Below are 288,358 nucleotides of genomic sequence, written 5' to 3' on the forward strand. Positions count from 1 at the left end.
TAGAAGAAAAACCCGAGCTGGAACTCGGATTTTCAAAAGAATGAAGGATTTCCAAAAGAATGAAGGATTTCCAATGCGAGGATTGTATTCAAAAGAAAGTCCGGGTCGGAACTCAGAACCTCGACTTAAAATAATAAAAGAAAAACCCGAGCTAGAACTCGGATTTCGAAAAGAATGAAGGATTTCCAATGCGAGGATTGGATTCAAAAGGAAGTCCTGGTTGGAACTCAGAACTTCGATTGAAAATAATAGAAGAAAAACCTGAGCTGGAACTCAGATTTCCAAAGAAATAAAGGATTTCCAATGCGAGGATTGGATTCAAAAGGAAGTCCTGGTCGGAACTCAGAACTTTGATTGAAAATAATAGAAGAAAAACCCAAGCTGGAACTTGGATTTCCAAATAAATGAAGGATTTCCAATGCGAGGATTGGATTCAAAAGGCAGTCCTGGTCGAAACTCAGAACTTCGACTGGAAATAATAGAAGAAAAACCCGAGCTGGAACTCGGATTTCCAAAAAGATGAAGGATTTCCAATGCGAGGATTGGATTCAAAAGGAAGTTCTGGTCGGAACGCAGAACTTCGACTGAAAATAATAGAAGAAAAACCCGAGCTGAAACTCGGATTTCCAAAAGAATGAAGGATTTCCAATGCAAGGATTGGATTCAAAAGGAAGTCCTGGTCGGAACTCAGAACTTCGACTCGAAATAATAAAAGAAAAACCAGAGCTGGAACTCGGATTTCCAAAGAGATGAAGGATTTCCAATGCGAGGATTGGATTCAAAAGGAAGTCCTCATCGGAACTCAGAACTTCGACTGAAAATAATAGAAGAAAAACCCGAGCTGGAACTCGGATTTCCGAAGAAATGAAGGATTTCCAAGGCGAGGATTGGATTCAAAAGGAAGTCCTGGTCGAAACTAAGAACTTCGACTAAAAAAAATAAAAGAAAAACCCGAGCTGGAACTCGGATTTCCGAAGAAATGAAAGATTTTCAATGCGAGGATTGGATTCAAAAGGAAGTACTGGTCGGAACTCAGAACTTCGACTGAAAATAATAGAAGAAAAACCCGAGCTGGAACTCGGATTTCCAAAGAAATGAAGGATTTCCAATGCAAGGATTGAATTCAAAAGGAAGTCCTGGTCGGAACTCAGAACTTCGACTGAAAATAATAGAAGAAAAAACCGAGCTGGAACTCGGATTTCTAAAAAAATGAAGGATTTCCAATGCGAGGATTGGATTCAAAAGGACGTCCTGGTCGGAACTCAGAACTTCGACTGAAAATAATAGAAGAAAAATTCGAGCTGAAACTCGGATTTCTAAAAGAATGAAGGATTTCCAATGCGAGGATTGGATTCAAAAGGAAGTCCTCGTCGGAACTCAGAACTTTGACTGGAAATAATAGAAGAAAAACCCGAGCTGGAACTCAGATTTACAAAGAAATGAAGGATTTCCAATGCGAGGATTGGATTTTAAAGGAAGTCCTGGTCGGAACTCAGAACCTCGACTGGAAATAATAAAAGAAAAACCCGAGCTAGAACTCGGATTTCCAAAGAGATGAAGGATTTCCAATGCGAGGATTGGATTCAAAAGGAAGTCCTGGTCGGAACTCAGAACTTCGACTGGAAATAATAAAAGAAAAACCCAAGATGGAACTCGGATTTCCGAAGAAATGAAGGATTTCCAATGCGAGGATTGAATTCAAAAGGAAGTCCTGGTCGGAACTCAGAACTTCGACTGAAAATAATAGAAGAAAAATCCGAGCTGGAACTCGGATTTCTAAAAGAATGAAGGATTTCCAATGCGAGGATTGGATTCAAAAGGAAGTCCTGGTCGGAACTCAGAACTTTGACTGAAAATAATAAAAGAAAAACCCGAGCTGGAATTCGGATTTCCGAAGAAATGAAGGATTTCCAATGCGAGGATTGGATTCAAAAAAAAGTCCTGGTCGGAACTCAGAACTTCGACTGAAAATAATAGAAGAACAATCCGAGCTGTAACTCGGATTTCTAAAAGAATAAAGGATTTCCAATGCGAGGATTGGATTCAAAAGGAAGTCCTGGTCGGAACTCAGAACTTCGACTGGAAACAATAGAAGAAAAACCCGAGCTGTTACTCGGATTTACAAAGAAATAAAGGATTTCCAATGCGAGGATTGAATTTAAAAGGAAGTCCTGGTCGGAACTCAGAACCTCGACTGGAAATAATAAAAGAAAAACCCGAGCTAGAACTTGGATTTCCAAAGAGATGAAGGATTTTCAATGCGAGGATTGGATTCAAAAGAAAGTCCTGGTCGGAACTCAGAACCTCGACTGAAAATAATAGAAGAAAAACCCGAGCTGGAACTCGGATTTCCAAAAGAATGTAGGATTTCCAATGCGAGGATTGGATTCAAAAGGAAGTCCTGGTCGGAACTCAGAACTTCGACTGAAAATAATAGAAGAAAAACCCGAGCTGGAACTCGGATTTCCAAAGAGATGAAGGATTTCCAATGCGAGGATTGGATTCAAAAGGAAGTCCTCGTCGGAACTCAGAACTTCGACTGAAAATAATAGAAGAAAAACCCGAGCTGGAACTCGGATTTCCAAAGAAATGAAGGATTTCCAATGCGAGGATTGGATTCAAAAGGAAGTCCTGGTCGAAACTCAGAACTTCGACTAAAAATAATAAAAGAAAAACCCGATCTGGAACTCGGATTTTCGAAGAAATGAAGGATTTCCAATGCGAGGATTGGATTCAAAAGGAAGTCCTGGTCGGAACTCAGAACTTCGACTGAAAATAATAGAAGAAAAACCCGAGCTGGAACTCGGATTTCCAAAGAAATGAAGGATTTCCACTGCGAGGATTGAATTCAAAAGGAAGTCCTGGTCGGAACTCAGAACTTCGACTGAAAATAATAGAAGAAAAAACCGAGCTGGAACTCGGATTTCTAAAAAAATGAAGGATTTCCAATGCGAGGATTGGATTCAAAAGGACGTCCTGGTCGGAACTCAGAACTTCGACTAAAAATAATAGAAGAAAAATCCGAGCTGGAACTCGGATTTCCAAAAGAATGAAGGATTTCCAATGCGAGGATTGGATTCAAAAGGAAGTCCTGGTCGGAACTGAGAACTTCGACTGAAAATAATAGAAGAAAAACCCAAGCTGGAACTCGGATTTCCAAAAGAATGAAAGATTTCCAAAGCTAGGATTGGATTCAAAAGGAAGTCCTGGTCGGAACTCAAAACTTTGACTGAAAATAATAGAAGAAAAACCCGAGCTGGAACTCGGATTTTCAAAAGAATGAAGGATTTCCAAAAGAATGAAGGATTTCCAATGCGAGGATTGTATTCAAAAGAAAGTCCGGGTCGGAACTCAGAACCTCGACTTAAAATAATAAAAGAAAAACCCGAGCTAGAACTCGGATTTCGAAAAGAATGAAGGATTTCCAATGCGAGGATTGGATTCAAAAGGAAGTCCTGGTTGGAACTCAGAACTTCGATTGAAAATAATAGAAGAAAAACCTGAGCTGGAACTCAGATTTCCAAAGAAATAAAGGATTTCCAATGCGAGGATTGGATTCAAAAGGAAGTCCTGGTCGGAACTCAGAACTTTGATTGAAAATAATAGAAGAAAAACCCAAGCTGGAACTTGGATTTCCAAATAAATGAAGGATTTCCAATGCGAGGATTGGATTCAAAAGGCAGTCCTGGTCGAAACTCAGAACTTCGACTGGAAATAATAGAAGAAAAACCCGAGCTGGAACTCGGATTTCCAAAAAGATGAAGGATTTCCAATGCGAGGATTGGATTCAAAAGGAAGTTCTGGTCGGAACGCAGAACTTCGACTGAAAATAATAGAAGAAAAACCCGAGCTGAAACTCGGATTTCCAAAAGAATGAAGGATTTCCAATGCAAGGATTGGATTCAAAAGGAAGTCCTGGTCGGAACTCAGAACTTCGACTCGAAATAATAAAAGAAAAACCAGAGCTGGAACTCGGATTTCCAAAGAGATGAAGGATTTCCAATGCGAGGATTGGATTCAAAAGGAAGTCCTCATCGGAACTCAGAACTTCGACTGAAAATAATAGAAGAAAAACCCGAGCTGGAACTCGGATTTCCGAAGAAATGAAGGATTTCCAAGGCGAGGATTGGATTCAAAAGGAAGTCCTGGTCGAAACTAAGAACTTCGACTAAAAAAAATAAAAGAAAAACCCGAGCTGGAACTCGGATTTCCGAAGAAATGAAAGATTTTCAATGCGAGGATTGGATTCAAAAGGAAGTACTGGTCGGAACTCAGAACTTCGACTGAAAATAATAGAAGAAAAACCCGAGCTGGAACTCGGATTTCCAAAGAAATGAAGGATTTCCAATGCAAGGATTGAATTCAAAAGGAAGTCCTAGTCGGAACTCAGAACTTCGACTGAAAATAATAGAAGAAAAAACCGAGTTGGAACTCGGATTTCTAAAAAAATGAAGGATTTCCAATGCGAGGATTGGATTCAAAAGGACGTCCTGGTCGGAACTCAGAACTTCGACTGAAAATAATAGAAGAAAAATTCGAGCTGAAACTCGGATTTCTAAAAGAATGAAGGATTTCCAATGCGAGGATTGGATTCAAAAGGAAGTCCTCGTCGGAACTCAGAACTTTGACTGGAAATAATAGAAGAAAAACCCGAGCTGGAACTCAGATTTACAAAGAAATGAAGGATTTCCAATGCGAGGATTGGATTTTAAAGGAAGTCCTGGTCGGAACTCAGAACCTCGACTGGAAATAATAAAAGAAAAACCCGAGCTAGAACTCGGATTTCCAAAGAGATGAAGGATTTCCAAGGCGAGGATTGGATTCAAAAGGAAGTCCTGGTCGGAACTCAGAACTTCGACTGGAAATAATAAAAGAAAAACCCAAGATGGAACTCGGATTTCCGAAGAAATGAAGGATTTCCAATGCGAGGATTCAATTCAAAAGGAAGTCCTGGTCGGAACTCAGAACTTCGACTGAAAATAATAGAAGAAAAATCCGAGCTGGAACTCGGATTTCTAAAAGAATGAAGGATTTCCAATGCGAGGATTGGATTCAAAAGGAAGTCCTGGTCGGAACTCAGAACTTTGACTGAAAATAATAAAAGAAAAACCCGAGCTGGAATTCGGATTTCCGAAGAAATGAAGGATTTCCAATGCGAGGATTGGATTAAAAAAAAAGTCCTGGTCGGAACTCAGAACTTCGACTGAAAATAATAGAAGAACAATCCGAGCTGTAACTCGGATTTCTAAAAGAATAAAGGATTTCCAATGCGAGGATTGGATTCAAAAGGAAGTCCTGGTCGGAACTCAGAACTTCGACTGGAAACAATAGAAGAAAAACCCGAGCTGTTACTCGGATTTACAAAGAAATAAAGGATTTCCAATGCGAGGATTGAATTTAAAAGGAAGTCCTGGTCGGAACTCAGAACCTCGACTGGAAATAATAAAAGAAAAACCCGAGCTAGAACTTGGATTTCCAAAGAGATGAAGGATTTTCAATGCGAGGATTGGATTCAAAAGAAAGTCCTGGTCGGAACTCAGAACCTCGACTGAAAATAATAGAAGAAAAACCCGAGCTGGAACTCGGATTTCCAAAAGAATGTAGGATTTCCAATGCGAGGATTGGATTCAAAAGGAAGTCCTGGTCGGAACTCAGAACTTCGACTGAAAATAATAGAAGAAAAACCCGAGCTGGAACTCGGATTTCCAAAGAGATGAAGGATTTCCAATGCGAGGATTGGATTCAAAAGGAAGTCCTCGTCGGAACTCAGAACTTCGACTGAAAATAATAGAAGAAAAACCCGAGCTGGAACTCGGATTTCCAAAGAAATGAAGGATTTCCAATGCAAGGATTGGATTCAAAAGGAAGTCCTGGTCGAAACTCAGAACTTCGACTAAAAATAATAAAAGAAAAACCCGATCTAGAACTCGGATTTCCGAAGAAATGAAGGATTTCCAATGCGAGGATTGGATTCAAAAGGAAGTCCTGGTCGGAACTCAGAACTTCGACTGAAAATAATAGAAGAAAAACCCGAGCTGGAACTCGGATTTCCAAAGAAATGAAGGATTTCCACTGCGAGGATTGAATTCAAAAGGAAGTCCTGGTCGGAACTCAGAACTTCGACTGAAAATAATAGAAGAAAAAACCGAGCTGGAACTCGGATTTCTAAAAAAATGAAGGATTTCCAATGCGAGGATTGGATTCAAAAGGACGTCCTGGTCGGAACTCAGAACTTCGACTAAAAATAATAGAAGAAAAATCCGAGCTGGAACTCAGATTTCCAAAAGAATGAAGGATTTCCAATGCGAGGATTGGATTCAAAAGGAAGTCCTGGTCGGAACTGAGAACTTCGACTGAAAATAATAGAAGAAAAACCCAAGCTGCAACTCGGATTTCCAAAAGAATGAAGGATTTCCAAAGCGAGGATTGGATTCAAAAGGAAGGCGTGGTCGGAACTCAGAACTTTGACTGAAAATAATAGAAGAAAAACCCCTGATGGAACTCGGATTTTCAAAAGAATGAAGGATTTCCAATGCGAGGATTAGATTCAAAAGAAAGTCCTAGTCGGAACTCAAAACCTCGACTTAAAATAATAAAAGAAAAACCCGAGCTAGAACTCGGATTTCCAAAAGAATGAAGGATTTCCAATGCGAGGATTGGATTCAAAAGGAAGTCCTGGTCGGAACTGAGAACTTCGACTGAAAATAATAGAACAAAAACCCAAGCTGCAACTCGGATTTCCAAAAGAATGAAGGATTTCCAAAGCGAGGATTGGATTCAAAAGGAAGGCCTGGTCGGAACTCAGAACTTTGACTGAAAATAATAGAAGAAAAACCCGAGCTGGAACTCGGATTTTCAAAAGAATGAAGGATTTCCAAAAGAATGAAGGATTTCCAATGCGAGGATTGGATTCAAAAGAAAGTCCTGGTCGGAACTCAAAACCTCGACTTAAAATAATAAAAGAAAAACCCGAGCTAAAACTCGGATTTCCAAAAGAATAAGGATTTCCAATGCGAGGATTGGATTCAAAAGGAAGTCCTGGTCGGAACTCAGAACCTCGACTGAAAATAATAAAAGAAAAACCCGAGCTGGAACTCGGATTTCCAAAAGAATGTAGGATTTCCAATGCGAGGATTGGATTCAAAAGGAAGTCCTGGTCGGAACTCAGAACTTCGACTGAAAATAATAGAAGAAAAACCCGAGCTGGAACTCGGATTTCCAAAGAGATGAAGGATTTCCAATGCGAGGATTGGATTCAAAAGGAAGTCCTCGTCGGAACTCAGAACTTCGACTGAAAATAATAGAAGAAAAACCCGAGCTGGAACTCGGATTTCCAAAGAAATGAAGGATTTCCAATGCGAGGATTGGATTCAAAAGGAAGTCCTGGTCGAAACTCAGAACTTCGACTAAAAATAATAAAAGAAAAACCCGATCTAGAACTCGGATTTCCGAAGAAATGAAGGATTTCCAATGCGAGGATTGGATTCAAAAGGAAGTCCTGGTCGGAACTCAGAACTTCGACTGAAAATAATAGAAGAAAAACCCGAGCTGGAACTCGGATTTCCAAAGAAATGAAGGATTTCCACTGCGAGGATTGAATTCAAAAGGAAGTCCTGGTCGGAACTCAGAACTTCGACTGAAAATAATAGAAGAAAAAACCGAGCTGGAACTCGGATTTCTAAAAAAATGAAGGATTTCCAATGCGAGGATTGGATTCAAAAGGACGTCCTGGTCGGAACTCAGAACTTCGACTAAAAATAATAGAAGAAAAATCCGAGCTGAAACTCGGATTTCTAAAAGAATGAAGGATTTCCAATGCGAGGAATAGATTTAAAAGGAAGTCCTCATCGGAACTCAGAACTTCGACTGGAAATAATAGAAGAAAAACCCGAGCTGAAACTCGGATTTACAAAGAAATGAAGGATTTCCAATGCGAGGGATGGATTTTAAAGGAAGTCCTGGTCGGAACTCAAAACCTCGACTGGAAATAATAAAAGAAAAACCCGAGCTAAAACTCGAAGTTCCAAAGAGATGAAGGATTTCCAATGCGAGGATTGGATTCAAAAGGAAGTCCTGGTCGGAACTCAGAACTTCGACTGGAAATAATAAAAGAAAAACCCAAGATGGAACTCGGATTTCCGAAGAAATGAAGGATTTCCAATGCGAGGATTGAATTCAAAAGGAAGTCCTGGTCGGAACTCAGAACTTGGACTGAAAATAATAGAAGAAAAACCCGAGCTGGAACTCGGATTTCCAAAAGAATGAAGGATTTCCAATGCGAGGATTGGATTCAAAAGGAAATCCTGGTCGGAACTCAGAACCTCGACTGGAAATAATAAAAGAAAAACCCGTGCTGAAATTCAGATTTCCAAAGAGATGAAGGATTTCCAATGCGAGGATTGGATTCAAAAGGAAGTCCTGATCGGAAGTCAGAACTTCGACTGAAAATAATCAAAGAAAAACCCGAGCTCGAACTCGGATTTCTAAAAGAATGAAGGATTTCCAATGCGAGGATTGGATGCAAAAGGAAGTCCTGGTCGGAACTCAGAACTTCGACTGAAAATAATAGAAGAAAAACCCGAGCTGGAATTCGAATTTCCGAAGAAATGAAGGATTTCCAATGCGAGGATTGGATTCAAAAGGAAGTCCTCGTCAGAACTCAGAACTTCGACTGAAAATAATAGAAAAAAAATCCGAGCTGAAACTCGGATTTCTAAAAGAATGAAGGATTTCCAATGCGAGGATTAGATTTAAAAGGAAGTCATGGTCGGAACTCAGAACTTCGACTGGAAATAATAAAAGAAAAAACCCGAGTTGGAACTCGGATTTCCGAAGAAATGAAGGATTTCTAATGCGAGGATTGAATTCAAAAGGAAGTCCTGGTCGGAACTCAGAACTTCGACTGAAAATAATAGAAGAAAAACGCGAGCTCGAACTCGGATTTCCAAAAGAATGAAGGATTTCCAATGCGAGGATTGGATTCAAAAGAAAGTCCTGGTCGGAACTCAGAACCTCGACTGAAAATAAAAGAAGAAAAACCCGAGCTAGAACTCGGATTTCCAAAAGAATAAAGGATTTCCAATGCGAGGATTGGATTCAAAAGGAAGTCCTGGTCGGAACTCAGAACTTCGACTGAAAATAATAGAAGAAAAACCCGAGCTGGAACTCGGATTTCCAAAGAAATGAAGGATTTCCAATGTGAGGATTGCATTCAAATGGAAGTCCTAATCAGAACTCAGAACTTCGACTGAAAATAATAGAAGAAAAACCCGAGCTGGAACTCGAATTTACAAAAAGATGAAGGATTTCCAATGCGAGGATTGGATTCAAAAGGAAGTCCTGGTCGGTACTCATAACTTTGACTAAAAATAATAGAAGAAAAACCCGAGCTGGAACTCAGATTTCCAAAAGAATGAAGGATTTCCAATGCAAGGATTGGATTCAAAAGGAAGTCCTGGTCGGAACTGAGAACTTCGACTGAAAATAATAGAAGAAAAACCCAAGCTGCAACTCGGATTTCCAAAAGAATGAATGATTTCCAAAGCGAGGATTGGATTCAAAAGGAAGGCGTGGTCGGAACTCAGAACTTTGACTGAAAATAATAGAAGAAAAACCCCTGCTGGAACTCGGATTTTCAAAAGAATGAAGGATTTCCAAAAGAATGAAGGATTTCCAATGCGAGGATTGGATTCAAAAGAAAGTCCTGGTCGGAACTCAAAACCTCGACTTAAAATAATAAAAGAAAAACCCGAGCTAGAACTCGGATTTCCAAAAGAATGAAGGATTTCCAATGCGAGGATTGGATTCAAAAGGAAGTCCTGGTCGGAACTGAGAACTTCGACTGAAAATAATAGAAGAAAAACCCAAGCTGCAACTCGGATTTCCAAAAGAATGAAGGATTTCCAAAGCGAGGATTGGATTCAAAAGGAAGGCCTGGTCGGAACTCAGAACTTTGACTGAAAATAATAGAAGAAAAACCCGAGCTGGAACTCGGATTTTCAAAAGAATGAAGGATTTCCAAAAGAATGAAGGATTTCCAATGCGAGGATTGGATTCAAAAGAAAGTCCTGGTCGAAACTTAGAACTTCGACTAAAAATAATAGAAGAAAAACCCGAGCTGGAACTCGGATTTCCGAAGAAATGATAGATTTCCAATGCGAGGATTGAATTCAAAAGGAAGTCCTGGTCGGAACTCATAACTTCGATTGGAAATAATAAAGGAAAAAACCCGAGCTGGAACTCGGATTTTCGAAAAAATGAAGGATTTCCAATGCGAGGATTGGATTCAAAAGGAAGTCCTGGTCGGAACTCAGAACTTCGACTGAAAATAATAGAAGAAAAACCCGAGCTGGAACTCGGATTTCCAAAAGAATGAAGGATTTCCAATGCGAGGATTAGATTCAAAAGGAAGACCTGGTCGGAACTCAGAACTTCTACTGAAAATAATAGAAGAAAAACCCGAGCTGGAACTCGGATTTCCAAAAGAATGAAGGATTTCCAATGCGAGGATTGGATTCAAAAGGAAGTCCTGGTCGGAACTCAGAACTTCGACTGAAAATAATAGAAGAAAAACCCAAGCTGCAACTCGGATTTTCAAAAGAATGAAGGATTTCCAAAGCGAGGATTGGATTCAAAAGGAAGGCCTGGTCGGAACTCAGAACTTTGACTGAAAATAATAGAAGAAAAACCCGAGCTGGAACTCGGATTTTCAAAAGAATGAAGGATTTCCAAAAGAATGAAGGATTTCCAATGCGAGGATTGGATTCAAAAGAAAGTCCTGGTCGAAACTTAGAACTTCGACTAAAAATAATAGAAGAAAAACCCGAGCTGGAACTCGGATTTCCGAAGAAATGATAGATTTCCAATGCGAGGATTGAATTCAAAAGGAAGTCCTGGTCGGAACTCAGAACTTCGATTGGAAATAATAAAAGAAAAAACCCGAGCTGGAACTCGGATTTTCGAAAAAATGAAGGATTTCCAATGCGAGGATTGGATTCAAAAGGAAGTCCTGGTCGGAACTCAGAACTTCGACTGAAAATAATAGAAGAAAAACCCGAGCTGGAACTCGGATTTCCAAAAGAATGAAGGATTTCCAATGCGAGGATTAGATTCAAAAGGAAGACCTGGTCGGAACTCAGAACTTCTGCTGAAAATAATAGAAGAAAAACCCGAGCTGGAACTCGGATTTCCAAAAGAATGAAGGATTTCCAATGCGAGGATTGGATTCAAAAGGAAGTACTGGTCGGAACTCAGAACTTCGACTGAAAATAATAGAAGAAAAACCCGAGCTGAAACTCGGATTTCCAATGAAATGAAGGATTTCCAATGCAAGGATTGAATTCAAAAGGAAGTCCTGGTCGGAACTCAGAACTTCGACTGAAAATAATAGAAGAAAAAACCGCGCTGGAACTCGGATTTCTAAAAAAATGAAGGATTTCCAAAGCGAGGATTGGATTCAAAAGGACGTCCTAGTCGGAACTCAGAACTTCGACTGAAAATAATAGAAGAAAAATTCGAGCTGAAACTCGGATTTCTAAAAGAATGAAGGATTTCCAATGCGAGGATTGGATTCAAAAGGAAGTCCTCGTTGGAACTCAGAACTTTGACTGGAAATAATAGAAGAAAAACCCGAGCTGGAACACGGATTTACAAAGAAATGAAGGATTTCCAATGCGAGGATTGGATTTTAAAGGAAGTCCTGGTCGGAACTCAGAACCTCGACTGGAAATAATAAAAGAAAAACCCGAGCTAGAACTCGGATTTCCAAAGATATGAAGGATTTCCAATGCGAGGATTGGATTCAAAAGGAAGTCTTGGTCGGAACTCAGAACTTCGACTGGAAATAATAAAAGAAAAACCCAAGATGGAACTCGGATTTCCGAAGAAATGAAGGATTTCCAATGCGAGGATTGAATTCAAAAGGAAGTCCTGGTCGGAACTCAGAACTTCGACTGAAAATAATAGAAGAAAAATCCGAGCTGGAACTCGGATTTCTAAAAGAATGAAGGATTTCCAATGCGAGGATTGGATTCAAAAGGAAGTCCTGGTCGGAACTCAGAACTTTGACTGAAAATAATAAAAGAAAAACCCGAGCTGGAATTCGGATTTCCGAAGAAATGAAGGATTTCCAATGCGAGGATTGGATTCAAAAAAAAGTCCTGGTCGGAACTCAGAACTTCGACTGAAAATAATAGAAGAACAATCCGAGCTGTAACTCGGATTTCTAAAAGAATAAAGGATTTCAAATGCGAGGATTGGATTCAAAAGGAAGTCCTGGTCGGAACTCAGAACTTCGACTGGAAACAATAGAAGAAAAACCCGACCTGTTACTCGGATTTACAAAGAAATAAAGGATTTCCAATGCGAGGATTGAATTTAAAAGGAAGTCCTGGTCGGAACTCAGAACCTCGACTGGAAATAATAAAAGAAAAACCCGAGCTAGAACTTGGATTTCCAAAGAGATGAAGGATTTTCAATGCGAGGATTGGATTCAAAAGAAAGTCCTGGTCGGAACTCAGAACCTCGACTGAAAATAATAGAAGAAAAACCCGAGCTGGAACTCGGATTTCCAAAAGAATGTAGGATTTCCAATGCGAGGATTGGATTCAAAAGGAAGTCCTGGTCGGAACTCAAAACTTCGACTGAAAATAATAGAAGAAAAACCCGAGCTGGAACTCGGATTTCCAAAGAGATGAAGGATTTCCAATGCGAGGATTGGATTCAAAAGGAAGTCCTCGTCGGAACTCAGAACTTCGACTGAAAATAATAGAAGAAAAACCCGAGCTGGAACTCGGATTTCCAAAGAAATGAAGGATTTCCAATGCGAGGATTGGATTCAAAAGGAAGTCCTGGTCGAAACTCAGAACTTCGACTAAAAATAATAAAAGAAAAACCCGATCTGGAACTCGGATTTCCGAAGAAATGAAGGATTTCCAATGCGAGGATTGGATTCAAAAGGAAGTCCTGGTCGGAACTCAGAACTTCGACTGAAAATAATAGAAGAAAAACCCAAGCTGCAACTCGGATTTCCAAAAGAATGAAGGATTTCCAAAGCGAGGATTGGATTCAAAAGGAAGGCCTGGTCGGAACTCAGAACTTTGACTGAAAATAATAGAAGAAAAACCCGTGCTGGAACTCGGATTTTCAAAAGAATGAAGGATTTCCAAAAGAATGAAGGATTTCCAATGCGAGGATTGGATTCAAAAGAAAGTCCTGGTCGAAACTTAGAACTTCGACTAAAAATAATAGAAGAAAAACCCGAGCTGGAACTCGGATTTCCGAAGAAATGATAGATTTCCAATGCGAGGATTGAATTCAAAAGGAAGTCCTGGTCGGAACTCAGAACTTCGATTGGAAATAATAAAAGAAAAAACCCGAGCTGGAACTCGGATTTTCGAAAAAATGAAGGATTTCCAATGCGAGGATTGGATTCAAAAGGAAGTCCTGGTCGGAACTCAGAACTTCGACTGAAAATAATAGAAGAAAAACCCGAGCTGGAACTCGGATTTCCAAAAGAATGAAGGATTTCCAATGCGAGGATTAGATTCAAAAGGAAGACCTGGTCGGAACTCAGAACTTCTACTGAAAATAATAGAAGAAAAACCCGAGCTGGAACTCGGATTTCCAAAAGAATGAAGGATTTCCAATGCGAGGATTGGATTCAAAAGGAAGTACTGGTCGGAACTCAGAACTTCGACTGAAAATAATAGAAGAAAAACCCGAGCTGGAACTCGGATTTCCAATGAAATGAAGGATTTCCAATGCAAGGATTGAATTCAAAAGGAAGTCCTGGTCGGAACTCAGAACTTCGACTGAAAATAATAGAAGAAAAAACCGCGCTGGAACTCGGATTTCTAAAAAAATGAAGGATTTCCAAAGCGAGGATTGGATTCAAAAGGACGTCCTAGTCGGAACTCAGAACTTCGACTGAAAATAATAGAAGAAAAATTCGAGCTGAAACTCGAATTTCTAAAAGAATGAAGGATTTCCAATGCGAGGATTGGATTCAAAAGGAAGTCCTCGTTGGAACTCAGAACTTTGACTGGAAATAATAGAAGAAAAACCCGAGCTGGAACTCGGATTTACAAAGAAATGAATAATTTCCAATGCGAGGATTGGATTTTAAAGGAAGTCCTGATCGGAACTCAGAACCTCGACAGGAAATAATAAAAGAAAAACCCGAGCTAGAACTCGGATTTCCAAAGATATGAAGGATTTCCAATGCGAGGATTGGATTCAAAAGGAAGTCTTGGTCGGAACTCAGAACTTCGACTGGAAATAATAAAAGAAAAACCCAAGATGGAACTCGGATTTCCGAAGAAATGAAGGATTTCCAATGCGAGGATTGAATTCAAAAGGAAGTCCTGGTCGGAACTCAGAACTTCGACTGAAAATAATAGAAGAAAAATCCGAGCTGGAACTCGGATTTCTAAAAGAATGAAGGATTTTTAATGCGAGGATTGGATTCAAAAGGAAGTCCTGGTCGGAACTCAGAACTTTGACTGAAAATAATAGAAGAAAAACCCGAGCTGGAATTCGGATTTTCGAAGAAATGAAGGATTTCCAATGCGAGGATTGGATTCAAAAAAAAGTCCTGGTCGGAACTCAGAACTTCGACTGAAAATAATAGAAGAACAATCCGAGCTGTAACTCGGATTTCTAAAAGAATAAAGGATTTCCAATGCGAGGATTGGATTCAAAAGGAAGTCCTGGTCGGAACTCAGAACTTCGACTGGAAACAATAGAAGAAAAACCCGAGCTGTTACTCGGATTTACAAAGAAATAAAGGATTTCCAATGCGAGGATTGAATTTAAAAGGAAGTCCTGGTCGGAACTCAGAACCTCGACTGGAAATAATAAAAGAAAAACCCGAGCTAGAACTTGGATTTCCAAAGAGATGAAGGATTTTCAATGCGAGGATTGGATTCAAAAGAAAGTCCTGGTCGGAACTCAGAACCTCGACTGAAAATAATAGAAGAAAAACCCGAGCTGGAACTCGGATTTCCAAAAGAATGTAGGATTTCCAATGCGAGGATTGGATTCAAAAGGAAGTCCTGGTCGGAACTCAGAACTTCGACTGAAAATAATAGAAGAAAAACCCGAGCTGGAACTCGGATTTCCAAAGAGATGAAGGATTTCCAATGCGAGGATTGGATTCAAAAGGAAGTCCTCGTCGGAACTCAGAACTTCGACTGAAAATAATAGAAGAAAAACCCGAGCTGGAACTCGGATTTCCAAAGAAATGAAGGATTTCCAATGCGAGGATTGGATTCAAAAGGAAGTCCTGGTCGAAACTCAGAACTTCGACTAAAAATAATAAAAGAAAAACCCGATCTGGAACTCGGATTTCCGAAGAAATGAAGGATTTCCAATGCGAGGATTGGATTCAAAAGGAAGTCCTTGTCGGAACTCAGAACTTCGACTGAAAATAATAGAAGAAAAACCCGAGCTGGAACTCGGATTTCCAAAGAAATGAAGGATTTCCAATGCGAGGATTGAATTCAAAAGGAAGTCCTGGTCGGAACTCAGAACTTCGACTGAAAATAATAGAAGAAAAAACCGAGCTGGAACTCGGATTTCTAAAAAAATGAAGGATTTCCAATGCGAGGATTGGATTCAAAAGGACGTCCTGGTCGGAACTCAGAACTTCGACTAAAAATAATAGAAGAAAAATCCGAGCTGAAACTCGGATTTCTAAAAGAATGAAGGATTTCCAATGCGAGGAATAGATTTAAATGGAAGTCCTCATCGGAACTCAGAACTTCGACTGGAAATAATAGAAGAAAAACCCGAGCTGGAACTCGAATTTACAAAGAAATGAAGGATTTCCAATGCGAGGGATGGATTTTAAAGGAAGTCCTGGTCGGAACTCAGAACCTCGACTGGAAATAATAAAAGAAAAACCCGAGCTAAAACTCGAAGTTCCAAAGAGATGAAGGATTTCCAATGCGAGGATTGGATTCAAAAGGAAGTCCTGGTCGGAACTCAGAACTTTGACTGAAAATAATAGAAGAAAAACCCGAGCTGGAATTCGGATTTCCGAAGAAATGAAGGATTTCCAATGCGAGGATTGGATTCAAAAAAAAGTCCTGGTCGGAACTCAGAACTTCGACTGAAAATAATAGAAGAACAATCCGAGCTGTAACTCGGATTTCTAAAAGAATAAAGGATTTCCAATGCGAGGATTGGATTCAAAAGGAAGTCCTGGTCGGAACTCAGAACTTCGACTGGAAACAATAGAAGAAAAACCCGAGCTGGAACTCGGATTTCTAAAAAAATGAAGGATTTCCAATGCGAGGATTGGATTCAAAAGGACGTCCTGGTCGGAACTCAGAACTTCGACTAAAAATAATAGAAGAAAAATCCGAGCTGAAACTCGGATTTCTAAAAGAATGAAGGATTTCCAATGCGAGGAATAGATTTAAATGGAAGTCCTCATCGGAACTCAGAACTTCGACTGGAAATAATAGAAGAAAAACCCGAGCTGGAACTCGGATTTACAAAGAAATGAAGGATTTCCAATGCGAGGGATGGATTTTAAAGGAAGTCCTGGTCGGAACTCAGAACCTCGACTGGAAATAATAAAAGAAAAACCCGAGCTAAAACTCGAAGTTCCAAAGAGATGAAGGATTTCCAATGCGAGGATTGGATTCAAAAGGAAGTCCTGGTCGGAACTCAGAACTTCGACTGGAAATAATAAAAGAAAAACCCAAGATGGAACTCGGATTTCCGAAGAAATGAAGGATTTCTAATGCGAGGATTGAATTCAAAAGGAAGTCCTGGTCGGAACTCAGAACTTGGACTGAAAATAATAGAAGAAAAACCCGAGCTGGAACTCGGATTTCCAAAAGAATGAAGGATTTCCAATGCGAAGATTGGATTCAAAAGGAAATCCTGGTCGGAACTCAGAACCTCGACTGGAAATAATAAAAGAAAAACCCGTGCTGAAATTCGGATTTCCAAAGAGATGAAGGATTTCCAATGCAAGGATTGGATTCAAAAGGAAGTCCTGATCGGAAGTCAGAACTTCGACTGAAAATAATAAAAGAAAAACCCGAGCTCGAACTCGGATTTCTAAAAGAATGAAGGATTTCCAATGCGAGGATTGGATGCAAAAGGAAGTCCTGGTCAGAACTCAGAACTTCGACTGAAAATAATAGAAGAAAAACCCGAGCTGGAATTCGAATTTCCGAAGAAATGAAGGATTTCCAATGCGAGGATTGGATTCAAAAGGAAGTCCTCGTCAGAACTCAGAACTTCGACTGAAAATAATAGAAGAAAAATCCGAGCTGAAACTCGGATTTCTAAAAGAATGAAGGATTTCCAATGCGAGGATTAGATTCAAAAGGAAGTCATGGTCGGAACTCAGAACTTCGACTGGAAATAATAAAAGAAAAAACCCGAGTTGGAACTCGGATTTCCGAAGAAATGAAGGATTTCCAATGCGAGGATTGAATTCAAAAGGAAGTCCTGGTCGGAACTCAGAACTTCGACTGAAAATAATAGAAGAAAAACGCGAGCTCGAACTCGGATTTCCAAAAGAATGAAGGATTTCCAATGCGAGGATTGGATTCAAAAGAAAGTCCTGGTCGGAACTCAGAACCTCGACTGAAAATAAAAGAAGAAAAACCCGAGCTAGAACTCGGATTTCCAAAAGAATGAAGGATTTCCAATCCGAGGATTGGATTCAAAAGGAAGTCCTGGTCGGAACTCAGAACTTCGACTGAAAATAATAGAAGAAAAACCCGAGCTGGAACTCGGATTTCCAAAGAAATAAAGGATTTCCAATGTGAGGATTGCATTCAAATGGAAGTCCTAATCAGAACTCAGAACTTCGACTGAAAATAATAGAAGAAAAACCCGAGCTGGAACTCGAATTTACAAAAAGATGAAGGATTTCCAATGCGAGGATTGGATTCAAAAGGAAGTCCTGGTCGGTACTCATAACTTCGACTAAAAATAATAGAAGAAAAACCCGAGCTGGAACTCAGATTTCCAAAAGAATGAAGGATTTCCAATGCGAGGATTGGATTCAAAAGGAAGTCCTGGTCGGAACTGAGAACTTCGACTGAAAATAATAGAAGAAAATCCAAGCTGCAACTCGGATTTCCAAAAGAATGAAGGATTTCCAAAGCGAGGATTGGATTCAAAAGGAAGGCCTGGTCGGAACTCAGAACTTCGACTGAAAATAATAGAAGAAAAACCCGAGCTGGAACTCGGATTTCCAAAGAAATGAAGGATTTCCAATGTGAGGATTGCATTCAAATGGAAGTCCTAATCAGAACTCAGAACTTCGACTAAAAATAATAGAAGAAAAACCCGAGCTGGAACTCGAATTTACAAAAAGATGAAGGATTTCCAATGCGAGGATTGGATTCAAAAGGAAGACCTGGTCGGTACTCATAACTTCGACTAAAAATAATAGAAGAAAAACCCGAGCTGGAACTCAGATTTCCAAATGAATGAAGGATTTCCAATGCGGGGATTGGATTCAAAAGGAAGTCCTGGTCGGAACTGAGAACTTCGACTGAAAATAATAGAAGAAAAATCCAAGCTGCAACTCGGATTTCCAAAAGAATGAAGGATTTCCAAAGCGAGGATTGGATTCAAAAGGAAGGCGTGGTCGGAACTCAGAACTTTGACTGAAAATAATAGAAGAAAAACCCCTGCTGGAACTCGGATTTTCAAAAGAATGAAGGATTTCCAAAAGAATGAAGGATTTCCAATGCGAGGATTGGATTCAAAAGAAAGTCCTGGTCGGAACTCAAAACCTCGACTTAAAATAATAAAAGAAAAACCCGAGCTAGAACTCGGATTTCCAAAAGAATGAAGGATTTCGAATGCGAGGATTGGATTCAAAAGGAAGTCCTGGTCGGAACTGAGAACATCGACTGAAAATAATAGAAGAAAAACCCAAGCTGCAACTCGGATTTCCAAAAGAATGAAGGATTTCCAAAGCGAGGATTGGATTCAAAAGGAAGGCCTGGTCGGAACTCAGAACTTTGACTGAAAATAATAGAAGAAAAACCCGAGCTGGAACTCGGATTTTCAAAAGAATGAAGGATTTCCAAAAGAATGAAGGATTTCCAATGCGAGGATTGGATTCAAAAGAAAGTCCTGGTCGAAACTTAGAACTTCGACTAAAAATAATAGAAGAAAAACCCGAGCTGGAACTCGGATTTCCGAAGAAATGATAGATTTCCAATGCGAGGATTGAATTCAAAAGGAAGTCCTGGTCGGAACTCAGAACTTCGATTGAAAATAATAAAAGAAAAAACCCGAGCTGGAACTCGGATTTTCGAAAAAATGAAGGATTTCCAATGCGAGGATTGGATTCAAAAGGAAGTCCTGGTCGGAACTCAGAACTTCGACTGAAAATAATAGAAGAAAAACCCGAGCTGGAACTCGGATTTCCAAAGAGATGAAGGATTTCCAATGCGAGGATTGGATTCAAAAGGAAGTCCTCGTCGGAACTCAGAACTTCGACTGAAAATAATAGAAGAAAAACCCGAGCTGGAACTCGGATTTCCAAAGAAATGAAGGATTTCCAATGCGAGGATTGGATTCAAAAGGAAGTCCTGGTCGAAACTCAGAACTTCGACTAAAAATAATAAAAGAAAAACCCGATCTGGAACTCGGATTTCCGAAGAAATGAAGGATTTCCAATGCGAGGATTGGATTCAAAAGGAAGTCTTGGTCGGAACTCAGAACTTCGACTGAAAATAATAGAAGAAAAACCCGAGCTGGAACTCGGATTTCCAAAGAAATGAAGGATTTCCAATGCGAGGATTGAATTCAAAAGGAAGTCCTGGTCGGAACTCAGAACTTCGACTGAAAATAATAGAAGAAAAAACCGAGCTGGAACTCGGATTTCTAAAAAAATGAAGGATTTCCAATGCGAGGATTGGATTCAAAAGGACGTCCTGGTCGGAACTCAGAACTTCGACTAAAAATAATAGAAGAAAAATCCGAGCTGAAACTCGGATTTCTAAAAGAATGAAGGATTTCCAATGCGAGGAATAGATTTAAAAGGAAGTCCTCATCGGAACTCAGAACTTCGACTGGAAATAATAGAAGAAAAACCCGAGCTGGAACTCGGATTTAAAAATAAAATAAAGGATTTCCAATGCGAGGATTGGATTTTAAAGGAAGTCCTGGTCGGAACTCAGAACCTCGACTGGAAATAATAAAAGAAAAACCCGAGCTAAAACTCGAAGTTCCAAAGAGATGAAGGATTTCCAATGCGAGGATTGGATTCAAAAGGAAGTCCTGGTCGGAACTCAGAACTTCGACTGGAAATAATAAAAGAAAAACCCAAGATGGAACTCGGATTTCCGAAGAAATGAAGGATTTCCAATGCGAGGATTGAATTCAAAAGGAAGTCCTGGTCGGAACTCAGAACTTGGACTGAAAATAATAGAAGAAAAACCCGAGCTGGAACTCGGATTTCCAAAAGAATGAAGGATTTCCAATGCGAGGATTGGATTCAAAAGGAAATCCTGGTCGGAACTCAGAACCTCGACTGGAAATAATAAAAGAAAAACCCGTGCTGAAATTCGGATTTCCAAAGAGATGAAGGATTTCCAATGCAAGGATTGGATTCAAAAGGAAGTCCTGATCGGAAGTCAGAACTTCGACTGAAAATAATAAAAGAAAAACCCGAGCTCGAACTCGGATTTCTAAAAGAATGAAGGATTTCCAATGCGAGGATTGGATGCAAAAGGAAGTCCTGGTCGGAACTCAGAACTTCGACTGAAAATAATAGAAGAAAAACCCGAGCTGGAATTCGAATTTCCGAAGAAATGAAGGATTTCCAATGCGAGGATTGGATTCAAAAGGAAGTCCTCGTCAGAACTCAGAACTTCGACTGAAAATAATAGAAGAAAAATCCGAGTTGAAACTCGGATTTCTAAAAGAATGAAGGATTTCCAATGCGAGGATTATATTCAAAAGGAAGTCATGGTCGGAACTCAGAACTTCGACTGGAAATAATAAAAGAAAAAACCCGAGTTGGAACTCGGATTTCCGAAGAAATGAAGGATTTCCAATGCGAGGATTGAATTCAAAAGGAAGTCCTGGTCGGAACTCAGAACTTCGACTGAAAATAATAGAAGAAAAACGCGAGCTCGAACTCGGATTTCCAAAAGAATGAAGGATTTCCAATGCGAGGATTGGATTCAAAAGAAAGTCCTGGTCGGAACTCAGAACCTCGACTGAAAATAAAAGAAGAAAAACCCGAGCTAGAACTCGGATTTCCAAAAGAATGAAGGATTTCCAATGCGAGGATTGGATTCAAAAGGAAGTCCTGGTCGGAACTCAGAACTTCGACTGAAAATAATAGAAGAAAAACCCGAGCTGGAACTCGGATTTCCAAAGAAATGAAGGATTTCCAATGTGAGGATTGCATTCAAATGGAAGTCCTAATCAGAACTCAGAACTTCGACTGAAAATAATAGAAGAAAAACCCGAGCTGGAACTCGAATTTCCAAAAAGATGAAGGATTTCCAATGCGAGGATTGGATTCAAAAGGAAGTCCTGGTCGGTACTCATAACTTCGACTAAAAATAATAGAAGAAAAACCCGAGCTGGAACTCAGATTTCCAAAAGAATGAAGGATTTCCAATGCGAGGATTGGATTCAAAAGGAAGTCCTGGTCGGAACTGAGAACTTCGACTGAAAATAATAGAAGAAAAACCCAAGCTGCAACTCGGATTTCCAAAAGAATGAAGGATTTCCAAAGCGAGGATTGGATTCAAAAGGAAGGCGTGGTCGGAACTCAGAACTTTGACTGAAAATAATAGAAGAAAAACCCCTGATGGAACTCGGATTTTCAAAAGAATGAAGGATTTCCAATGCGAGGATTGGATTCAAAAGAAAGTCCTGGTCGGAACTCAAAACCTCGACTTAAAATAATAAAAGAAAAACCCGAGCTAGAACTCAGATTTCCAAAAGAATGATGGATTTCCAATGCGAGGATTGGATTCAAAAGGAAGTCCTGGTCGGAACTGAGAACTTTGACTGAAAATAATAGAAGAAAAACCCAAGCTGCAACTCGGATTTCCAAAAGAATGAAGGATTTCCAAAGCGAGGATTGGATTCAAAAGGAAGGCCTGGTCGGAACTCAGAACTTTGACTGAAAATAATAGAGGAAAAACCCGAGCTGGAACTCGGATTTTCAAAAGAATGAAGGATTTCCAAAAGAATGAAGGATTTCCAATGAGAGGATTGGATTCAAAAGAAAGTCCTGGTCGGAACTCAAAACCTCGACTTAAAATAATAAAAGAAAAACCCGAGCTAAAACTCGGATTTCCAAAAGAATAAGGATTTCCAATGCGAGGATTGGATTCAAAAGGAAGTCCTGGTCGGAACTCAGAACTTCGACTGAAAATAATAGAAGAAAAACCCGAGCTGGAACTCCGATTTCCAAAGAGATGAAGGATTTCCAATGCGAGGATTGGATTCAAAAGGAAGTCCTGGTCGGAACTCAGAACTTCGACTAAAAATAATAGAAGAAAAACCCGAGCTGGAACTCGGATTTTCGAAGAAATGAAGGATTTTCAATGCAAGTATTGGATTCAAAAGGAAGTCCTGGTCGAAACTCAGAACTTCGACTAAAAATAATAGAAGAAAAACCCGAGCTGGAACTCGGATTTCCGAAGAAATGAAGGATTTCCAATGCGAGGATTGGATTCAAAAGGAAGTCCTGATAGGAACTCAGAACTTCGACTGAAAATAATAGAAGAAAAACCCGAGCTGGAACTCGGATTTTCGAAGAAATGAAGGATTTTCAATGCAAGTATTGGATTCAAAAGGAAGTCCTGGTCGAAACTTAGAACTTTGACTAAAAATCATAGAAGAAAAACCCGAGCTGGAACTCGGATTTCCGAAGAAATGATAGATTTCCAATGCGAGGATTGAATTCAAAAGGAAGTCCTGGTCGGAACTCAGAACTTCGATTGGAAATAATAAAAGAAAAAACCCGAGCTGGAACTCGGATTTTCGAAAAAATGAAGGATTTCCAATGCGAGGATTGAATTCAAAAGGAAGTCCTGGTCGGAACTCAAAACTTCGACTGAAAATAATAGAAGAAAAACCCGAGCTGGAACTCGGATTTCCAAAAGAATGAAGGATTTCCAATGCGAGGATTAGATTCAAAAGGAAGACCTGGTCGGAACTCAGAACTTCTACTGAAAATAATAGAAGAAAAACCCGAGCTGGAACTCGGATTTCCAAAAGAATGAAGGATTTCCAATGCGAGGATTGGATTCAAAAGGAAGTCCTGGTCGGAACTGAGAACTTCGACTGAAAATAATAGAAGAAAAACCCAAGCTGGAACTCGGATTTCCAAAAGAATGAAAGATTTCCAAAGCTAGGATTGGATTCAAAAGGAAGTCCTGGTCGGAACTCAAAACTTTGACTGAAAATAATAGAAGAAAAACCCGAGCTGGAACTCGGATTTTCAAAAGAATGAAGGATTTCCAAAAGAATAAAGGATTTCCAATGCGAGGATTGTATTCAAAAGAAAGTCCGGGTCGGAACTCAGAACCTCGACTTAAAATAATAAAAGAAAAACCCGAGCTAGAACTCGGATTTCCAAAAGAATGAAGGATTTCCAATGCGAGGATTGGATTCAAAAGGAAGTCCTGGTTGGAACTCAGAACTTCGATTGAAAATAATAGAAGAAAAACCTGAGCTGGAACTCAGATTTCCAAAGAAATAAAGGATTTCCAATGCGAGGATTGGATTCAAAAGGAAGTCCTGGTCGGAACTCAGAACTTTGATTGAAAATAATAGAAGAAAAACCCAAGCTGGAACTTGGATTTCCAAATAAATGAAGGATTTCCAATGCGAGGATTGGATTCAAAAGGCAGTCCTGGTCGAAACTCAGAACTTCGACTGGAAATAATAGAAGAAAAACCCGAGCTGGAACTCGGATTTCCAAAAAGATGAAGGATTTCCAATGCGAGGATTGGATTCAAAAGGAAGTTCTGGTCGGAACGCAGAACTTCGACTGAAAATAATATAAGAAAAACCTGAGCTGAAACTCGGATTTCCAAAAGAATGAAGGATTTCCAATGCAAGGATTGGATTCAAAAGGAAGTCCTGGTCGGAACTCAGAACTTCGACTCGAAATAATAAAAGAAAAACCAGAGCTGGAACTCGGATTTCCAAAGAGATGAAGGATTTCCAATGCGAGGATTGGATTCAAAAGGAAGTCCTCATCGGAACTCAGAACTTCGACTGAAAATAATAGAAGAAAAACCCGAGCTGGAACTCGGATTTCCGAAGAAATGAAGGATTTCCAAGGCGAGGATTGGATTCAAAAGGAAGTCCTGGTCGAAACTAAGAACTTCGACTAAAAAAAATAAAAGAAAAACCCGAGCTGGAACTCGGATTTCCGAAGAAATGAAAGATTTTCAATGCGAGGATTGGATTCAAAAGGAAGTACTGGTCGGAACTCAGAACTTCGACTGAAAATAATAGAAGAAAAACCCGAGCTGGAACTCGGATTTCCAAAGAAATGAAGGATTTCCAATGCAAGGATTGAATTCAAAAGGAAGTCCTGGTCGGAACTCAGAACCTCGACTGAAAATAATAGAAGAAAAAACCGAGCTGGAACTCGGATTTCTAAAAAAATGAAGGATTTCCAATGCGAGGATTGGATTCAAAAGGACGTCCTGGTCGGAACTCAGAACTTCGACTGAAAATAATAGAAGAAAAATTCGAGCTGAAACTCGGATTTCTAAAAGAATGAAGGATTTCCAATGCGAGGATTGGATTCAAAAGGAAGTCCTCGTCGGAACTCAGAACTTTGACTGGAAATAATAGAAGAAAAACCCGAGCTGGAACTCAGATTTACAAAGAAATGAAGGATTTCCAATGCGAGGATTGGATTTTAAAGGAAGTCCTGGTCGGAACTCAGAACCTCGACTGGAAATAATAAAAGAAAAACCCGAGCTAGAACTCGGATTTCCAAAGAGATGAAGGATTTCCAATGCGAGAATTGGATTCAAAAGGAAGTCCTGGTCGGAACTCAGAACTTCGACTGGAAATAATAAAAGAAAAACCCAAGATGGAACTCGGATTTCCGAAGAAATGAAGGATTTCCAATGCGAGGATTGAATTCAAAAGGAAGTCCTGGTCGGAACGCAGAACTTCGACTGAAAATAATAGAAGAAAAATCCGAGCTGGAACTCGGATTTCTAAAAGAATGAAGGATTTCCAATGCGAGGATTGGATTCAAAAGGAAGTCCTGGTCGGAACTCAGAACTTTGACTGAAAATAATAAAAGAAAAACCCGAGTTGGAATTCAGATTTCCGAAGAAATGAAGGATTTCCAATGCGAGGATTGGATTCAAAAAAAAGTCCTGGTCGGAACTCAGAACTTCGACTGAAAATAATAGAAGAACAATCCGAGCTGTAACTCGGATTTCTAAAAGAATAAAGGATTTCCAATGCGAGGATTGGATTCAAAAGGAAGTCCTGGTTGGAACTCAGAACTTCGACTGGAAACAATAGAAGAAAAACCCGAGCTGTTACTCGGATTTACAAAGAAATAAAGGATTTCCAATGCGAGGATTGAATTTAAAAGGAAGTCCTGGTCGGAACTCAGAACCTCGACTGGAAATAATAAAAGAAAAACCCGAGCTAGAACTTGGATTTCCAAAGAGATGAAGGATTTTCAATGCGAGGATTGGATTCAAAAGAAAGTCCTGGTCGGAACTCAGAACCTCGACTGAAAATAATAGAAGAAAAACCCGAGCTGGAACTCGGATTTCCAAAAGAATGTAGGATTTCCAATGCGAGGATTGGATTCAAAAGGAAGTCCTGGTCGGAACTCAGAACTTCGACTGAAAATAATAGAAGAAAAACCCGAGCTGGAACTCGGATTTCCAAAGAGATGAAGGATTTCCAATGCGAGGATTGGATTCAAAAGGAAGTCCTCGTCGGAACTCAAAACTTCGACTGAAAATAATAGAAGAAAAACCCGAGCTGGAACTCGGATTTCCAAAGAAATGAAGGATTTCCAATGCGAGGATTGGATTCAAAAGGAAGTCCTGGTCGAAACTCAGAACTTCGACTAAAAATAATAAAAGAAAAACCCGATCTGGAACTCGGATTTCCGAAGAAATGAAGGATTTCCAATGCGAGGATTAGATTCAAAAGGAAGTCCTGGTCGGAACTCAGAACTTCGACTGAAAATAATAGAAGAAAAACCCGAGCTGGAACTCGGATTTCCAAAGAAATGAAGGATTTCCACTGCGAGGATTGAATTCAAAAGGAAGTCCTGGTCGGAACTCAGAACTTCGACTGAAAATAATAGAAGAAAAAACCGAGCTGGAACTCGGATTTCTAAAAAAATGAAGGATTTCCAATGCGAGGATTGGATTCAAAAGGACGTCCTGGTCGGAACTCAGAACTTCGACTAAAAATAATAGAAGAAAAATCCGAGCTGGAACTCAGATTTCCAAAAGAATGAAGGATTTCCAATGCGAGGATTGGATTCAAAAGGAAGTCCTGGTCGGAACTGAGAACTTCGACTGAAAATAATAGAAGAAAAACCCAAGCTGCAACTCGGATTTCCAAAAGAATGAAGGATTTCCAAAGCGAGGATTGGATTCAAAAGGAAGGCGTGGTCGGAACTCAGAACTTTGAGTGAAAATAATAGAAGAAAAACCCCTGATGGAACTCGGATTTTCAAAAGAATGAAGGATTTCCAATGCGAGGATTGGATTCAAAAGAAAGTCCTAGTCGGAACTCAAAACCTCGACTTAAAATAATAAAAGAAAAACCCGAGCTAGAACTCGGATTTCCAAAAGAATGAAGGATTTCCAATGCGAGGATTGGATTCAAAAGGAAGTCCTGGTCGGAACTGAGAACTTCGACTGAAAATAATAGAAGAAAAACCCAAGCTGCAACTCGGATTTCCAAAAGAATGAAGGATTTCCAAAGCGAGGATTGGATTCAAAAGGAAGGCCTGGTCGGAACTCAGAACTTTGACTGAAAATAATAGAAGAAAAACCCGAGCTGGAACTCGGATTTTCAAAAGAATGAAGGATTTCCAAAAGAATGAAGGATTTCCAATGCGAGGATTGGATTCAAAAGAAAGTCCTGGTCGGAACTCAAAACCTCGACTTAAAATAATAAAAGAAAAACCCGAGCTAAAACTCGGATTTCCAAAAGAATAAGGATTTCCAATGCGAGGATTGGATTCAAAAGGAAGTCCTGGTCGGAACTCAGAACCTCGACTGAAAATAATAAAAGAAAAACCCGAGCTGGAACTCGGATTTCCAAAAGAATGTAGGATTTCCAATGCGAGGATTGGATTCAAAAGGAAGTCCTGGTCGGAACTCAGAACTTCGACTGAAAATAATAGAAGAAAAACCCGAGCTGGAACTCGGATTTCCAAAGAGATGAAGGATTTCCAATGCGAGGATTGGATTCAAAAGGAAGTCCTCGTCGGAACTCAGAACTTCGACTGAAAATAATAGAAGAAAACCCGAGCTGGAACTCGGATTTCCAAAGAAATGAAGGATTTCCACTGCGAGGATTGAATTCAAAAGGAAGTCCTGGTCGGAACTCAGAACTTCGACTGAAAATAATAGAAGAAAAAACCGAGCTGGAACTCGGATTTCTAAAAAAATGAAGGATTTCCAATGCGAGGATTGGATTCAAAAGGACGTCCTGGTCGGAACTCAGAACTTCGACTAAAAATAATAGAAGAAAAATCCGAGCTGAAACTCGGATTTCTAAAAGAATGAAGGATTTCCAATGCGAGGAATAGATTTAAAAGGAAGTCCTCATCGGAACTCAGAACTTCGACTGGAAATAATAGAAGAAAAACCCGAGCTGGAACTCGGATTTACAAAGAAATGAAGGATTTCCAATGCGAGGGATGGATTTTAAAGGAAGTCCTGGTCGGAACTCAGAACCTCGACTGGAAATAATAAAAGAAAAACCCGAGCTAAAACTCGAAGTTCCAAAGAGATGAAGGATTTCCAATGCGAGGATTGGATTCAAAAGGAAGTCCTGGTCGGAACTCAGAACTTTGACTGGAAATAATAAAAGAAAAACCCAAGATGGAACTCGGATTTCCGAAGAAATGAAGGATTTCCAATGCGAGGATTGAATTCAAAAGGAAGTCCTAGTCGGAACTCAGAACTTGGACTGAAAATAATAGAAGAAAAACCCGAGCTGGAACTCGGATTTCCAAAAGAATGAAGGATTTCCAATGCGAGGATTGGATTCAAAAGGAAATCCTGGTCGGAACTCAGAACCTCGACTGGAAATAATAAAAGAAAAACCCGTGCTGAAATTCGGATTTCCAAAGAGATGAAGGATTTCCAATGCAAGGATTGGATTCAAAAGGAAGTCCTGATCGGAAGTCAGAACTTCGACTGAAAATAATAAAAGAAAAACCCGAGCTCGAACTCGGATTTCTAAAAGAATGAAGGATTTCCAATGCGAGGATTGGATGCAAAAGGAAGTCCTGGTCGGAACTCAGAACTTCGACTGAAAATAATAGAAGAAAAACCCGAGCTGGAATTCGAATTTCCGAAGAAATGAAGGATTTCCAATGCGAGGATTGGATTCAAAAGGAAGTCCTCGTCAGAACTCAGAACTTCGACTGAAAATAATAGAAAAAAAATCCGAGCTGAAACTCGGATTTCTAAAAGAATGAAGGATTTCCAATGCGAGGATTAGATTTAAAAGGAAGTCATGGTCGGAACTCAGAACTTTGACTGGAAATAATAAAAGAAAAAACCCGAGTTGGAACTCGGATTTCCGAAGAAATGAAGGATTTCTAATGCGAGGATTGAATTCAAAAGGAAGTCCTGGTCGGAACTCAGAACTTCGACTGAAAATAATAGAAGAAAAACGCGAGCTCGAACTCGGATTTCCAAAAGAATGAAGGATTTCCAATGCGAGGATTGGATTCAAAAGAAAGTCCTGGTCGGAACTCAGAACCTCGACTGAAAATAAAAGAAGAAAAACCCGAGCTAGAACTCGGATTTCCAAAAGAATGAAGGATTTCCAATGCGAGGATTGGATTCAAAAGGAAGTCCTGGTCGGAACTCAGAACTTCGATTGAAAATAATAGAAGAAAAACCCGAGCTGGAACTCGGATTTCCAAAGAAATGAAGGATTTCCAATGTGAGGATTGCATTCAAATGGAAGTCCTAATCAGAACTCAGAACTTCGACTGAAAATAATAGAAGAAAAACCCGAGCTGGAACTCGAATTTACAAAAAGATGAAGGATTTCCAATGCGAGGATTGGATTCAAAAGGAAGTCCTGGTCGGTACTCATAACTTCGACTAAAAATAATAGAAGAAAAACCCGAGCTGGAACTCAGATTTCCAAAAGAATGAAGGATTTCCAATGCGAGGATTGGATTCAAAAGGAAGTCCTGGTCGGAACTGAGAACTTCGACTGAAAATAATAGAAGAAAAACCCAAGCTGCAACTCGGATTTCCAAAAGAATGAAGGATTTCCAAAGCGAGGATTGGATTCAAAAGGAAGGCGTGGTCGGAACTCAGAACTTTGACTGAAAATAATAGAAGAAAAACCCCTGCTGGAACTCGGATTTTCAAAAGAATGAAGGATTTCCAAAAGAATGAAGGATTTCCAATGCGAGGATTGGATTCAAAAGAAAGTCCTGGTCGGAACTCAAAACCTCGACTTAAAATAATAAAAGAAAAACCCGAGCTAGAACTCGGATTTCCAAAAGAATGAAGGATTTCCAATGCGAGGATTGGATTCAAAAGGAAGTCCTGGTCGGAACTGAGAACTTCGACTGAAAATAATAGAAGAAAAACCCAAGCTGCAACTCGGATTTCCAAAAGAATGAAGGATTTCCAAAGCGAGGATTGGATTCAAAAGGAAGGCCTGGTCGGAACTCAGAACTTTGACTGAAAATAATAGAAGAAAAACCCGAGCTGGAACTCGGATTTTCAAAAGAATGAAGGATTTCCAAAAGAATGAAGGATTTCCAATGCGAGGATTGGATTCAAAAGAAAGTCCTGGTCGGAACTTAGAACTTCGACTGAAAATAATAGAAGAAAAACCCGAGCTGGAACTCGGATTTCCAAAAGAATGAAGGATTTCCAATGCGAGGATTAGATTCAAAAGGAAGACCTGGTCGGAACTCAGAACTTCTACTGAAAATAATAGAAGAAAAACCCGAGCTGGAACTCGGATTTCCAAAAGAATGAAGGATTTCCAATGCGAGGATTGGATTCAAAAGGAAGTCCTGGTCGGAACTCAGAACTTCGACTGAAAATAATAGAAGAAAAACCCAAGCTGCAACTCGGATTTCCAAAAGAATGAAGGATTTCCAAAGCGAGGATTGGATTCAAAAGGAAGGCCTGGTCGGAACTCAGAACTTTGACTGAAAATAATAGAAGAAAAACCCGAGCTGGAACTCGGATTTTCAAAAGAATGAAGGATTTCCAAAAGAATGAAGGATTTCCAATGCGAGGATTGGATTCAAAAGAAAGTCCTGGTCGAAACTTAGAACTTCGACTAAAAATAATAGAAGAAAAACCCGAGCTGGAACTCGGATTTCCGAAGAAATGATAGATTTCCAATGCGAGGATTGAATTCAAAAGGAAGTCCTGGTCGGAACTCAGAACTTCGATTGGAAATAATAAAAGAAAAAACCCGAGCTGGAACTCGGATTTTCGAAAAAATGAAGGATTTCCAATGCGAGGATTGGATTCAAAAGGAAGTCCTGGTCGGAACTCAGAACTTCGACTGAAAATAATAGAAGAAAAACCCGAGCTGGAACTCGGATTTCCAAAGAGATGAAGGATTTCCAATGCGAGGATTGGATTCAAAAGGAAGTCCTCGTCGGAACTCAGAACTTCGACTGAAAATAATAGAAGAAAACCCGAGCTGGAACTCGGATTTCCAAAGAAATGAAGGATTTCCACTGCGAGGATTGAATTCAAAAGGAAGTCCTGGTCGGAACTCAGAACTTCGACTGAAAATAATAGAAGAAAAAACCGAGCTGGAACTCGGATTTCTAAAAAAATGAAGGATTTCCAATGCGAGGATTGGATTCAAAAGGACGTCCTGGTCGGAACTCAGAACTTCGACTAAAAATAATAGAAGAAAAATCCGAGCTGAAACTCGGATTTCTAAAAGAATGAAGGATTTCCAATGCGAGGAATAGATTTAAAAGGAAGTCCTCATCGGAACTCAGAACTTCGACTGGAAATAATAGAAGAAAAACCCGAGCTGGAACTCGGATTTACAAAGAAATGAAGGATTTCCAATGCGAGGGATGGATTTTAAAGGAAGTCCTGGTCGGAACTCAGAACCTCGACTGGAAATAATAAAAGAAAAACCCGAGCTAAAACTCGAAGTTCCAAAGAGATGAAGGATTTCCAATGCGAGGATTGGATTCAAAAGGAAGTCCTGGTCGGAACTCAGAACTTTGACTGGAAATAATAAAAGAAAAACCCAAGATGGAACTCGGATTTCCGAAGAAATGAAGGATTTCCAATGCGAGGATTGAATTCAAAAGGAAGTCCTGGTCGGAACTCAGAACTTGGACTGAAAATAATAGAAGAAAAACCCGAGCTGGAACTCGGATTTCCAAAAGAATGAAGGATTTCCAATGCGAGGATTGGATTCAAAAGGAAATCCTGGTCGGAACTCAGAACCTCGACTGGAAATAATAAAAGAAAAACCCGTGCTGAAATTCGGATTTCCAAAGAGATGAAGGATTTCCAATGCAAGGATTGGATTCAAAAGGAAGTCCTGATCGGAAGTCAGAACTTCGACTGAAAATAATAAAAGAAAAACCCGAGCTCGAACTCGGATTTCTAAAAGAATGAAGGATTTCCAATGCGAGGATTGGATGCAAAAGGAAGTCCTGGTCGGAACTCAGAACTTCGACTGAAAATAATAGAAGAAAAACCCGAGCTGGAATTCGAATTTCCGAAGAAATGAAGGATTTCCAATGCGAGGATTGGATTCAAAAGGAAGTCCTCGTCAGAACTCAGAACTTCGACTGAAAATAATAGAAAAAAAATCCGAGCTGAAACTCGGATTTCTAAAAGAATGAAGGATTTCCAATGCGAGGATTAGATTTAAAAGGAAGTCATGGTCGGAACTCAGAACTTTGACTGGAAATAATAAAAGAAAAAACCCGAGTTGGAACTCGGATTTCCGAAGAAATGAAGGATTTCTAATGCGAGGATTGAATTCAAAAGGAAGTCCTGGTCGGAACTCAGAACTTCGACTGAAAATAATAGAAGAAAAACGCGAGCTCGAACTCGGATTTCCAAAAGAATGAAGGATTTCCAATGCGAGGATTGGATTCAAAAGAAAGTCCTGGTCGGAACTCAGAACCTCGACTGAAAATAAAAGAAGAAAAACCCGAGCTAGAACTCGGATTTCCAAAAGAATGAAGGATTTCCAATGCGAGGATTGGATTCAAAAGGAAGTCCTGGTCGGAACTCAGAACTTCGATTGAAAATAATAGAAGAAAAACCCGAGCTGGAACTCGGATTTCCAAAGAAATGAAGGATTTCCAATGTGAGGATTGCATTCAAATGGAAGTCCTAATCAGAACTCAGAACTTCGACTGAAAATAATAGAAGAAAAACCCGAGCTGGAACTCGAATTTACAAAAAGATGAAGGATTTCCAATGCGAGGATTGGATTCAAAAGGAAGTCCTGGTCGGTACTCATAACTTCGACTAAAAATAATAGAAGAAAAACCCGAGCTGGAACTCAGATTTCCAAAAGAATGAAGGATTTCCAATGCGAGGATTGGATTCAAAAGGAAGTCCTGGTCGGAACTGAGAACTTCGACTGAAAATAATAGAAGAAAAACCCAAGCTGCAACTCGGATTTCCAAAAGAATGAAGGATTTCCAAAGCGAGGATTGGATTCAAAAGGAAGGCGTGGTCGGAACTCAGAACTTTGACTGAAAATAATAGAAGAAAAACCCCTGCTGGAACTCGGATTTTCAAAAGAATGAAGGATTTCCAAAAGAATGAAGGATTTCCAATGCGAGGATTGGATTCAAAAGAAAGTCCTGGTCGGAACTCAAAACCTCGACTTAAAATAATAAAAGAAAAACCCGAGCTAGAACTCGGATTTCCAAAAGAATGAAGGATTTCCAATGCGAGGATTGGATTCAAAAGGAAGTCCTGGTCGGAACTGAGAACTTCGACTGAAAATAATAGAAGAAAAACCCAAGCTGCAACTCGGATTTCCAAAAGAATGAAGGATTTCCAAAGCGAGGATTGGATTCAAAAGGAAGGCCTGGTCGGAACTCAGAACTTTGACTGAAAATAATAGAAGAAAAACCCGAGCTAGAACTCGGATTTTCAAAAGAATGAAGGATTTCCAAAAGAATGAAGGATTTCCAATGCGAGGATTGAATTTAAAAGGAAGTCCTGGTCGGAACTCAGAACCTCGACTGGAAATAATAAAAGAAAAACCCGAGCTAGAACTTGGATTTCCAAAGAGATGAAGGATTTTCAATGCGAGGATTGGATTCAAAAGAAAGTCCTGGTCGGAACTCAGAACCTCGACTGAAAATAATAGAAGAAAAACCCGAGCTGGAACTCGGATTTCCAAAAGAATGTAGGATTTCCAATGCGAGGATTGGATTCAAAAGGAAGTCCTGGTCGGAACTCAGAACTTCGACTGAAAATAATAGAAGAAAAACCCGAGCTGGAACTCGGATTTCCAAAGAGATGAAGGATTTCCAATGCGAGGATTGGATTCAAAAGGAAGTCCTCGTCGGAACTCAGAACTTCGACTGAAAATAATAGAAGAAAAACCCGAGCTGGAACTCGGATTTCCAAAGAAATGAAGGATTTCCAATGCGAGGATTGGATTCAAAAGGAAGTCCTGGTCGAAACTCAGAACTTCGACTAAAAATAATAAAAGAAAAACCCGATCTGGAACTCGGATTTCCGAAGAAATGAAGGATTTCCAATGCGAGGATTGGATTCAAAAGGAAGTCCTTGTCGGAACTCAGAACTTCGACTGAAAATAATAGAAGAAAAACCCGAGCTGGAACTCGGATTTCCAAAGAAATGAAGGATTTCCAATGCGAGGATTGAATTCAAAAGGAAGTCCTGGTCGGAACTCAGAACTTCGACTGAAAATAATAGAAGAAAAAACCGAGCTGGAACTCGGATTTCTAAAAAAATGAAGGATTTCCAATGCGAGGATTGGATTCAAAAGGACGTCCTGGTCGGAACTCAGAACTTCGACTAAAAATAATAGAAGAAAAATCCGAGCTGAAACTCGGATTTCTAAAAGAATGAAGGATTTCCAATGCGAGGAATAGATTTAAATGGAAGTCCTCATCGGAACTCAGAACTTCGACTGGAAATAATAGAAGAAAAACCCGAGCTGGAACTCGGATTTACAAAGAAATGAAGGATTTCCAATGCGAGGGATGGATTTTAAAGGAAGTCCTGGTCGGAACTCAGAACCTCGACTGGAAATAATAAAAGAAAAACCCGAGCTAAAACTCGAAGTTCCAAAGAGATGAAGGATTTCCAATGCGAGGATTGGATTCAAAAGGAAGTCCTGGTCGGAACTCAGAACTTTGACTGAAAATAATAGAAGAAAAACCCGAGCTGGAATTCGGATTTCCGAAGAAATGAAGGATTTCCAATGCGAGGATTGGATTCAAAAAAAAGTCCTGGTCGGAACTCAGAACTTCGACTGAAAATAATAGAAGAACAATCCGAGCTGTAACTCGGATTTCTAAAAGAATAAAGGATTTCCAATGCGAGGATTGGATTCAAAAGGAAGTCCTGGTCGGAACTCAGAACTTCGACTGGAAACAATAGAAGAAAAACCCGAGCTGGAACTCGGATTTCTAAAAAAATGAAGGATTTCCAATGCGAGGATTGGATTCAAAAGGACGTCCTGGTCGGAACTCAGAACTTCGACTAAAAATAATAGAAGAAAAATCCGAGCTGAAACTCGGATTTCTAAAAGAATGAAGGATTTCCAATGCGAGGAATAGATTTAAATGGAAGTCCTCATCGGAACTCAGAACTTCGACTGGAAATAATAGAAGAAAAACCCGAGCTGGAACTCGGATTTACAAAGAAATGAAGGATTTCCAATGCGAGGGATGGATTTTAAAGGAAGTCCTGGTCGGAACTCAGAACCTCGACTGGAAATAATAAAAGAAAAACCCGAGCTAAAACTCGAAGTTCCAAAGAGATGAAGGATTTCCAATGCGAGGATTGGATTCAAAAGGAAGTCCTGGTCGGAACTCAGAACTTCGACTGGAAATAATAAAAGAAAAACCCAAGATGGAACTCGGATTTCCGAAGAAATGAAGGATTTCCAATGCGAGGATTGAATTCAAAAGGAAGTCCTGGTCGGAACTCAGAACTTGGACTGAAAATAATAGAAGAAAAACCCGAGCTGGAACTCGGATTTCCAAAAGAATGAAGGATTTCCAATGCGAAGATTGGATTCAAAAGGAAATCCTGGTCGGAACTCAGAACCTCGACTGGAAATAATAAAAGAAAAACCCGTGCTGAAATTCGGATTTCCAAAGAGATGAAGGATTTCCAATGCAAGGATTGGATTCAAAAGGAAGTCCTGATCGGAAGTCAGAACTTCGACTGAAAATAATAAAAGAAAAACCCGAGCTCGAACTCGGATTTCTAAAAGAATGAAGGATTTCCAATGCGAGGATTGGATGCAAAAGGAAGTCCTGGTCAGAACTCAGAACTTCGACTGAAAATAATAGAAGAAAAACCCGAGCTGGAATTCGAATTTCCGAAGAAATGAAGGATTTCCAATGCGAGGATTGGATTCAAAAGGAAGTCCTCGTCAGAACTCAGAACTTCGACTGAAAATAATAGAAGAAAAATCCGAGCTGAAACTCGGATTTCTAAAAGAATGAAGGATTTCCAATGCGAGGATTAGATTCAAAAGGAAGTCATGGTCGGAACTCAGAACTTCGACTGGAAATAATAAAAGAAAAAACCCGAGTTGGAACTCGGATTTCCGAAGAAATGAAGGATTTCCAATGCGAGGATTGAATTCAAAAGGAAGTCCTGGTCGGAACTCAGAACTTCGACTGAAAATAATAGAAGAAAAACGCGAGCTCGAACTCGGATTTCCAAAAGAATGAAGGATTTCCAATGCGAGGATTGGATTCAAAAGAAAGTCCTGGTCGGAACTCAGAACCTCGACTGAAAATAAAAGAAGAAAAACCCGAGCTAGAACTCGGATTTCCAAAAGAATAAAGGATTTCCAATCCGAGGATTGGATTCAAAAGGAAGTCCTGGTCGGAACTCAGAACTTCGACTGAAAATAATAGAAGAAAAACCCGAGCTGGAACTCGGATTTCCAAAGAAATGAAGGATTTCCAATGTGAGGATTGCATTCAAATGGAAGTCCTAATCAGAACTCAGAACTTCGACTGAAAATAATAGAAGAAAAACCCGAGCTGGAACTCGAATTTACAAAAAGATGAAGGATTTCCAATGCGAGGATTGGATTCAAAAGGAAGTCCTGGTCGGTACTCATAACTTCGACTAAAAATAATAGAAGAAAAACCCGAGCTGGAACTCAGATTTCCAAAAGAATGAAGGATTTCCAAAGCGAGGATTGGATTCAAAAGGAAGTCCTGGTCGGAACTGAGAACTTCGACTGAAAATAATAGAAGAAAATCCAAGCTGCAACTCGGATTTCCAAAAGAATGAAGGATTTCCAAAGCGAGGATTGGATTCAAAAGGAAGGCCTGGTCGGAACTCAGAACTTCGACTGAAAATAATAGAAGAAAAACCCGAGCTGGAACTCGGATTTCCAAAGAAATGAAGGATTTCCAATGTGAGGATTGCATTCAAATGGAAGTCCTAATCAGAACTCAGAACTTCGACTGAAAATAATAGAAGAAAAACCCGAGCTGGAACTCGAATTTACAAAAAGATGAAGGATTTCCAATGCGAGGATTGGATTCAAAAGGAAGTCCTGGTCGGTACTCATAACTTCGACTAAAAATAATAGAAGAAAAACCCGAGCTGGAACTCAGATTTCCAAATGAATGAAGGATTTCCAATGCGAGGATTGGATTCAAAAGGAAGTCCTGGTCGGAACTGAGAACTTCGACTGAAAATAATAGAAGAAAAACCCAAGCTGCAACTCGGATTTCCAAAAGAATGAAGGATTTCCAAAGCGAGGATTGGATTCAAAAGGAAGGCGTGGTCGGAACTCAGAACTTTGACTGAAAATAATAGAAGAAAAACCCCTGCTGGAACTCGGATTTTCAAAAGAATGAAGGATTTCCAAAAGAATGAAGGATTTCCAATGCGAGGATTGGATTCAAAAGAAAGTCCTGGTCGGAACTCAAAACCTCGACTTAAAATAATAAAAGAAAAACCCGAGCTAGAACTCGGATTTCCAAAAGAATGAAGGATTTCCAATGCGAGGATTGGATTCAAAAGGAAGTCCTGGTCGGAACTGAGAACATCGACTGAAAATAATAGAAGAAAAACCCAAGCTGCAACTCGGATTTCCAAAAGAATGAAGGATTTCCAAAGCGAGGATTGGATTCAAAAGGAAGGCCTGGTCGGAACTCAGAACTTTGACTGAAAATAATAGAAGAAAAACCCGAGCTGGAACTCGGATTTTCAAAAGAATGAAGGATTTCCAAAAGAATGAAGGATTTCCAATGCGAGGATTGGATTCAAAAGAAAGTCCTGGTCGAAACTTAGAACTTCGACTAAAAATAATAGAAGAAAAACCCGAGCTGGAACTCGGATTTCCGAAGAAATGATAGATTTCCAATGCGAGGATTGAATTCAAAAGGAAGTCCTGGTCGGAACTCAGAACTTCGATTGGAAATAATAAAAGAAAAAACCCGAGCTGGAACTCGAATTTTCGAAAAAATGAAGGATTTCCAATGCGAGGATTGGATTCAAAAGGAAGTCCTGGTCGGAACTCAGAACTTCGACTGAAAATAATAGAAGAAAAACCCGAGCTGGAACTCGGATTTCCAAAGAGATGAAGGATTTCCAATGCGAGGATTGGATTCAAAAGGAAGTCCTCGTCGGAACTCAGAACTTCGACTGAAAATAATAGAAGAAAAACCCGAGCTGGAACTCGGATTTCCAAAGAAATGAAGGATTTCCAATGCGAGGATTGGATTCAAAAGGAAGTCCTGGTCGAAACTCAGAACTTCGACTAAAAATAATAAAAGAAAAACCCGATCTGGAACTCGGATTTCCGAAGAAATGAAGGATTTCCAATGCGAGGATTGGATTCAAAAGGAAGTCTTGGTCGGAACTCAGAACTTCGACTGAAAATAATAGAAGAAAAACCCGAGCTGGAACTCGGATTTCCAAAGAAATGAAGGATTTCCAATGCGAGGATTGAATTCAAAAGGAAGTCCTGGTCGGAACTCAGAACTTCGACTGAAAATAATAGAAGAAAAAACCGAGCTGGAACTCGGATTTCTAAAAAAATGAAGGATTTCCAATGCGAGGATTGGATTCAAAAGGACGTCCTGGTCGGAACTCAGAACTTCGACTAAAAATAATAGAAGAAAAATCCGAGCTGAAACTCGGATTTCTAAAAGAATGAAGGATTTCCAATGCGAGGAATAGATTTAAAAGGAAGTCCTCATCGGAACTCAGAACTTCGACTGGAAATAATAGAAGAAAAACCCGAGCTGGAACTCGGATTTAAAAATAAAATAAAGGATTTCCAATGCGAGGATTGGATTTTAAAGGAAGTCCTGGTCGGAACTCAGAACCTCGACTGGAAATAATAAAAGAAAAACCCGAGCTAAAACTCGAAGTTCCAAAGAGATGAAGGATTTCCAATGCGAGGATTGGATTCAAAAGGAAGTCCTGGTCGGAACTCAGAACTTCGACTGGAAATAATAAAAGAAAAACCCAAGATGGAACTCGGATTTCCGAAGAAATGAAGGATTTCCAATGCGAGGATTGAATTCAAAAGGTAGTCCTGGTCGGAACTCAGAACTTGGACTGAAAATAATAGAAGAAAAACCCGAGCTGGAACTCGGATTTCCAAAAGAATGAAGGATTTCCAATGCGAGGATTGGATTCAAAAGGAAATCCTGGTCGGAACTCAGAACCTCGACTGGAAATAATAAAAGAAAAACCCGTGCTGAAATTCGGATTTCCAAAGAGATGAAGGATTTCCAATGCAAGGATTGGATTCAAAAGGAAGTCCTGATCGGAAGTCAGAACTTCGACTGAAAATAATAAAAGAAAAACCCGAGCTCGAACTCGGATTTCTAAAAGAATGAAGGATTTCCAATGCGAGGATTGGATGCAAAAGGAAGTCCTGGTCGGAACTCAGAACTTCGACTGAAAATAATAGAAGAAAAACCCGAGCTGGAATTCGAATTTCCGAAGAAATGAAGGATTTCCAATGCGAGGATTGGATTCAAAAGGAAGTCCTCGTCAGAACTCAGAACTTCGACTGAAAATAATAGAAGAAAAATCCGAGTTGAAACTCGGATTTCTAAAAGAATGAAGGATTTCCAATGCGAGGATTAGATTCAAAAGGAAGTCATGGTCGGAACTCAGAACTTCGACTGGAAATAATAAAAGAAAAAACCCGAGTTGGAACTCGGATTTCCGAAGAAATGAAGGATTTTCAATGCGAGGATTGAATTCAAAAGGAAGTCCTGGTCGGAACTCAGAACTTCGACTGAAAATAATAGAAGAAAAACGCGAGCTCGAACTCGGATTTCCAAAAGAATGAAGGATTTCCAATGCGAGGATTGGATTCAAAAGAAAGTCCTGGTCGGAACTCAGAACCTCGACTGAAAATAAAAGAAGAAAAACCCGAGCTAGAACTCGGATTTCCAAAAGAATGAAGGATTTCCAATGCGAGGATTGGATTCAAAAGGAAGTCCTGGTCGGAACTCAGAACTTCGACTGAAAATAATAGAAGAAAACCCGAGCTGGAACTCGGATTTCCAAAGAAATGAAGGATTTCCAATGTGAGGATTGCATTCAAATGGAAGTCCTAATCAGAACTCAGAACTTCGACTGAAAATAATAGAAGAAAAACCCGAGCTGGAACTCGAATTTCCAAAAAGATGAAGGATTTCCAATGCGAGGATTGGATTCAAAAGGAAGTCCTGGTCGGTACTCATAACTTCGACTAAAAATAATAGAAGAAAAACCCGAGCTGGAACTCAGATTTCCAAAAGAATGAAGGATTTCCAATGCGAGGATTGGATTCAAAAGGAAGTCCTGGTCGGAACTGAGAACTTCGACTGAAAATAATAGAAGAAAAACCCAAGCTGCAACTCGGATTTCCAAAAGAATGAAGGATTTCCAAAGCGAGGATTGGATTCAAAAGGAAGGCGTGGTCGGAACTCAGAACTTTGACTGAAAATAATAGAAGAAAAACCCCTGATGGAACTCGGATTTTCAAAAGAATGAAGGATTTCCAATGCGAGGATTGGATTCAAAAGAAAGTCCTGGTCGGAACTCAAAACCTCGACTTAAAATAATAAAAGAAAAACCCGAGCTAGAACTCGGATTTCCAAAAGAATGAAGGATTTCCAATGCGAGGATTGGATTCAAAAAGAAGTCCTGGTCGGAACTGAGAACTTCGACTGAAAATAATAGAAGAAAAACCCAAGCTGCAACTCGGATTTCCAAAAGAATGAAGGATTTCCAAAGCGAGGATTGGATTCAAAAGGAAGGCCTGGTCGGAACTCAGAACTTTGACTGAAAATAATAGAAGAAAAACCCGAGCTGGAACTCGGATTTTCAAAAGAATGAAGGATTTCCAAAAGAATGAAGGATTTCCAATGCGAGGATTGAATTCAAAAGAAAGTCCTGGTCGGAACTCAAAACCTCGACTTAAAATAATAAAAGAAAAACCCGAGCTAAAACTCGGATTTCCAAAAGAATAAGGATTTCCAATGCGAGGATTGGATTCAAAAGGAAGTCCTGGTCGGAACTCAGAACTTCGACTGAAAATAATAGAAGAAAAACCCGAGCTGGAACTCCGATTTCCAAAGAGATGAAGGATTTCCAATGCGAGGATTGGATTCAAAAGGAAGTCCTGGTCGGTACTCATAACTTCGACTAAAAATAATAGAAGAAAAACCCGAGCTGGAACTCAGATTTCCAAATGAATGAAGGATTTTCAATGCGAGGATTGGATTCAAAAGAAAGTCCTGGTCGGAACTCAGAACCTCGACTGAAAATAATAGAAGAAAAACCCGAGCTGGAACTCGGATTTCCAAAAGAATGTAGGATTTCCAATGCGAGGATTGGATTCAAAAGGAAGTCCTGGTCGGAACTCAGAACTTCGACTGAAAATAATAGAAGAAAAACCCGAGCTGGAACTCGGATTTCCAAAGAGATGAAGGATTTCCAATGCGAGGATTGGATTCAAAAGGAAGTCCTCGTCGGAACTCAGAACTTCGACTGAAAATAATAGAAGAAAAACCCGAGCTGGAACTCGGATTTCCAAAGAAATGAAGGATTTCCAATGCGAGGATTGGATTCAAAAGGAAGTCCTGGTCGAAACTCAGAACTTCGACTAAAAATAATAAAAGAAAAACCCGATCTGGAACTCGGATTTCCGAAGAAATGAAGGATTTCCAATGCGAGGATTGGATTCAAAAGGAAGTCCTTGTCGGAACTCAGAACTTCGACTGAAAATAATAGAAGAAAAACCCGAGCTGGAACTCGGATTTCCAAAGAAATGAAGGATTTCCAATGCGAGGATTGAATTCAAAAGGAAGTCCTGGTCGGAACTCAGAACTTCGACTGAAAATAATATAAGAAAAAACCGAGCTGGAACTCGGATTTCTAAAAAAATGAAGGATTTCCAATGCGAGGATTGGATTCAAAAGGACGTCCTGGTCGGAACTCAGAACTTCGACTAAAAATAATAGAAGAAAAATCCGAGCTGAAACTCGGATTTCTAAAAGAATGAAGGATTTCCAATACGAGGAATAGATTTAAATGGAAGTCCTCATCGGAACTCAGAACTTCGACTGGAAATAATAGAAGAAAAACCCGAGCTGGAACTCGGATTTACAAAGAAATGAAGGATTTCCAATGCGAGGGATGGATTTTAAAGGAAGTCCTGGTCGGAACTCAGAACCTCGACTGGAAATAATAAAAGAAAAACCCGAGCTAAAACTCGAAGTTCCAAAGAGATGAAGGATTTCCAATGCGAGGATTGGATTCAAAAGGAAGTCCTGGTCGGAACTCAGAAGTTTGACTGAAAATAATAGAAGAAAAACCCGAGCTGGAATTCGGATTTCCGAAGAAATGAAGGATTTCCAATGCGAGGATTGGATTCAAAAAAAAGTCCTGGTCGGAACTCAGAACTTCGACTGAAAATAATAGAAGAACAATCCGAGCTGTAACTCGGATTTCTAAAAGAATAAAGGATTTCCAATGCGAGGATTGGATTCAAAAGGAAGTCCTGGTCGGAACTCAGAACTTCGACTGGAAACAATAGAAGAAAAACCCGAGCTGGAACTCGGATTTCTAAAAAAATGAAGGCTTTCCAATGCGAGGATTGGATTCAAAAGGACGTCCTGGTCGGAACTCAGAACTTCGACTAAAAATAATAGAAGAAAAATCCGAGCTGAAACTCGGATTTCTAAAAGAATGAAGGATTTCCAATGCGAGGAATAGATTTAAATGGAAGTCCTCATCGGAACTCAAAACTTCGACTGGAAATAATAGAAGAAAAACCCGAGCTGGAACTCGGATTTACAAAGAAATGAAGGATTTCCAATGCGAGGGATGGATTTTAAAGGAAGTCCTGGTCGGAACTCAGAACCTCGACTGGAAATAATAAAAGAAAAACCCGAGCTAAAACTCGAAGTTCCAAAGAGATGAAGGATTTCCAATGCGAGGATTGGATTCAAAAGGAAGTCCTGGTCGGAACTCAGAACTTCGACTGGAAATAATAAAAGAAAAACCCAAGATGGAACTCGGATTTCCGAAGAAATGAAGGATTTCCAATGCGAGGATTGAATTCAAAAGGAAGTCCGGGTCGGAACTCAGAACTTGGACTGAAAATAATAGAAGAAAAACCCGAGCTGGAACTCGGATTTCCAAAAGAATGAAGGATTTCCAATGCGAAGATTGGATTCAAAAGGAAATCCTGGTCGGAACTCAGAACCTCGACTGGAAATAATAAAAGAAAAACCCGTGCTGAAATTCGGATTTCCAAAGAGATGAAGGATTTCCAATGCAAGGATTGGATTCAAAAGGAAGTCCTGATCGGAAGTCAGAACTTCGACTGAAAATAATAAAAGAAAAACCCGAGCTTGAACTCGGATTTCTAAAAGAATGAAGGATTTCCAATGCGAGGATTGGATGCAAAAGGAAGTCCTGGTCAGAACTCAGAACTTCAACTGAAAATAATAGAAGAAAAACCCGAGCTGGAATTCGAATTTCCGAAGAAATGAAGGATTTCCAATGCGAGGATTGGATTCAAAAGGAAGTCCTCGTCAGAACTCAGAACTTCGACTGAAAATAATAGAAGAAAAATCCGAGCTGAAACTCGGATTTCTAAAAGAATGAAGGATTTCCAATGCGAGGATTAGATTCAAAAGGAAGTCATGGTCGGAACTCAGAACTTCGACTGGAAATAATAAAAGGAAAAACCCGAGTTGGAACTCGGATTTCCGAAGAAATGAAGGATTTCCAATGCGAGGATTGAATTCAAAAGGAAGTCCTGGTCGGAACTCAGAACTTCGACTGAAAATAATAGAAGAAAAACGCGAGCTCGAACTCGGATTTCCAAAAGAATGAAGGATTTCCAATGCGAGGATTGGATTCAAAAGAAAGTCCTGGTCGGAACTCAGAACCTCGACTGAAAATAAAAGAAGAAAAACCCGAGCTAGAACTCGGATTTCCAAAAGAATAAAGGATTTCCAATCCGAGGATTGGATTCAAAAGGAAGTCCTGGTCGGAACTCAGAACTTCGACTGAAAATAATAGAAGAAAAACCCGAGCTGGAACTCGGATTTCCAAAGAAATGAAGGATTTCCAATGTGAGGATTGCATTCAAATGGAAGTCCTAATCAGAACTCAGAACTTCGACTGAAAATAATAGAAGAAAAACCCGAGCTGGAACTCGAATTTACAAAAAGATGAAGGATTTCCAATGCGAGGATTGGATTCAAAAGGAAGTCCTGGTCGGTACTTATAACTTCGACTAAAAATAATAGAAGAAAAACCCGAGCTGGAACTCAGATTTCCAAAAGAATGAAGGATTTCCAATGCGAGGATTGGATTCAAAAGGAAGTCCTGGTCGGAACTGAGAACTTCGACTGAAAATAATAGAAGAAAATCCAAGCTGCAACTCGGATTTCCAAAAGAATGAAGGATTTCCAAAGCGAGGATTGGATTCAAAAGGAAGGCCTGGTCGGAACTCAGAACTTCGACTGAAAATAATAGAAGAAAAACCCGAGCTGGAACTCGGATTTCCAAAGAAATGAAGGATTTCCAATATGAGGATTGCATTCAAATGGAAGTCCTAATCAGAACTCAGAACTTCGACTGAAAATAATAGAAGAAAAACCCGAGCTGGAACTCGAATTTACAAAAAGATGAAGGATTTCCAATGCGAGGATTGGATTCAAAAGGAAGTCCTGGTCGGTACTCATAACTTCGACTAAAAATAATAGAAGAAAAACCCGAGCTGGAACTCAGATTTCCAAATGAATGAAGGATTTCCAATGCGAGGATTGGATTCAAAAGGAAGTCCTGGTCGGAACTGAGAACTTCGACTGAAAATAATAGAAGAAAAACCCAAGCTGCAACTCGGATTTCCAAAAGAATGAAGGATTTCCAAAGCGAGGATTGGATTCAAAAGGAAGGCGTGGTCGGAACTCAGAACTTTGACTGAAAATAATAGAAGAAAAACCCCTGCTGGAACTCGGATTTTCAAAAGAATGAAGGATTTCCAAAAGAATGAAGGATTTCCAATGCGAGGATTGGATTCAAAAGAAAGTCCTGGTCGGAACTCAAAACCTCGACTTAAAATAATAAAAGAAAAACCCGAGCTAGAACTCGGATTTCCAAAAGAATGAAGGATTTCCAATGCGAGGATTGGATTCAAAAGGAAGTCCTGGTCGGAACTGAGAACATCGACTGAAAATAATAGAAGAAAAACCCAAGCTGCAACTCGGATTTCCAAAAGAATGAAGGATTTCCAATGCGAGGATTGGATTCAAAAGGAAGTCCTGGTCGGAACTCAGAACTTCGACTAAAAATAATAGAAGAAAAACCCGAGCTGGAACTCGGATTTTCGAAGAAATGAAGGATTTTCAATGCAAGTATTGGATTCAAAAGGAAGTCCTGGTCGAAACTCAGAACTTCGACTAAAAATAATAGAAGAAAAACCCGAGCTGGAACTCGGATTTCCGAAGAAATGAAGGATTTCCAATGCGAGGATTGGATTCAAAAGGAAGTCCTGATAGGAACTCAGAACTTCGACTGAAAATAATAGAAGAAAAACCCGAGCTGGAACTCGGATTTTCGAAGAAATGAAATATTTTCAATGCAAGTATTGGATTCAAAAGGAAGTCCTGGTCGAAACTTAGAACTTTGACTAAAAATCATAGAAGAAAAACCCGAGCTGGAACTCGGATTTCCGAAGAAATGATAGATTTCCAATGCGAGGATTGAATTCAAAAGGAAGTCCTGGTCGGAACTCAGAACTTCGATTGGAAATAATAAAAGAAAAAACCCGAGCTGGAACTCGGATTTTCGAAAAAATGAAGGATTTCCAATGCGAGGATTGAATTCAAAAGGAAGTCCTGGTCGGAACTCAAAACTTCGACTGAAAATAATAGAAGAAAAACCCGAGCTGGAACTCGGATTTCCAAAAGAATGAAGGATTTCCAATGCGAGGATTAGATTCAAAAGGAAGACCTGGTCGGAACTCAGAACTTCTACTGAAAATAATAGAAGAAAAACCCGAGCTGGAACTCGGATTTCCAAAAGAATGAAGGATTTCCAATGCGAGGATTGGATTCAAAAGGAAGTCCTGGTCGGAACTGAGAACTTCGACTGAAAATAATAGAAGAAAAACCCAAGCTGGAACTCGGATTTCCAAAAGAATGAAAGATTTCCAAAGCTAGGATTGGATTCAAAAGGAAGTCCTGGTCGGAACTCAAAACTTTGACTGAAAATAATAGAAGAAAAACCTGAGCTGGAACTCGGATTTTCAAAAGAATGAAGGATTTCCAAAAGAATGAAGGATTTCCAATGCGAGGATTGTATTCAAAAGAAAGTCCGGGTCGGAACTCAGAACCTCGACTTAAAATAATAAAAGAAAAACCCGAGCTAGAACTCGGATTTCCAAAAGAATGAAGGATTTCCAATGCGAGGATTGGATTCAAAAGGAAGTCCTGGTTGGAACTCAGAACTTCGATTGAAAATAATAGAAGAAAAACCTGAGCTGGAACTCAGATTTCCAAAGAAATAAAGGATTTCCAATGCGAGGATTGCATTCAAAAGGAAGTCCTGGTCGGAACTCAGAACTTTGATTGAAAATAATAGAAGAAAAACCCAAGCTGGAACTTGGATTTCCAAATAAATGAAGGATTTCCAATGCGAGGATTGGATTCAAAAGGCAGTCCTGGTCGAAACTCAGAACTTCGACTGGAAATAATAGAAGAAAAACCCGAGCTGGAACTCGGATTTCCAAAAAGATGAAGGATTTCCAATGCGAGGATTGGATTCAAAAGGAAGTTCTGGTCGGAACGCAGAACTTCGACTGAAAATAATAGAAGAAAAACCCGAGCTGAAACTCGGATTTCCAAAAGAATGAAGGATTTCCAATGCAAGGATTGGATTCAAAAGGAAGTCCTGGTCGGAACTCAGAACTTCGACTCGAAATAATAAAAGAAAAACCAGAGCTGGAACTCGGATTTCCAAAGAGATGAAGGATTTCCAATGCGAGGATTGGATTCAAAAGGAAGTCCTCATCGGAACTCAGAACTTCGACTGAAAATAATAGAAGAAAAACCTGAGCTGGAACTCGGATTTCCGAAGAAATGAAGGATTTCCAAGGCGAGGATTGGATTCAAAAGGAAGTCCTGGTCGAAACTAAGAACTTCGACTAAAAAAAATAAAAGAAAAACCCGAGCTGGAACTCGGATTTCCGAAGAAATGAAAGATTTTCAATGCGAGGATTGGATTCAAAAGGAAGTACTGGTCGGAACTCAGAACTTCGACTGAAAATAATAGAAGAAAAACCCGAGCTGGAACTCGGATTTCCAAAGAAATGAAGGATTTCCAATGCAAGGATTGAATTCAAAAGGAAGTCCTGGTCGGAACTCAGAACTTCGACTGAAAATAATAGAAGAAAAAACCGAGCTGGAACTCGGATTTCTAAAAAAATGAAGGATTTCCAATGCGAGGATTAGATTCAAAAGGACGTCCTGGTCGGAACTCAGAACTTCGACTGAAAATAATAGAAGAAAAATTCGAGCTGAAACTCGGATTTCTAAAAGAATGAAGGATTTCCAATGCGAGGATTGGATTCAAAAGGAAGTCCTCGTCGGAACTCAGAACTTTGACTGGAAATAATAGAAGAAAAACCCGAGCTGGAACTCAGATTTACAAAGAAATGAAGGATTTCCAATGCGAGGATTGGATTTTAAAGGAAGTCCTGGTCGGAACTCAGAACCTCGACTGAAAATAATAAAAGAAAAACCCGAGCTAGAACTCGGATTTCCAAAGAGATGAAGGATTTCCAATGCGAGGATTGGATTCAAAAGGAAGTCCTGGTCGGAACTCAGAACTTCGACTGGAAATAATAAAAGAAAAACCCAAGATGGAACTCGGATTTCCGAAGAAATGAAGGATTTCCAATGCGAGGATTGAATTCAAAAGGAAGTCCTGGTCGGAACTCAGAACTTCGACTGAAAATAATAGAAGAAAAATCCGAGCTGGAACTCGGATTTCTAAAAGAATGAAGGATTTCCAATGCGAGGATTGGATTCAAAAGGAAGTCCTGGTCGGAACTCAGAACTTTGACTGAAAATAATAGAAGAAAAACCCGAGCTGGAATTCGGATTTCCGAAGAAATGAAGGATTTCCAATGCGAGGATTGGATTCAAAAAAAAGTCCTGGTCGGAACTCAGAACTTCGACTGAAAATAATAGAAGAACAATCCGAGCTGTAACTCGGATTTCTAAAAGAATAAAGGATTTCCAATGCGAGGATTGGATTCAAAAGGAAGACCTGGTCGGAACTCAGAACTTCGACTGGAAACAATATAAGAAAAAACCGAGCTGTTACTCGGATTTACAAAGAAATAAAAGATTTCCAATGCAAGGATTGGATTCAAAAGGAAGTCCTGGTCGGAACTCAGAACTTCGACTGGAAATAATAAAAGAAAAACCCGAGCTGGAACTCGAATTTCCAAAGAGTTGAAGGATTTTCAATGCGAGAATTAGATTCAAAAGGAAGTCCTGGTCGGAACTCAGAACCTCGACTGAAAATAATAGAAGAAAAACCCGAGCTGGAACTCGGATTTCCAAAAGAATGTAGGATTTCCAATGCGAGGATTGGATTCAAAAGGAAGTCCTGGTCGGAACTCAGAACTTCGACTGAAAATAATAGAAGAAAAACCCGAGCTTGAACTCGGATTTCCAAAGAGATGAAGGATTTCCAATGCGAGGATTGGATTCAAAAGGAAGTCCTCGTCGGAACTCAGAACTTCGACTGAAAATAATAGAAGAAAAACCCGAGCTGGAACTCGGATTTCCAAAGAAATGAAGGATTTCCAATGCGAGGATTGGATTCAAAAGGAAGTCCTGGTCGAAACTCAGAACTTCGACTAAAAATAATAAAAGAAAAACCCGATCTGGAACTCGGATTTCCGAAGAAATGAAGGATTTCCAATGCGAGGATTGAATTCAAAAGGAAGTCCTGGTCGGAACTCAGAACTTCGACTGAAAATAATAGAAGAAAAACCCGAGCTGGAACTCGGATTTCCAAAGAAATGAAGGATTTCCACTGCGAGGATTGAATTCAAAAGGAAGTCCTGGTCGGAACTCAGAACTTCGACTGAAAATAATAGAAGAAAAAACCGAGCTGGAACTCGGATTTCTAAAAAAATGAAGGATTTCCAATGCGAGGATTGGATTCAAAAGGACGTCCTGGTCGGAACTCAGAACTTCGACTAAAAATAATAGAAGAAAAATCTGAGCTGAAACTCGGATTTCTAAAAGAATGAAGGATTTCCAATGCGAGGAATAGATTTAAAAGGAAGTCCTCATCGGAACTCAGAACTTCGACTGGAAATAATAGAAGAAAAACCCGAGCTGGAACTCGGATTTACAAAGAAATGAAGGATTTCCAATGCGAGGGATGGATTTTAAAGGAAGTCCTGGTCGGAACTCAGAACCTCGACTGGAAATAATAAAAGAAAAACCCGAGCTAAAACTCGAAGTTCCAAAGAGATGAAGGATTTCCAATGCGAGGATTGGATTCAAAAGGAAGTCCTGGTCGGAACTCAGAACTTCGACTGGAAATAATAAAAGAAAAACCCAAGATGGAACTCGGATTTCCGAAGAAATGAAGGATTTCCAATGCGAGGATTGAATTCAAAAGGAAGTCCTGGTCGGAACTCAGAACTTGGACTGAAAATAATAGAAGAAAAACCCGAGCTGGAACTCGGATTTCCAAAAGAATGAAGGATTTCCAATGCGAGGATTGGATTCAAAAGGAAATCCTGGTCGGAACTCAGAACCTCGACTGAAAATAATAAAAGAAAAACCCGTGCTGAAATTCGGATTTCCAAAGAGATGAAGGATTTCCAATGCAAGGATTGGATTCAAAAGGAAGTCCTGATCGGAAGTCAGAACTTCGACTGAAAATAATAAAAGAAAAACCCGAGCTCGAACTCGGATTTCTAAAAGAATGAAGGATTTCCAATGCGAGGATTGGATGCAAAAGGAAGTCCTGGTCGGAACTCAGAACTTCGACTGAAAATAATAGAAGAAAAACCCGAGCTGGAATTCGAATTTCCGAAGAAATGAAGGATTTCCAATGCGAGGATTGGATTCAAAAGGAAGTCCTCGTCAGAACTCAGAACTTCGACTGAAAATAATAGAAAAAAAATCCGAGCTGAAACTCGGATTTCTAAAAGAATGAAGGATTTCCAATGCGAGGATTAGATTCAAAAGGAAGTCATGGTCGGAACTCAGAACTTCGACTGGAAATAATAAAAGAAAAAACCCGAGCTGGAACTCGAATTTACAAAAAGATGAAGGATTTCCAATGCGAGGATTGGATTCAAAAGGAAGTCCTGGTCGGTACTCATAACTTCGACTAAAAATAATAGAAGAAAAACCCGAGCTGGAACTCAGATTTCCAAAAGAATGAAGGATTTCCAATGCGAGGATTGGATTCAAAAGGAAGTCCTGGTCGGAACTGAGAACTTCGACTGAAAATAATAGAAGAAAATCCAAGCTGCAACTCGGATTTCCAAAAGAATGAAGGATTTCCAAAGCGAGGATTGGATTCAAAAGGAAGGCCTGGTCGGAACTCAGAACTTCGACTGAAAATAATAGAAGAAAAACCCGAGCTGGAACTCGGATTTCCAAAGAAATGAAGGATTTCCAATGTGAGGATTGCATTCAAATGGAAGTCCTAATCAGAACTCAGAACTTCGACTGAAAATAATAGAAGAAAAACCCGAGCTGGAACTCGAATTTACAAAAAGATGAAGGATTTTCAATGCGAGGATTGGATTCAAAAGGAAGTCCTGGTCGGTACTCATAACTTCGACTAAAAATAATAGAAGAAAAACCCGAGCTGGAACTCAGATTTCCAAAAGAATGAAGGATTTCCAATGCGAGGATTGGATTCAAAAGGAAGTCCTGGTCGGAACTGAGAACTTCGACTGAAAATAATAGAAGAAAAACCCAAGCTGCAACTCGGATTTCCAAAAGAATGAAGGATTTCCAAAGCGAGGATTGGATTCAAAAGGAAGGCGTGGTCGGAACTCAGAACTTTGACTGAAAATAATAGAAGAAAAACCCCTGCTGGAACTCGGATTTTCAAAAGAATGAAGGATTTCCAAAAGAATGAAGGATTTCCAATGCGAGGATTGGATTCAAAAGAAAGTCCTAGTCGGAACTCAAAACCTCGACTTAAAATAATAAAAGAAAAACCCGAGCTAGAACTCGGATTTCCAAAAGAATGAAGGATTTCCAATGCGAGGATTGGATTCAAAAGGAAGTCCGGGTCGGAACTGAGAACTTCGACTCAAAATAATAGAAGAAAAACCCAAGCTGCAACTCGGATTTCCAAAAGAATGAAGGATTTCCAAAGCGAGGATTGGATTCAAAAGGAAGGCATGGTCGGAACTCAGAACTTTGACTAAAAATAATAGAAGAAAAACCCGAGCTGGAACTCGGATTTTCAAAAGAATGAAGGATTTCCAAAAGAATGAAGGATTTCCAATGCGAGGATTGGATTCAAAAGAAAGTCCTGGTCGAAACTTAGAACTTCGACTAAAAATAATAGAAGAAAAACCCGAGCTGGAACTCGGATTTCCGAAGAAATGATAGATTTCCAATGCGAGGATTGAATTCAAAAGGAAGTCCTGGTCGGAACTCAGAACTTCGATTGGAAATAATAAAAGAAAAAACCCGAGCTGGAACTCGGATTTTCGAAAAAATGAAGGATTTCCAATGCGAGGATTGGATTCAAAAGGAAGTCCTGGTCGGAACTCAGAACTTCGACTGAAAATAATAGAAGAAAAACCCGAGCTGGAACTCGGATTTCCAAAAGAATGAAGGATTTCCAATGCGAGGATTAGATTCAAAAGGAAGACCTGGTCGGAACTCAGAACTACTACTGAAAATAATAGAAGAAAAACCCGAGCTGGAACTCGGATTTCCAAAAGAATGAAGGATTTCCAATGCGAGGATTGGATTCAAAAGGAAGTCCTGGTCGGAACTGAGAACTTCGACTGAAAATAATAGAAGAAAAACCCAAGCTGCAACTCGGATTTCCAAAAGAATGAAGGATTTCCAAAGCGAGGATTGGATTCAAAAGGAAGGCCTGGTCGGAACTCAGAACTTTGACTGAAAATAATAGAAGAAAAACCCGAGCTGGAACTCGGATTTTCAAAAGAATGAAGGATTTCCAAAAGAATGAAGGATTTCCAATGCGAGGATTGGATTCAAAAGAAAGTCCTGGTCGAAACTTAGAACTTCGACTAAAAATAATAGAAGAAAAACCCGAGCTGGAACTCGGATTTCCGAAGAAATGATAGATTTCCAATGCGAGGATTGAATTCAAAAGGAAGTCCTGGTCGGAACTCAGAACTTCGATTGGAAATAATAAAAGAAAAAACCCGAGCTGGAACTCGGATTTTCGAAAAAATGAAGGATTTCCAATGCGAGGATTGGATTCAAAAGGAAGTCCTGGTCGGAACTCAGAACTTCGACTGAAAATAATAGAAGAAAAACCCGAGCTGGAACTCGGATTTCCAAAAGAATGAAGGATTTCCAATGCGAGGATTAGATTCAAAAGGAAGACCTGGTCGGAACTCAGAACTTCTACTGAAAATAATAGAAGAAAAACCCGAGCTGGAGCTCGGATTTCCAAAAGAATGAAGGATTTCCAATGCGAGGATTGGATTCAAAAGGAAGTACTGGTCGGAACTCAGAACTTCGACTGAAAATAATAGAAGAAAAACCCGAGCTGGAACTCGGATTTCCAATGAAATGAAGGATTTCCAATGCAAGGATTGAATTCAAAAGGAAGTCCTGGTCGGAACTCAGAACTTCGACTGAAAATAATAGAAGAAAAAACCGCGCTGGAACTCGGATTTCTAAAAAAATGAAGGATTTCCAAAGCGAGGATTGGATTCAAAAGGACGTCCTAGTCGGAACTCAGAACTTCGACTGAAAATAATAGAAGAAAAATTCGAGCTGAAACTCGGATTTCTAAAAGAATGAATGATTTCCAATGCGAGGATTGGATTCAAAAGGAAGTCCTCGTTGGAACTCAGAACTTTGACTGGAAATAATAGAAGAAAAACCCGAGCTGGAACTCGGATTTACAAAGAAATGAAGGATTTCCAATGCGAGGTTTGGATTTTAAAGGAAGTCCTGGTCGGAACTCAGAACCTCGACTGGAAATAATAAAAGAAAAACCCGAGCTAGAACTCGGATTTCCAAAGATATGAAGGATTTCCAATGCGAGGATTGGATTCAAAAGGAAGTCTTGGTCGGAACTCAGAACTTCGACTGGAAATAATAAAAGAAAAACCCAAGATGGAACTCGGAAAAAACCGAAGAAATGAAGGATTTCCAATGCGAGGATTGAATTCAAAAGGAAGTCCTGGTCGGAACTCAGAACTTCGACTGAAAATAATAGAAGAAAAATCCGAGCTGGAACTCGGATTTCTAAAAGAATGAAGGATTTCCAATGCGAGGATTGGATTCAAAAGGAAGTCCTGGTCGGAACTCAGAACTTTGACTCAAAATAATAGAAGAAAAACCCGAGCTGGAATTCGGATTTCCGAAGAAATGAAGGATTTCCAATGCGAGGATTGGATTCAAAAAAAAGTCCTGGTCGGAACTCAGAACTTCGACTGAAAATAATAGAAGAACAATCCGAGCTGTAACTCGGATTTCTAAAAGAATAAAGGATTTCCAATGCGAGGATTGGATTCAAAAGGAAGTCCTGGTCGGAACTCAGAACTTCGACTGGAAACAATAGAAGAAAAAACCGAGCTGTTACTCGGATTTACAAAGAAATAAAGGATTTCCAATGCGAGGATTGAATTTAAAAGGAAGTCCTGGTCGGAACTCAGAACCTCGACTGGAAATAATAAAAGAAAAACCCGAGCTAGAACTTGGATTTCCAAAGAGATGAAGGATTTTCAATGCGAGGATTGGATTCAAAAGAAAGTCCTGGTCGGAACTCAGAACCTCGACTGAAAATAATAGAAGAAAAACCCGAGCTGGAACTCGGATTTCCAAAAGAATGTAGGATTTCCAATGCGAGGATTGGATTCAAAAGGAAGTCCTGGTCGGAACTCAGAACTTCGACTGAAAATAATAGAAGAAAAACCCGAGCTGGAACTCGGATTTCCAAAGAGATGAAGGATTTCCAATGCGAGGATTGGATTCAAAAGGAAGTCCTCGTCGGAACTCAGAACTTCGACTGAAAATAATAGAAGAAAAACCCGAGCTGGAACTCGGATTTCCAAAGAAATGAAGGATTTCCAATGCGAGGATTGGATTCAAAAGGAAGTCCTGGTCGAAACTCAGAACTTCGACTAAAAATAATAAAAGAAAAACCCTATCTGGAACTCGGATTTCCGAAGAAATGAAGGATTTCCAATGCGAGGATTGAATTCAAAAGGAAGTCCTGGTCGGAACTCAGAACTTCGACTGAAAATAATAGAAGAAAAACCCGAGCTGGAACTCGGATTTCCAAAGAAATGAAGGATTTCCACTGCGAGGATTGAATTCAAAAGGAAGTCCTGGTCGGAACTCAGAACTTCGACTGAAAATAATAGAAGAAAAAACCGAGCTGGAACTCGGATTTCTAAAAAAATGAAGGATTTCCAATGCGAGGAATAGATTTAAATGGAAGTCCTCATCGGAACTCAGAACTTCGACTGGAAATAATAGAAGAAAAACCCGAGCTGGAACTCGGATTTACAAAGAAATGAAGGATTTCCAATGCGAGGGATGGATTTTAAAGGAAGTCCTGGTCGGAACTCAGAACCTCGACTGGAAATAATAAAAGAAAAACCCGAGCTAAAACTCGAAGTTCCAAAGAGATGAAGGATTTCCAATGCGAGGATTGGATTCAAAAGGAAGTCCTGGTCGGAACTCAGAACTTTGACTGAAAATAATAGAAGAAAAACCCGAGCTGGAATTCGGATTTCCGAAGAAATGAAGGATTTCCAATGCGAGGATTGGATTAAAAAAAAAGTCCTGGTCGGAACTCAGAACTTCGACTGAAAATAATAGAAGAACAATCCGAGCTGTAACTCGGATTTCTAAAAGAATAAAGGATTTCCAATGCGAGGATTGGATTCAAAAGGAAGTCCTGGTCGGAACTCAGAACTTCGACTGGAAACAATAGAAGAAAAACCCGAGCTGGAACTCGGATTTCTAAAAAAATGAAGGATTTCCAATGCGAGGATTGGATTCAAAAGGACGTCCTGGTCGGAACTCAGAACTTCGACTAAAAATAATAGAAGAAAAATCCGAGCTGAAACTCGGATTTCTAAAAGAATGAAGGATTTCCAATGCGAGGAATAGATTTAAATGGAAGTCCTCATCGGAACTCAGAACTTCGACTGGAAATAATAGAAGAAAAACCCGAGCTGGAACTCGGATTTACAAAGAAATGAAGGATTTCCAATGCGAGGGATGGATTTTAAAGGAAGTCCTGGTCGGAACTCAGAACCTCGACTGGAAATAATAAAAGAAAAACCCGAGCTAAAACTCGAAGTTCCAAAGAGATGAAGGATTTCCAATGCGAGGATTGGATTGAAAAGGAAGTCCTGGTCGGAACTCAGAACTTCGGCTGGAAATAATAAAAGAAAAACCCAAGATGGAACTCGGATTTCCGAAGAAATGAAGGATTTCCAATGCGAGGATTGAATTCAAAAGGAAGTCCTGGTCGGAACTCAGAACTTGGACTGAAAATAATAGAAGAAAAACCCGAGCTGGAACTCGGATTTCCAAAAGAATGAAGGATTTCCAATGCGAGGATTGGATTCAAAAGGAAATCCTGGTCGGAACTCAGAACCTCGACTGGAAATAATAAAAGAAAAACTCGTGCTGAAATTCGGATTTCCAAAGAGATGAAGGATTTCCAATGCAAGGATTGGATTCAAAAGGAAGTCCTGATCGGAAGTCAGAACTTCGACTGAAAATAATAAAAGAAAAACCCGAGCTCGAACTCGGATTTCTAAAAGAATGAAGGATTTCCAATGCGAGGATTGGATGCAAAAGGAAGTCCTGGTCAGAACTCAGAACTTCGACTGAAAATAATAGAAGAAAAACCCGAGCTGGAATTCGAATTTCCGAAGAAATGAAGGATTTCCAATGCGAGGATTGGATTCAAAAGGAAGTCCTCGTCAGAACTCAGAACTTCGAGTGAAAATAATAGAAGAAAAATCCGAGCTGAAACTCGGATTTCTAAAAGAATGAAGGATTTCCAATGCGAGGATTAGATTCAAAAGGAAGTCATGGTCGGAACTCAGAACTTCGACTGGAAATAATAAAAGAAAAAACCCGAGTTGGAACTCGGATTTCCGAAGAAATAAAGGATTTCCAATGCGAGGATTGAATTCAAAAGGAAGTCCTGGTCGGAACTCAGAACTTCGACTGAAAATAATAGAAGAAAAACGCGAGCTCGAACTCGGATTTCCAAAAGAATGAAGGATTTCCAATGCGAGGATTGGATTCAAAAGAAAGTCCTGGTCGGAACTCAGAACCTCGACTGAAAATAAAAGAAGAAAAACCCGAGCTAGAACTCGGATTTCCAAAAGAATGAAGGATTTCCAATGCGAGGATTGGATTCAAAAGGAAGTCCTGGTCGGAACTCAGAACTTCGACTGAAAATAATAGAAGAAAAACCCGAGCTGGAACTCGGATTTCCAAAGAAATGAAGGATTTCCAATGTGAGGATTGCATTCAAATGGAAGTCCTAATCAGAACTCAGAACTTCGACTGAAAATAATAGAAGAAAAACCCGAGCTGGAACTCGAATTTACAAAAAGATGAAGGATTTCCAATGCGAGGATTGGATTCAAAAGGAAGTCCTGGTCGGTACTCATAACTTCGACTAAAAATAATAGAAGAAAAACCCGAGCTGGAACTCAGATTTCCAAAAGAATGAAGGATTTCCAATGCGAGGATTGGATTCAAAAGGAAGTCCTGGTCGGAACTGAGAACTTCGACTGAAAATAATAGAAGAAAAACCCAAGCTGCAACTCGGATTTCCAAAAGAATGAAGGATTTCCAAAGCGAGGATTGGATTCAAAAGGAAGGCGTGGTCGGAACTCAGAACTTTGACTGAAAATAATAGAAGAAAAACCCCTGCTGGAACTCGGATTTTCAAAAGAATGAAGGATTTCCAAAAGAATGAAGGATTTCCAATGCGAGGATTGGATTCAAAAGAAAGTCCTGGTTGGAACTCAAAACCTCGACTTAAAATAATAAAAGAAAAACCCGAGCTAGAACTCGGATTTCCAAAAGAATGAAGGATTTCCAATGCGAGGATTGGATTCAAAAGGAAGTCCTGGTCGGAACTGAGAACTTCGACTGAAAATAATAGAAGAAAAACCCAAGCTGCAACTCGGATTTCCAAAAGAATGAAGGATTTCCAAAGCGAGGATTGGATTCAAAAGGAAGGCCTGGTCGGAACTCAGAACTTTGACTGAAAATAATAGAAGAAAAACCCGTGCTGGAACTCAGATTTTCAAAAGAATGAAGGATTTCCAAAAGAATGAAGGATTTCCAATGCGAGGATTGGATTCAAAAGAAAGTCCTGGTCGAAACTTAGAACTTCGACTAAAAATAATAGAAGAAAAACCCGAGCTGGAACTCGGATTTCCGAAGAAATGATAGATTTCCAATGCGAGGATTGAATTCAAAAGGAAGTCCTGGTCGGAACTCAGAACTTCGATTGGAAATAATAAAAGAAAAAACCCGAGCTGGAACTCGGATTTTCGAAAAAATGAAGGATTTCCAATGCGAGGATTGGATTCAAAAGGAAGTCCTGGTCGGAACTCAGAACTTTGACTGAAAATAATAGAAGAAAAACCCGAGCTGGAACTCGGATTTCCAAAAGAATGAAGGATTTCCAATGCGAGGATTAGATTCAAAAGGAAGACCTGGTCGGAACTCAGAACTTCTACTGAAAATAATAGAAGAAAAACCCGAGCTGGAACTCGGATTTCCAAAAGAATGAAGGATTTCCAATGCGAGGATTGGATTCAAAAGGAAGTACTGGTCGGAACTCAGAACTTCGACTGAAAATAATAGAAGAAAAACCCGAGCTGGAACTCGGATTTCCAATGAAATGAAGGATTTCCAATGCAAGGATTGAATTCAAAAGGAAGTCCTGGTCGGAACTCAGAACTTCGACTGAAAATAATAGAAGAAAAAACCGCGCTGGAACTCGGATTTCTAAAAAAATGAAGGATTTCCAAAGCGAGGATTGGATTCAAAAGGACGTCCTAGTCGGAACTCAGAACTTCGACTGAAAATAATAGAAGAAAAATTCGAGCTGAAACTCAAATTTCTAAAAGAATGAAGGATTTCCAATGCGAGGATTGGATTCAAAAGGAAGTCCTCGTTGGAACTCAGAACTTTGACTGGAAATAATAGAAGAAAAACCCGAGCTGGAACTCGGATTTACAAAGAAATGAAGGATTTCCAATGCGAGGATTGGATTTTAAAGGAAGTCCTGATCGGAACTCAGAACCTCGACTGGAAATAATAAAAGAAAAACCCGAGCTAGAACTCAGATTTCCAAAGATATGAAGGATTTCCAATGCGAGGATTGGATTCAAAAGGAAGTCTTGGTCGGAACTCAGAACTTCGACTAGAAATAATAAAAGAAAAACCCAAGATGGAACTCGGATTTCCGAAGAAATGAAGGATTTCCAATGCGAGGATTGAATTCAAAAGGAAGTCCTGGTCGGAACTCAGAACTTCGACTGAAAATAATAGAAGAAAAACCCGAGCTGGAATTCGGATTTCCGAAGAAATGAAGGATTTCCAATGCGAGGATTGGATTCAAAAAAAAGTCCTGGTCGGAACTCAGAACTTCGACTGAAAATAATAGAAGAACAATCCGAGCTGTAACTCGGATTTCTAAAAGAATAAAGGATTTCCAATGCGAGGATTGGATTCAAAAGGAAGTCCTGGTCGGAACTCAGAACTTCGACTGGAAACAATAAAAGAAAAACCCGAGCTGTTACTCGGATTTACAAAGAAATAAAGGATTTCCAATGCGAGGATTGAATTTAAAAGAAAGTCCTGGTCGGAACTCAGAACCTCGACTGGAAATAATAAAAGAAAAACCCGAGCTAGAACTTGGATTTCCAAAGAGATGAAGGATTTTCAATGCAAGGATTGGATTCAAAAGAAAGTCCTGGTCGGAACTCAGAACCTCGACTGAAAATAATAGAAGAAAAACCCGAGCAGGAACTCGGATTTCCAAAAGAATGTAGGATTTCCAATGCGAGGATTGGATTCAAAAGGAAGTCCTGGTCGGAACTCAGAACTTCGACTGAAAATAATAGAAGAAAAACCCGAGCTGGAACTCGGATTTCCAAAGAGATGAAGGATTTCCAATGCGAGGATTGGATTCAAAAGGAAGTCCTCGTCGGAACTCAGAACTTCGACTGAAAATAATAGAAGAAAAACCCGAGCTGGAACTCGGATTTCCAAAGAAATGAAGGATTTCCAATGCGAGGATTAGATTCAAAAGGAAGTCCTGGTCGAAACTCAGAACTTCGACTAAAAATAATAAAAGAAAAACCCGATCTGGAACTCGGATTTCCGAAGAAATGAAGGATTTCCAATGCGAGGATTGGATTCAAAAGGAAGTCCTTGTCGGAACTCAGAACTTCGACTGAAAATAATAGAAGAAAAACCCGAGCTGAAACTCGGATTTCCAAAGAAATGAAGGATTTCCAATGTGAGGATTGAATTCAAAAGGAAGTCCTGGTCGGAACTCAGAACTTCGACTGGAAATAATAAAAGAAAAACCCGAGCTAGAACTTGGATTTCCAAAGAGATGAAGGATTTTCAATGCGAGGATTGGATTCAAAAGAAAGTCCTGGTCGGAACTCAGAACCTCGACTGAAAATAATAGAAGAAAAACCCGAGCTGGAACTCGGATTTCTAAAAGAATGTAGGATTTCCAATGCGAGGATTGGATTCAAAAGGAAGTCCTGGTCGGAACTCAGAACTTCGACTGAAAATAATAGAAGAAAAACCCGAGCTGGAACTCGAATTTCCAAAGAGATGAAGGATTTCCAATGCGAGGATTGGATTCAAAAGGAAGTCCTCGTCGGAACTCAGAACTTCGACTGAAAATAATAGAAGAAAAACCCGAGCTGGAACTCGGATTTCCAAAGAAATGAAGGATTTCCAATGCGAGGATTGGATTCAAAAGGAAGTCCTGGTCGAAACTCAGAACTTCGACTAAAAATAATAAAAGAAAAACCCGATCTGGAACTCGGATTTTCGAAAAAATGAAGGATTTCCAATGCGAGGATTGGATTCAAAAGGAAGTCCTGGTCGGAACTCAGAACTTCGACTGAAAATAATAGAAGAAAAACCCGAGCTGGAACTCGGATTTCCAAAAGAATGAAGGATTTCCAATGCGAGGATTGGATTCAAAAGGACGTCCTGGTCGGAACTCAGAACTTCGACTAAAAATAATAGAAGAAAAATCCGAGCTGAAACTCGGATTTCTAAAAGAATGAAGGATTTCCAATGCGAGGAATAGATTTAAATGGAAGTCCTCATCGGAACTCAGAACTTCGACTGGAAATAATAGAAGAAAAACCCGAGCTGGAACTCGGATTTACAAAGAAATGAAGGATTTCCAATGCGAGGGATGGATTTTAAAGGAAGTCCTGGTCGGAACTCAGAACCTCGACTGGAAATAATAAAAGAAAAACCCGAGCTAAAACTCGAAGTTCCAAAGAGATGAAGGATTTCCAATGCGAGGATTGGATTCAAAAGGAAGTCCTGGTCGGAACTCAGAACTTTGACTGAAAATAATAGAAGAAAAACCCGAGCTGGAATTCGGATTTCCGAAGAAATGAAGGATTTCCAATGCGAGGATTGGATTCAAAAAAAAGTCCTGGTCGGAACTCAGAACTTCGACTGAAAATAATAGAAGAACAATCCGAGCTGTAACTCGGATTTCTAAAAGAATAAAGGATTTCCAATGCGAGGATTGGATTCAAAAGGAAGTCCTGGTCGGAACTCAGAACTTCGACTGGAAACAATAGAAGAAAAACCCGAGCTGGAACTCGGATTTCTAAAAAAATGAAGGATTTCCAATGCGAGGATTGGATTCAAAAGGACGTCCTGGTCGGAACTCAGAACTTCCACTAAAAATAATAGAAGAAAAATCCGAGCTGAAACTCGGATTTCTAAAAGAATGAAGGATTTCCAATGCGAGGAATAGATTTAAATGGAAGTCCTCATCGGAACTCAGAACTTCGACTGGAAATAATAGAAGAAAAACCCGAGCTGGAACTCGGATTTACAAAGAAATGAAGGATTTCCAATGCGAGGGATGGATTTTAAAGGAAGTCCTGGTCGGAACTCAGAACCTCGACTGGAAATAATAAAAGAAAAACCCGAGCTAAAACTCGAAGTTCCAAAGAGATGAAGGATTTCCAATGCGAGGATTGGATTCAAAAGGAAGTCCTGGTCGGAACTCAGAACTTCGACTGGAAATAATAAAAGAAAAACCCAAGATGGAACTCGGATTTCCGAAGAAATGAAGGATTTCCAATGCGAGGATTGAATTCAAAAGGAAGTCCTGGTCGGAACTCAGAACCTCGACTGAAAATAATAGAAGAAAAACCCGAGCTGGAACTCGGATTTCCAAAAGAATGAAGGATTTCCAATGCGAGGATTGGATTCAAAAGGAAATCCTGGTCGGAACTCAGAACCTCGACTGGAAATAATAAAAGAAAAACCCGTGCTGAAATTCGGATTTCCAAAGAGATGAAGGATTTCCAATGCAAGGATTGGATTCAAAAGGAAGTCCTGATCGGAAGTCAGAACTTCGACTGAAAATAATAAAAGAAAAACCCGAGCTCGAACTCGGATTTCTAAAAGAATGAAGGATTTCCAATGCGAGGATTGGATGCAAAAGGAAGTCCTGGTCAGAACTCAGAACTTCGACTGAAAATAATAGAAGAAAAACCCGAGCTGGAATTCGAATTTCCGAAGAAATGAAGGATTTCCAATGCGAGGATTGGATTCAAAAGGAAGTCCTCGTCAGAACTCAGAACTTCGACTGAAAATAATAGAAGAAAAATCCGAGCTGAAACTCGGATTTCTAAAAGAATGAAGGATTTCCAATGCGAGGATTAGATTCAAAAGGAAGTCATGGTCGGAACTCAGAACTTCGACTGGAAATAATAAAAGAAAAAACCCGAGTTGGAACTCGGATTTCCGAAGAAATAAAGGATTTCCAATGCGAGGATTGAATTCAAAAGGAAGTCCTGGTCGGAACTCAGAACTTCGACTGAAAATAATAGAAGAAAAACGCGAGCTCGAACTCGGATTTCCAAAAGAATGAAGGATTTCCAATGCGAGGATTGGATTCAAAAGAAAGTCCTGGTCGGAACTCAGAACCTCGACTGAAAATAAAAGAAGAAAAACCCGAGCTAGAACTCGGATTTCCAAAAGAATGAAGGATTTCCAATCCGAGGATTGGATTCAAAAGGAAGTCCTGGTCGGAACTCAGAACTTCGACTGAAAATAATAGAAGAAAAACCCGAGCTGGAACTCGGATTTCCAAAGAAATGAAGGATTTCCAATGTGAGGATTGCATTCAAATGGAAGTCCTAATCAGAACTCAGAACTTCGACTGAAAATAATAGAAGAAAAACCCGAGCTGGAACTCGAATTTACAAAAAGATGAAGGATTTCCAATGCGAGGATTGGATTCAAAAGGAAGTCCTGGTCGGTACTCATAACTTCGACTAAAAATAATAGAAGAAAAACCCGAGCTGGAACTCAGATTTCCAAAAGAATGAAGGATTTCCAATGCGAGGATTGGATTCAAAAGGAAGTCCTGGTCGGAACTGAGAACTTCGACTGAAAATAATAGAAGAAAATCCAAGCTGCAACTCGGATTTCCAAAAGAATGAAGGATTTCCAAAGCGAGGATTGGATTCAAAAGGAAGGCCTGGTCGGAACTCAGAACTTCGACTGAAAATAATAGAAGAAAAACCCGAGCTGGAACTCGGATTTCCAAAGAAATGAAGGATTTCCAATGTGAGGATTGCATTCAAATGGAAGTCCTAATCAGAACTCAGAACTTCGACTGAAAATAATAGAAGAAAAACCCGAGCTGGAACTCGAATTTACAAAAAGATGAAGGATTTTCAATGCGAGGATTGGATTCAAAAGGAAGTCCTGGTCGGTACTCATAACTTCGACTAAAAATAATAGAAGAAAAACCCGAGCTGGAACTCAGATTTCCAAAAGAATGAAGGATTTCCAATGCGAGGATTGGATTCAAAAGGAAGTCCTGGTCGGAACTGAGAACTTCGTCTGAAAATAATAGAAGAAAAACCCAAGCTGCAACTCGGATTTCCAAAAGAGTGAAGGATTTCCAAAGCGAGGATTGGATTCAAAAGGAAGGCGTGGTCGGAACTCAGAACTTTGACTGAAAATAATAGAAGAAAAACCCCTGCTGGAACTCGGATTTTCAAAAGAATGAAGGATTTCCAAAAGAATGAAGGATTTCCAAAAGAATGAAGGATTTCCAATGCGAGGATTGGATTCAAAAGAAAGTCTTGGTCGGAACTCAAAACCTCGACTTAAAATAATAAAAGAAAAACCCGAGCTAGAACTCGGATTTCCAAAAGAATGAAGGATTTCCAATGCGAGGATTGGATTCAAAAGGAAGTCCTGGTCGGAACTGAGAACTTCGACTGAAAATAATAGAAGAAAAACCCAAGCTGCAACTCGGATTTCCAAAAGAATGAAGGATTTCGAAAGCGAGGATTGGATTCAAAAGGAAGGCCTGGTCGGAACTCAGAACTTTGACTGAAAATAATAGAAGAAAAACCCGAGCTGGAACTCGGATTTTCAAAAGAATGAAGGATTTCCAAAAGAATGAAGGATTTCCAATGCGAGGATTGGATTCAAAAGAAAGTCCTGGTCGAAACTTAGAACTTCGACTAAAAATAATAGAAGAAAAACCCGAGCTGGAACTCGGATTTCCTAAGAAATGATAGATTTCCAATGCGAGGATTGAATTCAAAAGGAAGTCCTGGTCGGAACTCAGAACTTCGATTGGAAATAATAAAAGAAAAAACCCGAGCAGGAACTCGGATTTTCGAAAAAATGAAGGATTTCCAATGCGAGGATTGGATTCAAAAGGAAGTCCTGGTCGGAACTCAGAACTTCGACTGAAAATAATAGAAGAAAAACCCGAGCTGGAACTCGGATTTCCAAAGAGATGAAGGATTTCCAATGCGAGGATTGGATTCAAAATGAAGTCCTCGTCGGAACTCAGAACTTCGACTGAAAATAATAGAAGAAAAACCCGAGCTGGAACTCGGATTTCCAAAGAAATGAAGGATTTCCAATGCGAGGATTGGATTCAAAAGGAAGTCCTGGTCGAAACTCAGAACTTCGACTAAAAATAATAAAAGAAAAACCTGATCTGGAACTCGGATTTCCGAAGAAATGAAGGATTTCCAATGCGAGGATTGGATTCAAAAGGAAGTCCTGGTCGGAACTCAGAACTTCGACTGAAAATAATAGAAGAAAAACCCGAGCTGGAACTCGGATTTCCAAAGAAATGAAGGATTTCCAATGCGAGGATTGAATTCAAAAGGAAGTCCTGGTCGGAACTCAGAACTTCGACTGAAAATAATAGAAGAAAAAACTGAGCTGGAACTCGGATTTCTAAAAAAATGAAGGATTTCCAATGCGAGGATTGGATTCAAAAGGACGTCCTGGTCGGAACTCAGAACTTCGACTAAAAATAATAGAAGAAAAATCCGAGCTGAAACTCGGATTTCTAAAAGAATGAAGGATTTCCAATGCGAGGAATAGATTTAAAAGGAAGTCCTCATCGGAACTCAGAACTTCGACTGGAAATAATAGAAGAAAAACCCGAGCTGGAACTCGGATTTACAAAGAAATGAAGGATTTCCAATGCGAGGATTGGATTTTAAAGGAAGTCCTGGTCGGAACTCAGAACCTCGACTGGAAATAATAAAAGAAAAACCCGAGCTAAAACTCGAAGTTCCAAAGAGATGAAGGATTTCCAATGCGAGGATTGGATTCAAAAGGAAGTCCTGGTCGGAACTCAGAACTTCGACTGGAAATAATAAAACAAAAACCCAAGATGGAACTCGGATTTCCGAAGAAATGAAGGATTTCCAATGCGAGGATTGAATTCAAAAGGAAGTCCTGGTCGGAACTCAGAACTTGGACTGAAAATAATAGAAGAAAAACCCGAGCTGGAACTCGGATTTCCAAAAGAATGAAGGATTTCCAATGCGAGGATTGGATTCAAAAGGAAATCCTGGTCGGAACTCAGAACCTCGACTGGAAATAATAAAAGAAAAACCCGTGCTGAAATTCGGATTTCCAAAGAGATGAAGGATTTCCAATGCAAGGATTGGATTCAATAGGAAGTCCTGATCGGAAGTCAGAACTTCGACTGAAAATAATAAAAGAAAAACCCGAGCTCGAACTCGGATTTCTAAAAGAATGAAGGATTTCCAATGCGAGGATTGGATGCAAAAGGAAGTCCTGGTCGGAACTCAGAACTTCGACTGAAAATAATAGAAGAAAAACCCGAGCTGGAATTCGAATTTCCGAAGAAATGAAGGATTTCCAATGCGAGGATTGGATTCAAAAGGAAGTCCTCGTCAGAACTCAGAACTTCGACTGAAAATAATAGAAGAAAAATCCGAGCTGAAACTCGGATTTCTAAAAGAATGAAGGATTTCCAATGCGAGGATTAGATTCAAAAGAAAGTCATGGTCGGAACTCAGAACTTCGACTGGAAATAATAAAAGAAAAAACCCGAGTTGGAACTCGGATTTCCGAAGAAATGAAGGATTTCCAATGCGAGGATTGAATTCAAAAGGAAGTCCTGGTCGGAACTCAGAACTTCGACTGAAAATAATAGAAGAAAAACGCGAGCTCGAACTCGGATTTCCAAAAGAATGAAGGATTTCCAATGCGAGGATTGGATTCAAAAGAAAGTCCTGGTCGGAACTCAGAACCTCGACTGAAAATAAAAGAAGAAAAACCCGAGCTAGAACTCGGATTTCCAAAAGAATGAAGGATTTCCAATGCGAGGATTGGATTCAAAAGGAAGTCCTGGTCGGAACTCAGAACTTCGACTGAAAATAATAGAAGAAAAACCCGAGCTGGAACTCGGATTTCCAAAGAAATGAAGGATTTCCAATGTGATGATTGCATTCAAATGGAAGTCCTAATCAGAACTCAGAACTTCGACTGAAAATAATAGAAGAAAAACCCGAGCTGGAACTCGAATTTACAAAAAGATGAAGGATTTCCAATGCGAGGATTGGATTCAAAAGGAAGTCCTGGTCGGTACTCATAACTTCGACTAAAAATAATAGAAGAAAAACCCGAGCTGGAACTCAGATTTCCAAAAGAATGAAGGATTTCCAATGCGAGGATTGGATTCAAAAGGAAGTCCTGGTCGGAACTGAGAACTTCGACTGAAAATAATAGAAGAAAATCCAAGCTGCAACTCGGATTTCCAAAAGAATGAAGGATTTCCAAAGCGAGGATTGGATTCAAAAGGAAGGCCTGGTCGGAACTCAGAACTTCGACTGAAAATAATAGAAGAAAAACCCGAGCTGGAACTCGGATTTCCAAAGAAATGAAGGATTTCCAATGTGAGGATTGCATTCAAATGGAAGTCCTAATCAGAACTCAGAACTTCGACTGAAAATAATAGAAGAAAAACCCGAGCTGGAACTCGAATTTACAAAAAGATGAAGGATTTCCAATGCGAGGATTGGATTCAAAAGGAAGTCCTGGTCGGTACTCATAACTTCGACTAAAAATAATAGAAGAAAAACCCGAGCTGGAACTCAGATTTCCAAAAGAATGAAGGATTTCCAATGCGAGGATTGGATTCAAAAGGAAGTCCTGGTCGGAACTGAGAACTTCGACTGAAAATAATAGAAGAAAAACCCAAGCTGCAACTCGGATTTCCAAAAGAGTGAAGGATTTCCAAAGCGAGGATTGGATTCAAAAGGAAGGCGTGCTCGGAACTCAGAACTTTGACTGAAAATAATAGAAGAAAAACCCCTGCTGGAACTCGGATTTTCAAAAGAATGAAGGATTTCCAAAAGAATGAAGGATTTCCAATGCGAGGATTGGATTCAAAAGAAAGTCCTGGTCGGAACTCAAAACCTCGACTTAAAATAATAAAAGAAAAACCCGAGCTAGAACTCGGATTTCCAAAAGAATGAAGGATTTCCAATGCGAGGATTGGATTCAAAAGGAAGTCCTGGTCGGAACTGAGAACTTCGACTGAAAATAATTGAAGAAAAACCCAAGCTGCAACTCGGATTTCCAAAAGAATGAAGGATTTCCAAAGCGAGGATTTGATTCAAAAGGAAGGCCTGGTCGGAACTCAGAACTTTGACTGAAAATAATAGAAGAAAAACCCGAGCTGGAACTCGGATTTTCAAAAGAATGAAGGATTTCCAAAAGAATGAAGGATTTCCAATGCGAGGATTGGATTCAAAAGAAAGTCCTGGTCGAAACTTAGAACTTCGACTAAAAATAATAGAAGAAAAACCCGAGCTTGAACTCGGATTTCCGAAGAAATGATAGATTTCCAATGCGAGGATTGAATTCAAAAGGAAGTCCTGGTCGGAACTCAGAACTTCGATTGGAAATAATAAAAGAAAAAACCCGAGCTGGAACTCGGATTTTCGAAAAAATGAAGGATTTCCAATGCGAGGATTGGATTCAAAAGGAAGTCCTGGTCGGAACTCAGAACTTCGACTGAAAATAATAGAAGAAAAACCCGAGCTGGAACTCGGATTTCCAAAGAGATGAAGGATTTCCAATGCGAGGATTGGATTCAAAAGGAAGTCCTCGTCGGAACTCAGAACTTCGACTGAAAATAATAGAAGAAAAACCCGAGCTGGAACTCGGATTTCCAAAGAAATAAAGGATTTCCAATGCGAGGATTGGATTCAAAAGGAAGTCCTGGTCGAAACTCAGAACTTCGACTAAAAATAATAAAAGAAAAACCCGATCTGGAACTCGGATTTCCGAAGAAATGAAGGATTTCCAATGCGAGGATTGGATTCAAAAGGAAGTCCTGGTCGGAACTCAGAACTTCGACTGAAAATAATAGAAGAAAAACCCGAGCTGGAACTCGGATTTCCAAAGAAATGAAGGATTTCCAATGCGAGGATTGAATTCAAAAGGAAGTCCTGGTCGGAACTCAGAACTTCGACTGAAAATAATAGAAGAAAAAACCGAGCTGGAACTCGGATTTCTAAAAAAATGAAGGATTTCCAATGCGAGGATTGGATTCAAAAGGACGTCCTGGTCGGAACTCAGAACTTCGACTAAAAATAATAGAAGAAAAATCCGAGCTGAAACTCGGATTTCTAAAAGAATGAAGGATTTCCAATGCGAGGAATAGATTTAAAAGGAAGTCCTCATCGGAACTCAGAACTTCGACTGGAAATAATAGAAGAAAAACCCGAGCTGGAACTCGGATTTACAAAGAAATGAAGGATTTCCAATGCGAGGATTGGATTTTAAAGGAAGTCCTGGTCGGAACTCAGAACCTCGACTGGAAATAATAAAAGAAAAACCCGAGCTAAAACTCGAAGTTCCAAAGAGATGAAGGATTTCCAATGCGAGGATTGGATTCAAAAGGAAGTCCTGGTCGGAACTCAGAACTTCGACTGGAAATAATAAAAGAAAAACCCAAGATGGAACTCGGATTTTCGAAGAAATGAAGGATTTCCAATGCGAGGATTGAATTCAAAAGGAAGTCCTGGTCGGAACTCAGAACTTGGACTGAAAATAATAGAAGAAAAACCCGAGCTGGAACTCGGATTTCCAAAAGAATGAAGGATTTCCAATGCGAGGATTGGATTCAAAAGGAAATCCTGGTCGGAACTCAGAACCTCGACTGGAAATAATAAAAGAAAAACCCGTGCTGAAATTCGGATTTCCAAAGAGATGAAGGATTTCCAATGCAAGGATTGGATTCAAAAGGAAGTCCTGATCGGAAGTCAGAACTTCGACTGAAAATAATAAAAGAAAAACCCGAGCTCGAACTCGGATTTCTAAAAGAATGAAGGATTTCCAATGCGAGGATTGGATGCAAAAGGAAGTCCTGGTCGGAACTCAGAACTTCGACTGAAAATAATAGAAGAAAAACCCGAGCTGGAATTCGAATTTCCGAAGAAATGAAGGATTTCCAATGCGAGGATTGGATTCAAAAGGAAGTCCTCGTCAGAACTCAGAACTTCGACTGAAAATAATAGAAGAAAAATCCGAGCTGAAACTCGGATTTCTAAAAGAATGAAGGATTTCCAATGCGAGGATTAGATTCAGAAGGAAGTCATGGTCGGAACTCAGAACTTCGACTGGAAATAATAAAAGAAAAAACCCGAGTTGGAACTCGGATTTCCGAAGAAATGAAGGATTTCCAATGCGAGGATTGAATTCAAAAGGAAGTCCTGGTCGGAACTCAGAACTTCGACTGAAAATAATAGAAGAAAAACGCGAGCTCGAACTCGGATTTCCAAAAGAATGAAGGATTTCCAATGCGAGGATTGGATTCAAAAGAAAGTCCTGGTCGGAACTCAGAACCTCGACTGAAAATAAAAGAAGAAAAACCCGAGCTAGAACTCGGATTTCCAAAAGAATGAAGGATTTCCAATGCGAGGATTGGATTCAAAAGGAAGTCCTGGTCGGAACTCAGAACTTCGACTGAAAATAATAGAAGAAAAACCCGAGCTGGAACTCGGATTTCCAAAGAAATGAAGGATTTCCAATGTGAGGATTGCATTCAAATGGAAGTCCTAATCAGAACTCAGAACTTCGACTGAAAATAATAGAAGAAAAACCCGAGCTGGAACTCGAATTTACAAAAAGATGAAGGATTTCCAATGCGAGGATTGGATTCAAAAGGAAGTCCTGGTCGGTACTCATAACTTCGACTAAAAATAATAGAAGAAAAACCCGAGCTGGAACTCAGATTTCCAAAAGAATGAAGGATTTCCAATGCGAGGATTGGATTCAAAAGGAAGTCCTGGTCGGAACTGAGAACTTCGACTGAAAATAATAGAAGAAAAACCCAAGCTGCAACTCGGATTTCCAAAAGAATGAAGGATTTCCAAAGCGAGGATTGGATTCAAAAGGAAGGCCTGGTCGGAACTCAGAACTTCGACTGAAAATAATAGAAGAAAAACCCGAGCTGGAACTCGGATTTCCAAAGAAATGAAGGATTTCCAAAAGAATGAAGGATTTCCAATGCGAGGATTGGATTCAAAAGAAAGTCCTGGTCGGAACTCAAAACCTCGACTTAAAATAATAAAAGAAAAACCCGAGCTAGAACTCGGATTTCCAAAAGAATGAAGGATTTCCAATGCGAGGATTGGATTCAAAAGGAAGTCCTGGTCGGAACTGAGAACTTCGACTGAAAATAATAGAAGAAAAACCCAAGCTGCAACTCGGATTTCCAAAAGAATGAAGGATTTCCAAAGCGAGGATTGGATTCAAAAGGAAGGCCTGGTCGGAACTCAGAACTTTGACTGAAAATAATAGAAGAAAAACCCGAGCTGGAACTCGGATTTTCAAAAGAATGAAGGATTTCCAAAAGAATGAAGGATTTCCAATGCGAGGATTGGATTCAAAAGAAAGTCCTGGTCGAAACTTAGAACTTCGACTAAAAATAATAGAAGAAAAACCCGACCTGGAACTCGGATTTCCGAAGAAATGATAGATTTCCAATGCGAGGATTGAATTCAAAAGGAAGTCCTGGTCGAAACTCAGAACTTCGATTGGAAATAATAAAAGAAAAAACCCGAGCTGGAACTCGGATTTTTGAAAAAATGAAGGATTTCCAATGCGAGGATTGGATTCAAAAGGAAGTCCTGGTCGGAACTCAGAACTTCGACTGAAAATAATAGAAGAAAAACCCGAGCTGGAACTCGGATTTCCAAAAGAATGAAGGATTTCCAATGCGAGGATTAGATTCAAAAGGAAGACCTGGTCGGAACTCAAAACTTCTACTGAAAATAATAGAAGAAAAACCCGAGCTGGAACTCGGATTTCCAAAAGAATGAAGGATTTCCAATGCGAGGATTGGATTCAAAAGGAAGTCCTGGTCGGAACTCAGAACTTCGACTGAAAATAATAGAAGAAAAACCCAAGCTGCAACTCAGATTTCCAAAAGAATGAAGGATTTCCAAAGCGAGGATTGGATTCAAAAGGAAGGCCTGGTCGGAACTCAGAACTTTGACTGAAAATAATAGAAGAAAAACCCGAGCTGGAACTCGGATTTTCAAAAGAATGAAGGATTTCCAAAAGAATGAAGGATTTCCAATGCGAGGATTGGATTCAAAAGAAAGTCCTGGTCGAAACTTAGAACTTCGACTAAAAATAATAGAAGAAAAACCCGAGCTGGAACTCGGATTTCCAAAGAAATGATAGATTTCCAATGCGAGGATTGAATTCAAAAGGAAGTCCTGGTCGGAACTCAGAACTTCGATTGGAAATAATAAAAGAAAAAACCCGAGCTGGAACTCGGATTTTCGAAAAAATGAAGGATTTCCAATGCGAGGATTGGATTCAAAAGGAAGTCCTGGTCGGAACTCAGAACTTCGACTGAAAATAATAGAAGAAAAACCCGAGCTGGAACTCGGATTTCCAAAAGAATGAAGGATTTCCAATGCGAGGATTAGATTCAAAAGGAAGACCTGGTCGGAACTCAGAACTTCTACTGAAAATAATAGAAGAAAAACCCGAGCTGGAACTCGGATTTCCAAAAGAATGAAGGATTTCCAATGCGAGGATTGGATTCAAAAGGAAGTACTGGTCGGAACTCAGAACTTCGACTGAAAATAATAGAAGAAAAACCCGAGCTGGAACTCGGATTTCCAATGAAATGAAGGATTTCCAATGCAAGGATTGAATTCAAAAGGAAGTCCTGGTCGGAACTCAGAACTTCGACTTAAAATAATAGAAGAAAAAACCGCGCTGGAACTCGGATTTCTAAAAAAATGAAGGATTTCCAAAGCGAGGATTGGATTCAAAAGGACGTCCTAGTCGGAACTCAGAACTTCGACTGAAAATAATAGAAGAAAAATTCGAGCTGAAACTCGGATTTCTAAAAGAATGAAGGATTTCCAATGCGAGGATTGGATTCAAAAGGAAGTCCTCGTTGGAACTCAGAACTTTGACTGGAAATAATAGAAGAAAAACCCGAGCTGGAACTCGGATTTACAAAGAAATGAAGGATTTCCAATGCGAGGATTGGATTTTAAAGGAAGTCCTGGTCGGAACTCAGAACCTCGACTGGAAATAATAAAAGAAAAACCCGAGCTAGAACTCGGATTTCCAAAGATATGAAGGATTTCCAATGCGAGGATTGGATTCAAAAGGAAGTCTTGGTCGGAACTCAGAACTTCGACTGGAAATAATAAAAGAAAAACCCAAGATGGAACTCGGATTTCCGAAGAAATGAAGGATTTCCAATGCGAGGATTGAATTCAAAAGGAAGTCCTGGTCGGAACTCAGAACTTCGACTGAAAATAATAGAAGAAAAATCCGAGCTGGAACTCGGATTTCTAAAAGAATGAAGGATTTCCAATGCGAGGATAGGATTCAAAAGGAAGTCCTGGTCGGAACTCAGAACTTTGACTGAAAATAATAGAAGAAAAACCCGAGCTGGAATTCGGATTTCCGAAGAAATGAAGGATTTCCAATGCGAGGATTGGATTCAAAAAAAAGTCTTGGTCGGAACTCAGAACTTCGACTGAAAATAATAGAAGAACAATCCGAGCTGTAACTCGGATTTCTAAAAGAATAAAGGATTTTCAATGCGAGGATTGGATTCAAAAGGAAGTCCTGGTCGGAACTCAGAACTTCGACTGGAAACAATAGAAGAAAAACCCGAGCTGTTACTCGGATTTACAAAGAAATAAAGGATTTCCAATGCGAGGATTGAATTTAAAAGGAAGTCCTGGTCGGAACTCAGAACCTCGACTGGAAATAATAAAAGAAAAACCCGAGCTAGAACTTGGATTTCCAAAGAGATGAAGGATTTTCAATGCGAGGATTGGATTCAAAAGAAAGTCCTGGTCGGAACTCAGAACCTCGACTGAAAATAATAGAAGAAAAACCCGAGCTGGAACTCGGATTTCCAAAAGAATGTAGGATTTCCAATGCGAGGATTGGATTCAAAAGGAAGTCCTGGTCGGAACTCAGAACTTCGACTGAAAATAATAGAAGAAAAACCCGAGCTGGAACTCGAATTTCCAAAGAGATGAAGGATTTCCAATGCGAGGATTGGATTCAAAAGGAAGTCCTCGTCGGAACTCAGAACTTCGACTGAAAATAATAGAAGAAAAACCCGAGCTGGAACTCGGATTTCCAAAGAAATGAAGGATTTCCAATGCGAGGATTGGATTCAAAAGGAAGTCCTGGTCGAAACTCAGAACTTCGACTAAAAATAATAAAAGAAAAACCCGATCTGGAACTCGGATTTCCGAAGAAATGAAGGATTTCCAATGCGAGGATTGGATTCAAAAGGAAGTCCTGGTCGGAACTCAGAACTTCGACTGAAAATAATAGAAGAAAAACCCAAGCTGCAACTCGGATTTCCAAAAGAATGAAGGATTTCCAAAGCGAGGATTGGATTCAAAAGGAAGGCCTGGTCGGAACTCAGAACTTTGACTGAAAATAATAGAAGAAAAACCCGAGCTGGAACTCGGATTTTCAAAAGAATGAAGGATTTCCAAAAGAATGAAGGATTTCCAATGCGAGGATTGGATTCAAAAGAAAGTCCTGGTCGAAACTTAGAACTTCGACTAAAAAAAATAGAAGAAAAACCCGAGCTGGAACTCGGATTTCCGAAGAAATGATAGATTTCCAATGCGAGGATTGAATTCAAAAGGAAGTCCTGGTCGGAACTCAGAACTTCGATTGGAAATAATAAAAGAAAAAACCCGAGCTGGAACTCGGATTTTCGAAAAAATGAAGGATTTCCAATGCGAGGATTGGATTCAAAAGGAAGTCCTGGTCGGAACTCAGAACTTCGACTGAAAATAATAGAAGAAAAACCCGAGCTGGAACTCGGATTTCCAAAAGAATGAAGGATTTCCAATGCGAGGATTAGATTCAAAAGGAAGACCTGGTCGGAACTCAGAACTTCTACTGAAAATAATAGAAGAAAAACCCGAGCTGGAACTCGGATTTCCAAAAGAATGAAGGATTTCCAATGCGAGGATTGGATTCAAAAGGAAGTACTGGTCGGAACTCAGAACTTCGACTGAAAATAATAGAAGAACAACCCGAGCTGGAACTCGGATTTCCAATGAAATGAAGGATTTCCAATGCAAGGATTGAATTCAAAAGGAAGTCCTGGTCGGAACTCAGAACTTTGACTGAAAATAATAGAAGAAAAAACCGCGCTGGAACTCGGATTTCTAAAAAAATGAAGGATTTCCAAAGCGAGGATTGGATTCAAAAGGACGTCCTAGTCGGAACTCAGAACTTCGACTGAAAAGAATAGAAGAAAAATTCGAGCTGAAACTCGGATTTCTAAAAGAATGAAGGATTTCCAATGCGAGGATTGGATTCAAAAGGAAGTCCTCGTTGGAACTCAGAACTTTGACTGGAAATAATAGAAGAAAAACCCGAGCTAGAACTCGGATTTACAAAGAAATGAAGGATTTCCAATGCGAGGATTGGATTTTAAAGGAAGTCCTGGTCGGAACTCAGAACCTCGACTGGAAATAATAAAAGAAAAACCCGAGCTAGAACTCGGATTTCCAAAGATATGAAGGATTTCCAATGCGAGGATTGGATTCAAAAGGAAGTCTTGGTCGGAACTCAGAACTTCGACTGGAAATAATAAAAGAAAAACCCAAGATGGAACTCGGATTTTCGAAGAAATGAAGGATTTCCAATGCGAGGATTGAATTGAAAAGGAAGTCCTGGTCGGAACTCAGAACTTCGACTGAAAATAATAGAAGAAAAATCCGAGCTGGAATTCGGATTTCCGAAGAAATGAAGGATTAACAATGCGAGGATTGGATTCAAAAAAAAGTCCTGGTCAGAAGTCAGAACTTCGACTGAAAATAATAGAAGAACAATCCGAGCTGTAACTCGGATTTCTAAAAGAATAAAGGATTTCCAATGCGAGGATTGGATTCAAAAGGAAGTCCTGGTCGGAACTCAGAACATCAACTGAAAACAATAGAAGAAAAACCCGAGCTGTTACTCGGATTTACAAAGAAATAAAGGATTTCCAATGCGAGGATTGAATTTAAAAGGAAGTCCTGGTCGGAACTCAGAACCTCGACTGGAAATAATAAAAGAAAAACCCGAGCTAGAACTTGGATTTCCAAAGAGATGAAGGATTTTCAATGCGAGGATTGGATTCAAAAGAAAGTCCTGGTCGGAACTCAGAACCTCGACTGAAAATAATAGAAGAAAAACCCGAGCTGGAACTCGGATTTCCAAAAGAATGTAGGATTTCCAATGCGAGGATTGGATTCAAAAGGAAGTCCTGGTCGGAACTCAGAACTTCGACTGAAAACAATAGAAGAAAAACCCGAGCTGGAACTCGGATTTCCAAAGAAATGAAGGATTTCCAATGCGAGGATTGGATTCAAAAGGAAGTCCTGGTCGAAACTCAGAACTTCGACTAAAAATAATAAAAGAAAAACCCGATCTGGAACTCGGATTTCCGAAGAAAATGAAGGATTTCCAATGCGAGGATTGGATTCAAAAGGAAGTCCTGGTCGGAACTCAGAACTTCGACTGAAAATAATAGAAGAAAAACCTGAGCTGGAACTCGGATTTCCAAAGAAATGAAGGATTTCCAATGCGAGGATTGAATTCAAAAGAAAGTCCTGGTCGGAACTCAGAACTTCGACTGAAAATAATAGAAGAAAAAACCGAGCTGGAACTCGGATTTCTAAAAAAATAAAGGATTTCCAATGCGAGGATTGGATTCAAAAGGACGTCCTGGTCGGAACTCAGAACTTCGACTAAAAATAATAGAAGAAAAATCCGAGCTGAAACTCGGATTTCTAAAAGAATGAAGGATTTCCAATGCGAGGAATAGATTTAAAAGGAAGTCCTCATCGGAACTCAGAACTTCGACTGGAAATAATAGAAGAAAAACCCGAGCTGGAACTCGGATTTACAAAGAAATGAAGGATTTCCAATGCGAGGATTGGATTTTAAAGGAAGTCCTGGTCGGAACTCAGAACCTCGACTGGAAATAATAAAAGAAAAACCCGAGCTAAAACTCGAAGTTCCAAAGAGATGAAGGATTTCCAATGCGAGGATTGGATTCAAAAGGAAGTCCTGGTCGGAACTCAGAACTTCGACTGGAAATAATAAAAGAAAAACCCAAGATGGAACTCGGATTTCCGAAGAAATGAAGGATTTCCAATGCGAGGATTGAATTCAAAAGGAAGTCCTGGTCGGAACTCAGAACTTGGACTGAAAATAATAGAAGAAAAACCCGAGCTGGAACTCGGATTTCCAAAAGAATGAAGGATTTCCAATGCGAGGATTGGATTCAAAAGGAAATCCTGGTCGGAACTCAGAACCTCGACTGGAAATAATAAAAGAAAAACCCGTGCTGAAATTCGGATTTCCAAAGAGATGAAGGATTTCCAATGCAAGGATTGGATTCAAAAGGAAGTCCTGATCGGAAGTCAGAACTTCGACTGAAAATAATAAAAGAAAAACCCGAGCTCGAACTCGGATTTCTAAAAGAATGAAGGATTTCCAATGCGAGGATTGGATGCAAAAGGAAGTCCTGGTCGGAACTCAGAACTTCGACTGAAAATAATAGAAGAAAAACCCGAGCTGGAATTCGAATTTCCGAAGAAATGAAGGATTTCCAATGCGAGGATTGGATTCAAAAGGAAGTCCTCGTCAGAACTCAGAACTTCGACTGAAAATAATAGAAGAAAAATCCGAGCTGAAACTCGGATTTCTAAAAGAATGAAGGATTTCCAATGCGAGGATTAGATTCAAAAGGAAGTCATGGTCGGAACTCAGAACTTCGACTGGAAATAATAAAAGAAAAAACCCGAGTTGGAACTCGGATTTCCGAAGAAATGAAGGATTTCCAAAGCGAGGATTGAATTCAAAAGGAAGTCCTGGTCGGAACTCAGAACTTCGACTGAAAATAATAGAAGAAAAACGCGAGCTCGAACTCGGATTTCCAAAAGAATGAAGGATTTCCAATACGAGGATTGGATTCAAAAGAAAGTCCTGGTCGGAACTCAGAACCTCGACTGAAAATAAAAGAAGAAAAACCCGAGCTAGAACTCGGATTTCCAAAAGAATGAAGGATTTCCAATGCGAGGATTGGATTCAAAAGGAAGTCCTGGTCGGAACTCAGAACTTCGACTGAAAATAATAGAAGAAAAACCCGAGCTGGAACTCGGATTTCCAAAGAAATGAAGGATTTCCAATGTGAGGATTGCATTCAAATGGAAGTCCTAATCAGAACTCAGAACTTCGACTGAAAATAATAGAAGAAAAACCCGAGCTGGAACTCGAATTTACAAAAAGATGAAGGATTTCCAATGCGAGGATTGGATTCAAAAGGAAGTCCTGGTCGGTACTCATAACTTCGACTAAAAATAATAGAAGAAAAACCCGAGCTGGAACTCAGATTTCCAAAAGAATGAAGGATTTCCAATGCGAGGATTGGATTCAAAAGGAAGTCCTGGTCGGAACTCAGAACTTCGACTGGAAATAATAGAAGAAAAACCCGAGCTGCAACTCGGATTTCCAAAAGAATGAAGGATTTCCAAAGCGAGGATTGGATTCAAAAGGAAGGCGTGGTCGGAACTCAGAACTTTGACTGAAAATAATAGAAGAAAAACCCCTGCTGGAACTCGGATTTTCAAAAGAATGAAGGATTTCCAAAAGAATGAAGGATTTCCAATGCGAGGATTGGATTCAAAAGAAAGTCCTGGTCGGAACTCAAAACCTCGACTTAAAATAATAAAAGAAAAACCCGAGCTAGAACTCGGATTTCCAAAAGAATGAAGGATTTCCAATGCGAGGATTGGATTCAAAAGGAAGTCCTGGTCGGAACTAAGAACTTCGACTGAAAATAATAGAAGAAAAACCCAAGCTGCAACTCGGATTTCCAAAAGAATGAAGGATTTCCAAAGCGAGGATTGGATTCAAAAGGAAGGCCTGGTCGGAACTCAGAACTTTGACTGAAAATAATAGAAGAAAAACCCGAGCTGGAACTCGGATTTTCAAAAGAATGAAGGATTTCCAAAAGAATGAAGGATTTCCAATGCGAGGATTGGATTCAAAAGAAAGTGCTGGTCGAAACTTAGAACTTCGACTAAAAATAATAGAAGAAAAACCCGAGCTGGAACTCAGATTTCCAAAAGAATGAAGGATTTCCAATGCGAGGATTGGATTCAAAAGGAAGTCCTGGTCGGAACTCAGAACTTCGACTGAAAATAATAGAAGAAAAACCCGAGCTGCAACTCGGATTTCCAAAAGAATGAAGGATTTCCAAAGCGAGGATTGGATTCAAAAGGAAGGCGTGGTCGGAACTCAGAACTTTGACTGAAAATAATAGAAGAAAAACCCCTGCTGGAACTCGGATTTTCAAAAGAATGAAGGATTTCCAAAAGAATGAAGGATTTCCAATGCGAGGATTGGATTCAAAAGAAAGTCCTGGTCGGAACTCAAAACCTCGACTTAAAATAATAAAAGAAAAACCCGAGCTAGAACTCGGATTTCCAAAAGAATGAAGGATTTCCAATGCGAGGATTGGATTCAAAAGGAAGTCCTGGTCGGAACTAAGAACTTCGACTGAAAATAATAGAAGAAAAACCCAAGCTGCAACTCGGATTTCCAAAAGAATGAAGGATTTCCAAAGCGAGGATTGGATTCAAAAGGAAGGCCTGGTCGGAACTCAGAACTTTGACTGAAAATAATAGAAGAAAAACCCGAGCTGGAACTCGGATTTTCAAAAGAATGAAGGATTTCCAAAAGAATGAAGGATTTCCAATGCGAGGATTGGATTCAAAAGAAAGTGCTGGTCGAAACTTAGAACTTCGACTAAAAATAATAGAAGAAAAACCCGAGCTGGAACTCGGATTTCCGAAGAAATGATAGATTTCCAATGCGAGGATTGAATTCAAAAGGAAGTCCTGGTCGGAACTCAGAACTTCGACTCGAAATAATAAAAGAAAAACCAGAGCTGGAACTCGGATTTCCAAAGAGATGAAGGATTTCCAATGCGAGGATTGGATTCAAAAGGAAGTCCTGGTCGAAACTCAGAACTTCAACTAAAAAAAATAAAAGAAAAACCCGAGCTGGAACTCGGATTTCCGAAGAAATGAAAGATTTTCAATGCGAGGATTGGATTCAAAAGGAAGTACTGGTCGGAACTCAGAACTTCGACTGAAAATAATAGAAGAAAAACCCGAGCTGGAACTCGGATTTCCAAAGAAATGAAGGATTTCCAATGCAAGGATTGAATTCAAAAGGAAGTCCTGGTCGGAACTCAGAACTTCGACTGAAAATAATAGAAGAAAAAACCGAGCTGGAACTCGGATTTCTAAAAAAATGAAGGATTTCCAATGCGAGGATTGGATTCAAAAGGACGTCCTGGTCGGAACTCAGAACTTCGACTGAAAATAATAGAAGAAAAATTCGAGCTGAAACTCGGATTTCTAAAAGAATGAAGGATTTCCAATGCGAGGATTGGATTCAAAAGGAAGTCCTCGTCGGAACTCAGAACTTTGACTGGAAATAATAGAAGAAAAACCCGAGCTGGAACTCAGATTTACAAAGAAATGAAGGATTTCCAATGCGAGGATTGGATTTTAAAGGAAGTCCTGGTCGGAACTCAGAACCTCGACTGGAAATAATAAAAGAAAAACCCGAACTAGAACTCGGATTTCCAAAGAGATGAAGGATTTCCAATGCGAGGATTGGATTCAAAAGGAAGTCCTGGTCGGAACTCAGAACTTCGACTGGAAATAATAAAAGAAAAACCCAAGATGGAACTCGGATTTCTGAAGAAATGAAGGATTTCCAATGCGATGATTGAATTCAAAAGGAAGTCCTGGTCGGAACTCAGAACTTCGACTGAAAATAATAGAAGAAAAATCCGAGCTGAAACTCGGATTTCTAAAAGAATGAAGGATTTCCAATGCGAGGATTGGATTCAAAAGGAAGTCCTGGTCGGAACTCAGAACTTCGACTGAAAATAATAGAAGAAAAACCCGAGCTGGAATTCGGATTTCTGAAGAAATGAAGGATTTCCAATGCGGGGATTGGATTCAAAAGGAAGTCCTGGTCGGAACTCAGAACTTCGACTGAAAATAATAGAAGAACAATCCGAGGTGTAACTCGGATTTCTAAAAGAATAAAGGATTTCCAATGCGAGGATTGGATTCAAAAGGAAGTCCTGGTCGGAACTCAGAACTTCGACTGGAAACAATAGAAGAAAAACCCGAGCTGGAACTCGGATTTACAAAGAAATGAAGGATTTCCAATACGAGGATTGAATTTAAAAGGAAGTCCTAGTCGGAACTCAGAACCTCGACTGGAAATAATAAAAGAAAAACCCGAGCTAGAACTTGGATTTCCAAAGAGATGAAGGATTTTCAATTCGAGGATTGGATTCAAAAGAAAGTCCTGGTCGGAACTCAGAACCTCGACTGAAAATAATAGAAGAAAAACCTGAGTTAGAACTCGGATTTCTAAAAGAATGTAGGATTTCCAATGCGAGGATTGGATTCAAAAGAAAGTCCTGGTCGGAACTCAGAACTTCGACTGAAAATAATAGAAGAAAAACCCGAGCTGGAACTCGGATTTCCAAAAGAATGAAGGATTTCCAATGCGAGGATTGGATTCAAAAGGAAGTCCTGGTCGGAACAAAGAACTTCGACTTAAAATAATAGAAGAAAAACCCGAGTTGGAACTCGAAATTTCCAAAAGAATGAAGGATTTCCAATGCGAGGATTGGATTCAAAAGGAAGTCCTGGTCGGAACTAGGAACTTCGACTGAAAATAATAGAAGAAAAACCTCAGCTGGAACTCGGATTTTCGAAGTAATGAAGGATTTCCAATGTGAGGATTGGATTCAAAAGGAAGTCCTGGTCGGAACTCAGAACTTCGATTGAAAATAATAGAAGAAAAACCCGAGCTGGAACTCGGATTTCCAAAGAAATGAAGGATTTCCAATGCAAGGATTGAATTCAAAAGAAAGTCCTTGTCGGAACTCAGAACTTCGATTGAAAATAATAGAAGAAAAATCCGAGCTGGAACTCGGATTTCTAAAAGAATGAAGGATTTTCAATGCGAGGATTGGATTCAAAAGGAAGTCCTGGTCGGAACTCAGAACTTCGACTGAAAATAATAGAAGAAAAACCCGAACTGGAACTCGGATTTCCAAAGAAATGAAGGTTTTCCAATGCGAGGATTGGATTCAAAAGGAAGTCCTGGTCGGAACTCAGAACTTTGATTGAAAATAATAGAAGAAAAACCCAAGCTGGAACTTGGATTTCCAAAGAAATGAAGGATTTCCAATGCGAGGATTGGATTCAAAAGGCAGTCCTGGTCAAAACTCATAACTTTGACTGGAAATAATAGAAGAAAAACCTGAGCTGGAACTCGGATTTCCAAAAAGATGAAGGATTTCCAATGCGAGGATTGGATTCAGAAGGAAGTTCTGGTCGGAACTCAGAACTTCGACTGAAAATAATAGAAGAAAAACCTGAGCTGAAAATCGGATTTCCAAAAGAATGAAGGATTTCCAATGCGAGGATTAGATTCAAAAGGAAGACCTGGTCGGAACTCAGAACTTCTACTGAAAATAATAGAAGAAAAACCCGAGCTGGAACTCGGATTTCCAAAAGAATGAAGGATTTCCAATGCGAGGATTGGATTCAAAAGGAAGTCCTGGTCGGAACTGAGAACTTCGACTGAAAATAATAGAAGAAAAACCCAAGCTGGAACTCGGATTTCCAAAAGAATAAAAGATTTCCAAAGCTAGGATTGGATTCAAAAGGAAGTCCTGGTCGGAACTCAAAACTTTGACTGAAAATAATAGAAGAAAAACCCGAGCTGGAACTCGGATTTTCAAAAGAATGAAGGATTTCCAAAAGAATGAAGGATTTCCAATGCGAGGATTGTATTCAAAAGAAAGTTCGGGTCGGAACTCAGAACCTCGACTTAAAAAAATAAAAGAAAAACCCGAGCTAGAACTCGGATTTCCAAAAGAATGAAGGATTTCCAATGCGAGGATTGGATTCAAAAGGAAGTCCTGGTCGGAACTCAGAACTTCGATTGAAAATAATTGAAGAAAAATTTGAGCTGGAACTCGGATTTCCAAAGAAATGAAGGATTTTCAATGCGAGGATTGGATTCAAAAGGAAGTCCTGGTCGGAACTGAGAACTTCGACTGAAAATAATAGAAGAAAAACCCAAGCTGCAACTCGGATTTCCAAAAGAATGAAGGATTTCCAAAGCGAGGATTGGATTCAAAAGGAAGGCTTGGTCGGAACTCAGAACTTTGACTGAAAATAATAGAAGAAAAACCCGAGCTGGAACTCGGATTTTCAAAAGAATGAAGGATTTCCAAAAGAATGAAGGATTTCCAATGCGAGGATTGGATTCAAAAGAAAGTCCTGGTCGGAACTCAAAACCTCGACTTAAAATAATAAAAGAAAAACCCGAGCTAGAACTCGGATTTCCAAAAGAATAAGGATTTCCAATGCGAGGATTGGATTCAAAAGGAAGTCCTGGTCGGAACTCAGAACTTCGACTGAAAATAATAGAAGAAAAACCCGAGCTGGAACTCCGATTTCCAAAGAGATGAAGGATTTCCAATGCGAGGATTGGATTGAAAAGGAAGTCCTGGTCGGAACTCAGAACTTCGACTAAAAATAATAGAAGAAAAGCCGAGCTGGAACTCGGATTTTCGAAGAAATGAAGGATTTTCAATGCAAGTGTTGGATTCAAAAGGAAGTCCTGGTCGAAACTCAGAACTTCGACTAAAAATAATAGAAGAAAAACCCGAGCTGAAACTCGGATTTCCGAAGAAATGAAGGATTTCCAATGCGAGGATTGGATTCAAAAGGAAGTCCTGATAGGAACTCAGAACTTCGACTGAAAATAATAGAAGAAAAACCCGAGCTGGAACTCGGATTTTCGAAGAAATGAAGGATTTTCAATGCAAGTATTGGATTCAAAAGGAAGTCCTGGTCGAAACTTAGAACTTCGACTAAAAATAATAGAAGAAAAACCCGAGCTGGAACTCGGATTTCCGAAGAAATGATAGATTTCCAATGCGAGGATTGAATTCAAAAGGAAGTCCTGGTCGGAACTCAGAACTTCGATTGGAAATAATAAAAGAAAAAACCCGAGCTGGAACTCGGATTTTCGAAAAAATGAAGGATTTCCAATGCTAGGATTGAATTCAAAAGGAAGTCCTGGTCGGAACTCAGAACTTCGACTGAAAATAATAGAAGAAAAACCCGAGCTGGAACTCGGATTTCCAAAAGAATGAAGGATTTCCAATGCGAGGATTAGATTCAAAAGGAAGACCTGGTCGGAACTCAGAACTTCTACTGAAAATAATAGAAGAAAAACCCGAGCTGGAACTCGGATTTCCAAAAGAATGAAGGATTTCCAATGCGAGGATTGGATTCAAAAGGAAGTCCTGGTTGGAACTGAGAACTTCGACTGAAAATAATAGAAGAAAAACCCAAGCTGGAACTCGGATTTCCAAAAGAATGAAAGATTTCCAAAGCTAGGATTGGATTCAAAAGGAAGTCTTGGTCGGAACTCAAAACTTTGACTGAAAATAATAGAAGAAAAACCCGAGCTGGAACTCGGATTTTCAAAAGAATGAAGGATTTCCAAAAGAATGAAGGATTTCCAATGCGAGGATTGTATTCAAAAGAAAGTCCGGGTCGGAACTCAGAACCTCGACTTAAAATAATAAAAGAAAAACCCGAGCTAGAACTCGGAATTCCAAAAGAATGAAGGATTTTCAATGCGAGGATTGGATTCAAAAGGAAGTCCTGGTCGGAACTCAGAACTTCGATTGAAAATATTAGAAGAAGAACCTAAGCTGGAACTCAGATTTCCAAAGAAATAAAGGATTTCCAATGCGAGGATTGGATTCAAAAGGAAGTCCTGGTCGGAACTCAGAACTTTGATTGAAAATAATAGAAGAAAAACCCAAGCTGGAACTTGGATTTCCAAATAAATGAAGGATTTCCAATGCGAGGATTGGATTCAAAAGGCAGTCCTGGTTGAAACTCAGAACTTCGACTGGAAATAATAGAAGAAAAACCCGAACTGGAACTCGGATTTCCAAAAAGATGAAGGATTTCCAATGCGAGGATTGGATTCAAAAGAAAGTTCTGGTCGGAACTCAGAACTTCGACTGAAAATAATAGAAGAAAAACCCTAGCTGAAACTCGAATTTCCAAAAGAATGAAGGATTTCCAATGCAAGGATTGGATTCAAAAGGAAGTCCTTGTCGGAACTCAGAACTTCGACTCGAAATAATAAAAGAAAAACCAGAGCTGGAACTCGGATTTCCAAAGAGATGAAGGATTTCCAATGCGAGGATTGGATTCAAAAGGAAGTCCTCGTCGGAACTCAGAACTTCGACTGAAAATAATAGAAGAAAAACCCGAGCTGGAACTCGGATTTCCAATGAAATGAAGGATTTCCAATGCAAGGATTGAATTCAAAAGGAAGTCCTGGTCGGAACTCAGAACTTTGACTGAAAATAATAGAAGAAAAAACCGCGCTGGAACTCGGATTTCTAAAAAAATGAAGGATTTCCAAAGCGAGGATTGGATTCAAAAGGACGTCCTAGTCGGAACTCAGAACTTCGACTGAAAAGAATAGAAGAAAAATTCGAGCTGAAACTCGGATTTCTAAAAGAATGAAGGATTTCCAATGCGAGGATTGGATTCAAAAGGATGTCCTCGTTGGAACTCAGAACTTTGACTGGAAATAATAGAAGAAAAACCCGAGCTGGAACTCGGATTTACAAAGAAATGAAGGATTTCCAATGCGAGGATTGGATTTTAAAGGAAGTCCTGGTCGGAACTCAGAACCTCGACTGGAAATAATAAAAGAAAAACCCGAGCTAGAACTCGGATTTCCAAAGATATGAAGGATTTCCAATGCGAGGATTGGATTCAAAAGGAAGTCTTGGTTGGAACTCAGAACTTCGACTGGAAATAATAAAAGAAAAACCCAAGATGGAACTCGGATTTCCGAAGAAATGAAGGATTTCCAATGCGAGGATTGAATTCAAAAGGAAGTCCTGGTCGGAACTCAGAACTTCGACTGAAAATAATAGAAGAAAAATCCGAGCTGGAACTCGGATTTCTAAAAGAATGAAGGATTTCCAATGCGAGGATTGGATTCAAAAGGAAGTCCTGGTCGGAACTCAGAACTTTGACTGAAAATAATAGAAGAAAAACCCGAGCTGGAATTCGGATTTCCGAAGAAATGAAGGATTTCCAATGCGAGGATTGGATTCAAAAAAAAGTCCTGGTCGGAACTCAGAACTTCGACTGAAAATAATAGAAGAACAATCCGAGCTGTAACTCGGATTTCTAAAAGAATAAAGGATTTCCAATGCGAGGATTGGATTCAAAAGGAAGTCCTGGTCGGAACTCAGAACTTCGACTGGAAACAATAGAAGAAAAACCCGAGCTGTTACTCGGATTTACAAAGAAATAAAGGATTTCCAATGCGAGGATTGAATTTAAAAGGAAGTCCTGGTCGGAACTCAGAACCTCGACTGGAAATAATAAAAGAAAAACCCGAGCTAGAACTTGGATTTCCAAAGAGATGAAGGATTTTCAATGCGAGGATTGGATTCAAAAGAAAGTCCTGGTCGGAACTCAGAACCTCGACTGAAAATAATAGAAGAAAAACCCGAGCTGGAACTCGGATTTCCAAAAGAATGTAGGATTTCCAATGCGAGGATTGGATTCAAAAGGAAGTCCTGGTCGGAACTCAGAACTTCGACTGAAAATAATAGAAGAAAAACCCGAGCTGGAACTCGGATTTCCAAAGAGATGAAGGATTTCCAATGCGAGGATTGGATTCAAAAGGAAGTCCTCGTCGGAACTCAGAACTTCGACTGAAAATAATAGAAGAAAAACCCGAGCTGGAACTCGGATTTCCAAAGAAATGAAGGATTTTTAATGCAAGGATTGGATTCAAAAGGAAGTCCTGGTCGAAACTCAGAACTTCGACTAAAAATAATAAAAGAAAAACCCGATCTGGAACTCGGATTTCTGAAGAAAATGAAGGATTTCCAATGCGAGGATTGGATTCAAAAGGAAGTCCTGGTCGGAACTCAGAACTTCGACTGAAAATAATAGAAGACAAACCCGAGCTGGAACTCGGATTTCCAAAGAAATGAAGGATTTCCAATGCGAGGATTGAATTCAAAAGGAAGTCCTGGTCGGAACTCAGAACTTCGACTGAAAATAATAGAAGAAAAAACCGAGCTGGAACTCGGATTTCTAAAAAAATGAAGGATTTCCAATGCGAGGATTGGATTCAAAAGGACGTCCTGGTCGGAACTCAGAACTTCGACTAAAAATAATAGAAGAAAAATCCGAGCTGAAACTCGGATTTCTAAAAGAATGAAGGATTTCCAATGCGAGGAATAGATTTAAAAGGAAGTCCTCATCGAAACTCAGAACTTCGACTGGAAATAATAGAAGAAAAACCTGAGCTGGAACTCGGATTTACAAAGAAATGAAGGATTTCCAATGCGAGGATTGGATTTTAAAGGAAGTCCTGGTCGGAACTCAGAACCTCGACTGGAAATAATAAAAGAAAAACCCGAGCTAAAACTCGAAGTTCCAAAGAGATGAAGGATTTCCAATGCGAGGATTGGATTCAAAAGGAAGTCCTGGTCGGAACTCAGAACTTCGACTGAAAATAATAAAAGAAAAACCCAAGATGGAACTCGGATTTCCGAAGAAATGAAGGATTTCCAATGCGAGGATTGAATTCAAAAGGAAGTCCTGGTCGGAACTCAGAACTTGGACTGAAAATAATAGAAGAAAAACCCGAGCTGGAACTCGGATTTCCAAAAGAATGAAGGATTTCCAATGCGAGGATTGGATTCAAAAGGAAATCCTGGTCGGAACTCAGAACCTCGACTGGAAATAATAAAAGAAAAACCCGTGCTGAAATTCGGATTTCCAAAGAGATGAAGGATTTCCAATGCAAGGATTGGATTCAAAAGGAAGTCCTGATCGGAAGTCAGAACTTCGACTGAAAATAATAAAAGAAAAACCCGAGCTCGAACTCGGATTTCTAAAAGAATGAAGGATTTCCAATGCGAGGATTGGATGCAAAAGGAAGTCCTGGTCGGAACTCAGAACTTCGACTGAAAATAATAGAAGAAAAACCCGAGCTGGAATTCGAATTTCCGAAGAAATGAAGGATTTCCAATGCGAGGATTGGATTCAAAAGGAAGTCCTCGTCAGAACTCAGAACTTCGACTGAAAATAATAGAAGAAAAATCCGAGCTGAAACTCGGATTTCTAAAAGAATGAAGGATTTCCAATGCGAGGATTAGATTCAAAAGGAAGTCATGGTCGGAACTCAGAACTTCGACTGGAAATAATAAAAGAAAAAACCCGAGTTGAAACTCGAATTTCCGAAGAAATGAAGGATTTCCAAAGCGAGGATTGAATTCAAAAGGAAGTCCTGGTCGGAACTCAGAACTTCGACTGAAAATAATAGAAGAAAAACGCGAGCTCGAACTCGGATTTCCAAAAGAATGAAGGATTTCCAATGCGAGGATTGGATTCAAAAGAAAGTCCTGGTCGGAACTCAGAACCTCGACTGAAAATTAAAGAAGAAAAACCCGAGCTAGAACTCGGATTTCCAAAAGAATGAAGGATTTCCAATGCGAGGATTGGATTCAAAAGGAAGTCCTGGTCGGAACTCAGAACTTCGACTGAAAATAATAGAAGAAAAACCCGAGCTGGAACTCGGATTTCCAAAGAAATGAAGGATTTCCAATGTGAGGATTGCATTCAAATGGAAGTCCTAACCAGAACTCAGAACTTCGACTGAAAATAATAGAAGAAAAACCCGAGCTGGAACTCGAATTTACAAAAAGATGAAGGATTTCCAATGCGAGGATTGGATTCAAAAGGAAGTCCTGGTCGGTACTCATAACTTCGACTAAAAATAATAGAAGAAAAACCCGAGCTGGAACTCAGATTTCCAAAAGAATGAAGGATTTCCAATGCGAGGATTGGATTCAAAAGGAAGTCATGGTCGGAACTGAGAACTTCGACTGAAAATAATAGAAGAAAAACCGGAGCTGCAACTCGGATTTCCAAAAGAATGAAGGATTTCCAAAGCGAGGATTGGATTCAAAAGGAAGGCGTGGTCGGAACTCAGAACTTTGACTGAAAATAATAGAAGAAAAACCCCTGCTGGAACTCGGATTTTCAAAAGAATGAAGGATTTCCAAAAGAATGAAGGATTTCCAATGCGAGGATTGGATTCAAAAGAAAGTCCTGGTCGGAACTCAAAACCTCGACTTAAAATAATAAAAGAAAAACCCGAGCTAGAACTCGGATTTCCAAAAGAATGAAGGATTTCCAATGCGAGGATTGGATTCAAAAGGAAGTCCTGGTCGGAACTAAGAACTTCGACTGAAAATAATAGAAGAAAAACCCAAGCTGCAACTCGGATTTCCAAAAGAATGAAGGATTTCCAAAGCGAGGATTGGATTCAAAAGGAAGGCCTGGTCGGAACTCAGAACTTTGACTGAAAATAATAGAAGAAAAACCCGAGCTGGAACTCGGATTTTCAAAAGAATGAAGGATTTCCAAAAGAATGAAGGATTTCCAATGCGAGGATTGGATTCAAAAGAAAGTCCTGGTCGAAACTTAGAACTTCGACTAAAAATAATAGAAGAAAAACCCGAGCTGGAACTCGGATTTCCGAAGAAATGATAGATTTCCAATGCGAGGATTGAATTCAAAAGGAAGTCCTGGTCGGAACTCAGAACTTCGACTCGAAATAATAAAAGAAAAACCAGAGCTGGAACTCGGATTTCCAAAGAGATGAAGGATTTCCAATGCGAGGATTGGATTCAAAAGGAAGTCCTCGTCGGAACTCAGAACTTCGACTGAAAATAATAGAAGAAAAACCCGAGCTGGAACTCGGATTTCCGAAGAAATGAAGGATTTCCAATGCGAGGATTGGATTCAAAAGGAAGTCCTGGTCGAAACTCAGAACTTCGACTAAAAAAAATAAAAGAAAAACCCGAGCTGGAACTCGGATTTCCGAAGAAATGAAAGATTTTCAATGCGAGGATTGGATTCAAAAGGAAGTACTGGTCGGAACTCAGAACTTCGACTGAAAATAATAGAAGAAAAACCCGAGCTGGAACTCGGATTTCCAAAAGAATGAAGGATTTCCAATGCGAGGATTAGATTCAAAAGGAAGACCTGGTCGGAACTCAGAACTTCTACTGAAAATAATAGAAGAAAAACCCGAGCTGGAACTCGGATTTCCAAAAGAATGAAGGATTTCCAATGCGAGGATTGGATTCAAAAGGAAGTCCTGGTTGGAACTGAGAACTTCGACTGAAAATAATAGAAGAAAAACCCAAGCTGGAACTCGGATTTCCAAAAGAATGAAAGATTTCCAAAGCTAGGATTGGATTCAAAAGGAAGTCTTGGTCGGAACTCAAAACTTTGACTGAAAATAATAGAAGAAAAACCCGAGCTGGAACTCGGATTTTCAAAAGAATGAAGGATTTCCAAAAGAATGAAGGATTTCCAATGCGAGGATTGTATTCAAAAGAAAGTCCGGGTCGGAACTCAGAACCTCGACTTAAAATAATAAAAGAAAAACCCGAGCTAGAACTCGGATTTCCAAAAGAATGAAGGATTTTCAATGCGAGGATTGGATTCAAAAGGAAGTCCTGGTCGGAACTCAGAACTTCGATTGAAAATATTAGAAGAAGAACCTAAGCTGGAACTCAGATTTCCAAAGAAATAAAGGATTTCCAATGCGAGGATTGGATTCAAAAGGAAGTCCTGGTCGGAACTCAGAACTTTGATTGAAAATAATAGAAGAAAAACCCAAGCTGGAACTTGGATTTCCAAATAAATGAAGGATTTCCAATGCGAGGATTGGATTCAAAAGGCAGTCCTGGTTGAAACTCAGAACTTCGACTGGAAATAATAGAAGAAAAACCCGAACTGGAACTCGGATTTCCAAAAAGATGAAGGATTTCCAATGCGAGGATTGGATTCAAAAGAAAGTTCTGGTCGGAACTCAGAACTTCGACTGAAAATAATAGAAGAAAAACCCTAGCTGAAACTCGAATTTCCAAAAGAATGAAGGATTTCCAATGCAAGGATTGGATTCAAAAGGAAGTCCTGGTCGGAACTCAGAACTTCGACTCGAAATAAAAAAAGAAAAACCAGAGCTGGAACTCGGATTTCCAAAGAGATGAAGGATTTCCAATGCGAGGATTGGATTCAAAAGGAAGTCCTCGTCGGAACTCAGAACTTCGACTGAAAATAATAGAAGAAAAACCCGAGCTGGAACTCGGATTTCCAATGAAATGAAGGATTTCCAATGCAAGGATTGAATTCAAAAGGAAGTCCTGGTCGGAACTCAGAACTTTGACTGAAAATAATAGAAGAAAAAACCGCGCTGGAACTCGGATTTCTAAAAAAATGAAGGATTTCCAAAGCGAGGATTGGATTCAAAAGGACGTCCTAGTCGGAACTCAGAACTTCGACTGAAAAGAATAGAAGAAAAATTCGAGCTGAAACTCGGATTTCTAAAAGAATGAAGGATTTCCAATGCGAGGATTGGATTCAAAAGGAAGTCCTCGTTGGAACTCAGAACTTTGACTGGAAATAATAGAAGAAAAACCCGAGCTGGAACTCGGATTTACAAAGAAATGAAGGATTTCCAATGCGAGGATTGGATTTTAAAGGAAGTCCTGGTCGGAACTCAGAACCTCGACTGGAAATAATAAAAGAAAAACCCGAGCTAGAACTCGGATTTCCAAAGATATGAAGGATTTCCAATGCGAGGATTGGATTCAAAAGGAAGTCTTGGTTGGAACTCAGAACTTCGACTGGAAATAATAAAAGAAAAACCCAAGATGGAACTCGGATTTCCGAAGAAATGAAGGATTTCCAATGCGAGGATTGAATTCAAAAGGAAGTCCTGGTCGGAACTCAGAACTTCGACTGAAAATAATAGAAGAAAAATCCGAGCTGGAACTCGGATTTCTAAAAGAATGAAGGATTTCCAATGCGAGGATTGGATTCAAAAGGAAGTCCTGGTCGGAACTCAGAACTTTGACTGAAAATAATAGAAGAAAAACCCGAGCTGGAATTCGGATTTCCGAAGAAATGAAGGATTTCCAATGCGAGGATTGGATTCAAAAAAAAGTCCTGGTCGGAACTCAGAACTTCGACTGAAAATAATAGAAGAACAATCCGAGCTGTAACTCGGATTTCTAAAAGAATAAAGGATTTCCAATGCGAGGATTGGATTCAAAAGGAAGTCCTGGTCGGAACTCAGAACTTCGACTGAAAACAATAGAAGAAAAACCCGAGCTGTTACTCGGATTTACAAAGAAATTAAGGATTTCCAATGCGAGGATTGAATTTAAAAGGAAGTCCTGGTCGGAACTCAGAACCTCGACTGGAAATAATAAAAGAAAAACCCGAGCTAGAACTTGGATTTCCAAAGAGATGAAGGATTTTCAATGCGAGGATTGGATTCAAAAGAAAGTCCTGGTCGGAACTCAGAACCTCGACTGAAAATAATAGAAGAAAAACCCGAGCTGGAACTCGGATTTCCAAAAGAATGTAGGATTTCCAATGCGAGGATTGGATTCAAAAGGAAGTCCTGGTCGGAACTCAGAACTTCGACTGAAAATAATAGAAGAAAAACCCGAGCTGGAACTCGGATTTCCAAAGAGATGAAGGATTTCCAATGCGAGGATTGGATTCAAAAGGAAGTCCTCGTCGGAACTCAGAACTTCGACTGAAAATAATAGAAGAAAAACCCGAGCTGGAACTCGGATTTCCAAAGAAATGAAGGATTTTTAATGCAAGGATTGGATTCAAAAGGAAGTCCTGGTCGAAACTCAGAACTTCGACTAAAAATAATAAAAGAAAAACCCGATCTGGAACTCGGATTTCTGAAGAAAATGAAGGATTTCCAATGCGAGGATTGGATTCAAAAGGAAGTCCTGGTCGGAACTCAGAACTTCGACTGAAAATAATAGAAGACAAACCCGAGCTGGAACTCGGATTTCCAAAGAAATGAAGGATTTCCAATGCGAGGATTGAATTCAAAAGGAAGTCCTGGTCGGAACTCAGAACTTCGACTGAAAATAATAGAAGAAAAAACCGAGCTGGAACTCGGATTTCTAAAAAAATGAAGGATTTCCAATGCGAGGATTGGATTCAAAAGGACGTCCTGGTCGGAACTCAGAACTTCGACTAAAAATAATAGAAGAAAAATCCGAGCTGAAACTCGGATTTCTAAAAGAATGAAGGATTTCCAATGCGAGGAATAGATTTAAAAGGAAGTCCTCATCGAAACTCAGAACTTCGACTGGAAATAATAGAAGAAAAACCCGAGCTGGAACTCGGATTTACAAAGAAATGAAGGATTTCCAATGCGAGGATTGGATTTTAAAGGAAGTCCTGGTCGGAACTCAGAACCTCGACTGGAAATAATAAAAGAAAAACCCGAGCTAAAACTCGAAGTTCCAAAGAGATGAAGGATTTCCAATGCGAGGATTGGATTCAAAAGGAAGTCCTGGTCGGAACTCAGAACTTCGACTGAAAATAATAAAAGAAAAACCCAAGATGGAACTCGGATTTCCGAAGAAATGAAGGATTTCCAATGCGAGGATTGAATTCAAAAGGAAGTCCTGGTCGGAACTCAGAACTTGGACTGAAAATAATAGAAGAAAAACCCGAGCTGGAACTCGGATTTCCAAAAGAATGAAGGATTTCCAATGCGAGGATTGGATTCAAAAGGAAATCCTGGTCGGAACTCAGAACCTCGACTGGAAATAATAAAAGAAAAACCCGTGCTGAAATTCGGATTTCCAAAGAGATGAAGGATTTCCAATGCAAGGATTGGATTCAAAAGGAAGTCCTGATCGGAAGTCAGAACTTCGACTGAAAATAATAAAAGAAAAACCCGAGCTCGAACTCGGATTTCTAAAAGAATGAAGGATTTCCAATGCGAGGATTGGATGCAAAAGGAAGTCCTGGTCGGAACTCAGAACTTCGACTGAAAATAATAGAAGAAAAACCCGAGCTGGAATTCGAATTTCCGAAGAAATGAAGGATTTCCAATGCGAGGATTGGATTCAAAAGGAAGTCCTCGTCAGAACTCAGAACTTCGACTGAAAATAATAGAAGAAAAATCCGAGCTGAAACTCGGATTTCTAAAAGAATGAAGGATTTCCAATGCGAGGATTAGATTCAAAAGGAAGTCATGGTCGGAACTCAGAACTTCGACTGGAAATAATAAAAGAAAAAACCCGAGTTGAAACTCGGATTTCCGAAGAAATGAAGGATTTCCAAAGCGAGGATTGAATTCAAAAGGAAGTCCTGGTCGGAACTCAGAACTTCGACTGAAAATAATAGAAGAAAAACGCGAGCTCGAACTCGGATTTCCAAAAGAATGAAGGATTTCCAATGCGAGGATTGGATTCAAAAGAAAGTCCTGGTCGGAACTCAGAACCTCGACTGAAAATTAAAGAAGAAAAACCCGAGCTAGAACTCGGATTTCCAAAAGAATGAAGGATTTCCAATGCGAGGATTGGATTCAAAAGGAAGTCCTGGTCGGAACTCAGAACTTCGACTGAAAATAATAGAAGAAAAACCCGAGCTGGAACTCGGATTTCCAAAGAAATGAAGGATTTCCAATGTGAGGATTGCATTCAAATGGAAGTCCTAATCAGAACTCAGAACTTCGACTGAAAATAATAGAAGAAAAACCCGAGCTGGAACTCGAATTTACAAAAAGATGAAGGATTTCCAATGCGAGGATTGGATTCAAAAGGAAGTCCTGGTCGGTACTCATAACTTCGACTAAAAATAATAGAAGAAAAACCCGAGCTGGAACTCAGATTTCCAAAAGAATGAAGGATTTCCAATGCGAGGATTGGATTCAAAAGGAAGTCCTGGTCGGAACTGAGAACTTCGACTGAAAATAATAGAAGAAAAACCGGAGCTGCAACTCGGATTTCCAAAAGAATGAAGGATTTCCAAAGCGAGGATTGGATTCAAAAGGAAGGCGTGGTCGGAACTCAGAACTTTGACTGAAAATAATAGAAGAAAAACCCCTGCTGGAACTCGGATTTTCAAAAGAATGAAGGATTTCCAATGCGAGGATTGGATTCAAAAGAAAGTCCTGGTCGGAACTCAAAACCTCGACTTAAAATAATAAAAGAAAAACCCGAGCTAGAACTCGGATTTCCAAAAGAATGAAGGATTTCCAATGCGAGGATTGGATTCAAAAGGAAGTCCTGGTCGGAACTAAGAACTTCGACTGAAAATAATAGAAGAAAAACCCAAGCTGCAACTCGGATTTCCAAAAGAATGAAGGATTTCCAAAGCGAGGATTGGATTCAAAAGGAAGGCCTGGTCGGAACTCAGAACTTTGACTGAAAATAATAGAAGAAAAACCCGAGCTGGAACTCGGATTTTCAAAAGAATGAAGGATTTCCAAAAGAATGAAGGATTTCCAATGCGAGGATTGGATTCAAAAGAAAGTCCTGGTCGAAACTTAGAACTTCGACTAAAAATAATAGAAGAAAAACCCGAGCTGGAACTCGGATTTCCGAAGAAATGATAGATTTCCAATGCGAGGATTGAATTCAAAAGGAAGTCCTGGTCGGAACTCAGAACTTCGACTCGAAATAATAAAAGAAAAACCAGAGCTGGAACTCGGATTTCCAAAGAGATGAAGGATTTCCAATGCGAGGATTGGATTCAAAAGGAAGTCCTCGTCGGAACTCAGAACTTCGACTGAAAATAATAGAAGAAAAACCCGAGCTGGAACTCGGATTTCCGAAGAAATGAAGGATTTCCAATGCGAGGATTGGATTCAAAAGGAAGTCCTGGTCGAAACTCAGAACTTCGACTAAAAAAAATAAAAGAAAAACCCGAGCTGGAACTCGGATTTCCGAAGAAATGAAAGATTTTCAATGCGAGGATTGGATTCAAAAGGAAGTACTGGTCGGAACTCAGAACTTCGACTGAAAATAATAGAAGAAAAACCCGAGCTGGAACTCGGATTTCCAAAAGAATGAAGGATTTCCAATGCGAGGATTAGATTCAAAAGGAAGACCTGGTCGGAACTCAGAACTTCTACTGAAAATAATAGAAGAAAAACCCGAGCTGGAACTCGGATTTCCAAAAGAATGAAGGATTTCCAATGCGAGGATTGGATTCAAAAGGAAGTCCTGGTTGGAACTGAGAACTTCGACTGAAAATAATAGAAGAAAAACCCAAGCTGGAACTCGGATTTCCAAAAGAATGAAAGATTTCCAAAGCTAGGATTGGATTCAAAAGGAAGTCTTGGTCGGAACTCAAAACTTTGACTGAAAATAATAGAAGAAAAACCCGAGCTGGAACTCGGATTTTCAAAAGAATGAAGGATTTCCAAAAGAATGAAGGATTTCCAATGCGAGGATTGTATTCAAAAGAAAGTCCGGGTCGGAACTCAGAACCTCGACTTAAAATAATAAAAGAAAAACCCGAGCTAGAACTCGGATTTCCAAAAGAATGAAGGATTTTCAATGCGAGGATTGGATTCAAAAGGAAGTCCTGGTCGGAACTCAGAACTTCGATTGAAAATATTAGAAGAAGAACCTAAGCTGGAACTCAGATTTCCAAAGAAATAAAGGATTTCCAATGCGAGGATTGGATTCAAAAGGAAGTCCTGGTCGGAACTCAGAACTTTGATTGAAAATAATAGAAGAAAAACCCAAGCTGGAACTTGGATTTCCAAATAAATGAAGGATTTCCAATGCGAGGATTGGATTCAAAAGGCAGTCCTGGTTGAAACTCAGAACTTCGACTGGAAATAATAGAAGAAAAACCCGAACTGGAACTCGGATTTCCAAAAAGATGAAGGATTTCCAATGCGAGGATTGGATTCAAAAGAAAGTTCTGGTCGGAACTCAGAACTTCGACTGAAAATAATAGAAGAAAAACCCTAGCTGAAACTCGAATTTCCAAAAGAATGAAGGATTTCCAATGCAAGGATTGGATTCAAAAGGAAGTCCTGGTCGGAACTCAGAACTTCGACTCGAAATAATAAAAGAAAAACCAGAGCTGGAACTCGGATTTCCAAAGAGATGAAGGATTTCCAATGCGAGGATTGGATTCAAAAGGAAGTCCTCGTCGGAACTCAGAACTTCGACTGAAAATAATAGAAGAAAAACCCGAGCTGGAACTCGGATTTCCAATGAAATGAAGGATTTCCAATGCAAGGATTGAATTCAAAAGGAAGTCCTGGTCGGAACTCAGAACTTTGACTGAAAATAATAGAAGAAAAAACCGCGCTGGAACTCGGATTTCTAAAAAAATGAAGGATTTCCAAAGCGAGGATTGGATTCAAAAGGACGTCCTAGTCGGAACTCAGAACTTCGACTGAAAAGAATAGAAGAAAAATTCGAGCTGAAACTCGGATTTCTAAAAGAATGAAGGATTTCCAATGCGAGGATTGGATTCAAAAGGAAGTCCTCGTTGGAACTCAGAACTTTGACTGGAAATAATAGAAGAAAAACCCGAGCTGGAACTCGGATTTACAAAGAAATGAAGGATTTCCAATGCGAGGATTGGATTTTAAAGGAAGTCCTGGTCGGAACTCAGAACCTCGACTGGAAATAATAAAAGAAAAACCCGAGCTAGAACTCGGATTTCCAAAGATATGAAGGATTTCCAATGCGAGGATTGGATTCAAAAGGAAGTCTTGGTTGGAACTCAGAACTTCGACTGGAAATAATAAAAGAAAAACCCAAGATGGAACTCGGATTTCTGAAGAAATGAAGGATTTCCAATGCGAGGATTGAATTCAAAAGGAAGTCCTGGTCGGAACTCAGAACTTCGACTGAAAATAATAGAAGAAAAATCCGAGCTGGAACTCGGATTTCTAAAAGAATGAAGGATTTCCAATGCGAGGATTGGATTCAAAAGGAAGTCCTGGTCGGAACTCAGAACTTTGACTGAAAATAATAGAAGAAAAACCCGAGCTGGAATTCGGATTTCCGAAGAAATGAAGGATTTCCAATGCGAGGATTGGATTCAAAAAAAAGTCCTGGTCGGAACTCAGAACTTCGACTGAAAATAATAGAAGAACAATCCGAGCTGTAACTCGGATTTATAAAAGAATAAAGGATTTCCAATGCGAGGATTGGATTCAAAAGGAAGTCCTGGTCGGAACTCAGAACTTCGACTGGAAACAATAGAAGAAAAACCCGAGCTGTTACTCGGATTTACAAAGAAATAAAGGATTTCCAATGCGAGGATTGAATTTAAAAGGAAGTCCTGGTCGGAACTCAGAACCTCGACTGGAAATAATAAAAGAAAAACCCGAGCTAGAACTTGGATTTCCAAAGAGATGAAGGATTTTCAATGCGAGGATTGGATTCAAAAGAAAGTCCTGGTCGGAACTCAGAACCTCGACTGAAAATAATAGAAGAAAAACCCGAGCTGGAACTCGGATTTCCAAAAGAATGTAGGATTTCCAATGCGAGGATTGGATTCAAAAGGAAGTCCTGGTCGGAACTCAGAACTTCGACTGAAAATAATAGAAGAAAAACCCGAGCTGGAACTCGGATTTCCAAAGAGATGAAGGATTTCCAATGCGAGGATTGGATTCAAAAGGAAGTCCTCGTCGGAACTCAGAACTTCGACTGAAAATAATAGAAGAAAAACCCGAGCTGGAACTCGGATTTCCAAAGAAATGAAGGATTTTTAATGCAAGGATTGAATTCAAAAGGAAGTCCTGGTCGAAACTCAGAACTTCGACTAAAAATAATAAAAGAAAAACCCGATCTGGAACTCGGATTTCTGAAGAAAATGAAGGATTTCCAATGCGAGGATTGGATTCAAAAGGAAGTCCTGGTCGGAACTCAGAACTTCGACTGAAAATAATAGAAGACAAACCCGAGCTGGAACTCGGATTTCCAAAGAAATGAAGGATTTCCAATGCGAGGATTGAATTCAAAAGGAAGTCCTGGTCGGAACTCAGAACTTCGACTGAAAATAATAGAAGAAAAAACCGAGCTGGAACTCGGATTTCTAAAAAAATGAAGGATTTCCAATGCGAGGATTGGATTCAAAAGGACGTCCTGGTCGGAACTCAGAACTTCGACTAAAAATAATAGAAGAAAAATCCGAGCTGAAACTCGGATTTCTAAAAGAATGAAGGATTTCCAATGCGAGGAATAGATTTAAAAGGAAGTCCTCATCGAAACTCAGAACTTCGACTGGAAATAATAGAAGAAAAACCCGAGCTGGAACTCGGATTTACAAAGAAATGAAGGATTTCCAATGCGAGGATTGGATTTTAAAGGAAGTCCTGGTCGGAACTCAGAACCTCGACTGGAAATAATAAAAGAAAAACCCGAGCTAAAACTCGAAGTTCCAAAGAGATGAAGGATTTCCAATGCGAGGATTGGATTCAAAAGGAAGTCCTGGTCGGAACTCAGAACTTCGACTGAAAATAATAAAAGAAAAACCCAAGATGGAACTCGGATTTCCGAAGAAATGAAGGATTTCCAATGCGAGGATTGAATTCAAAAGGAAGTCCTGGTCGGAACTCAGAACTTGGACTGAAAATAATAGAAGAAAAACCCGAGCTGGAACTCGGATTTCCAAAAGAATGAAGGATTTCCAATGCGAGGATTGGATTCAAAAGGAAATCCTGGTCGGAACTCAGAACCTCGACTGGAAATAATAAAAGAAAAACCCGTGCTGAAATTCGGATTTCCAAAGAGATGAAGGATTTCCAATGCAAGGATTGGATTCAAAAGGAAGTCCTGATCGGAAGTCAGAACTTCGACTGAAAATAATAAAAGAAAAACCCGAGCTCGAACTCGGATTTCTAAAAGAATGAAGGATTTCCAATGCGAGGATTGGATGCAAAAGGAAGTCCTGGTCGGAACTCAGAACTTCGACTGAAAATAATAGAAGAAAAACCCGAGCTGGAATTCGAATTTCCGAAGAAATGAAGGATTTCCAATGCGAGGATTGGATTCAAAAGGAAGTCCTCGTCAGAACTCAGAACTTCGACTGAAAATAATAGAAGAAAAATCCGAGCTGAAACTCGGATTTCTAAAAGAATGAAGGATTTCCAATGCGAGGATTAGATTCAAAAGGAAGTCATGGTCGGAACTCAGAACTTCGACTGGAAATAATAAAAGAAAAAACCCGAGTTGAAACTCGGATTTCCGAAGAAATGAAGGATTTCCAAAGCGAGGATTGAATTCAAAAGGAAGTCCTGGTCGGAACTCAGAACTTCGACTGAAAATAATAGAAGAAAAACGCGAGCTCGAACTCGGATTTCCAAAAGAATGAAGGATTTCCAATGCGAGGATTGGATTCAAAAGAAAGTCCTGGTCGGAACTCAGAACCTCGACTGAAAATTAAAGAAGAAAAACCCGAGCTAGAACTCGGATTTCCAAAAGAATGAAGGATTTCCAATGCGAGGATTGGATTCAAAAGGAAGTCCTGGTCGGAACTCAGAACTTCGACTGAAAATAATAGAAGAAAAACCCGAGCTGGAACTCGGATTTCCAAAGAAATGAAGGATTTCCAATGTGAGGATTGCATTCAAATGGAAGTCCTAATCAGAACTCAGAACTTCGACTGAAAATAATAGAAGAAAAACCCGAGCTGGAACTCGAATTTACAAAAAGATGAAGGATTTCCAATGCGAGGATTGGATTCAAAAGGAAGTCCTGGTCGGTACTCATAACTTCGACTAAAAATAATAGAAGAAAAACCCGAGCTGGAACTCAGATTTCCAAAAGAATGAAGGATTTCCAATGCGAGGATTGGATTCAAAAGGAAGTCCTGGTCGGAACTGAGAACTTCGACTGAAAATAATAGAAGAAAAACCGGAGCTGCAACTCGGATTTCCAAAAGAATGAAGGATTTCCAAAGCGAGGATTGGATTCAAAAGGAAGGCGTGGTCGGAACTCAGAACTTTGACTGAAAATAATAGAAGAAAAACCCCTGCTGGAACTCGGATTTTCAAAAGAATGAAGGATTTCCAAAAGAATGAAGGATTTCCAATGCGAGGATTGGATTCAAAAGAAAGTCCTGGTCGGAACTCAAAACCTCGACTTAAAATAATAAAAGAAAAACCCGAGCTAGAACTCGGATTTCCAAAAGAATGAAGGATTTCCAATGCGAGGATTGGATTCAAAAGGAAGTCCTGGTCGGAACTAAGAACTTCGACTGAAAATAATAGAAGAAAAACCCAAGCTGCAACTCGGATTTCCAAAAGAATGAAGGATTTCCAAAGCGAGGATTGGATTCAAAAGGAAGGCCTGGTCGGAACTCAGAACTTTGACTGAAAATAATAGAAGAAAAACCCGAGCTGGAACTCGGATTTTCAAAAGAATGAAGGATTTCCAAAAGAATGAAGGATTTCCAATGCGAGGATTGGATTCAAAAGAAAGTCCTGGTCGAAACTTAGAACTTCGACTAAAAATAATAGAAGAAAAACCCGAGCTGGAACTCGGATTTCCGAAGAAATGATAGATTTCCAATGCGAGGATTGAATTCAAAAGGAAGTCCTGGTCGGAACTCAGAACTTCGACTCGAAATAATAAAAGAAAAACCAGAGCTGGAACTCAGATTTCCAAAGAGATGAAGGATTTCCAATGCGAGGATTGGATTCAAAAGGAAGTCCTCGTCGGAACTCAGAACTTCGACTGAAAATAATAGAAGAAAAACCCGAGCTGGAACTCGGATTTCCGAAGAAATGAAGGATTTCCAATGCGAGGATTGGATTCAAAAGGAAGTCCTGGTCGAAACTCAGAACTTCGACTAAAAAAAATAAAAGAAAAACCCGAGCTGGAACTCGGATTTCCGAAGAAATGAAAGATTTTCAATGCGAGGATTGGATTCAAAAGGAAGTACTCGTCGGAACTCAGAACTTCGACTGAAAATAATAGAAGAAAAACCCGAGCTGGAACTCGGATTTCCAAAGAAATGAAGGATTTCCAATGCAAGGATTGAATTCAAAAGGAAGTCCTGGTCGGAACTCAGAACTTCGACTGAAAATAATAGAAGAAAAACCCGAGCTGGAATTCGGATTTCTGAAGAAATGAAGGATTTCCAATGCGGGGATTGGATTCAAAAGGAAGTCCTGGTCGGAACTCAGAACTTCGACTGAAAATAATAGAAGAACAATCCGAGCTGTAACTCGGATTTCTAAAAGAATAAAGGATTTCCAATGCGAGGATTGGATTCAAAAGGAAGTCCTGGTCGGAACTCAGAACTTCGACTGGAAACAATAGAAGAAAAACCCGAGCTGGAACTCGGATTTACAAAGAAATGAAGGATTTCCAATACGAGGATTGAATTTAAAAGGAAGTCCTAGTCGGAACTCAGAACCTCGACTGGAAATAATAAAAGAAAAACCCGAGCTAGAACTTGGATTTCCAAAGAGATGAAGGATTTTCAATTCGAGGATTGGATTCAAAAGAAAGTCCTGGTCGGAACTCAGAACCTCGACTGAAAATAATAGAAGAAAAACCTGAGTTAGAACTCGAATTTCCAAAAGAATGTAGGATTTCCAATGCGAGGATTGGATTCAAAAGAAAGTCCTGGTCGGAACTCAGAACTTCGACTGAAAATAATAGAAGAAAAACCCGAGCTGGAACTCGGATTTCCAAAAGAATGAAGGATTTCCAATGCGAGGATTGGATTCAAAAGGAAGTCCTGGTCGGAACAAAGAACTTCGACTTAAAATAATAGAAGAAAAACCCGAGTTGGAACTCGAAATTTCCAAAAGAATGAAGGATTTCCAATGCGAGGATTGGATTCAAAAGGAAGTCCTGGTCGGAACTAGGAACTTCGACTGAAAATAATAGAAGAAAAACCTCAGCTGGAACTCGGATTTTCGAAGTAATGAAGGATTTCCAATGTGAGGATTGGATTCAAAAGGAAGTCCTGGTCGGAACTCAGAACTTCGATTGAAAATAATAGAAGAAAAACCCGAGCTGGAACTCGGATTTCCAAAGAAATGAAGGATTTCAAATGCGAGGATTGAATTCAAAAGAAAGTCCTTGTCGGAACTCAGAACTTCGATTGAAAATAATAGAAGAAAAATCCGAGCTGGAACTCGGATTTCTAAAAGAATGAAGGATTTCCAATGCGAGGATTGGATTCAAAAGGAAGTCCTGGTCGGAACTCAGAACTTCGACTGAAAATAATAGAAGAAAAACCCGAACTGGAACTCGGATTTCCAAAGAAATGAAGGATTTCCAATGCGAGGATTGGATTCAAAAGGAAGTCCTGGTCGGAACTCAGAACTTTGATTGAAAATAATAGAAGAAAAACCCAAGCTGGAACTTGGATTTCCAAAGAAATGAAGGATTTCCAATGCGAGGATTGGATTCAAAAGGCAGTCCTGGTCAAAACTCATAACTTTGACTGGAAATAATAGAAGAAAAACCCGAGCTGGAACTCGGATTTCCAAAAAGATGAAGGATTTCCAATGCGAGGATTGGATTCAGAAGGAAGTTCTGGTCGGAACTCAGAACTTCGACTGAAAATAATAGAAGAAAAACCTGAGCTGAAAATCGGATTTCCAAAAGAATGAAGGATTTCCAATGCGAGGATTAGATTCAAAAGGAAGACCTGGTCGGAACTCAGAACTTCTACTGAAAATAATAGAAGAAAAACCCGAGCTGGAACTCGGATTTCCAAAAGAATGAAGGATTTCCAATGCGAGGATTGGATTCAAAAGGAAGTCCTGGTCGGAACTGAGAACTTCGACTGAAAATAATAGAAGAAAAACCCAAGCTGGAACTCGGATTTCCAAAAGAATAAAAGATTTCCAAAGCTAGGATTGGATTCAAAAGGAAGTCCTGGTCGGAACTCAAAACTTTGACTGAAAATAATAGAAGAAAAACCCGAGCTGGAACTCGGATTTTCAAAAGAATGAAGGATTTCCAAAAGAATGAAGGATTTCCAATGCGAGGATTGTATTCAAAAGAAAGTCCGGGTCGGAACTCAGAACCTCGACTTAAAATAATAAAAGAAAAACCCGAGCTAGAACTCGGATTTCCAAAAGAATGAAGGATTTCCAATGCGAGGATTGGATTCAAAAGGAAGTCCTGGTCGGAACTCAGAACTTCGATTGAAAATAATTGAAGAAAAATTTGAGCTGGAACTCGGATTTCCAAAGAAATGAAGGATTTTCAATGCGAGGATTGGATTCAAAAGGAAGTCCTGGTCGGAACTGAGAACTTCGACTGAAAATAATAGAAGAAAAACCCAAGCTGCAACTCGGATTTCCAAAAGAATGAAGGATTTCCAAAGCGAGGATTGAATTCAAAAGGAAGGCTTCGTCGGAACTCAGAACTTTGACTGAAAATAATAGAAGAAAAACCCGAGCTGGAACTCGGATTTTCAAAAGAATGAAGGATTTCCAAAAGAATGAAGGATTTCCAATGCGAGGATTGGATTCAAAAGAAAGTCCTGGTCGGAACTCAAAACCTCGACTTAAAATAATAAAAGAAAAACCCGAGCTAGAACTCGGATTTCCAAAAGAATAAGGATTTCCAATGCGAGGATTGGATTCAAAAGGAAGTCCTGGTCGGAACTCAGAACTTCGACTGAAAATAATAGAAGAAAAACCCGAGCTGGAACTCCGATTTCCAAAGAGATGAAGGATTTCCAATGCGAGGATTGGATTCAAAAGGAAGTCCTGGTCGGAACTCAGAACTTCGACTAAAAATAATAGAAGAAAAACCCGAGCTGGAACTCGGATTTTCGAAGAAATGAAGGATTTTCAATGCAAGTGTTGGATTCAAAAGGAAGTCCTGGTCGAAACTCAGAACTTCGACTAAAAATAATAGAAGAAAAACCTGAGCTGGAACTCGGATTTCCGAAGAAATGAAGGATTTCCAATGCGAGGATTGGATTCAAAAGGAAGTCCTGATAGGAACTCAGAACTTCGACTGAAAATAATAGAAGAAAAACCCGAGCTGGAACTCGGATTTTCGAAGAAATGAAGGATTTTCAATGCAAGTATTGGATTCAAAAGGAAGTCCTGGTCGAAACTTAGAACTTCGACTAAAAATAATAGAAGAAAAACCCGAGCTGGAACTCGGATTTCCGAAGAAATGATAGATTTCCAATGCGAGGATTGAATTCAAAAGGAAATCCTGGTCGGAACTCAGAACTTCGATTGGAAATAATAAAAGAAAAAACCCGAGCTGGAACTCGGATTTTCGAAAAAATGAAGGATTTCCAATGCGAGGATTGAATTCAAAAGGAAGTCCTGGTCGGAACTCAGAACTTCGACTGAAAATAATAGAAGAAAAACCCGAGCTGGAACTCGGATTTCCAAAAGAATGAAGGATTTCCAATGCGAGGATTAGATTCAAAAGGAAGACCTGGTCGGAACTCAGAACTTCTACTGAAAATAATAGAAGAAAAACCCGAGCTGGAACTCGGATTTCCAAAAGAATGAAGGATTTCCAATGCGAGGATTGGATTCAAAAGGAAGTCCTGGTTGGAACTGAGAACTTCGACTGAAAATAATAGAAGAAAAACCCAAGCTGGAACTCGGATTTCCAAAAGAATGAAAGATTTCCAAAGCTAGGATTGGATTCAAAAGGAAGTCTTGGTCGGAACTCAAAACTTTGACTGAAAATAATAGAAGAAAAACCCGAGCTGGAACTCGGATTTTCAAAAGAATGAAGGATTTCCAAAAGAATGAAGGATTTCCAATGCGAGGATTGTATTCAAAAGAAAGTCCGGGTCGGAACTCAGAACCTCGACTTAAAATAATAAAAGAAAAACCCGAGCTAGAACTCGGATTTCCAAAAGAATGAAGGATTTCCAATGCGAGGATTGGATTCAAAAGGAAGTCCTGGTCGGAACTCAGAACTTCGATTGAAAATAATAGAAGAAGAACCTAAGCTGGAACTCAGATTTCCAAAGAAATAAAGGATTTCCAATGCGAGGATTGGATTCAAAAGGAAGTCCTGGTCGGAACTCAGAACTTTGATTGAAAATAATAGAAGAAAAACCAAAGCTGGAACTTGGATTTCCAAATAAATGAAGGATTTCCAATGCGAGGATTGGATTCAAAAGGCAGTCCTGGTCGAAACTCAGAACTTCGACTGGAAATAATAGAAGAAAAACCCGAGCTGGAACTCGGATTTCCAAAAAGATGAAGGATTTCCAATGCGAGGATTGGATTCAAAAGAAAGTTCTGGTCGGAACTCAGAACTTCGACTGAAAATAATAGAAGAAAAACCCGAGCTGAAACTCGGATTTCCAAAAGAATGAAGGATTTCCAATGCAAGGATTGGATTCAAAAGGAAGTCCTGGTCGGAACTCAGAACTTCGACTCGAAATAATAAAAGAAAAACCAGAGCTGGAACTCGGATTTCCAAAGAGATGAAGGATTTCCAATGCGAGGATTGGATTCAAAAGGAAGTCCTCGTCTGAACTCAGAACTTCGACTGAAAATAATAGAAGAAAAACCCGAGCTAGAACTCGGATTTCCGAAGAAATGAAGGATTTCCAATGCGAGGATTGGATTCAAAAGGAAGTCCTGGTCGAAACTCAGAACTTCGACTAAAAAAAATAAAAGAAAAACCCGAGCTGGAACTCGGATTTCCGAAGAAATGAAAGATTTTCAATGCGAGGATTGGATTCAAAAGGAAGTACTGGTCGGAACTCAGAACTTCGACTGAAAATAATAGAAGAAAAACCCGAGCTGGAACTCGGATTTCCAAAGAAATGAAGGATTTCCAATGCAAGGATTGAATTCAAAAGGAAGTCCTGGTCGAAACTCAGAACTTCGACTGAAAATAATAGAAGAAAAAACCGAGCTGGAACTCGGATTTCTAAAAAAATGAAGGATTTCCAATGCGAGGATTGGATTCAAAAGGACGTCCTGGTCGGAACTCAGAACTTCGACTGAAAATAATAGAAGAAAAATTCGAGCTGAAACTCGGATTTCTAAAAGAATGAAGGATTTCCAATGCGAGGATTGGATTCAAAACTAAGTCCTCGTCGGAACTCAGAACTTTGACTGGAAATAATAGAAGAAAAACCCGAGCTGGAACTCAGATTTACAAAGAAATGAAGGATTTCCAATGCGAGGATTGGATTTTAAAGGAAGTCCTGGTCGGAACTCAGAACCTCGACTGTAAATAATAAAAGAAAAACCCGAGCTAGAACTCGGATTTCCAAAGAGATGAAGGATTTCCAATGCGAGGATTGGATTCAAAAGGAAGTCCTGGTCGGAACTCAGAACTTCGACTGGAAATAATAAAAGAAAAACCCAAGATGGAACTCGGATTTCCGAAGAAATGAAGAATTTCCAATGCGATGATTGAATTCAAAAGGAAGTCCTGGTCGGAACTCAGAACTTCGACTGAAAATAATAGAAGAAAAATCCGAGCTGGAACTCGGATTTCTAAAAGAATGAAGGATTTCCAATGCGAGGATTGGATTCAAAAGGAAGTCCTGGTCGGAACTCAGAACTTCGACTGAAAATAATAGAAGAAAAACCCGAGCTGGAATTCGGATTTCTGAAGAAATGAAGGATTTCCAATGCGGGGATTGGATTCAAAAGGAAGTCCTGGTCGGAACTCAGAACTTCGACTGAAAATAATAGAAGAACAATCCGAGCTGTAACTCGGATTTCTAAAAGAATAAAGGATTTCCAATGCGAGGATTGGATTCAAAAGGAAGTCCTGGTCGGAACTCAGAACTTCGACTGGAAACAATAGAAGAAAAACCCGAGCTGGAACTCAGATTTACCAAGAAATGAAAGATTTCCAATGCGAGGATTGAATTTAAAAGGAAGTCCTAGTCGGAACTCAGAACCTCGACTAGAAATAATAAAAGAAAAACCCGAGCTATAACTTGGATTTCCAAAAAGATGAAGGATTTTCAATTCGAGGATTGGATTCAAAAGAAAGTCCTGGTCGGAACTCAGAACCTCGACTGAAAATAATAGAAGAAAAACCTGAGCTAGAACTCGGATTTCCAAAAGAATGTAGGATTTCCAATGCGAGGATTGGATTCAAAAGGAAGTCCTGGTCGGAACTCAGAACTTCGACTGAAAATAATAGAAGAAAAACCCGAGCTGGAACTCGGATTTCCAAAAGAATGAAGGATTTCCAATGCGAGGATTGGATTCAAAAGGAAGTCCTGGTCGGAACAAAGAACTTCGACTTAAAATAATAGAAGAAAAACCCGAGTTGGAACTCGAAATTTCCAAAAGAATGAAGGATTTCCAATGCGAGGATTGGATTCAAAAGGAAGTCCTGGTCGGAACTAGGAACTTCGACTGAAAATAATAGAAGAAAAACCTCAGCTGGAACTCGGATTTTCGAAGTAATAAAGGATTTCCAATGTGAGGATTGGATTCAAAAGGAAGTCCTGGTCGGAACTCAGAACTTCGATTGAAAATAATAGAAGAAAAACCCGAGCTGGAACTCGGATTTCCAAAGAAATGAAGGATTTCCAATGCGAGGATTGGATTCAAAAGAAAGTCCTTGTCGGAACTCAGAACTTCGACTGAAAATAATAGAAGAACAATCCGAGCTGGAACTCGGATTTCTAAAAGAATGAAGGATTTCCAATGCGAGGATTGGATTCAAAAGGAAGTCCTGGTCGGAACTCAGAACTTCGACTGAAAATAATAGAAGAAAAACCCGAACTGGAACTCGGATTTCCAAAGAAATGAAGGATTTCCAATGCGAGGATTGGATTCAAAAGGAAGTCCTGGTCGGAACTCAGAACTTTGATTGAAAATAATAGAAGAAAAACCCAAGCTGGAACTTGGATTTCCAAAGAAATGAAGGATTTCCAATGCGAGGATTGGATTCAAAAGGCAGTCCTGGTCGAAACTCATAACTTCGACTGGAAATAATAGAAGAAAAACCTGAGCTGGAACTCGGATTTCCAAAAAGATGAAGGATTTCCAATGCGAGGATTGGATTCAGAAGGAAGTTCTGGTCGGAACTCAGAACTTCGACTGAAAATAATAGAAGAAAAACCTGAGCTGAAAATCGGATTTCCAAAAGAATGAAGGATTTCCAATGCGAGGATTAGATTCAAAAGGAAGACCTGGTCGGAACTCAGAACTTCTACTGAAAATAATAGAAGAAAAACCCGAGCTGGAACTCGGATTTCCAAAAGAATGAAGGATTTCCAATGCGAGGATTGGATTCAAAAGGAAGTCCTGGTCGGAACTGAGAACTTCGACTGAAAATAATAGAAGAAAAACCCAAGCTGGAACTCGGATTTCCAAAAGAATGAAAGATTTCCAAAGCTAGGATTGGATTCAAAAGGAAGTCCTGGTCGGAACTCAAAACTTTGACTGAAAATAATAGAAGAAAAACCCGAGCTGGAACTCGGATTTTCAAAAGAATGAAGGATTTCTAAAAGAATGAAGGATTTCCAATGCGAGGATTGTATTCAAAAGAAAGTCCGGGTCGGAACTCAGAACCTCGACTTAAAATAATAAAAGAAAAACCCGAGCTAGAACTCGGATTTCCAAAAGAATGAAGGATTTCCAATGCGAGGATTGGATTCAAAAGGAAGTCCTGGTCGGAACTCAGAACTTCGATTGAAAATAATTGAAGAAAAATTTGAGCTGGAACTCGGATTTCCAAAGAAATGAAGGATTTTCAATGCGAGGATTGGATTCAAAAGGAAGTCCTGGTCGGAACTGAGAACTTCGACTGAAAATAATAGAAGAAAAACCCAAGCTGCAACTCGGATTTCCAAAAGAATGAAGGATTTCCAAAGCGAGGATTGGATTCAAAAGGAAGGCCTGGTCGGAACTCAAAACTTTGACTGAAAATAATAGAAGAAAAACCCGAGCTGGAACTCGGATTTTCAAAAGAATGAAGGATTTCCAAAGAGATGAAGGATTTTCAATGCGAGGATTGGATTCAAAAGAAAGTCCTGGTCGGAACTCAGAACCTCGACTGAAAATAATAGAAGAAAAACCCGAGCTAGAACTCGGATTTCCAAAAGAATGTAGGATTTCCAATGCGAGGATTGGATTCAAAAGGAAGTCCTGGTCGGAACTCAGAACTTCGACTGAAAATAATAGAAGAAAAACCCGAGCTGGAACTCGGATTTCCAAAAGAATGAAGGATTTCCAATGCGAGGATTGGATTCAAAAGGAAGTCCTGGTCGGAACTAAGAACTTCGACTTAAAATAATAGAAGAAAAACCCGAGTTGGAACTCGAAATTTCCAAAAGAATAAAGGATTTCCAATGCGAGGATTGGATTCAAAAGGAAGTCCTGGTCGGAACTAGGAACTTCGACTGAAAATAATAGAACAAAAACATCAGCTGGAACTCGGATTTTCGAAGTAATGAAGGATTTCCAATGTGAGGATTGGATTCAAAAGGAAGTCCTGGTCGGAACTCAGAACTTCGATTGAAAATAATAGAAGAAAAACCCGAGCTGTTACTCGGATTTACAAAGAAATAAAGGATTTCCAATGCGAGGATTGAATTTAAAAGGAAGTCCTGGTCGGAACTCAGAACTTTGATTGAAAATAATAGAAGAAAAACCCAAGCTGGAACTTGGATTTCCAAATAAATGAAGGATTTCCAATGCGAGGATTGGATTCAAAAGGCAGTCCTGGTCGAAACTCAGAACTTCGACTGGAAATAATAGAAGAAAAACCCGAGCTGGAACTCGGATTTCCAAAAAGATGAAGGATTTCCAATGCGAGGATTGGATTCAAAAGGAAGTTCTGGTCGGAACTCAGAACTTCGACTGAAAATAATAGAAGAAAAACCCGAGCTGAAACTCGGATTTCCAAAAGAATGAAGGATTTCCAATGCAAGGATTGGATTCAAAAGGAAGTCCTGGTCGGAACTCAGAACTTCGACTCGAAATAATAAAAGAAAAACCAGAGCTGGAACTCGGATTTCCAAAGAGATGAAGGATTTCCAATGCGAGGATTGGATTCAAAAGGAAGTCCTCGTCGGAACTCAGAACTTCGACTGAAAATAATAGAAGAAAAACCTGAGCTGGAACTCGGATTTCCGAAGAAATGAAGGATTTCCAATGCGAGGATTGGATTCAAAAGGAAGTCCTGGTCGAAACTCAGAACTTCGACTAAAAAAAATAAAAGAAAAACCCGAGCTGGAACTCGGATTTCCGAAGAAATGAAAGATTTCCAATGCGAGGATTGGAATCAAAAGGAAGTACTGGTCGGAACTCAGAACTTCGACTGAAAATAATAGAAGAAAAACCCGAGCTGGAACTCGGATTTCCAAAGAAATGAAGGATTTCCAATGCAAGGATTGAATTCAAAAGGAAGTCCTGGTCGGAACTCAGAACTTCGACTGAAAATAATAGAAGAAAAAACCGAGCTGGAACTCGGATTTCTAAAAAAATGAAGGATTTCCAATGCGAGGATTGGATTCAAAAGGACGTCCTGGTCGGAACTCAGAACTTCGACTGAAAATAATAGAAGAAAAATTCGAGCTGAAACTCGGATTTCTAAAAGAATGAATGATTTCCAATGCGAGGATTGGATTCAAAAGGAAGTCCTCGTCGGAACTCAGAACTTTGACTGGAAATAATAGAAGAAAAACCCGAGCTGGAACTCAGATTTACAAAGAAATGAAGGATTTCCAATGCGAGGATTGGATTTTAAAGGAAGTCCTGGTCGGAACTCAGAACCTCGACTAGAAATAAAAAAAGAAAAACCCGAGCTAGAACTCGGATTTCCAAAGAGATGAAGGATTTCCAATGCGAGGATTGGATTCAAAAGGAAGTCCTGGTCGGAACTCAGAACTTCGACTGGAAATAATAAAAGAAAAACCCAAGATGGAACTCGGATTTCCGAAGAAATGAAGGATTTCCAATGCGATGATTGAATTCAAAAGGAAGTCCTGGTCGGAACTCAGAACTTCGACTGAAAATAATAGAAGAAAAATCCGAGCTGGAACTCGGATTTCTAAAAGAATGAAGGATTTCCAATGCGAGGATTGGATTCAAAAGGAAGTACTGGTCGGAACTCAGAACTTCGACTGAAAATAATAGAATAAAAACCCGAGCTGGAATTCGGATTTCCGAAGAAATGAAGGATTTCCAATGCGGGGATTGGATTCAAAAGGAAGTCCTGGTCGGAACTCAGAACTTCGACTGAAAATAATAGAAGAACAATCCGAGCTGTAACTCGGATTTCTAAAAGAATAAAGGATTTTCAATGCGAGGATTGGATTCAAAAGGAAGTCCTGGTCGGAACTCAGAACTTCGACTGGAAATAATAGAAGAAAAACCCGAGCTGGAACTCGGATTTACAAAGAAATGAAGGATTTCCAATGCGAGGATTGAATTTAAAAGGAAGTCCTAATCGGAACTCAGAACCTCGACTGGAAATAATAAAAGAAAAACCCGAGCTAGAACTTGGATTTCCAAAGAGATGAAGGATTTTCAATGCGAGGATTGGATTCAAAAGAAAGTCCTGGTCGGAACTCAGAACCTCGACTGAAAATAATAGAAGAAAAACCCGAGCTAGAACTCGGATTTCCAAAAGAATGTAGGATTTCCAATGCGAGGATTGGATTCAAAAGGAAGTCCTGGTCGGAACTCAGAACTTCGACTGAAAATAATAGAAGAAAAACCCGAGCTGTAACTCGGATTTCCAAAAGAATGAAGGATTTCCAATGCGAGGATTGGATTCAAAAGGAAGTCCTGGTCGGAACTAAGAACTTCGACTTAAAATAATAGAAGAAAAACCCGATTTGGAACTCGAAATTTCCAAAAGAATGAAGGATTTCCAATGCGAGGATTGGATTCAAAAGGAAGTCCTGGTCGGAACTAGGAACTTCGACTGAAAATAATAGAAGAAAAACCTCAGCTGGAACTCGGATTTTCGAAGTAATGAAGGATTTCCAATGTGAGGATTGGATTCAAAAGGAAGTCCTGGTCGGAACTCAGAACTTCGATTGAAAATAATAGAAGAAAAACCCGAGCTAGAACTCTGATTTCTAAAAGAATGAAGGATTTCCAATGCGAGGATTGGATTCAAAAGGAAGTCCTGGTCGGAACTCAGAACTTCGACTGGAAATAATAAAAGAAAAACCCAAGATGGAACTCGGATTTCTGAAGAAATGAAGGATTTCCAATGCGATGATTGAATTCAAAAGGAAGTCCTGGTCGGAACTCAGAACTTCGACTGAAAATAATAGAAGAAAAATCCGAGCTGGAACTCGGATTTCTAAAAGAATGAAGGATTTCCAATGCAAGGATTGGATTCAAAAGAAAGTCCTGGTCGGAACTCAGAACTTCGACTGAAAATAATAGAAGAAAAACCCGAGCTGGAATTCGGATTTCTGAAGAAATGAAGGATTTCCAATGCGGGGATTGGATTCAAAAGGAAGTCCTGGTCGGAACTCAGAACTTCGACTGAAAATAATAGAAGAACAATCCGAGCTGTAACTCGGATTTCTAAAAGAAGAAAGGATTTCCAATGCGAGGATTGGATTCAAAAGGAAGTCCTGGTCGGAACTCAGAACTTCGACTGTAAACAATAGAAGAAAAACCCGAGCTGGAACTCGGATTTACAAAGAAATGAAGGATTTCCAATGCGAGGATTGAATTTAAAAGGAAGTCCTAGTCGGAACTCAGAACCTCGACTGGAAATAATAAAAGAAAAACCCGAGCTATAACTTGGATTTCCAAAGAGATGAAGGATTTTCAATTCGAGGATTGGATTCAAAAGAAAGTCCTGGTCGGAACTCAGAACCTCGACTGAAAATAATAGAAGAAAAACCTGAGCTAGAACTCGGATTTCCAAAAGAATGTAGGATTTCCAATGCGAGGATTGGATTTAAAAGGAAGTCCTGATCGGAACTCAGAACTTCGACTGAAAATAATAGAAGAAAAACCCGAGCTGGAACTCGGATTTCCAAAAGAATGAAGGATTTCCAATGCGAGGATTGGATTCAAAAGGAAGTCCTGGTCGGAACAAAGAACTTCGACTTAAAATAATAGAAGAAAAACTCGAGTTGGAACTCGAAATTTCCAAAAGAATGAAGGATTTCCAATGCGAGGATTGGATTCAAAAGGAAGTCCTGGTCGGAACTAGGAACTTCGACTGAAAATAATAGAAGAAAAACCTCAGCTGGAACTCGGATTTTCGAAGTAATGAAGGATTTCCAATGTGAGGATTGGATTCAAAAGGAAGTCCTGGTCGGAACTCAGAAGTTCGATTGAAAATAAAAGAAGAAAAACCCGAGCTGGAACTCGGATTTCCAAAGAAATGAAGGATTTCCAATGCGAGGATTGGATTCAAAAGAAAGTCCTTGTCGGAACTCAGAACTTCGATTGAAAATAATAGAAGAAAAATCCGAGCTGGAACTCGGATTTCTAAAAGAATGAAGGATTTCCAATGCGAGGATTGGATTCAAAAGGAAGTCCTGGTCGGAACTCAGAACTTCGACTGAAAATAATAGAAGAAAAACCCGAACTGGAACTCGGATTTCCAAAGAAATGAAGGATTTCCAATGCGAGGATTGGATTCAAAAGGAAGTCCTGGTCGGAACTCAGAACTTTGATTGAAAATAATAGAAGAAAAACCCAAGCTGGAACTTGGATTTCCAAAGAAATGAAGGATTTCCAATGCGAGGATTGGATTCAAAAGGCAGTCCTGGTCGAAACTCATAACTTCGACTGGAAATAATAGAAGAAAAACCCGAGCTGGAACTCGGATTTCCAAAAAGATGAAGGATTTCCAATGCGAGGATTGGATTCAAAAGGAAGTTCTAGTCGGAACTCAGAACTTCGACTGAAAATAATAGAAGAAAAACCTGAGCTGAAAATCGGATTTCCAAAAGAATGAAGGATTTCCAATGCGAGGATTAGATTCAAAAGGAAGACCTGGTCGGAACTCAGAACTTCTACTGAAAATAATAGAAGAAAAACCCGAGCTGGAACTCGGATTTCCAAAAGAATGAAGGATTTCCAATGCGAGGATTGGATTCAAAAGGAAGTCCTGGTCGGAACTGAGAACTTCGACTGAAAATAATAGAAGAAAAACCCAAGCTGGAACTCGGATTTCCAAAAGAATGAAAGATTTCCAAAGCTAGGATTGGATTCAAAAGGAAGTCCTGGTCGAAACTCAAAACTTTGACTGAAAATAATAGAAGAAAAACCCGAGCTGGAACTCGGATTTTCAAAAGAACTCGGATTTCCAAAAGAATGAAGGATTTCCAATGCGAGGATTGGATTCAAAAGAAAGTCCTGGTCGGAACTCAAAACCTCGACTTAAAATAATAAAAGAAAAACCCGAGCTAGAACTCGGATTTCCAAAAGAATAAGGATTTCCAATGCGAGGATTGGATTCAAAAGGAAGTCCTGGTCGGAACTCAGAACTTCGACTGAAAATAATAGAAGAAAAACCCGAGCTGGAACTCCGATTTCCAAAGAGATGAAGGATTTCCAATGCGAGGATTGGATTCAAAAGGAAGTCCTGGTCGGAACTCAGAACTTCGACTGAAAATAATAGAAGAACAATCCGAGCTGTAACTCGGATTTCTAAAAGAATAAAGGATTTCCAATGCGAGGATTGGATTCAAAAGGAAGTCCTGGTCGGAACTCAGAACTTCGACTGTAAACAATAGAAGAAAAACCCGAGCTGGAACTCGGATTTACAAAGAAATGAAGGATTTCCAATGCGAGGATTGAATTTAAAAGGAAGTCCTAGTCGGAACTCAGAACCTCGACTGGAAATAATAAAAGAAAAACCCGAGCTATAACTTGGATTTCCAAAGAGATGAAGGATTTTCAATTCGAGGATTGGATTCAAAAGAAAGTCCTGGTCGGAACTCAGAACCTCGACTGAAAATAATAGAAGAAAAACCTGAGCTAGAACTCGGATTTCCAAAAGAATGTAGGATTTCCAATGCGAGGATTGGATTTAAAAGGAAGTCCTGATCGGAACTCAGAACTTCGACTGAAAATAATAGAAGAAAAACCCGAGCTGGAACTCGGATTTCCAAAAGAATGAAGGATTTCCAATGCGAGGATTGGATTCAAAAGGAAGTCCTGGTCGGAACAAAGAACTTCGACTTAAAATAATAGAAGAAAAACTCGAGTTGGAACTCGAAATTTCCAAAAGAATGAAGGATTTCCAATGCGAGGATTGGATTCAAAAGGAAGTCCTGGTCGGAACTAGGAACTTCGACTGAAAATAATAGAAGAAAAACCTCAGCTGGAACTCGGATTTTCGAAGTAATGAAGGATTTCCAATGTGAGGATTGGATTCAAAAGGAAGTCCTGGTCGGAACTCAGAAGTTCGATTGAAAATAAAAGAAGAAAAACCCGAGCTGGAACTTGGATTTCCAAAGAAATGAAGGATTTCCAATGCGAGGATTGGATTCAAAAGAAAGTCCTTGTCGGAACTCAGAACTTCGATTGAAAATAATAGAAGAAAAATCCGAGCTGGAACTCGGATTTCTAAAAGAATGAAGGATTTCCAATGCGAGGATTGGATTCAAAAGGAAGTCCTGGTCGGAACTCAGAACTTCGACTGAAAATAATAGAAGAAAAACCCGAACTGGAACTCGGATTTCCAAAGAAATGAAGGATTTCCAATGCGAGGATTGGATTCAAAAGGAAGTCCTGGTCGGAACTCAGAACTTTGATTGAAAATAATAGAAGAAAAACCCAAGCTGGAACTTGGATTTCCAAAGAAATGAAGGATTTCCAATGCGAGGATTGGATTCAAAAGGCAGTCCTGGTCGAAACTCATAACTTCGACTGGAAATAATAGAAGAAAAACCCGAGCTGGAACTCGGATTTCCAAAAAGATGAAGGATTTCCAATGCGAGGATTGGATTCAAAAGGAAGTTCTAGTCGGAACTCAGAACTTCGACTGAAAATAATAGAAGAAAAACCTGAGCTGAAAATCGGATTTCCAAAAGAATGAAGGATTTCCAATGCGAGGATTAGATTCAAAAGGAAGACCTGGTCGGAACTCAGAACTTCTACTGAAAATAATAGAAGAAAAACCCGAGCTGGAACTCGGATTTCCAAAAGAATGAAGGATTTCCAATGCGAGGATTGGATTCAAAAGGAAGTCCTGGTCGGAACTGAGAACTTCGACTGAAAATAATAGAAGAAAAACCCAAGCTGGAACTCGGATTTCCAAAAGAATGAAAGATTTCCAAAGCTAGGATTGGATTCAATAGGAAGTCCTGGTCGAAACTCAAAACTTTGACTGAAAATAATAGAAGAAAAACCCGAGCTGGAACTCGGATTTTCAAAAGAATGAAGGATTTCCAAAAGAATGAAGGATTTCCAATGCGAGGATTGGATTCAAAAGAAAGTCCTGGTCGGAACTCAAAACCTCGACTTAAAATAATAAAAGAAAAACCCGAGCTAGAACTCGGATTTCCAAAAGAATAAGGATTTCCAATGCGAGGATTGGATTCAAAAGGAAGTCCTGGTCGGAACTCAGAACTTCGACTGAAAATAATAGAAGAAAAACCCGAGCTGGAACTCCGATTTCCAAAGAGATGAAGGATTTCCAATGCGAGGATTGGATTCAAAAGGAAGTCCTGGTCGGAACTCAGAACTTCGACTGAAAATAATAGAAGAACAATCCGAGCTGTAACTCGGATTTCTAAAAGAATAAAGGATTTCCAATGCGAGGATTGGATTCAAAAGGAAGTCCTGGTCGGAACTCAGAACTTCGACTGTAAACAATAGAAGAAAAACCCGAGCTGGAACTCGGATTTACAAAGAAATGAAGGATTTCCAATGCGAGGATTGAATTTAAAAGGAAGTCCTAGTCGGAACTCAGAACCTCGACTGGAAATAATAAAAGAAAAACCCGAGCTATAACTTGGATTTCCAAAGAGATGAAGGATTTTCAATTCGAGGATTGGATTCAAAAGAAAGTCCTGGTCGGAACTCAGAACCTCGACTGAAAATAATAGAAGAAAAACCTGAGCTAGAACTCGGATTTCCAAAAGAATGTAGGATTTCCAATGCGAGGATTGGATTTAAAAGGAAGTCCTGATCGGAACTCAGAACTTCGACTGAAAATAATAGAAGAAAAACCCGAGCTGGAACTCGGATTTCCAAAAGAATGAAGGATTTCCAATGCGAGGATTGGATTCAAAAGGAAGTCCTGGTCGGAACAAAGAACTTCGACTTAAAATAATAGAAGAAAAACTCGAGTTGGAACTCGAAATTTCCAAAAGAATGAAGGATTTCCAATGCGAGGATTGGATTCAAAAGGAAGTCCTGGTCGGAACTAGGAACTTCGACTGAAAATAATAGAAGAAAAACCTCAGCTGGAACTCGGATTTTCGAAGTAATGAAGGATTTCCAATGTGAGGATTGGATTCAAAAGGAAGTCCTGGTCGGAACTCAGAAGTTCGATTGAAAATAAAAGAAGAAAAACCCGAGCTGGAACTCGGATTTCCAAAGAAATGAAGGATTTCCAATGCGAGGATTGGATTCAAAAGAAAGTCCTTGTCGGAACTCAGAACTTCGATTGAAAATAATAGAAGAAAAATCCGAGCTGGAACTCGGATTTCTAAAAGAATGAAGGATTTCCAATGCGAGGATTGGATTCAAAAGGAAGTCCTGGTCGGAACTCAGAACTTCGACTGAAAATAATAGAAGAAAAACCCGAACTGGAACTCGGATTTCCAAAGAAATGAAGGATTTTCAATGCGAGGATTGGATTCAAAAGGAAGTCCTGGTCGGAACTCAGAACTTTGATTGAAAATAATAGAAGAAAAACCCAAGCTGGAACTTGGATTTCCAAAGAAATGAAGGATTTCCAATGCGAGGATTGGATTCAAAAGGCAGTCCTGGTCGAAACTCATAACTTCGACTGGAAATAATAGAAGAAAAACCCGAGCTGGAACTCGGATTTCCAAAAAGATGAAGGATTTCCAATGCGAGGATTGGATTCAAAAGGAAGTTCTAGTCGGAACTCAGAACTTCGACTGAAAATAATAGAAGAAAAACCTGAGCTGAAAATCGGATTTCCAAAAGAATGAAGGATTTCCAATGCGAGGATTAGATTCAAAAGGAAGACCTGGTCGGAACTCAGAACTTCTACTGAAAATAATAGAAGAAAAACCCGAGCTGGAACTCGGATTTCCAAAAGAATGAAGGATTTCCAATGCGAGGATTGGATTCAAAAGGAAGTCCTGGTCGGAACTGAGAACTTCGACTGAAAATAATAGAAGAAAAACCCAAGCTGGAACTCGGATTTCCAAAAGAATGAAAGATTTCCAAAGCTAGGATTGGATTCAAAAGGAAGTCCTGGTCGAAACTCAAAACTTTGACTGAAAATAATAGAAGAAAAACCCGAGCTGGAACTCGGATTTTCAAAAGAATGAAGGATTTCCAAAAGAATGAAGGATTTCCAATGCGAGGATTGGATTCAAAAGAAAGTCCTGGTCGGAACTCAAAACCTCGACTTAAAATAATAAAAGAAAAACCCGAGCTAGAACTCGGATTTCCAAAAGAATAAGGATTTCCAATGCGAGGATTGGATTCAAAAGGAAGTCCTGGTCGGAACTCAGAACTTCGACTGAAAATAATAGAAGAAAAACCCGAGCTGGAACTCCGATTTCCAAAGAGATGAAGGATTTCCAATGCGAGGATTGGATTCAAAAGGAAGTCCTGGTCGGAACTCAGAACTTCGACTAAAAATAATAGAAGAAAAACCCGAGCTGGAACTCGGATTTTCGAAGAAATGAAGGATTTTCAATGCAAGTATTGGATTCAAAAGGAAGTCCTGGTCGAAACTCAGAACTTCGACTAAAAATAATAGAAGAAAAACCCGAGCTGGAACTCGGATTTCCGAAGAAATGAAGGATTTCCAATGCGAGGATTGGATTCAAAAGGAAGTCCTGATAGAAACTCAGAACTTCGACTGAAAATAATAGAAGAAAAACCCGAGCTGGAACTCGGATTTTCGAAGAAATGAAGGATTTTCAATGCAAGTATTGGATTCAAAAGGAAGTCCTGGTCGAAACTTAGAACTTCGACTAAAAATAATAGAAGAAAAACCCGAGCTGGAACTCGGATTTCCGAAGAAATGATAGATTTCCAATGCGAGGATTGAATTCAAAAGGAAGTCCTGGTCGGAACTCAGAACTTCGATTGGAAATAATAAAAGAAAAACCCGAGCTGGAACTCGGATTTCCAAAAGAATGAAGGATTTTCAATGCGAGGATTAGATTCAAAAGGAAGACCTGGTCGGAACTCAGAACTTCTACTGAAAATAATAGAAGAAAAACCCGAGCTGGAACTCGGATTTCCAGAAGAATGAAGGATTTCCAATGCGAGGATTGGGTTCAAAAGGAAGTCCTGGTCGGAACTGAGAACTTCGACTGAAAATAATAGAAGAAAAACCCAAGCTGGAACTCGGATTTCCAAAAGAATGAAAGATTTCCAAAGCTAGGATTGGATTCAAAACGAAGTCCTGGTCGGAACTCAAAACTTTGACTGAAAATAATAGAAGAAAAACCCGAGCTGGAACTCGGATTTTCAAAAGAATGAAGGATTTCCAAAAGAACGAAGGATTTCCAATGCGAGGATTGTATTCAAAAGAAAGTCCGGGTCGGAACTCAGAACCTCGACTTAAAATATAAAAAGAAAAACCCGAGCTAGAACTCGGATTTCCAAAAGAATGAAGGATTTCCAATGCGAGGATTGGATTCAAAAGGAAGTCCTGGTCGAAACTCAGAACTTCGACTAAAAAAAATAAAAGAAAAACCCGAGCTGGAACTCGGATTTCCGAAGAAATGAAAGATTTTCAATGCGAGGATTGGATTCAAAAGGAAGTACTGGTCGGAACTCAGAACTTCGACTGAAAATAATAGAAGAAAAACCCGAGCTGGAACTCGGATTTCCAAAGAAATGAAGGATTTCCAATGCAAGGATTGAATTCAAAAGGAAGTCCTGGTCGGAACTCAGAACTTCGACTGAAAATAATAGAAGAAAAACCCGAGCTGGAATTCGGATTTCTGAAGAAATGAAGGATTTCCAATGCGGGGATTGGATTCAAAAGGAAGTCCTGGTCGGAACTCAGAACTTCGACTGAAAATAATAGAAGAACAATCCGAGCTGTAACTCGGATTTCTAAAAGAATAAAGGATTTCCAATGCGAGGATTGGATTCAAAAGGAAGTCCTGGTCGGAACTCAGAACTTCGACTGGAAACAATAGAAGAAAAACCCGAGCTGGAACTCGGATTTACAAAGAAATGAAGGATTTCCAATACGAGGATTGAATTTAAAAGGAAGTCCTAGTCGGAACTCAGAACCTCGACTGGAAATAATAAAAGAAAAACCCGAGCTAGAACTTGGATTTCCAAAGAGATGAAGGATTTTCAATTCGAGGATTGGATTCAAAAGAAAGTCCTGGTCGGAACTCAGAACCTCGACTGAAAATAATAGAAGAAAAACCTGAGTTAGAACTCGGATTTCCAAAAGAATGTAGGATTTCCAATGCGAGGATTGGATTCAAAAGAAAGTCCTGGTCGGAACTCAGAACTTCGACTGAAAATAATAGAAGAAAAACCCGAGCTGGAACTCGGATTTCCAAAAGAATGAAGGATTTCCAATGCGAGGATTGGATTCAAAAGGAAGTCCTGGTCGGAACAAAGAACTTCGACTTAAAATAATAGAAGAAAAACCCGAGTTGGAACTCGAAATTTCCAAAAGAATGAAGGATTTCCAATGCGAGGATTGGATTCAAAAGGAAGTCCTGGTCGGAACTAGGAACTTCGACTGAAAATAATAGAAGAAAAACCTCAGCTGGAACTCGGATTTTCGAAGTAATGAAGGATTTCCAATGTGAGGATTGGATTCAAAAGGAAGTCCTGGTCGGAACTCAGAACTTCGATTGAAAATAATAGAAGAAAAACCCGAGCTGGAACTCGGATTTCCAAAGAAATGAAGGATTTCCAATGCGAGGATTGAATTCAAAAGAAAGTCCTTGTCGGAACTCAGAACTTCGATTGAAAATAATAGAAGAAAAATCCGAGCTGGAACTCGGATTTCTAAAAGAATGAAGGATTTCCAATGCGAGGATTGGATTCAAAAGGAAGTCCTGGTCGGAACTCAGAACTTCGACTGAAAATAATAGAAGAAAAACCCGAACTGGAACTCGGATTTCCAAAGAAATGAAGGATTTCCAATGCGAGGATTGGATTCAAAAGGAAGTCCTGGTCGGAACTCAGAACTTTGATTGAAAATAATAGAAGAAAAACCCAAGCTGGAACTTGGATTTCCAAAGAAATGAAGGATTTCCAATGCGAGGATTGGATTCAAAAGGCAGTCCTGGTCAAAACTCATAACTTTGACTGGAAATAATAGAAGAAAAACCCGAGCTGGAACTCGGATTTCCAAAAAGATGAAGGATTTCCAATGCGAGGATTGGATTCAGAAGGAAGTTCTGGTCGGAACTCAGAACTTCGACTGAAAATAATAGAAGAAAAACCTGAGCTGAAAATCGGATTTCCAAAAGAATGAAGGATTTCCAATGCGAGGATTAGATTCAAAAGGAAGACCTGGTCGGAACTCAGAACTTCTACTGAAAATAATAGAAGAAAAACCCGAGCTGGAACTCGGATTTCCAAAAGAATGAAGGATTTCCAATGCGAGGATTGGATTCAAAAGGAAGTCCTGGTCGGAACTGAGAACTTCGACTGAAAATAATAGAAGAAAAACCCAAGCTGGAACTCGGATTTCCAAAAGAATAAAAGATTTCCAAAGCTAGGATTGGATTCAAAAGGAAGTCCTGGTCGGAACTCAAAACTTTGACTGAAAATAATAGAAGAAAAACCCGAGCTGGAACTCGGATTTTCAAAAGAATGAAGGATTTCCAAAAGAATGAAGGATTTCCAATGCGAGGATTGTATTCAAAAGAAAGTCCGGGTCGGAACTCAGAACCTCGACTTAAAATAATAAAAGAAAAACCCGAGCTAGAACTCGGATTTCCAAAAGAATGAAGGATTTCCAATGCGAGGATTGGATTCAAAAGGAAGTCCTGGTCGGAACTCAGAACTTCGATTGAAAATAATTGAAGAAAAATTTGAGCTGGAACTCGGATTTCCAAAGAAATGAAGGATTTTCAATGCGAGGATTGGATTCAAAAGGAAGTCCTGGTCGGAACTGAGAACTTCGACTGAAAATAATAGAAGAAAAACCCAAGCTGCAACTCGGATTTCCAAAAGAATGAAGGATTTCCAAAGCGAGGATTGAATTCAAAAGGAAGGCTTCGTCGGAACTCAGAACTTTGACTGAAAATAATAGAAGAAAAACCCGAGCTGGAACTCGGATTTTCAAAAGAATGAAGGATTTCCAAAAGAATGAAGGATTTCCAATGCGAGGATTGGATTCAAAAGAAAGTCCTGGTCGGAACTCAAAACCTCGACTTAAAATAATAAAAGAAAAACCCGAGCTAGAACTCGGATTTCCAAAAGAATAAGGATTTCCAATGCGAGGATTGGATTCAAAAGGAAGTCCTGGTCGGAACTCAGAACTTCGACTGAAAATAATAGAAGAAAAACCCGAGCTGGAACTCCGATTTCCAAAGAGATGAAGGATTTCCAATGCGAGGATTGGATTCAAAAGGAAGTCCTGGTCGGAACTCAGAACTTCGACTAAAAATAATAGAAGAAAAACCCGAGCTGGAACTCGGATTTTCGAAGAAATGAAGGATTTTCAATGCAAGTGTTGGATTCAAAAGGAAGTCCTGGTCGAAACTCAGAACTTCGACTAAAAATAATAGAAGAAAAACCTGAGCTGGAACTCGGATTTCCGAAGAAATGAAGGATTTCCAATGCGAGGATTGGATTCAAAAGGAAGTCCTGATAGGAACTCAGAACTTCGACTGAAAATAATAGAAGAAAAACCCGAGCTGGAACTCGGATTTTCGAAGAAATGAAGGATTTTCAATGCAAGTATTGGATTCAAAAGGAAGTCCTGGTCGAAACTTAGAACTTCGACTAAAAATAATAGAAGAAAAACCCGAGCTGGAACTCGGATTTCCGAAGAAATGATAGATTTCCAATGCGAGGATTGAATTCAAAAGGAAATCCTGGTCGGAACTCAGAACTTCGATTGGAAATAATAAAAGAAAAAACCCGAGCTGGAACTCGGATTTTCGAAAAAATGAAGGATTTCCAATGCGAGGATTGAATTCAAAAGGAAGTCCTGGTCGGAACTCAGAACTTCGACTGAAAATAATAGAAGAAAAACCCGAGCTGGAACTCGGATTTCCAAAAGAATGAAGGATTTCCAATGCGAGGATTAGATTCAAAAGGAAGACCTGGTCGGAACTCAGAACTTCTACTGAAAATAATAGAAGAAAAACCCGAGCTGGAACTCGGATTTCCAAAAGAATGAAGGATTTCCAATGCGAGGATTGGATTCAAAAGGAAGTCCTGGTTGGAACTGAGAACTTCGACTGAAAATAATAGAAGAAAAACCCAAGCTGGAACTCGGATTTCCAAAAGAATGAAAGATTTCCAAAGCTAGGATTGGATTCAAAAGGAAGTCTTGGTCGGAACTCAAAACTTTGACTGAAAATAATAGAAGAAAAACCCGAGCTGGAACTCGGATTTTCAAAAGAATGAAGGATTTCCAAAAGAATGAAGGATTTCCAATGCGAGGATTGTATTCAAAAGAAAGTCCGGGTCGGAACTCAGAACCTCGACTTAAAATAATAAAAGAAAAACCCGAGCTAGAACTCGGATTTCCAAAAGAATGAAGGATTTCCAATGCGAGGATTGGATTCAAAAGGAAGTCCTGGTCGGAACTCAGAACTTCGATTGAAAATAATAGAAGAAGAACCTAAGCTGGAACTCAGATTTCCAAAGAAATAAAGGATTTCCAATGCGAGGATTGGATTCAAAAGGAAGTCCTGGTCGGAACTCAGAACTTTGATTGAAAATAATAGAAGAAAAACCAAAGCTGGAACTTGGATTTCCAAATAAATGAAGGATTTCCAATGCGAGGATTGGATTCAAAAGGCAGTCCTGGTCGAAACTCAGAACTTCGACTGGAAATAATAGAAGAAAAACCCGAGCTGGAACTCGGATTTCCAAAAAGATGAAGGATTTCCAATGCGAGGATTGGATTCAAAAGAAAGTTCTGGTCGGAACTCAGAACTTCGACTGAAAATAATAGAAGAAAAACCCGAGCTGAAACTCGGATTTCCAAAAGAATGAAGGATTTCCAATGCAAGGATTGGATTCAAAAGGAAGTCCTGGTCGGAACTCAGAACTTCGACTCGAAATAATAAAAGAAAAACCAGAGCTGGAACTCGGATTTCCAAAGAGATGAAGGATTTCCAATGCGAGGATTGGATTCAAAAGGAAGTCCTCGTCTGAACTCAGAACTTCGACTGAAAATAATAGAAGAAAAACCCGAGCTAGAACTCGGATTTCCGAAGAAATGAAGGATTTCCAATGCGAGGATTGGATTCAAAAGGAAGTCCTGGTCGAAACTCAGAACTTCGACTAAAAAAAATAAAAGAAAAACCCGAGCTGGAACTCGGATTTCCGAAGAAATGAAAGATTTTCAATGCGAGGATTGGATTCAAAAGGAAGTACTGGTCGGAACTCAGAACTTCGACTGAAAATAATAGAAGAAAAACCCGAGCTGGAACTCGGATTTCCAAAGAAATGAAGGATTTCCAATGCAAGGATTGAATTCAAAAGGAAGTCCTGGTCGAAACTCAGAACTTCGACTGAAAATAATAGAAGAAAAAACCGAGCTGGAACTCGGATTTCTAAAAAAATGAAGGATTTCCAATGCGAGGATTGGATTCAAAAGGACGTCCTGGTCGGAACTCAGAACTTCGACTGAAAATAATAGAAGAAAAATTCGAGCTGAAACTCGGATTTCTAAAAGAATGAAGGATTTCCAATGCGAGGATTGGATTCAAAACTAAGTCCTCGTCGGAACTCAGAACTTTGACTGGAAATAATAGAAGAAAAACCCGAGCTGGAACTCAGATTTACAAAGAAATGAAGGATTTCCAATGCGAGGATTGGATTTTAAAGGAAGTCCTGGTCGGAACTCAGAACCTCGACTGTAAATAATAAAAGAAAAACCCGAGCTAGAACTCGGATTTCCAAAGAGATGAAGGATTTCCAATGCGAGGATTGGATTCAAAAGGAAGTCCTGGTCGGAACTCAGAACTTCGACTGGAAATAATAAAAGAAAAACCCAAGATGGAACTCGGATTTCCGAAGAAATGAAGAATTTCCAATGCGATGATTGAATTCAAAAGGAAGTCCTGGTCGGAACTCAGAACTTCGACTGAAAATAATAGAAGAAAAATCCGAGCTGGAACTCGGATTTCTAAAAGAATGAAGGATTTCCAATGCGAGGATTGGATTCAAAAGGAAGTCCTGGTCGGAACTCAGAACTTCGACTGAAAATAATAGAAGAAAAACCCGAGCTGGAATTCGGATTTCTGAAGAAATGAAGGATTTCCAATGCGGGGATTGGATTCAAAAGGAAGTCCTGGTCGGAACTCAGAACTTCGACTGAAAATAATAGAAGAACAATCCGAGCTGTAACTCGGATTTCTAAAAGAATAAAGGATTTCCAATGCGAGGATTGGATTCAAAAGGAAGTCCTGGTCGGAACTCAGAACTTCGACTGGAAACAATAGAAGAAAAACCCGAGCTGGAACTCAGATTTACCAAGAAATGAAAGATTTCCAATGCGAGGATTGAATTTAAAAGGAAGTCCTAGTCGGAACTCAGAACCTCGACTAGAAATAATAAAAGAAAAACCCGAGCTATAACTTGGATTTCCAAAAAGATGAAGGATTTTCAATTCGAGGATTGGATTCAAAAGAAAGTCCTGGTCGGAACTCAGAACCTCGACTGAAAATAATAGAAGAAAAACCTGAGCTAGAACTCGGATTTCCAAAAGAATGTAGGATTTCCAATGCGAGGATTGGATTCAAAAGGAAGTCCTGGTCGGAACTCAGAACTTCGACTGAAAATAATAGAAGAAAAACCCGAGCTGGAACTCGGATTTCCAAAAGAATGAAGGATTTCCAATGCGAGGATTGGATTCAAAAGGAAGTCCTGGTCGGAACAAAGAACTTCGACTTAAAATAATAGAAGAAAAACCCGAGTTGGAACTCGAAATTTCCAAAAGAATGAAGGATTTCCAATGCGAGGATTGGATTCAAAAGGAAGTCCTGGTCGGAACTAGGAACTTCGACTGAAAATAATAGAAGAAAAACCTCAGCTGGAACTCGGATTTTCGAAGTAATAAAGGATTTCCAATGTGAGGATTGGATTCAAAAGGAAGTCCTGGTCGGAACTCAGAACTTCGATTGAAAATAATAGAAGAAAAACCCGAGCTGGAACTCGGATTTCCAAAGAAATGAAGGATTTCCAATGCGAGGATTGGATTCAAAAGAAAGTCCTTGTCGGAACTCAGAACTTCGACTGAAAATAATAGAAGAACAATCCGAGCTAGAACTCGGATTTCTAAAAGAATGAAGGATTTCCAATGCGAGGATTGGATTCAAAAGGAAGTCCTGGTCGGAACTCAGAACTTCGACTGAAAATAATAGAAGAAAAACCCGAACTGGAACTCGGATTTCCAAAGAAATGAAGGATTTCCAATGCGAGGATTGGATTCAAAAGGAAGTCCTGGTCGGAACTCAGAACTTTGATTGAAAATAATAGAAGAAAAACCCAAGCTGGAACTTGGATTTCCAAAGAAATGAAGGATTTCCAATGCGAGGATTGGATTCAAAAGGCAGTCCTGGTCGAAACTCATAACTTCGACTGGAAATAATAGAAGAAAAACCTGAGCTGGAACTCGGATTTCCAAAAAGATGAAGGATTTCCAATGCGAGGATTGGATTCAGAAGGAAGTTCTGGTCGGAACTCAGAACTTCGACTGAAAATAATAGAAGAAAAACCTGAGCTGAAAATCGGATTTCCAAAAGAATGAAGGATTTCCAATGCGAGGATTAGATTCAAAAGGAAGACCTGGTCGGAACTCAGAACTTCTACTGAAAATAATAGAAGAAAAACCCGAGCTGGAACTCGGATTTCCAAAAGAATGAAGGATTTCCAATGCGAGGATTGGATTCAAAAGGAAGTCCTGGTCGGAACTGAGAACTTCGACTGAAAATAATAGAAGAAAAACCCAAGCTGGAACTCGGATTTCCAAAAGAATGAAAGATTTCCAAAGCTAGGATTGGATTCAAAAGGAAGTCCTGGTCGGAACTCAAAACTTTGACTGAAAATAATAGAAGAAAAACCCGAGCTGGAACTCGGATTTTCAAAAGAATGAAGGATTTCTAAAAGAATGAAGGATTTCCAATGCGAGGATTGTATTCAAAAGAAAGTCCGGGTCGGAACTCAGAACCTCGACTTAAAATAATAAAAGAAAAACCCGAGCTAGAACTCGGATTTCCAAAAGAATGAAGGATTTCCAATGCGAGGATTGGATTCAAAAGGAAGTCCTGGTCGGAACTCAGAACTTCGATTGAAAATAATTGAAGAAAAATTTGAGCTGGAACTCGGATTTCCAAAGAAATGAAGGATTTTCAATGCGAGGATTGGATTCAAAAGGAAGTCCTGGTCGGAACTGAGAACTTCGACTGAAAATAATAGAAGAAAAACCCAAGCTGCAACTCGGATTTCCAAAAGAATGAAGGATTTCCAAAGCGAGGATTGGATTCAAAAGGAAGGCCTGGTCGGAACTCAAAACTTTGACTGAAAATAATAGAAGAAAAACCCGAGCTGGAACTCGGATTTTCAAAAGAATGAAGGATTTCCAAAGAGATGAAGGATTTTCAATGCGAGGATTGGATTCAAAAGAAAGTCCTGGTCGGAACTCAGAACCTCGACTGAAAATAATAGAAGAAAAACCCGAGCTAGAACTCGGATTTCCAAAAGAATGTAGGATTTCCAATGCGAGGATTGGATTCAAAAGGAAGTCCTGGTCGGAACTCAGAACTTCGACTGAAAATAATAGAAGAAAAACCCGAGTTGGAACTCGGATTTCCAAAAGAATGAAGGATTTCCAATGCGAGGATTGGATTCAAAAGGAAGTCCTGGTCGGAACTAAGAACTTCGACTTAAAATAATAGAAGAAAAACCCGAGTTGGAACTCGAAATTTCCAAAAGAATAAAGGATTTCCAATGCGAGGATTGGATTCAAAAGGAAGTCCTGGTCGGAACTAGGAACTTCGACTGAAAATAATAGAACAAAAACATCAGCTGGAACTCGGATTTTCGAAGTAATGAAGGATTTCCAATGTGAGGATTGGATTCAAAAGGAAGTCCTGGTCGGAACTCAAAACTTCGATTGAAAATAATAGAAGAAAAACCCGAGCTGTTACTCGGATTTACAAAGAAATAAAGGATTTCCAATGCGAGGATTGAATTTAAAAGGAAGTCCTGGTCGGAACTCAGAACTTTGATTGAAAATAATAGAAGAAAAACCCAAGCTGGAACTTGGATTTCCAAATAAATGAAGGATTTCCAATGCGAGGATTGGATTCAAAAGGCAGTCCTGGTCGAAACTCAGAACTTCGACTGGAAATAATAGAAGAAAAACCCGAGCTGGAACTCGGATTTCCAAAAAGATGAAGGATTTCCAATGCGAGGATTGGATTCAAAAGGAAGTTCTGGTCGGAACTCAGAACTTCGACTGAAAATAATAGAAGAAAAACCCGAGCTGAAACTCGGATTTCCAAAAGAATGAAGGATTTCCAATGCAAGGATTGGATTCAAAAGGAAGTCCTGGTCGGAACTCAGAACTTCGACTCGAAATAATAAAAGAAAAACCAGAGCTGGAACTCGGATTTCCAAAGAGATGAAGGATTTCCAATGCGAGGATTGGATTCAAAAGGAAGTCCTCGTCGGAACTCAGAACTTCGACTGAAAATAATAGAAGAAAAACCTGAGCTGGAACTCGGATTTCCGAAGAAATGAAGGATTTCCAATGCGAGGATTGGATTCAAAAGGAAGTCCTGGTCGAAACTCAGAACTTCGACTAAAAAAAATAAAAGAAAAACCCGAGCTGGAACTCGGATTTCCGAAGAAATGAAAGATTTCCAATGCGAGGATTGGAATCAAAAGGAAGTACTGGTCGGAACTCAGAACTTCGACTGAAAATAATAGAAGAAAAACCCGAGCTGGAACTCGGATTTCCAAAGAAATGAAGGATTTCCAATGCAAGGATTGAATTCAAAAGGAAGTCCTGGTCGGAACTCAGAACTTCGACTGAAAATAATAGAAGAAAAAACCGAGCTGGAACTCGGATTTCTAAAAAAATGAAGGATTTCCAATGCGAGGATTGGATTCAAAAGGACGTCCTGGTCGGAACTCAGAACTTCGACTGAAAATAATAGAAGAAAAATTCGAGCTGAAACTCGGATTTCTAAAAGAATGAATGATTTCCAATGCGAGGATTGGATTCAAAAGGAAGTCCTCGTCGGAACTCAGAACTTTGACTGGAAATAATAGAAGAAAAACCCGAGCTGGAACTCAGATTTACAAAGAAATGAAGGATTTCCAATGCGAGGATTGGATTTTAAAGGAAGTCCTGGTCGGAACTCAGAACCTCGACTAGAAATAAAAAAAGAAAAACCCGAGCTAGAACTCGGATTTCCAAAGAGATGAAGGATTTCCAATGCGAGGATTGGATTCAAAAGGAAGTCCTGGTCGGAACTCAGAACTTCGACTGGAAATAATAAAAGAAAAACCCAAGATGGAACTCGGATTTCCGAAGAAATGAAGGATTTCCAATGCGATGATTGAATTCAAAAGGAAGTCCTGGTCGGAACTCAGAACTTCGACTGAAAATAATAGAAGAAAAATCCGAGCTGGAACTCGGATTTCTAAAAGAATGAAGGATTTCCAATGCGAGGATTGGATTCAAAAGGAAGTACTGGTCGGAACTCAGAACTTCGACTGAAAATAATAGAATAAAAACCCGAGCTGGAATTCGGATTTCCGAAGAAATGAAGGATTTCCAATGCGGGGATTGGATTCAAAAGGAAGTCCTGGTCGGAACTCAGAACTTCGACTGAAAATAATAGAAGAACAATCCGAGCTGTAACTCGGATTTCTAAAAGAATAAAGGATTTTCAATGCGAGGATTGGATTCAAAAGGAAGTCCTGGTCGGAACTCAGAACTTCGACTGGAAATAATAGAAGAAAAACCCGAGCTGGAACTCGGATTTACAAAGAAATGAAGGATTTCCAATGCGAGGATTGAATTTAAAAGGAAGTCCTAATCGGAACTCAGAACCTCGACTGGAAATAATAAAAGAAAAACCCGAGCTAGAACTTGGATTTCCAAAGAGATGAAGGATTTTCAATTCGAGGATTGGATTCAAAAGAAAGTCCTGGTCGGAACTCAGAACCTCGACTGAAAATAATAGAAGAAAAACCCGAGCTAGAACTCGGATTTCCAAAAGAATGTAGGATTTCCAATGCGAGGATTGGATTCAAAAGGAAGTCCTGGTCGGAACTCAGAACTTCGACTGAAAATAATAGAAGAAAAACCCGAGCTGTAACTCGGATTTCCAAAAGAATGAAGGATTTCCAATGCGAGGATTGGATTCAAAAGGAAGTCCTGGTCGGAACTAAGAACTTCGACTTAAAATAATAGAAGAAAAACCCGAGTTGGAACTCGAAATTTCCAAAAGAATGAAGGATTTCCAATGCGAGGATTGGATTCAAAAGGAAGTCCTGGTCGGAACTAGGAACTTCGACTGAAAATAATAGAAGAAAAACCTCAGCTGGAACTCGGATTTTCGAAGTAATGAAGGATTTCCAATGTGAGGATTGGATTCAAAAGGAAGTCCTGGTCGGAACTCAGAACTTCGATTGAAAATAATAGAAGAAAAACCCGAGCTAGAACTCTGATTTCTAAAAGAATGAAGGATTTCCAATGCGAGGATTGGATTCAAAAGGAAGTCCTGGTCGGAACTCAGAACTTCGACTGGAAATAATAAAAGAAAAACCCAAGATGGAACTCGGATTTCTGAAGAAATGAAGGATTTCCAATGCGATGATTGAATTCAAAAGGAAGTCCTGGTCGGAACTCAGAACTTCGACTGAAAATAATAGAAGAAAAATCCGAGCTGGAACTGGGATTTCTAAAAGAATGAAGGATTTCCAATGCAAGGATTGGATTCAAAAGGAAGTCCTGGTCGGAACTCAGAACTTCGACTGAAAATAATAGAAGAAAAACCCGAGCTGGAATTCGGATTTCTGAAGAAATGAAGGATTTCCAATGCGGGGATTGGATTCAAAAGGAAGTCCTGGTCGGAACTCAGAACTTCGACTGAAAATAATAGAAGAACAATCCGAGCTGTAACTCGGATTTCTAAAAGAATAAAGGATTTCCAATGCGAGGATTGGATTCAAAAGGAAGTCCTGGTCGGAACTCAGAACTTCGACTGTAAACAATAGAAGAAAAACCCGAGCTGGAACTCGAATTTACAAAGAAATGAAGGATTTCCAATGCGAGGATTGAATTTAAAAGGAAGTCCTAGTCGGAACTCAGAACCTCGACTGGAAATAATAAAAGAAAAACCCGAGCTATAACTTGGATTTCCAAAGAGATGAAGGATTTTCAATTCGAGGATTGGATTCAAAAGAAAGTCCTGGTCGGAACTCAGAACCTCGACTGAAAATAATAGAAGAAAAACCTGAGCTAGAACTCGGATTTCCAAAAGAATGTAGGATTTCCAATGCGAGGATTGGATTTAAAAGGAAGTCCTGATCGGAACTCAGAACTTCGACTGAAAATAATAGAAGAAAAACCCGAGCTGGAACTCGGATTTCCAAAAGAATGAAGGATTTCCAATGCGAGGATTGGATTCAAAAGGAAGTCCTGGTCGGAACAAAGAACTTCGACTTAAAATAATAGAAGAAAAACTCGAGTTGGAACTCGAAATTTCCAAAAGAATGAAGGATTTCCAATGCGAGGATTGGATTCAAAAGGAAGTCCTGGTCGGAACTAGGAACTTCGACTGAAAATAATAGAAGAAAAACCTCAGCTGGAACTCGGATTTTCGAAGTAATGAAGGATTTCCAATGTGAGGATTGGATTCAAAAGGAAGTCCTGGTCGGAACTCAGAAGTTCGATTGAAAATAAAAGAAGAAAAACCCGAGCTGGAACTCGGATTTCCAAAGAAATGAAGGATTTCCAATGCGAGGATTGGATTCAAAAGAAAGTCCTTGTCGGAACTCAGAACTTCGATTGAAAATAATAGAAGAAAAATCCGAGCTGGAACTCGGATTTCTATAAGAATGAAGGATTTCCAATGCGAGGATTGGATTCAAAAGGAAGTCCTGGTCGGAACTCAGAACTTCGACTGAAAATAATAGAAGAAAAACCCGAACTGGAACTCGGATTTCCAAAGAAATGAAGGATTTCCAATGCGAGGATTGGATTCAAAAGGAAGTCCTGGTCGGAACTCAGAACTTTGATTGAAAATAATAGAAGAAAAACCCAAGCTGGAACTTGGATTTCCAAAGAAATGAAGGATTTCCAATGCGAGGATTGGATTCAAAAGGCAGTCCTGGTCGAAACTCATAACTTCGACTGGAAATAATAGAAGAAAAACCCGAGCTGGAACTCGGATTTCCAAAAAGATGAAGGATTTCCAATGCGAGGATTGGATTCAAAAGGAAGTTCTAGTCGGAACTCAGAACTTCGACTGAAAATAATAGAAGAAAAACCTGAGCTGAAAATCGGATTTCCAAAAGAATAAAGGATTTCCAATGCGAGGATTAGATTCAAAAGGAAGACCTGGTCGGAACTCAGAACTTCTACTGAAAATAATAGAAGAAAAACCCGAGCTGGAACTCGGATTTCCAAAAGAATGAAGGATTTCCAATGCGAGGATTGGATTCAAAAGGAAGTCCTGGTCGGAACTGAGAACTTCGACTGAAAATAATAGAAGAAAAACCCAAGCTGGAACTCGGATTTCCAAAAGAATGAAAGATTTCCAAAGCTAGGATTGGATTCAAAAGGAAGTCCTGGTCGAAACTCAAAACTTTGACTGAAAATAATAGAAGAAAAACCCGAGCTGGAACTCGGATTTTCAAAAGAATGAAGGATTTCCAAAAGAATGAAGGATTTCCAATGCGAGGATTGGATTCAAAAGAAAGTCCTGGTCGGAACTCAAAACCTCGACTTAAAATAATAAAAGAAAAACCCGAGCTAGAACTCGGATTTCCAAAAGAATAAGGATTTCCAATGCGAGGATTGGATTCAAAAGGAAGTCCTGGTCGGAACTCAGAACTTCGACTGAAAATAATAGAAGAAAAACCCGAGCTGGAACTCCGATTTCCAAAGAGATGAAGGATTTCCAATGCGAGGATTGGATTCAAAAGGAAGTCCTGGTCGGAACTCAGAACTTCGACTGAAAATAATAGAAGAACAATCCGAGCTGTAACTCGGATTTCTAAAAGAATAAAGGATTTCCAATGCGAGGATTGGATTCAAAAGGAAGTCCTGGTCGGAACTCAGAACTTCGACTGTAAACAATAGAAGAAAAACCCGAGCTGGAACTCGGATTTACAAAGAAATGAAGGATTTCCAATGCGAGGATTGAATTTAAAAGGAAGTCCTAGTCGGAACTCAGAACCTCGACTGGAAATAATAAAAGAAAAACCCGAGCTATAACTTGGATTTCCAAAGAGATGAAGGATTTTCAATTCGAGGATTGGATTCAAAAGAAAGTCCTGGTCGGAACTCAGAACCTCGACTGAAAATAATAGAAGAAAAACCTGAGCTAGAACTCGGATTTCCAAAAGAATGTAGGATTTCCAATGCGAGGATTGGATTTAAAAGGAAGTCCTGATCGGAACTCAGAACTTCGACTGAAAATAATAGAAGAAAAACCCGAGCTGGAACTCGGATTTCCAAAAGAATGAAGGATTTCCAATGCGAGGATTGGATTCAAAAGGAAGTCCTGGTCGGAACAAAGAACTTCGACTTAAAATAATAGAAGAAAAACTCGAGTTGGAACTCGAAATTTCCAAAAGAATGAAGGATTTCCAATGCGAGGATTGGATTCAAAAGGAAGTCCTGGTCGGAACTAGGAACTTCGACTGAAAATAATAGAAGAAAAACCTCAGCTGGAACTCGGATTTTCGAAGTAATGAAGGATTTCCAATGTGAGGATTGGATTCAAAAGGAAGTCCTGGTCGGAACTCAGAAGTTCGATTGAAAATAAAAGAAGAAAAACCCGAGCTGGAACTCGGATTTCCAAAGAAATGAAGGATTTCCAATGCGAGGATTGGATTCAAAAGAAAGTCCTTGTCGGAACTCAGAACTTCGATTGAAAATAATAGAAGAAAAATCCGAGCTGGAACTCGGATTTCTAAAAGAATGAAGGATTTCCAATGCGAGGATTGGATTCAAAAGGAAGTCCTGGTCGGAACTCAGAACTTCGACTGAAAATAATAGAAGAAAAACCCGAACTGGAACTCGGATTTCCAAAGAAATGAAGGATTTCCAATGCGAGGATTGGATTCAAAAGGAAGTCCTGGTCGGAACTCAGAACTTTGATTGAAAATAATAGAAGAAAAACCCAAGCTGGAACTTGGATTTCCAAAGAAATGAAGGATTTCCAATGCGAGGATTGGATTCAAAAGGCAGTCCTGGTCGAAACTCATAACTTCGACTGGAAATAATAGAAGAAAAACCCGAGCTGGAACTCGGATTTCCAAAAAGATGAAGGATTTCCAATGCGAGGATTGGATTCAAAAGGAAGTTCTAGTCGGAACTCAGAACTTCGACTGAAAATAATAGAAGAAAAACCTGAGCTGAAAATCGGATTTCCAAAAGAATGAAGGATTTCCAATGCGAGGATTAGATTCAAAAGGAAGACCTGGTCGGAACTCAGAACTTCTACTGAAAATAATAGAAGAAAAACCCGAGCTGGAACTCGGATTTCCAAAAGAATGAAGGATTTCCAATGCGAGGATTGGATTCAAAAGGAAGTCCTGGTCGGAACTGAGAACTTCGACTGAAAATAATAGAAGAAAAACCCAAGCTGGAACTCGGATTTCCAAAAGAATGAAAGATTTCCAAAGCTAGGATTGGATTCAAAAGGAAGTCCTGGTCGAAACTCAAAACTTTGACTGAAAATAATAGAAGAAAAACCCGAGCTGGAACTCGGATTTTCAAAAGAATGAAGGATTTCCAAAAGAATGAAGGATTTCCAATGCGAGGATTGGATTCAAAAGAAAGTCCTGGTCGGAACTCAAAACCTCGACTTAAAATAATAAAAGAAAAACCCGAGCTAGAACTCGGATTTCCAAAAGAATAAGGATTTCCAATGCGAGGATTGGATTCAAAAGGAAGTCCTGGTCGGAACTCAGAACTTCGACTGAAAATAATAGAAGAAAAACCCGAGCTGGAACTCCGATTTCCAAAGAGATGAAGGATTTCCAATGCGAGGATTGGATTCAAAAGGAAGTCCTGGTCGGAACTCAGAACTTCGACTGAAAATAATAGAAGAACAATCCGAGCTGTAACTCGGATTTCTAAAAGAATAAAGGATTTCCAATGCGAGGATTGGATTCAAAAGGAAGTCCTGGTCGGAACTCAGAACTTCGACTGTAAACAATAGAAGAAAAACCCGAGCTGGAACTCGGATTTACAAAGAAATGAAGGATTTCCAATGCGAGGATTGAATTTAAAAGGAAGTCCTAGTCGGAACTCAGAACCTCGACTGGAAATAATAAAAGAAAAACCCGAGCTATAACTTGGATTTCCAAAGAGATGAAGGATTTTCAATTCGAGGATTGGATTCAAAAGAAAGTCCTGGTCGGAACTCAGAACCTCGACTGAAAATAATAGAAGAAAAACCTGAGCTAGAACTCGGATTTCCAAAAGAATGTAGGATTTCCAATGCGAGGATTGGATTTAAAAGGAAGTCCTGATCGGAACTCAGAACTTCGACTGAAAATAATAGAAGAAAAACCCGAGCTGGAACTCGGATTTCCAAAAGAATGAAGGATTTCCAATGAGAGGATTGGATTCAAAAGGAAGTCCTGGTCGGAACAAAGAACTTCGACTTAAAATAATAGAAGAAAAACTCGAGTTGGAACTCGAAATTTCCAAAAGAATGAAGGATTTCCAATGCGAGGATTGGATTCAAAAGGAAGTCCTGGTCGGAACTAGGAACTTCGACTGAAAATAATAGAAGAAAAACCTCAGCTGGAACTCGGATTTTCGAAGTAATGAAGGATTTCCAATGTGAGGATTGGATTCAAAAGGAAGTCCTGGTCGGAACTCAGAAGTTCGATTGAAAATAAAAGAAGAAAAACCCGAGCTGGAACTCGGATTTCCAAAGAAATGAAGGATTTCCAATGCGAGGATTGGATTCAAAAGAAAGTCCTTGTCGGAACTCAGAACTTCGATTGAAAATAATAGAAGAAAAATCCGAGCTGGAACTCGGATTTCTAAAAGAATGAAGGATTTCCAATGCGAGGATTGGATTCAAAAGGAAGTCCTGGTCGGAACTCAGAACTTCGACTGAAAATAATAGAAGAAAAACCCGAACTGGAACTCGGATTTCCAAAGAAATGAAGGATTTCCAATGCGAGGATTGGATTCAAAAGGAAGTCCTGGTCGGAACTCAGAACTTTGATTGAAAATAATAGAAGAAAAACCCAAGCTGGAACTTGGATTTCCAAAGAAATGAAGGATTTCCAATGCGAGGATTGGATTCAAAAGGCAGTCCTGGTCGAAACTCATAACTTCGACTGGAAATAATAGAAGAAAAACCCGAGCTGGAACTCGGATTTCCAAAAAGATGAAGGATTTCCAATGCGAGGATTGGATTCAAAAGGAAGTTCTAGTCGGAACTCAGAACTTCGACTGAAAATAATAGAAGAAAAACCTGAGCTGAAAATCGGATTTCCAAAAGAATGAAGGATTTCCAATGCGAGGATTAGATTCAAAAGGAAGACCTGGTCGGAACTCAGAACTTCTACTGAAAATAATAGAAGAAAAACCCGAGCTGGAACTCGGATTTCCAAAAGAATGAAGGATTTCCAATGCGAGGATTGGATTCAAAAGGAAGTCCTGGTCGGAACTGAGAACTTCGACTGAAAATAATAGAAGAAAAACCCAAGCTGGAACTCGGATTTCCAAAAGAATGAAAGATTTCCAAAGCTAGGATTGGATTCAAAAGGAAGTCCTGGTCGAAACTCAAAACTTTGACTGAAAATAATAGAAGAAAAACCCGAGCTGGAACTCGGATTTTCAAAAGAATGAAGGATTTCCAAAAGAATGAAGGATTTCCAATGCGAGGATTGGATTCAAAAGAAAGTCCTGGTCGGAACTCAAAACCTCGACTTAAAATAATAAAAGAAAAACCCGAGCTAGAACTCGGATTTCCAAAAGAATAAGGATTTCCAATGCGAGGATTGGATTCAAAAGGAAGTCCTGGTCGGAACTCAGAACTTCGACTGAAAATAATAGAAGAAAAACCCGAGCTGGAACTCCGATTTCCAAAGAGATGAAGGATTTCCAATGCGAGGATTGGATTCAAAAGGAAGTCCTGGTCGGAACTCAGAACTTCGACTAAAAATAATAGAAGAAAAACCCGAGCTGGAACTCGGATTTTCGAAGAAATGAAGGATTTTCAATGCAAGTATTGGATTCAAAAGGAAGTCCTGGTCGAAACTCAGAACTTCGACTAAAAATAATAGAAGAAAAACCCGAGCTGGAACTCGGATTTCCGAAGAAATGAAGGATTTCCAATGCGAGGATTGGATTCAAAAGGAAGTCCTGATAGAAACTCAGAACTTCGACTGAAAATAATAGAAGAAAAACCCGAGCTGGAACTCGGATTTTCGAAGAAATGAAGGATTTTCAATGCAAGTATTGGATTCAAAAGGAAGTCCTGGTCGAAACTTAGAACTTCGACTAAAAATAATAGAAGAAAAACCCGAGCTGGAACTCGGATTTCCGAAGAAATGATAGATTTCCAATGCGAGGATTGAATTCAAAAGGAAGTCCTGGTCGGAACTCAGAACTTCGATTGGAAATAATAAAAGAAAAACCCGAGCTGGAACTCGGATTTCCAAAAGAATGAAGGATTTTCAATGCGAGGATTAGATTCAAAAGGAAGACCTGGTCGGAACTCAGAACTTCTACTGAAAATAATAGAAGAAAAACCCGAGCTGGAACTCGGATTTCCAGAAGAATGAAGGATTTCCAATGCCAGGATTGGGTTCAAAAGGAAGTCCTGGTCGGAACTGAGAACTTCGACTGAAAATAATAGAAGAAAAACCCAAGCTGGAACTCGGATTTCCAAAAGAATGAAAGATTTCCAAAGCTAGGATTGGATTCAAAACGAAGTCCTGGTCGGAACTCAAAACTTTGACTGAAAATAATAGAAGAAAAACCCGAGCTGGAACTCGGATTTTCAAAAGAATGAAGGATTTCCAAAAGAACGAAGGATTTCCAATGCGAGGATTGTATTCAAAAGAAAGTCCGGGTCGGAACTCAGAACCTCGACTTAAAATATAAAAAGAAAAACCCGAGCTAGAACTCGGATTTCCAAAAGAATGAAGGATTTCCAATGCGAGGATTGGATTCAAAAGGAAGTCCTGGTCGGAACTCAGAACTTCGATTGAAAATAATAGAAGAAAAACCTGAGCTGGAACTCAGATTTCCAAAGAAATAAAGGATTTCCAATGCGAGGATTGGATTCAAAAGGAAGTCCTGGTCGGAACTCAGAACTTTGATTGAAAATAATAGAAGAAAAACCCAAGCTGGAACTTGGATTTCCAAATAAATGAAGGATTTCCAATGCGAGGATTGGATTCAAAAGGCAGTCCTGGTCGAAACTCAGAACTTCGACTGGAAATAATAGAAGAAAAACCCGAGCTGGAACTCGGATTTCCAAAAAGATGAAGGATTTCCAATGCGAGGATTGGATTCAAAAGGAAGTTCTGGTCGGAACTCAGAACTTCGACTGAAAATAATAGAAGAAAAACCCGAGCTGAAACTCGGATTTCCAAAAGAATGAAGGATTTCCAATGCAAGGATTGGATTCAAAAGGAAGTCCTGGTCGGAACTCAGAACTTCGACTCGAAATAATAAAAGAAAAACCAGAGCTGGAACTCGGATTTCCAAAGAGATGAAGGATTTCCAATGCGAGGATTGGATTCAAAAGGAAGTCCTCGTCGGAACTCAGAACTTCGACTGAAAATAATAGAAGAAAAACCCGAGCTGGAACTCGGATTTCCGAAGAAATGAAGGATTTCCAATGCGAGGATTGGATTCAAAAGGAAGTCCTGGTCGAAACTCAGAACTTCGACTGAAAATAATAGAAGAAAAAACCAAGCTGGAACTCGGATTTCTAAAAAAATGAAGGATTTCCAATGCGAGGATTGGATTCAAAAGGACGTCCTGGTCGGAACTCAGAACTTCGACTGAAAATAATAGAAGAAAAATTCGAGCTGAAACTCGGATTTCTAAAAGAATGAAGGATTTCCAATGCGAGGATTGGATTCAAAAGGAAGTCCTCGTCGGAACTCAGAACTTTGACTGGAAATAATAGAAGAAAAACACGAGTTGGAACTCAGATTTACAAAGAAATGAAGGATTTCCAATGCGAGGATTGGATTTTAAAGGAAGTCCTGGTCGGAACTCAGAACCTCGACTGGAAATAATAAAAGAAAAACCCGAGCTAGAACTCGGATTTCCAAAGAGATGAAGGATTTCCAATGCGAGGATTGGATTCAAAAGGAAGTCCTGGTCGGAACTCAGAACTTCGACTGGAAATAATAAAAGAAAAACCCAAGATGGAACTCGGATTTCCGAAGAAATGAAGGATTTCCAATGCGATGATTGAATTCAAAAGGAAGTCCTGGTCGGAACTCAGAACTTCGACTGAAAATAATAGAAGAAAAATCCGAGCTGGAACTCGGATTTCTAAAAGAATGAAGGATTTTCAATGCAAGGATTGGATTCAAAAGGAAGTACTGGTCGGAACTCAGAACTTCGACTGAAAATAATAGAATAAAAACCAGAGCAGGAATTCGGATTTCCGAAGAAATGAAGGATTTCCAATGCGGGGATTGGATTCAAAAGGAAGTCCTGGTCGGAACTCAGAACCTCGACTGAAAATAATAGAAGAACAATCCGAGCTGTAACTCGGATTTCTAAAAGAATAAAGGATTTCCAATGCGAGGATTGGATTCAAAAGGAAGTCCTGGTCCGAACTCAGAACTTCGACTGGAAATAATAGAAGAAAAACCCGAGCTGGAACTCGGATTTACAAAGAAATGAAGGATTTCCAATGCGAGGATTGAATTTAAAAGGAATTCCTAGTCGGAAGTCAGAACCTCGACTGGAAATAATAAAAGAAAAACCCGAGCTAGAACTTGGATTTCCAAAGAGATGAAGGATTTTCAATGCGAGGATTGGATTCAAAAGAAAGTCCTGGTCGGAACTCAGAACCTCGACTGAAAATAATAGAAGAAAAACCCGAGCTGGAACTCGGATTTCCAAAAGAATGAAGGATTTCCAATGCGAGGATTGGATTCAAAAGGAAGTCCTGGTCGGAACTCAGAACTTCGACTAAAAATAATAGAAGAAAAACCCGAGATGGAACTCGGATTTTCGAAGAAATGAAGGATTTTCAATGCAAGTATTGGATTCAAAAGGAAGTCCTGGTCGAAACTCAGAACTTCGACTAAAAATAATAGAAGAAAAACCCGAGCTGGAACTCGGATTTCCGAAGAAATGAAGGATTTCCAAATCGAGGATTGGATTCAAAAGGAAGTCCTGATAGGAACTCAGAACTTCGACTGAAAATAATAGAAGAAAAACCCGAGCTGGAACTCGGATTTTCGAAGAAATGAAGGATTTTCAATGCAAGTATTGGATTCAAAAGGAAGTCCTGGTCGAAACTTACAACTTCGACTAAAAATAATAGAAGAAAAACCCGAGCTGGAACTCGGATTTCCGAAGAAATGATAGATTTCCAATGCGAGGATTGAATTCAAAAGGAAGTCCTGGTCGGAACTCAGAACTTCGATTGGAAATAATAAAAGAAAAAACCTGAGCTGGAACTCGGATTTTCGAAAAAATGAAGGATTTCCAATGCGAGGATTGAATTCAAAAGGAAGTCCTGGTCGGAACTCAGAACTTCGACTGAAAATAATAGAAGAAAAACCCGAGCTGGAACTCGGATTTCCAAAAGAATGAAGGATTTCCAATGCGAGCATTAGATTCAAAAGGAAGACCTGGTCGGAACTCAGAACTTCTACTAAAAATAATAGAAGAAAAACCCGAGCTGGAACTCGGATTTCCAAAAGAATGAAGGATTTCCAATGCGAGGATTGGATTCAAAAGGAAGTCCTGGTCGGAACTGAGAACTTCGACTGAAAATAATAGAAGAAAAACCCAAGCTGGAACTCGGATTTCCAAAAGAATAAAAGATTTCCAAAGCTAGGATTGGATTCAAAAGGAAGTCCTGGTCGGAACTCAAAACTTTGACTGAAAATAATAGAAGAAAAACCAGAGCTGGAACTCGGATTTTCAAAAGAATGAAGGATTTCCAAAAGAATGAAGGATTTCCAATGCGAGGATTGTATTCAAAAGAAAGTCCGGGTCGGAACTCAGAACCTCGACTAAAAATAATAAAAGAAAAACCCGAGCTAGAACTCGGATTTCCAAAAGAATGAAGGATTTCCAATGCGAGGATTGTATTCAAAAGGAAGTCCTGGTCGGAACTCAGAACTTCGATTGAAAATAATAGAAGAAAAACCTGAGCTGGAACTCAGATTTCCAAAGAAATAAAGAATTTCCAATGCGAGGATTGGATTCAAAAGGAAGTCCTGGTCGGAACTCAGAACTTTGATTGAAAATAATAGAAGAAAAACCCAAGCTGGAACTTGGATTTCCAAATAAATGAAGGATTTCCAATGCGAGGATTGGATTCAAAAGGCAGTCCTGGTCGAAACTCAGAACTTCGACTGGAAATAATAGAAGAAAAACCCGAGCTGGAACTCGGATTTCCAAAAAGATGAAGGATTTCCAATGCGAGGATTGGATTCAAAAGGAAGTTCTGGTCGGAACTCAGAACTTCGACTCGAAATAATAAAAGAAAAACCAGAGCTGGAACTCGGATTTCCAAAGAGATGAAGGATTTCCAATGCGAGGATTGGATTCAAAAGGAAGTCCTCATCGGAACTCAGAACTTCGACTGAAAATAATAGAAGAAAAACCTGAGCTGGAACTCGGATTTCCGAAGAAATGAAGGATTTCCAATGCGAGGATTGGATTCAAAAGGAAGTCCTGGTCGAAACTCAGAACTTCGACTAAAAAAAATAAAAGAAAAACCCGAGCTGGAACTCGGATTTACGAAGAAATGAAAGATTTCCAATGCGAGGATTGGAATCAAAAGGAAGTACTGGTCGGAACTCAGAACTTCGACTGAAAATAATAGAAGAAAAACCCGAGCTGGAACTCGGATTTCTAAAGAAATGAAGGATTTCCAATGCGAGGATTGGATTCAAAAGGAAGTCCTGGTCGGAACTAAGAACTTTGACTTAAAATAATAGAAGAAAAACCCGAGTTGGAACTCGAAATTTCCAAAAGAATGAAGGATTTCCAATGCGAGGATTGGATTCAAAAGGAAGTCCTGGTCGGAACTAGGAACTTCGACTGAAAATAATAGAAGAAAAACCTCAGCTGGAACTCGGATTTTCGAAGTAATGAAGGATTTCCAATGTGAGGATTGGATTCAAAAGGAAGTCCTGGTCGGAACTCAGAACTTCGATTGAAAATAATAGAAGAAAAACCCGAGCTGGAACTCGGATTTCCAAAGAAATGAAGGATTTCCAATGCGAGGATTGGATTCAAAAGAAAGTCCTTGTCGGAACTCAGAACTTCGATTGAAAATAATAGAAGAAAAATCCGAGCTGGAACTCGGATTTCTAAAAGAATGAAGGATTTCCAATGCGAGGATTGGATTCAAAAGGAAGTCCTGGTCGGAACTCAGAACTTCGACTGAAAATAATAGAAGAAAAACCCGAACTGGAACTCGGATTTCCAAAGAAATGAAGGAATTCCAATGCGAGGATTGGATTCAAAAGGAAGTCCTGGTCGGAACTCAGAACTTTGATTGAAAATAATAGAAGAAAAACCCAAGCTGGAACTTGGATTTCCAAAGAAATGAAGGATTTCCAATGCGAGGATTGGATTCAAAAGGCAGTCCTGGTCGAAACACATAACTTCGACTGGAAATAATAGAAGAAAAACCCGAGCTGGAACTCGGATTTCCAAAAAGATGAAGGATTTCCAATGCGAGGATTGGATTCAAAAGGAAGTTCTAGTCGGAACTCAGAACTTCGACTGAAAATAATAGAAGAAAAACCTGAGCTGAAAATCGGATTTCCAAAAGAATGAAGGATTTCCATTGCGAGGATTAGATTCAAAAGGAAGACCTGGTCGGAACTCAGAACTTCTACTGAAAATAATAGAAGAAAAACCCGAGCTGGAACTCGGATTTCCAAAAGAATGAAGGATTTCCAATGCGAGGATTGGATTGAAAAGGAAGTCCTAGTCGGAACTGAGAACTTCGACTGAAAATAATAGAAGAAAAACCCAAGCTGGAACTCGGATTTCCAAAGCTAGGATTGGATTCAAAAGGAAGTCCTGGTCGAAACTCAAAACTTTGACTGAAAATAATAGAAGAAAAACCCGAGCTGGAACTCGGATTTTCAAAAGAATGAAGGATTTCCAAAAGAATGAAGGATTTCCAATGCGAGGATTGTATTCAAAAGAAAGTCCGGGTCGGAACTCAGAACCTCGACTTAAAATAATAAAAGAAAAACCCGAGCTAGAACTCGGATTTCCAAAAGAATGAAGGATTTCCAATGCGAGGATTGGATTCAAAAGGAAGTCCTGGTCGGAACTCAGAACTTCGATTGAAAATAATAGAAGAAAAATTTGAGCTGGAACTCGGATTTCCAAAGAAATGAAGGATTTTCAATGCGAGGATTGGATTCAAAAGGAAGTCCTGGTCGGAACTAAGAACTTCGACTGAAAATAATAGAAGAAAAACCCGAGCTGGAACTCGGATTTCCAAAGAAATGAAGGATTTCCAATGCAAGGATTGAATTCAAAAGGAAGTCCTGGTCGGATATTAGAACTTCGACTGAAAATAATAGAAGAAAAATCCGAGCTGGAACTCGGATTTCTAAAAGAATGAAGGATTTCCAATGCGAGGATTGGATTCAAAAGGAAGTCCTGGTCGGAACTCAGAACTTTGACTGAAAATAATAGAAGAAAAACCCGAGCTGGAATTCGGATTTCTGAAGAAATGAAGGATTTCCAATGCGAGGATTGGATTCAAAAAAAAGTCCTGGTCGGAACTCAGAACTTCGACTGAAAATAATAGAAGAACAATCCGAGCTGTAACTCGGATTTCTAAAAGAATAAAGGATTTCCAATGCGAGGATTGGATTCAAAAGGAAGTCCTGGTCGGAACTCAGAACTTCGACTGGAAACAATAGAAGAAAAACCCGAGCTGTTACTCGGATTTACAAAGAAATAAAGGATTTCCAATGCGAGGATTTAATTTAAAAGGAAGTCCTAGTCGGAACTCAGAACCTCGACTGGAAATAATAAAAGAAAAACCCGAGCTAGAACTTGGATATCCAAAGAGATGAAGGATTTTCAATGCGAGGATTGGATTCAAAAGAAAGTCCTGGTCGGAACTCAGAACCTCGACTGAAAATAATAGAAGAAAAACCCGAGCTAGAACTCGGATTTCCAAAAGAATGTAGGATTTCCAATGCGAGGATTGGATTCAAAAGGAAGTCCTGGTCGGAACTCAGAACTTCGACTGAAAATAATAGAAGAAAAACCCGAGCTGGAACTCAGATTTCCAAAGAGATGAAGGATTTCCAATGCGTGGATTGGATTCAAAAGGAAGTTCTCGTCGGAACTAAGAACTTCGACTGAAAATAATAGAAGAAAAACCCGAGCTGGAACTCGGATTTCCAAAGAAATGAAGGATTTCTAATGCGAGGATTGGATTCAAAAGGAAGTCCTGGTCGAAACTCAGAACTTCGACTAAAAATAATAAAAGAAAAACCCGATCTGGAACTCGGATTTCCGAAGAAATGAAGTATTTTCAATGCGAGGATTTGATTCAAAAGGAAGTCCTGGTCGGAACTCAGAACTTCGACTGAAAATAATAGAAGAAAAACCCGAGCTGGAACTCGGATTTCCAAAGAAATGAAGGATTTCCAATGCGAGGATTGAATTCAAAAAGAAGTCCTGGTCGGAACTCAAAACTTCGACTGAAAATAATAGAAGAAAAATCTGAGCTGAAACTCAGATTTCTTAAAGAATGAAGGATTTCCAATGCGAGGATTGGATTCAAAAGGAAGTCCGGGTCGGAACTCAAAACTTCGACTGGAAATAATAAAAGAAAAAAACCCGAGCTGGAACTCGGATTTCCGAAGAAATGAAGGATTTCCAATGCGAGGATTGAATTCAAAAGGAAGTCCTGGTCGGAACTCAGAACTTCGACTGAAAATAATAGAAGAAAAACCCGAGCTGGAACTCGGATTTCCAAAATAATGAAGGATTTCCAATGCGAGGATTGGATTCAAAAGAAAGTCCTGGTCGGAACTCAGAACCTCGACTGAAAATAATAGAAGAAAAACCCGAGCTAGAACTCGAATTTTCAAAAGAAAGAAGGATTTCCAATGCGAGGATTGGATTCAAAAGGAAGTCCTGGTCGGAACTCATAACTTTGATTGAAAATAATAGAAGAAAAACCCAAGCTGGAACTTGGATTTCCAAAGAAATGAAGGATTTTCAATGCGAGGATTGGATTCAAAAGGCAGTCCTTGTCGAAACTCAGAACTTCGACTGGAAATAATAGAAGAAAAACCCGAGCTGGAACTCGGATTTCCAAAAAGATGAAGGATTTCCAATGCGAGGATTGGATTCAAAAGGAAGTCTTGGTCGGAACTCAGAACTTCGACTGGAAATAATAAAAGAAAAACCAGAGCTGGAACTCGGATTTCCAAAGAGATGAAGGATTTCCAATGCGAGGATTGGATTCAAAAGGAAGTCCTCGTCGGAACTCAGAACTTCGACTGAAAATAATAGAAGAAAAACCCGAGCCGGAACTCGGATTTTCGAAGAAATGAAGGATTTCCAATGCGAGGATTGGATTCAAAAGTAAGTTCTGGTCGAAACTCAGAACTTCGACTAAAAATAATAGAAGAAAAACCCGAGCTGGAACTCGGATTTTCGAAGAAATGAAGGATTTCCAATGCGAGGATTGGATTCAAAAGGAAGTACTGGTCGGAACTCAGAACTTCGACTGAAAATAATAGTAGAAAAACCCGAGCTGGAACTCGGATTTCCAATGAAATGAAGGATTTCCAATGCAAGGATTGAATTCAAAAGGAAGTCCTGGTCGGAACTCAGAACTTCGACTGAAAATAATAGAAGAAAAAACCGAGCTGGAACTCGGATTTCTAAAAAAATGAAGGATTTCCAATGCGAGGATTGGATTGAAAAGGACGTCCTAGTCGGAACTCAGAACTTCGACTGAAAATAATAGAAGAAAAATTCGAGCTGAAACTCGGATTTCTAAAAGAATGAAGGATTTCCAATGCGAGGATTGGATTCAAAAGGAAGTCCTCGTCGGAACTCAGAACTTTGATTGAAAATAATAGAAGAAAAACCCAAGCTGGAACTTGGATTTCCAAAGAAATGAAGGATTTCCAATGCGAGGATTGGATTCAAAAGGCAGTCCTGGTCGAAACTCATAACTTCGACTGGAAATAATAGAAGAAAAACCCGAGCTGGAACTCGGATTTCCAAAAAGATGAAGGATTTCCAATGCGAGGATTGGATTCAAAAGGAAGTTCTAGTCGGAACTCAGAACTTCGACTGAAAATAATAGAAGAAAAACCTGAGCTGAAAATCGAATTTCCAAAAGAATGAAGGATTTCCAATGCGAGGATTAGATTCAAAAGGAAGACCTGGTCGGAACTCAGAACTTCTACTGAAAATAATAGAAGAAAAACCCGAGCTGGAACTCGGATTTCCAAAAGAATGAAGGATTTCCAATGTGAGGATTGGATTCAAAAGGAAGTCCTGGTCGGAACTGAGAACTTCGACTGAAAATAATAGAAGAAAAACCCAAGCTGGAACTCGGATTTCCAAAAGAATGAAAGATTTCCAAAGCTAGGATTGGATTCAAAAGGAAGTCCTGGTCGAAACTCAAAACTTTGACTGAAAAAAATAGAAGAAAAACCCGAGCTGGAACTCGGATTTTCAAAAGAATGAAGGATTTCCAAAAGAATGAAGGATTTCCAAAAGAATGAAGGATTTCCAATGCGAGGATTGTATTCAAAAGAAAGTCCGGGTCGGAACTCAGAACCTCGACTTAAAATAATAAAAGAAAAACCTGAGCTAGAACTCGGATTTCCAAAAGAATGAAGGATTTCCAATGCGAGGATTGGATTCAAAAGGAAGTCCTGGTCGGAACTCAGAACTTCGATTGAAAATAATAAAAGAAAAATTTGAGCTGGAACTCGGATTTCCAAAGAAATGAAGGATTTTCAATGCGAGGATTGGATTCAAAAGGAAGTACTGGTCGAAACTCAGAACTTTGACTGAAAATAATAGAAGAAAAACCCGAGCTGGAACTCGGATTTCCAAAGAAATGAAGGATTTCCAATGCAAGGATTGAATTCAAAAGGAAGTCCTGGTCGGAACTCAGAACTTCGACTGAAAATAATAGAAGAAAAATCCGAGCTGGAACTCGGATTTCTAAAAGAATGAAGGATTTCCAATGCGAGGATTGGATTCAAAAGGAAGTCCTGGTCGATACTCAGAACTTTGACTGAAAATAATAGAAGAAAAACCCGAGCTGGAATTCGGATTTCCGAAGAAATGAAGGATTTCCAATGCGAGGATTGGATTCAAAAAAAAGTCCTGGTCGGAAATCAGAACTTCGACTGAAAATAATAGAAGAACAATCCGAGCTGTAACTCGGATTTCTAAAAGAATAAAGGATTTCCAATGCGAGGATTGGATTCAAAAGGAAGTCCTGGTCGGAACTCAGAACTTCGACTGGAAACAATAGAAGAAAAACCCGAGCTGTTACTCGGATTTACAAAGAAATAAAGGATTTCCAATGCGAGGATTGAATTTAAAAGGAAGTCCTGGTCGGAACTCAGAACCTCGACTGGCAATAATAAAAGAAAAACCCGAGCTAGAACTTGGATTTCCAAAGAGATGAAGGATTTTCAATGCGAGGATTGGATTCAAAAGAAAGTCCTGGTCGGAACTCAGAACCTCGACTGAAAATAATAGAAGAAAAACTCGAGCTAGAACTCGGATTTCCAAAAGAATGTAGGATTTCCAATGCGAGGATTGGATTCAAAAGGAAGTCCTGGTCGGAACTCAGAACTTCGACTGAAAATAATAGAAGAAAAACCCGAGCTGGAACTCAGATTTCCAAAGAGATGAAGGATTTCCAATACGTGGATTGGATTCAAAAGGAAGTCCTCGTCGGAACTCAGAACTTCCACTGAAAATAATAGAAGAAAAACCCGAGCTGGAACTCGGATTTCCAAAGAAATGAAGGATTTCTAATGCGAGGATTGGATTCAAAAGGAAGTCCTGGTCGAAACTCAGAACTTCGACTAAAAATAATAAAAGAAAAACCCGATCTGGAACTCGGATTTCCGAAGAAATGAAGGATTTTCAATGCGAGGATTGGATTCAAAAGGAAGTCCTGGTCGGAACTCAGAACTTCGACTGAAAATAATAGAAGAAAAACCCGAGCTGGAACTCGGATTTCCAAAGAAATGAAGGATTTCCAATGCGAGGATTGAATTCAAAAGGAAGTCCTGGTCGGAACTCAGAACTTCGACTGAAAATAATAGAAGAAAAATCCGAGCTGGAACTCGGATTTCTTAAAGAATGAAGGATTTCCAATGCGAGGATTGGATTCAAAAGGAAGTCCGGGTCGGAACTCAAAACTTCGACTGGAAATAATAAAAGAAAAAAACCCGAGCTGGAACTCGAATTTCCGAAGAAATGAAGGATTTCCAATGCGAGGATTGAATTCAAAAGGAAGTCCTAGTCGGAACTCAGAACTTCGACTGAAAATAATAGAAGAAAAACCCGAGCTGGAACTCGGATTTCCAAAAGAATGAAGGATTTCCAATGCGAGGATTAGATTCAAAAGGAAGACCTGGTCGGAACTCAGAACTTCTACTAAAAATAATAGAAGAAAAACCCGAGCTGGAACTCGGATTTCCAAAAGAATGAAGGATTTCCAATGCGAGGATTGGATTCAAAAGGAAGTCCTGGTCGGAACTGAGAACTTCGACTGAAAATAATAGAAGAAAAACCCAAGCTGGAACTCGGATTTCCAAAAGAATAAAAGATTTCCAAAGCTAGGATTGGATTCAAAAGGAAGTCCTGGTCGGAACTCAAAACTTTGACTGAAAATAATAGAAGAAAAACCAGAGCTGGAACTCGGATTTTCAAAAGAATGAAGGATTTCCAAAAGAATGAAGGATTTCCAATGCGAGGATTGTATTCAAAAGAAAGTCCGGGTCGGAACTCAGAACCTCGACTTAAAATAATAAAAGAAAAACCCGAGCTAGAACTCGGATTTCCAAAAGAATGAAGGATTTCCAATGCGAGGATTGGATTCAAAAGGAAGTCCTGGTCGGAACTCAGAACTTCGATTGAAAATAATAGAAGAAAAACCTGAGCTGGAACTCAGATTTCCAAAGAAATAAAGGATTTCCAATGCGAGGATTGGATTCAAAAGGAAGTCCTGGTCGGAACTCAGAACTTTGATTGAAAATAATAGAAGAAAAACCCAAGCTGGAACTTGGATTTCCAAATAAATGAAGGATTTCCAATGCGAGGATTGGATTCAAAAGGCAGTCCTGGTCGAAACTCAGAACTTCGACTGGAAATAATAGAAGAAAAACCCGAGCTGGAACTCGGATTTCCAAAAAGATGAAGGATTTCCAATGCGAGGATTGGATTCAAAAGGAAGTTCTGGTCGGAACTCAGAACTTCGACTCGAAATAATAAAAGAAAAACCAGAGCTGGAACTCGGATTTCCAAAGAGATGAAGGATTTCCAATGCGAGGATTGGATTCAAAAGGAAGTCCTCATCGGAACTCAGAACTTCGACTGAAAATAATAGAAGAAAAACCTAAGCTGGAACTCGGATTTCCGAAGAAATGAAGGATTTCCAATGCGAGGATTGGATTCAAAAGGAAGTCCTGGTCGAAACTCAGAACTTCGACTAAAAAAAATAAAAGAAAAACCCGAGCTGGAACTCGGATTTCCGAAGAAATGAAAGATTTCCAATGCGAGGATTGGAATCAAAAGGAAGTACTGGTCGGAACTCAGAACTTCGACTGAAAATAATAGAAGAAAATCCCGAGCTGGAACTCGGATTTCTAAAGAAATGAAGGATTTCCAATGCGAGGATTGGATTCAAAAGGAAGTCCTGGTCGGAACTAAGAACTTTGACTTAAAATAATAGAAGAAAAACCCGAGTTGGAACTCGAAATTTCCAAAAGAATGAAGGATTTCCAATGCGAGGATTGGATTCAAAAGGAAGTCCTGGTCGGAACTAGGAACTTCGACTGAAAATAATAGAAGAAAAACCTCAGCTGGAACTCGGATTTTCGAATTAATGAAGGATTTCCAATGTGAGGATTGGATTCAAAAGGAAGTCCTGGTCGGAACTCAGAACTTCGATTGAAAATAATAGAAGAAAAACCCGAGCTGGAACTCGGATTTCCAAAGAAATGAAGGATTTCCAATGCGAGGATTGGATTCAAAAGAAAGTCCTTGTCGGAACTCAGAACTTCGATTGAAAATAATAGAAGAAAAATCCGAGCTGGAACTCGGATTTCTAAAAGAATGAAGGATTTCCAATGCGAGGATTGGATTCAAAAGGAAGTCCTGGTCGGAACTCAGAACTTCGACTGAAAATAATAGAAGAAAAACCCGAACTGGAACTCGGATTTCCAAAGAAATGAAGGATTTCCAATGCGAGGATTGGATTCAAAAGGAAGTCCTGGTCGGAACTCAGAACTTTGATTGAAAATAATAGAAGAAAAACCCAAGCTGGAACTTGGATTTCCAAAGAAATGAAGGATTTCCAATGCGAGGATTGGATTCAAAAGGCAGTCCTGGTCGAAACACATAACTTCGACTGGAAATAATAGAAGAAAAACCCGAGCTGGAACTCGGATTTCCAAAAAGATGAAGGATTTCCAATGCGAGGATTGGATTCAAAAGGAAGTTCTAGTCGGAACTCAGAACTTCGACTGAAAATAATAGAAGAAAAACCTGAGCTGAAAATCGGATTTCCAAAAGAATGAAGGATTTCCAATGCGAGGATTAGATTCAAAAGGAAGACCTGGTCGGAACTCAGAACTTCTACTGAAAATAATAGAAGAAAAACCCGAGCTGGAACTCGGATTTCCAAAAGAATGAAGGATTTCCAATGCGAGGATTGGATTCAAAAGGAAGTCCTGGTCGGAACTGAGAACTTCGACTGAAAATAATAGAAGAAAAACCCAAGCTGGAACTCGGATTTCCAAAGCTAGGATTGGATTCAAAAGGAAGTCCTGGTCGAAACTCAAAACTTTGACTGAAAATAATAGAAGAAAAACCCGAGCTGGAACTCGGATTTTCAAAAGAATGAAGGATTTCCAAAAGAATGAAGGATTTCCAAAAGAATGAAGGATTTCCAATGCGAGGATTGTATTCAAAAGAAAGTCCGGGTCGGAACTCAGAACCTCGACTTAAAATAATAAAAGAAAAACCCGAGCTAGAATTCGGATTTCCAAAAGAATGAAGGATTTCCAATGCGAGGATTGGATTCAAAAGGAAGTCCTGGTCGGAACTCAGAACTTTGATTGAAAATAATAGAAGAAAAACCCAAGCTGGAACTTGGATTTCCAAAGAAATGAAGGATTTCCAATGCGAGGATTGGATTCAAAAGGCAGTCCTGGTCGAAACTCATAACTTCGACTGGAAATAATAGAAGAAAAACCCGAGCTGGAACTCGGATTTCCAAAAAGATGAAGGATTTCCAATGCGAGGATTGGATTCAAAAGGAAGTTCTAGACGGAACTCAGAACTTCGACTGAAAATAATAGTAGAAAAACCTGAGCTGAAAATCGGATTTCCAAAAGAATGAAGGATTTCCAAAGCGAGGATTAGATTCAAAAGGAAGACCTGGTCGGAACTCAGAACTTCTACTGAAAATAATAGAAGAAAAACCCGAGCTGGAACTCGGATTTCCAAAAGAATGAAGGATTTCCAATGTGAGGATTGGATTCAAAAGGAAGTCCTGGTCGGAACTGAGAACTTCGACTGAAAATAATAGAAGAAAAACCCAAGCTGGAACTCGGATTTCCAAAAGAATGAAAGATTTCCAAAGCTAGGATTGGATTCAAAAGGAAGTCCTGGTCGAAACTCAAAACTTTGACTGAAAAAAATAGAAGAAAAACCCGAGCTGGAACTCGGATTTTCAAAAGAATGAAGGATTTCCAAAAGAATGAAGGATTTCCAAAAGAATGAAGGATTTCCAATGCGAGGATTGTATTCAAAAGAAAGTCCGGGTCGGAACTCAGAACCTCGACTTAAAATAATAAAAGAAAAACCCGAGCTAGAACTCGGATTTCCAAAAGAATGAAGGATTTCCAATGCGAGGATTGGATTCAAAAGGAAGTCCTGGTCGGAACTCAGAACTTCGATTGAAAATAATAAAAGAAAAATTTGAGCTGGAACTCGGATTTCCAAAGAAATGAAGGATTTTCAATGCGAGGATTGGATTCAAAAGGAAGTACTGGTCGAAACTCAGAACTTCGACTGAAAATAATAGAAGAAAAACCCGAGCTGGAACTCGGATTTCTAAAGAAATGAAGGATTTCCAATGCAAGGATTGAATTCAAAAGGAAGTCCTGGTCGGAACTCAGAACTTCGACTGAAAATAATAGAAGAAAAATCCGAGCTGGAACTCGGATTTCTAAAAGAATGAAGGATTTCCAATGCGAGGATTGAATTCAAAAGGAAGTCCTGGTCGGAACTCAGAACTTTGACTGAAAATAATAGAAGAAAAACCCGAGCTGGAATTCGGATTTCCGAAGAAATGAAGGATTTCCAATGCGAGGATTGGATTCAAAAAAAAGTCCTGGTCGGAAATCAGAACTTCGACTGAAAATAATAGAAGAACAATCCGAGCTGTAACTCGGATTTCTAAAAGAATAAAGGATTTCCAATGCGAGGATTGGATTCAAAAGGAAGTCCTGGTCGGAACTCAGAACTTCGACTGGAAACAATAGAAGAAAAACCCGAGCTGTTACTCGGATTTACAAAGAAATAAAGGATTTCCAATGCGAGGATTGAATTTAAAAGGAAGTCCTGGTCGGAACTCAGAACCTCGACTGGCAATAATAAAAGAAAAACCCGAGCTAGAACTTGGATTTCCAAAGGGATGAAGGATTTTCAATGCGAGGATTGGATTCAAAAGAAAGTCCTGGTCGGAACTCAGAACCTCGACTGAAAATAATAGAAGAAAAACCCGAGCTAGAACTCTAATTTCCAAAAGAATGTAGGATTTCCAATGCGAGGATTGGATTCAAAAGGAAGTCCTGGTCGGAACTCAGAACTTCGACTGAAAATAATAGAAGAAAAACCCGAGCTGGAACTTAGATTTCCAAAGAGATGAAGGATTTCCAATACGTGGATTGGATTCAAAAGGAAGCCCTCGTCGGAACTCAGAACTTCGACTGAAAATAATAGAAGAAAAACCCGAGCTGGAACTCGGATTTCAAAAGAAATGAAGGATTTCTAATGCGAGGATTGGATTCAAAAGGAAGTCCTGGTCGAAACTCAGAACTTCGACTAAAAATAATAAAAGAAAAACCCGATCTGGAACTCGGATTTCCGAAGAAATGAAGGATTTTCAATGCGAGGATTGGATTCAAAAGGAAGTCCTGGTCGGAACTCAGAACTTCGACTGAAAATAATAGAAGAAAAACCCGAGCTGGAACTCGGATTTCCAAAGAAATGAAGGATTTCCAATGCGAGGATTGAATTCAAAAGGAAGTCCTGGTCGGAACTCAGAACTTCGACTGAAAATAATAGAAGAAAAATCCGAGCTGGAACTCGGATTTCTTAAAGAATGAAGGATTTCCAATGCGAGGATTGGATTCAAAAGGAAGTCCGGGTCGGAACTCAAAACTTCGACTGGAAATAATAAAAGAAAAAAACCCGAGCTGGAACTCGAATTTCCGAAGAAATGAAGGATTTCCAATGCGAGGATTGAATTCAAAAGGAAGTCCTAGTCGGAACTCAGAACTTCGACTGAAAATAATAGAAGAAAAACCCGAGCTGGAACTCGGATTTCCAAAAGAATGAAGGATTTCCAATGCGAGGATTGGATTCAAAAGAAAGTCCTGGTCGGAACTCAGAACCTCGACTGAAAATAATAGAAGAAAAACCCGAGCTAGAACTCGAATTTTCAAAAGAATGAAGGATTTCCAATGCGAGGATTGGATTCAAAAGGAAGTCCTGGTCGGAACTCATAACTTTGATTGAAAATAATAAAAGAAAAACCCAAGCTGGAACTTGGATTTCCAAAGAAATGAAGGATTTTCAATGCGAGGATTGGATTCAAAAGGCAGTCCTGGTCGAAACTCAGAACTTCGACTGGAAATAATAGAAGAAAAACCCGAGCTGGAACTCGGATTTCCAAAAAGATGAAGGATTTCCAATGCGAGGATTGGATTCAAAAGGAAGTTCTGGTCGGAACTCAGAACTTCGATTGAAAATAATAGAAGAAAAACCCGAGCTGAAACTCGGATTTCCAAAAGAATGGAGGATTTCGAATGCAAGGATTGGATTCAAAAGGTAGTCCTGGTCGGAACTCAGAACTTCGACTGGAAATAATAAAAGAAAAACCAGAGCTGGAACTCGGATTTCCAAAGAGATGAAGGATTTCCAATGCGAGGATTGGATTCAAAAGGAAGTCCTCGTCGGAACTCAGAACTTCGACTGAAAATAATAGAAGAAAAACCCGAGCCGGAACTCGGATTTCCGAAGAAATGAAGGATTTCCAATGCGAGGATTGGATTCAAAAGGAAGTCCTGGTCGAAACTCAGAACTTCGACTAAAAATAATAGAAGAAAAACCCGAGCTGGAACTCGGATTTTCGAAGAAATGAAGGATTTCCAATGCGAGGATTGGATTCAAAAGGAAGTACTGGTCGGAACTCAGAACTTCGACTGAAAATAATAGTAGAAAAACCCGAGCTGGAACTCGGATTTCCAATGAAATGAAGGATTTCCAATGCAAGGATTGAATTCAAAAGGAAGTCCTGGTCGGAACTCAGAACTTCGACTGAAAATAATAGAAGAAAAAACCGAGCTGGAACTCGGATTTCTAAAAAAATGAAGGATTTCCAATGCGAGGATTGGATTCAAAAGGACGTCCTAGTCGGAACTCAGAACTTCGACTGAAAATAATAGAAGAAAAATTCGAGCTGAAACTCGGATTTCTAAAAGAATGAAGGATTTCCAATGCGAGGATTGGATTCAAAAGGAAGTCCTCGTCGGAACTCAGAACTTTGACTGGAAATAATAGAAGAAAAACCCGAGCTGGAACTCAGATTTACAAAGAAATGAAGGATTTCCAATGCGAGGATTGGATTTTAAAGGAAGTCCTGGTCGGAACTCAGAACCTCGACTGGAAATAATAAAAGAAAAACCCGAGCTAGAACTCGGATTTCCAAAGAGATGAAGGATTTCCAATGCGAGGATTGGATTCAAAAGGAAGTCCTGGTCGGAACTCAGAACTTCGACTGGAAATAATCAAAGAAAAACCCAAGATGGAACTCGGATTTCCGAAGAAATGAAGGATTTCCAATGCGAGGATTGAATTCAAAAGGAAGTCCTGGTCGGAACTCAGAACTTCGACTGAAAATAATAGAAGAAAAATCCGAGCTGGAACTCGGATTTCTAAAAGAATGAAGGATTTCCAATGCGAGGATTGGATTCAAAAGGAAGTCCTGGTCGGAACTCAGAACTTTGACTGAAAATAATAGAAGAAAAACCCGAGCTGAAATTCGGATTTCCGAAGAAATGAAGGATTTCCAATGCGAGGATTGGATTCAAAAAAAAGTCCTGGTCGGAACTCAGAACTTCGACTGAAAATAATAAAAGAACAATCCGAGCTGTAACTCGGATTTCTAAAAGAATAAAGGATTTCCAATGCGAGGATTGGATTCAAAAGGAAGTCCTGGTCGGAACTCAGAACTTCGACTGGAAACAATAGAAGAAAAACCCGAGCTGTTACTCGGATTTACAAAGAAATAAAGGATTTCCAATGCGAGGATTGAATTTAAAAGGAAGTCCTGGTCGGAACTCAGAACCTCGACCGGAAATAATAAAAGAAAAACCCGAGCTAGAACTCGGATTTCCAAAAGAATGTAGGATTTCCAATGCGAGGATTGGATTCAAAAGGAAGTCCTGGTCGGAACTCAGAACTTCGACTGAAAATAATAGAAGAAAAACCCGAGCTGGAACTTAGATTTCCAAAGAGATGAAGGATTTCCAATACGTGGATTGGATTCAAAAGGAAGTCCTCGTCGGAACTCAGAACTTCGACTGAAAATAATAGAAGAAAAACCCGAGCTGGAACTCGGATTTCCAAAGAAATGAAGGATTTCTAATGCGAGGATTGGATTCAAAAGGAAGTCCTGGTCGAAACTCAGAACTTCGACTAAAAATAATAAAAGAAAAACCCGATCTGGAACTCGGATTTCCGAAGAAATGAAGGATTTTCAATGCGAGGATTGGATTCAAATGGAAGTCCTGGTCGGAACTCAGAACTTCGACTGAAAATAATAGAAGAAAAACCCGAGCTGGAACTCGGATTTCCAAAGAAATGAAGGATTTCCAATGCGAGGATTGAATTCAAAAGGAAGTCCTGGTCGGAACTCAGAACTTCGACTGAAAATAATAGAAGAAAAATCCGAGCTGGAACTCGGATTTCTTAAAGAATGAAGGATTTCCAATGCGAGGATTGGATTCAAAAGGAAGTCCGGGTCGGAACTCAAAACTTCGACTGGAAATAATAAAAGAAAAAAACCCGAGCTGGAACTCGAATTTCCGAAGAAATGAAGGATTTCCAATGCGAGGATTGAATTCAAAAGGAAGTCCTAGTCGGAACTCAGAACTTCGACTGAAAATAATAGAAGAAAAACCCGAGCTGGAACTCGGATTTCCAAAAGAATGAAGGATTTCCAATGCGAGGATTGGATTCAAAAGAAAGTCCTGGTCGGAACTCAGAACCTCGACTGAAAATAATAGAAGAAAAACCCGAGCTAGAACTCGAATTTTCAAAAGAATGAAGGATTTCCAATGCGAGGATTGGATTCAAAAGGAAGTCCTGGTCGGAACTCATAACTTTGATTGAAAATAATAGAAGAAAAACCCAAGCTGGAACTTGGATTTCCAAAGAAATGAAGGATTTTCAATGCGAGGATTGGATTCAAAAGGCAGTCCTGGTCGAAACTCAGAACTTCGACTGGAAATAATAGAAGAAAAACCCGAGCTGGAACTCGGATTTCCAAAAAGATGAAGGATTTCCAATGCGAGGATTGGATTCAAAAGGAAGTTCTGGTCGGAACTCAGAACTTCGACTAAAAATAATAGAAGAAAAACCCGAGCTGAAACTCGGATTTCCAAAAGAATGGAGGATTTCGAATGCAAGGATTGGATTCAAAAGGTAGTCCTGGTCGGAACTCAGAACTTCGACTGGAAATAATAAAAGAAAAACCAGAGCTGGAACTCGGATTTCCAAAGAGATGAAGGATTTCCAATGCGAGGATTGGATTCAAAAGGAAGTCCTCGTCGGAACTCAGAACTTCGACTGAAAATAATAGAAGAAAAACCCGAGCCGGAACTCGGATTTTCGAAGAAATGAAGGATTTCCAATGCGAGGATTGGATTCAAAAGGAAGTCCTGGTCGAAACTCAGAACTTCGACTAAAAATAATAGAAGAAAAACCCGAGCTGGAACTCGGATTTTCGAAGAAATGAAGGATTTCCAATGCGAGGATTGGATTCAAAAGGAAGTACTGGTCGGAACTCAGAACTTCGACTGAAAATAATAGTAGAAAAACCCGAGCTGGAACTCGGATTTCCAATGAAATGAAGGATTTCCAATGCAAGGATTGAATTCAAAAGGAAGTCCTGGTCGGAACTCAGAACTTCGACTGAAAATAATAGAAGAAAAAACCGAGCTGGAACTCGGATTTCTAAAAAAATGAAGGATTTCCAATGCGAGGATTGGATTCAAAAGGACGTCCTAGTCGGAACTCAGAACTTCGACTGAAAATAATAGAAGAAAAATTCGAGCTGAAACTCGGATTTCTGAAAGAATGAAGGATTTCCAATGCGAGGATTGGATTCAAAAGGAAGTCCTCGTCGGAACTCAGAACTTTGACTGAAAATAATAGAAGAAAAACCCGAGCTGGAACTCGGATTTACAAAGAAATGAAGGATTTCCAATGCGTGGATTGGATTTTAAAGGAAGTCCTCGTCGGAACTCAGAACCTCGACTGGAAATAATAAAAGAAAAACCCGAGCTAGAACTCGGATTTCCAAAGAGATGAAGGATTTCCAATGCGAGGATTGGATTCAAAAGGAAGTCCTGGTCGGAACTCAGAACTTCGACTGGAAATAATCAAAGAAAAACCCAAGATGGAACTCGGATTTCCGAAGAAATGAAGGATTTCCAATGCGAGGATTGAATTCAAAAGGAAGTCCTGGTCGGAACTCAGAACTTCGACTGAAAATAATAGAAGAAAAATCCGAGCTGGAACTCGGATTTCTAAAAGAATGAAGGATTTCCAATGCGAGGATTGGATTCAAAAGGAAGTCCTGGTCGGAACTCAGAACTTTGACTGAAAATAATAGAAGAGAAACCCGAGCTGGAATTCGGATTTCCGAAGAAATGAAGGATTTCCAATGCGAGGATTGGATTCAAAAAAAAGTCCTGGTCGGAACTCAGAACTTCGACTGAAAATAATAAAAGAACAATCCGAGCTGTAACTCGGATTTCTAAAAGAATAAAGGATTTCCAATGCGAGGATTGGATTCAAAAGGAAGTCCTGGTCGGAACTCAGAACTTCGACTGGAAACAATAGAAGAAAAACCCGAGCTGTTACTCGGATTTACAAAGAAATAAAGGATTTCCAATGCGAGGATTGAATTTAAAAGGAAGTCCTGGTCGGAACTCAGAACCTCGACCGGAAATAATAAAAGAAAAACCCGAGCTAGAACTCGGATTTCCAAAAGAATGTAGGATTTCCAATGCGAGGATTGGATTCAAAAGGAAGTCCTGGTCGGAACTCAGAACTTTGACTGAAAATAATACAAGAAAAACCCGAGCTGGAACTCGGATTTCCAAAGAGATGAAGGATTTTCAATGCGAGGATTGGATTCAAAAGAAAGTCCTGGTCGGAACTCAGAACCTCGACTGAAAATAATAGAAGAAAAACCCGAGCTGGAACTCGGATTTCCAAAGAAATGAAGGATTTCTAATGCGAGGATTGGATTCAAAAGGAAGTCCTGGTCGAAACTCAGAACTTCGACTAAAAATAATAAAAGAAAAACCCGATCTGGAACTCGGATTTCCGAAGAAATGAAGGATTTTCAATGCGAGGATTGGATTCAAATGGAAGTCCTGGTCGGAACTCAGAACTTCGACTGAAAATAATAGAAGAAAAACCCGAGCTGGAACTCGGATTTCCAAAGAAATGAAGGATTTCCAATGCGAGGATTGAATTCAAAAGGAAGTCCTGGTCGGAACTCAGAACTTCGACTGAAAATAATAGAAGAAAAATCCGAGCTGGAACTCGGATTTCTTAAAGAATGAAGGATTTCCAATGCGAGGATTGGATTCAAAAGGAAGTCCGGGTCGGAACTCAAAACTTCGACTGGAAATAATAAAAGAAAAAAACCCGAGCTGGAACTCGAATTTCCGAAGAAATGAAGGATTTCCAATGCGAGGATTGAATTCAAAAGGAAGTCCTAGTCGGAACTCAGAACTTCGACTGAAAATAATAGAAGAAAAACCCGAGCTGGAACTCGGATTTCCAAAAGAATGAAGGATTTCCAATGCGAGGATTGGATTCAAAAGAAAGTCCTGGTCGGAACTCAGAACCTCGACTGAAAATAATAGAAGAAAAACCCGAGCTAGAACTCGAATTTTCAAAAGAATGAAGGATTTCCAATGCGAGGATTGGATTCAAAAGGAAGTCCTGGTCGGAACTCATAACTTTGATTGAAAATAATAGAAGAAAAACCCAAGCTGGAACTTGGATTTCCAAAGAAATGAAGGATTTTCAATGCGAGGATTGGATTCAAAAGGCAGTCCTGGTCGAAACTCAGAACTTCGACTGGAAATAATAGAAGAAAAACCCGAGCTGGAACTCGGATTTCCAAAAAGATGAAGGATTTCCAATGCGAGGATTGGATTCAAAAGGAAGTTCTGGTCGGAACTCAGAACTTCGACTGAAAATAATAGAAGAAAAACCCGAGCTGAAACTCGGATTTCCAAAAGAATGGAGGATTTCGAATGCAAGGATTGGATTCAAAAGGTAGTCCTGGTCGGAACTCAGAACTTCGACTGGAAATAATAAAAGAAAAACCAGAGCTGGAACTCGGATTTCCAAAGAGATGAAGGATTTCCAATGCGAGGATTGGATTCAAAAGGAAGTCCTGGTCGGAACTCAGAACTTCGACTGAAAATAATAGAAGAAAAACCCGAGCTGGAACTCGGATTTCCAAAGAAATGAAGGATTTCCAATGCGAGGATTGAATTCAAAAGGAAGTCCTGGTCGGAACTCAGAACTTCGACTGAAAATAATAGAAGAAAAATCCGAGCTGGAACTCGGATTTCTTAAAGAATGAAGGATTTCCAATGCGAGGATTGGATTCAAAAGGAAGTCCGGGTCGGAACTCAAAACTTCGACTGGAAATAATAAAAGAAAAAAACCCGAGCTGGAACTCGAATTTCCGAAGAAATGAAGGATTTCCAATGCGAGGATTGAATTCAAAAGGAAGTCCTAGTCAGAACTCAGAACTTCGACTGAAAATAATAGAAGAAAAACCCGAGCTGGAACTCGGATTTCCAAAAGAATGAAGGATTTCCAATGCGAGGATTGGATTCAAAAGAAAGTCCTGGTCGGAACTCAGAACCTCGACTGAAAATAATAGAAGAAAAACCCGAGCTAGAACTCGAATTTTCAAAAGAATGAAGGATTTCCAATGCGAGGATTGGATTCAAAAGGAAGTCCTGGTCGGAACTCAAAACTTTGATTGAAAATAATAGAAGAAAAACCCAAGCTGGAACTTGGATTTCCAAAGAAATGAAGGATTTTCAATGCGAGGATTGGATTCAAAAGGCAGTCCTGGTCGAAACTCAGAACTTCGACTGGAAATAATAGAAGAAAAACCCGAGCTGGAACTCGGATTTCCAAAAAGATGAAGGATTTCCAATGCGAGGATTGGATTCAAAAGGAAGTTCTGGTCGGAACTCAGAACTTCGACTGAAAATAATAGAAGAAAAACCCGAGCTGAAACTCGGATTTCCAAAAGAATGGAGGATTTCCAATGCAAGGATTGGATTCAAAAGGTAGTCCTGGTCGGAACTCAGAACTTCGACTGGAAATAATAAAAGAAAAACCAGAGCTGGAACTCGGATTTCCAAAGAGATGAAGGATTTCCAATGCGAGGATTGGATTCAAAAGGAAGTCCTCGTCGGAACTCAGAACTTCGACTGAAAATAATAGAAGAAAAACCCGAGCCGGAACTCGGATTTCCGAAGAAATGAAGGATTTCCAATGCGAGGATTGGATTCAAAAGGAAGTCCTGGTCGAAACTCAGAACTTCGACTAAAAATAATAGAAGAAAAACCCGAGCTGGAACTCGGATTTTCGAAGAAATGAAGGATTTCCAATGCGAGGATTGGATTCAAAAGGAAGTACTGGTCGGAACTCAGAACTTCGACTGAAAATAATAGTAGAAAAACCCGAGCTGGAACTCGGATTTCCAATGAAATGAAGGATTTCCAATGCAAGGATTGAATTCAAAAGGAAGTCCTGGTCGGAACTCAGAACTTCGACTGAAAATAATAGAAGAAAAAACCGAGCTGGAACTCGGATTTCTAAAAAAATGAAGGATTTCCAATGCGAGGATTGGATTCAAAAGGACGTCCTAGTCGGAACTCAGAACTTCGACTGAAAATAATAGAAGAAAAATTCGAGCTGAAACTCGGATTTCTAAAAGAATGAAGGATTTCCAATGCGAGGATTGGATTCAAAAGGAAGTCCTCGTCGGAACTCAGAACTTTGACTGGAAATAATAGAAGAAAAACCCGAGCTGGAACTCAGATTTACAAAGAAATGAAGGATTTCCAATGCGAGGATTGGATTTTAAAGGAAGTCCTGGTCGGAACTCAGAACCTCGACTGGAAATAATAAAAGAAAAACCCGAGCTAGAACTCGGATTTCCAAAGAGATGAAGGATTTCCAATGCGAGGATTGGATTCAAAAGGAAGTCCTGGTCGGAACTCAGAACTTCGACTGGAAATAATCAAAGAAAAACCCAAGATGGAACTCGGATTTCCGAAGAAATGAAGGATTTCCAATGCGAGGATTGAATTCAAAAGGAAGTCCTGGTCGGAACTCAGAACTTCGACTGAAAATAATAGAAGAAAAATCCGAGCTGGAACTCGGATTTCTAAAAGAATGAAGGATTTCCAATGCGAGGATTGGATTCAAAAGGAAGTCCTGGTCGGAACTCAGAACTTTGACTGAAAATAATAGAAGAAAAACCCGAGCTGGAATTCGGATTTCCGAAGAAATGAAGGATTTCCAATGCGAGGATTGGATTCAAAAAAAAGTCCTGGTCGGAACTCAGAACTTCGACTGAAAATAATAAAAGAACAATCCGAGCTGTAACTCGGATTTCTAAAAGAATAAAGGATTTCCAATGCGAGGATTGGATTCAAAAGGAAGTCCTGGTCGGAACTCAGAACTTCGACTGGAAACAATAGAAGAAAAACCCGAGCTGTTACTCGGATTTACAAAGAAATAAAGGATTTCCAATGCGAGGATTGAATTTAAAAGGAAGTCCTGGTCGGAACTCAGAACCTCGACCGGAAATAATAAAAGAAAAACCCGAGCTAGAACTCGGATTTCCAAAAGAATGTAGGATTTCCAATGCGAGGATTGGATTCAAAAGGAAGTCCTGGTCGGAACTCAGAACTTCGACTGAAAATAATAGAAGAAAAACCCGAGCTGGAACTTAGATTTCCAAAGAGATGAAGGATTTCCAATACGTGGATTGGATTCAAAAGGAAGTCCTCGTCGGAACTCAGAACTTCGACTGAAAATAATAGAAGAAAAACCCGAGCTGGAACTCGGATTTCCAAAGAAATGAAGGATTTCTAATGCGAGGATTGGATTCAAAAGGAAGTCCTGGTCGAAACTCAGAACTTCGACTAAAAATAATAAAAGAAAAACCCGATCTGGAACTCGGATTTCCGAAGAAATGAAGGATTTTCAATGCGAGGATTGGATTCAAATGGAAGTCCTGGTCGGAACTCAGAACTTCGACTGAAAATAATAGAAGAAAAACCCGAGCTGGAACTCGGATTTCCAAAGAAATGAAGGATTTCCAATGCGAGGATTGAATTCAAAAGGAAGTCCTGGTCGGAACTCAGAACTTCGACTGAAAATAATAGAAGAAAAATCCGAGCTGGAACTCGGATTTCTTAAAGAATGAAGGATTTCCAATGCGAGGATTGGATTCAAAAGGAAGTCCGGGTCGGAACTCAAAACTTCGACTGGAAATAATAAAAGAAAAAAACCCGAGCTGGAACTCGAATTTCCGAAGAAATGAAGGATTTCCAATGCGAGGATTGAATTCAAAAGGAAGTCCTAGTCGGAACTCAGAACTTCGACTGAAAATAATAGAAGAAAAACCCGAGCTGGAACTCGGATTTCCAAAAGAATGAAGGATTTCCAATGCGAGGATTGGATTCAAAAGAAAGTCCTGGTCGGAACTCAGAACCTCGACTGAAAATAATAGAAGAAAAACCCGAGCTAGAACTCGAATTTTCAAAAGAATGAAGGATTTCCAATGCGAGGATTGGATTCAAAAGGAAGTCCTGGTCGGAACTCATAACTTTGATTGAAAATAATAGAAGAAAAACCCAAGCTGGAACTTGGATTTCCAAAGAAATGAAGGATTTTCAATGCGAGGATTGGATTCAAAAGGCAGTCCTGGTCGAAACTCAGAACTTCGACTGGAAATAATAGAAGAAAAACCCGAGCTGGAACTCGGATTTCCAAAAAGATGAAGGATTTCCAATGCGAGGATTGGATTCAAAAGGAAGTTCTGGTCGGAACTCAGAACTTCGACTGAAAATAATAGAAGAAAAACCCGAGCTGAAACTCGGATTTCCAAAAGAATGGAGGATTTCCAATGCAAGGATTGGATTCAAAAGGTAGTCCTGGTCGGAACTCAGAACTTCGACTGGAAATAATAAAAGAAAAACCAGAGCTGGAACTCGGATTTCCAAAGAGATGAAGGATTTCCAATGCGAGGATTGGATTCAAAAGGAAGTCCTCGTCGGAACTCAGAACTTCGACTGAAAATAATAGAAGAAAAACCCGAGCCGGAACTCGGATTTCCGAAGAAATGAAGGATTTCCAATGCGAGGATTGGATTCAAAAGGAAGTCCTGGTCGAAACTCAGAACTTCGACTAAAAATAATAGAAGAAAAACCCGAGCTGGAACTCGGATTTTCGAAGAAATGAAGGATTTCCAATGCGAGGATTGGATTCAAAAGGAAGTACTGGTCGGAACTCAGAACTTCGACTGAAAATAATAGTAGAAAAACCCGAGCTGGAACTCGGATTTCCAATGAAATGAAGGATTTCCAATGCAAGGATTGAATTCAAAAGGAAGTCCTGGTCGGAACTCAGAACTTCGACTGAAAATAATAGAAGAAAAAACCGAGCTGGAACTCGGATTTCTAAAAAAATGAAGGATTTCCAATGCGAGGATTGGATTCAAAAGGACGTCCTAGTCGGAACTCAGAACTTCGACTGAAAATAATAGAAGAAAAATTCGAGCTGAAACTCGGATTTCTAAAAGAATGAAGGATTTCCAATGCGAGGATTGGATTCAAAAGGAAGTCCTCGTCGGAACTCAGAACTTTGACTGGAAATAATAGAAGAAAAACCCGAGCTGGAACTCGGATTTACAAAGAAATGAAGGATTTCCAATGCGAGGATTGGATTTTAAAGGAAGTCCTGGTCGGAACTCAGAACCTCGACTGGAAATAATAAAAGAAAAACCCGAGCTAGAACTCGGATTTCCAAAGAGATGAAGGATTTCCAATGCGAGGATTGGATTCAAAAGGAAGTCCTGGTCGGAACTCAGAACTTCGACTGGAAATAATCAAAGAAAAACCCAAGATGGAACTCGGATTTCCGAAGAAATGAAGGATTTCCAATGCGAGGATTGAATTCAAAAGGAAGTCCTGGTCGGAACTCAGAACTTCGACTGAAAATAATAGAAGAAAAATCCGAGCTGGAACTCGGATTTCTAAAAGAATGAAGGATTTCCAATGCGAGGATTGGATTCAAAAGGAAGTCCTGGTCGGAACTCAGAACTTTGACTGAAAATAATAGAAGAAAAACCCGAGCTGGAATTCGGATTTCCGAAGAAATGAAGGATTTCCAATGCGAGGATTGGATTCAAAAAAAAGTCCTGGTCGGAACTCAGAACTTCGACTGAAAATAATAAAAGAACAATCCGAGCTGTAACTCGGATTTCTAAAAGAATAAAGGATTTCCAATGCGAGGATTGGATTCAAAAGGAAGTCCTGGTCGGAACTCAGAACTTCGACTGGAAACAATAGAAGAAAAACCCGAGCTGTTACTCGGATTTACAAAGAAATAAAGGATTTCCAATGCGAGGATTGAATTTAAAAGGAAGTCCTGGTCGGAACTCAGAACCTCGACCGGAAATAATAAAAGAAAAACCCGAGCTAGAACTCGGATTTCCAAAAGAATGTAGGATTTCCAATGCGAGGATTGGATTCAAAAGGAAGTCCTGGTCGGAACTCAGAACTTTGACTGAAAATAATACAAGAAAAACCCGAGCTGGAACTCGGATTTCCAAAGAGATGAAGGATTTTCAATGCGAGGATTGGATTCAAAAGAAAGTCCTGGTCGGAACTCAGAACCTCGACTGAAAATAATAGAAGAAAAACCCGAGCTGGAACTCGGATTTCCAAAGAAATGAAGGATTTCTAATGCGAGGATTGGATTCAAAAGGAAGTCCTGGTCGAAACTCAGAACTTCGACTAAAAATAATAAAAGAAAAACCCGATCTGGAACTCGGATTTCCGAAGAAATGAAGGATTTTCAATGCGAGGATTGGATTCAAATGGAAGTCCTGGTCGGAACTCAGAACTTCGACTGAAAATAATAGAAGAAAAACCCGAGCTGGAACTCGGATTTCCAAAGAAATGAAGGATTTCCAATGCGAGGATTGAATTCAAAAGGAAGTCCTGGTCGAAACTCAGAACTTCGACTGAAAATAATAGAAGAAAAATCCGAGCTGGAACTCGGATTTCTTAAAGAATGAAGGATTTCCAATGCGAGGATTGGATTCAAAAGGAAGTCCGGGTCGGAACTCAAAACTTCGACTGGAAATAATAAAAGAAAAAAACCCGAGCTGAAACTCGAATTTCCGAAGAAATGAAGGATTTCCAATGCGAGGATTGAATTCAAAAGGAAGTCCTAGTCGGAACTCAGAACTTCGACTGAAAATAATAGAAGAAAAACCCGAGCTGGAACTCGGATTTCCAAAAGAATGAAGGATTTCCAATGCGAGGATTGGATTCAAAAGAAAGTCCTGGTCGGAACTCAGAACCTCGACTGAAAATAATAGAAGAAAAACCCGAGCTAGAACTCGAATTTTCAAAAGAATGAAGGATTTCCAATGCGAGGATTGGATTCAAAAGGAAGTCCTGGTCGGAACTCATAACTTTGATTGAAAATAATAGAAGAAAAACCCAAGCTGGAACTTGGATTTCCAAAGAAATGAAGGATTTTCAATGCGAGGATTGGATTCAAAAGGCAGTCCTGGTCGAAACTCAGAACTTCGACTGGAAATAATAGAAGAAAAACCCGAGCTGGAACTCGGATTTCCAAAAAGATGAAGGATTTCCAATGCGAGGATTGGATTCAAAAGGAAGTTCTGGTCGGAACTCAGAACTTCGACTGAAAATAATAGAAGAAAAACCCGAGCTGAAACTCGGATTTCCAAAAGAATGGAGGATTTCGAATGCAAGGATTGGATTCAAAAGGTAGTCCTGGTCGGAACTCAGAACTTCGACTGGAAATAATAAAAGAAAAACCAGAGCTGGAACTCGGATTTCCAAAGAGATGAAGGATTTCCAATGCGAGGATTGGATTCAAAAGGAAGTCCTCGTCGGAACTCAGAACTTCGACTGAAAATAATAGAAGAAAAACCCGAGCCGGAACTCGGATTTCCGAAGAAATGAAGGATTTCCAATGCGAGGATTGGATTCAAAAGGAAGTCCTGGTCGAAACTCAGAACTTCGACTAAAAATAATAGAAGAAAAACCCGAGCTGGAACTCGGATTTTCGAAGAAATGAAGGATTTCCAATGCGAGGATTGGATTCAAAAGGAAGTACTGGTCGGAACTCAGAACTTCGACTGAAAATAATAGTAGAAAAACCCGAGCTGGAACTCGGATTTCCAATGAAATGAAGGATTTCCAATGCAAGGATTGAATTCAAAAGGAAGTCCTGGTCGGAACTCAGAACTTCGACTGAAAATAATAGAAGAAAAAACCGAGCTGGAACTCGGATTTCTAAAAAAATGAAGGATTTCCAATGCGAGGATTGGATTCAAAAGGACGTCCTAGTCGGAACTCAGAACTTCGACTGAAAATAATAGAAGAAAAATTCGAGCTGAAACTCGGATTTCTGAAAGAATGAAGGATTTCCAATGCGAGGATTGGATTCAAAAGGAAGTCTTCGTCGGAACTCAGAACTTTGACTGAAAATAATAGAAGAAAAACCCGAGCTGGAACTCGGATTTACAAAGAAATGAAGGATTTCCAATGCGAGGATTGGATTTTAAAGGAAGTCCTCGTCGGAACTCAGAACCTCGACTGGAAATAATAAAAGAAAAACCCGAGCTAGAACTCGGATTTCCAAAGAGATGAAGGATTTCCAATGCGAGGATTGGATTCAAAAGGAAGTCCTGGTCGGAACTCAGAACTTCGACTGGAAATAATCAAAGAAAAACCCAAGATGGAACTCGGATTTCCGAAGAAATGAAGGATTTCCAATGCGAGGATTGAATTCAAAAGGAAGTCCTGGTCGGAACTCAGAACTTCGACTGAAAATAATAGAAGAAAAATCCGAGCTGGAACTCGGATTTCTAAAAGAATGAAGGATTTCCAATGCGAGGATTGGATTCAAAAGGAAGTCCTGGTCGGAACTCAGAACTTTGACTGAAAATAATAGAAGAGAAACCCGAGCTGGAATTCGGATTTCCGAAGAAATGAAGGATTTCCAATGCGAGGATTGGATTCAAAAAAAAGTCCTGGTCGGAACTCAGAACTTCGACTGAAAATAATAAAAGAACAATCCGAGCTGTAACTCGGATTTCTAAAAGAATAAAGGATTTCCAATGCGAGGATTGGATTCAAAAGGAAGTCCTGGTCGGAACTCAGAACTTCGACTGGAAACAATAGAAGAAAAACCCGAGCTGTTACTCGGATTTACAAAGAAATAAAGGATTTCCAATGCGAGGATTGAATTTAAAAGGAAGTCCTGGTCGGAACTCAGAACCTCGACCGGAAATAATAAAAGAAAAACCCGAGCTAGAACTCGGATTTCCAAAAGAATGTAGGATTTCCAATGCGAGGATTGGATTCAAAAGGAAGTCCTGGTCGGAACTCAGAACTTTGACTGAAAATAATACAAGAAAAACCCGAGCTGGAACTCGGATTTCCAAAGAGATGAAGGATTTTCAATGCGAGGATTGGATTCAAAAGAAAGTCCTGGTCGGAACTCAGAACCTCGACTGAAAATAATAGAAGAAAAACCCGAGCTGGAACTCGGATTTCCAAAGAAATGAAGGATTTCTAATGCGAGGATTGGATTCAAAAGGAAGTCCTGGTCGAAACTCAGAACTTCGACTAAAAATAATAAAAGAAAAACCCGATCTGGAACTCGGATTTCCGAAGAAATGAAGGATTTTCAATGCGAGGATTGGATTCAAATGGAAGTCCTGGTCGGAACTCAGAACTTCGACTGAAAATAATAGAAGAAAAACCCGAGCTGGAACTCGGATTTCCAAAGAAATGAAGGATTTCCAATGCGAGGATTGAATTCAAAAGGAAGTCCTGGTCGGAACTCAGAACTTCGACTGAAAATAATAGAAGAAAAATCCGAGCTGGAACTCGGATTTCTTAAAGAATGAAGGATTTCCAATGCGAGGATTGGATTCAAAAGGAAGTCCGGGTCGGAACTCAAAACTTCGACTGGAAATAATAAAAGAAAAAAACCCGAGCTGAAACTCGAATTTCCGAAGAAATGAAGGATTTCCAATGCGAGGATTGAATTCAAAAGGAAGTCCTAGTCGGAACTCAGAACTTCGACTGAAAATAATAGAAGAAAAACCCGAGCTGGAACTCGGATTTCCAAAAGAATGAAGGATTTCCAATGCGAGGATTGGATTCAAAAGAAAGTCCTGGTCGGAACTCAGAACCTCGACTGAAAATAATAGAAGAAAAACCCGAGCTAGAACTCGAATTTTCAAAAGAATGAAGGATTTCCAATGCGAGGATTGGATTCAAAAGGAAGTCCTGGTCGGAACTCATAACTTTGATTGAAAATAATAGAAGAAAAACCCAAGCTGGAACTTGGATTTCCAAAGAAATGAAGGATTTTCAATGCGAGGATTGGATTCAAAAGGCAGTCCTGGTCGAAACTCAGAACTTCGACTGGAAATAATAGAAGAAAAACCCGAGCTGGAACTCGGATTTCCAAAAAGATGAAGGATTTCCAATGCGAGGATTGGATTCAAAAGGAAGTTCTGGTCGGAACTCAGAACTTCGACTGAAAATAATAGAAGAAAAACCCGAGCTGAAACTCGGATTTCCAAAAGAATGGAGGATTTCGAATGCAAGGATTGGATTCAAAAGGTAGTCCTGGTCGGAACTCAGAACTTCGACTGGAAATAATAAAAGAAAAACCAGAGCTGGAACTCGGATTTCCAAAGAGATGAAGGATTTCCAATGCGAGGATTGGATTCAAAAGGAAGTCCTCGTCGGAACTCAGAACTTCGACTGAAAATAATAGAAGAAAAACCCGAGCCGGAACTCGGATTTCCGAAGAAATGAAGGATTTCCAATGCGAGGATTGGATTCAAAAGGAAGTCCTGGTCGAAACTCAGAACTTCGACTAAAAATAATAGAAGAAAAACCCGAGCTGGAACTCGGATTTTCGAAGAAATGAAGGATTTCCAATGCGAGGATTGGATTCAAAAGGAAGTACTGGTCGGAACTCAGAACTTCGACTGAAAATAATAGTAGAAAAACCCGAGCTGGAACTCGGATTTCCAATGAAATGAAGGATTTCCAATGCAAGGATTGAATTCAAAAGGAAGTCCTGGTCGGAACTCAGAACTTCGACTGAAAATAATAGAAGAAAAAACCGAGCTGGAACTCGGATTTCTAAAAAAATGAAGGATTTCCAATGCGAGGATTGGATTCAAAAGGACGTCCTAGTCGGAACTCAGAACTTCGACTGAAAATAATAGAAGAAAAATTCGAGCTGAAACTCGGATTTCTGAAAGAATGAAGGATTTCCAATGCGAGGATTGGATTCAAAAGGAAGTCCTCGTCGGAACTCAGAACTTTGACTGAAAATAATAGAAGAAAAACCCGAGCTGGAACTCGGATTTACAAAGAAATGAAGGATTTCCAATGCGAGGATTGGATTTTAAAGGAAGTCCTCGTCGGAACTCAGAACCTCGACTGGAAATAATAAAAGAAAAACCCGAGCTAGAACTCGGATTTCCAAAGAGATGAAGGATTTCCAATGCGAGGATTGGATTCAAAAGGAAGTCCTGGTCGGAACTCAGAACTTCGACTGGAAATAATCAAAGAAAAACCCAAGATGGAACTCGGATTTCCGAAGAAATGAAGGATTTCCAATGCGAGGATTGAATTCAAAAGGAAGTCCTGGTCGGAACTCAGAACTTCGACTGAAAATAATAGAAGAAAAATCCGAGCTGGAACTCGGATTTCTAAAAGAATGAAGGATTTCCAATGCGAGGATTGGATTCAAAAGGAAGTCCTGGTCGGAACTCAGAACTTTGACTGAAAATAATAGAAGAGAAACCCGAGCTGGAATTCGGATTTCCGAAGAAATGAAGGATTTCCAATGCGAGGATTGGATTCAAAAAAAAGTCCTGGTCGGAACTCAGAACTTCGACTGAAAATAATAAAAGAACAATCCGAGCTGTAACTCGGATTTCTAAAAGAATAAAGGATTTCCAATGCGAGGATTGGATTCAAAAGGAAGTCCTGGTCGGAACTCAGAACTTCGACTGGAAACAATAGAAGAAAAACCCGAGCTGTTACTCGGATTTACAAAGAAATAAAGGATTTCCAATGCGAGGATTGAATTTAAAAGGAAGTCCTGGTCGGAACTCAGAACCTCGACCGGAAATAATAAAAGAAAAACCCGAGCTAGAACTCGGATTTCCAAAAGAATGTAGGATTTCGAATGCGAGGATTGGATTCAAAAGGAAGTCCTGGTCGGAACTCAGAACTTTGACTGAAAATAATACAAGAAAAACCCGAGCTGGAACTCGGATTTCCAAAGAGATGAAGGATTTTCAATGCGAGGATTGGATTCAAAAGAAAGTCCTGGTCGGAACTCAGAACCTCGACTGAAAATAATAGAAGAAAAACCCGAGCTAGAACTCGGATTTCCAAAAGAATGTAGGATTTCCAATGCGAGGATTGGATTCAAAAGGAAGTCCTGGTCGGAACTCAGAACTTCGACTGAAAATAATACAAGAAAAACCCGAGCTGGAACTCGGATTTCCAAAGAGATGAAGGATTTCCAATGCGAGGATTGGATTCAAAAGGAAGTCCTCGTCGGAACTCAGAACTTCGACTGAAAATAATAGAAGAAAAACCCGAGCTGGAACTCGGATTTCCAAAGAAATGAAGGATTTCCAATGCGAGGATTGGATTCAAAAGGAAGTCCTTGTCGAAACTCAGAACTTCGACTAAAAATAATAAAAGAAAAACCCAATCTGGAACTCGGATTTCCGAAGAAATGAAGGATTTCCAATGCGAGGATTGGATTCAAAAGGAAGTCCTGGTCGGAACTCAGAACTTCGACTGAAAATAATAGAAGAAAAACCCGAGCTGGAACTCGGATTTCCAAAGAAATGAAGGATTTCCAATGCGAGGATTGAATTCAAAAGGAAGTCCTGGTCGGAACTCAGAACTTCGACTGAAAATAATAGAAGAAAAAACCGAGCTGGAACTCGGATTTCTAAAAAAATGAAGGATTTTCAATGCGAGGATTGGATTCAAAAGGACGTCCTGGTCGGAACTCAAAACTTCGACTAAAAATAATAGAAGAAAAATCCGAGCTGAAACTCAGATTTCTAAAAGAATGAAGGATTTCCAATGCGAGGAATAGATTTAAAAGGAAGTCCTCGTCGCAACTCAGAACTTCGACTGGAAATAATAGAAGAAAAACCCGAGCTGGAACTCAGATTTACAAAGAAATGAAGGATTTCCAATGCGAGGATTGGATTTTAAAGGAAGTCCTGGTTGGAACTCAGAACCTCGACTGCAAATAATAAAAGAAAAACCTGAGCTAAAACTCGAAGTTCCAAAGAGATGAAGGATTTCCAATGCGAGGATTGGATTCAAAAGGAAGTCCTGGTCGGAACTCAGAACTTCGACTGGAAATAATAAAAGAAAAACCCAAGATGGAACTCGGATTTCCGAAGAAATGAAGGATTTCCAATGCGAGGATTGAATTCAAAAGGAAGTCCTGATCGGAACTCAGAACTTGGACTGAAAATAATAAAAGAAAAACCCGAGCTGGAACTCGGATTTCCAAAAGAATGAAGGATTTCCAATGCGAGGATTGGATTCAAAAGGAAATCCTGGTCGGAACTCAGAACCTCGACTGGAAATAATAAAAGAAAAACCCGTGCTGAAATTCGGATTTCCAAAGAGATGAAGGATTTCCAATGCAAGGATTGGATTCAAAAGGAAGTCCTGGTCGGAAGTCAGAACTTCGACTGAAAATAATAAAAGAAAAACCCGAGCTCGAATTCGGATTTCTAAAAGAATGAAGGATTTCCAATGCGAGGATTGGATGCAAAAGGAAGTCCTGGTCGGAACTCAGAACTTCGACTGAAAATAATAGAAGAAAAACCCGAGCTGGAATTCGAATTTCCGAAGAAATGAAGGATTTCCAATGCGAGGATTGGATTCAAAAGGAAGTCCTCGTCAGAACTCAGAACTTCCACTGAAAATAATAGAAGAAAAATCCGAGCTGAAACTCGGATTTCTAAAAGAATGAAGGATTTCCAATGCGAGGATTAGATTCAAAAGGAAGTCATGGTCGGAACTCAGAACTTCGACTGAAAATAATAAAAGAAAAAACCCGAGTTGGAACTCGGATTTCCGAAGAAATGAAGGATTTCCAATGCGAGGATTGAATTCAAAAGGAAGTCCTGGTCGGAACTCAGAACTTCGACTGAAAATAATAGAAGAAAAACGCGAGCTCGAACTCGGATTTCCAAAAGAATGAAGGATTTCCAATGCGAGGATTGGATTCAAAAGAAAGTCCTGGTCGGAACTCAGAACCTCGACTGAAAATAAAAGAAGAAAAACCCGAGCTAGAACTCGGATTTCCAAAAGAATGAAGGATTTCCAATACGAGGATTGGATTCAAAAGGAAGTCCTGGTGGGAACTCAGAACTTCGACTGAAAATAATAGAAGAAAAACCTGAGCTGGAACTCGGATTTCCAAAGAAATGAAGGATTTCCAATGTGAGGATTGCATTCAAAAGGAAGTCCTAATCGGAACTCAGAACTTCGACTGAAAATAATAGAAGAAAAACCCGAGCTGGAACTCGAATTTCCAAAAAGATGAAGGATTTCCAATGCGAGGATTGGATTCAAAAGGAAGTCCTGGTCGGTACTCATAACTTCGACTAAAAATAATAGAAGAAAAACCCGAGCTGGAACTCAGAATTCCAAAAGAATGAAGGATTTCCAATGCGAGGATTGGATTCAAAAGGAAGTCCTGGTCGGAACTGAGAACTTCGACTGAAAATAATAGAAGAAAAACCCAAGCTGCAACTCGGATTTCCAAAAGAATGAAGGATTTCCAAAGCGAGGATTGGATTCAAAAGGAAGGCCTGGTCGGAACTCAGAACTTTGACTGAAAATAATAGAAGAAAAACCACTGCTGGAACTCGGATTTTCAAAAGAATGAAGGATTTCCAAAAGAATGAAGGATTTCCAATGCGAGGATTGGATTCAAAAGAAAGTCCTGGTCGTAACTCAAAACCTCGACTTAAAATAATAAAAGAAAAACCCGAGTTAGAACTCGGATTTCCAAAAGAATGAAGGATTTCCAATGCGAGGATTGGATTCAAAAGGAAGTCCTGGTCGGAACTGAGAACTTCGACTGAAAATAATAGAAGAAAAACCCAAGCTGCAACTCGGATTTCCAAAAGAATGAAGGATTTCCAAAGCGAGGATTGGATTCAAAAGGAAGGCCTGGTCGGAACTCAGAACTTTGACTGAAAATAATAGAAGAAAAACCCGAGGTGGAACTCGGATTTTCAAAAGAATGAAGGATTTCCAAAAGAATGAAGGATTTCCAATGCGAGGATTGGATTCAAAAGAAAGTCCTGGTCGGAACTCAAAACCTCGACTTAAAATAATAAAAGAAAAACCCGAGCTAGAACTCGGATTTCCAAAAGAATAAGGATTTCCAATGCGAGGATTGGATTCAAAAGGAAGTCCTGGTCGGAACTCAGAACTTCGACTGAAAATAATAGAAGAAAAACCCGAGCTGGAACTCCGATTTCCAAAGAGATGAAGGATTTCCAATGCGAGGATTGGATTCAAAAGGAAGTCCTGGTCGAAACTCAGAACTTCGACTAAAAATAATAGAAGAAAAACCCGAGCTGGAACTAGAATTTTCGAAGAAATGAAGGATTTTCAATGCAAATATTGGATTCAAAAGGAAGTCCTGGTCGAAACTCAGAACTTCGACTAAAAATAATAGAAGAAAAACCCGAGCTGGAACTCGGATTTCCGAAGAAATGAAGGATTTCCAATGCGAGGATTGGATTCAAAAGGAAGTCCTGATAGGAACTCAGAACTTCGACTGAAAACAATAGAAGAAAAACCCGAGCTGCAACTCGGATTTTCGAAGAAATGAAGGATTTTCAATGCAAGTATTGGATTCAAAAGGAAGTCCTGGTCGAAACTCAGAACTTCGACTAAAAATAATAGAAGAAAAACCCGAGCTGGAACTCGGATTTCCGAAGAAATGATAGATTTCCAATGCGAGGATTGAATTCAAAAGGAAGTCCTGGTCGGAACTCAGAACTTCGATTGGAAATAATAAAAGAAAAAACCCGAGCTGGAACTCGGATTTTCGAAAAAATGAAGGATTTCCAATGCGAGGATTGAATTCAAAAGGAAGTCCTGGTCGGAACTCAGAACTTCGACTAAAAATAATAGAAGAAAAACCCGAGCTAGAACTCGGATTTCCGAAGAAATGAAGGATTTCCAATGCGAGGATTGAATTCAAAAGGAAGTCCTGGTCGGAACTGAGAACTTCGACTGAAAATAATAGAAGAAAAACCCGAGCTGGAACTCGGATTTCCAAAAGAATGAAGGATTTCCAATGCGAGGATTGGATTCAAAAGGAAGTCCTGGTCGGAACTGAGAACTTCGACTGAAAATAATAGAAGAAAAACCCAAGCTGGAACTCGGATTTCCAAAAGAATGAAAGATTTCCAAAGCTAGGATTGGATTCAAAAGGAAGTCCTGGTCGGAACTCAAAACTTTGACTGAAAATAATAGAAGAAAAACCCGAGCTGGAACTCGGATTTTCAAAAGAATGAAGGATTTCCAAAAGAATGAAGGATTTCCAATGCGAGGATTGTATTCAAAAGAAAGTCCGGGTCGGAACTCAGAACCTCGACTTAAAATAATAAAAGAAAAACCCGAGCTAGAACTCGCATTTCCAAAAGAATGAAGGATTTCCAATGCGAGGATTGGATTCAAAAGGAAGTCCTGGTCGGAACTCAGAACTTCGATTGAAAATAATAGAAGAAAAACCTGAGCTAGAACTCGGATTTCCAAAGAAATAAAGGATTTCCAATGCGAGGATTGGATTCAAAAGGAAGTCCTGGTCGGAACTCAGAACTTTGATTGAAAATAATAGAAGAAAAACCCAAGCTGGAACTTGGATTTCCAAAGAAATGAAGGATTTCCAATGCGAGGATTGGATTCAAAAGGCAGTCCTGGTCGAAACTCAGAACTTCGACTGGAAATAATAGAAGAAAAACCCGAGCTGGAACTCGGATTTCCAAAAAGATGAAGGATTTCCAATGCGAGGATTGGATTCAAAAGGAAGTTCTGGTCGGAACTCAGAACTTCGACTGAAAATAATAGAAGAAAAACCCGAGCTGAAACTCGGATTTCCAAAAGAATGAAGGATTTCCAATGCAAGGATTGGATTCAAAAGGAAGTCCTGGTCGGAACTCAGAACTTCGACTCGAAATAATAAAAGAAAAACCAGAGCTGGAACTCGGATTTCCAAAGAGATGAAGGATTTCCAATGCGAGGATTGGATTCAAAAGGAAGTCCTCGTCGGAACTCAGAACTTCGACTGAAAATAATAGAAGAAAAACCCAAGCTGGAACTCGGATTTTCGAAGAAATGAAGGATTTCCAATGCGAGGATTGGATTCAAAAGGAAGTCCTGGTCGAAACTCAGAACTTCAACTAAAAAAAATAAAAGAAAAACCTGAGCTGGAACTCGGATTTCCGAAGAAATGAAGGATTTCCAATGCGAGGATTGGATTCAAAAGGAAGTACTGGTCGGAACTCAGAACTTCGACTGAAAATAATAGAAGAAAAACCCGAGCTGGAACTCGGATTTCCAAAGAAATGAAGGATTTCCAATGCAAGGATTGAATTCAAAAGGAAGTCCTGGTCGGAACTCAGAACTTCGACTGAAAATAATAGAAGAAAAAACCGAGCTAGAACTCGGATTTTTAAAAAAATGAAGGATTTCCAATGCGAGGATTGGATTCAAAAGGACGTCCTGGTCGGAACTCAGAACTTCGACTGAAAATAATAGAAGAAAAATTCGAGCTGAAACTCGGATTTCTAAAAGAATGAAGGATTTCCAATGCGAGGATTGGATTCAAAAGGAAGTCCTCGTCGGAACTCAGAACTTTGACTGGAAATAATAGAAGAAAAACCCGAGCTGGAACTCAGATTTACAAAGAAATGAAGGATTTCCAATGCGAGGATTGGATTTTAAAGGAAGTCCTGGTCGGAACTCAGAACCTCGACTGGAAATAATAAAAGAAAAACCTGAGCTAGAACTCGGATTTCCAAAGAGATGAAGGATTTCCAATGCGAGGATTGGATTCAAAAGGAAGTCCTGGTCGGAACTCAGAACTTCGACTGGAAATAATAAAAGAAAAACCCAAGATGGAACTCGGATTTCCGAAGAAATGAAGGATTTCCAATGCGACGATTGAATTCAAAAGGAAGTCCTGGTCGGAACTCAGAACTTCGACTGAAAATAATAGAAGAAAAATCCGAGCTGGAACTCGGATTTCTAAAAGAATGAAGGATTTCCAATGCGAGGATTGGATTCAAAAGGAAGTCCTGGTCGGAACTCAGAACTTCGACTGAAAATAATAGAAGAAAAACCCGAGCTGGAATTCGGATTTCCGAAGAAATGAAGGATTTCCAATGCGGGGATTGGATTCAAAAGGAAGTCTTGGTCGGAACTCAGAACTTCGACTGAAAATAATAGAAGAACAATACGAGCTGTAACTCGGATTTCTAAAAGAATAAAGGATTTCCAATGCGAGGATTGGATTCAAAAGGAAGTCCTGGTCGAAACTCAGAACTTCGACTGGAAACAATAGAAGAAAAACCCGAGCTGGAACTCGGATTTACAAAGAAATGAAGGATTTCCAATGCGAGGATTGAATTTAAAAGGAAGTCCTAGTCGGAACTCAGAACCTCGACTGAAAATAATAAAAGAAAAACCCGAGCTAGAACTTGGATTTCCAAAGAGATGAAGGATTTTCAATGCGAGGATTGGATTCAAAAGAAAGTCTTGGTCGGAACTCAGAACCTCGACTGAAAATAATAGAAGAAAAACCCGAGCTAGAACTCGGATTTCCAAAAGAATGAAGGATTTCCAATGCAAGGATTGGATTCAAAAGGAAGTCCTGGTCGGAACTCAGAACTTCGACTGAAAATAATAAAAGAAAAAACCCGAGCTGGAACTCGGATTTCCAAAAGAATGAAGGATTTCCAATGCGAGGATTTGATTCAAAAGGAAGTCCTGGTCGGAACTAAGAACTTCGACTTAAAATAATAGAAGAAAAACCCGAGTTGGAACTCAAAATTTCCAAAAGAATGAAGGATTTCCAATGCGAGGATTGGATTCAAAAGGAAGTCCTGGTCGGAACTAGGAACTTCGACTGAAAATAATAGAAGAAAAACCTCAGCTGGAACTCGGATTTTCGAAGTAATGAAGGATTTCCAATGCGAGGATTGGATTCAAAAGGAAGTCCTGGTCGGAACTCAAAACTTTGACTGAAAATAATAGAAGAAAAAACCGAGCTGGAACTCGGATTTTCAAAAGAATGAAGGATTTCCAAAAGAATGAAGGATTTCCAATGCGAGGATTGTATTCAAAAGAAAGTCTGGGTCGAAACTCAGAACCTCGACTTAAAATAATAAAAGAAAAACCCGAGCTAGAACTCGAATTTCCAAAAGAATGAAGGATTTCCAATGCGAGGATTGGATTCAAAAGGAAGTCCTGGTCGGAACTCAGAACTTCGATTGAAAATAAGAGAAGAAAAACCTGAGCTGGAACTCGGATTTCCAAAGAAATAAAGGATTTCCAATGCGAGGATTGGATTCAAAAGGAAGTCCTGGTCGGAACTCAGAACTTTGATTGAAAATAATAGAAGAAAAACCCAAGCTGGAACTTGGATTTCCAAAGAAATGAAGGATTTCCAATGCGAGGATTGGATTCAAAAGGCAGTCCTGGTCGAAACTCAGAACTTCGACTGGAAATAATAGAAGAAAAACCCGAGCTGGAACTCGGATTTCCAAAAAGATGAAGGATTTCCAATGCGAGGATTGGATTCAAAAGGAAGTTCTGGTCGGAACTCAGAACTTCGACTGAAAATAATAGAAGAAAAACCCGAGCTGGAACTCGGATTTCCGAAGAAATGAAGGATTTCCAATACGAGGATTGGATTCAAAAGGAAGTCCTGGTCGAAACTCAGAACTTCGACTAAAAAAAATAAAAGAAAAACCCGAGCTGGAACTCGGATTTCCGAAGAAATGAAGGATTTCCAATGCGATGATTGGATTCAAAAGGAAGTCCTCGTCGGAACTCAGAACTTCGACTGAAAATAATAGAAGAAAAACCCGAGCTGGAACTCGGATTTCCGAAGAAATAAAGGATCTCCAATGCGAGGATTGGATTCAAAAGGAAGTCCTGGTCGAAACCTAGAACTTCGACTAAAAAAAATAAAAGAAAAACCCGAGCTGGAACTCGGATTTCCGAAGAAATGAAGGATTTCCAATGCGAGGATTGGATTCAAAAGGAAGTACTGGTCGGAACTCATAACTTCGACTGAAAATAATAGAAGAAAAACCCGAGCTGGAACTCGGATTTCCAAAGAAATGAAGGATTTCCAATGCAAGGATTGAATTCAAAAGGAAGTCCTGGTCGGAACTCAGAACTTCGACTGAAAATAATAGAAGAAAAAACCGAGCTGGAACTCGGATTTCTAAAAAAATGAAGGATTTCCAATGCGAGGATTGGATTCAAAAGGACGTCCTGGTCGGAACTCAGAACTTCGACTGAAAATAATAGAAGAAAAATTCGAGCTGAAACTCGGATTTCTAATAGAATGAAGGATTTTCAATGCGAGGATTGGATTCAAAAGGAAGTCCTCGTCGGAACTCAGAACTTTAACTGGAAATAATAGAAGAAAAACCCGAGCTGGAACTCAGATTTACAAAGAAATGAAGGATTTCCAATGCGAGGATTGGATTTTAAAGGAAGTCCTGGTCGGAACTCAGAACCTCGACTGGAAATAATAAAAGAAAAACCCGAGCTAGAACTCGGATTTCCAAAGAGATGAAGGATTTCCAATGCGAGGATTGGATTCAAAAGGAAGTCCTGGTTGGAACTCAGAACTTCCACTGGAAATAATAAAAGAAAAACCCAAGATGGAACTCGGATTTCCGAAGAAATGAAGGATTTCCAATGCGATGATTGAATTCAAAAGGAAGTCCTGGTCGGAACTCAGAACTTCGACTGAAAATAATAGAAGAAAATCCGAGCTGGAACTCGGATTTCTAAAAGAATGAAGGATTTCCAATGCGAGGATTGGATTCAAAAGGAAGTCCTGGTCGGAACTCAGAACTTCGACTGAAAATAATAGAAGAAAAACCCGAGCTGGAATTCGGATTTCCGAAGAAATGAAGGATTTCCAATGCGGGGATTGGATTCAAAAGGAAGTCCTGGTCGGAACTCAGAACTTCGACTGAAAATAATAGAAGAACAATCCGAGCTGTAACTCGGATTTCTAAAAGAATAAAGGATTTCCAATGCGAGGATTGGATTCAAAAGGAAGTCCTGGTCGAAACTCAGAACTTCGACTGGAAACAATAGAAGAAAAACCCGAGCTGGAACTCGAATTTACAAAGAAATGAAGGATTTCCAATGCGAGGATTGAATTTAAAAGGAAGTCCTAGTCGGAACTCAGAACCTCGACTGAAAATAATAAAAGAAAAACCCGAGCTAGAACTTGGATTTCCAAAGAGATGAAGGATTTTCAATGCGAGGATTGGATTCAAAAGAAAGTCCTGGTCGGAACTCAGAACCTCGACTGAAAATAATAGAAGAAAAACCCGAGCTAGAACTCGGATTTCCAAAAGAATGTAGGATTTCCAATGCGAGGATTGGATTCAAAAGGAAGTCCTGGTCGGAACTCAGAACTTCGACTGAAAATAATAGAAGAAAAACCCGAGCTGGAACTCGGATTTCCAAAAGAATGAAGGATTTCCAATGCGAGGATTGGATTCAAAAGGAAGTCCTGGTCGGAACTAAGAACTTCGACTTAAAATAATAGAAGAAAAACCCGAGTTGGAACTCGAAATTTCCAAAAGAATGAAGGATTTCCAATGCGAGGATTGGATTCAAAAGGAAGTCCTGGTCGGAACTAGGAACTTCGACTGAAAATAATAGAAGAAAAACCTCAGCTGGAACTCGGATTTTCGAAGTAATGAAGGATTTCCAATGCGAGGATTGGATTCAAAAGGAAGTCCTGGTCGGAACTCAAAACTTTGACTGAAAATAATAGAAGAAAAACCCGAGCTGGAACTCGGATTTTCAAAAGAATGAAGGATTTCCAAAAGAATGAAGGATTTCCAATGCGAGGATTGTATTCAAAAAAAAGTCCGGGTCGGAACTCAGAACCTCGACTTAAAATAATAAAAGAAAAACCCGAGCTAGAACTCGGATTTCCAAAGAATGAGGGATTTCCAATGCGAGGATTGGATTCAAAAGGAAGTCATGGTCGGAACTCAGAACTTCGATTGAAAATAATAGAAGAAAAACCTGAGCTGGAACTCGGATTTCCAAAGAAATAAAGGATTTCCAATGCGAGGATTGGATTCAAAAGGAAGTCCTGGTCGGAACTCAGAACTTTGATTGAAAATAATAGAAGAAAAACCCAAGCTGGAACTTGGATTTCCAAAGAAATGAAGGATTTCCAATGCGAGGATTGGATTCAAAAGGCAGTCCTGGTCGAAACTCAGAACTTCGACTGGAAATAATAGAAGAAAAACCCGAGCTGGAACTCGGATTTCCAAAAAGATGAAGGATTTCCAATGCGAGGATTGGATTCAAAAGGAAGTTCTGGTCGGAACTCAGAACTTCGACTGAAAATAATAGAAGAAAAACCCGAGCTGAAACTCGGATTTCCAAAAGAATGAAGGATTTCCAATGCAAGGATTGGATTCAAAAGGAAGTCCTGGTCGGAACTCAGAACTTCGACTCGAAATAATAAAAGAAAAACCAGAGCTGGAACTCGGATTTCCAAAGAGATGAAGGATTTCCAATGCGAGGATTGGATTCAAAAGAAAGTCCTCGTCGGAACTCAGAACTTCGACTGAAAATAATAGAAGAAAAAACCGAGCTGGAACTCGGATTTCCGAAGAAATGAAGGATTTCCAATGCGAGGATTGGATTCAAAAGGAAGTCCTGGTCGAAACTCAGAACTTCGACTAAAAAAAATAAAAGAAAACCCCGAGCTGGAACTTGGATTTCCGAAGAAATGAAGGGTTTCCAATGCGAGGATTGGATTCAAAAGGAAGTACTGGTCGGAACTCAGAACTTCGACTGAAAATAATAGAAGAAAAACCCGAGCTGGAACTCGGATTTCCAAAGAAATGAAGGATTTCCAATGCAAGGATTGAATTCAAAAGGAAGTCCTGGTCGGAACTCAGAACTTCGACTGAAAATAATAGAAGAAAAAACCGAGCTGGAACTCGGATTTCTAAAAAAATGAAGGATTTCCAATGCGATGATTGGATTCAAAAGGACGTCCTGGTCGGAACTCAGAACTTCGACTGAAAATAATAGAAGAAAAATTCGAGATGAAACTCGGATTTCTAAAAGAATGAAGGATTTCCAATGCGAGGATTGGATTCAAAAGGAAGTCCTCGTCGGAACTCAGAACTTTGACTGGAAATAATAGAAGAAAAACCCGAGCTGGAACTCAGATTTACAAAGAAATGAAGGATTTCCAATGCGAGGATTGGATTTTAAAGGAAGTCCTGGTCGGAACTCAGAACCTCGACTGGAAATAATAAAAGAAAAACCCGAGCTAGAACTCGGATTTTCAAAGAGATGAAGGATTTCCAATGCGAGGATTGGATTCAAAAGGAAGTCCTGGTCGGAACTCAGAACTTCGACTGGAAATAATAAAAGAAAAACCCAAGATGGAACTCGGATTTCCGAAGAAATGAAGGATTTCCAATGCGATGATTGAATTCAAAAGGAAGTCCTGGTCGGAACTCAGAACTTCGACTGAAAATAATAGAAGAAAAATCCGAGCTGGAACTCAGATTTCTAAAAGAATGAAGGATTTCCAATGCGAGGATTGGATTCAAAAGGAAGTCCTGGTCGGAACTCAGAACTTCGACTGAAAATAATAGAAGAAAAACCCGAGCTGGAATTCGGATTTCCGAAGAAATGAAGGATTTCCAATGCGGGGATTGGATTCAAAAGGAAGTCCTGGTCGGAACTCAGAACTTCGACTGAAAATAATAGAAGAACAATTCGAGCTGTAACTCGGATTTCTAAAAGAATAAAGGATTTCCAATGCGAGGATTGGATTCAAAAGGAAGTCCTGGTCGAAACTCAGAACTTCGACTGGAAACAATAGAAGAAAAACCCGAGCTGGAACTCGGATTTACAAAGAAATGAAGGATTTCCAATGCGAGGATTGAATTTAAAAGGAAGTTCTAGTCGGAACTTAGAACCTCGACTGAAAATAATAAAAGAAAAACCCGAGCTAGAACTTGGACTTCCAAAGAGATGAAGGATTTTCAATGCGAGGATTGGATTCAAAATCAAGTCCTGGTCGGAACTCAGAACCTCGACTGAAAATAATAGAAGAAAAACCCGAGCTAGAACTCAGATTTCCAAAAGAATGTAGGATTTCCAATGCGAGGATTGGATTCAAAAGGAAGTCCTGGTCGGAACTCAGAACTTCGACTGAAAATAATAGAAGAAAAACCCGAGCTGGAACTCGGATTTCCAAAAGAATGAAGGATTTCCAATGCGAGGATTGGATTCAAAAGGAAGTCCTGGTCGGAACTAAGAACTTCGACTTAAAATAATAGAAGAAAAACCCGAGTTGGAACTCGAAATTTCCAAAAGAATGAAGGATTTCCAATGCGAGGATTGGATTCAAAAGGAAGTCCTGGTCGGAACTAGGAACTTCGACTGAAAATAATAGAAGAAAAACCTCAGCTGGAACTCGGATTTTCGAAGTAATGAAGGATTTCCAATGCGAGGATTGGATATAAAAGGAAGTCCTGGTCGGAACTCAGAACTTCGATTGAAAATAATAGAAGAAAAACCCGAGCTGGAACTCGGATTTCCAAAGAAATGAAGGATTTCCAATGCGAGGATTGGATTCAAAAGAAAGTCCTTGTCGGAACTCAGAACTTCGACTGAAAATAATAGAAGAAAAATCCGAGCTGGAACTCGGATTTCTAAAAGAATGAAGGATTTCCAATGCGAGGATTGCATTCAAAAGGAAGTCCTGGTCGGAACTCAGAACTTCGACTGAAAATAATAGAAGAAAAACCCGAACTGGAACTCGGATTTCCAAAGAAATGAAGGATTTCCAAAGAAATGAAGGATTTCCAATGCGAGGATTGGATTCAAAAGGAAGTCCTGGTCGGAACTCAGAACTTTGATTGAAAATAATAGAAGAAAAACCCAAGCTGGAACTTGGATTTCCAAAGAAATGAAGGATTTCCAATGCGAGGATTGGATTCAAAAGGCAGTCCTGGTCGAAACTCATAACTTCGACTGGAAAAAATAGAAGAAAAACCCGAGCTGGAACTCGGATTTCCAAAAAGATGAAGGATTTCCAATGCGAGGATTGGATTCAAAAGGAAGTTCTGGTCGGAACTCAGAACTTCGACTGAAAATAATAGAAGAAAAACCTGAGCTGAAAATCGGATTTCCAAAAGAATGAAGGATTTCCAATGCGAGGATTAGATTCAAAAGGAAGACCTGGTCGGAACTCAGAACTTCTACAGAAAATAATAGAAGAAAAACCCGAGCTGGAACTCGGATTTCCAAAAGAATGAAGGATTTTTCAATGCGAGGATTGGATTCAAAAGGAAGTCCTGGTCGGAACTGAGAACTTCGACTGAAAATAATAGAAGAAAAACCCAAGCTGGAACTCGGATTTCCAAAAGAATGAAAGATTTCCAAAGCTAGGATTGGATTCAAAAGGAAGTCCTGGTCGGAACTCAAAACTTTGACTGAAAATAATAGAAGAAAAACCCGAGATGGAACTCGGATTTTCAAAAGAATGAAGGATTTCCAAAAGAATGAAGGATTTCCAATGCGAGGATTGTATTCAAAAGAAAGTCCGGGTCAGAACTCAGAACCTCGACTTAAAATAATAAAAGAAAAACCCGAGCTAGAACTCGGATTTCCAAAAGAATAAAGGATTTCCAATCCGAGGATTGGATTAAAAAGGAAGTCCAGGTCGGAACTCAGAACTTTGATTGAAAATAATAGAAGAAAAATTTGAGCTGGAACTCGGATTTCCAAAGAAATGAAGGATTTTCAATGCGAGGATTGGATTCAAAAGGAAGTACTGGTCGGAACTCAGAACTTCGACTGAAAATAATAGAAGAAAAACCCGAGCTGGAACTCGGATTTCCAAAGAAATGAAGGATTTCCAATGCAAGGATTGAATTCAAAAGGAAGTCCTGGTCGGAACTCAGAACTTCGACTGAAAATAATAGAAGAAAAAACCGAGCTGGAACTCGGATTTCTAAAAAAATGAAGGATTTCCAATGCGAGGATTGGATTCAAAAGGACGTCCAGGTCGGAACTCAGAACTTCGACTGAAAATAATAGAAGAAAAATTCGAGCTGAAACTCGGATTTCTAAAAGAATGAAGGATTTCCAATGCGAGGATTGGATTCAAAAGGAAGTCCTCGTCGGAACTCAGAACTTTGACTGGAAATAATAGAAGAAAAACCCGAGCTGGAGCTCAGATTTACAAAGAAATGAAGGATTTCCAATGCGAGGATTGGATTTTAAAGGAAGTCCTGGTCGGAACTCAGAACCTCGACTGGAAATAATAAAAGAAAAACCCGAGCTAGAACTCGGATTTCCAAAGAGATGAAGGATTTCCAATGCGAGGATTGGATTCAAAATGAAGTCCTGGTCGGAACTCAGAACTTCGACTGAAAATAATAGAAGCAAAACCCGAGCTGGAACTCAGATTTCCAAAGAGATGAAGGATTTCCAATACGTGGATTGGATTCAAAAGGAAGTCCTCGTCGGAACTCAGAACTTCCACTGAAAATAATAGAAGAAAAACCCGAGCTGGAACTCGGATTTCCAAAGAAATGAAGGATTTCTAATGCGAGGATTGGATTCAAAAGGAAGTCCTGGTCGAAACTCAGAACTTCGACTAAAAATAATAAAAGAAAAACCCGATCTGGAACTCGGATTTCCGAAGAAATGAAGGATTTTCAATGCGAGGATTGGATTCAAAAGGAAGTCCTGGTCGGAACTCAGAACTTCGACTGAAAATAATAGAAGAAAAACCCGAGCTGGAACTCGGATTTCCAAAGAAATGAAGGATTTCCAATGCGAGGATTGAATTCAAAAGGAAGTCCTGGTCGGAACTCAGAACTTCGACTGAAAATAATAGAAGAAAAATCCGAGCTGGAACTCGGATTTCTTAAAGAATGAAGGATTTCCAATGCGAGGATTGGATTCAAAAGGCAGTCCTGGTCGAAACACATAACTTCGACTGGAAATAATAGAAGAAAAACCCGAGCTGGAACTCGGATTTCCAAAAAGATGAAGGATTTCCAATGCGAGGATTGGATTCAAAAGGAAGTTCTAGTCGGAACTCAGAACTTCGACTGAAAATAATAGAAGAAAAACCTGAGCTGAAAATCGGATTTCCAAAAGAATGAAGGATTTCCAATGCGAGGATTAGATTCAAAAGGAAGACCTGGTCGGAACTCAGAACTTCTACTGAAAATAATAGAAGAAAAACCCGAGCTGGAACTCGGATTTCCAAAAGAATGAAGGATTTCCAATGCGAGGATTGGATTCAAAAGGAAGTCCTGGTCGGAACTGAGAACTTCGACTGAAAATAATAGAAGAAAAACCCAAGCTGGAACTCGGATTTCCAAAGCTAGGATTGGATTCAAAAGGAAGTCCTGGTCGAAACTCAAAACTTTGACTGAAAATAATAGAAGAAAAACCCGAGCTGGAACTCGGATTTTCAAAAGAATGAAGGATTTCCAAAAGAATGAAGGATTTCCAAAAGAATGAAGGATTTCCAATGCGAGGATTGTATTCAAAAGAAAGTCCGGGTCGGAACTCAGAACCTCGACTTAAAATAATAAAAGAAAAACCCGAGCTAGAACTCGGATTTCCAAAAGAATGAAGGATTTCCAATGCGAGGATTGGATTCAAAAGGAAGTCCTGGTCGGAACTCAGAACTTCGATTGAAAATAATAGAAGAAAAATTTGAGCTGGAACTCGGATTTCCAAAGAAATGAAGGATTTTCAATGCGAGGATTGGATTCAAAAGGAAGTCCTGGTCGGAACTAAGAACTTCGACTGAAAATAATAGAAGAAAAACCCGAGCTGGAACTCGGATTTCCAAAGAAATGAAGGATTTCCAATGCAAGGATTGAATTCAAAAGGAAGTCCTGGTCGGAACTTAGAACTTCGACTGAAAATAATAGAAGAAAAATCCGAGCTGTTACTCGGATTTACAAAGAAATAAAGGATTTCCAATGCGAGGATTGAATTTAAAAGGAAGTCCTGGTCGGAACTCAGAACTTTGACTGAAAATAATAGAAGAAAAACCCGAGCTGGAATTCGGATTTCCGAAGAAATGAAGGATTTCCAATGCGAGGATTGGATTAAAAAAAAAGTCCTGGTCGGAACTCAGAACTTCGACTGAAAATAATAGAAGAACAATCCGAGCTGTAACTCGGATTTCTAAAAGAATAAAGGATTTCCAATGCGAGGATTGGATTCAAAAGGAAGTCCTGGTCGGAACTCAGAACTTCGACTGGAAACAATAGAAGAAAAACCCGAGCTGTTACTCGGATTTACAAAGAAATAAAGGATTTCCAATGCGAGGATTGAATTTAAAAGGAAGTCCTAGTCGGAACTCAGAACCTCGACTGGAAATAATAAAAGAAAAACCCGAGCTAGAACTTGGATATCCAAAGAGATGAAGGATTTTCAATGCGAGGATTGGATTCAAAAGAAAGTCCTGGTCGGAACTCAGAACCTCGACTGAAAATAATAGAAGAAAAACCCGAGCTAGAACTCGGATTTCCAAAAGAATGTAGGATTTCCAATGCGAGGATTGGATTCAAAAGGAAGTCCTGGTCGGAACTCAGAACTTCGACTGAAAATAATAGAAGAAAAACCCGAGCTGGAACTCAGATTTCCAAAGAGATGAAGGATTTCCAATGCGTGGATTGGATTCAAAAGGAAGTCCTCGTCGGAACTAAGAACTTCGACTGAAAATAATAGAAGAAAAACCCGAGCTGGAACTCGGATTTCCAAAGAAATGAAGGATTTCTAATGCGAGGATTGGATTCAAAAGGAAGTCCTGGTCGAAACTCAGAACATCGACTAAAAATAATAAAAGAAAAACCCGATCTGGAACTTGGATTTCCGAAGAAATGAAGTATTTTCAATGCGAGGATTTGATTCAAAAGGAAGTCCTGGTCGGAACTCAGAACTTCGACTGAAAATAATAGAAGAAAAACCCGAGCTGGAACTCGGATTTCCAAAGAAATGAAGGATTTCCAATGCGAGGATTGAATTCAAAAGGAAGTCCTGGTCGGAACTCAAAACTTCGACTGAAAATAATAGAAGAAAAATCTGAGCTGAAACTCAGATTTCTTAAAGAATGAAGGATTTCCAATGCGAGGATTGGATTCAAAAGGAAGTCCGGGTCGGAACTCAAAACTTCGACTGGAAATAATAAAAGAAAAAAACCCGAGCTGGAACTCGGATTTCCGAAGAAATGAAGGATTTCCAATGCGAGGATTGAATTCAAAAGGAAGTCCTGGTCGAAACTCAGAACTTCGACTGAAAATAATAGAAGAAAAACCCGAGCTGGAACTCGGATTTCCAAAATAATGAAGGATTTCCAATGCGAGGATTGGATTCAAAAGAAAGTCCTGGTCGGAACTCAGAACCTCGACTGAAAATAATAGAAGAAAAACCCGAGCTAGAACTCGAATTTTCAAAAGAAAGAAGGATTTCCAATGCGAGGATTGGATTCAAAAGGAAGTCCTGGTCGGAACTCATAACTTTGATTGAAAATAATAGAAGAAAAACCCAAGCTGGAACTTGGATTTCCAAAGAAATGAAGGATTTTCAATGCGAGGATTGGATTCAAAAGGCAGTCCTTGTCGAAACTCAGAACTTCGACTGGAAATAATAGAAGAAAAACCCGAGCTGGAACTCGGATTTCAAAAAAGATGACAGATTTCCAATGCGAGGATTGGATTCAAAAGGAAGTTCTGGTCGGAACTCAGAACTTCGACTGAAAATAATAGAAGAAAAACCCGAGCTGAAACTCGGATTTCCAAAAGAATGAAGGATTTTCAATGCAAGGATTGGATTCAAAAGGAAGTCTTGGTCGGAACTCAGAACTTCGACTGGAAATAATAAAAGAAAAACCAGAGCTGGAACTCGGATTTTCAAAGAGATGAAGGATTTCCAATGCGAGGATTGGATTCAAAAGGAAGTCCTCGTCGGAACTCAGAACTTCGACTGAAAATAATAGAAGAAAAACCCGAGCCGGAACTCGGATTTTCGAAGAAATGAAGGATTTCCAATGCGAGGATTGGATTCAAAAGTAAGTCCTGGTCGAAACTCAGAACTTCGACTAAAAATAATAGAAGAAAAACCCGAGCTGGAACTCGGATTTTCGAAGAAATGAAGGATTTCCAATGCGAGGATTGGATTCAAAAGGAAGTACTGGTCGGAACTCAGAACTTCGACTGAAAATAATAGTAGAAAAACCCGAGCTGGAACTCGGATTTCCAATGAAATGAAGGATTTCCAATGCAAGGATTGAATTCAAAAGGAAGTCCTGGTCGGAACTCAGAACTTCGACTGAAAATAATAGAAGAAAAAACCGAGTTGGAACTCGGATTTCTAAAAAAATGAAGGATTTCCAATGCGAGGATTGGATTGAAAAGGACGTCCTAGTCGGAACTCAGAACTTCGACTGAAAATAATAGAAGAAAAATTCGAGCTGAAACTCGGATTTCTAAAAGAATGAAGGATTTCCAATGCGAAGATTGGATTCAAAAGGAAGTCCTCGTCGGAACTCAGAACTTTGATTGAAAATAATAGAAGAAAAACCCAAGCTGGAACTTGGATTTCCAAAGAAATGAAGGATTTCCAATGCGAGGATTGGATTCAAAAGGCAGTCCTGGTCGAAACTCATAACTTCGACTGGAAATAATAGAAGAAAAACCCGAGCTGGAACTCGGATTTCCAAAAAGATGAAGGATTTCCAATGCGAGGATTGGATTCAAAAGGAAGTTATAGACGGAACTCAGAACTTCGACTGAAAATAATAGAAGAAAAACCTGAGCTGAAAATCGGATTTCCAAAAGAATGAAGGATTTCCAAAGCGAGGATTAGATTCAAAAGGAAGACCTGGTCGGAACTCAGAACTTCTACTGAAAATAATAGAAGAAAAACCCGAGCTGGAACTCGGATTTCCAAAAGAATGAAGGATTTCCAATGTGAGGATTGGATTCAAAAGGAAGTCCTGGTCGGAACTGAGAACTTCGACTGAAAATAATAGAAGAAAAACCCAAGCTGGAACTCGGATTTCCAAAAGAATGAAAGATTTCCAAAGCTAGGATTGGATTCAAAAGGAAGTCCTGGTCGAAACTCAAAACTTTGACTGAAAAAAATAGAAGAAAAACCCGAGCTGGAACTCGGATTTTCAAAAGAATGAAGGATTTCCAAAAGAATGAAGGATTTCCAAAAGAATGAAGGATTTCCAATGCGAGGATTGTATTCAAAAGAAAGTCCGGGTCGGAACTCAGAACCTCGACTTAAAATAATAAAAGAAAAACCCGAGCTAGAACTCGGATTTCCAAAAGAATGAAGGATTTCCAATGCGAGGATTGGATTCAAAAGGAAGTCCTGGTCGGAACTCAGAACTTCGATTGAAAATAATAAAAGAAAAATTTGAGCTGGAACTCGGATTTCCAAAGAAATGAAGGATTTTCAATGCGAGGATTGGATTCAAAAGGAAGTACTGGTCGAAACTCAGAACTTCGACTGAAAATAATAGAAGAAAAACCCGAGCTGGAACTCGGATTTCTAAAGAAATGAAGGATTTCCAATGCAAGGATTGAATTCAAAAGGAAGTCCTGGTCGGAACTCAGAACTTCGACTGAAAATAATAGAAGAAAAATCCGAGCTGGAACTCGGATTTCTAAAAGAATGAAGGATTTCCAATGCGAGGATTGAATTCAAAAGGAAGTCCTGGTCGGAACTCAGAACTTTGACTGAAAATAATAGAAGAAAAACCCGAGCTGGAATTCGGATTTCCGAAGAAATGAAGGATTTCCAATGCGAGGATTGGATTCAAAAAAAAGTCCTGGTCGGAAATCAGAACTTCGACTGAAAATAATAGAAGAACAATCCGAGCTGTAACTCGGATTTCTAAAAGAATAAAGGATTTCCAATGCGAGGATTGGATTCAAAAGGAAGTCCTGGTCGGAACTCAGAACTTCGACTGGAAACAATAGAAGAAAAACCCGAGCTGTTACTCGGATTTACAAAGAAATAAAGGATTTCCAATGCGAGGATTGAATTTAAAAGGAAGTCCTGGTCGGAACTCAGAACCTCGACTGGCAATAATAAAAGAAAAACCCGAGCTAGAACTTGGATTTCCAAAGGGATGAAGGATTTTCAATGCGAGGATTGGATTCAAAAGAAAGTCCTGGTCGGAACTCAGAACCTCGACTGAAAATAATAGAAGAAAAACCCGAGCTAGAACTCTAATTTCCAAAAGAATGTAGGATTTCCAATGCGAGGATTGGATTCAAAAGGAAGTCCTGGTCGGAACTCAGAACTTCGACTGAAAATAATAGAAGAAAAACCCGAGCTGGAACTTAGATTTCCAAAGAGATGAAGGATTTCCAATACGTGGATTGGATTCAAAAGGAAGTCCTCGTCGGAACTCAGAACTTCGACTGAAAATAATAGAAGAAAAACCCGAGCTGGAACTCGGATTTCAAAAGAAATGAAGGATTTCTAATGCGAGGATTGGATTCAAAAGGAAGTCCTGGTCGAAACTCAGAACTTCGACTAAAAATAATAAAAGAAAAACCCGATCTGGAACTCGGATTTCCGAAGAAATGAAGGATTTTCAATGCGAGGATTGGATTCAAAAGGAAGTCCTGGTCGGAACTCAGAACTTCGACTGAAAATAATAGAAGAAAAACCCGAGCTGGAACTCGGATTTCCAAAGAAATGAAGGATTTCCAATGCGAGGATTGAATTCAAAAGGAAGTCCTGGTCGGAACTCAGAACTTCGACTGAAAATAATAGAAGAAAAATCCGAGCTGGAACTCGGATTTCTTAAAGAATGAAGGATTTCCAATGCGAGGATTGGATTCAAAAGGAAGTCCGGGTCGGAACTCAAAACTTCGACTGGAAATAATAAAAGAAAAAAACCCGAGCTGGAACTCGAATTTCCGAAGAAATGAAGGATTTCCAATGCGAGGATTGAATTCAAAAGGAAGTCCTAGTCGGAACTCAGAACTTCGACTGAAAATAATAGAAGAAAAACCCGAGCTGGAACTCGGATTTCCAAAAGAATGAAGGATTTCCAATGCGAGGATTGGATTCAAAAGAAAGTCCTGGTCGGAACTCAGAACCTCGACTGAAAATAATAGAAGAAAAACCCGAGCTAGAACTCGAATTTTCAAAAGAATGAAGGATTTCCAATGCGAGGATTGGATTCAAAAGGAAGTCCTGGTCGGAACTCATAACTTTGATTGAAAATAATAGAAGAAAAACCCAAGCTGGAACTTGGATTTCCAAAGAAATGAAGGATTTTCAATGCGAGGATTGCATTCAAAAGGCAGTCCTGGTCGAAACTCAGAACTTCGACTGGAAATAATAGAAGAAAAACCCGAGCTGGAACTCGGATTTCCAAAAAGATGAAGGATTTCCAATGCGAGGATTGGATTCAAAAGGAAGTTCTGGTCGGAACTCAGAACTTCGACTGAAAATAATAGAAGAAAAACCCGAGCTGAAACTCGGATTTCCAAAAGAATGGAGGATTTCCAATGCAAGGATTGGATTCAAAAGGTAGTCCTGGTCGGAACTCAGAACTTCGACTGGAAATAATAAAAGAAAAACCAGAGCTGGAACTCGGATTTCCAAAGAGATGAAGGATTTCCAATGCGAGGATTGGATTCAAAAGGAAGTCCTCGTCGGAACTCAGAACTTCGACTGAAAATAATAGAAGAAAAACCCGAGCCGGAACTCGGATTTCCGAAGAAATGAAGGATTTCCAATGCGAGGATTGGATTCAAAAGAAAGTCCTGGTCGAAACTCAGAACTTCGACTAAAAATAATAGAAGAAAAACCCGAGCTGGAACTCGGATTTTCGAAGAAATGAAGGATTTCCAATGCGAGGATTGGATTCAAAAGGAAGTACTGGTCGGAACTCAGAACTTCGACTGAAAATAATAGTAGAAAAACCCGAGCTGGAACTCGGATTTCCAATGAAATGAAGGATTTCCAATGCAAGGATTGAATTCAAAAGGAAGTCCTGGTCGGAACTCAGAACTTCGACTGAAAATAATAGAAGAAAAAACCGAGCTGGAACTCGGATTTCTAAAAAAATGAAGGATTTCCAATGCGAGGATTGGATTCAAAAGGACGTCCTAGTCGGAACTCAGAACTTCGACTGAAAATAATAGAAGAAAAATTCGAGCTGAAACTCGGATTTCTGAAAGAATGAAGGATTTCCAATGCGAGGATTGGATTCAAAAGGAAGTCCTCGTCGGAACTCAGAACTTTGACTGAAAATAATAGAAGAAAAACCCGAGCTGGAACTCGGATTTACAAAGAAATGAAGGATTTCGAATGCGAGGATTGGATTTTAAAGGAAGTCCTCGTCGGAACTCAGAACCTCGACTGGAAATAATAAAAGAAAAACCCGAGCTAGAACTCGGATTTCCAAAGAGATGAAGGATTTCCAATGCGAGGATTGGATTCAAAAGGAAGTCCTGGTCGGAACTCAGAACTTCGACTGGAAATAATCAAAGAAAAACCCAAGATGGAACTCGGATTTCCGAAGAAATGAAGGATTTCCAATGCGAGGATTGAATTCAAAAGGAAGTCCTGGTCGGAACTCAGAACTTCGACTGAAAATAATAGAAGAAAAATCCGAGCTGGAACTCGGATTTCTAAAAGAATGAAGGATTTCCAATGCGAGGATTGGATTCAAAAGGAAGTCCTGGTCGGAACTCAGAACTTTGATTGAAAATAATAGAAGAAAAACCCGAGCTGGAATTCGGATTTCCGAAGAAATGAAGGATTTCCAATGCGAGGATTGGATTCAAAAAAAAGTCCTGGTCGGAACTCAGAACTTCGACTGAAAATAATAAAAGAACAATCTGAGCTGTAACTCGGATTTCTAAAAGAATAAAGGATTTCCAATGCGAGGATTGGATTCAAAAGGAAGTCCTGGTCGGAACTCAGAACTTCGACTGGAAACAATAGAAGAAAAACCCGAGCTGTTACTCGGATTTACAAAGAAATAAAGGATTTCCAATGCGAGGATTGAATTTAAAAGGAAGTCCTGGTCGGAACTCAGAACCTCGACCGGAAATAATAAAAGAAAAACCCGAGCTAGAACTCGGATTTCCAAAAGAATGTAGGATTTCCAATGCGAGGATTGGATTCAAAAGGAAGTCCTGGTCGGAACTCAGAACTTCGACTGAAAATAATAGAAGAAAAACCCGAGCTGGAACTTAGATTTCCAAAGAGATGAAGGATTTCCAATACGTGGATTGGATTCAAAAGGAAGTCCTCGTCGGAACTCAGAACTTCGACTGAAAATAATAGAAGAAAAACCCGAGCTGGAACTCGGATTTCCAAAGAAATGAAGGATTTCTAATGCGAGGATTGGATTCAAAAGGAAGTCCTGGTCGAAACTCAGAACTTCGACTAAAAATAATAAAAGAAAAACCCGATCTGGAACTCGGATTTCCGAAGAAATGAAGGATTTTCAATGCGAGGATTGGATTCAAATGGAAGTCCTGGTCGGAACTCAGAACTTCGACTGAAAATAATAGAAGAAAAACCCGAGCTGGAACTCGGATTTCCAAAGAAATGAAGGATTTCCAATGCGAGGATTGAATTCAAAAGGAAGTCCTGGTCGGAACTCAGAACTTCGACTGAAAATAATAGAAGAAAAATCCGAGCTGGAACTCGGATTTCTTAAAGAATGAAGGATTTCTAATGCGAGGATTGGATTCAAAAGGAAGTCCGGGTCGGAACTCAAAACTTCGACTGGAAATAATAAAAGAAAAAAACCCGAGCTGGAACTCGAATTTCCGAAGAAATGAAGGATTTCCAATGCGAGGATTGAATTCAAAAGGAAGTCCTAGTCGGAACTCAGAACTTCGACTGAAAATAATAGAAGAAAAACCCGAGCTGGAACTCGGATTTCCAAAAGAATGAAGGATTTCCAATGCGAGGATTGGATTCAAAAGAAAGTCCTGGTCGGAACTCAGAACCTCGACTGAAAATAATAGAAGAAAAACCCGAGCTAGAACTCGAATTTTCAAAAGAATGAAGGATTTCCAATGCGAGGATTGGATTCAAAAGGAAGTCCTGGTCGGAACTCATAACTTTGATTGAAAATAATAGAAGAAAAACCCAAGCTGGAACTTGGATTTCCAAAGAAATGAAGGATTTTCAATGCGAGGATTGGATTCAAAAGGCAGTCCTGGTCGAAACTCAGAACTTCGACTGGAAATAATAGAAGAAAAACCCGAGCTGGAACTCGGATTTCCAAAAAGATGAAGGATTTCCAATGCGAGGATTGGATTCAAAAGGAAGTTCTGGTCGGAACTCAGAACTTCGACTGAAAATAATAGAAGAAAAACCCGAGCTGAAACTCGGATTTCCAAAAGAATGGAGGATTTCGAATGCAAGGATTGGATTCAAAAGGTAGTCCTGGTCGGAACTCAGAACTTCGACTGGAAATAATAAAAGAAAAACCAGAGCTGGAACTCGGATTTCCAAAGAGATGAAGGATTTCCAATGCGAGGATTGGATTCAAAAGGAAGTCCTCGTCGGAACTCAGAACTTCGACTGAAAATAATAGAAGAAAAACCCGAGCCGGAACTCGGATTTCCGAAGAAATGAAGGATTTCCAATGCGAGGATTGGATTCAAAAGGAAGTCCTGGTCGAAACTCAGAACTTCGACTAAAAATAATAGAAGAAAAACCCGAGCTGGAACTCGGATTTTCGAAGAAATGAAGGATTTCCAATGCGAGGATTGGATTCAAAAGGAAGTACTGGTCGGAACTCAGAACTTCGACTGAAAATAATAGTAGAAAAACCCGAGCTGGAACTCGGATTTCCAATGAAATGAAGGATTTCCAATGCAAGGATTGAATTCAAAAGGAAGTCCTGGTCGGAACTCAGAACTTCGACTGAAAATAATAGAAGAAAAAACCGAGCTGGAACTCGGATTTCTAAAAAAATGAAGGATTTCCAATGCGAGGATTGGATTCAAAAGGACGTCCTAGTCGGAACTCAGAACTTCGACTGAAAATAATAGAAGAAAAATTCGAGCTGAAACTCGGATTTCTGAAAGAATGAAGGATTTCCAATGCGAGGATTGGATTCAAAAGGAAGTCCTCGTCGGAACTCAGAACTTTGACTGAAAATAATAGAAGAAAAACCCGAGCTGGAACTCGGATTTACAAAGAAATGAAGGATTTCCAATGCGAGGATTGGATTTTAAAGGAAGTCCTCGTCGGAACTCAGAACCTCGACTGGAAATAATAAAAGAAAAACCCGAGCTAGAACTCGGATTTCCAAAGAGATGAAGGATTTCCAATGCGAGGATTGGATTCAAAAGGAAGTCCTGGTCGGAACTCAGAACTTCGACTGGAAATAATCAAAGAAAAACCCAAGATGGAACTCGGATTTCCGAAGAAATGAAGGATTTCCAATGCGAGGATTGAATTCAAAAGGAAGTCCTGGTCGGAACTCAGAACTTCGACTGAAAATAATAGAAGAAAAATCCGAGCTGGAACTCGGATTTCTAAAAGAATGAAGGATTTCCAATGCGAGGATTGGATTCAAAAGGAAGTCCTGGTCGGAACTCAGAACTTTGACTGAAAATAATAGAAGAGAAACCCGAGCTGGAATTCGGATTTCCGAAGAAATGAAGGATTTCCAATGCGAGGATTGGATTCAAAAAAAAGTCCTGGTCGGAACTCAGAACTTCGACTGAAAATAATAAAAGAACAATCCGAGCTGTAACTCGGATTTCTAAAAGAATAAAGGATTTCCAATGCGAGGATTGGATTCAAAAGGAAGTCCTGGTCGGAACTCAGAACTTCGACTGGAAACAATAGAAGAAAAACCCGAGCTGTTACTCGGATTTACAAAGAAATAAAGGATTTCCAATGCGAGGATTGAATTTAAAAGGAAGTCCTGGTCGGAACTCAGAACCTCGACCGGAAATAATAAAAGAAAAACCCGAGCTAGAACTCGGATTTCCAAAAGAATGTAGGATTTCCAATGCGAGGATTGGATTCAAAAGGAAGTCCTGGTCGGAACTCAGAACTTTGACTGAAAATAATACAAGAAAAACCCGAGCTGGAACTCGGATTTCCAAAGAGATGAAGGATTTTCAATGCGAGGATTGGATTCAAAAGAAAGTCCTGGTCGGAACTCAGAACCTCGACTGAAAATAATAGAAGAAAAACCCGAGCTAGAACTCGGATTTCCAAAAGAATGTAGGATTTCCAATGCGAGGATTGGATTCAAAAGGAAGTCCTGGTCGGAACTCAGAACTTCGACTGAAAATAATACAAGAAAAACCCGAGCTGGAACTCGGATTTCCAAAGAGATGAAGGATTTTCAATGCGAGGATTGGATTCAAAAGGAAGTCCTCGTCGGAACTCAGAACTTCGACTGAAAATAATAGAAGAAAAACCCGAGCTGGAACTCGGATTTCCAAAGAAATGAAGGATTTCCAATGCGAGGATTGGATTCAAAAGGAAGTCCTTGTCGAAACTCAGAACTTCGACTAAAAATAATAAAAGAAAAACCCAATCTGGAACTCGGATTTCCGAAGAAATGAAGGATTTCCAATGCGAGGATTGGATTCAAAAGGAAGTCCTGGTCGGAACTCAGAACTTCGACTGAAAATAATAGAAGAAAAACCCGAGCTGGAACTCGGATTTCCAAAGAAATGAAGGATTTCCAATGCGAGGATTGAATTCAAAAGGAAGTCCTGGTCGGAACTCAGAACTTCGACTGAAAATAATAGAAGAAAAAACCGAGCTGGAACTCGGATTTCTAAAAAAATGAAGGATTTTCAATGCGAGGATTGGATTCAAAAGGACGTCCTGGTCGGAACTCAAAACTTCGACTAAAAATAATAGAAGAAAAATCCGAGCTGAAACTCAGATTTCTAAAAGAATGAAGGATTTCCAATGCGAGGAATAGATTTAAAAGGAAGTCCTCGTCGCAACTCAGAACTTCGACTGGAAATAATAGAAGAAAAACCCGAGCTGGAACTCAGATTTACAAAGAAATGAAGGATTTCCAATGCGAGGATTGGATTTTAAAGGAAGTCCTGGTTGGAACTCAGAACCTCGACTGCAAATAATAAAAGAAAAACCTGAGCTAAAACTCGAAGTTCCAAAGAGATGAAGGATTTCCAATGCGAGGATTGGATTCAAAAGGAAGTCCTGGTCGGAACTCAGAACTTCGACTGGAAATAATAAAAGAAAAACCCAAGATGGAACTCGGATTTCCGAAGAAATGAAGGATTTCCAATGCGAGGATTGAATTCAAAAGGAAGTCCTGATCGGAACTCAGAACTTGGACTGAAAATAATAAAAGAAAAACCCGAGCTGGAACTCGGATTTCCAAAAGAATGAAGGATTTCCAATGCGAGGATTGGATTCAAAAGGAAATCCTGGTCGGAACTCAGAACCTCGACTGGAAATAATAAAAGAAAAACCCGTGCTGAAATTCGGATTTCCAAAGAGATGAAGGATTTCCAATGCAAGGATTGGATTCAAAAGGAAGTCCTGGTCGGAAGTCAGAACTTCGACTGAAAATAATAAAAGAAAAACCCGAGCTCGAATTCGGATTTCTAAAAGAATGAAGGATTTCCAATGCGAGGATTGGATGCAAAAGGAAGTCCTGGTCGGAACTCAGAACTTCGACTGAAAATAATAGAAGAAAAACCCGAGCTGGAATTCGAATTTCCGAAGAAATGAAGGATTTCCAATGCGAGGATTGGATTCAAAAGGAAGTCCTCGTCAGAACTCAGAACTTCCACTGAAAATAATAGAAGAAAAATCCGAGCTGAAACTCGGATTTCTAAAAGAATGAAGGATTTCCAATGCGAGGATTAGATTCAAAAGGAAGTCATGGTCGGAACTCAGAACTTCGACTGAAAATAATAAAACAAAAAACCCGAGTTGGAACTCGGATTTCCGAAGAAATGAAGGATTTCCAATGCGAGGATTGAATTCAAAAGGAAGTCCTGGTCGGAACTCAGAACTTCGACTGAAAATAATAGAAGAAAAACGCGAGCTCGAACTCGGATTTCCAAAAGAATGAAGGATTTCCAATGCGAGGATTGGATTCAAAAGAAAGTCCTGGTCGGAACTCAGAACCTCGACTGAAAATAAAAGAAGAAAAACCCGAGCTAGAACTCGGATTTCCAAAAGAATGAAGGATTTCCAATACGAGGATTGGATTCAAAAGGAAGTCCTGGTGGGAACTCAGAACTTCGACTGAAAATAATAGAAGAAAAACCTGAGCTGGAACTCGGATTTCCAAAGAAATGAAGGATTTCCAATGTGAGGATTGCATTCAAAAGGAAGTCCTAATCGGAACTCAGAACTTCGACTGAAAATAATAGAAGAAAAACCCGAGCTGGAACTCGAATTTCCAAAAAGATGAAGGATTTCCAATGCGAGGACTGGATTCAAAAGGAAGTCCTGGTCGGTACTCATAACTTCGACTAAAAATAATAGAAGAAAAACCCGAGCTGGAACTCAGAATTCCAAAAGAATGAAGGATTTCCAATGCGAGGATTGGATTCAAAAGGAAGTCCTGGTCGGAACTGAGAACTTCGACTGAAAATAATAGAAGAAAAACCCAAGCTGCAACTCGGATTTCCAAAAGAATGAAGGATTTCCAAAGCGAGGATTGGATTCAAAAGGAAGGCCTGGTCGGAACTCAGAACTTTGACTGAAAATAATAGAAGAAAAACCACTGCTGGAACTCGGATTTTCAAAAGAATGAAGGATTTCCAAAAGAATGAAGGATTTCCAATGCGAGGATTGGATTCAAAAGAAAGTCCTGGTCGTAACTCAAAACCTCGACTTAAAATAATAAAAGAAAAACCCGAGTTAGAACTCGGATTTCCAAAAGAATGAAGGATTTCCAATGCGAGGATTGGATTCAAAAGGAAGTCCTGGTCGGAACTGAGAACTTCGACTGAAAATAATAGAAGAAAAACCCAAGCTGCAACTCGGATTTCCAAAAGAATGAAGGATTTCCAAAGCGAGGATTGGATTCAAAAGGAAGGCCTGGTCGGAACTCAGAACTTTGACTGAAAATAATAGAAGAAAAACCCGAGGTGGAACTCGGATTTTCAAAAGAATGAAGGATTTCCAAAAGAATGAAGGATTTCCAATGCGAGGATTGGATTCAAAAGAAAGTCCTGGTCGGAACTCAAAACCTCGACTTAAAATAATAAAAGAAAAACCCGAGCTAGAACTCGGATTTCCAAAAGAATAAGGATTTCCAATGCGAGGATTGGATTCAAAAGGAAGTCCTGGTCGGAACTCAGAACTTCGACTGAAAATAATAGAAGAAAAACCCGAGCTGGAACTCCGATTTCCAAAGAGATGAAGGATTTCCAATGCGAGGATTGGATTCAAAAGGAAGTCCTGGTCGAAACTCAGAACTTCGACTAAAAATAATAGAAGAAAAACCCGAGCTGGAACTAGAATTTTCGAAGAAATGAAGGATTTTCAATGCAAATATTGGATTCAAAAGGAAGTCCTGGTCGAAACTCAGAACTTCGACTAAAAATAATAGAAGAAAAACCCGAGCTGGAACTCGGATTTCCGAAGAAATGAAGGATTTCCAATGCGAGGATTGGATTCAAAAGGAAGTCCTGATAGGAACTCAGAACTTCGACTGAAAACAATAGAAGAAAAACCCGAGCTGGAACTCGGATTTTCGAAGAAATGAAGGATTTTCAATGCAAGTATTGGATTCAAAAGGAAGTCCTGGTCGAAACTCAGAACTTCGACTAAAAATAATAGAAGAAAAACCCGAGCTGGAACTCGGATTTCTGAAGAAATGATAGATTTCCAATGCAAGGATTGAATTCAAAAGGAAGTCCTGGTCGGAACTCAGAACTTCGATTGGAAATAATAAAAGAAAAAACCCGAGCTGGAACTCGGATTTTCGAAAAAATGAAGGATTTCCAATGCGAGGATTGAATTCAAAAGGAAGTCCTGGTCGGAACTCAGAACTTCGACTAAAAATAAAAGAAGAAAAACCCGAGCTAGAACTCGGATTTCCGAAGAAATGAAGGATTTCCAATGCGAGGATTGAATTCAAAAGGAAGTCCTGGTCGGAACTGAGAACTTCGACTGAAAATAATAGAAGAAAAACCCGAGCTGGAACTCGGATTTCCAAAAGAATGAAGGATTTCCAATGCGAGGATTGGATTCAAAAGGAAGTCCTGGTCGGAACTGAGAACTTCGACTGAAAATAATAGAAGAAAAACCCAAGCTGGAACTCGGATTTCCAAAAGAATGAAAGATTTCCAAAGCTAGGATTGGATTCAAAAGGAAGTCCTGGTCGGAACTCAAAACTTTGACTGAAAATAATAGAAGAAAAACCCGAGCTGGAACTCGGATTTTCAAAAGAATGAAGGATTTCCAAAAGAATGAAGGATTTCCAATGCGAGGATTGTATTCAAAAGAAAGTCCGGGTCGGAACTCAGAACCTCGACTTAAAATAATAAAAGAAAAACCCGAGCTAGAACTCGCATTTCCAAAAGAATGAAGGATTTCCAATGCGAGGATTGGATTCAAAAGGAAGTCCTGGTCGGAACTCAGAACTTCGATTGAAAATAATAGAAGAAAAACCTGAGCTAGAACTCGGATTTCCAAAGAAATAAAGGATTTCCAATGCGAGGATTGGATTCAAAAGGAAGTCCTGGTCGGAACTCAGAACTTTGATTGAAAATAATAGAAGAAAAACCCAAGCTGGAACTTGGATTTCCAAAGAAATGAAGGATTTCCAATGCGAGGATTGGATTCAAAAGGCAGTCCTGGTCGAAACTCAGAACTTCGACTGGAAATAATAGAAGAAAAACCCGAGCTGGAACTCGGATTTCCAAAAAGATGAAGGATTTCCAATGCGAGGATTGGATTCAAAAGGAAGTTCTGGTCGGAACTCAGAACTTCGACTGAAAATAATAGAAGAAAAACCCGAGCTGAAACTCGGATTTCCAAAAGAATGAAGGATTTCCAATGCAAGGATTGGATTCAAAAGGAAGTCCTGGTCGGAACTCAGAACTTCGACTCGAAATAATAAAAGAAAAACCAGAGCTGGAACTCGGATTTCCAAAGAGATGAAGGATTTCCAATGCGAGGATTGGATTCAAAAGGAAGTCCTCGTCGGAACTCAGAACTTCGACTGAAAATAATAGAAGAAAAACCCAAGCTGGAACTCGGATTTTCGAAGAAATGAAGGATTTCCAATGCGAGGATTGGATTCAAAAGGAAGTCCTGGTCGAAACTCAGAACTTCAACTAAAAAAAATAAAAGAAAAACCTGAGCTGGAACTCGGATTTCCGAAGAAATGAAGGATTTCCAATGCGAGGATTGGATTCAAAAGGAAGTACTGGTCGGAACTCAGAACTTCGACTGAAAATAATAGAAGAAAAACCCGAGCTGGAACTCGGATTTCCAAAGAAATGAAGGATTTCCAATGCAAGGATTGAATTCAAAAGGAAGTCCTGGTCGGAACTCAGAACTTCGACTGAAAATAATAGAAGAAAAAACCGAGCTAGAACTCGGATTTCTAAAAAAATGAAGGATTTCCAATGCGAGGATTGGATTCAAAAGGACGTCCTGGTCGGAACTCAGAACTTCGACTGAAAATAATAGAAGAAAAATTCGAGCTGAAACTCGGATTTCTAAAAGAATGAAGGATTTCCAATGCGAGGATTGGATTCAAAAGGAAGTCCTCGTCGGAACTCAGAACTTTGACTGGAAATAATAGAAGAAAAACCCGAGCTGGAACTCAGATTTACAAAGAAATGAAGGATTTCCAATGCGAGGATTGGATTTTAAAGGAAGTCCTGGTCGGAACTCAGAACCTCGACTGGAAATAATAAAAGAAAAACCTGAGCTAGAACTCGGATTTCCAAAGAGATGAAGGATTTCCAATGCGAGGATTGGATTCAAAAGGAAGTCCTGGTCGGAACTCAGAACTTCGACTGGAAATAATAAAAGAAAAACCCAAGATGGAACTCGGATTTCCGAAGAAATGAAGGATTTCCAATGCGACGATTGAATTCAAAAGGAAGACCTGGTCGGAACTCAGAACTTCGACTGAAAATAATAGAAGAAAAATCCGAGCTGGAACTCGGATTTCTAAAAGAATGAAGGATTTCCAATGCGAGGATTGGATTCAAAAGGAAGTCCTGGTCGGAACTCAGAACTTCGACTGAAAATAATAGAAGAAAAACCCGAGCTGGAATTCGGATTTCCGAAGAAATGAAGGATTTCCAATGCGGGGATTGGATTCAAAAGGAAGTCTTGGTCGGAACTCAGAACTTCGACTGAAAATAATAGAAGAACAATACGAGCTGTAACTCGGATTTCTAAAAGAATAAAGGATTTCCAATGCGAGGATTGGATTCAAAAGGAAGTCCTGGTCGAAACTCAGAACTTCGACTGGAAACAATAGAAGAAAAACCCGAGCTGGAACTCGGATTTACAAAGAAATGAAGGATTTCCAATGCGAGGATTGAATTTAAAAGGAAGTCCTAGTCGGAACTCAGAACCTCGACTGAAAATAATAAAAGAAAAACCCGAGCTAGAACTTGGATTTCCAAAGAGATGAAGGATTTTCAATGCGAGGATTGGATTCAAAAGAAAGTCTTGGTCGGAACTCAGAACCTCGACTGAAAATAATAGAAGAAAAACCCGAGCTAGAACTCGGATTTCCAAAAGAATGAAGGATTTCCAATGCAAGGATTGGATTCAAAAGGAAGTCCTGGTCGGAACTCAGAACTTCGACTGAAAATAATAAAAGAAAAAACCCGAGCTGGAACTCGGATTTCCAAAAGAATGAAGGATTTCCAATGCGAGGATTTGATTCAAAAGGAAGTCCTGGTCGGAACTAAGAACTTCGACTTAAAATAATAGAAGAAAAACCCGAGTTGGAACTCAAAATTTCCAAAAGAATGAAGGATTTCCAATGCGAGGATTGGATTCAAAAGGAAGTCCTGGTCGGAACTAGGAACTTCGACTGAAAATAATAGAAGAAAAACCTCAGCTGGAACTCGGATTTTCGAAGTAATGAAGGATTTCCAATGCGAGGATTGGATTCAAAAGGAAGTCCTGGTCGGAACTCAAAACTTTGACTGAAAATAATAGAAGAAAAAACCGAGCTGGAACTCGGATTTTCAAAAGAATGAAGGATTTCCAAAAGAATGAAGGATTTCCAATGCGAGGATTGTATTCAAAAGAAAGTCTGGGTCGAAACTCAGAACCTCGACTTAAAATAATAAAAGAAAAACCCGAGCTAGAACTCGAATTTCCAAAAGAATGAAGGATTTCCAATGCGAGGATTGGATTCAAAAGGAAGTCCTGGTCGGAACTCAGAACTTCGATTGAAAATAAGAGAAGAAAAACCTGAGCTGGAACTCGGATTTCCAAAGAAATAAAGGATTTCCAATGCGAGGATTGGATTCAAAAGGAAGTCCTGGTCGGAACTCAGAACTTTGATTGAAAATAATAGAAGAAAAACCCAAGCTGGAACTTGGATTTCCAAAGAAATGAAGGATTTCCAATGCGAGGATTGGATTCAAAAGGCAGTCCTGGTCGAAACTCAGAACTTCGACTGGAAATAATAGAAGAAAAACCCGAGCTGGAACTCGGATTTCCAAAAAGATGAAGGATTTCCAATGCGAGGATTGGATTCAAAAGGAAGTTCTGGTCGGAACTCAGAACTTCGACTGAAAATAATAGAAGAAAAACCCGAGCTGGAACTCGGATTTCCGAAGAAATGAAGGATTTCCAATACGAGGATTGGATTCAAAAGGAAGTCCTGGTCGAAACTCAGAACTTCGACTAAAAAAAATAAAAGAAAAACCCGAGCTGGAACTCGGATTTCCGAAGAAATGAAGGATTTCCAATGCGATGATTGGATTCAAAAGGAAGTCCTCGTCGGAACTCAGAACTTCGACTGAAAATAATAGAAGAAAAACCCGAGCTGGAACTCGGATTTCCGAAGAAATAAAGGATTTCCAATGCGAGGATTGGATTCAAAAGGAAGTCCTGGTCGAAACCTAGAACTTCGACTAAAAAAAATAAAAGAAAAACCCGAGCTGGAACTCGGATTTCCGAAGAAATGAAGGATTTCCAATGCGAGGATTGGATTCAAAAGGAAGTACTGGTCGGAACTCAGAACTTCGACTGAAAATAATAGAAGAAAAACCCGAGCTGGAACTCGGATTTCCAAAGAAATGAAGGATTTCCAATGCAAGGATTGAATTCAAAAGGAAGTCCTGGTCGGAACTCAGAACTTCGACTGAAAATAATAGAAGAAAAAACCGAGCTGGAACTCGGATTTCTAAAAAAATGAAGGATTTCCAATGCGAGGATTGGATTCAAAAGGACGTCCTGGTCGGAACTCAGAACTTCGACTGAAAATAATAGAAGAAAAATTCGAGCTGAAACTCGGATTTCTAAAAGAATGAAGGATTTTCAATGCGAGGATTGGATTCAAAAGGAAGTCCTCGTCGGAACTCAGAACTTTAACTGGAAATAATAGAAGAAAAACCCGAGCTGGAACTCAGATTTACAAAGAAATGAAGGATTTCCAATGCGAGGATTGGATTTTAAAGGAAGTCCTGGTCGGAACTCAGAACCTCGACTGGAAATAATAAAAGAAAAACCCGAGCTAGAACTCGGATTTCCAAAGAGATGAAGGATTTCCAATGCGAGGATTGGATTCAAAAGGAAGTCCTGGTTGGAACTCAGAACTTCCACTGGAAATAATAAAAGAAAAACCCAAGATGGAACTCGGATTTCCGAAGAAATGAAGGATTTCCAATGCGATGATTGAATTCAAAAGGAAGTCCTGGTCGGAACTCAGAACTTCGACTGAAAATAATAGAAGAAAATCCGAGCTGGAACTCGGATTTCTAAAAGAATGAAGGATTTCCAATGCGAGGATTGGATTCAAAAGGAAGTCCTGGTCGGAACTCAGAACTTCGACTGAAAATAATAGAAGAAAAACCCGAGCTGGAATTCGGATTTCCGAAGAAATGAAGGATTTCCAATGCGGGGATTGGATTCAAAAGGAAGTCCTGGTCGGAACTCAGAACTTCGACTGAAAATAATAGAAGAACAATCCGAGCTGTAACTCGGATTTCTAAAAGAATAAAGGATTTCCAATGCGAGGATTGGATTCAAAAGGAAGTCCTGGTCGAAACTCAGAACTTCGACTGGAAACAATAGAAGAAAAACCCGAGCTGGAACTCGGATTTACAAAGAAATGAAGGATTTCCAATGCGAGGATTGAATTTAAAAGGAAGTCCTAGTCGGAACTCAGAACCTCGACTGAAAATAATAAAAGAAAAACCCGAGCTAGAACTTGGATTTCCAAAGAGATGAAGGATTTTCAATGCGAGGATTGGATTCAAAAGAAAGTCCTGGTCGGAACTCAGAACCTCGACTGAAAATAATAGAAGAAAAACCCGAGCTAGAACTCGGATTTCCAAAAGAATGTAGGATTTCCAATGCGAGGATTGGATTCAAAAGGAAGTCCTGGTCGGAACTCAGAACTTCGACTGAAAATAATAGAAGAAAAACCCGAGCTGGAACTCGGATTTCCAAAAGAATGAAGGATTTCCAATGCGAGGATTGGATTCAAAAGGAAGTCCTGGTCGGAACTAAGAACTTCGACTTAAAATAATAGAAGAAAAACCCGAGTTGGAACTCGAAATTTCCAAAAGAATGAAGGATTTCCAATGCGAGGATTGGATTCAAAAGGAAGTCCTGGTCGGAACTAGGAACTTCGACTGAAAATAATAGAAGAAAAACCTCAGCTGGAACTCGGATTTTCGAAGTAATGAAGGATTTCCAATGCGAGGATTGGATTCAAAAGGAAGTCCTGGTCGGAACTCAAAACTTTGACTGAAAATAATAGAAGAAAAACCCGAGCTGGAACTCGGATTTTCAAAAGAATGAAGGATTTCCAAAAGAATGAAGGATTTCCAATGCGAGGATTGTATTCAAAAAAAAGTCCGGGTCGGAACTCAGAACCTCGACTTAAAATAATAAAAGAAAAACCCGAGCTAGAACTCGGATTTCCAAAGAATGAGGGATTTCCAATGCGAGGATTGGATTCAAAAGGAAGTCATGGTCGAAACTCAGAACTTCGATTGAAAATAATAGAAGAAAAACCGGAGCTGGAACTCGGATTTCCAAAGAAATAAAGGATTTCCAATGCGAGGATTGGATTCAAAAGGAAGTCCTGGTCGGAACTCAGAACTTTGATTGAAAATAATAGAAGAAAAACCCAAGCTGGAACTTGGATTTCCAAAGAAATGAAGGATTTCCAATGCGAGGATTGGATTCAAAAGGCAGTCCTGGTCGAAACTCAGAACTTCGACTGGAAATAATAGAAGAAAAACCCGAGCTGGAACTCGGATTTCCAAAAAGATGAAGGATTTCCAATGCGAGGATTGGATTCAAAAGGAAGTTCTGGTCGGAACTCAGAACTTTGACTGAAAATAATAGAAGAAAAACCCGAGCTGGAACTCGGATTTCCAAAAGAATGAAGGATTTCCAATGCGAGGATTGGATTCAAAAGGAAGTCCTGGTCGGAACTAAGAACTTCGACTTAAATTAATAGAAGAAAAACCCGAGTTGGAACTCGAAATTTCCAAAAGAATGAAGGATTTCCAATGCGAGGATTGGATTCAAAAGGAAGTCCTGGTCGGAACTAGGAACTTCGACTGAAAATAATAGAAGAAAAACCTCAGCTGGAACTCGGATTTTCGAAGTAATGAAGGATTTCCAATGCGAGGATTGGATTCAAAAGGAAGTCCTGGTCGGAACTCAAAACTTTGACTGAAAATAATAGAAGAAAAACCCGAGCTGGAACTCGGATTTTCAAAAGAATGAAGGATTTCCAAAAGAATGAAGGATTTCCAATGCGAGGATTGTATTCAAAAAAAAGTCCGGGTCGGAACTCAGAACCTCGACTTAAAATAATAAAAGAAAAACCCGAGCTAGAACTCGGATTTCCAAAGAATGAGGGATTTCCAATGCGAGGATTGGATTCAAAAGGAAGTCATGGTCGGAACTCAGAACTTCGATTGAAAATAATAGAAGAAAAACCGGAGCTGGAACTCGGATTTCCAAAGAAATAAAGGATTTCCAATGCGAGGATTGGATTCAAAAGGAAGTCCTGGTCAGAACTCAGAACTTTGATTGAAAATAATAGAAGAAAAACCCAAGCTGGAACTTGGATTTCCAAAGAAATGAAGGATTTCCAATGCGAGGATTGGATTCAAAAGGCAGTCCTGGTCGAAACTCAGAACTTCGACTGGAAATAATAGAAGAAAAACCCGAGCTGGAACTCGGATTTCCAAAAAGATGAAGGATTTCCAATGCGAGGATTGGATTCAAAAGGAAGTTCTGGTCGGAACTCAGAACTTCGACTGAAAATAATAGAAGAAAAACCCGAGCTGAAACTCGGATTTCCAAAAGAATGAAGGATTTCCAATGCAAGGATTGGATTCAAAAGGAAGTCCTGGTCGGAACTCAGAACTTCGACTCGAAATAATAAAAGAAAAACCAGAGCTGGAACTCGGATTTCCAAAGAGATGAAGGATTTCCAATGCGAGGATTGGATTCAAAAGAAAGTCCTCGTCGGAACTCAGAACTTCGACTGAAAATAATAGAAGAAAAAACCGAGCTGGAACTCGGATTTCCGAAGAAATGAAGGATTTCCAATGCGAGGATTGGATTCAAAAGGAAGTCCTGGTCGAAACTCAGAACTTCGACTAAAAAAAATAAAAGAAAACCCCGAGCTGGAACTTGGATTTCCGAAGAAATGAAGGGTTTCCAATGCGAGGATTGGATTCAAAAGGAAGTACTGGTCGGAACTCAGAACTTCGACTGAAAATAATAGAAGAAAAACCCGAGCTGGAACTCGGATTTCCAAAGAAATGAAGGATTTCCAATGCAAGGATTGAATTCAAAAGGAAGTCCTGGTCGGAACTCAGAACTTCGACTGAAAATAATAGAAGAAAAAACCGAGCTGGAACTCGGATTTCTAAAAAAATGAAGGATTTCCAATGCGATGATTGGATTCAAAAGGACGTCCTGGTCGGAACTCAGAACTTCGACTGAAAATAATAGAAGAAAAATTCGAGATGAAACTCGGATTTCTAAAAGAATGAAGGATTTCCAATGCGAGGATTGGATTCAAAAGGAAGTCCTCGTCGGAACTCAGAACTTTGACTGGAAATAATAGAAGAAAAACCCGAGCTGGAACTCAGATTTACAAAGAAATGAAGGATTTCCAATGCGAGGATTGGATTTTAAAGGAAGTCCTGGTCGGAACTCAGAACCTCGACTGGAAATAATAAAAGAAAAACCCGAGCTAGAACTCGGATTTTCAAAGAGATGAAGGATTTCCAATGCGAGGATTGGATTCAAAAGGAAGTCCTGGTCGGAACTCAGAACTTCGACTGGAAATAATAAAAGAAAAACCCAAGATGGAACTCGGATTTCCGAAGAAATGAAGGATTTCCAATGCGATGATTGAATTCAAAAGGAAGTCCTGGTCGGAACTCAGAACTTCGACTGAAAATAATAGAAGAAAAATCCGAGCTGGAACTCAGATTTCTAAAAGAATGAAGGATTTCCAATGCGAGGATTGGATTCAAAAGGAAGTCCTGGTCGGAACTCAGAACTTCGACTGAAAATAATAGAAGAAAAACCCGAGCTGGAATTCGGATTTCCGAAGAAATGAAGGATTTCCAATGCGGGGATTGGATTCAAAAGGAAGTCCTGGTCGGAACTCAGAACTTCGACTGAAAATAATAGAAGAACAATTCGAGCTGTAACTCGGATTTCTAAAAGAATAAAGGATTTCCAATGCGAGGATTGGATTCAAAAGGAAGTCCTGGTCGAAACTCAGAACTTCGACTGGAAACAATAGAAGAAAAACCCGAGCTGGAACTCGGATTTACAAAGAAATGAAGGATTTCCAATGCGAGGATTGAATTTAAAAGGAAGTTCTAGTCGGAACTTAGAACCTCGACTGAAAATAATAAAAGAAAAACCCGAGCTAGAACTTGGACTTCCAAAGAGATGAAGGATTTTCAATGCGAGGATTGGATTCAAAATCAAGTCCTGGTCGGAACTCAGAACCTCGACTGAAAATAATAGAAGAAAAACCCGAGCTAGAACTCAGATTTCCAAAAGAATGTAGGATTTCCAATGCGAGGATTGGATTCAAAAGGAAGTCCTGGTCGGAACTCAGAACTTCGACTGAAAATAATAGAAGAAAAACCCGAGCTGGAACTCGGATTTCCAAAAGAATGAAGGATTTCCAATGCGAGGATTGGATTCAAAAGGAAGTCCTGGTCGGAACTAAGAACTTCGACTTAAAATAATAGAAGAAAAACCCGAGTTGGAACTCGAAATTTCCAAAAGAATGAAGGATTTCCAATGCGAGGATTGGATTCAAAAGGAAGTCCTGGTCGGAACTAGGAACTTCGACTGAAAATAATAGAAGAAAAACCTCAGCTGGAACTCGGATTTTCGAAGTAATGAAGGATTTCCAATGCGAGGATTGGATATAAAAGGAAGTCCTGGTCGGAACTCAGAACTTCGATTGAAAATAATAGAAGAAAAACCCGAGCTGGAACTCGGATTTCCAAAGAAATGAAGGATTTCCAATGCGAGGATTGGATTCAAAAGAAAGTCCTTGTCGGAACTCAGAACTTCGACTGAAAATAATAGAAGAAAAATCCGAGCTGGAACTCGGATTTCTAAAAGAATGAAGGATTTCCAATGCGAGGATTGCATTCAAAAGGAAGTCCTGGTCGGAACTCAGAACTTCGACTGAAAATAATAGAAGAAAAACCCGAACTGGAACTCGGATTTCCAAAGAAATGAAGGATTTCCAAAGAAATGAAGGATTTCCAATGCGAGGATTGGATTCAAAAGGAAGTCCTGGTCGGAACTCAGAACTTTGATTGAAAATAATAGAAGAAAAACCCAAGCTGGAACTTGGATTTCCAAAGAAATGAAGGATTTCCAATGCGAGGATTGGATTCAAAAGGCAGTCCTGGTCGAAACTCATAACTTCGACTGGAAAAAATAGAAGAAAAACCCGAGCTGGAACTCGGATTTCCAAAAAGATGAAGGATTTCAAATGCGAGGATTGGATTCAAAAGGAAGTTCTGGTCGGAACTCAGAACTTCGACTGAAAATAATAGAAGAAAAACCTGAGCTGAAAATCGGATTTCCAAAAGAATGAAGGATTTCCAATGCGAGGATTAGATTCAAAAGGAAGACCTGGTCGGAACTCAGAACTTCTACAGAAAATAATAGAAGAAAAACCCGAGCTGGAACTCGGATTTCCAAAAGAATGAAGGATTTTTCAATGCGAGGATTGGATTCAAAAGGAAGTCCTGGTCGGAACTGAGAACTTCGACTGAAAATAATAGAAGAAAAACCCAAGCTGGAACTCGGATTTCCAAAAGAATGAAAGATTTCCAAAGCTAGGATTGGATTCAAAAGGAAGTCCTGGTCGGAACTCAAAACTTTGACTGAAAATAATAGAAGAAAAACCCGAGATGGAACTCGGATTTTCAAAAGAATGAAGGATTTCCAAAAGAATGAAGGATTTCCAATGCGAGGATTGTATTCAAAAGAAAGTCCGGGTCAGAACTCAGAACCTCGACTTAAAATAATAAAAGAAAAACCCGAGCTAGAACTCGGATTTCCAAAAGAATAAAGGATTTCCAATCCGAGGATTGGATTAAAAAGGAAGTCCAGGTCGGAACTCAGAACTTTGATTGAAAATAATAGAAGAAAAATTTGAGCTGGAACTCGGATTTCCAAAGAAATGAAGGATTTTCAATGCGAGGATTGGATTCAAAAGGAAGTACTGGTCGGAACTCAGAACTTCGACTGAAAATAATAGAAGAAAAACCCGAGCTGGAACTCGGATTTCCAAAGAAATGAAGGATTTCCAATGCAAGGATTGAATTCAAAAGGAAGTCCTGGTCGGAACTCAGAACTTCGACTGAAAATAATAGAAGAAAAAACCGAGCTGGAACTCGGATTTCTAAAAAAATGAAGGATTTCCAATGCGAGGATTGGATTCAAAAGGACGTCCAGGTCGGAACTCAGAACTTCGACTGAAAATAATAGAAGAAAAATTCGAGCTGAAACTCGGATTTCTAAAAGAATGAAGGATTTCCAATGCGAGGATTGGATTCAAAAGGAAGTCCTCGTCGGAACTCAGAACTTTGACTGGAAATAATAGAAGAAAAACCCGAGCTGGAGCTCAGATTTACAAAGAAATGAAGGATTTCCAATGCGAGGAGTGGATTTTAAAGGAAGTCCTGGTCGGAACTCAGAACCTCGACTGGAAATAATAAAAGAAAAACCCGAGCTAGAACTCGGATTTCCAAAGAGATGAAGGATTTCCAATGCGAGGATTGGATTCAAAATGAAGTCCTGGTCGGAACTCAGAACTTCGACTGAAAATAATAGAAGAAAAACCCGAGCTCGAACTCGGATTTCCAAAAGAATGAAGGATTCCCAATGCGAGGATTGGATTCAAAAGGAAATCCTGGTCGGAACTTAGAACCTCGACTGGAAATAATAAAAGAAAAACCCGAGCTGGAATTCGGATTTCCAAAGAGATGAAGGATTTCCAATGCAAGGATTGGATTCAAAAGGAAGTCCTGGTCGGAACTCAGAACTTCGACTGAAACTAATAGAAGAAAAACCGGAGCTCGAACTCGGATTTCTAAAAGAATGAAGGATTTCCAATGCGAGGATTGGATTCAAAAGGAAGTCCTGGTGGGAACTCAAAACTTCAACTGAAAATAATAGAAGAAAAACCCGAGGTGTAATTCGGATTTCCGAAGAAATGAAGGATTTCCAATGCGGGGATTGGATTCAAAAGGAAGTCCTGGTCGGAACTCAGAACTTCGACTGAAAATAATAGAAGAACAATCCGAGCTGTAACTCGGATTTCTAAAAGAATAAAGGATTTCCAATGCGAGGATTGGATTCAAAAGGAAGTCCTGGTCGGAACTCAGAACTTCGACTGGAAACAATAGAAGAAAAACCCGAGCTGGAACTCGGATTTACAAAGAAATGAAGGATTTCCAATGCGAGGATTGAATTTAAAAGGAAGTCCTGGTCGGAACTCAGAACCTCGACTGGAAATAATAAAAGAAAAACCCGAGCTAGAACTTGGATTTCCAAAGAGATGAAGGATTTTCAATGCGAGGATTGGATTCAAAAGAAAGTCCTGGTCGGAACTCAGAACCTCGACTGAAAATAATAGAAGAAAAACCCGAGCTAGAACTCGGATTTCCAAATAAATGTAGGATTTCCAATGCGAGGATTGGATTCAAAAGGAAGTCCTGGTCGGAACTCAGAACTTCGACTGAAAATAATAGAAGAAAAACCCGAGCTGGAACTCGGATTTCCAAAAGAATGAAGGATTTCCAATGCGAGGATTGGATTCAAAAGGAAGTCCTGGTCGGAACTAAGAACTTCGACTTAAAATAATAGAAGAAAAACCCGAGTTGGAACTCGAAATTTCCAAAAGAATGAAGGATTTCCATGCGAGGATTGGATTCAAAAGGAAGTCCTGGTCGGAACTAGGAACTTCGACTGAAAATAATAGAAGAAAAACCTCAGCTGGAACTCGGATTTTCGAAGTAATGAAGGATTTCCAATGCGAGGATTGGATTCAAAAGGAAGTCCTGGTCGGAACTCAGAACTTCGATTGAAAATAATAGAAGAAAAACCCGAGCTGGAACTCGGATTTCCAAAGAAATGAAGGATTTCCAATGCGAGGATTGGATTCAAAAGAAAGTCCTTGTCGGAACTCAGAACTTCGACTGAAAATAATAGAAGAAAAATCCGAGCTGGAACTCGGATTTCTAAAAGAATGAAGGATTTCCAATGCGAGGATTGGATTCAAAAGGAAGTCCTGGTCGGAACTCAGAACTTCGACTGAAAATAATAGAAGAAAAACCCGAACTGGAACTTGGATTTCCAAAGAAATGAAGGATTTCCAATGCGAGGATTGGATTCAAAAGGAAGTCCTGGTCGGAACTCAGAACTTTAATTGAAAATAATAGAAGAAAAACCCAAGCTGGAACTTGGATTTCCAAAGAAATGAAGGATTTCCAATGCGAGGATTGGATTCAAAAGGCAGTCCTGGTCGAAACTCATAACTTCGACTGGAAATAATAGAAGAAAAACCCGAGCTGGAACTCGGATTTCCAAAAAGATGAAGGATTTCCAATGCGAGGATTGGATTCAAAAGGAAGTTCTGGTCGGAACTCAGAACTTCGACTCAAAATAATAGAAGAAAAACCTGAGCTGAAAATCGGATTTCCAAAAGAATGAAGGATTTCCAATGCGAGGATTAGATTCAAAAGGAAGACCTGGTCGGAACTCAGAACTTCTACTGAAAATAATAGAAGAAAAACCCGAGCTGGAACTCGGATTTCCAAAAGAATGAAAGATTTCCAATGCGAGGATTGGATTCAAAAGGAAGTCCTGGTCGGAACTCAGAACTTTGATTGAAAATAATAGAAGAAAAACCCAAGCTGGAACTTGGATTTCCAAAGAAATGAAGGATTTCCAATGCGAGGATTGGATTCAAAAGGCAGTCGTGGTCGAAACTTAGAACTTCGACTGGAAATAATAGAAGAAAAACCTGAGCTGGAACTCGGATTTCCAAAAAGATGAAGGATTTCCAATGCGAGGATTGGATTCAAAAGAAAGTTCTGGTCGGAACTCAGAACTTCGACTGAAAATAATAGAAGAAAAACCCGAGCTGAAACTCGGATTTCCAAAAGAATAAAGGATTTCCAATGCAAGGATTGGATTCAAAAGGAAGTCCTGGTCGGAACTCAGAACTTCGACTGGAAATAATAAAAGAAAAACCAGAGCTGGAACTCGGATTTCCAAAGAGATGAAGGATTTCCAATGCGAGGATTGGATTCAAAAGGAAGTCCTCGTCGGAACTCAGAACTTCGACTGAAAACAATAGAAGAAAAACCCGAGCTCGAACTCGGATTTCCGAAGAAATGAAGGATTTCCAATGCGAGGATTGGATTCAAAAGGAAGTCCTGGTCGAAACTCAGAACTTCGACTAAAAAAAATAGAAGAAAAACCCGAGCTGGAACTCGGATTTCAGAAGAAATGAAGGATTTCCAATGCGAGGATTGGATTCAAAAGGAAGTACTGGTCGGAACTCAGAACTTCGACTGAAAATAATAGAAGAAAAACCCGAGCTGGAACTCGGATTTCCAAAGAAATGAAGGATTTCCAATGCAAGGATTGAATTCAAAAGGAAGTCCTGGTCGGAACTCAGAACTTCGACTGAAAATAATAGAAGAAAAAACCGAGCTGGAACTCGGATTTCTAAAAAAATGAAGGATTTCCAATGCGAGGATTGGATTCAAAAGGACGTCCTGGTCGGAACTCAGAACTTCGACTGAAAATAATAGAAGAAAAATTCGAGCTGAAACTCGGATTTCTAAAAGAATGAAGGATTTCCAATGCGAGGATTGGATTCAAAAGGAAGTCCTCGTCGGAACTCAGAACTTCGACTGGAAATAATGGAAGAAAAACCCGAGCTGGAACTCAGATTTACAAAGAAATGAAGGATTTCCAATGCGAGGATTGGATTCAAAAGGAAGTCCTGGTCGGAACTCAGAACTTCGACTGAAAAAAATAGAAGAACAATCCGAGCTGTAACTCGGATTTCTAAAAGAATAAAGGATTTCCAATGCGAGGATTGGATTCAAAAGGAAGTCCTGGTCGGAACTCAGAACTTCGACTGGAAACAATAGAAGAAAAACCCGAGCTGGAACTCGGATTTACAAAGAAATGAAGGATTTCCAATGCGAGGATTGAATTTAAAAGGAAGTCCTGGTCGGAACTCAGAACCTCGACTGAAAATAATAAAAGAAAAACCCGAGCTAGAACTTGGATTTCCAAAGAGATGAAGGATTTTCAATGCGAGGATTGGATTCAAAAGAAAGTCCTGGTCGGAACTCAGAACCTCGACTGAAAATAATAGAAGAAAAACCCGAGCTAGAACTCGGATTTCCAAAAGAATGTAGGATTTCCAATGCGAGGATTGGATTCAAAAGGAAGTCCTGGTCGGAACTCAGAACTTCGACTGAAAATAATAGAAGAAAAACCCGAGCTGGAACTCGGATTTCCAAAAGAATGAAGGATTTCCAATCCGAGGATTGGATTTAAAAGGAAGTCCTGGTCGGAACTAAGAACTTCGACTTAAAATAATAGAAGAAAAACCCGAGTTGGAACTCGAAATTTCCAAAAGAATGAAGGATTTCCGATGCGAGGATTGGATTCAAAAGGAAGTCCTGGTCGGAACTAGGAACTTCGACTGAAAATAATAGAAGAAAAACCTCAGCTGGAACTCGGATTTTCGAAGAAATAAAGGATTTCCAATGCGTGGATTGGATTCAAAAGGAAGTCCTGGTCGGAACTCAGAACTTTGATTGAAAATAATAGAAGAAAAACCCGAGCTGGAACTCGGATTTCCAAAGAAATGAAGGATTTCCAATGCGAGGATTGGATTCAAAATAAAGTCCTTGTCGAAACTCAGAACTTCGACTGAAAATAATAGAAGAAAAATCCGATGTGGAACTCGGACTTCTAAAAGAATGAAGCATTTCCAATGCGAGGATTGGATTCAAAAGGAAGTCCTGGTCGGAACTCAGAACTTCGACTGAAAATAATAGAAGAAAAACCCGAGCTGGAACTCGGATTTCCAAAGAAATGAAGGATTTCCAATGCGAGGATTGGATTCAAAAGGAAGTCCTGGTCGGAACTCAGAACTTTGATTGAAAATAATAGAAGAAAAACCCAAGCTGGAACTTGGATTTCCAAAGAAATGAAGGATTTCCAATGCGAGGATTGGATTCAAAAGGCAGTCCTGGTCGAAACTCATAACTTCGACTGGAAATAATAGAAGAAAAACCCGAGCTGGAACTCGGATTTCCAAAAAGATGAAGGATTTCCAATGCGAGGATTGGATTCAAAAGGAAGTTCTGGTCGGAACTCAGAACTTCGACTGAAAATAATAGAAGAAAAACCTGAGCTGAAAATCGGATTTCCAAAAGAATGAAGGATTTCCAATGCAAGTATTGGATTCAAAAGGAAGTCCTGGTCGGAACTCAGAACTTCGACTGGAAATAATAAAAGAAAAACCAGAGCTGGAACTCAGATTTCCAAAGAGATGAAGGATTTTCAATGCGAGGATTGGATTCAAAAGGAAGTCCTCGTCGGAACTCAGAACTTCGACTGAAAATAATAGAAGAAAAACCCGAGCTAGAACTCGGATTTCCGAAGAAATGAAGGATTTCCAATGCGAGGATTAGAGTCAAAAGGAAGTCCTGGTCGGAACTCAGAACTTCGATTGAAAATAATAGAAGAAAAACCCGAGCTGGAACTCGGATTTCCAAAGAAATGAAAGATTTCCAATGCGAGAATTGAATTCAAAAGGAAGTCCTGGTCGAAACTCAGAACTTCGACTAAAAATAATAGAAGAAAAAACCGAGCTGGAACTCGGATTTCTAAAAAAATGAAAGATTTCCAATGCGAGGATTGGATTCAAAAGGACGTCCTGGTCGGAACTCAGAACTTCGACTGAAAATAATAGAAGAAAAATCCGAGCAGAAACTCGGATTTCTAAAAGAATGAAGGATTTCCAATGCGAGGATTGGATTCAAAAGGAAGTCCTCGTCGGAACTCAGAACTTTGACTGGAAATAATAGGAGAAAAACCCGAGCTGGAACTCGAATTTATAAAGAAATGAAGGATTTCCAATGCGAGGATTGGATTTTAAAGGAAGTCCTGGTCGGAACTCAGAACCTCGACTGGAAATAATAAAAGAAAAACCCGAGCTAGAACTCGGATTTCCGAAGAAATAAAGGATTTCCAATGCGAGGATTGAATTCAAAAGGAAGTCCTGGTCGGAACTGAGAACTTCGACTGAAAATAATAGAAGAAAAACCCGAGCTGGAACTCGGATTTCCAAAAGAATGAAGGATTTCCAATGCGAGGATTGGATTCAAAAGGAAGTCCTGGTCGGAACTGAGAACTTCGACTGAAAATAATAGAAGAAAAACCCAAGCTGGAACTCGGATTTCCAAAAGAATGAAAGATTTCCAAAGCTAGGATTGGATTCAAAAGGAAGTCCTGGTCGGAACTCAAAACTTTGACTGAAAATAATAGAAGAAAAACCCGAGCTGGAACTCGGATTTTCAAAAGAATGAAGGATTTCCAAAAGAATGAAGGATTTCCAATGCGAGGATTGTATTCAAAAGAAAGTCCTGGTCGGAACTCAGAACTTCGATTGAAAATAATAGAAGAAAAACCTGAGCTGGAACTCGGATTTCCAAAGAAATAAAGGATTTCCAATGCGAGGATTGGATTCAAAAGGAAGTCCTGGTCGGAACTCAGAACTTTGATTGAAAATAATAGAATAAAAACCCAAGCTGGAACTTGGATTTCCAAAGAAATGAAGGATTTCCAATGCGAGGATTGGATTCAAAAGGCAGTCCTGGTCGAAACTCAGAACTTCGACTGGAAATAATAGAAGAAAAACCCGAGCTGGAACTCGGATTTCCAAAAAGATGAAGGATTTCCAATGCGAGGATTGGATTCAAAAGGAAGTTCTGGTCGGAACTCAGAACTTCGACTGAAAATAAAAGAAGAAAAACCCGAGCTGAAACTCGGATTTCCAAAAGAATGAAGGATTTCCAATGCAAGGATTGGATTCAAAATGAAGTCCTGGTCGGAACTCAGAACTTCGACTGAAAATAATAAAAGAAAAACCAGAGCTGGAACTCGGATTTCCAAAAGAATGAAAGATTTCCAAAGCTAGGATTGGATTCAAAAGGAAGTCCTGGTCGGAACTCAAAACTTTGACTGAAAATAATAGAAGAAAAACCCGAGCTGGAACTCTGATTTTCAAAAGAATGAAGGATTTCCAAAAGAATGAAGGATTTCCAATGCGAGGATTGTATTCAAAAGAAAGTCCGGGTCGGAACTCAGAACCTCGACTTAAAATAATAAAAGAAAAACCCGAGCTAGAACTCGGATTTCCAAAAGAATGAAGGATTTCCAATGCGAGGATTGGATTCAAAAGGAAGTCCTGGTCGGAACTCAGAACTTCGATTGAAAATAATAGAAGAAAAACCCGAGCTGGAACTCGAATTTATAAAGAAATGAAGGATTTCCAATGCGAGGATTGGATTTTAAAGGAAGTCCTGGTCGGAACTCAGAACCTCGACTGGAAATAATAAAAGAAAAACCCGAGCTAGAACTCGGATTTCCGAAGAAATGAAGGATTTCCAATGCGAGGATTGGATTCAAAAGGCAGTCCTGGGCGAAACTCAGAACTTCGACTGGAAATAATAGAAGAAAAACCCGAGCTGGAACTCGGATTTCCAAAAAGATGAAGGATTTCCGATGCGAGGATTGGATTCAAAAGGAAGTTCTGGTCGGAACTCAGAACTTCGACTGAAAATAATAGAAGAAAAACCCGAGCTGAAACTCAGATTTCCAAAAGAATGAAGGATTTCCAATGCAAGGATTGGATTTAAAAGGAAGTCCTGGTCGAAACTCAGAACTTCGACTCGAAATAATAAAAGAAAAACCAGAGCTGGAACTCTGATTTCCAAAGAGATGAAGGATTTCCAATGCGAGGATTGGATTCAAAAGGAAGTCCTCGTCGGAACTCAGAACTTCGACTGAAAATAATAGAAGAAAAACCCGAGCTGGAACTCGGATTTCCGAAGAAATGAAGGATTTCCAATGCGAGGATTGGATTCAAAAGTAAGTCCTGGTCGAAACTCAGAACTTCAACTAAAAAAAATAAAAGAAAAACCCGAGCTGGAACTCGGATTTCCGAAGAAATGAAGGATTTCCAATGCGAGGATTGGATTCAAAAGGAAGTACTGGTCGGAACTCAGAACTTCGACTGAAAATAATAGAAGAAAAACCCGAGCTGGAACTCAGATTTCCAAAGAAATGAAGGATTTCCAATGCAAGGATTTAATTCAAAAGGAAGTCCTGGTCGGAACTCAGAACTTCGACTGAAAATAATAGAAGAAAAAACCGAGCTGGAACTCGGATTTCTAAAAAAATGAAGGATTTCCAATGCGAGGATTGGATTCAAAAGGACGTCCTGGTCGGAACTCAGAACTTCGATTGAAAATAATAGAAGAAAAACCCGAGCTGGAACTCGGATTTCCAAAGAAATGAAGGATTTCCAATGCGAGGATTGGATTCAAAAGAAAGTCCTTGTCGGAACTCAGAACTTCGACTGAAAATAATAGAAGAAAAATCTGAGCTGGAACTCGGATTTCTAATAGAATGAAGGATTTCCAATGCGAGGATTCGATTCAAAAGGAAGTCCTGGTCGGAACTCAGAACTTCGACTGAAAATAATAGAAGAAAAACCCGAACTGAAACTCGGATTTCCAAAGAAATGAAGGATTTCCAATGCGAGGATTGGATTCAAAAGGAAGTCCTGGTCGGAACTCAGAACTTTGATTAAAAATAATAGAAGAAAAACCCAAGCTGGAACTTGGATTTCCAAAGAAATGAAGGATTTCCAATGCGAGGATTGGATTCAAAAGGCAGTCCTGGTCGAAACTCATAACTTCGACTGGAAATAATAGAAGAAAAACCCGAGCTGGAACTCGAGTTTCCAAAAAGATGAAGGATTTCCAATGCGAGGATTGGATTCAAAATGAAGTTCTGGTCGGAACTCAGAACTTCGACTGAAAATAATAGAAGAAAAACCTGAGCTGAAAATCGGATTTCCAAAAGAATGAAGGATTTCCAATGCGAGGATTAGATTCAAAAGGAAGACCTGGTCGGAACTCAGAACTTCTACTGAAAATAATAGAAGAAAAACCCGAGCTGGAACTCGGATTTCCAAAAGAATGAAGGATTTCCAATGCGAGGATTGGATTCAAAAGGAAGTCCTGGTCGGAACTCAGAACTTTGATTGAAAATAATAGAAGAAAAACCCAAGCTGGAACTTGGATTTCCAAAGAAATGAAGGATTTCCAATGCGAGGATTGGATTCAAAAGGCAGTCGTGGTCGAAACTTAGAACTTCGACTGGAAATAATAGAAGAAAAACCTGAGCTGGAACTCGGATTTCCAAAAAGATGAAGGATTTCCAATGCGAGGATTGGATTCAAAAGAAAGTTCTGGTCGGAACTCAGAACTTCGACTGAAAATAATAGAAGAAAAACCCGAGCTGAAACTCGGATTTCCAAAAGAATGAAGGATTTCCAATGCAAGGATTGGATTCAAAAGGAAGTCCTGGTCGGAACTCAGAACTTCGACTGGAAATAATAAAAGAAAAATCAGAGCTGGAACTCAGATTTCCAAACAGATGAAGGATTTCCAATGCGAGGATTGGATTCAAAAGGAAGTCCTCGTCGGAACTCAGAACTTCGACTGAAAACAATAGAAGAAAAACCCGAGCTCGAACTCGGATTTCCGAAGAAATGAAGGATTTCCAATGCGAGGATTGGATTCAAAAGGAAGTCCTGGTCGAAACTCAGAACTTCGACTAAAAAAAATAGAAGAAAAACCCGAGCTGGAACTCGGATTTTCAAAAGAATGAAGGATTTCCAAAAGAATGAAGGATTTCCAATGCGAGGATTGTATTCAAAAGAAAGTCCGGGTCGGAACTCAGAACCTCGACTTAAAATAATAAAAGAAAAACCCGAGCTAGAACTCGGATTTCCAAAAGAATGAAGGATTTCCAATGCGAGGATTGGATTCAAAAGGAAGTCCTGGTCGGAACTCAGAACTTCGATTGAAAATAATAGAAGAAAAACCTGAGCTGGAACTCGGATTTCCAAAGAAATAAAGGATTTCCAATGCGAGGATTGGATTCAAAAGGAAGTCCTGGTCGGAACTCAGAACTTTGATTGAAAATAATAGAATAAAAACCCATGCTGGAACTTGGATTTCCAAAGAAATGAAGGATTTCCAATGCGAGGATTGGATTCAAAAGGCAGTCCTGGTCGAAACTCAGAACTTCGACTGGAAATAATAGAAGAAAAACCCGAGCTGGAACTCGGATTTCCAAAAAGATGAAGGATTTCCGATGCGAGGATTGGATTCAAAAGGAAGTTCTGGTCGGAACTCAGAACTTCGACTGAAAATAATAGAAGAAAAACCCGAGCTGAAACTCGGATTTCCAAAAGAATGAAGGATTTCCAATGCAAGGATTGGATTTAAAAGGAAGTCCTGGTCGAAACTCAGAACTTCGACTCGAAATAATAAAAGAAAAACCAGAGCTGGAACTCGGATTTCCAAAGAGATGAAGGATTTCCAATGCGAGGATTGGATTCAAAAGGAAGTCCTCGTCGGAACTCAGAACTTCGACTGAAAATAATAGAAGAAAAACCCGAGCTGGAACTCGGATTTCCGAAGAAATGAAGGATTTCCAATGCGAGGATTGGATTCAAAAGTAAGTCCTGGTCGAAACTCAGAACTTCAACTAAAAAAAATAAAAGAAAAACCCGAGCTGGAACTCGGATTTCCGAAGAAATGAAGGATTTCCAATGCGAGGATTGGATTCAAAAGGAAGTACTGGTCGGAACTCAGAACTTCGACTGAAAATAATAGAAGAAAAACCCGAGCTGGAACTCAGATTTCCAAAGAAATGAAGGATTTCCAATGCAAGGATTTAATTCAAAAGGAAGTCCTGGTCGGAACTCAGAACTTCGACTGAAAATAATAGAAGAAAAAACCGAGCTGGAACTCGGATTTCTAAAAAAATGAAGGATTTCCAATGCGAGGATTGGATTCAAAAGGACGTCCTGGTCGGAACTCAGAACTTCGATTGAAAATAATAGAAGAAAAACCCGAGCTGGAACTCGGATTTCCAAAGAAATGAAGGATTTCCAATGCGAGGATTGGATTCAAAAGAAAGTCCTTGTCGGAACTCAGAACTTCGACTGAAAATAATAGAAGAAAAATCTGAGCTGGAACTCGGATTTCTAAAAGAATGAAGGATTTCCAATGCGAGGATTGGATTCAAAAGGAAGTCCTGGTCGGAACTCAGAACTTCGACTGAAAATAATAGAAGAAAAACCCGAACTGAAACTCGGATTTCCAAAGAAATGAAGGATTTCCAATGCGAGGATTGGATTCAAAAGGAAGTCCTGGTCGGAACTCAGAACTTTGATTAAAAATAATAGAAGAAAAACCCAAGCTGGAACTTGGATTTCCAAAGAAATGAAGGATTTCCAATGCGAGGATTGGATTCAAAAGGCAGTCCTGGTCGAAACTCATAACTTCGACTGGAAATAATAGAAGAAAAACCCGAGCTGGAACTCGGATTTCCAAAAAGATGAAGGATTTCCAATGCGAGGATCGGATTCAAAAGGAAGTTCTGGTCGGAACTCAGAACTTCGACGGAAAATAATAGAAGAAAAACCTGAGCTGAAAATCGGATTTCCAAAAGAATGAAGGATTTCTAATGCGAGGATTAGATTCAAAAGGAAGACCTGGTCGAAACTCAGAACTTCTACTGAAAATAATAGAAGAAAAACCCGAGCTGGAACTCGGATTTCCAAAAGAATGAAGGATTTCCAATGCGAGGATTGGATTCAAAAGGAAGTCCTGGTCGGAACTCAGAACTTTGATTGAAAATAATAGAAGAAAAACCCAAGCTGGAACTTGGATTTCCAAAGAAATGAAGGATTTCCAATGCGAGGATTGGATTCAAAAGGCAGTCGTGGTCGAAACTTAGAACTTCGACTGGAAATAATAGAAGAAAAACCTGAGCTGGAACTCGGATTTCCAAAAAGATGAAGGATTTCCAATGCGAGGATTGGATTCAAAAGAAAGTTCTGGTCGGAACTCAGAACTTCGACTGAAAATAATAGAAGAAAAACCCGAGCTGAAACTCGGATTTGCAAAAGAATGAAGGATTTCCAATGCAAGGATTGGATTCAAAAGGAAGTCCTGGTCGGAACTCAGAACTTCGACTGGAAATAATAAAAGAAAAATCAGAGCTGGAACTCGGATTTCCAAACAGATGAAGGATTTCCAATGCGAGGATTGGATTCAAAAGGAAGTCCTCGTCGGAACTCAGAACTTCGACTGAAAACAATAGAAGAAAAACCCGAGCTCGAACTCGGATTTCCGAAGAAATGAAGGATTTCCAATGCGAGGGTTGGATTCAAAAGGAAGTCCTGGTCGAAACTCAGAACTTCGACTAAAAAAAATAGAAGAAAAACCCGAGCTGGAACTCAGATTTACAAAGAAATGAAGGATTTCCAATGCGAGGATTGGATTCAAAAGGAAGTCCTGGTCGGAACTCAGAACTTCGACTGAAAATAATAGAAGAAAAACCCGAGCTGGAACTCGGATTTCCAAAGAAATGAAGGATTTCCAATGCGAGGATTGGATTCAAAAGGAAGTCCTGGTCGGAACTCAGAACTTCGACTGAAAATAATAGAAGAAAAAACCGAGCTGGAACTCGGATTTCTAAAAAAATGAAGGATTTCCAATGCGAGGATTGGATTCAAAAGGACGTCCTGGTCGGAACTCAGAACTTCGATTGAAAATAATAGAAGAAAAACCCGAGCTGGAACTCGGATTTCCAAAGAAATGAAGGATTTCCAATGCGAGAATTGGATTCAAAAGAAAGTCCTTGTCGGAACTCAGAACTTCGACTGAAAATAATAGAAGAAAAATCCGAGCTGGAACTCGGATTTCTAAAAGAATGAAGGATTTCCAATGCGATGATTGGATTCAAAAGGAAGTCCTGGTCGGAACTCAGAACTTCGACTGAAAATAATAGAAGAACAATCCGAGCTGTAACTCGGATTTCTAAAAGAATAAAGGATTTCCAATGCGAGGATTGGATTCAAAAGGAAGTCCTGGTCGGAACTCAGAACTTCGACTGGAAACAATAGAAGAAAAACCCGAGCTGGAACTCGGATTTACAAAGAAATGAAGGATTTCCAATGCGAGGATTGAATTTAAAAGGAAGTCCTGGTCGGAACTCAGAACCTCGACTGGAAATAATAAAAGAAAAACCCGAGCTAGAACTTGGATTTCCAAAGAGATGAAGGATTTTCAATGCGAGGATTGGATTCAAAAGAAAGTCCTGGTCGGAACTCAGAACCTCGACTGAAAATAAAAGAAGAAAAACCCGAGCTAGAACTCGGATTTCCAAAAGAATGTAGGATTTCCAATGCGAGGATTGGATTCAAAAGGAAGTCCTGGTCGGAACTCAGAACTTCGACTGAAAATAATAGAAGAAAAACCCGAGCTGGAACTCGGATTTCCAAAAGAATGAAGGATTTCCAATGCGAGGATTGGATTTAAAAGGAAGTCCTAGTCGGAACTAAGAACTTCGACTTAAAATAATAGAAGAAAAACCCGAGTTGGAACTCGAAATTTCCAAAAGAATGAAGGATTTCCAATGCGAGGATTGGATTCAAAAGGAAGTCCTGGTCGGAACTAGGAACTTCGACTGAAAATAATAGAAGAAAAACCTCAGCTGGAACTCGGATTTTCGAAGAAATAAAGGATTTCCAATGCGAGGATTGGATTCAAAAGGAAGTCCTGGTCGGAACTCAGAACTTCGATTGAAAATAATAGAAGAAAAACCCGAGCTGGAACTCGGATTTCCAAAGAAATGAAGGATTTCCAATGCGAGGATTGGATTTAAAATAAAGTCCTTGTCGGAACTCAGAACTTCGACTGAAAATAATAGAAGAAAAATCCGAGGTGGAACTCGGATTTCCAAAGAAATGAAGGATTTCCAATGCGAGGATTGGATTCAAAAGGAAGTCCTGGTCGGAACTCAGAACTTCGACTGAAAATAATAGAAGAAAAACCCGAGCTGGAACTCGGATTTCCAAAGAAATGAAGGATTTCCAATGCGAGGATTGGATTCAAAAGGAAGTCCTGGTCGGAACTCAGAACTTTGATTGAAAATAATAGAAGAAAAACCCAAGCTGGAACTTGGATTTCCAAAGAAATGAAGGATTTCCAATGCGAGGATTGGATTCAAAAGGCAGTCCTGGTCGAAACTCATAACTTCGACTGGAAATAATAGAAGAAAAACCCGAGCTGGAACTCGGATTTCCAAAAAGATGAAGGATTTCCAATGCGAGGATTGGATTCAAAAGGAAGTTCTGGTCGGAACTCAGAACTTCGACTGAAAATAATAGAAGAAAAACCTGAGCTGAAAATTGGATTTCCAAAAGAATGAAGGATTTCCAATGCAAGTATTGGATTCAAAAGGAAGTCCTGGTCGGAACTCAGAACTTCGACTGGAAATAATAAAAGAAAAACCAGAGCTGGAACTCAGATTTCCAAAGAGATGAAGGATTTCCAATGCGAGGATTGGATTCAAAAGGAAGTCCTCGTCGGAACTCAGAACTTCGACTGAAAATAATAGAAGAAAAACCCGAGCTAGAACTCGGATTTCCGAAGAAATGAAGGATTTCCAATGCGAGGATTAGAGTCAAAAGGAAGTCCTGGTCGGAACTCAGAACTTCGATTGAAAATAATAGAAGAAAAACCCGAGCTGGAACTCGGATTTCCAAAGAAATGAAAGATTTCCAATGCGAGGATTGAATTCAAAAGGAAGTCCTGGTCGAAACTCAGAACTTCGACTAAAAATAATAGAAGAAAAAACCGAGCTGGAACTCGGATTTCTAAAAAAATAAAAGATTTCCAATGCGAGGATTGGATTCAAAAGGACGTCCTGGTCGGAACTCAGAACTTCGACTGAAAATAATAGAAGAAAAATCCGAGCAGAAACTCAGATTTCTAAAAGAATGAAGGATTTCCAATGCGAGGATTGGATTCAAAAGGAAGTCCTCGTCGGAACTCAGAACTTTGACTGGAAATAATAGGAGAAAAACCCGAGCTGGAACTCGAATTTATAAAGAAATGAAGGATTTCCAATGCGAGGATTGGATTTTAAAGGAAGTCCTGGTCGGAACTCAGAACCTCGACTGGAAATAATAAAAGAAAAACCCGAGCTAGAACTCGGATTTCCGAAGAAATGAAGGATTTCCAATGCGAGGATTGAATTCAAAAGGAAGTCCTGGTCGGAACTGAGAACTTCGACTGAAAATAATAGAAGAAAAACCCGAGCTGGAACTCGGATTTCCAAAAGAATGAAGGATTTCCAATGCGAGGATTGGATTCAAAAGGAAGTCCTGGTCGGAACTGAGAACTTCGACTGAAAATAATAGAAGAAAAACCCAAGCTGGAACTCGGATTTCCAAAAGAATGAAAGATTTCCAAAGCTAGGATTGGATTCAAAAGGAAGTCTTGGTCGGAACTCAAAACTTTGACTGAAAATAATAGAAGAAAAACCCGAGCTGGAACTCGAATTTTCAAAAGAATGAAGGATTTCCAAAAGAATGAAGGATTTCCAATGCGAGGATTGTATTCAAAAGAAAGTCCTGGTCGGAACTCAGAACTTCGATTGAAAATAATAGAAGAAAAACCTGAGCTGGAACTCGGATTTCCAAAGAAATGAAGGATTTCCAATGCGAGGATTGGATTCAAAAGGAAGTCCTGGTCGGAACTCAGAACTTTGATTGAAAATAATAGAATAAAAACCCAAGCTGGAACTTGGATTTCCAAAGAAATGAAGGATTTCCAATGCGAGGATTGGATTCAAAAGGCAGTCCTAGTCGAAACTCAGAACTTCGACTGGAAATAATAGAAGAAAAACCCGAGCTGGAACTCGGATTTCCAAAAAGATGAAGGATTTCCAATGCGAGGATTGGATTCAAAAGGAAGTTCTGGTCGGAACTCAGAACTTCGACTGAAAATAAAAGAAGAAAAACCCGAGCTGAAACTCGAATTTCCAAAAGAATGAAGGATTTCCAATGCAAGGATTGGATTCAAAAGGAAGTCCTGGTCGGAACTCAGAACTTCGACTGGAAATAATAAAAGAAAAACCAGAGCTGGAACTCGGATTTCCAAAGAGATGAAGGATTTCCAATGCGAGGATTGGATTCAAAAGGAAGTACTGGTCGGAACTCAGAACTTCGACTGAAAATAATAGAAGAAAAACCCGAGCTGGAACTCGGATTTCCAAAGAAATGAAGGATTTCCAATGCAAGGATTGAATTCAAAAGGAAGTCCTGGTCGGAACTCAGAACTTCGACTGAAAATAATAGAAGGAAAAACCGAGCTGGAACTCGGATTTTTAAAAAAATGAAGGATTTCCAATGCGAGGATTGGATTCAAAAGGCAGTCGTGGTCGAAACTTAGAACTTCGACTGGAAATAATAGAAGAAAAACCTGAGCTGGAACTCGGATTTCCGAAGAAATGAAGGATTTCCAATGCGAGGATTGGATTCAAAAGGAAGTACTGGTCGGAACTCAGAACTTCGACTGAAAATAATAGAAGAAAAACCCGAGCTGGAACTCGGATTTCCAAAGAAATGAAGGATTTCCAATGCAAGGATTGAATTCAAAAGGAAGTCCTGGTCGGAACTCAGAACTTCGACTGAAAATAATAGAAGAAAAAACCGAGCTGGAACTCGTATTTCTAAAAAAATGAAGGATTTCCAATGCGAGGATTGGATTCAAAAGGACGTCCTGGTCGGAACTCAGAACTTCGACTGAAAATAATAGAAGAAAAACCCGAGCTGGAACTCGGATTTCCAAAGAAATAAAGGATTTCCAATGCGAGGATTGGATTCAAAAGGAAGTCCTAGTCGGAAGTCAGAACTTCGACTGAAAATAATAGAAGAAAAAACCGAGCTGGAACTCGGATTTCTAAAAGAATGAAGGATTTCCAATGCGAGGATTGGATTCAAAAGGAAGTCCTGGTCGGAACTCAGAACTTCGATTGAAAATAATAGAAGAAAAACCCGAGCTGGAACTCGGATTTCCAAAGAAATGAAGGATTTCCAATGCGAGGATTGGATTCAAAAGAAAGTCCTTGTCGGAACTCAGAACTTCGACTGAAAATAATAGAAGAAAAATCCGAGCTGGAACTCGGATTTCTAAAAGAATGAAGGATTTCCAATGCGAGGATTGGATTCAAAAGGAAGTCCTGGTCGGAACTCAGAACTTTGATTGAAAATAATAGAAGAAAAACCCAAGCTGGAACTTGGATTTCCAAAGAAATAAGGATTTCCAATGCGAGGATTGGATTCAAAAGGCAGTCGTGGTCGAAACTTAGAACTTCGACTGGAAATAATAGAAGAAAAACCTGAGCTGGAACTCGGATTTCCAAAAAGATGAAGGATTTCCAATGCGAGGATTGGATTCAAAAGAAAGTTCTGGTCGGAACTCAGAACTTCGACTGAAAATAATAGAAGAAAAACCCGAGCTGAAACTCGGATTTCCAAAAGAATGAAGGATTTCCAATGCAAGGATTGGATTCAAAAGGAAGTCCTGGTCGGAACTCAGAACTTCGACTGAAAATAATAAAAGAAAAACCAGAGCTGGAACTCGGATTTCCAAAGAGATGAAGGATTTCCAATGCGAGGATTGGATTCAAAAGGAAGTCCTGGTCGGAACTGAGAACTTCGACTGAAAATAATAGAAGAAAAACCCAAGCTGGAACTCGGATTTCCAAAAGAATGAAAGATTTCCAAAGCTAGGATTGGATTCAAAAGGAAGTCCTGGTCGGAACTCAAAACTTTGACTGAAAATAATAGAAGAAAAACCCGAGCTGGAACTCGGATTTTCAAAAGAATGAAGGATTTCCAAAAGAATGAAGGATTTCCAATGCGAGGATTGTATTCAAAAGAAAGTCCGGGTCGGAACTCAGAACCTCGACTTAAAATAATAAAAGAAAAACCCGAGCTAGAACTCGGATTTCCAAAAGAATGAAGGATTTCCAATGCGAGGATTGGATTCAAAAGGAAGTCCTGGTCGGAACTCAGAACTTCGATTGAAAATAATAGAAGAAAAACCTGAGCTGGAACTCGGATTTCCAAAGAAATAAAGGATTTCCAATGCGAGGATTGGATTCAAAAGGAACTCCTGGTCGGAACTCAGAACTTTGATTGAAAATAATAGAATAAAAACCCAAGCTGGAACTTGGATTTCCAAAGAAATGAAGGATTTCCAATGCGAGGATTGGATTCAAAAGGCAGTCCTGGTCGAAACTCAGAACTTCGACTGGAAATAATAGAAGAAAAACCCGAGCTGGAACTCGGATTTCCAAAAAGATGAAGGATTTCCGATGCGAGGATTGGATTCAAAAGGAAGTTCTGGTCGGAACTCAGAACTTCGACTGAAAATAATAGAAGAAAAACCCGAGCTGAAACTCGGATTTCCAAAAGAATGAAGGATTTCCAATGCAAGGATTGGATTTAAAAGGAAGTCCTGGTCGAAACTCAGAACTTCGACTCGAAATAATAAAAGAAAAACCAGAGCTGGAACTCGGATTTCCAAAGAGATGAAGGATTTCCAATGCGAGGATTGGATTCAAAAGGAAGTCCTCGTCGGAACTCAGAACTTCGACTGAAAATAATAGAAGAAAAACCCGAGCTGGAACTCGGATTTCCGAAGAAATGAAGGATTTCCAATGCGAGGATTGGATTCAAAAGTAAGTCCTGGTCGAAACTCAGAACTTCAACTAAAAAAAATAAAAGAAAAACCCGAGCTGGAACTCGGATTTCCGAAGAAATGAAGGATTTCCAATGCGAGGATTGGATTCAAAAGGAAGTACTGGTCGGAACTTAGAACTTCGACTGAAAATAATAGAAGAAAAACCCGAGCTGGAACTCAGATTTCCAAAGAAATAAAGGATTTCCAATGCAAGGATTTAATTCAAAAGGAAGTCCTGGTCGGAACTCAGAACTTCGACTGAAAATAATAGAAGAAAAAACCGAGCTGGAACTCGGATTTCTAAAAAAATGAAGGATTTCCAATGCGAGGATTGGATTCAAAAGGACGTCCTGGTCGGAACTCAGAACTTCGATTGAAAATAATAGAAGAAAAACCCGAGCTGGAACTCGGATTTCCAAAGAAATGAAGGATTTCCAATGCGAGGATTGGATTCAAAAGAAAGTCCTTGTCGGAACTCAGAACTTCGACTGAAAATAATAGAAGAAAAATCTGAGCTGGAACTCGGATTTCTAAAAGAATGAAGGATTTCCAATGCGAGGATTGGATTCAAAAGGAAGTCCTGGTCGGAACTCAGAACTTCGACTGAAAATAATAGAAGAAAAACCCGAACTGAAACTCGGATTTCCAAAGAAATGAAGGATTTCCAATGCGAGGATTGGATTCAAAAGGAAGTCCTGGTCGGAACTCAGAACTTTGATTAAAAATAATAGAAGAAAAACCCAAGCTGGAACTTGGATTTCCAAAGAAATGAAGGATTTCCAATGCGAGGATTGGATTCAAAAGGCAGTCCTGGTCGAAACTCATAACTTCGACTGGAAATAATAGAAGAAAAACCCGAGCTGGAACTCGGATTTCCAAAAAGATGAAGGATTTCCAATGCGAGGATCGGATTCAAAAGGAAGTTCTGGTCGGAACTCAGAACTTCGACGGAAAATAATAGAAGAAAAACCTGAGCTGAAAATCGGATTTCCAAAAGAATGAAGGATTTCTAATGCGAGGATTAGATTCAAAAGGAAGACCTGGTCGGAACTCAGAACTTCTACTGAAAATAATAGAAGAAAAACCCGAGCTGGAACTCGGATTTCCAAAAGAATGAAGGATTTCCAATGCGAGGATTGGATTCAAAAGGAAGTCCTGGTCGGAACTCAGAACTTTGATTGAAAATAATAGAAGAAAAACCCAAGCTGGAAGTTGGATTTCCAAAGAAATGAAGGATTTCCAATGCGAGGATTGGATTCAAAAGGCAGTCGTGGTCGAAACTTAGAACTTCGACTGGAAATAATAGAAGAAAAACCTGAGCTGGAACTCGGATTTCCAAAAAGATGAAGGATTTCCAATGCGAGGATTGGATTCAAAAGAAAGTTCTGGTCGGAACTCAGAACTTCGACTGAAAATAATAGAAGAAAAACCCGAGCTGAAACTCGGATTTCCAAAAGAATGAAGGATTTCCAATGCAAGGATTGGATTCAAAAGGAAGTCCTGGTCGGAACTCAGAACTTCGACTGGAAATAATAAAAGAAAAATCAGAGCTGGAACTCGGATTTCCAAACAGATGAAGGATTTCCAATGCGAGGATTGGATTCAAAAGGAAGTCCTCGTCGGAACTCAGAACTTCGACTGAAAACAATAGAAGAAAAACCCGAGCTCGAACTCGGATTTCCGAAGAAATGAAGGATTTCCAATGCGAGGATTGGATTCAAAAGGAAGTCCTGGTCGAAACTCAGAACTTCGACTAAAAAAAATAGAAGAAAAACCCGAGCTGGAACTCAGATTTACAAAGAAATGAAGGATTTCCAATGCGAGGATTGGATTCAAAAGGAAGTCCTGGTCGGAACTCAGAACTTCGACTGAAAATAATAGAAGAAAAACCCGAGCTGGAACTCGGATTTCCAAAGAAATGAAGGATTTCCAATGCGAGGATTGGATTCAAAAGGAAGTCCTGGTCGGAACTCAGAACTTCGACTGAAAATAATAGAAGAAAAAACCGAGCTGGAACTCGGATTTCTAAAAAAATGAAGGATTTCCAATGCGAGGATTGGATTCAAAAGGACGTCCTGGTCGGAACTCAGAACTTCGATTGAAAATAATAGAAGAAAAACCCGAGCTGGAACTCGGATTTCCAAAGAAATGAAGGATTTCCAATGCGAGAATTGGATTCAAAAGAAAGTCCTTGTCGGAACTCAGAACCTCGACTGAAAATAATAGAAGAAAAATCCGAGCTGGAACTCGGATTTCTAAAAGAATGAAGGATTTCCAATGCGATGATTGGATTCAAAAGGAAGTCCTGGTCGGAACTCAGAACTTCGACTGAAAATAATAGAAGAACAATCCGAGCTGTAACTCGGATTTCTAAAAGAATAAAGGATTTCCAATGCGAGGATTGGATTCAAAAGGAAGTCCTGGTCGGAACTCAGAACTTCGACTGGAAACAATAGAAGAAAAACCCGAGCTGGAACTCGGATTTACAAAGAAATGAAGGATTTCCAATGCGAGGATTGAATTTAAAAGGAAGTCCTGGTCGGAACTCAGAACCTCGACTGGAAATAATAAAAGAAAAACCCGAGCTAGAACTTGGATTTCCAAAGAGATGAAGGATTTTCAATGCGAGGATTGGATTCAAAAGAAAGTCCTGGTCGGAACTCAGAACCTCGACTGAAAATAAAAGAAGAAAAACCCGAGCTAGAACTCGGATTTCCAAAAGAATGTAGGATTTCCAATGCGAGGATTGGATTCAAAAGGAAGTCCTGGTCGGAACTCAGAACTTCGACTGAAAATAATAGAAGAAAAACCCGAGCTGGAACTCGGATTTCCAAAAGAATGAAGGATTTCCAATGCGAGGATTGGATTTAAAAGGAAGTCCTAGTCGGAACTAAGAACTTCGACTTAAAATAATAGAAGAAAAACCCGAGTTGGAACTCGAAATTTCCAAAAGAATGAAGGATTTCCAATGCGAGGATTGGATTCAAAAGGAAGTCCTGGTCGGAACTAGGAACTTCGACTGAAAATAATAGAAGAAAAACCTCAGCTGGAACTCGGATTTTCGAAGAAATAAAGGATTTCCAATGCGAGGATTGGATTCAAAAGGAAGTCCTGGTCGGAACACAGAACTTCGATTGAAAATAATAGAAGAAAAACCCGAGCTGGAACTCGGATTTCCAAAGAAATGAAGGATTTCCAATGCGAGGATTGGATTTAAAATAAATTCCTTGTCGGAACTCAGAACTTCGACTGAAAATAATAGAAGAAAAATCCGAGGTGGAACTCGGATTTCTAAAAGAATGAAGCATTTCCAATGCGAGGATTGGATTCAAAAGGAAGTCCTGGTCGGAACTCAGAACTTCGACTGAAAATAATAGAAGAAAAACCCGAGCTGGAACTCGGATTTCCAAAGAAATGAAGGATTTCCAATGCGAGGATTGGATTCAAAAGGAAGTCCTGGTCGGAACTCAGAACTTTGATTGAAAATAATAGAAGAAAAACCCAAGCTGGAACTTGGATTTCCAAAGAAATGAAGGATTTCCAATGCGAGGATTGGATTCAAAAGGCAGTCCTGGTCGAAACTCATAACTTCGACTGGAAATAATAGAAGAAAAACCCGAGCTGGAACTCGGATTTCCAAAAAGATGAAGGATTTCCAATGCGAGGATTGGATTCAAAAGGAAGTTCTGGTCGGAACTCAGAACTTCGACTGAAAATAATAGAAGAAAAACCTGAGCTGAAAATTGGATTTCCAAAAGAATGAAGGATTTCCAATGCAAGTATTGGATTCAAAAGGAAGTCCTGGTCGGAACTCAGAACTTCGACTGGAAATAATAAAAGAAAAACCAGAGCTGGAACTCAGATTTCCAAAGAGATGAAGGATTTCCAATGCGAGGATTGGATTCAAAAGGAAGTCCTCGTCGGAACTCAGAACTTCGACTGAAAATAATAGAAGAAAAACCCGAGCTAGAACTCGGATTTCCGAAGAAATGAAGGATTTCCAATGCGAGGATTAGAGTCAAAAGGAAGTCCTGGTCGGAACTCAGAACTTCGATTGAAAATAATAGAAGAAAAACCCGAGCTGGAACTCGGATTTCCAAAGAAATGAAAGATTTCCAATGCGAGGATTGAATTCAAAAGGAAGTCCTGGTCGAAACTCAGAACTTCGACTAAAAATAATAGAAGAAAAAACTGAGCTGGAACTCGGATTTCTAAAAAAATAAAAGATTTCCAATGCGAGGATTGGATTCAAAAGGACGTCCTGGTCGGAACTCAGAACTTCGACTGAAAATAATAGAAGAAAAATCCGAGCAGAAACTCGGATTTCTAAAAGAATGAAGGATTTCCAATGCGAGGATTGGATTCAAAAGGAAGTCCTCGTCGGAACTCAGAACTTTGACTGGAAATAATAGGAGAAAAACCCGAGCTGGAACTCGAATTTATAAAGAAATGAAGGATTTCCAATGCGAGGATTGGATTTTAAAGGAAGTCCTGGTCGGAACTCAGAACCTCGACTGGAAATAATAAAAGAAAAACCCGAGCTAGAACTCGGATTTCCGAAGAAATGAAGGATTTCCAATGCGAGGATTGAATTCAAAAGGAAGTCCTGGTCGGAACTGAGAACTTCGACTGAAAATAATAGAAGAAAAACCCGAGCTGGAACTCGGATTTCCAAAAGAATGAAGGATTTCCAATGCGAGGATTGGATTCAAAAGGAAGTCCTGGTCGGAACTGAGAACTTCGACTGAAAATAATAGAAGAAAAACCCAAGCTGGAACTCGGATTTCCAAAAGAATGAAAGATTTCCAAAGCTAGGATTGGATTCAAAAGGAAGTCTTGGTCGGAACTCAAAACTTTGACTGAAAATAATAGAAGAAAAACCCGAGCTGGAACTCGAATTTTCAAAAGAATGAAGGATTTCCAAAAGAATGAAGGATTTCCAATGCGAGGATTGTATTCAAAAGAAAGTCCTGGTCGGAACTCAGAACTTCGATTGAAAATAATAGAAGAAAAACCTGAGCTGGAACTCGGATTTCCAAAGAAATGAAGGATTTCCAATGCGAGGATTGGATTCAAAAGGAAGTCCTGGTCGGAACTCAGAACTTTGATTGAAAATAATAGAATAAAAACCCAAGCTGGAACTTGGATTTCCAAAGAAATGAAGGATTTCCAATGCGAGGATTGGATTCAAAAGGCAGTCCTAGTCGAAACTCAGAACTTCGACTGGAAATAATAGAAGAAAAACCCGAGCTGGAACTCGGATTTCCAAAAAGATGAAGGATTTCCAATGCGAGGATTGGATTCAAAAGGAAGTTCTGGTCGGAACTCAGAACTTCGACTGAAAATAAAAGAAGAAAAACCCGAGCTGAAACTCGGATTTCCAAAAGAATGAAGGATTTCCAATGCAAGGATTGGATTCAAAAGGAAGTCCTGGTCGGAACTCAGAACTTCGACTGGAAATAATAAAAGAAAAACCAGAGCTGGAACTCGGATTTCCAAAGAGATGAAGGATTTCCAATGCGAGGATTGGATTCAAAAGGAAGTACTGGTCGGAACTCAGAACTTCGACTGAAAATAATAGAAGAAAAACCCGAGCTGGAACTCGGATTTCCAAAGAAATGAAGGATTTCCAATGCAAGGATTGAATTCAAAAGGAAGTCCTGGTCGGAACTCAGAACTTCGACTGAAAATAATAGAAGAAAAAACCGAGCTGGAACTCGGATTTTTAAAAAAATGAAGGATTTCCAATGCGAGGATTGGATTCAAAAGGCAGTCGTGGTCGAAACTTAGAACTTCGACTGGAAATAATAGAAGAAAAACCTGAGCTGGAACTCGGATTTCCGAAGAAATGAAGGATTTCCAATGCGAGGATTGGATTCAAAAGGAAGTACTGGTCGGAACTCAGAACTTCGACTGAAAATAATAGAAGAAAAACCCGAGCTGGAACTCGGATTTCCAAAGAAATGAAGGATTTCCAATGCAAGGATTGAATTCAAAAGGAAGTCCTGGTCGGAACTCAGAACTTCGACTGAAAATAATAGAAGAAAAAACTGAGCTGGAACTCGTATTTCTAAAAAAATGAAGGATTTCCAATGCGAGGATTGGATTCAAAAGGACGTCCTTGTCGGAACTCAGAACTTCGACTGAAAATAATAGAAGAAAAACCCGAGCTGGAACTCGGATTTCCAAAGAAATAAAGGATTTCCAATGCGAGGATTGGATTCAAAAGGAAGTCCTAGTCGGAAGTCAGAACTTCGACTGAAAATAATAGAAGAAAAAACCGAGCTGGAACTCGGATTTCTAAAAGAATGAAGGATTTCCAATGCGAGGATTGGATTCAAAAGGAAGTCCTGGTCGGAACTCAGAACTTCGATTGAAAATAATAGAAGAAAAACCCGAGCTGGAACTCGGATTTCCAAAGAAATGAAGGATTTCCAATGCGAGGATTGGATTCAAAAGAAAGTCCTTGTCGGAACTCAGAACTTCGACTGAAAATAATAGAAGAAAAATCCGAGCTGGAACTCGGATTTCTAAAAGAATGAAGGATTTCCAATGCGAGGATTGGATTCAAAAAGAAATCCTGGTCGGAACTCAGAACTTCGACTGAAAATAATAGAAGAACAATCCGAGCTGAAACTCGGATTTCCAAAAGAATAAAGGATTTCCAATGCGAGGATTGGATTCAAAAGGACGTCCTTGTCGGAACTCAGAACTTCGACTGAAAATAATAGAAGAAAAACCTGAGCTGGAACTCGGATTTCCAAAGAAATAAAGGATTTCCAATGCGAGGATTGGATTCAAAAGAAAGTCCTTGTCGGAACTCAGAACTTCGACTGAAAATAATAGAAGAAAAATTCGAGCTGGAACTCGGATTTCTAAAAGAATGAAGGATTTCCAATGCGAGGATTGGATTCAAAAGGAAGTCCTGGTCGGAACTCAGAACTTCGACTGAAAATAATAGAAGAAAAATCCGAGCTGGAACTCGGATTTCTAAAAGAATGAAGGATTTCCAATGCGAGGATTGGATTCAAAAGGACGTCCTGGTCGGAACTCAGAACTTCGACTGAAAATAATAGAAGAAAAACCCGGGCTGGAACTCGGATTTCCAAAGAAATAAAGGATTTCCAATGCGAGGATTGGATTCAAAAGGAAGTCCTAGTCGGAAGTCAGAACTTCGACTGAAAATAATAGAAGAAAAAACCGAGCTGGAACTCGGATTTCTAAAAGAATGAAGGATTTCCAATGCGAGGATTGGATTCAAAAGGAAGTCCTGGTCGGAACTCAGAACTTCGATTGAAAATAATAGAAGAAAAACCCGAGCTGGAACTCGGATTTCCAAAGAAATGAAGGATTTCCAATGCGAGGATTGGATTCAAAAGAAAGTCCTTGTCGGAACTCAGAACTTCGACTGAAAATAATAGAAGAAAAATCCGAGCTGGAACTCGGATTTCTAAAAGAATGAAGGATTTCCAATGCGAGGATTGGATTCAAAAGGAAGTCCTGGTCGGAACTCAGAACTTCGACTGGAAACAATAGAAGAAAAACCCGAGCTGGAACTCGGATTTACAAAGAAATGAAGGATTTCCAATGCGAGGATTGAATTTAAAAGGAAGTCCTGGTCGGAACTCAGAACCTCGACTGGAAATAATAAAAGAAAAACCCGAGCTAGAACTTGGATTTCCAAAGAGATGAAGGATTTTCAATGCTAGGATTGGATTCAAAAGAAAGTCCTGGTCGGAACTCAGAACCTCGACTGAAAATAATAGAAGAAAAACCCGAGCTAGAACTCGGATTTCCAAAAGAATGTAGGATTTCCAATGCGAGGATTGGATTCAAAAGGAAGTCCTGGTCGGAACTCAGAACTTCGACTGAAAATAATAGAAGAAAAACCCGAGCTGGAACTCGGATTTCCAAAAGAATAAAGGATTTCCAATGCGAGGATTGGATTTAAAAGGAAGTCCTGGTCGGAACTAAGAACTTCGACTTAAAATAATAGAAGAAAAACCCGAGTTGGAACTTGAAATTTCCAAAAGAATGAAGGATTTCCAATGCGAGGATTGGATTCAAAAGGAAGTCCTGGTCGGAACTAGGAACTTCGACTGAAAATAATAGAAGAAAAACCTCAGCTGGAACTCGTATTTTCGAAGAAATAAAGGATTTCCAATGCGAGGATTGGATTCAAAAGGAAGTCCTGGTCGGAACTCAGAACTTCGATTGAAAATAATAGAAGAAAAACCCGAGCTGGAACTCGGATTTCCAAAGAAATGAAGGATTTCCAATGCGAGGATTGGATTCAAAATAAAGTCCTTGTCGGAACTCAGAACTTCGACTGAAAATAATAGAAGAAAAATCCGAGGTGGAACTCGGATTTCTAAAAGAATGAAGCATTTCCAATGCGAGGATTGGATTCAAAAGGAAGTCCTGGTCGGAACTCAGAACTTCGACTGAAAATAATAGAAGAAAAACCCGAGCTGGAACTCGGATTTCCGAAGAAATGAAGGATTTCCAATGCGAGGATTGGATTCAAAAGGAAGTCCTGGTCGGAAGTTAGAACTTTGATTGAAAATAATAGAAGAAAAACCCAAGCTGGAACTTGGATTTCCAAAGAAATGAAGGATTTCCAATGCGAGGATTGGATTCAAAAGGCAGTCCTGGTCGAAACTCATAACTTCGACTGGAAATAATAGAAGAAAAACCCGAGCTGGAACTCGGATTTCCAAAAAGATGAAGGATTTCCAATGCGAGGATTGGATTCAAAAGGAAGTTCTGGTCGGAACTCAGAACTTCGACTGAAAATAATAGAAGAAAAACCTGAGCTGAAAATCGGATTTCCAAAAGAATGAAGGATTTCCAATGCAAGTATTGGATTCAAAAGGAAGTCCTGGTCGGAACTCAGAACTTCGACTGGAAATAATAAAAGAAAAACCAGAGCTGGAACTCAGATTTCCAAAGAGATGAAGGATTTCCAATGCGAGGATTGGATTCAAAAGGAAGTCCTCGTCGGAACTCAGAACTTCGACTGAAAATAATAGAAGAAAAACCCGAGCTGGAACTCGGATTTCCGAAGAAATGAAGGATTTCCAATGCGAGGATTAGAGTCAAAAGGAAGTCCTGGTCGGAACTCAGAACTTCGATTGAAAATAATAGAAGAAAAACCCGAGCTGGAACTCGGATTTCCAAAGAAATGAAGGATTTCCAATGCGAGGATTGAATTCAAAAGGAAGTCCTGGTCGAAACTCAGAACTTCGACTAAAAATAATAGAAGAAAAAACCGAGCTGGAACTCGGATTTCTAAAAAAATGAAAGATTTCCAATGCGAGGATTGGATTCAAAAGGACGTCCTGGTCGGAACTCAGAACTTCGACTGAAAATAATAGAAGAAAAATCCGAGCAGAAACTCGGATTTCTAAAAGAATGAAGGATTTCCAATGCGAGGATTGGATTCAAAAGGAAGTCCTCGTCGGAACTCAGAACTTTGACTGGAAATAATAGGAGAAAAACCCGAGTTGGAACTCGAATTTACAAAGAAATGAAGGATTTCCAATGCGAGGATTGGATTTTAAAGGAAGTCCTGGTCGGAACTCAGAACCTCGACTGGAAATAATAAAAGAAAAACCCGAGCTAGAACTCGGATTTCCGAAGAAATGAAGGATTTCCAATGCGAGGATTGAATTCAAAAGGAAGTCCTGGTCGGAACTGAGAACTTCGACTGAAAATAATAGAAGAAAAACCCGAGCTGGAACTCGGATTTCCAAAAGAATGAAGGATTTCCAATGCGAGGATTGGATTCAAAAGGAAGTCCTGGTCGGAACTGAGAACTTCGACTGAAAATAATAGAAGAAAAACCCAAGCTGGAACTCGGATTTCCAAAAGAATGAAAGATTTCCAAAGCTAGGATTGGATTCAAAAGGAAGTCCTGGTCGGAACTCAAAACTTTGACTGAAAATAACAGAAGAAAAACCCGAGCTGAAACTCGGATTTACAAAGAAATGAAGGATTTCCAATGCGAGGATTGTATTCAAAAGGAAGTACTGGTCGGAACTCAGAACTTTGACTGGAAATAATAGAAGAAAACCCCGAGCTGGAACTCGGATTTACAAAGAAATGAAGGATTTCCAATGCGAGGATTGGATTTTAAAGGAAGCCCTGGTCGAAACTCAGAACCTCGACTGGAAATAATAAAAGAAAAACCCGAGCTAGAACTCGGATTTCCAAAGAGATGAAGGATTTCCAATGCGAGGATTGGATTCAAAAGGAAGTCCTGGTCGGAACTCAGAACTTCGACTGGAAATAATAAAAGAAAAACCCAAGATGGAACTCGGATTTCCGAAGAAATGAAGGATTTCCAATGCGATGATTGAATTCAAAAGGAAGTCTTGGTCGGAACTCAGAACTTCGACTGAAAATAATAGAAGAAAAATCCGAGCTGGAACTCGGATTTCTAAAAGAATGAAGGATTTCCAATGCGAGGATTGGATTCAAAAGGAAGTCCTGGTCAGAACTCAGAACTTCGACTGAAAATAATAGAAGAAAAACCCGAGCTGGAATTCGGATTTCCGAAGAAATGAAGGATTTCCAATGCGAGGATTGGATTCAAAAGGAAGTCCTGGTCGGAACTGAGAACTTCGACTGAAAATAATAGAAGAAAAACCCAAGCTGGAACTCGGATTTCCAAAAGAATGAAAGATTTCCAAAGCTAGGATTGGATTCAAAAGGAAGTCCTGGTCGGAACTCAAAACTTTGACTGAAAATAACAAAAGAAAAACCCGAGCTAGAACTCGGATTTTCAAAAGAATGAAGGATTTCCAAAAGAATGAAGGATTTCCAATGCGAGGATTGTATTCAAAAGAAAGTTCGGGTCGGAACTCAGAACCTCGACTTAAAATAATAAAAGAAAAACCCGAGCTAGAACTCGGATTTCCAAAAGAATGAAGGATTTCCAATGCGAGGATTGGATTCAAAAGGAAGTAATGGTCGGAACTCAGAACTTCGATTGAAAATAATAGAAGAAAAACCTGAGCTGGAACTCGGATTTCCAAAGAAATAAAGGATTTCCAATGCGAGGATTGGATTCAAAAGGAAGTCCTGGTCGGAACTCAAAACTTTGATTGAAAATAATAGAAGAAAAACCCAAGCTGGAACTTGGATTTCCAAAGAAATGAAGGATTTCCAATGCGAGGATTGGATTCAAAAGGCAGTCCTGGTCGAAACTCATAACTTCGACTGGAAATAATAGAAGAAAAACCCGAGCTGGAACTCGGATTTCCAAAAAGATGAAGGATTTCCAATGCGAGGATTGGATTCAAAAGGAAGTTCTGGTCGGAACTCAGAACTTCGACTGAAAATAATAGAAGAAAAACCTGAGCTGAAAATTGGATTTCCAAAAGAATGAAGGATTTCCAATGCAAGTATTGGATTCAAAAGGAAGTCCTGGTCGGAACTCAGAACTTCGACTGGAAATAATAAAAGAAAAACCAGAGCTGGAACTCAGATTTCCAAAGAGATGAAGGATTTCCAATGCGAGGATTGGATTCAAAAGGAAGTCCTCGTCGGAACTCAGAACTTCGACTGAAAATAATAGAAGAAAAACCCGAGCTAGAACTCGGATTTCCGAAGAAATGAAGGATTTCCAATGCGAGGATTAGAGTCAAAAGGAAGTCCTGGTCGGAACTCAGAACTTCGATTGAAAATAATAGAAGAAAAACCCGAGCTGGAACTCGGATTTCCAAAGAAATGAAAGATTTCCAATGCGAGGATTGAATTCAAAAGGAAGTCCTGGTCGAAACTCAGAACTTCGACTAAAAATAATAGAAGAAAAAACCGAGCTGGAACTCGGATTTCTAAAAAAATAAAAGATTTCCAATGCGAGGATTGGATTCAAAAGGACGTCCTGGTCGGAACTCAGAACTTCGACTGAAAATAATAGAAGAAAAATCCGAGCAGAAACTCAGATTTCTAAAAGAATGAAGGATTTCCAATGCGAGGATTGGATTCAAAAGGAAGTCCTCGTCGGAACTCAGAACTTTGACTGGAAATAATAGGAGAAAAACCCGAGCTGAAACTCGAATTTATAAAGAAATGAAGGATTTCCAATGCGAGGATTGGATTTTAAAGGAAGTCCTGGTCGGAACTCAGAACCTCGACTGGAAATAATAAAAGAAAAACCCGAGCTAGAACTCGGATTTCCGAAGAAATGAAGGATTTCCAATGCGAGGATTGAATTCAAAAGGAAGTCCTGGTCGGAACTGAGAACTTCGACTGAAAATAATAGAAGAAAAACCCGAGCTGGAACTCGGATTTCCAAAAGAATGAAGGATTTCCAATGCGAGGATTGGATTCAAAAGGAAGTCCTGGTCGGAACTGAGAACTTCGACTGAAAATAATAGAAGAAAAACCCAAGCTGGAACTCGGATTTCCAAAAGAATGAAAGATTTCCAAAGCTAGGATTGGATTCAAAAGGAAGTCTTGGTCGGAACTCAAAACTTTGACTGAAAATAATAGAAGAAAAACCCGAGCTGGAACTCGAATTTTCAAAAGAATGAAGGATTTCCAAAAGAATGAAGGATTTCCAATGCGAGGATTGTATTCAAAAGAAAGTCCTGGTCGGAACTCAGAACTTCGATTGAAAATAATAGAAGAAAAACCTGAGCTGGAACTCGGATTTCCAAAGAAATGAAGGATTTCCAATGCGAGGATTGGATTCAAAAGGAAGTCCTGGTCGGAACTCAGAACTTTGATTGAAAATAATAGAATAAAAACCCAAGCTGGAACTTGTATTTCCAAAGAAATGAAGGATTTCCAATGCGAGGATTGGATTCAAAAGGCAGTCCTAGTCGAAACTCAGAACTTCGACTGGAAATAATAGAAGAAAAACCCGAGCTGGAACTCGGATTTCCAAAAAGATGAAGGATTTCCAATGCGAGGATTGGATTCAAAAGGAAGTTCTGGTCGGAACTCAGAACTTCGACTGAAAATAAAAGAAGAAAAACCCGAGCTGAAACTCGGATTTCCAAAAGAATGAAGGATTTCCAATGCAAGGATTGGATTCAAAAGGAAGTCCTGGTCGGAACTCAGAACTTCGACTGGAAATAATAAAAGAAAAACCAGAGCTGGAACTCGGATTTCCAAAGAGATGAAGGATTTCCAATGCGAGGATTGGATTCAAAAGGAAGTACTGGTCGGAACTCAGAACTTCGACTGAAAATAATAGAAGAAAAACCCGAGCTGGAACTCGGATTTCCAAAGAAATGAAGGATTTCCAATGCAAGGATTGAATTCAAAAGGAAGTCCTGGTCGGAACTCAGAACTTCGACTGAAAATAATAGAAGAAAAAACCGAGCTGGAACTCGGATTTTTAAAAAAATGAAGGATTTCCAATGCGAGGATTGGATTCAAAAGGCAGTCGTGGTCGAAACTTAGAACTTCGACTGGAAATAATAGAAGAAAAACCTGAGCTGGAACTCGGATTTCCGAAGAAATGAAGGATTTCCAATGCGAGGATTGGATTCAAAAGGAAGTACTGGTCGGAACTCAGAACTTCGACTGAAAATAATAGAAGAAAAACCCGAGCTGGAACTCGGATTTCCAAAGAAATGAAGGATTTCCAATGCAAGGATTGAATTCAAAAGGAAGTCCTGGTCGGAACTCAGAACTTCGACTGAAAATAATAGAAGAAAAAACCGAGCTGGAACTCTTATTTCTAAAAAAATGAAGGATTTCCAATGCGAGGATTGGATTCAAAAGGACGTCCTGGTCGGAACTCAGAACTTCGACTGAAAATAATAGAAGAAAAACCCGAGCTGGAACTCGGATTTCCAAAGAAATAAAGGATTTTCAATGCGAGGATTGGATTCAAAAGGAAGTCCTAGTCGGAAGTCAGAACTTCGACTGAAAATAATAGAAGAAAAAACCGAGCTGGAACTCGGATTTCTAAAAGAATGAAGGACTTCCAATGCGAGGATTGGATTCAAAAGGAAGTCCTGGTCGGAACTCAGAACTTCGATTGAAAATAATAGAAGAAAAACCCGAGCTGGAACTCGGATTTCCAAAGAAATGAAGGATTTCCAATGCGAGGATTGGATTCAAAAGAAAGTCCTTGTCGGAACTCAGAACTTCGACTGAAAATAATAGAAGAAAAATCCGAGCTGGAACTCGGATTTCTAAAAGAATGAAGGATTTCCAATGCGAGGATTGGATTCAAAAGGAAGTCCTGGTCGGAACTCAGAACTTTGATTGAAAATAATAGAAGAAAAACCCAAGCTGGAACTTGGATTTCCAAAGAAATGAAGGATTTCCAATGCGAGGATTGGATTCAAAAGGCAGTCGTGGTCGAAACTTAGAACTTCGACTGGAAATAATAGAAGAAAAACCTGAGCTGGAACTCGGATTTCCAAAAAGATGAAGGATTTCCAATGCGAGGATTGGATTCAAAAGAAAGTTCTGGTCGGAACTCAGAACTTCGACTGAAAATAATAGAAGAAAAACCCGAGCTGAAACTCGGATTTCCAAAAGAATGAAGGATTTCCAATGCAAGGATTGGATTCAAAAGGAAGTCCTGGTCGGAACTCAGAACTTCGAATGAAAATAATAAAAGAAAAACCAGAGCTGGAACTCGGATTTCCAAAGAGATGAAGGATTTCCAATGCGAGGATTGGATTCAAAAGGAAGTCCTGGTCGGAACTGAGAACTTCGACTGAAAATAATAGAAGAAAAACCCAAGCTGGAACTCGGATTTCCAAAAGAATGAAAGATTTCCAAAGCTAGGATTGGATTCAAAAGGAAGTCCTGGTCGGAACTCAAAACTTTGACTGAAAATAATAGAAGAAAAACCCGAGCTGGAACTCGGATTTTCAAAAGAATGAAGGATTTCCAAAAGAATGAAGGATTTCCAATGCGAGGATTGTATTCAAAAGAAAGTCCGGGTCGGAACTCAGAACCTCGACTTAAAATAATAAAAGAAAAACCCGAGCTAGAACTCGGATTTCCAAAAGAATGAAGGATTTCCAATGCGAGGATTGGATTCAAAAGGAAGTCCTGGTCGGAACTCAGAACTTCGATTGAAAATAATAGAAGAAAAACCTGAGCTGAAACTCGGATTTCCAAAGAAATAAAGGATTTCCAGTGCGAGGATTGGATTCAAAAGGAAGTCCTGGTCGGAACTCAGAACTTTGATTGAAAATAATAGAATAAAAACCCAAGCTGGAACTTGGATTTCCAAAGAAATGAAGGATTTCCAATGCGAGGATTGGATTCAAAAGGCAGTCCTGGTCGAAACTCAGAACTTCGACTGGAAATAATAGAAGAAAAACCCGAGCTGGAACTCGGATTTCCAAAAAGATGAAGGATTTCCGATGCGAGGATTGGATTCAAAAGGAAGTTCTGGTCGGAACTCAGAACTTCGACTGAAAATAATAGAAGAAAAACCCGAGCTGAAACTCGGATTTCCAAAAGAATGAAGGATTTCCAATGCAAGGATTGGATTTAAAAGGAAGTCCTGGTCGAAACTCAGAACTTCGACTCGAAATAATAAAAGAAAAACCAGAGCTGGAACTCGGATTTCCAAAGAGATGAAGGATTTCCAATGCGAGGATTGGATTCAAAAGGAAGTCCTCGTCGGAACTCAGAACTTCGACTGAAAATAATAGAAGAAAAACCCGAGCTGGAACTCGGATTTCCGAAGAAATGAAGGATTTCCAATGCGAGGATTGGATTCAAAAGTAAGTCCTGGTCGAAACTCAGAACTTCAACTAAAAAAAATAAAAGAAAAACCCGAGCTGGAACTCGGATTTCCGAAGAAATGAAGGATTTCCAATGCGAGGATTGGATTCAAAAGGAAGTACTGGTCGGAACTCAGAACTTCGACTGAAAATAATAGAAGAAAAACCCGAGCTGGAACTCAGATTTCCAAAGAAATAAAGGATTTCCAATGCAAGGATTTAATTCAAAAGGAAGTCCTGGTCGGAACTCAGAACTTCGACTGAAAATAATAGAAGAAAAAACCGAGCTGGAACTCGGATTTCTAAAAAAATGAAGGATTTCCAATGCGAGGATTGGATTCAAAAGGACGTCCTGGTCGGAACTCAGAACTTCGATTGAAAATAATAGAAGAAAAACCCGAGCTGGAACTCGGATTTCCAAAGAAATGAAGGATTTCCAATGCGAGGATTGGATTCAAAAGAAAGTCCTTGTCGGAACTCAGAACTTCGACTGAAAATAATAGAAGAAAAATCTGAGCTGGAACTCGGATTTCTAAAAGAATGAAGGATTTCCAATGCGAGGATTGGATTCAAAAGGAAGTCCTGGTCGGAACTCAGAACTTCGACTGAAAATAATAGAAGAAAAACCCGAACTGAAACTCGGATTTCCAAAGAAATGAAGGATTTCCAATGCGAGGATTGGATTCAAAATGAAGTCCTGGTCGGAACTCAGAACTTTGATTAAAAATAATAGAAGAAAAACCCAAGCTGGAACTTGGATTTCCAAAGAAATGAAGGATTTCCAATGCGAGGATTGGATTCAAAAGGCAGTCCTGGTCGAAACTCATAACTTCGACTGGAAATAATAGAAGAAAAACCCGAGCTGGAACTCGGATTTCCAAAAAGATGAAGGATTTCCAATGCGAGGATCGGATTCAAAAGGAAGTTCTGGTCGGAACTCAGAACTTCGACGGAAAATAATAGAAGAAAAACCTGAGCTGAAAATCGGATTTCCAAAAGAATGAAGGATTTCTAATGCGAGGATTAGATTCAAAAGGAAGACCTGGTCGGAACTCAGAACTTCTACTGAAAATAATAGAAGAAAAACCCGAGCTGGAACTCGGATTTCCAAAAGAATGAAGGATTTCCAATGCGAGGATTGGATTCAAAAGGAAGTCCTGGTCGGAACTCAGAACTTTGATTGAAAATAATAGAAGAAAAACCCAAGCTGGAACTTGGATTTCCAAAGAAATGAAGGATTTCCAATGCGAGGATTGGATTCAAAAGGCAGTCGTGGTCGAAACTTAGAACTTCGACTGGAAATAATAGAAGAAAAACCTGAGCTGGAACTCGGATTTCCAAAAAGATGAAGGATTTCCAATGCGAGGATTGGATTCAAAAGAAAGTTCTGGTCGGAACTCAGAACTTCGACTGAAAATAATAGAAGAAAAACCCGAGCTGAAACTCGGATTTCCAAAAGAATGAAGGATTTCCAATGCAAGGATTGGATTCAAAAGGAAGTCCTGGTCGGAACTCAGAACTTCGACTGGAAATAATAAAAGAAAAATCAGAGCTGGAACTCGGATTTTCAAACAGATGAAGGATTTCCAATGCGAGGATTGGATTCAAAAGGAAGTCCTCGTCGGAACTCAGAACTTCGACTGAAAACAATAGAAGAAAAACCCGAGCTCGAACTCGGATTTCCGAAGAAATGAAGGATTTCCAATGCGAGGATTGGATTCAAAAGGAAGTCCTGGTCGAAACTCAGAACTTCGACTAAAAAAAATAGAAGAAAAACCCGAGCTGGAACTCAGATTTACAAAGAAATGAAGGATTTCCAATGCGAGGATTGGATTCAAAAGGAAGTCCTGGTCGGAACTCAGAACTTCGACTGAAAATAATAGAAGAAAAACCCGAGCTGGAACTCGGATTTCCAAAGAAATGAAGGATTTCCAATGCGAGGGTTGGATTCAAAAGGAAGTCCTGGTCGGAACTCAGAACTTCGACTGAAAATAATAGAAGAAAAAACCGAGCTGGAACTCGGATTTCTAAAAAAATGAAGGATTTCCAATGCGAGGATTGGATTCAAAAGGACGTCCTGGTCGGAACTCAGAACTTCGATTGAAAATAATAGAAGAAAAACCCGAGCTGGAACTCGGATTTCCAAAGAAATGAAGGATTTCCAATGCGAGAATTGGATTCAAAAGAAAGTCCTTGTCGGAACTCAGAACTTCGACTGAAAATAATAGAAGAAAAATCCGAGCTGGAACTCGGATTTCTAAAAGAATGAAGGATTTCCAATGCGATGATTGGATTCAAAAGGAAGTCCTGGTCGGAACTCAGAACTTCGACTGAAAATAATAGAAGAACAATCCGAGCTGTAACTCGGATTTCTAAAAGAATAAAGGATTTCCAATGCGAGGATTGGATTCAAAAGGAAGTCCTGGTCGGAACTCAGAACTTCGACTGGAAACAATAGAAGAAAAACCCGAGCTGGAACTCGGATTTTCAAAGAAATGAAGGATTTCCAATGCGAGGATTGAATTTAAAAGGAAGTCCTGGTCGGAACTCAGAACCTCGACTGGAAATAATAAAAGAAAAACCCGAGCTAGAACTTGGATTTCCAAAGAGATGAAGGATTTTCAATGCGAGGATTGGATTCAAAAGAAAGTCCTGGTCGGAACTCAGAACCTCGACTGAAAATAAAAGAAGAAAAACCCGAGCTAGAACTCGGATTTCCAAAAGAATGTAGGATTTCCAATGCGAGGATTGGATTCAAAAGGAAGTCCTGGTCGGAACTCAGAACTTCGACTGAAAATAATAGAAGAAAAACCCGAGCTGGAACTCGGATTTCCAAAAGAATGAAGGATTTCCAATGCGAGGATTGGATTTAAAAGGAAGTCCTAGTCGGAACTAAGAACTTCGACTTAAAATAATAGAAGAAAAACCCGAGTTGGAACTCGAAATTTCCAAAAGAATGAAGGATTTCCAATGCGAGGATTGGATTCAAAAGGAAGTCCTGGTCGGAACTAGGAACTTCGACTGAAAATAATAGAAGAAAAACCTCAGCTGGAACTCGGATTTTCGAAGAAATAAAGGATTTCCAATGCGAGGATTGGATTCAAAAGGAAGTCCTGGTCGGAACTCAGAACTTCGATTGAAAATAATAGAAGAAAAACCCGAGCTGGAACTCGGATTTCCAAAGAAATGAAGGATTTCCAATGCGAGGATTGGATTTAAAATAAATTCCTTGTCGGAACTCAGAACTTCGACTGAAAATAATAGAAGAAAAATCCGAGGTGGAACTCGGATTTCTAAAAGAATGAAGCATTTCCAATGCGAGGATTGGATTCAAAAGGAAGTCCTGGTCGGAACTCAGAACTTCGACTGAAAATAATAGAAGAAAAACCCGAGCTGGAACTCGGATTTCCAAAGAAATGAAGGATTTCCAATGCGAGGATTGGATTCAAAAGGAAGTCCTGGTCGGAACTCAGAACTTTGATTGAAAATAATAGAAGAAAAACCCAAGCTGGAACTTGGATTTCCAAAGAAATGAAGGATTTCCAATGCGAGGATTGGATTCAAAAGGCAGTCCTGGTCGAAACTCATAACTTCGACTGGAAATAATAGAAGAAAAACCCGAGCTGGAACTCGGATTTCCAAAAAGATGAAGGATTTCCAATGCGAGGATTGGATTCAAAAGGAAGTTCTGGTCGGAACTCAGAACTTCGACTGAAAATAATAGAAGAAAAACCTGAGCTGAAAATTGGATTTCCAAAAGAATGAAGGATTTCCAATGCAAGTATTGGATTCAAAAGGAAGTCCTGGTCGGAACTCAGAACTTCGACTGGAAATAATAAAAGAAAAACCAGAGCTGGAACTCAGATTTCCAAAGAGATGAAGGATTTCCAATGCGAGGATTGGATTCAAAAGGAAGTCCTCGTCGGAACTCAGAACTTCGACTGAAAATAATAGAAGAAAAACCCGAGCTAGAACTCGGATTTCCGAAGAAATGAAGGATTTCCAATGCGAGGATTAGAGTCAAAAGGAAGTCCTGGTCGGAACTCAGAACTTCGATTGAAAATAATAGAAGAAAAACCCGAGCTGGAACTCGGATTTCCAAAGAAATGAAAGATTTCCAATGCGAGGATTGAATTCAAAAGGAAGTCCTGGTCGAAACTCAGAACTTCGACTAAAAATAATAGAAGAAAAAACCGAGCTGGAACTCGGATTTCTAAAAAAATAAAAGATTTCCAATGCGAGGATTGGATTCAAAAGGACGTCCTGGTCGGAACTCAGAACTTCGACTGAAAATAATAGAAGAAAAATCCGAGCAGAAACTCGGATTTCTAAAAGAATGAAGGATTTCCAATGCGAGGATTGGATTCAAAAGGAAGTCCTCGTCGGAACTCAGAACTTTGACTGGAAATAATAGGAGAAAAACCCGAGCTGGAACTCGAATTTATAAAGAAATGAAGGATTTCCAATGCGAGGATTGGATTTTAAAGGAAGTCCTGGTCGGAACTCAGAACCTCGACTGGAAATAATAAAAGAAAAACCCGAGCTAGAACTCGGATTTCCGAAGAAATGAAGGATTTCCAATGCGAGGATTGAATTCAAAAGGAAGTCCTGGTCGGAACTGAGAACTTCGACTGAAAATAATAGAAGAAAAACCCGAGCTGGAACTCGGATTTCCAAAAGAATGAAGGATTTCCAATGCGAGGATTGGATTCAAAAGGAAGTCCTGGTCGGAACTGAGAACTTCGACTGAAAATAATAGAAGAAAAACCCAAGCTGGAACTCGGATTTCCAAAAGAATGAAAGATTTCCAAAGCTAGGATTGGATTCAAAAGGAAGTCTTGGTCGGAACTCAAAACTTTGACTGAAAATAATAGAAGAAAAACCCGAGCTGGAACTCAAATTTTCAAAAGAATGAAGGATTTCCAAAAGAATGAAGGATTTCCAATGCGAGGATTGTATTCAAAAGAAAGTCCTGGTCGGAACTCAGAACTTCGATTGAAAATAATAGAAGAAAAACCTGAGCTGGAACTCGGATTTCCAAAGAAATGAAGGATTTCCAATGCGAGGATTGGATTCAAAAGGAAGTCCTGGTCGGAACTCAGAACTTTGATTGAAAATAATAGAATAAAAACCCAAGCTGGAACTTGGATTTCCAAAGAAATGAAGGATTTCCAATGCGAGGATTGGATTCAAAAGGCAGTCCTAGTCGAAACTCAGAACTTCGACTGGAAATAATAGAAGAAAAACCCGAGCTGGAACTCGGATTTCCAAAAAGATGAAGGATTTCCAATGCGAGGATTGGATTCAAAAGGAAGTTCTGGTCGGAACTCAGAACTTCGACTGAAAATAAAAGAAGAAAAACCCGAGCTGAAACTCGGATTTCCAAAAGAATGAAGGATTTCCAATGCAAGGATTGGATTCAAAAGGAAGTCCTGGTCGGAACTCAGAACTTCGACTGGAAATAATAAAAGAAAAACCAGAGCTGGAACTCGGATTTCCAAAGAGATGAAGGATTTCCAATGCGAGGATTGGATTCAAAAGGAAGTACTGGTCGGAACTCAGAACTTCGACTGAAAATAATAGAAGAAAAACCCGAGCTGGAACTCGGATTTCCAAAGAAATGAAGGATTTCCAATGCAAGGATTGAATTCAAAAGGAAGTCCTGGTCGGAACTCAGAACTTCGACTGAAAATAATAGAAGAAAAAACCGAGCTGGAACTCGGATTTTTAAAAAAATGAAGGATTTCCAATGCGAGGATTGGATTCAAAAGGCAGTCGTGGTCGAAACTTAGAACTTCGACTGGAAATAATAGAAGAAAAACCTGAGCTGGAACTCGGATTTCCGAAGAAATGAAGGATTTCCAATGCGAGGATTGGATTCAAAAGGAAGTACTGGTCGGAACTCAGAACTTCGACTGAAAATAATAGAAGAAAAACCCGAGCTGGAACTCGGATTTCCAAAGAAATGAAGGATTTCCAATGCAAGGATTGAATTCAAAAGGAAGTCCTGGTCGGAACTCAGAACTTCGACTGAAAATAATAGAAGAAAAAACCGAGCTGGAACTCGTATTTCTAAAAAAATGAAGGATTTCCAATGCGAGGATTGGATTCAAAAGGACGTCCTGGTCGGAACTCAGAACTTCGACTGAAAATAATAGAAGAAAAACCCGAGCTGGAACTCGGATTTCCAAAGAAATAAAGGATTTCCAATGCGAGGATTGGATTCAAAAGGAAGTCCTAGTCGGAAGTCAGAACTTCGACTGAAAATAATAGAAGAAAAAACCGAGCTGGAACTCGGATTTCTAAAAGAATGAAGGATTTCCAATGCGAGGATTGGATTCAAAAGGAAGTCCTGGTCGGAACTCAGAACTTCGATTGAAAATAATAGAAGAAAAACCCGAGCTGGAACTCGGATTTCCAAAGAAATGAAGGATTTCCAATGCGAGGATTGGATTCAAAAGAAAGTCCTTGTCGGAACTCAGAACTTCGACTGAAAATAATAGAAGAAAAATCCGAGCTGGAACTCGGATTTCTAAAAGAATGAAGGATTTCCAATGCGAGGATTGGATTCAAAAGGAAGTCCTGGTCGGAACTCAGAACTTCGACTGAAAATAATAGAAGAACAATCCGAGCTGAAACTCGGATTTCCAAAAGAATAAAGGATTTCCAATGCGAGGATTGGATTCAAAAGGACGTCCTGGTCGGAACTCAGAACTTCGACTGAAAATAATAGAAGAAAAACCCGAGCTGGAACTCGGATTTTCAAAGAAATAAAGGATTTCCAATGCGAGGATTGGATTCAAAAGAAAGTCCTTGTCGGAACTCAGAACTTCGACTGAAAATAATAGAAGAAAAATCCGAGCTGGAACTCAGATTTCTAAAAGAATGAAGGATTTCCAATGCGAGGATTGGATTCAAAAGGAAGTCCTGGTCGGAACTCAGAACTTCGACTGAAAATAATAGAAGAAAAATCCGAGCTGGAACTCGGATTTCTAAAAGAATGAAGGATTTCCAATGCGAGGATTGGATTCAAAAGGACGTCCTGGTCGGAACTCAGAACTTCGACTGAAAATAATAGAAGAAAAACCCGAGCTGGAACTCGGATTTCCAAAGAAATAAAGGATTTCCAATGCGAGGATTGGATTCAAAAGGAAGTCCTAGTCGGAAGTCAGAACTTCGACTGAAAATAATAGAAGAAAAAACCGAGCTGGAACTCGGATTTCTAAAAGAATGAAGGATTTCCAATGCGAGGATTGGATTCAAAAGGAAGTCCTGGTCGGAACTCAGAACTTCGATTGAAAATAATAGAAGAAAAACCCGAGATGGAACTCGGATTTCGAAAGAAATGAAGGATTTCCAATGCGAGGATTGGATTCAAAAGAAAGTCCTTGTCGGAACTCAGAACTTCGACTGAAAATAATAGAAGAAAAATCCGAGCTGGAACTCGGATTTCTAAAAGAATGAAGGATTTCCAATGCGAGGATTGGATTCAAAAGGAAGTCCTGGTCGGAACTCAGAACTTCGACTGGAAACAATAGAAGAAAAACCCGAGCTGGAACTCGGATTTACAAAGAAATGAAGGATTTCCAATGCGAGGATTGAATTTAAAAGGAAGTCCTGGTCGGAACTCAGAACCTCGACTGGAAATAATAAAAGAAAAACCCGAGCTAGAACTTGGATTTCCAAAGAGATGAAGGATTTTCAATGCTAGGATTGGATTCAAAAGAAAGTCCTGGTCGGAACTCAGAACCTCGACTGAAAATAATAGAAGAAAAACCCGAGCTAGAACTCGGATTTCCAAAAGAATGTAGGATTTCCAATGCGAGGATTGGATTCAAAAGGAAGTCCTGGTCGGAACTCAGAACTTCGACTGAAAATAATAGAAGAAAAACCCGAGCTGGAACTCGGATTTCCAAAAGAATAAAGGATTTCCAATGCGAGGATTGGATTTAAAAGGAAGTCCTGGTCGGAACTAAGAACTTCGACTTAAAATAATAGAAGAAAAACCCGAGTTGGAACTTGAAATTTCCAAAAGAATGAAGGATTTTCAATGCGAGGATTGGATTCAAAAGGAAGTCCTGGTCGGAACTAGGAACTTCGACTGAAAATAATAGAAGAAAAACCTCAGCTGGAACTCGTATTTTCGAAGAAATAAAGGATTTCCAATGCGAGGATTGGATTCAAAAGGAAGTCCTGGTCGGAACTCAGAACTTCGATTGAAAATAATAGAAGAAAAACCCGAGCTGGAACTCGGATTTCCAAAGAAATGAAGGATTTCCAATGCGAGGATTGGATTCAAAATAAAGTCCTTGTCGGAACTCAGAACTTCGACTGAAAATAATAGAAGAAAAATCCGAGGTGGAACTCGGATTTCTAAAAGAATGAAGCATTTCCAATGCGAGGATTGGATTCAAAAGGAAGTCCTGGTCGGAACTCAGAACTTCGACTGAAAATAATAGAAGAAAAACCCGAGCTGGAACTCGGATTTCCAAAGAAATGAAGGATTTCCAATGCGAGGATTGGATTCAAAAGGAAGTCCTGGTCGGAAGTCAGAACTTTGATTGAAAATAATAGAAGAAAAACCCAAGCTGGAACTTGGATTTCCAAAGAAATGAAGGATTTCCAATGCGAGGATTGGATTCAAAAGGCAGTCCTGGTCGAAACTCATAACTTCGACTGGAAATAATAGAAGAAAAACCCGAGCTGGAACTCGGATTTCCAAAAAGATGAAGGATTTCCAATGCGAGGATTGGATTCAAAAGGAAGTTCTGGTCGGAACTCAGAACTTCGACTGAAAATAATAGAAGAAAAACCTGAGCTGAAAATCGGATTTCCAAAAGAATGAAGGATTTCCAATGCAAGTATTGGATTCAAAAGGAAGTCCTGGTCGGAACTCAGAACTTCGACTGGAAATAATAAAAGAAAAACCAGAGCTGGAACTCAGATTTCCAAAGAGATGAAGGATTTCCAATGCGAGGATTGGATTCAAAAGGAAGTCCTCGTCGGAACTCAGAACTTCGACTGAAAATAATAGAAGAAAAACCCGAGCTGGAACTCGGATTTCCGAAGAAATGAAGGATTTCCAATGCGAGGATTAGAGTCAAAAGGAAGTCCTGGTCGGAACTCAGAACTTCGATTGAAAATAATAGAAGAAAAACCCGAGCTGGAACTCGGATTTCCAAAGAAATGAAGGATTTCCAATGCGAGGATTGAATTCAAAAGGAAGTCCTGGTCGAAACTCAGAACTTCGACTAAAAATAATAGAAGAAAAAACCGAGCTGGAACTCGGATTTCTAAAAAAATGAAAGATTTCCAATGCGAGGATTGGATTCAAAAGGACGTCCTGGTCGGAACTCAGAACTTCGACTGAAAATAATAGAAGAAAAATCCGAGCAGAAACTCGGATTTCTAAAAGAATGAAGGATTTCCAATGCGAGGATTGGATTCAAAAGGAAGAACTCGTCGGAACTCAGAACTTTGACTGGAAATAATAGGAGAAAAACCCGAGCTGGAACTCGAATTTACAAAGAAATGAAGGATTTCCAATGCGAGGATTGGATTTTAAAGGAAGTCCTGGTCGGAACTCAGAACCTCGACTGGAAATAATAAAAGAAAAACCCGAGCTAGAACTCGGATTTCCGAAGAAATGAAGGATTTCCAATGCGAGGATTGAATTCAAAAGGAAGTCCTGGTCGGAACTGAGAACTTCGACTGAAAATAATAGAAGAAAAACCCGAGCTGGAACTCGGATTTCCAAAAGAATGAAGGATTTCCAATGCGAGGATTGGATTCAAAAGGAAGTCCTGGTCGGAACTGAGAACTTCGACTGAAAATAATAGAAGAAAAACCCAAGCTGGAACTCGGATTTCCAAAAGAATGAAAGATTTCCAAAGCTAGGATTGGATTCAAAAGGAAGTCCTGGTCGGAACTCAAAACTTTGACTGAAAATAAAAGAAGAAAAACCCGAGCTGAAACTCGGATTTCCAAAAGAATGAAGGATTTCCAATGCAAGGATTGGATTCAAAAGGAAGTCCTGGTCGGAACTCAGAACTTCGACTGGAAATAATAAAAGAAAAACCAGAGCTGGAACTCAGATTTCCAAAGAGATGAAGGATTTCCAATGCGAGGATTGGATTCAAAAGGAAGTCCTCGTCGGAACTCAGAACTTCGACTGAAAATAATAGAAGAAAAACCCGAGCTGGAACTCGGATTTCCGAAGAAATGAAGGATTTCCAATGCGAGGATTGGATTCAAAAGGAAGTCCTGGTCGAAACTCAGAACTTCGACTAAAAAAAATAAAAGAAAAACCCGAGCTGGAACTCGGATTTCCGAAGAAATGAAGGATTTCCAATGCGAGGATTGGATTCAAAAGGAAGTATTGGTCGGAACTCAGAACTTCGACTGAAAATAATAGAAGAAAAACCCGAGCTTGAACTCGGATTTCCAAAGAAATGAAGGATTTCCAATGCAAGGATTGAATTCAAAAGGAAGTCCTGGTCGGAACTCAGAACTTCGACTGAAAATAATAGAAGAAAAAACCGAGCTGGAACTCGGATTTCTAAAAAAATGAAGGATTTCTAATGCGAGGATTGGATTCAAAAGGACGTCCTTGTCGGAACTCAGAACTTCGACTGAAAATAATAGAAGAAAAATTCGAGCTGAAACTCGGATTTCTAAAAGAATGAAGGATTTCCAATGTGAGGATTGGATTCAAAAGGAAGTACTGGTCGGAACTCAGAACTTTGACTGGAAATAATAGAAGAAAACCCCGAGCTGGAACTCGGATTTACAAAGAAATGAAGGATTTCCAATGCGAGGATTGGATTTTAAAGGAAGCCCTGTTCGGAACTCAGAACCTCGACAGGAAATAATAAAAGAAAAACCCGAGCTAGAACTCGGATTTCCAAAGAGATGAAGGATTTCCAATGCGAGGATTGGATTCAAAAGGAAGTCCTGGTCGGAACTCAGAACTTCGACTGGAAATAATAAAAGAAAAACCCAAGATGGAACTCGGATTTCCGAAGAAATGAAGGATTTCCAATGCGATGATTGAATTCAAAAGGAAGTCCTGGTCGGAACTCAGAACTTAGACTGAAAATAATAGAAGAAAAATCCGAGCTGGAACTCGGATTTCTAAAAGAATGAAGGATTTCCAATGCGAGGATTGGATTCAAAAGGAAGTCCTGGTCAGAACTCAGAACTTCGACTGAAAATAATAGAAGAAAAACCCGAGCTGGAATTCGGATTTCCGAAGAAATGAAGGATTTCCAATGCGAGGATTGGATTCAAAAGGAAGTCCTGGTCGGAACTCAGAACTTCGACTGAAAATAATAGAAGAACAATCCGAGCTGTAACTCGGATTTCTAAAAGAATAAAGGATTTCCAATGCGAGGATTGGATTCAAAAGGAAGTCCTGGTCGGAACTCAGAACTTCGACTGGAAACAATAGAAGAAAAACCCGAGCTGGAACTCGGATTTACAAAGAAATGAAGGATTTCCAATGCGAGGATTGAATTTAAAAGGAAGTCCTGGTCGGAACTCCGAACCTCGACTGGAAATAATAAAAGGAAAACCCGAGCTAGAACTTGGATTTCCAAAGAGATGAAGGATTTTCAATGCGAGGATTGGATTCAAAAGAAAGTCCTGGTCGGAACTCAGAACCTCGACTGAAAATAATAGAAGAAAAACCCGAGCTAGAACTCGGATTTCCAAAAGAATGTAGGATTTCCAATGCGAGGATTGGATTCAAAAGGAAGTCCTGGTCGGAACTCAGAACTTCGACTGAAAATAATAGAAGAAAAACCCGAGCTGGAACTCGGATTTCCAAAAGAATGAAGGATTTTCAATGCGAGGATTGGATTCAAAAGGAAGTCCTGGTTGGAACTAAGAACTTCGACTTAAAATAATAGAAGAAAAACCCGAGTTGGAACTCGAAATTTCCAAAAGAATGAAGGATTTACAATGCGAGGATTGGATTCAAAAGGAAGTCCTGGTCGGAACTAGGAACTTCGACTGAAAATAATAGAAGAAAAACCTCAGCTGGAACTCAGATTTTCGAAGTAATGAAGGATTTCCAATGCGAGGATTGGATTCAAAAGGATGTCCTGGTCGGAACTCAGAACTTCGATTGAAAATAATAGAAGAAAAACCCGAGCTGGAACTCGGATTTCCAAAGAAATGAAGGATTTCCAATGCGAGGATTGGATTCAAAAGAAAGTCCTTGTCGGAACTCAGAACTTCGACTGAAAATAATAGAAGAAAAATCCGAGCTGGAACTCGGATTTCTAAAAGAATGAAGGATTTCCAATGCGAGGATTGGATTCAAAAGGAAGTCCTGGTCGGAACTCAGAACTTCGACTGAAAATAATAGAAGAAAAACCCGAACTGGAACTCGGATTTCCAAAGAAATGAAGGATTTCCAATGCGAGGATTGGATTCAAAAGGAAGTCCTGGTAGAAACTCAGAACTATGATTGAAAATAATAGAAGAAAAACCCAAGCTGGAACTTGGATTTCCAAAGAAATGAAGGATTTCCAAAGAAATGAAGGATTTCCAATGCGAGGATTGGATTCAAAAGGCAGTCCTGGTCGAAACTCATAACTTCGACTGGAAATAATAGAAGAAAAACCCGAGCTGGAACTCGAATTTCCAAAAAGATGAAGGATTTCCAATGCGAGGATTGGATTCAAAAGGAAGTTCTGGTCGGAACTCAGAACTTCGACTGAAAATAATAGAAGAAAAACCTGAGCTGAAAATCGGATTTCCAAAAGAATGAAGGATTTCCAATGCGAGGATTAGATTCAAAAGGAAGACCTGGTCGGAACTCAGAACTTCTACTGAAAATAATAGAAGAAAAACACGAGCTGGAACTCGGATTTCCAAAAGAATGAAGGATTTCCAATGCGAGGATTGGATTCAAAAGGAAGTCCTGGTCGGAACTGAGAACTTCGACTGAAAATAAAAGAAGAAAAACCCAAGCTGGAACTCGGATTTCCAAAAGAATGAAAGATTTACAAAGCTAGGATTGGATTTAAAAGGAAGTCCTGGTCGGAACTCAAAACTTTGACTGAAAATAATAGAAGAAAAACCCGAGCTGGAACTCGGATTTTCAAAAGAATGAATGATTTCCAAAAGAATGAAGGATTTCCAATGCGAGGATTGTATTCAAAAGAAAGTCCGGGTCGGAACTCAGAACCTCGACTTAAAATAATAAAAGAAAAACCCGAGCTAGAACTCGGATTTCCAAAAGAATGAAGGATTTCCAATGCGAGGATTGGATTCAAAAGGAAGTCCTGGTCGGAACTCAGAACTTCGATTGAAAATAATAGAAGAAAAATTTGAGCTGGAACTCGGATTTCCAAAGAAATGAAGGATTTTCAATGCGAGGATTGGATTCAAAAGGAAGTCCTGGTCGGAACTCAGAACTTTGATTGAAAATAATAAAAGAAAAACCCAAGCTGGAACTTGGATTTCCAAAGAAATGAAGGATTTCCAATGCGAGGATTGGATTCAAAAGGCAGTCCTGGTCGAAACTCAGAACTTCGACTGGAAATAATAGAAGAAAAACCCGAGCTGGAACTCGGATTTCCAAAAAGATGAAGGATTTCCAATGCGAGGATTGGATTCAAAAGGAAGTTCTGGTCGGAACTCTGAACTTCGACTGAAAATAATAGAAGAAAAACCCGAGCTGAAACTCGGATTTCCAAAAGAATGAAGGATTTCCAATGCAAGGATTGGATTCAAAAGGAAGTCCTGGTCGGAACTCAGAACTTCGACTGGAAATAATAAAAGAAAAACCAGAGCTGGAACTCGGATTTCCAAAGAGATGAAGGATTTCTAATGCGAGGATTGGATTCAAAAGGAAGTCCTCGTCGGAACTCAGAACTTCGACTGAAAATAATAGAAGAAAAAACCGAGCTCGAACTCGGATTTCCGAAGAAATGAAGGATTTCCAATGCGAGGATTGGATTCAAAAGGAAGTCCTGGTCGAAACTCAGAACTTCGACTAAAAAAAATAGAAGAAAAACCCGAGCTGGAACTCGGATTTCTGAAGAAATGAAGGATTTCCAATGCGAGGATTGTATTCAAAAGAAAGTCCGGGTCGGAACTCAGAGCCTCGACTTAAAATAATAAAAGAAAAACCCGAGCTAGAACTCGGATTTCCAAAAGAATGAAGGATTTCCAATGCGAGGATTGGATTCAAAAGGAAGTCCTGGTCGGAACTCAGAACTTCGATTGAAAATAATAGAAGAAAAACCTGAGCTGGAACTCGGATTTCCAAAGAAATGAAGGATTTCCAATGCGAGGATTGGATTCAAAAGGAAGTCCTGGTCGGAACTCAGAACTTTGATTGAAAATAATAGAAGAAAAACCCAAGCTGGAACTTGGATTTCCAAAGAAATGAAGGATTTCCAATGCGAGGATTGGATTCAAAAGGCAGTCCTGGTCGAAACTCAGAACTTCGACTGGAAATAATAGAAGAAAAACCTGAGCTGGAACTCGGATTTCCAAAAAGATGAAGGATTTCCAATGCGAGGATTGGATTCAAAAGGAAGTTCTGGTCGGAACTCAGAACTTCGACTGAAAATAAAAGAAGAAAAACCCGAGCTGAAACTCGGATTTCCAAAAGAATGAAGGATTTCCAATGCAAGGATTGGATTCAAAAGAAAGTCCTGGTCGGAACTCAGAACTTCGACTGGAAATAATAAAAGAAAAACCAGAGCTGGAACTCAGATTTCCAAAGAGATGAAGGATTTCCAATGCGAGGATTGGATTCAAAAGGAAGTCCTCGTCGGAACTCAGAACTTCGACTGAAAATAATAGAAGAAAAACCCGAGCTGGAACTCGGATTTCCGAAGAAATGAAGGATTTCCAATGCGAGGATTGGATTCAAAAGGAAGTCCTGGTCGAAACTCAGAACTTCGACTAAAAAAATAAAAGAAAAACCCGAGCTGGAACTCGGATTTCCGAAGAAATGAAGGATTTCCAATGCGAGGATTGGATTCAAAAGGAAGTATTGGTCGGAACTCAGAACTTCGACTGAAAATAATAGAAGAAAAACCCGAGCTGGAACTCGGATTTCCAAAGAAATGAAGGATTTCCAATGCAAGGATTGAATTCAAAAGGAAGTCCTGGTCGGAACTCAGAACTTCGACTGAAAATAATAGAAGAAAAAACCGAGCTGGAACTCGGATTTCTAAAAAAATGAAGGATTTCCAATGCAAGGATTGTTTTCAAAAGGACGTCCTGGTCGGAACTCAGAACTTCGACTGAAAATAATAGAAGAAAAATTCGAGCTGAAACTCGGATTTCTAAAAGAATGAAGGATTTCCAATGCGAGGATTGGATTCAAATGGAAGTACTGGTCGGAACTCAGAACTTTGACTGGAAATAATAGAAGAAAACCCCGAGCTGGAACTCGGATTTACAAATAAATGAAGGATTTCCAATGCGAGGATTGGATTTTAAAGAAAGCCCTGGTCGGAACTCAGAACCTCGACTGGAAATAATAAAAGAAAAACCCGAGCTAGAACTCGGATTTCCAAAGAGATGAAGGATTTCCAATGCGAGGATTGGATTCAAAAGGAAGTCCTGGTAGGAACTCAGAACTTCGACTGGAAATAATAAAAGAAAAACCCAAGATGGAACTCGGATTTCCGAAGAAATGAAGGATTTCCAATGCGATGATTGAATTCAAAAGGAAGTCCTGGTCGGAACTCAGAACTTCGACTGAAAATAATAGAAGAAAAATCCGAGCTGGAACTCGGATTTCTAAAAGAATGAAGGATTTCCAATGCGAGGATTGGATTCAAAAGGAAGTCCTGGTCAGAACTCAGAACTTTGACTGAAAATAATAGAAGAAAAACCCGAGCTGGAATTCGGATTTCCGAAGAAATGAAGGATTTCCAATGCGAGGATTGGATTCAAAAGGAAGTCCTGGTCGGAACTCAGAACTTCGACTGAAAATAATAGAAGAACAATCCGAGCTGTAACTCGGATTTCTAAAAGAATAAAGGATTTCCAATGCGAGGATTGGATTCAAAAGGAAGTCCTGGTCGGAACTCAGAACTTCGACTGGAAACAATAGAAGAAAAACCCGAGCTGGAACTCGGATTTACAAAGAAATGAAGGATTTCCAATGCGAGGATTGAATTTAAAAGGAAGTCCTGGTCGGAACTCAGAACCTCGACTGGAAATAATAAAAGGAAAACCCGAGCTAGAACTTGGATTTCCAAAGAGATGAAGGATTTTCAATGCGAGGATTGGATTCAAAACAAAGTCCTGGTCGGAACTCAGAACCTCGACTGAAAATAATAGAAGAAAAACCCGAGCTAGAACTCGGATTTCCAAAAGAATGTAGGATTTCCAATGCGAGGATTGGATTCAAAAGGAAGTCCTGGTCGGAACTCAGAACTTCGACTGAAAATAATAGAAGAAAAACCCGAGCTGGAACTCGGATTTCCAAAAGAATGAAGGATTTCCAATGCGAGGATTGGATTCAAAAGGAAGTCCTGGTTGGAACTAAGAACTTCGACTTAAAATAATAGAAGAAAAACCCGAGTTGGAACTCGAAATTTCCAAAAGAATGAAGGATTTACAATGCGAGGATTGGATTCAAAAGGAAGTCCTGGTCGGAACTAGGAACTTCGACTGAAAATAATAGAAGAAAAACCTGAGCTGGAACTCGGATTTTCGAAGTAATGAAGGATTTCCAATGCGAGGATTGGATTCAAAAGGATGTCCTGGTCGGAACTCAGAACTTCGATTGAAAATAATAGAAGAAAAACCCGAGCTGGAACTCGGATTTCCAAAGAAATGAAGGATTTCCAATGCGAGGATTGGATTCAAAAGAAAGTCCTTCTCGGAACTCAGAACTTCGACTGAAAATAATAGAAGAAAAATCCGAGCTGGAACTCGGATTTCTAAAAGAATGAAGGATTTCCAATGCGAGGATTGGATTCAAAAGGAAGTCCTGGTCGGAACTCAGAACTTCGACTGAAAATAATAGAAGAAAAACCCGAACTGGAACTCGGATTTCCAAAGAAATGAAGGATTTCCAATGCGAGGATTGGATTCAAAAGGAAGTCCTGGTCGAAACTCAGAACTTTGATTGAAAATAATAGAAGAAAAACCCAAGCTGGAACTTGGATTTCCAAAGAAATGAAGGATTTCCAATGCGAGGATTGGATTCAAAAGGCAGTCCTGGTCGAAACTCATAACTTCGACTGGAAATAATAGAAGAAAAACCCGAGCTGGAACTCGAATTTCCAAAAAGATGAAGGTTTTCCAATGCGAGGATTGGATTCAAAAGGAAGTTCTGGTCGGAACTCAGAACTTCGACTGAAAATAATAGATGAAAAACCTAAGCTGAAAATCGGATTTCCAAAAGAATGAAGGATTTCCAATGCGAGGATTAGATTCAAAAGGAAGACCTGGTCGGAACTCAGAACTTCTACTGAAAATAATAGAAGAAAAACCCGAGCTGGAACTCGGATTTCCAAAAGAATGAAGGATTTCCAATGCGAGGATTGGATTCAAAAGGAAGTCCTGGTCGGAACTGACAACTTCGACTGAAAATAATAGGAGAAAAACCCAACCTGGAACTCGGATTTCCAAAAGAATGAAAGATTTCCAAAGCTAGGATTGGATTCAAAAGGAAGTCCTGGTCGGAACTCAAAACTTTGACTGAAAATAATAGAAGAAAAACCCGAGCTGGAACTCGGATTTTCAAAAGAATGAATGATTTCCAAAAGAATGAAGGATTTTCAATGCGAGGATTGTATTCAAAAGAAAGTCCGGGTCGGAACTCAGAACCTCGACTTAAAATAATAAAAGAAAAACCCGAGCTAGAACTCGGATTTCCAAAAGAATGAAGGATTTCCAATGCGAGGATTGGATTCAAAAGGAAGTCCTGGTCGGAACTCAGAACTTCGATTGAAAATAATAGAAGAAAAATTTGAGCTGGAACTCGGATTTCCAAAGAAATGAAGGATTTTCAATGCGAGGATTGGATTCAAAAGGAAGTCCTGGTCGGAACTCAGAACTTTGATTGAAAATAATAAAAGAAAAACCCAAGCTGGAACTTGGATTTCCAAAGAAATGAAGGATTTCCAATGCGAGGATTGGATTCAAAAGGCAGTCCTGGTCGAAACTCAGAACTTCGACTGGAAATAATAGAAGAAAAACCCGAGCTGGAACTCGGATTTCCAAAAAGATGAAGGATTTCCAATGCTAGGATTGGATTCAAAAGGAAGTTCTGGTCGGAACTCAGAACTTCGACTGAAAATAATAGAAGAAAAACCCGAGCTGAAACTCGGATTTCCAAATGCAAGGATTGGATTCAAAAGGAAGTTCTGGTCGGAACTCAGAACTTCGACAGGAAATAATAAAAGAAAAACCAGAGCTGGAACTCGAATTTCCAAAGAGATGAAGGATTTCCAATGCGAGGATTGGATTCAAAAGGAAGTCCTCGTCGGAACTCAGAACTTCGACTGAAAATAATAGAAGAAAAACCCGAGCTCGAACTCGGATTTCCGAAGAAATGAAGGATTTCCAATGTGAGGATTGGATTCAAAAGGAAGTCCTGGTCGAAACTCAGAACTTCGACTAAAAAAAATAGAAGAAAAACCCGAGCTGGAACTCGGATTTCTGAAGAAATGAAGGATTTCCAATGCGAGGATTGGATTCAAAAGGAAGTACTGGTCGGAACTCAGAACTTCGACTGAAAATAATAGAAGAAAAACCCGAGCTGGAACTCGGATTTCCAAAGAAATGAAGGATTTCCAATGCAAGGATTGAATTCAAAAGGAAGTCCTGGTCGGAACTCAGAACTTCGACTGAAAATAATAGAAGAAAAAACCGAGCTGGAACTCGGATTTCTAAAAAAATGAAGGATTTCTAATGCGAGGATTGGATTCAAAAGGATGTCCTGGTCGGAACTCAGAACTTCGACTGAAAATAATAGAAGAAAAATTTGAGCTGAAACTCGGATTTCTAAAAGAATGAAGGATTTCCAATGCGAGGATTGGATTCAAAAGGAAGTCCTCGTCGGAACTCAGAACTTTGACTGGAAATAATAGAAGAAAAACCCGAGCTGGAACTCAGATTTACAAAGAAATGAAGGATTTCCAATGCGAGGATTGGATTTTAAAGGAAGTCCTGGTCGGAACTCAGAACATCGACTGGAAATAATAAAAGAAAAACCCGAGCTAGAACTCGGATTTCCAAAGAGATGAAGGATTTCCAATGCGAGGATTGGATTCAAAAGGAAGTCCTGGTCGGAACTCAGAACTTCGACTGGAAATAATAAAAGAAAAACCCAAGATGGAACTCGGATTTCCGAAGAAATGAAGGATTTCCAATGCGATGATTGAATTCAAAAGGAAGTCCTGGTCGGAACTCAGAACTTCGACTGAAAATAATAGAAGAAAAATCTGAGCTGGAACTCGGATTTCTAAAAGAATGAAGGATTTCCAATGCGAGGATTGAATTCAAAAGGAAGTCCTGGTCAGAACTCAGAACTTCGACTGAAAATAATAGAAGAAAAACCCGAGCTGGAATTCGGATTTCCGAAGAAATGAATGATTTCCAATGCGAGGATTGGATTCAAAAGGAAGTCCTGGTCGGAACTCAGAACTTTGACTGAAAATAATAGAAGAACAATCCGAGCTGTAACTCGGATTTCTAAAAGAATAATGGATTTCCAATGCGAGGATTGGATTCAAAAGGAAGTCTTGGTCGGAACTCAGAACTTCGACTGGAAACAATAGAAGAAAAACCCGAGCTGGAACTCGGATTTACAAAGAAATGAAGGATTTCCAATGCGAGGATTGAATTTAAAAGGAAGTCCTGGTCGAAACTCAGAACCTCGACTGGAAATAATAAAAGAAAAACCCGAGCTAGAACTTGGATTTCTAAAGAGATGAAGGATTTTCAATGCGAGGATTGGATTCAAAAGAAAGTCCTGGTCGGAACTCAGAACCTCGACTGAAAATAATAGAAGAAAAACCCGAGCTAGAACTCGGATTTCCAAAAGAATGTAGGATTTCCAATGCGAGGATTGGATTCAAAAGGAAGTCCTGGTCGGAACTCAGAACTTCGACTGAAAACAGTAGAAGAAAAACCCGAGCTGGAACTCGGATTTCCAAAAGAATGAAGGATTTCCAATGCGAGGATTGGATTCAAAAGGAAGTCCTGGTCGGAACTAAGAACTTCGACTTAAAATAATAGAAGAAAAACCCGAGTTGGAACTCGAAATTTCCAAAAGAATGAAGGATTTCCAATCCGAGGATTGGATTCAAAAGGAAGTCCTGGTCGGAACTAGGAACTTCGACTGAAAATAATAGAAGAAAAACCTCAGTTGTAACTCGGATTTCCGAAGAAATGAAGGATTTCCAATGCGATGATTGAATTCAAAAGGAAGTCCTGGTCGAAACTCAGAACTTCGACTGAAAATAATAGAAGAAAAACCCGAGCTGGAACTCGGATTTCCAAAAGAATGAAGGATTTCCAATGCGAGGATTGGATTCAAAAGGAAGTCCTGGTCGGAACTCAGAACTTCGACTGGAAATAATAAAAGAAAAACCAGAGCTGGAACTCAGATTTCCAAAGAGATGAAGGATTTCCAATGCGAGGATTGGATTCAAAAGGAAGTCCTCGTCGGAACTCAGAACTTCGACTGAAAATAATAGAAGAAAAACTCGAGCTGGAACTCGGATTTCCGAAGAAATGAAGGATTTCCAATGCGAGGATTGAATTCAAAAGGAAGTCCTGGTCGAAACTCAGAACTTCGACTAAAAATAATAGAAGAAAAAACTGAGCTGGAACTCGGATTTCTAAAAAAATGAAAGATTTCCAATGCGAGGATTGGATTCAAAAGGACGTCCTGGTCGGAACTCAGAACTTCGACTGAAAATAATAGAAGAAAAATCCGAGCAGAAACTCGGATTTCTAAAAGAATTAAGGATTTGCAATGCGAGGATTGGATTCAAAAGGAAGTCCTCGTCGGAACTCAGAACTTTGACTGGAAATAATAGGAGAAAAACCCGAGCTGGAACTCGAATTTACAAAGAAATGAAGGATTTCCAATGCGAGGATTGGATTTTAAAGGAAGTCCTGGTCGGAACTCAGAACCTCGACTGGAAATAATAAAAGAAAAACCCGAGCTAGAACTCGGATTTCCGAAGAAATGAAGGATTTCCAATGCGAGGATTGAATTCAAAAGGAAGTCCTAGTCGGAACTGAGAACTTCGACTGAAAATAATAGAAGAAAAACCCGAGCTGGAACTCGGATTTCCAAAAGAATGAAGGATTTCCAATGCGACGATTGGATTCAAAAGGAAGTCCTGGTCGGAACTCAGAACTTCGACTGAAAATAATAGAAGAAAAACCCGAGCTGGAATTCGGATTTCTAAAAAAATGAAGGATTTCCAATGCGAGGATTGGATTCAAAAGGACGTCCTGGTCGGAACTCAGAACTTCGACTAAAAATAATAGAAGAAAAATCCGAGCTGAAACTCGGATTTCTAAAAGAATGAAGGATTTCCAATGCGAGGATTGGATTCAAAAGGAAGTCCTCGTCGGAACTCAGAACTTATACTGGAAATAATAGAAGAAAAACCCGAGCTGGAACTCGGATTTACAAAGAAATGAAGGATTTCCAATGCGAGGATTGGATTTTAAAGGAAGTCCTGGTTGGAACTCAGAACCTCGACTGGAAATAATAAAAGAAAAACCCGAGCTAGAACTCGGATTTCCAAAGAGATGAAGGATTTCCAATGCGAGGATTGGATTCAAAAGGAAGTCCTGGTCGGAACTCAGAACTTCGACTGGAAATAATAAAAGAAAAACCCAAGATGGAACTCAGATTTTCGAAGAAATGAAGGATTTCCAATGCGAGGATTGAATTCAAAAGGAAGTCCTGGTCGGAACTCAGAACTTCGACTGAAAATAATAGAAGAAAAACCCGAGCTGGAACTCGGATTTCCAAAAGAATGAAGGATTCCCAATGCGAGGATTGGATTCAAAAGGAAATCCTGGTCGGAACTCAGAACCTCGACTGGAAATAATAAAAGAAAAACCCGAGCTGGAATTCGGATTTCCAAAGAGATGAAGGATTTCCAATGCAAGGATTGGATTCAAAAGGAAGTCCTGGTCGGAAATCAGAACTTCGACTGAAAATAATAGAAGAAAAACCGGAGCTCGAACTCGGATTTCTAAAAGAATGAAGGATTTCCAATGCGAGGATTGGATTTAAAAGGAAGTCCTGGTGGGAACTCAGAACTTCGACTGAAAATAATAGAAGAAAAACCCGAGCTGTAATTCGGATTTCCGAAGAAATGAAGGATTTCCAATGCGAGGATTGGATTCAAAAGGATGTCTTGGTCGGAACTCAGAACTTCGACTAAAAATAATAGAAGAAAAATCTGAACTGGAACTCGGATTTCTAAAAGAATGACGGATTTCCAATGCGAGGATTGGATTCAAAAGGAAGTCCTGGTCGAAACTCAAAACTTCGACTGGAAATAATAAAAGAAAAACCCGAGCTGGAACTCGAATTTCCGAAGAAATGAAGGTTTTCCAATGCGAGGATTGAATTCAAAAGGAAGTCCTGGTCGGAACTCAGAACTTCGACTGAAAATAATAGAAGAAAAATCTGAGCTGGAACTCGGATTTCCAAAAGAATGAAGGATTTCCAATGCAACGATTGGATTCAAAAGGAAGTCCTGGTCGGAACTCAGAACCTCGACTGAAAATAATAGAAGAAAAACCCGAGCTAGAACTCGGATTTCCAAAAGAATGAAGGATTTCCAATGCGAGGATTGGATTGAAAAGGGAGTCCTGGTCGGAACTCAGAACTTTGATTGAAAATAATAGAAGAAAAACCCAAGCTGGAACTTGGATTTCCAAAGAAATGAAGGATTTCCAATGCGAGGATTGGATTCAAAAGGCAGTCCTCGTCGAAACTCAGAACTTCGGCTGGAAATAATAGAAGAAAAACCCGAGCTGGAACTCGAATTTCCAAAAAGATGAAGGATTTCCAATGCGAGGATTGGATTCAAAAGGAAGTTCTGGTCGGAACTCAGAACTTCGACTGAAAATAATAGAAGAAAAACCCGAGCTGAAACTCGGATTTCCGAAAGAATGAAGGATTTCCAATGCGAGGATTGGATTCAAAAGGAAGTCCTGGTCGGAACTCAGAACTTCGACTGGAAATAATAAAAGAAAAACCAGAGCTGGAACTCGGATTTCCAAAGAGATGAAGGATTTCCAATACGAGGATTGGATTCAAAAGGAAGTCCTCGTCGGAACTCAGAACTTCGACTGAAAATAATAGAAGAAAAACCCGAGTTGGAACTCGGATTTCCGAAGAAATGAAGGATTTGCAATGCGAGGATTGGATTCAAAAGGAAGTCCTGGTCGAAACTCAGAACTTCCACTAAAAATAATAAAAGAAAAACCCGATCTGGAACTCGGATTTCCGAAGAAATGAAGGATTTCCAATGCGAGGATTGGATACAAAAGGAAGTCCTGGTCGGAACTCAGAACTTCGACTGAAAATAATAGAAGAAAAACTCGAGCTGGAACTCGGATTTCCAAAGAAATGAAGAATTTCCAATGCGAGGATTGAAATCAAAAGGAAGTCCTGGTCGGAACTCAGAACTTCGACTGAAAATAATAGAAGAAAAAACCGAGCTGGAACTCAGATTTCTAAAAAAATGAAGGATTTCCAATGCGAGGATTGGATTCAAAAGGACGTATTGGCCGGAACTCAGAACTTCGACTAAAAATAATAGAAGAAAAATCCGAGCTGAAACTCGGATTTCTAAAAGAATGAAGGATTTCCAATGCGAGGATTGGATTCAAAAGGAAGTCCTCGTCGGAACTCAGAACTTATAATGGAAATAATAGAAGAAAAACCCGAGCTGGAACTCGGATTTACAAAGAAATGAAGGATTTCCAATGTGAGGATTGGATTTTAAAGGAAGTCTTGGTCGGAACTCAGAACCTCGACTGGAAATAATAAAAGAAAAACCCGAGCTAGAACTCAGATTTCCAAAGAGATGAAGGATTTCCAATGCGAGGATTGGATTCAAAAGAAAGTCATGGTCGGAACTCAGAACTTCGACTGGAAATAATAAAAGAAAAACCCAAGATGGAACTCAGATTTCCGAAGAAATGAAGGATTTCCAATGCGAGGATTGAATTCAAAAGGAAGTCCTGGTCGGAACTCAGAACTTCGACTGAAAATAATAGAAGAAAAACCCGAGCTGGAACTCGGATTTCCAAAAGAATGAAGGATTCCCAATGCGAGGATTGGATTCAAAAGGAAATCCTGGTCGGAACTCAGAACCTCGACTGGAAATAATAAAAGAAAAACCCGAGCTGGAATTCGGATTTCCAAAGAGATGAAGGATTTCCAATGCAAGGATTGGATTCAAAAGGAAGTCTTGGTCGGAACTCAGAACTTCGACTGAAAATAATAGAAGAAAAACCGGAGCTCGAACTCGGATTTCTAAAAGAATGAAGGATTTCCAATGCGAGGATTGGATTTAAAAGGAAGTCCTGGTGGGAACTCAGAACTTCGACTGAAAATATTAGAAGAAAAACCCGAGCTGTAATTCGGATTTCCGAAGAAATAAAGGATTTCCAATGCGAGGATTGGATTCAAAAGGAAGTCTAGGTCGGAACTCAGAACTTCGACTGAAAATAATAGAAGAAAAATCCGAGCTGGTACTCGGATTTCTAAAAGAATGAAGGATTTCCAATGCGAGAATTGGATTCAAAAGGAAGTCCTGGTCGGAACTCAGAACTTCGACTGAAAATAATAGAAGAAAAACCCGAGCTGGAATTCGGATTTCCGAAGAAATGAAGAATTTCCAATGCGAGGATTGGATTCAAAAGGAAGTCCTGGTCGAAACTCAGAACTTCGACTGAAAATAATAGAAGAACAATCCGAGCTGTAACTCGGATTTTTAAAGAAATGAAGAATTTCCAATGCGAGGATTGAAATCAAAAGGAAGTCCTGGTCGGAACTCAGAACTTCGACTGAAAATAATAGAAGAAAAACCCGAGCTGGAACTCGGATTTCCAAAAGAATGAAGGATTCCCAATGCGAGGATTGGATTCAAAAGGAAATCCTGGTCGGAACTCAGAACCTCGACTGGAAATAATAAAAGAAAAACCCGAGCTGGAATTCGGATTTCCAAAGAGATGAAGGATTTCCAATGCAAGGATTGGATTCAAAAGGAAGTCCTGGTCGGAACTCAGAACTTCGACTGAAAATAATAGAAGAAAAACCGGAGCTCGAACTCGGATTTCTAAAAGAAAGAAGGATTTCCAATGCGAGGATTGGATTTAAAAGGAAGTCCTGGTGGGAACTCAGAACTTCGACTGAAAATAATAGAAGAAAAACCCGAGCTGTAATTCGAATTTCCGAAGAAATGAAGGATTTCCAATGCGAGGATTGGATTCAAAAGGATGTCCTGGTCGGAACTCAGAACTTCGACTGAAAATAATAGAAGAAAAATCTGAACTGGAACTCGGATTTCTAAAAGAATGACGGATTTCCAATGCGAGGATTGGATTCAAAAGGAAGTCCTGGTCGAAACTCAGAACTTCGACTGGAAATAATAAAAGAAAAAACCCGAGCTGGAACTCGAATTTCCGAAGAAATGAAGGTTTTCCAATGCGAGGATTGAATTCAAAAGGAAGTCCTGGTCGGAACTCAGAACTTCGACTGAAAATAATAGAAGAAAAATCCGAGCTGGAACTCGGATTTCCAAAAGAATGAAGGATTTCCAATGCAAGGATTGGATTCAAAAGGGAGTCCTGGTCGGAACTCAGAACCTCGACTGAAAATAATAGAAGAAAAACCCGAGCTAGAACTCGGATTTCCAAAAGAATGAAGGATTTCCAATGCGAGGATTGGATTCAAAAGGAAGTCCTGGTCGGAACTCAGAACCTCGACTGAAAATAATAAAAGAAAAACCCGAGCTAGAACTCGGATTTCCAAAAGAATGAAGGATTTCCAATGCGAGGATTGGATTCAAAAGGAAGTCCTGGTCGGAACTCAGAACTTTGATTGAAAATAATAGAAGAAAAACCCAAGCTGGAACTTGGATTTCCAAAGAAATGAAGGATTTCCAATGCGAGGATTGGATTCAAAAGGCAGTCCTCGTCGAAACTCAGAACTTCGGCTGGAAATAATAGAAGAAAAACCAGAGCTGGAACTCGGATTTCCAAAAAGATGAAGGATTTCCAATGCGAGGATTGGATTCAAAAGGAAGTTCTGGTCGGAACTCAGAACTTCTACTGAAAATAATAGAAGAAAAACCCGAGCTGAAACTCGGATTTCCAAAAGAATGAAGGATTTCCAATGCGAGGATTGGTTTCAAAAGGAAGTCCTGGTCGGAACTCAGAACTTCGACTGGAAATAATAAAAGAAAAACCAGAGCTGGAACTCGGATTTCCAAAGAGATGAAGGATTTCCAATGCGATGATTGGATTCAAAAGGAAGTCCTCGTCGGAACTCAGAACTTCGACTGAAAATAATAGAAGAAAAACCTGAGCTGGAACTCGGATTTCCGAAGAAATGAAGGATTTCCAATGCGAGGATTGGATTCAAAAGGAAGTCCTGGTCGAAACTCAGAACTTCGACTAAAAATAATAAAAGAAAAACCCGATCTGGAACTCGGATTTCCGAAGAAATGAAGGATTTCCAATGCGAGGATTGGATTCAAAAGGAAGTCCTGGTCGGAACTCAGAACTTCGACTGAAAATAATAGAAGAAAAACCCGAGCTGGAACTCGGATTTCCAAAGAAATGAAGGATTTCTGTAAGACCCATAATTTTTCAGAAAATATCTGAATAAAATTCATGAGGCATTTACCGGTAAAAATAGCATTTCTTCTCAGAATGCGAAACGAATCAATTCCTGCGAGCCAGTTATACTTAGGATATTCGTCGAATTGCGAATATATGCTCAAATACTCGGGAAGCCATAACTTCCTAACTAAACGAAATCAATAGATTCGTACGAGCCAACTTTCTTAGTTACGTCAATACGAAGAAAATGGCGTACTCAGAATTTTTTGGAAAAAATCGCTGGAAGCCCGATATTCTTGCGGGACCCACGAAAATATTGGTGGGACCCACAGAAATATTCCTCAAAAAATATCTGGTGGGACCCACAAAAATATCCCATGGAATATCCAAGTGGGCCCCACACCAAGGAACCTCTTGGAATTAAAAAGAAGCCAAGGGGGTAGTTTGGGCATGGAAAAACCCAAGAGGAGGTGGGCTTGGGCTATAAATAGCCCTCCCCACTCTCTCTCTTCTCATAAAAATCGACCCCCCCTCTCTCTCTTGCCTTCTCTCTCTCTCCTAAACCTCCCCTACCTAGCCTAGCCCACCTGAGCCCACCTGACCTGGTCTGAGCCTGCCTGACTTAGCCTGAGCCTGCCTGACCTGGTCCTAACCCACCTGACCTGGGTCTGAACCCACTTGACCTGGTCCAAACCCAGTTGACTTGACTTGAACCTAGTTGGGTTTAAAGTCAAAGTCAAAGTCCTTTTTGGTCCAGATTCCGGTTTGGATTTCTGAACCCAGACTTAGCCTACTTGAGCTGAGTTCGAACCTGCTGAACCCAGTTGACTTGGATCGAACCCTGTTTGGTTCAAACCACTTAGGTTGAGTAGCTTGACCTACTCTACCTCTTTCTCAACTAAGTCAGCTTCATCTGACTTAGTCTGACCTCTCGAAGGAAGGCTCGAAGCCAAAGAAGCAACCCGGAGCCGTTTCTTCCACGATTTGAAGTAAGTTCGCTTCGTTGATCCATCTCTCTCAAGTATTTGACTGTTTGTATATAGAATATACTTTCTGAAGTAGTATCTTGCTTTAGTTCTTGATTGAGCCCTTTTTGGACACTTCGGTGTTCACCCGCTCGTCTCGTAACTATCGTCGGATATACCTATGTTCAAACACGCAGTATTTGCGTTCTTCAAAATGGTATCTCGCTTTAGTTCTTGGTTGAGCCCTTTAGGACACTTCGGTGTTCACCCGCTCGCCTCGTAACTATCGTTGGATGCGGATCTAGGTGTATATCTGCTGATTCTGCCGACGCGTCTTATATCGCACAGGCTATGTAATTTACCTTTGCCGTCGCGTCGTATGATGCCAAGGCTCCTGTTTTCTGCAATGTCTTTACTTACGCCGTCGCGTCGAACGATGCCAAGGCTTCTGCTTTATTATATATGTAGAATATTTCGTTCAGTTACACACCCTGAACAATAGTATATGCATTTCTTTACGCCGCCGCTGTATAAAGCACAGGCTTCTGCTTATACTACATATATAGCGCATAAATGAGCGTTCAAATGGAGATCAACTCCAAATCGCCCATGCGATTCCTTGACCGCTCCTCGTTCAAGATTCTGCTTGACGAATGAAGCCCCTATTGGAAAGGCTTCGGTTTTTGGCAAAATGCTCTTTACGTAATGACTAAGTCAATTTCGTATGGCCTGGCTATGGCCAAGGGTTCCTGCAACCTTGATGGATGCAAAGTACGCACAACGGTGCGCATCCATTTCCCGAATTAAGCGTGGCGATTTCCTACCAAAGAGGGGAGATGCCGCTGAAATGGATAAAAGAAACGCACGCTTTCTCCGTAAAAGAGAGGAAGTGCTGCTGAAATTTCTGAAGAAGCTAAGAATAGCTCAGAAAGAACGTAGCAGAATACTCTGACATATAGCAGAGTGCTACCCAGTTCATGGTTTGCCCTCTACAACGTAGAAGGGTTCGTCGCACCACTGCCGGTAGAGCAGGGGAGGTGCTGACGAAATGGTTGGCAGAAGAGCTGCCGGAACCAATAAAACGGCATAATGATGTCCGTTGATGGAACGATGCCAGATCGGCTCGTATCCTTGTGCCTGCAAGGGCACCTTGCTCGTAAGGGCCGCTGAGCCGGAGTAGAGGTTGCGCCTTGGCTAGGTTTGGACTCGTTGCGTAAAAATACGCCGAGTAGCCGATCTATTTAGATCGAGTCATATGCATGCTCATTGAGAACGGTTACACAACCAGACTCGTAAGGGCCGAAGAGCCAGAGTGTGTTGTTTCTACCCAAAGAGGTGTGATGCTCGTGGTGGCCGAAGTGCCAAAGAGCGGTGTTCTGCATGCATATGAATAAGACTTAAGGTCGCACATACCCCGCGGTTGAAGATCGTGTTAGGGGTACCCCCTCAGTAATGACTGTGTTGGGGAAGACTGAATGGGGTCGGGTACATACTCCCGTAGTGCTGAAAGCACGGGCTGCCTAAATGGCATGCAGATTCTGTCCAAGTAATTGTAAGACTGGCAGACCCCTTCAGGAATTATGCTCACTGTGGAATGACAGTGATGGTACAGCCTTGAGTGACATGTATTTTACTTTAGACCTGATAGAGTCCACGATGGCCTCAGTCACTCATGGGTTTTGGGGTCGTGGTTATCCTTAAGATCTAAGGATTGAACCCAACTACTGCAAGTAGAGGATGCATCCGAATATGGGCCTAGTAGGATTCTCCCAGTTGAAACACACTGCCCTACTATGGATAGGGTCAACAGGCCTCTGGGGTATCTAAAATACATAGAATAATCAACCCCCAGAACGTCACGTTGATGCCCGGACAATAGCTCTACCTGCGTACCAAAGGCGGGAGCGGTTAATTATCAAACAATGCATTAGTTCTAGGTACAGCGATGCTTTGAATGTATGAGTGGATGACGTGTTGAGTCAGTCCTGCATAACCTTTGTGAAGGTGTCATGTTCGGTATACTACTGGACCGACTGGGCAAAGACCCGTGTTGTATCCGCACGACTAAGCGAAGCTCAAAGAGTTGTCCTTAGATGCGTGGGATACGGATGTGCCAAGTATGAAGACTTGAGCTAGACATCACTTTGAGACCCAGAAGAGGTCATGGCTAAGTCGTGGAGACTTATGCGGCTATTCAAATCACAGCCCTGAAAAGGCTTGCTCTAAGTCATGAAGACTCGAGCGGATGTTCAACTCATAGCCCTGAGGAGGCTCTTGCGATATACGCTAAGTCTTGGAGGCTTGAGCGTCGTTATTGCGCATTGCGACCCTGAGTGGTCATTATTGTATTTGAGTTGAATGGATGTATGACTGCATGCTTACCAGACCATCAGTGGTTCTGACCCCGTTTCATGGGGATTTCAGGTGTTGTACCTGCGTGGCGATATGCGGAGCAAGGCGGCATCAAGTTCCAGGGTTTCTCTAGACAGAGTTGTACTGCTTCCTTTTTATTGAACCTACACTGCTTTCCTAAGCAGTAGTGTTGTAATAAACATATGTTTTCGATAAAATGGAACACTTTGGTGGTCAATGAGTTGCTTGGCCACATACCTGCAACGTGCTCGGAGTTTTCTAAAACTGACGACTCATTATCGTCTGATTCCGCTGCTAAAAGCTTTTGTAAGTTCCGCTGCAAAGAAAAAAAAAAAAAGAAATTCATGAAAATTTTAACTTAGCTTTGTTTTGGAAATCCGGGGCGTTACAGAATTGGTATCAAAGCATGTGTCTGAGAAACCTGGTTCAAGATCCGTCATGGTCCCGATATCGCACTGTAAGTATATGTTTTTATACTTTTGTTCTGATCTGGGTGCATCTTTGTATAGATGGCAACTCATGACTCGCGTGGATATTGCTATCGCTGCAAGGTCATGCACGATGAGTGGATATGCCCGTATGAAGTCCAAGACTGCCAATACTGTGGCGAAGATGGGCATTCCGCCAACGAATGCCAAAGGAAATATACCGCCGATATGGGTCGGCGGGCTTCAAAGGGTCTCAGGGATGAGACTTCGCGTGTCAGTGGACCGCATCACTCTAGTGTTGGGAGCAACCATACCCCAACATCTTTTGATGAATTACCAAGGCTGAGGGATTTTGATTTGAACTTCCCTGCGGAGGTCTATCACTCGCCAAGCTACCATCCGGCATCACATACGCCGAGCTTAAATGGCAGGAACAAAAGAGGGGATTCTTTCTGTTCGCCAATCATTATTCCAGACTCCCAGAGTCTTGATCTTGCTAACTGGGAAAGTGGACTGGAGTCTCTCATATATCCCCAGTATTCGCTTGCTAGTGCGGAAGTGCCGCCCAAGCCAAAGCTAGTAGTGCCTGCACCAAGGCCATGTGGCAATAGATGGACCTTTTGGAGTTCGTCTTCATCAAAGAAATCCAAGTCTTAAAGAGACTGGTGATGTTTTGGAGTCAGTAGACTCATGTATATAGTTTCTCAACGCCTAAAGTCTGCCAGTGTGGCATGACGTTTTGTTTAAGGCGATGCTTGTGTAAATGTGATGTATATTAAGTAAATAAAGCTTTTACTTCCTCATATACATCGAGAAACTAAAAACAAGTGCTTGTGTGTGCATAGATAAATGGCTCCTACGACGAGGAGAACCATACCAAGCGAGGAGTCTCATACGCAAGGATTCCTGTTGGAGACACTCAACAACCTGGTTACCGCCATCCGTGAAACGAGGCCAGAACCAGTCGCACCACGAAACGAGCACCTGAGAGGAGTGACTTATGAGAAGTTCCTCAAGCTTGACCCGCCAGTTTTCATTGGCAGAGCCGATCCTGAGCTCGCGGAGAGTTGGATCGAAGAGACAGAACGTGCCTTCTCAGTACTGGGAGTACCAGAAGAGAAGAAGACCAACTTTGGCACGTATCGATTAAAAGATAATGCACGGAAGTGGTGGGATACCACTAAACTTATCCAGTTCTCACAAGTCGAAGTCATTCCTTGGACTGACTTTCGGAGGACTTTTATGGATAACTACTTCCCGTTGCATTCCAGAAACAAGAAAAAGATGGAGTTTCTGGAGTTGGAACAGGGCGGTATGAGTCTAATGGACTATACCACCAAATTTCAGAATCTAGAGCGCTACTGTTCTCGATTGTTCGAAACAGACCAAGAAAGGGCCGACAAATATGTGAATGGTCTGCGCGAAGGGCTGCGATCTCGAGTGATAACAAGCATGCCTTCGACCTTTCAGGCTGCGGTAGCAGCAGCTTCAAAAATTCAAGAGGACTGGGCACGATCTAAAGTGATCATAGCAAAGAAGCCCATAGTGAATGGTGGGAATCGTAAAAGGACGTTCCCAAGTGGCCAGGGTTCACGACAACCCTTTCAAAAGAAGAAGTTTCAAGGAGGGAACAACACTCAACAAGTAGTGAGGCCAAGACAGAACCCAACTCCGAATGGTCAGCAGTCCAACTTCAGCTGCCCAAGGTGTCGTATGAACCACCCTGGAAAGCCATGTCCTCGTGACATTGGTGGGTGCTTATATTGTGGCAGGATGGGCCACTTTATAAAGGATTGCGCCAAGAAGGCTGCAGATGAACAGAGGGGTAATGCCGGATCTGCCGGACCCTCTCGACCAGTGCCACAACGTTCTCAGTTTCCACGACCTCCACCTAGAATAGAACAAAGGCCTGCTGCAGGTCGTGTATATGCTGTAACGACTGAACAAGTCGAAAATGGTGACCTGATTGAAGGCACCGTACCTGTTAATGGACATGCAACTTACGTCTTGTTTGATTGTGGTGCTACTCATACGTTTATCTCTGACGATTTTACCGAACAACTCCACGCTTCGGTGCAACCGATTGATAAAATGATCGAAGTATATAACCCGTTGGGTTCACGCACCAAATGTATCCGGTGTGTGAAAAATTTGGATATTGAGATAGCAGGGCAACACTTGCCTACTGACGCCATCCTGATCGATATGATACAGTACGATGTCATTCTGGGAATGAATTGGTTGGCTCAGAATAATGCTAAGATTCTGTGCCGCGAGGGCAGAGTGATTCTATCTCGACCCGGATTGCCTAAGATGGAGTACCGATTATCCAAACCAGTTCCACAAAAAAGGCTCATATCAGCACTTAAGGTACAAAAATACCTTAGGAAGGGTTGTGTGGCTTTCCTGTTGAGTCTCTCGGTGGAAAAATCCAATGACCAAACCCTTGAGAGTTTGGAAGTGGTGCGGGAGTTTCCCGATGTGTTTCCTGAGGAATTGCCAGGACTTCCGCCACTTCGTGAGGTTGAATTTGGAATTCAATCCTTACCTGGAACAGCGCCGATATCCAAAGCCCCGTATCGAATGGCGCCAGCTGAACTCAGTGAGTTGAAGTGTCAGTTGGAAGAACTGATGGAACAAGGGTTCATCCGTCCTAGTGTGTCACCGTGGGGAGCCCCGGTACTGTTTGTAAAGAAGAAGGATGGATCCCTTCGGTTATGCATCGATTATCGGATGCTTAACCAGGCAACTGTTAAAAATAAGTACCCGTTGCCTCGGATTGAGGACTTATTCGATCAACTCAGAACAGCGAGGGTGTTCTCCAAGATCGACCTCAGGTCTGGGTACCATCAGCTCAGAGTAAAGGAAGAGGATATACCCAAGACTGCCTTCAGAACGAGATACGACCATTATGAGTTCGTAGTAATGCCCTTCGGACTCACTAATGCGCCTGCTGCCTTTATGGATCTAATGAACCGGATATTCAGACCATATTTGGATAGCTTTGTCATCGTCTTTATTGATGACATTCTCGTATATTCTGAGAACAAGGAACAACACGTGGAGCACTTGAAAATCGTCTTGAAAACCCTTCAAGATAACCAACTCTATGCTAAGTTTTCAAAATGTGAATTCTGGCTAGATAAAGTGATGTTCCTTGGTCATGTGATCTCGAAAGATGGAATCGCAGTAGATCCTGCGAAGGTGGAAGCTGTGATGGACTGGAAGCAGCCAGAAAATATCACTGAGGTTCGTAGCTTCCTTGGACTTGCCGGATATTATCGGAAGTTCATACAAGACTTCTCCCGAATCGCCGTACCAATGACGAAATTGCTGAAAAAGGGAGTCAAGTTTGAATGGACTGACCAGTGTAAGGAGTGCTTTGAGGTTCTCAAACAGAGGCTTACCACTGCCCCTGTCCTTACCTTACCTTCTGGTCAGGGAGGCTTCGTGGCTTATACCGATGCCTCAGGAACAGGTCTGGGTTGTGTGTTGATGCAGCATGGCAAAGTAATCGCCTATGCATCACGACAGTTGAGGGTCCATGAGAAAAACTATCCAACCCACGACTTGGAGCTTGCCGCGGTAGTGTTCGCGCTTAAAATATGGCGACACTACCTGTATGGAGAGAAATTTGAGGTCATGTCGGACCATAAAAGCCTAAAATACCTCTTTTCTCAAAAAGAACTCAACATGCGGCAACGGCGATGGCTGGAATTCCTCAAAGACTATGAATTCACGCTTTCCTATCACCCTGGAAAGGCGAATGTTGTAGCAGATGCCCTTAGTCGCAAGACTGTTGGCACTCTGGCCAGCCTAACCGGACAATGGAAGTTGATGGAGGATTTCGTCAAGTGGAAGCCATTTTTGGCTGATTCAGGTAGAATCCAAATGTCATGTTTGACGATCCACATTGAGTTCCTCGATCGCATCGTAGCCGAACAGTTCAAGGATCCCCAGTACTTGGAATTAAAAGCTCGTGCTGAAAAAGATGATACTTTCTTCCATTTGAAAGAAGATGAAGGAATATGGATGGAAGAAAGGATTTGGGTTCCAAATAACCCTGAGCTAAGACTGGAAGTACTCCAGGAGGCCCATAGTAGCAAATATACTATCCACCCTGGGGGTACGAAGATGTTCCGAGATTTGCAGAGAAAGTACTGGTGGAAGGGTATGAAGCGTGATGTGGCTACGTTTGTCTCGAAGTGTTTGATCTGCCAGCAAGTTAAGATCGAACATCAGCGCCCTGGTGGAAAGATGCAACGGATCGAGATTCCAGAATGGAAATGGGAGGGCATTACGATGGATTTCATCGTTGGATTGCCTCGATCCAAGAGACAACATGACTCAATATGGGTGATCGTGGACAGACTCACCAAGTCTGCTCATTTTCTGCCAATCAACACTCGATACTCAACTGAACGATTGGCGGAGATCTACATTCGGGAAATCGTTAGACTCCATGGAGTGCCGATTTCGATCATATCTGATCGTGACCCGAAGTTCACCTCTCACTTTTGGGAGCAGCTTCAGAGAGCCCTGGGGACGAAACTCAAGTTCAGTACAGCATTCCATCCCCAAACAGATGGGCAATCAGAACGAACCATACAGACTCTTGAAGATATGCTCAGAGCCTGTATGCTGGAATGGAAAGGTGATTGGGATTCCCACCTAGCGTTGGCTGAATTTGCTTATAATAATAGCCACCACGCTAGCATTGGGATGGCACCGTATGAAGCCTTGTATGGACGACCCTGTAGATCACCAATCCATTGGGGTGAAGTGGGTGAGCGAACCTTGGACTCGCCCATTGTGTTGCAGCATTATACTGAGCAGGTCCACATGATCAGAAAGAAGCTACTGACTGCTCAGAGTCGACAGAAGAGCTACGCCAATCAGCGGCGTAGGGAACTCGCTTTTGCGGTTGGAGATAAGGTTTTTATCAAGGTCTCTCCAACCAAGAGTGTGTTTCGTTTTGGAAAGAAGGGGAAGCTCAGCCCCAGATTCGTTGGTCCCTTCGAAGTTTTGAGCCGAATCGGAGAGACTGCCTACCGAGTAGCATTGCCACCACAATACGCGCAAATACATGATGTATTTCACGTATCAATGCTTCGAAAGTACGTTCATGATCCTTCTCACGTCATTCAACATAAAGACATTGACATCCGAGAAGATATGACGGTCGAAGAAAGGCCAGTGGAGATCATGGACCGACGGGAGCAAGTGCTAAGAACGAAGGTCATTCCACTTGTTAAAGTGAGGTGGCAGCATCATGGAATCGATGATTGCACTTGGGAGCCTGAATCGGATATGCGGGATAAATATCCTGAACTCTTCACCTTGTACTCTTAGCTGAATTTCGCGGACGAAATTCCTTTAAGGGGGTAATGATGTAAGACCCGCAATTTTTTCAGAAAATATCTGAATAAAATTCATGAGGCATTTACCGGTAAAAATAGCATTTCTTCTCAGAATGCGAAACAAATCAATTCCTGCGAGCCAGTTATACTTAGGATATTCGTCGAATTGCGAATATATGCTCAAATACTCGGGAAGCCATAACTTCCTAACTAAACGAAATCAATAGATTCGTACGAGCCAACTTTCTTAGTTACGTCAATACGAAGAAAATGGCGTACTCAGAATTTTTCGGAAAAAATCGCCGGAAACCCGATATTCTTGCGGGACCCACGGAAATATTGGTGGGACCCACAGAAATATTCCTCAAAAAATATCTGGTGGGACCCACAAAAATATCCCATGGAATATCCAAGTGGGCCCCACACCAAGGAACCTCTTGGAATTAAAAAGAAGCCAAGGGGGTAGTTGGGGCATGGAAAAACCCAAGAGGAGGTGGGCTTGGGCTATAAATAGCCCTCCCCACTCTCTCTCTTCTCATAAAAATCGACCCCCCCTCTCTCTCTTGCCTTCTCTCTCTCTCCTAAACCTCCCCTACCTAGCCTAGCCCACCTGAGCCCACCTGACCTGGTCTGAGCCTGCCTGACTTAGCCTGAGCCTGCCTGACCTGGTCCTAACCCACCTGACCTGGGTCTGAACCCACTTGACCTGGTCCAAACCCAATTGACTTGACTTGAACCTAGTTGGGTTTAAAGTCAAAGTCAAAGTCCTTTTTGGTCCAGATTCCGGTTTGGATTTCTGAACCCAGACTTAGCCTACTTGAGCTGAGTTCGAACCTGCTGAACCCAGTTGACTTGGATCGAACCCTGTTTGGTTCAAACCACTTAGGTTGAGTAGCTTGACCTACTCTACCTCTTTCTCAACTAAGTCAGCTTCATCTGACTTAGTCTGACCTCTCGAAGGAAGGCTCGAAGCCAAAGAAGCAACCCGGAGCCGTTTCTTCCACGATTTGAAGTAAGTTCGCTTCGTTGATCCATCTCTCTCAAGTATTTGACTGTTTGTATATAGAATATACTTTCTGAAGTAGTATCTTGCTTTAGTTCTTGATTGAGCCCTTTTTGGACACTTCGGTGTTCACCCGCTCGTCTCGTAACTATCGTCGGATATACCTATGTTCAAACACGCAGTATTTGCGTTCTTCAAAATGGTATCTCGCTTTAGTTCTTGGTTGAGCCCTTTAGGACACTTCGGTGTTCACCCGCTCGCCTCGTAACTATCGTTGGATGCGGATCTAGGTGTATATCTGCTGATTCTGCCGACGCGTCTTATATCGCACAGGCTATGTAATTTACCTTTGCCGTCGCGTCGTATGATGCCAAGGCTCCTGTTTTCTGCAATGTCTTTACTTACGCCGTCGCGTCGAACGATGCTAAGGCTTCTGCTTTGTTATATATGTAGAATATTTCGTTCAGTTACACACCCTGAACAATAGTATATGCATTTCTTTACGCCGCCGCTGTATAAAGCACAGGCTTCTGCTTATACTACATATATAGCGCATAAATGAGCATTCAAATGGAGATCAACTCCAAATCGCCCATGCGATTCCTTGACCGCTCCTCGTTCAAGATTCTGCTTGACGAATGAAGCCCCTATTGGAAAGGCTTCGGTTTTTGGCAAAATGCTCTTTACGTAATGACTAAGTCAATTTCGTATGGCCTGGCTATGGCCAAGGGTTCCTGCAACCTTGATGGATGCAAAGTACGCACAACGGTGCGCATCCATTTCCCGAATTAAGCGTGGCGATTTCCTACCAAAGAGGGGAGATGCCGCTGAAATGGATAAAAGAAATGCACGCTTTCTCCGTAAAAGAGAGGAAGTGCTGCTGAAATTTCTGAAAAAGCTAAGAATAGCTCAGAAAGAACGTAGCAGGATACTCTGACATATAGCAGAGTGCTACCCAGTTCATGGTTTGCCCTCTACAACGTAGAAGGGTTCGTCGCACCACTGCCGGTAGAGCAGGGGAGGTGCTGACGAAATGGTTGGCAGAAGAGCTGCCGGAACCAATAAAACGGCATAATGATGTCCGTTGATGGAACGATGCCAGATCGGCTCGTATCCTTGTGCCTGCAAGGGCACCTTGCTCGTAAAGGCCGCTGAGCCGGAGTAGAGGTTGCGCCTTGGCTAGGTTTGGACTCGTTGCGTAAAAATACGCCGAGTAGCCGATCTATTTAGATCGAGTCATATGCATGCTCATTGAGAACGGTTACACAACCAGACTCGTAAGGGCCGAAGAGCCAGAGTGTGTTGTTTCTACCCAAAGAGGTGTGATGCTCGTGGTGGCCGAAGTGCCAAAGAGCGGTGTTCTGCATGCATATGAATAAGACTTAAGGTCGCACATACCCCGCGGTTGAAGATCGTGTTAGGGGTACCCCCTCAGTAATGACTGTGTTGGGGAAGACTGAATGGGGTCGGGTATATACTCCCGTAGTGCTGAAAGCACGGGCTGCCTAAATGGCATGCAGATTCTGTCCAAGTAATTGTAAGACTGGCAGACCCCTTCAGGAATTATGCTCACTGTGGAATGACAGTGATGGTACAGCCTTGAGTGACATGTATTTTACTTTGGACCTGATAGAGTCCACGATGGCCTCAGTCACTCATGGGTTTTGGGGTCGTGGTTATCCTTAAGATCTAAGGATTGAACCCAACTACTGCAAGTAGAGGATGCATCCGAATATGGGCCTAGTAGGATTCTCCCAGTTGAAACACACTGCCCTACTATGGATAGGGTCAACAGGCCTCTGGGGTATCTAAAATACATAGAATAATCAACCCCCAGAACGTCGCGTTGATGCCCGGACAATAGCTCTACCTGCGTACCAAAGGCGGGAGCGGTTAATTATCAAACAATGCATTAGTTCTAGGTACAGCGATGCTTTGAATGTATGAGTGGATGACGTGTTGAGTCAGTCCTGCATAACCTTTGTGAAGGTGTCATGTTCGGTATACTACTGGACCGACTGGGCAAAGACCCGTGTTGTATCCGCACGACTAAGCGAAGCTCAAAGAGTTGTCCTTAGATGCGTGGGATACGGATGTGCCAAGTATGAAGACTTGAGCTAGAAATCACTTTGAGACCCAGAAGAGGTCATGGCTAAGTCGTGGAGACTTATGCGGCTATTCAAATCACAGCCCTGAAAAGGCTTGCTCTAAGTCATGAAGACTCGAGCGGATGTTCAACTCATAGCCCTGAGGAGGCTCTTGCGATATACGCTAAGTCTTGGAGGCTTGAGCGTCGTTATTGCGCATTGCGACCCTGAGTGGTCATTATTGTATTTGAGTTGAATGGATGTATGACTGCATGCTTACCAGACCATCAGTGGTTCTGACCCCGTTTCATGGGGATTTCAGGTGTTGTACCTGCGTGGCGATATGCGGAGCAAGGCGGCATCGAGTTCCAGGGTTTCTCTAGACAGAGTTGTACTGCTTCCTTTTTATTGAACCTACACTGCTTTCCTAAGCAGTAGTGTTGTAATAAACATATGTTTTCGATAAAATGGAACACTTTGGTTGTCAATGAGTTGCTTGGCCACATACCTGCAACGTGCTCGGAGTTTTCTAAAACTGACGACTCATTATCGTCTGATTCCGCTGCTAAAAGCTTTTGTAAGTTCCGCTGCAAAGAAAAAAAAAAAAAAAAAAAGAAATTCATGAAAATTTTAACTTAGCTTTGTTTTGGAAATCCGGGGCGTTACAGAATTGGTATCAAAGCATGTGTCTGAGAAACCTGGTTCAAGATCCGTCATGGTCCCGATATCGCACTGTAAGTATATGTTTTTATACTTTTGTTCTGATCTGGGTGCATCTTTGTATAGATGGCAACTCATGACTCGCGTGGATATTGCTATCGCTGCAAGGTCATGCACGATGAGTGGATATGCCCGTATGAAGTCCAAGACTGCCAATACTGTGGCGAAGATGGGCATTCCGCCAACGAATGCCAAAGGAAATATACCGCCGATATGGGTCGGCGGGCTTCAAAGGGTCTCAGGGATGAGACTTCGCGTGTCAGTGGACCGCATCACTCTAGTGTTGGGAGCAACCATACCCCAACATCTTTTGATGAATTACCAAGGCTGAGGGATTTTGATTTGAACTTCCTTGCGGAGGTCTATCACTCGCCAAGCTACCATCCGGCATCACATACGCCGAGCTTAAATGGCAGGAACAAAAGAGGGGATTCTTTCTGTTCGCCAATCATTATTCCAGACTCCCAGAGTCTTGATCTTGCTAACTGGGAAAGTGGACTGGAGTCTCTCATATATCCCCAGTATTCGCTTGCTAGTGCGGAAGTGCCGCCCAAGCCAAAGCTAGTAGTGCCTGCACCAAGGCCATGTGGCAATAGATGGACCTTTTGGAGTTCGTCTTCATCAAAGAAATCCAAGTCTTAAAGAGACTGGTGATGTTTTGGAGTCAGTAGACTCATGTATATAGTTTCTCAACGCCTAAAGTCTGCCAGTGCGGCATGACGTTTTGTTTAAGGCGATGCTTGTGTAAATGTGAT

This window comes from Nuphar pumila, chromosome 11 (assembly GCF_984573655.1).
Source record: "Nuphar pumila chromosome 11, dmNupPumi1.hap1.1, whole genome shotgun sequence".
Taxonomy (NCBI): Eukaryota; Viridiplantae; Streptophyta; class Magnoliopsida; order Nymphaeales; family Nymphaeaceae; genus Nuphar; species Nuphar pumila.